This window comes from Tenrec ecaudatus, chromosome 1 (assembly GCF_050624435.1).
Source record: "Tenrec ecaudatus isolate mTenEca1 chromosome 1, mTenEca1.hap1, whole genome shotgun sequence".
Classification (NCBI taxonomy): domain Eukaryota; kingdom Metazoa; phylum Chordata; class Mammalia; order Afrosoricida; family Tenrecidae; genus Tenrec; species Tenrec ecaudatus.
In genome coordinates this window covers 27,615,703-27,904,060 of record NC_134530.1, presented here as the reverse complement: position 1 = coordinate 27,904,060, position 288,358 = coordinate 27,615,703, and positions in this window count along the sequence as shown.

The following is a 288,358-nucleotide window of genomic DNA, read 5'->3' as shown; positions in this document are numbered from 1 at the left end:
TATCAATAGATTCAGAAAAAGCATTTGACAACATCCAACACCCATTCCTACTTAAGACACTCAAGAAGATAAAAATGGAAAGAAAATCACTCAATATAACACAAGCTATATATGAAAAGTCACCAGCCAATATAATAGTCAATGGGTAAAAGACAAAAACAATCCACTAAAAAGGGAGATCAAACAAGGGTGCCCCTTGACCTCACTTCTATTTAACTTTGTACTATAGGTCCTAGCGAACAGCATAATGCAGAGGAAAGACATCTAAGGTATTCTTCTGGGGGAAGAAGAGGTGAAACTATTATTAATCACAGATTATATGATTTTATATATGGGAAACACCCAAAGTTGTACAAGAGGAGTACTGGAAGTGATAGAGAAAGATGCCAGGGTGGCAGGAGACAATATCAACAAACAGAATTCTACTGGACTTCTATATACATCAGGTGAGTCCACAGAAGAGGAGATCAAAAAAGTAGTAACCTTCACAATAGCCAAGCACAAATTGAAATATCTAGGGATATACCTAACCAAAAAAAAAAAAAACCTAAAAGATTTGTACAAGGAGAGCTATGGAACACTATTACAAGAAACTAAGAGTGACCTCCATAAATGGAAAGATATCTCTTGCTCATAGATTGGAAGACTTAATATAATAAAAATGTCAGTCCTGAACAAGACATTATACAAGTTTAATGCCATCCTGATACAAATACCAACGTCCTTCTTCAAGGAATTGGAAAAACTGACTATCAACTTCATATAGAGATGGAAGAAGTCCAGAATTAGCAGAGAACTCCTCAGAAAAGAAGGACAAAGTCAGAGGGCTTGCTTTACCTGACTTTAGCATCTACTATACAGCCTCAGTAGTCAAAACAGCATGGCACTGGTATAATGACATATTCAAACCAGTGGAAAAGGTCTGAAAACCCATAAATGAAATCATGAGCATAAAGACAACTATTCCTTGATAAGGGCCCCAAAAATATCAAATGGGAAGCAGATTCCCTCTTCAATAAATGCTACTGGAAAAAAATGGACATCTACCTGCAGAAAATTGAAACTAGACCTTTACTGCATTCCATGCCCAAGAATAAATTGAAAGTGTATCACTGACCTCGAGGTAAAAACCACAAACCCTTTAGGGCCATCAATGAGGGAATTGGGACAAACCTGAGGACATTGGTGCAAGGAATACATAGACTATTGGATATAGGAAAGGACACAAACACAGAGGAAGCACAGATTGACAAATGAGATATACTGAAGATAAAACACCTGTGTACATTGAAAGACTTTACCAAAAGACTTTACCATAAGAAAGCCCACAGACTGGGAAAACATATTTAGCAATGACACATCAGACTAAAATCTGCAATACTCTTTTAGCCTACAATAAGAAAAAACCAAACAACCCATTGAGGAGATGGGTAAAAGACCTGAACAGAAGTTTCACAAGGGCTGGCATCCAAATGACCAACAAACATATGAAACAATTTTCCCAACCATTAGTCATAATGGAAATGCAAATTAAAACAACCATGAGATATCCCTGACACCCTCAAAGATTGCCAAATTCAAAAAAAACCAGATAGCAACAAATGTTGGAGGGGATGTGGTGAGTTATGAACTCTCATCTACTGCTGGTGGTTCTGTAAGCATGTGCAGTCATTATGAAAATCGGTACAGCTATACCTAAAACAAATGGAAGTTGAGCTACCACGTGACCCAGAAATCCCCCTACTGGGCATTTATCCAGAAGAAGTTAAAAAAAAGTCCACGACCACACATCTGTACCCCAATGTCCATCGTTGCACAGTTCACAATCACAAAGAATTGGAAACAGCCTAAATTCCACCAACTGATGAATGGATTAAAACACTGGTATAGACATGCAATGGAATACTATGCTTCCCTAAAAAGCAGTGATGAACACATGAAGCACATGGACGCACTGGAACACTTGGAGGAAATGATGCTAAGTGATGTAGGTCAAGTACAACAGGAATCCACTGAGGTAAGCTTAAAAAGCACAAGGGGCTGGGGGGAAGAGTCACCAAGTCCATAAATCCCCAGGGCGAGGTCCAGCCACCCTCGCAAAGGTCAAACCCACCCCAGGGATGCCTATGGCAGTCAACTAAAAAGGAAGGGGAAACTTGGTGTGGGGGTGGGGTGAAACAGGGCACTAACCCACACAGGGGGAAGGTATTGTTCATTTCTCTACAGGATAGCAAGAAAGGGACCAGACCTCAACCTGGGGCCCCAAGACTCAAGGGCAACAGATTGTCATGAACAGAAGACTAACAGAAAGTTGTGAGGGGCAGGTCTCAGTCCCAGTTATGTTGACCCCCATCCCCAGAAGAATGTGCTACAGAAGACAGCCCGGAGAGAGTGGCGTGTCTGCCCAACCCACACGGAAGCAAACTAAGATGGGGGGAGAGAGAGAGAGAGAGAGAGAGAGAGAGAGAGAGAGAGACAGACAGACAGAAAGAGAGAGAGAGAGAATTTTCACCTGGTCCTCCAAACTTTGAGGACGACATTCCTGCTTGGAGTAGCCAATGCACAGAGAGGTTCATGGGGCTGGCCCCACCATGACACAGAACCCACTGGCCCACAGTGCTACAGAGGACAGCACTGGAGACACAGAGTGGGAATTATGCTTGATCTGGACACACACCTGAGCAAAATACAAAGTGAACACAGCAGAACAATCAGGGAATAAAAACAAGGAAGCACCAAGGAATCCAGAGAATAGACCTCAGAATCAGTGGGCAGGGCGTGCCACTTCACCAGACCAGATTGGAACACATTCAGAAGGGTCAGCAGACAGACCTGGCACTATGTATAGGATTGGGGCATTTTGTTGTGTTGTCGTGGGGTTCTTTTCTTGTTTTTTCCTTTTATCTTTTTCTCATGTCTATCCATATAGGATAGGTAAGATACCCAATCCAGAGGAGAAAACAACATGGCCCACAGCTCTTGGTGGACGTGGGAGAGGAGGAAGGGGCATCAAGGATGGGAGGAGCCAAGAAAGCCAGGGACAAGGGAACAGTAAGAGATATAACATCAATGCCAAGGAGGGTGTAAAATACCCCATGGGATGTGATCAAGTCCAATGAAGATAAAGTACTGAGAGTAGAATGAAGGTCAAACATGATAGTGGAACAGGAGGAAAGCAAAAAGAAATAGAGGAAAGTACTAGGAGGCAAAAAACATAGAGGCATAAATTTAGGCATGCACATATGTAAATACATTAAATATAATGATAGGGATATAGGTCTATGTACATATATTTAAATGTTAAGCATTAAGGTAGCAGTTGGGCATTGGGTATCTCTCAAGTACGCCCTCAATGCAAGAACACTTTGTTCTAATAACCTGGCATTCTGTGATGCTCACCTTCCTGACAGGATCACTGAAGTCAAAATGGGTACATAAGCAAATGTGGCAAAGAAAGCTGATGGTGCCCGGCTATTAAAAGATATAGCATCTGGAGTCTTAAAGGTTTGAAGCTAAACAAGCAGCCGTCTCTCAGGGAAGCAGCAAAGCCCTCATGGAAGAGGCACACTAGCCTGTGTGAGCACAAGGTGCCAACGGGATTAGGCAGCAGAAGACCCCAAACAAACAATTATATTAATGCAAATGATGGGGTCGGAGTAGATAGCCACAGCCTATCTGTATATAATTTGGATGTTCCCTCACATAAGGGTCACAAGGAAAGCATGAGACAGGCTGGGTGCAGCACAGCACTGAGGGAACACAACATTCTTCTAGTTCTTTAATGTTTCCCCCACACACACACACTATCATGACCAGTTCTACCTTCAAATCTGGCTAAACCGGACAGAGCATGTACACGAGTACAGATAAGAGCTCTCGACCCATGGGATCCAGGATGGATAAACCCCTCAGGAACAGCAATGAGAGTCGAGATACCATGAGGGTAGAAGGAAGGTGAAAGGAGAAGAGGGAGAAACAGGGACCGACTACAATTATACACTATCCACCCCATCCCTAGGGGGATGAACAACAATAACATGGATGGAGGGAGACAGCAGGAGTGTAAAATATGAAAATAATTTATAATTTATCAGCAGTCCACGAGGGTAGAAGGGTCAGGGAGGGAGGGGGAAAAAAGAGAAGCTGATACCAAGGACTCAAGAAGAACAAAATAATTTGAAAATGTTTAAGGCAACATATGTAGAAATATGCTTGATACAATTAATGTATGGATTGTTATAAGAGCTGTAAGAGCCCCCAATAAACTTATTTATTCATAAAAAATACCCAATGCCAACACTCAAGCAACCATAATAAGAAAAACTGACAGAGAATTCGTGTTTACATTATATCACATGTAAAGGATTATATTATATTTATTATATTATATATGTTATATTATATTATATTATATTATATTATATTATATTATATTATATTATATTATATTATATTATATTATATTATATTATATTATATTATATTATATTATATTATATTATATTATATTATATTATATTATATTATATCATATCATATCATATCATATCATATCATATCATATTATATTAAGAAATCTGCTCTACTGAACAACAACCAACTACACCATGACAAGAGCTAGGTTGCATTTTACCAAACAACTGAAACAATAACCTCCCCAAATTTTGACACTTAAAATTAACCATCATGTGTGCTTAAATCACCTACATTTGTGCACAGTGTAAAGATTATATCTCCAAATCTCTCCCAGAAGATCATAAAACCTTCACAAATATTCTTATCCGGGGAAGTAACATTTTTATTTCCGTGACCGCATGAGTTATCATGATATAAAGAAAATGGAACAGCGCATACATACATACTGATGATAAGATAGGCAAAGAAATTTCTCAAAATTGCCTGAGACTAAATCGGTTCAACTACAGATCTTCTACCAGTGCTGCAAGTTCAACAGCAGGAAGGGAGATGGCGAGTCTGCTTCCATCACAGATGGCAAAGCAGCAACTCAGAGCATGTGCATAGGTTCCAGGATGGCAAAGATCTCTAATTCCTACAGGGCCTAGAGCAGCCCTGTCATTAATTCCACATGTACTAAGAAATCCCTGTTGTCCAGAACTGATCCAGGCCTTGTAAGAGGTAAATGAGTGAGCCTCTTGCCCCAAAAGTTTCCTACTGGTCCATTTATGCATCCTTTCTGTATTGTTAGGCCCTGAGGATGCTCCAAAGCCCGACATCCCTCCACGCACAGATAGTCCAACATCTACAAGAGTCAGACCTACAGGACAGTCTGACTTCCCATCCTCAATTGCATGTCTTCCTTTCTGAATCCAGGACTCTGTTTTCCCCCAGCAGCTGTACCTTTCCAATCTGCATAAAGGGCACCATGGACCTCCTTTCCCAAAACTCAACCCAGACATAATCTCCCATCAGTCCCTTGTCCTGCAATTGTAACAGTTGATGCTGTTATATTGGATGTTTTGAAGATATTAACAAGACAATTAAAAAAAAACAGTTACCATGGAGTTGACCTCAGCTCATGACAACTCCAAGTGTGTCAGAGTTTTCAATGGTTGGTATTTCGAAAGTGAATCACCAGGCCTTTCTTCTGAGTCACCTTGGGTAGGTTCAATAGCCAACCTTTCAGTTAGCATCTGAGAACAGTAGCAGCTTCCCCCACAAATGGCAGCAAAGGGCACTGCTGCTGATTGGATGACACTGAGTTTGAGTTTCAGAGAGCCTTTTGGACTCTGGGCAAGAAACATCACTCATTTTAGGAAGCTGTTAAAATGGTTAATAAAGCTTGTCACAATAAACCATTGGGTGTACACAGTCCTGGGCTACACTTCTGTTGGGGTACTGAACTATTGTGAGAGAAAAAGAAAGAAAATGAAGGGTCTGCAGGTTGCCCACCCTCCCAGGCTCCTCACATCCCCTACCTTGGTCTACACAAAGTTTAGATCCTGCTTTGAAAAGGAAGAAAAATCCTCTATTGACAAAGAATCGAAAGGTTTAGACCAAAGCAAACCTTTTTTCCTGTGCTCTGCCCAATTGTGTCTCCTTGACTGGGGGAGGGAAAAATGAAGCGCCGTTGCTCAGCAGCCTGACACGTAACAAGACATTCATATAGATTTCCAATAATCTCCAGGTCTTGTTTGTGCCCACAGCAAGGAGAGGGCACTGGAAAATCACATTGGACGGTGACCTTTCCAAGTGGTTGAACGTAGACGAACCAGACAGGGTGATGGCTCTTTCCATCCCAGCCCTCCCGGTCCTCCCAATGCCCAAAGTACTCCTGTCTATTCTATAAACTCCACATTTCAAAAAAGCAAAGTAGACACTTTGGCTTAGAAATCTTCCTTAAGAATGCGTATCCTTGGGCTTAATTCATGGTGACCACATAACAAAGCAAATTATTTATTACCCAGGTCTACAGCACGCCTCTGCACTGCTGCCGAGTTCTAGTCCCTCCTTGTGGCTACTCTGACAATCCATTTCACTGAGGGTCTCTCTGGCCCTCATGGACCTTCAAATTCACCAAAGACCAGGTCCTCTGGCAGCAATTGATCCCTCCTCATGACATGTCGGAAGCAAGGGGGTCAGACAATATTCTGCTGTATTCAGGAGGTCTTCGATGGCTAATTTGGGGAAGTGGATCTCCAGGCCTTTCTGTCTAGTGTGGAAGCGCTACTGAAACGTGTCCGCCGTGGGTTCGCCGGCGGCTGTTCGGAACACAGGTGCCATAGCTCCCAGCATCCCGGCCACCTTAAAGTCACTGCAATGAGACACAGTGAGGATGCGCGGGGATCCAACACGTAACGCATTAATGAGCTTAAGCTCAATCTGTTTGAAAGGCATTTTTTAAAAGCTAGCTTTGCAAGGTGGGATAGAAAGGGAGCCTTTTTATAAAATTCATAATGCCCACCTCAGATGCCAGAGTCCTAGTCTCTCTCTCTCTCTCTCTCTCTCTCTCTCTCTCTCTCTCTCTCTCTCTCTCTCTCTCTCTCTCTCTCTCTCTCTCTCTGTAATTCAGACTTACAGCATGTTGCACCCTGGGAGGTGTACTTGCCGAACAGGTAATCTCCCTAAGCAGGCCATTTTGAGCAAAGAGGAACTGTCACGAATGGGCCCATGATTGTCAACTCTAAAGTGACCAAGTGGCAGCTGCCCAGCTCCTGATAAGGGTGCGAGGAGCGGCTGTTCTCTGCGCTTTCAGCAAAGTCCTCACCACCCAGATAGTACAGGCGCCACTGCCTCTTGGGAGTGCTGAAGGGATCTTCCTTCAGGATCTCGGGAAACTCAGCAGACTCTCAATTACCTTCCGTGCCAATCAAAGGCGCATGCGCCCAAACTCCGACTATTCGCGCTCTTAATCGCACACACCCACTACCTGCCATGGCTGTCCTGAGAGCTGACCATGGACCACCCTCTTGGAGCCTCCCCTCATTCTGTAAGAGAGGTGGTTTCCACGGCTTAAATAGAGAAATGCAAAGATGGAGTAAGAAAGTCTCCCTGATCACAAAGTGAAAAGGGTCTCCTGTAGATTGGATTTTGCCCCGCCCCCCACAATTATGTGTTGAAATCCCAATCCCTGTATAAATGAGTGTAATCTCACTTGGAAATAGGGGTTTCTTTGTGATGCTAATAAGGCCCTATCAGCATAGGGTGTTTCCCTGGCCAATCAGCTTTGAGAATAAGGATGCGGGTCAAGGAAGCACACACCAGGGGCAGAGGGATGACCTGTTCAGAACGCCAAAGAACAGAGGAAGGCCCAGAAGAATTCTGGAACGGCTGAAACTCGGGCCTTATCCAGAATCACCAGAGAAACGGCCTTCCTTCGAGCAAGAACCCTGAATACAGGCTTTTGTTTAAACCACACGTTTGTGGGAATTCTGTTAGCACCGCGACGACAGGTAGACAAACTAGCATCCAAACACAGGCTTCTCCGGCTCAAGCCCGGAGGTCTTTGCACAGTGTAAATGCCCCTTGAAGCCAGCAGAGTCCCTGAGTGTTCTAAGAGACACCTGAGAGACTACCTGAGCAAGTTTCAGACACTTACTATAAAAAGACACGATCAATTCTTTCATGGAATGCCCATAAACTAAACCGAGGCAAGGCCAAGTTGTGCCGTTTGAAGCAGGGCTCAGGCTTCTTCCAGTTTCTCCACATGCTCCCCCAACCCTACCTCTTCTCTCTATTCTAACTCCGGAGGAATCTAAGGCATCTCTCCCCAGGGCCCAGTGCGCCGAAGATGAGACTGGCTCCAAATAAAAGGAGTATGAAATGTTTGTTGAAGTTATAAAGCAGGTCACATTCCCAGTGGACTCAGCATTCCTCTGAAAGCAATGGTCGACTCACCGACAGATCGAAATAGACCCAAAAAATCTAAAGCACCTGAAAGCTCAGATAGTGACAAAGAAAGACAGGAAGGATTTTGGAAGTGCGAGGCCAACCTCGGGAACCCAAGTCATAGAAGGCTGGTTCCCATGAGGCCGAGGTCAAGTGGCCTTTCACTTGGCCACCTCCCTATGACTTCTGACACTGGGTGTTTTCCCCGTGGTCCTCTCTAGGTCTCTGGTAGGTTTATTTTATTTTGCCACAACAGCCACACAGAACTAACAGACGATACACTCGGTGTCATGCTTTCTTAGGGCTGCGGTTCTAAAAATGGTGCCAGTAAGTGACTTTAACAAACAGAAATGAATTTTCTCCGAGTTTAAGTGACTAGGCGTGTAAATTCCAGACTGAGCTGTAGGGGAAGCTTTCTCCCTCTGTCAGCTCCAGGGAAAGTCTTGGTATCCTTGTAGCTCCTCTTCCTGGGCGCCGGGGCAGTTTTCCTGTGCGTATCTTCCCTCCGTGGTGCTTCCTTCTCTGAGCCTACTCTGCTCTCTGCTCAAGAGTGATTTCTTTTGTTTACAGTGAGATGTAATCCATACTGCGGAGTGTGATCTTTGATTTTCAATCAGTATGTGCTTTAATTCCTCTTTGCTTTCAGAAAGCAAGGTATATCATTTGCAGATCACACGTTAATGAACCTTGCTCCGATCCAAATGCCACATTTTCCAGTGTGTTTGGTTGGGTTCTCTAGAGAAGCAAAAAACAGTGGTGTCGGTATGTGTAGAAAGAGATTTCTATCAAGAAATGACTTACACAGGTGTAGAAATAGGTAAGTCCAACCTGATCCAAGTTAGGTTTCTACTGACTCATGGAAGTTGATGACCAGGAAGCAAGATGACCAAGCAGAGACAGCAGGTGGGGTACAAGCTGGTAGGCAGAGGTTTGAAGTCAGCCGAACGAATCCACCATTGGTCATCCACTGACATCTCCTGGGATTGGCAGGCGACACAACAGGAGATCAACGGATGGGACACAGGAGCCAGCTCTAGCAAAAGGAGAAGGCCAAAGAGGACTCAACTCTGTTCTTTCTCTCTCACGCTCATTCTTATACCAAAAGGCTTATGACACCAAGGAAGTGTCATCGGGCTGCAACATAATTGATAGATTGGGCTCCTCTGTCTGTACCCTTACCTAGAAGTGTCTAGTGGACACAATCCCTAACCATCACACCCAACTTCTTGGATTTTTGCTCAGAATACAGATTGAATAAGTATGGTGAAAAAGATATGAACCCGGGCACACCTTTCCTGCTTTAAAACAGATGAGCATCCCCTTGATCAATTTAAAGGGCTGCTTCTTATTCTATGCACAGGTGCTACATGGACACAGTTAAGGGTCCTGGAATTCTCATTCTTTATATAGTTATCCATATTGACCTAAATAGTCATATGCTTTTACATAGTCAAAAAGACACTAGTCAATAAGACACGAATAAACATCTTTCCGGTATTCTCTACTTTCAGCCAAGGTCCAGTGATGTCAGTGATGATATCCCTCATTCCACATCTTCTTCTCACTCTGGTTTGAATTTCTGCCAGCTCCCTGTGGATATACTACTGCAACTTCTTTGTGAATTATATTCAGCCAATTTTACTTGCATGTGATGTTAATGATATTTATTCCATAATATAGATATTCCATTTGGTCATTTTTCTTTGGAATGGACAGAAATATACACTTCTTCCAACTGGTTGTCTAGGTCGATGTCTTCCCAATTTGTTGGCATAAACTACGTAATGAGTGCCTACAATGAACCCACCAGGGTGGCAGTTTGAACCCACCAGTGTTTCCACCGGAGAAAGATGAGGCTTTCTGCTCCCATAAAGGTGTACAACCTTGGAAATACAAGAAGACATTTCCGCTCTGCTGTATAGGGTGGTGGCAGTGCCCAAGACTGAATGACGGAGTTATTTGTCTTACAAAATTCTGTCGTGTGACCTCTGGTTTCATTTTTATGATGAAGGTCACAATTGGGAACTACTGATCCTTCTTATTTGTTTCCAACTCTCATATTCCAGGCCCCTAATTATCAATGCATCTTGATTTTGTGTTTGATCAATTTTAGACTGAAGAAGTTGATAGAATTCTTCAGTCTTTTATCATTGGCTTTAATACTTGGTGCGTAAATTTGAATAGTAGATATTTTCCTATCACGGATAGCCTTGCACTTCACGACAGATCTTGAATTATTCTAGTTAGCATTAAACACTGTTCTCCTTTGGCTTGTCATTCCCAGAATGGTAATCCATATAACTGTATGGTTCCAAATAGTCAAGAGCAAGCAGTCTTTTTCATCTCACTAATGCCCAGGATTTCAGTCATTACACGTTCCATTTTCTTTGTGATTCTTCTAACTTTCCTAGATTCGTACTTCCTACCTTCCACATTGGGATTATTCGTGCGTGCTCATAGCCCTTCCTCCTCGTTTTGAGCCATGCCTCGTCAGCAAGTGGAGGTCCTCAGCGCGTTGCTCCATCCATGTCATGGAGGTCAAGTACACTTTGAGAAGGAAGCAGTCATATGTTAAGTGCACTACCATCTGAGGAGTTCACGGGAGACAAGGTTCTGCTGCTATTCGTAGGCTTTTCGGTGCCGAGTCCCTGGAAAGGCTGTAGCCTCCTCCTTCTTCCTAGACTCTCTTACTCTGGAAGAGCCACTGAAAACTGTCCACTTTGGGTAACTCTGCTGGTATTTGACATACTGGTGGCATAGCTCCACCATTACCCACAAGCCACTGCAGTGACAAGCTGTCGGAGGAAGTGTGGTCCATAAAGATTACAGCATAGGAAACCCTGTAGGGCAGTTCTACTCTGTTCTATAGAGTTGCGTTGAGTCACAACCAACTTGTCAGCAACCGGTTTCTGTTAGATAACCCAACAACCACAAAGTAATTACTCGTTTTAATTGCATATGGGATGTTCACCAAAAAAGACCGTACACTGGGTCATAAAAAATACGTTACATTTTGCATGTTAAAACTTTTTAACCAAGCCAGTACAAAGACTGTTCTCTCATCAAAAAAATAATACAATTAGAAACAAATTCAATAGGCTATCTCGGTAATTCTAAATATTTCCAAATTAAACAATACATTTCTAATCCATGGTTCAAAGAAGAAAACTGAAAAGAGTTCTTTTTAATATGTCAAATTTAATGCTAATCAAAATGCAACATACCAGATTTTAACGTTGGTTAGGAAGGAAATTCATCCTTTTAAATTTTTGTATTTTTATTGAAGAAAGATTTAAAATCAGTGGCCTAGTGCTCACCTTAAGAAGCTAGCAAAAGAGCAGCTATTTAAATCCAAAGTAAGCAGAAGAAAGAACACACAAAGAGAGGAGCAGAAATCAATGAAATAGAAACAGAGCCAAACAGTACAGGAAACTTGTCAGGGCCAGGCACAAGTTGCTAAGGAATTCTGCTTTGATGTACAGGCTAGAAGCCTCAGACAAGGTGTTTAAGCAAGGCAGTGTCATGGTCCTGACACCTTCCCTTCCAGCATCAGGGAGAAGCATTTTCATAAATGTCCAAATAATAATATCTGTCACTCCCACCTCTTGCCTTGCAAGGCCTTCAGTCACATACCTCTAACCAAATAACTCTGGTCCCCTGAGAAAGACTGTGTATAGGTTCCATGGTCAAGGTTCCCTGCATCAACCACCTTCTTCCACAGCCCCACAGCTCCAGAATCTTACAAGGTTATGCTTAGTTGTCACCGTCCAGCACACACTCACTTTAGGCATGGGAGGACTCACAGGGGGTAGAGCCATTCCTTCAGGGGACATTGTATCCCCTCCATAAGAGGAGGGTTTATGTCTTGCCCTGGACAAGACAATTGCAAGGGGACAGAGCATGTTTCTTGGGGACTCGTGTATTCAGTATGAAACACAGCCCACTGAGGGTCTCTCAAGGGGTCTCCTCCCAGAACAAAAAATAAGTGCTTCGCTTCTGCCCTGTTCCTGCCTCCTGGTTTCCTGTGAGTGTTGGGCCAGCCTAATAGCAAGCATGGATGTGATTTTTCAGACTTTCCAGGTGCATATTTAGGAGCCTTGGTGGCACTGTGGGTTATGCATTTGGGCTACTAACAGAAAGATCAGCCGTTAGGATCCCCCAGATTATTTTGTAGGAGAAAAGTGGGGGTAGTCTGCTTCCATAAAGTTTGACAGCCTCAGAAGCCCTATTATGCAGTTCTGTCCTGCCCTATAGGGTCACTCTAAGTCATAATCAACTCAACAGCAGTGGGCGATCTCCATATTTGAACATCAAAAGCACTTTCCCCCACCCCTAAGAAAGTCACTGGCTCACTGCTATTGTGTGATCCTGACCTCGTGGGTTTCCGGGTTGTAAATCTTTATGGGAGTAGAGAAGCTTCTGGTTCTCCCATGGAGTGGTTGTTGGTTTCAAACTGCTGACCTTGCCATTGGAGTGGCAACTCATAGCCACTATGCCACCAGAGTCCCCTCTATAAGAGAAGCCTCCTATTGAACAGAATATCTACCACCTGGGGCCAGAAGATCTGTACCTATATCCTAGTGCCCTAGATCAGCTCTTTCCCAAGACTGAGGATAGCCTTGGCCTCATCCATAGCGCCAAAGGGCTGCCTCCCAAAGAGGCCTGCCTGGCATGGAGACCCCTTTCCACTTCCTCCCTAGAATTCAGACCTGGAAACCCCTGTCTTTGGTGACATCTCCAAGGATATTGTGATCCAACCCTCGAATCATCAGGTACAAGCAGTTTCTATTGGCTTATTGGGCTCCCCCACGCCCGCTCTCTCTAGTTATTGTTAATTAGCATCAAGTCATTTCCGGGTCACACTGACTCAGTGTGCACACAGATGAACCCCAGGGGCTTCAAAGCAAATCACTAGACCTGTCTTCAGAGGCACCCCTGGGTGGGCTTGACCTGCCAACCTTTTGGCTGATGGTCAAGCACTTAACCATCTAGGGGGAATGCCACCTGTCAGTCTGTGTTCTTACTGCGATGGCTTGGGAATGGTTCTGTGAGGCTGGAAGCTCACTCTGCAGCATTTCAAATGCCAGGAGGGTCATCCGTGCTGCATAGATTACAATGAAGGTTCTATACCAAGACCTGCTAGGCTTAGTGACCTACTTCCAAAAATTAGCCAATATCAACTTCATGGAGCACGACATGACATCATTCCATCCACTTGCTTTGGACCCACTGTCAAGGAGTTCTGATGGTGGATATCTTGTGTGATTCAGGAGAGGCCAAAAAGGGTGAGGAAGCTCTTGGTGAGATGGATTGGTACAATAGCCACAGGCTGAAGTTGAGCACGTTGGGAATTGTGAGGACCTTGCAGAACTGGCGGAGTTGCCGTGAATCAGAGCTGACGATGGCAGCTATTGTGCCTTACCTGTCCCTTGTGAGGAGCTGAGCCAGTGCAGGGAAGGACAAGCATGTATCTCTCAGCCCTGGCAGTAGCTGTGCTGCTTACCCCTGACCTAGAAGCAGAGTTCAGACTCAGGAGACCACTCCTGGAAGGTGTATTGGTAGGGTGGAGTAAGCGGATTCTGCCCCTAAAGGGGCGAGGCAGAGGGCTGGGGAGAAGAGGATGACCTTGAGGCATTTCTGCCGCTCATTCCGCAGGTGATTGCCCATGAGCAGTTCCCTTCCAGAGACTGCAGCTACGGCAGAAGTGACAAGACAGAAGCTCTGATTCTCATGGAATTCCTGCCCCACGCTACCTTGAAGAATAATCGAATGTGGTAGTTGGGGTACGGGGTCAGGGCACTGATGGATCCACAAGTAGCTTCAGGGTTTGGGGGGTCTAATTACCAGACAGGAATCTGTGCTGAGAGAAACAGTGGACATCTTCAGGGAATTGCACCGTTGGCCTTTTCATTCGATGCTGTATTAGACTCCTGCGGCCACCACACTGGGTGACTTATAAGAAGAGAGGTGTGTTCACTCCCATTCTGAAGTTGACTAGTCCAAATCGATGTGTTCAATGGCTCATGCTCCCTCTGAAGTCTGTAGGGAAAGACCTTTCCTTTCCTAGCTTAGCTGTTTGTAGCCCAGGTGTTTCTTGGCTTGTGGCTGCATCGCTCCAGTCGTTGCTATCCTCATCACATGATGCCTTCCCTCTGTCTGCCTGAGTCTCTCCTCTTCTCATACCTTACTCCAGTAGGACCTCTTCCTACCTGGTAACATCTAACACCGACAAATTCCTTACTTCCAAACAGGATCACATTCAAAGATACTGTAGTTAGGATTTCAACATATATTCTTAGGCAACGCAATTGAACCCATAAGACATGATCATGAACTCTCACTCCTAAAGGTAGAAAATCAAAAGTCACTGCCAGAAGTTGATTCTGACTCATCGTGACCTTATAGGTCGGGGTAAAACGACCTCTGTGGGTTTCTGAGACTATAATTCTTGGCTGGACTAGAAAGCTTCTCATGATGGCTTCGAACTGCTGGCCTTGTGGTTAGCAATCCAACATGTAACCACTATTCCACCAGGGCTCCTCCTACAATAGAAGAAGAAAAAAACGTAGGGGCAAAGTGGAACACTAGGGCAAATAAGCTGATTGTGTGTGGGGGTGGGGGAGACTGACATAGACTGACAGACAGACAAGATAGGCCTTGCTGACCTTATGAGTGTGGGCATGATTTGTGAGACTATGCATCTCTGGGACTTTGTGGATGACCTCAGTCTCCTGACCCTTAAGTTTGGTTGGCAGTTAAAATACAAGATACTCAGTTAAACTTGAATTATAGATAGCATAGACTTGCCCCAAATACTTGTGGGACACCCACTAAAAAAAAGATACATCCTTTATCTTAAATTCACTTTAAACTCCCAAAACAAAACCCAAACTCCTTGCCATTGAATCAATGCCAGCTCACAGCAACTCTACAGAACAGAACTGCCCCTGAGTTCCCAAGACTGCAACTGTGAACTGGAATGAACATCCCGTTTTTCTCCCACAGAGCAGCCGGCGGTCTCAAACCGCAGCTCTTGCAGATCACAGCCCGACCCGTAACCCCTGCGCACATTAGACTCAGTGCCCTGTGTTTAGATTGACGGACTCTGGCAGCCCTTCCTGAGGAGCTCTCCACTTCCAGCGGAGACACTCTGACCCCTCGGCCATGCACCAGAGAGGGGGCATCTGTCCATTCTTCCCAGATCCCTCTTCCAAGCAGACCCTTCCCGCACGCCCTCCCGGGTTAAACAGCAGCGGAACCACAGCAAGGAGGAGTCACTTGCTGCTGGCCCAGCGAGCAGGGCAGTCACTTCTGCTCTTCACAATTATGCGTGACTGTTGGATTGCCTGGGTAATTACCCTGCGATTCAATAATTATGGCTGTTAGTCTGGCGATGTCTTCTCACTCACCACCACCCCCTACAAACACACGCCCCTCCAGAGTGGGACAGCACTTTGGAAGAGAGAGGATGGGTGGGGAGGGGTAGAAGAAAGGCAAGGAGGGTGGGAAGGAGTGGGGAGTGTGAAATCAGGAAGACAACAGAAGGAAGTGGGGAATAAAGGAGGAAGAGAGAACAAGGAGAAGGGAAGGAAAGAAAGGTGGCGGGCAAAGGAAGGGAGATAGGGGCGAGGAAGGAAAGAGGGAAGAAAGCAAGGGGACAGGGAGAAGAAACAAGGAAATAGGGAGGGCAGAAATGGGAAAGGATGGAGGGTCAGAAGAGGGAGGGATGGAGGAAGAAAAGAGGGAGAGACAGAAGGACTTCAAAGGACATCAATGGCCTTCCTCTCCAACTGTAGAATCTCACCATGCAACCAGGGGGAGGGAGCCTATACTCAGGGACTGGTGACTGCTCCTGCATCAGGAGAACAATCAGCAAACAGGACAGGAGGAAGGAGGGATGGAAAGAAGGCAGCTGGAAGGGAAGAAAAAAAGGATGAAAGCAGGGTTGGGGGGACTGAATAAATTGCAAACTTTCCCTGGGGAATGACACTCAGAGAAGATGGTGAACCTCCTTTCCTTGAGCGTGTGGCAGGTGCAAAGCCAGGAAAGGAATCCCAGGCCTCCGCTGCCCTAGCACCTCCAGCCACTTCTGACTTGAGCAACCTTGTGCACAAACTTGGCACCCTTCAATCTTTCCACCCAGATGCTGCAGCGCCAGCAGCGCCCAGGCAAGCCAACAGCTTAATTCATGGTCTCTTGATGGCTGTCCCTTCAGGCAGCAGCCACCACCCTTCCTGATCACAGCTTCTCTCCATCAACGTCCTTCCTCCTCAACCTCAGAGTCTCCACATCCAAGCAGGGGAGGAGGACCTGTGCTGAGGGACAGTGGGGACCTCCTTGCGACAGGAGAACAATCAGCAAACATATGATGCATTTGTTACTCATCGCCTGTGCTCAGTAAAACTTGAGATCGGTATAAGGCAGAAACCTGTCAGCGAATGAAAACCTCAAATACTTTCCACTGAACAGAGAGAGAGCAGTCGAAACGTGGTGCCTGTACCTGTGAAAGGCAGAAAACGTGTGAGACCTGGAAATGGAAGATACGTTGTGACATCATCTTATTCATCAATTCCAAGTAGGCAAGTGGTGGACTTCCAAGCTCCACATAAGTATTGTGAGAGGGATTAAATTGTGTGTCAACTTGGCTGGGCCATGATTCTCATGTCGTTTGGCTGCCACAGAATGATGTAATCATTCCCCTTGATGTGATATGTGATCTGATATTGTCAGTTGTAAAGGGAGTTCCCTTGTAAGGATGGCCTGCTATCTATCTATCTTTCTGTCTGTCTGTCCGTCTATCTATCTACCTATTTATCTAACTATACATATGATAAAGAAAAAGACTATAGAGTAACACTACTTCCCACAGAGAAGGGAGGCATGGTAGTTGTGGTAAGGAATTGTTACAAAGCTATTGAGAGTTTGGTATAGGTTTTAGCCTTCCTATTTCAAAAGAAGGAGCCCTGCTGCTGTAGCAGGTTACTTGTTGGACTGATAACCACAAGGTCCACCGTTCAAATCCACTAGACACTTGGCAAGAGAAAGGGGATGCTTTTTTCTCCCATAAAGAGCTCTAGGCTCAGAACCCCACAGCAGCAGTTCTACTCTTGTCTGTAGGGTGACTGAGAATTGGAATCGATCTGATGGCAGTGAGTTTGCTTGTTCTGATTTGAAAACCAGACTTAGGATTCATTATCAGGAGAGACCAGTCCCCAGAGAAGGACGTTGCATTTGGTCAAGTAGAGGGTCAATGGAAAAGAAGAAAGCACTCAAAGAGATGGATGGACATCGTCGCCATAGCAACGGGCTCAAGGCCCTCAACAGGTGTGAGGATGGTGGAAGCAAGGGCAGTCTTCATTCTTTTGTCCCCTGGGGGCTGGGAGCCAGAATAGAAGCTGTAGCACCCAACCTCAACAACGTTCCAAAGCAGAGCGCTTTCCGGCTCTCCTCACTGTCAAGGGCTGCTTATTAGTGGTTGGTTGCCATCATGTTGGCTCCAATTTATGTTCGTTAGTATTACCCACCTACAGGATGAGGTAGACAGTTCAAATCCACCCACAGATGCCATCTCGCCAAGAAGAAACATATGGGCGCCACCTTGTAAACCAACGTCACCAAGTTATGGCATTCGTGGGTGCTCTGTCACATAGCACGGATCAGGTTCTAGAGACCCCCCATTGGCTGGCACCCTAGCAAACTGGACTAGGTCACCCAAGAGATCTGAGCCCCTCATTCCAAGGTTCCTTGGGATGTAACGTCAGGGGGCTCAGCGGTTCCTCCCTCTTTGTGTAACTTTCCGTGGAAAATAAAGCTCATCACAGAGTTTCCTTCCTCCATTCCCCAGCCTGCCCACTTAAGCAAAAACATTTATGGTTCAGTTCATTTGGATTGTGTCTCAATAATGGACATAACGGGATCGTGCATGGGCCCTGGAGACTCCAACTACCTTAACAGCCCCACACGCAGGCTGCTTGATTGAAAATAATGAATCAGCCACAAAATGACTGTTCCCACAGCCAATTTCCACACAATCGATATGCAGGCATAATAGACAGAGCCTTCTCATCCTGGAAGGCACATGTTGAGCTTAAGACACCATCCAACAGAGCCCCAATTTGGCTGCAATTATGGAAATAGCCCAGTGTCCCAGGAAGGTGGAGGGAGAAGCCACTCGCTCCTGCCCCCCTCTCCCTGCCCCCCCCCCCCCCCCGCACCAGGACTTGGCTTCTAGATGAAGGATCAGCTGCCCCAGCTGCTGTCCCAGCGGCTTGCTTGTTTATGACTTAGGCTTTGATACATTTTCATGCATTCTTCCTTTATTTCCTTTCTTGGAAAATCTGAGGGCCGAGGGAAAAAGTGCACGAACCAAATCCTAGCCCTGCAAGACAGTGCTTTGTAAAATTAAGCCTAAAAAAAACAGAGGTAAAAAGCAGTTGTGTGCTGTGTGTATCCTTGGCAAGGAAAAAGAAAATCAGAAAATGGAGCAGATAAGCACTTAGCAAGGGATCAGCCAGGTAACAAAGCCCGCCGTGGGGACTCGCTGCTCTCTCTCACCCTTCCCAGTGGGCCATTTGGCAGAAGGATGGCTCCAAAGCTCCTGTGATTGGATTTTGCGACATTAATTCAGGTTTTGAATTTTGTTCTTGAAGCAAAGAAAGCTGCTGGGGCGAGCTCAAATAAGAGCATTTCTGGCCAGAAACGGAAGACACCATGTGAAGGGTGGGTGGCCTGGAAGGCACAGCCTCCTGGAAGGGGCACAGGGCTGGGCATGCAGAGAGAGCCCCAGAGTCGCCCCTTGATTCATTGTTATTCCAGGAATTCCCAGCTGCCCCCGCACTCCAGGAAGCCTTCCTGAGGGATCCATTCCTTTCCTGACCAACTGGGTGACTCATCTTCTTGCTAGGTGTGATGGCTCATTTCAGGTGTTCGCTTGGCTACACAATGGTGCCCGGTTGTTTATCCACACACCAGGCTAGGCTAGAATGCTGCTTAGAGGTAAGGATGCGGAGACTTCCTCTTCCATTCTTTGGACATGTTGTCAGGAGAGACCAGACCCTGCAGAAGGACATCATGCTTGATAAACTAGAGGGCCAGAGAGAGGAGGGCCCTCAAGGAGATGGATCAACTCTGTGGCAGCAACAATGGGCTCAAGCATAAGGATCATTGTGAGGATGTCATGGGACCTGATAGGGCTTCCTTCTATTGTTCTTAGAGTGACTATGGGTTGGAACCAACCAATTAGCACCTAACAACAGCAGCCTAGTTTCTGGTGTTAAATTGTTGTTGTTGTTAGTTGTTATAGAATCAGCTCCATCTCAGCAACCCCATAGATCCCAGAACAAAGCAATGCCCAGTCCCGCGCCATCCCCACAAGAATCAGTAGGCTTGAATCCAGTTTTGCAGCCGCTATGCCAATCCATCTCACTTCGGGGTTCCTCTTGGTTTGCTGGCCCTCCCCTTAAGTATGCTGTCCTTCTCCAGGGATCCACCCTCTTGATAACATGGCTGAAGTCCAAGAGATGTAGTCTCGCCATCGTTCCCTCTAGGGAGCATTCTCCCTCTATCCCTCCAGGACAGATTTGTTCATTTTCCTGGCAGTTCATGATAGAAACCCTATTGATTTTCAACACTGTAAGGCGTATGCACAACTTCTTCTGAAGTCTTTGTCTTTCATTGCTTTGCTTTCACATATATAGGAGGCAACTGGAAACACCACCGCTTGGGACAGGAGTCCCTTAGTCTTCATAGGGACGTCTTGGTTGTTTTGGCAGATTTTCTCTTTCCAACGTGTTATTTGCTTCCTTGACTGCTGTCTCCATGAGCATTGATTATGAACCCAAGTAAAATGGCATTCACAACATCTTCAGTATTTCCCTGTAGATCATGGAGTCATGCATTGGTCCAGCAGTGAGGATTTGGGTTGTCTTTATTTTGAGGTGTAATCCATACGTAAGGCTGTTGTCTGTGATCTTCATCAGGAAGTGTAAACTCACTGCCATTCAATCAATTCCAACTCAAAGCAACTCTATAGGACCGAGTAGAACTGCTCCTCAGGGTTTCTGAGGATTTACGGGAGCAGAAAACCTTGACTTCCCCCCAAGGAGCGGCTGATGGGTTCAAATTACTGATTGTGTCGATGGCGACACACGAAGTCACCTACAATACCACCAGGGCTCCCTACATGTTCCAAGTTGTCTTCACTTTCAGCAAACAAAGGGGTGCTGTCTACTTGCCCCAGCATGTTAATGAGCCTTCTTCCCCCAATGCTCACACCACGTGCCTCTCCACATAGCCCAACTTGTCAGGTTATTTCCTTTGCATAGAGAGTGAATAAGTCTGATGAAACAATGCAACCATCATGTCCATCTTCCCCGGGGTTCTAAAATGAGTCACTGAAAGCTCCGTGCATCACAATGGTCAGATCCCATTGTGCGTGGGGTCAACGTGAGTCAACAGCAATCACGTGTTTGTCTATCCAGCACTGGTTCTGCTTGTCTCCAGGGAACCCTGACTGAGACAGACAGGCATCAGTAAGGCATAGCTGTCTCTGTTCACTAGATGCTGGCATGTCAGCACAGCCTGTCACCTCGAAAAAGATTGAGAGGCATTTATGGACAGAAGCTACAATTCAGGCATCCTTCTCTGATATACCCAGCACTGTGGAGTGGCACTGAGTGCTACTTGATGAATTGAAACATTAGCTCTCAATGAGCCCTTTGATAGCACCCTAGGTTCTGGGCCAAACTCCCACAGAGAGGGCCTGGGGCCATCAGGCCTCCCCAGGAGGCCTTCGAGGAAATAAAGCTTTAGTTCCCTGCCGTAGGGCCCTGCTTTCCCATGTAAATATGCACACCCTGCCCTCCTCACTCCCCAGACCTTGGAGGTGGCATCCTGACCAGCTCAGTGCTTGGCAATTAAAGAAGGAACCCTCAACCCCCCTACACCAGAGGCTCTGACAGGTAGATTTGGTGCCAAATCACAGGGAAGCTAAGCAGCCTGGGAACACCTTCAGAAGGAGTCCTCCCCTGGGTGAGAGAGCAAGAGCATTTGTAAGGCAGGTGTCATGCAAATTTTCAGCTGGAGTTCAGAGGGTGATATAGGAGAAGGAGTCAAAGGGCGACATGGATAAAGATCCTAAGAATGTTTTCTTCAAAAATTCAAAATCCTTGGGCGACATAAACTATTAGCACCGGTGACTGCTAACCAAATGGTTGGAGGCTGGAGCACCCAGGGGCACCCCGAAAGAAAGCCCTAGTGATCTGCTGCAGTGAGGTCCTGGCTGTGGGACACGCGGGGAGCAGCAGCCTGCCCACTCACAGGCTCCACCAAGAGTCAGGATCTGTTAATTAGATCAGTAAATGCTAAGGGGTCTAACGCTGGACATCCTCCCTGACTTGGGACCATTTGATCCTCACCACCAATGACCAGCAAGGCAATCAGACATTCGCTTCTTTCCTGGCTGAAGGAGAGGAGCCAGCAGTAAGCAATTCCAATGAGACACAAGGGTGCTGCAGTAGCTGGGCTACACTGGGTTTCTTATGAGCCAGCTTGCGTATCACCAGTTTCATTGTCATAATCTCCTCCCAAGAAGTGGCCCACAATGCTTTGCCCTGTGTCCCTGTAGCTAACTCTGAAAACCATCCATTACCACTACTATTCCTCTGGCTTCTACCAGGCATGGGCAGCAGCGAGAGGTGCCAGGAGCTCATCAGAGGGCAGGAGTGAGGCTAGTTCTGCCTAACACCTACACCCCTTGACTGGCACTCTACCATGGCTTCAACTGGACAGCTAGGAGGGCACCACCCCTTCTCCAGCCCCTGCTGACCAGGACTCTGGGAACCCCATCACTTCTGCTTTTTCCCTGAGCTGTGTGGTGGCACACTATCAGACACATCTGCTCTCCGGGCATCTTGACCTTCTGATGCTGCAACCAGCCCATACCTTGGTAAAGAAGTCCCTCAGTTGACTCTAACGTGGTCTGAGAGGGTCCTGTTCTCTGAAGGGGCCCTGCCCCGACAGGGAGTTGTTCCTGGTCCACATGGCAGAGAAGACTGACGCCAAGGGACAATGTCACAGGGGAAATGAGGGAGTAAATTCACCCTGAGCTCGCCAACTCTCTTCTGTCTGGCAACCAGACGATGTGAGAAGTAGGCCAGGATCAGACCAGCCCCGACTTCAGCTACACTGAGTACAGAATCAGCATTCGGTTGTAGTTCTCCAGGAACCCACTTGTCTGTGACTGAATGATCTTTCTGAAAACAGCAAGAGAATACAAGAGCAGCCCCCTACCCACTCCTCAAAAGGAAGAAAGAGACCGAGAGGATGCCAGTGCTTGAGTTTCCCGGGACCATCTGAACAAAGTAGGTGGCCTAAACTACTAAGAACTTCTGCTCAAGGCCAAAAGTTCAAAACCAAGGTGTTGGCAGGGCCTGCTCCTTCTGAAAGCTTTAGGAAAGGAATCTCCCTAGCTTCTGCCAGTTCCTGGTCCTTCCAAGTACTGGTTGGCTTATAACGGCACCACCCCTATCTCTGCCTCCATTGTTATGTGCCCGTCTGCCCTCCACTAAGTCTCTTCCCTTTCCTAAGGATGCCGGTCCTATGGGAATATCACCCTCTTCCTCCAATATGACCTCTTCTGAATTCGCGACGTCGGAGAGACCTTATTTCCAAACAGGTCCTTATGTACAGGTCCTGCGGGCTGGGCTAGGAGCCATAGTGGTTTAGAAGGTCATACGTTGGGCTGCTAGCTACAAAGTCAGCAGTTCAAAACCACTAGCCACTCTGCAGGAGAAAGAGGAGGCTCTGCCCCCATAACAATTTACCCAGCCTTGGAAACCCAAGGGATAATTCTTCTCTGTCGTTTGGGCCACTATGAGTTGAAATTGACTTGATGGCAGTAAGCTTGGTGTGATTTTGTTTTGTTAGTTTGGGGATAGGATACCAATATATCTTTGGGCAGGTGGTGGGGGAAGGCATAATTCAATCGATGTTGTGGATGTTAGGTTGTGCAGTTCATTTCAGTTCAGAGAGAGATTAGAATTCCCAATAGGGTTTTCTGCATCATGATGGAGCAGTCCTACCCCGGCTTATAAGGTCGCAATGAATTAGGGTCACCTCACTGGCAGTGGGTGTGGACTTAGTCATTTTCATGGGAGCATATTACCAGGTCTTTGTCCCATGAAGGGGACAAAGTGGATTCTAATCGACACATTTCAGTTAGCATTCAAGCCCTTAATAGATATACTGCCCGGACTCCCTAATCAACCCACAACAAGATACAAACATTTAAAAATGTATAAAAATAAACATGTATACTGTTTTAAATTAAAAATACATAAATATGAAAAGGATGAGATGCAGCCAAGCCCGGGGACCAAAGGGCCCATCGGTCTGTATAGAGTGTCAATCTCAGCACCTCCCTGCTGTGACTCGTGCCCCTTCTTAACAATTTCATGTAAGAAAATCTCAGAGGGACGTGGTGGGCCCAGAGTCTGGGAGAGCCTGGAGGTGCCAAGTTCAACTGCATCCTTCAGAGAGGCATTGTGGGAAAGCACGCTGTCAGTCTGCACAAATCTTCTTACACAGATTCCCAGCCCTCAGCAGCTGGGCTGGAGGCTAATGACAGAGAAAAGAGCCATTTAATTGTCCCCAGGATGCGGGCAGTGGACTGGACAGTTGTACCACTAATTACCTTGCAGCCCGCTCTGCCCTCAGCTGCCCAGGATGAGTGTTTCCAACATCTTATTTCCAAGGCTTGTCCCCTTGGCGGGCTAATTATGCTAACAGATTCCATCTCGAAGCCTTCCCAGTTTGACAGTTAGTGTTGGATGACAACCTCACGCTGTATACAAAGAATCCGTATTAAAAGCTAGCCACCATCGATTGGGTTGGTACTCGAGTGCTAAGTCTGGGCTGGGCTCATGCCAGAAGGTGTCAGTTTTGGGTGGATGGCAAGTTAATCATCTGATGAGAGGAAACTCTCTTAATTTCTATTCAACCACGATCACCTGGTTTGCTTTTTCCCCAGCAGATGATGATTTGAGTTTCCCGGGACCATCTGAACAAAGTAGGTGGCCTAAACTACTAAGAACTTCTGCTCAAGGCCAAATTGTGTAACGGGTGGTGCATAGAGTGTGGTTTTATCCTGAAAGGAGACTCCTGCTTAGCTTTACTCTTCAGACAAAACATCTGTGGTTTCATAGTGCAATCTGTCTGCCGAACTTCCTTTCGAGAAAGTTTCGTTCACGTCTGTGCTTACCTCCATCTACAACCCTCTTCCCGCTGGAGACCTGACTGGGCCAGGCTTGACCGTGGCTCTCACCCAAGGGGCACTATCTGAAGACATTTTTTTTCATTGTAATTTAGGTGAGGGTTTCCATTGCAAATCCTCAACTTTATCTTCAACAGTTTAAACCACCAATCAAACCAGCCCCCGACAGTTAGCCCTCTTCCACTGGGCAGGAACCTCCTCACTGATCTCCCCATTTTTGATCAAATGCCTAGGATCACAGCCCAAATGGCCCTTCTGAGACAAAATTCAGGATTATCCCACCTTTGCTCCAAGACTTTCAACAGCTTTCCATCTCACGTAGGATCAGACCTAGCATTGCACAGAGACTATCCCCCTCAACGTCAGCCCCACCTCCAATCTCACCTCCCCTCTCCATGAGGAACACTCCAGAGGGGACTTTGAATTCGCAGTCCTCTCCCCTGAAGTGTACCACTCCCATGTCCCTGAGATATGTTTCCCTCCCTCCCTGCATGTGTCCTTCACAACCTTTTCCACGAAAGCACCCCTGTTCTCCCTCTCCTGTTGTATTTCTCCACATAGCAATTACCACCATGCAACAAAAGAGATCGGTCTCACTGAGGTTGGAGCGACATGTAAACTGATACCCTGGTTGGAGAAAAATTTGAAATTGTGTCAGTCTGGGTAGACTAGAGAAACAAATCCATGGACACACATATGTGTATAAGAAAGAGGTTTATATACAAGAGCAATTGAACATTAAGAAACATCCCAGCCCAGTCCAGTCCAAGTCCAGAAGTCTGATATTAGCCCATATGTCTGATACCAATCTAAAAAGTCCTCTTCAAACTCATGAAACACATGCAATGAAGCCAAATGCAGGACAATCACAGGCCAGTGGGTAGAAGGTCTTTGGATCCAGTGACATTGTAAGTATCTCAGCGCTGGGAGGGATCTCTCTGTAGCTTTTTCGGTTTCAGAAGTCTGGTTGAATCAGGGTAGGTCCATGCAGCTTCTTGTAGCTTCTCCAACTTAGGGCACTAGGTAGTTCCATGTGTCTTGTCAGCTGCAATGTCTCCTAGGGAGTGAAGTAGTTGAGTCTCTCCTGCCTCCAAGGAGGAAATACTGGATTTCCCAGCATTCTCAGGAGAAGGTCAGGCCCACACAGAGAGGCCTCATTGGCTATGATCTGATTGACAGACTAGACTCCACCCCTACATTCTTAATCCTCAAATTTACTAATGATTATGTAACTATCACAGACAAGAAATGAGAAATTGGGGGGGGGCAGAATTAAGCAAAGACATTCTAGGTAACTCATTCTTCCATTCCTTGGTTTCTACTGTGGAAAAAAAGCATATCTATGCACCCATTTTGTTTCAACCATATGTGAATATTGGAAAGTACCATCATCTAGGAGAAGTCACCGTGAACCTTGGCATAGGACCCACACTTCAGGGTGCTTGGCGTGATTAAGTCAGTCTTTATGCATGCTGGCAAGACTGTCCTTGAGATAGATTCTTAAGTGTAAAAAACAAAGGTGCAAACAGTATGTAGAATGTCTAACAAAATTGTCCAAACTTCTACTTCTGGAATGTGATAGATGAAATCACTTGAAATCATCCTGCTACAAAGTCCTGGAAATTCTGGGTCGAATGTGCAAACAGACTTGGAAAAACAGGGTGGAGCTTTCCAGAAAGTGAGGGGAAACCTCGGGGAGACTAGAAAGTAAAAACAAATGAGAAACTGACAACCAGAGCAGCAAGCTCCTATCATGAAGCCAGCCATGCGACCCTAGTTGGGAGGGGGGGGAGAACGTGCACATTTTGGTGGCTATAACCAGAACTGAGGCAAGAGCTGAGGTCTTGGGCCAGCCCCCTATGACGTAGAGAGGTGAAAATGAGAGTTCACTGTGAAGGGCTTCCACAGGGAGGTCAACTAAGGAAATATCAGTTCTCCCACTCACATCAAGGGCTCACGAGTGTCAGCCTGGATTCAGTGAGGGAAGGAGCAGCTCTGCAGGTTCAATACAGCTTCAGCCAGACGTACTTACATCATCCAGCCACGTCCAAGCCACCAATGAACCCAAGACAGTCCAGGGAACGAAGCCGGTGCTCCCGTGCACTGGAGGAGCAAGGTCACACGAGAGAAAACCCCACAGACCATGAATAACAGTACAGCCTGCTTATGACGCTCCAGACATTGCCCCAAAGACTCACACAGACAAATGCAGTGAGTCTCTGAACAAATATCTGAGAGAACTATCGTTAACGTTCTTGTTGCAGAGATGGGCAAACGGGGTCACAGAGAGACAACACACGTGGGCCAAGGCCTCATGGTCAATTAGTGTTAGAGTCAGAATTTGTTGTTATTGTTGGATGCCACCTACTCAGCCTCAACACAGAACCACCATATGCACAACTGAATGACACGGCACCATCCTGATGACTGTTCCCAGGCCTGAGCCCATTCATACAACCACTGTGTCCATCCATCCCATCAAGGTCCTCCCTCTACTTTGCCACCCCTCCACCTCACCAATCATGGTGTCCTCCTCCAGGGACCAGGCTCTCATGACTTCGCATCGAATCAACTACAGAGAAGATTAATTATATAGAGTGTTAATAATGACGGCAAATGAGAAATGCCCCCAACCACACTTTCCGTGCCCTTTCTGTGAAAGAGGCACCATCTGTGTAACTCCAGGTCTCCCTCCCGCCCGTGATCCACCTGCATCTCTGGTTGGTCACCGGGAGTTAGGACATCCTGGCTCTGCCTCCTACTACATCTGGGAACAAGCCTCCTTCTGATGGAGAATATAGTTCTCTGCACAGGGCTCCCCAAGGCTTACCTGGGCAGGACTTCTCCATGGAGAATGGAGAACCCTGTCAGGGTCTAGTGCGGCCTGTGACCAGGGAAGTCTTCCCAATTCTTGGGCATCAGTCAGCTGGGCATTTGCTCTCTCACTAAGCTACATCTTTTACATGAGCATCCAACAGAAATAAAGGTGCTGTTTTGATCTCAATATTTATGCAGTAAAGATTATAACCAGAACCTGTCAGAGAAAGAAAATGTAAATATTTTCCACTATATAAAAAAAGTGGTAAAACTGCACCCTGTCAGAGGCAGGAACTTGTGAGAGTCGGAACAACAAGGTCAACTCGCCAAGTTCTGGCTCTCCCAGGTTCCGCTGCTCTGCTTCGAATTGAAACCTTGTTCGTAGGTGGAGCAGGAAAGGGGAACCCTATAGATTGGGAGCCCCCTGTAGTGAGTATTTTGGGGATATATAAAAGCCAGGCGGCACAAAACTACTGAACAGCAAAAGCAAGAGCAAGAAGGGGCAGCCAAAGGCAAAGCGCTGGCACGCCCTCCGAGAAGCCAGGTGCAGAGTAGAGCTCCCGACCAGCTGTAGGCTTCACTAAGCGATGGGTGCATGCTAAACCGTGCAGGTTGCAAAGTAGGTTGCTGAGTCTTTGTTCCCATGACACCTTCTCAGTGACCCCTACTCCCTGCTTCACGTTGTCATAACATGCCACCCCAACACTTCGTAGCTGTCTTAATTTGCTCTACTGCTTCTATTCGATATCTTCTATATCACCTTCTTCTACGCCTGGAGAACAAAGACAAACCACAACCCCTTGTTGCTTAGCAGATACCAAGTCATAGCAACCCTCTAGGACAGGGTCAAAGTGTCCTCTCGGCTTTCCACGAGTGTCACCTGTACAGCAGCAGGCTGCCCTCTCTGTCTGCTGTGGGATGACTGGCAGGTTCAAACCACCGACCTTCTGGTTAGTAGTCGACCTCTAAACCACTCCGTCAACAGGACTCCTTTCTACTCCTCCACGGTTGACTTATTCACCGCATCCTGTGTACCTCCCCTGCTATTGTATTAGGCCCATATGGACCAGGCTGTTTGTGTTGCTCACCACTGGGTACCACATGGCTGGAAGAGGAACTGCAGAAACTTGACAAATATTTGTTGAAGCAATAAATGAATAGAAACAGAAGTTATAAATTCAGAGCAACCGGGAGTAGGGAAGGAAGCAACTCCGATATATTTAATCATACCCAAACAGCAAAATGCTGAAGACAAAGATCTTAAAGGCAGACAGAAGGAAAAGACAAATCACCTGCGAAGAACAATGATGCTGACAATAGACTTCTCAGGGGCAACCACCGGAGACAGAATGCGCAGAACAACAATCTCATCACATCCCAGAGAGAAAGCAAGTGTCCTTCTAGAGAAAGCCAGTGAAATAAAGATCGTTTCCAACAAACAAAAATCAAGAGGGCTTCTCAGGAAAAGACCCCTCCCCCCGAGTCAAAAAATAAGCAAACACTTCAGAGATTAGGAAAATAATCCCAGAGATACCGGAAGAAACAAATAGCTCTTTTGATTGGATTTTTACAAGGCGAATGCCTTCATACATCACCGGGACAATAATTCAATGAACTGTGTTAACAGACTCGCCGCTCCGTCCACGGCTAGCATCGTGACAAACTGGCCTTTTTAAAAGAGCCATGACAACTGCCCCCGCTTATGTGTTTTGGTATCAGAACATTTAAAATCCAGTTCATCTGCTCAACTGATATTCATAGGGAGAGAGCTCAATAGATAGTAATTGTGATAATTAGGAGAGGAGAGCTGGTGGCCTAGTGGTTATGCATTTGGCTGCTAAACTATAAGGTCGGGAGTTCGAAAACACCAGACACACTGCAGGAGAAGGCAGGGCTCTCTGTTCCCGTAAAGCACTCGTCTCAGAAACCCCCAGGGCCTGTCCTACGGGGTCACTGTGAGTTGTCATCGACTTGATGGCAGTGAGTTTCTTACACTTATGATAAGAAGCCCTAACAGTGTACTCGGCTACAGACCAAAAGGTCGGTGGTTCTAACCCATCTGGCATCTCCACAGAGAACAGAGCTGGTGGCCTGATCCTGTAAAAAGTACCAGCAAGAAAGTCTACGAGGGGCACGTAGACTGTCACATGGGCTCAAAATGGAAACCAGACAAAGTCTTCCCTACCAAAAAGAACAGACATTGGTGGTTACCAAGTGGGGAAGGCGAAAAAGGAGGGAAGAGGAAGTCATCGCCTAGAGGGCTGACAGGTACTAACTTACATGAAGGGCAGATGAAAACTCACAAGAGAGGGAACAGAATGGAAGGGAGAAGGGAAAGCTAAGCCACTGGGGACGTTGATGCGTAGTCTTGACTGTTGAATGCAAACTATCTGAAATGTAAAACACCTGTCTAATGCACAAAACACATACGGTATACAAATTATATTAATAAAACAAACTAAAGAGTCAGTCCAGTCCTGTGTGTTAGCAGACACCGAGATTCAACCAGGAAAGCCTCCTCTAACTTATCCATTTAGAGTTACAAGAAATGGCCCCCCAGCCGGGGCCAGCAGCACATCCCAACAGCTTAATCTATAATAGGAATCACCAGCACTATCCCAGCCATGATGGGACATTTTCTCTGCCAAGAACTTAACTAAGGGAAATAATTGTGAACCTCTATCGGGATACAATCTTAAAAACTTTCTCCTGAGCTCTCTGCTGACAAACATCTTCCTCCATATGGCTGTCAAAAAAGCCTTTGTGCGCTGGAGTTTTCCAACAGGAAATCAGCGTGTTGACAAGTTTTCTCACAAAACCTACTCAGCCACATCCCAAGCAGCTGGGCCCCGCTGAAGCGAGGACTAAGCCGCATGGCCCGCCTCAGTCCAGCTGCCTGGACCCTTGCTTCTCCACAGCCCCTGCCCTGTTGTTGTTCCCCATAGTCTGGGACGTTTGACTGTCTTTCCAATTTCTGAGTCTAAAAATCTTTGGGAGGTGATGTCAATTATTGCTACTAACTTTGTTTCCCTAATGCTGGCTGCTCCCACTCCATGCCTTTCCAGGGAAACCCCTTTCCAGCCAAAGCCTGTCTCACAGCTCTTCCTAATCCCTGCTCTCCTCCCGATACAAACCACAGCTGAACTTGCCTTAATCCTAACTAAGCATTCTCCTCTCACCAAGACCTCAAAAGTTTAGATACAGTGGTTCTCAACCTGTGGGTCGCAACCCTTGGGGGGGCGGAATTGTCAAACAACCCTTTCACAGGGGTTGCCCAGTTCATAACACTAGCAAAATGATAGTGATGAACTAGCAATGAAAATAATTTTATGGTTGGGGGGGAGGAGGGAGGAATCACCACCACATGAAGAATGAACTCCTGGTTTAGAAGAAACCACAAAGCATGCCAAAGAGGGGTGGGAGTGAGGCAGTTGTCCTTGAGTCATGTGTATCCGAGTAGAATTGCGCTCCGTAGAATTTCAGTGGCTGATGTGTTGTTCTAAAATAAAGAGGGCCAGACCTTGCTTCTCAGGTGCTCTAAGTGGACTCAATTCTCCAACCTTGTGGTTAGCAGCTGAGAGTGGCCCCCCATTGCATCACCCAGTGCTCCCATCAGTTGAGATCAGGCGCGACCAGGATGGTATAGCCATGGACCATATGGAGCCCTGGTCACCAGCTCCTCGGAGGAAAGAGTTACCATCTTAGTAACCCTCTGTGGGACCCCTGTGGGGTTGTTAGGCGTTGGAATCACCTCAATGGCAGTGAGCTAATGAGAGTCACAGGAGCGCCTATGCATACAATGGGTAAAGGTGTTAGGCATTGTGCTATGCCTAGAGTAATCCATACCTGTAATTCATCCAACAGTCGTTTTCACAGTGTTTAATAACACCTGGCTCCCACTCTTGGGAAGTTTGAAGTCTGAGCACAATGCTATGTGTGCGTGTATGGTAAATGGCAATCGTACATAACAAACCCACTGCCTTCAAGGTGATTCTTACCCAGAGTAACCCTAGAAAGGACTTCTGAGACTAGCAATTAACAGAAACAGACAGCCTCATCTTTCTATAATGGGGTGACTGGTGGGTTTGAACTGCCAACCTAGGGGCTAGCAGTCTAATACCTAGCCCACATCACCACCAGAGCTCCCAGCAGCATAAAAATCGGGCTCCTTTTTGGTGTCAAAGTCAACCTAGGGTAGCAGTTGAGAATGACAAGGTCATCGTGACAAGCACTGGCCAAGGAACAAGTCTTAGCGTGAGTACAACCTGAGAGGAACACTGAGTGTTTGGGTCAGCTGTGACGGCGCAGAGTGACAGGTGAACAGTTCACAGCACAGAGGGGAGCTGCCAGGAAGGACAGGCTGGCAATTCCCCGGGGGGCTCCTCTCATGGACTGAAGACAGACGAGTCCGGAGTTCTTCCAACTGTGTTTCACATGATCAGACGCAGAGAGATGTCAAAGATGAGTTTACAGTAAAATTAGTCTCAGAGAAGTTTCATATGTCTCCCACTTAGAAGTTCATAGTGCATACTACACCCTAGATGCTCTGAGCACTTTCAGTAGAAACACTGGTGTGCTTGAGTTGCATCCAGTCCTTCTGAAAGTTTCTTTCTGTACTCAGCGAGTACTTGCTGAGTGATTGCTACGTGCCAGACACTGTCATGAGACCAGGGGAGACAGAGTGAATAAAGATGATTTGTGTCCGACCAAGACTTCTTGCCTAAGAAGGTTGTGTCAGTCTGGGTAGACTAGAGAAACAAATCCATGGACACATATGTGTGCATAAGAAAGAGATTTATATACAAGAGCAATTGAACAGTAAGAAAACATCCCAGTCCAGATCAAGTCCATAAATTTGATATTAGCCTGTATTTCCAATACCAATCTATAAAATCCTCTTCAGACTCCCGAAATACATGCAATGATGCCAAATGTAGAAGATCACAGGCCAGTAGGGAGAAAGTCCTTGGATCCAGTGGCATTGGAAATATCTCGGCGCTGGCAGGGGTCTCTGCATCAGAGTGGGTCCATGTGTCTTGTCAGCTGCTATGTCTCCCAGGGCGTAACAGAGAGAGAAGTGTCTCCTGCCCCCAAGGAGGAAGTACCAGATTTCCCAGAGTTCTCAGGAGAAGGCAACGATCTGATTGACAAGCTAGACTTCACCCCTACACTAAGGTGACCAGATGTTAACATTGGTAAAGTGGGACACCATTGACGGGGGGTGGGAGTGAGGGTGGGGGTGGATGTTCTTGATTAAAAATTTGGTCTATATGGAACAACAAAAATTTTCATAGAACGCAAAAATAGTATTGTAATATATATTTTTAAATTTCAACATAAGTACAATTTACAAATATAGTACACTAAAAATTATGTATAGTATTATTTTATTGTTTGGCATATTTCTCATTTGAATGAATTTTTTTTAGTAGATTGCTGTCGTTATTTAAAAGGTCATGAAATTTTTCACAAGAATGTTAAATTATATTTCACACATAAAATGGCTTTCAAAGTCTCAACACTTAATTGTGATTTTTCTGATGTCCACACTTTATTTACCGTAGAAAAATCATGTTCAGTCGCAGCATTAGTTCCTGGTAAGGATAGTGCGTATCCCACAATTTTTAGTGCATTATTGTATGGAACATGGTTTGTTTCAAAATGATGAGATATTCCTAACCATTTGTTCTCTATTGTGATTTTTGCTGATGCCCCAGATTTAACCTTTCCCTTATCAATATATATTTTAAATAATGATACTTCATTGAAAAGATCATTTTCGGAAATATTTCTCTAAGGGGAATTTTGAGTAATATGATAGAATTATTTTTGCACATCATTCCAATTAAGTTCTTGTTTTAATGTAACCCAATGAAGATGTTCAATATCATTGTAATGTACTGTCCACTCTTCTAAATAATCTATGCAGTTACTATAGAACTTTTTAATGTGATTCATGATATCTGCACGATTTATTGCACCTTGTTCTTCTAGCTGGCTTATACTATTATGGATAGTTAATGGAAGAAAATTATTTTCCAACCGCTCTTGACACTGAAATTTTAAATTATTAACTTCATTTGCTACTTCGATTACTGAAATTTTGTCACCTTCAATAAGTTTTGTAGCATTTTGAAAAAGAGCTGCTTGATTGTGTACAAACGCTAGCCAAATTTTTGAAGATTCTTTTTCAAAAAACTCTTCTAAAAGTCTTGGACATTTATCCTGTGATAGAAAGTAGGATTTCAAAGGAGCGTATATTTTCAGAATACTTTCGACAGCTGGCAAAAGAGCTAACCAGCGTGTTTTACTGTATCCAAGTACTTTCTGATATTCGACTTCCACAGTTCCACAAAATTCTTTGAGCATTTCAACGCGCACAATGAATATATAGAAATAAGAATATATTTAATAATATTTTCCACATTTACAGGCAATAAATCAGCAGCTGTTTGAATGGCGTTCTGTATTATGTAGATTCCCTTCCCGTTCTCCCGCCGTCCCCTAGCTTGTCGTGCTTTCTTTCCAAAAATCGGGACTTTTTTAAAACACTGCAGGATGCGGGACAAATTGTTAAAAATCGGAATTGTCCTGCCAAAAGCGGGACATCTGGTCACCTTACCCTACACTCGTAATCCTCAAATTGACAAATGATTATCTATCTATCAATGGAAAGTAAATGTCTAGAAAGGAACGATGGAATATATGTACGAACATGTCAGATACAATTAATGTATGGTTTGTAACAAGAGTTGTAAGAGCCCCCAATAAAATGATTTTAAAAATGCATTGGGCTTTTATTGTTAGTGTGATCACATTGTTGTTTTGCTTCGCATCTCCGGGATGTTTGATGATCATGAGCATTCCTCATGTTGTTACTCATTTGGATGCCATTGTTTGCTGAACAGTCTGTTTATGTTTTTTGCTCACTTCTTAAATGTGTTGCTGTTACTGTGTGCCATGGGATTCTTTTTCGGTTGGTTGTGACCCTCGAGGGCAGAGTATGATTACCCCAGAGGATTTCCTAGGTGGTAATCTTACCTGGAAGGTGCTGTGCTTATGGCGTCAGTTGAACGTGGGACTGCTAGCTGCAAGGTGGGTACTAAGACATCTGCCCTGTCAATTTATTGTAATGCGGTGGTTTACATGTTGCTGTGTTGCTGGAAGCTTTGCCACTAGTCTCCCAAATGCTAACATATGAAAACTGGGCAAGGAATGAGGAAGACCAAAGAAAAAGATTCACTAGAACGATGGTGGATGTTGGTGAAGGATATTGCCTATCCTATGGACCAGCAGAAGGACGCACAATAGGGGTTGGAAGAAGTACAAGGAGAATGCTTCTTCGAAGGGATGATGGTGAGACTTTGTCTCATGTACTTTGGACACATGTTGTCATGAGGAACAAGTCCCTGGAGAAGGACTTAGTAAAGTAAAAGATAAGTGAAAATTGGAAGACCCTCAACTAGATGAAGTGATTCGGTGGTTGCAACAATGGGCTCAAATGTTCCCATTATCGTGAGAATGAGGCTGGTCCCAGCAACATGTCCTGATGCTCACTGGATCGCTACAAGTCAGAACTGACTGAGAGGCACCTAACAGCAACAAGCCAAATTGGGTAAATCTGCTTCGCAAGCCCTCTTTCACGTGTTAAAAATCAAGGAGGTTACTTTAAAGTCTAAGGTGCGCTTGACTTGGGCCTGGTGTTCTCAATCGCCTCATATCCATGTGAAAGTGGAACATTGAATAAGGAAGATGAACAAAAAGAACCGGTGCATTTGAACCGTGGTGCTGAAGAAAATACTGAACGTACCATGGGCTGCCAAAAGAACAGACAAATCTCTCTCGCAACAGGCACAGCCAAAATGCCCTTTGGAAGCAAGGATGGAGAGACTATAGAGCAGACTCTAAGTAAGGACATGCTATCCGGAGACACTAGTCCCTGGAAAAGGACAATGTCATGCTTGGTAAAGTAGAGGGGTAAAGAAACACAGGGAGACCTTTGATGAGATTGATTGACCCATTGGCTACAAAAATACACTCCAATATAAGAGCGATTGTGAGATTGGTGTCGGACGGGAGGGTGTCTCATTCTGTTGTACAGTTGCTATGAGTCAGATGGACCTGAGGACACCAAGCAACAGTAACAACAAGGAGTGATAGAACCATCACTTGAATCTGAGTGGGTGAGATTTGATCCTGGGCGCACTGAGGGAGGGGCCACGTGGAAATCTGCTAAGCGACGTTGAGACAGAGGGATCATGGAAGGAAACATGCGCAGGCTGGGGAGGCGCAGTATGCTTTGCTGTATGAGGAATAGCAAGGAGGCCAATGGGGCAGGGGAGTAGAGGCAGAGGGCGTGGTGGGGTCAGCAGTAAAATCAGAGATCAGGTCAGAAGACAGTGAGAGACTAAGCAGACTATGCCTTAGGCTTTGGGTGGAACTCTTCATCCATTCAATTCACACAGTCCTTGAACGAAGATTCCTGCGGGGCTGACGCTGTTGAAGTCACTGCTGATCTGCTGTGAGCAAAACAAACACCAATCAGTGTCCTCCTGCAGCTTGCATTCGAGCGTGTGGGAGCCAGGTAATAACTCGCTTATTTTAAAGAAGTACATTTTTGATATGTTGGAAGGATCACTCGGTGCCACCAAGTCAATTCCACCTCATAGGGATGCTGCCGGACAGAGTAGAACTGCCCCCATAAGGTTTCCTGGATTGTCATCTTTATGGAAGCAATGTGTTGGGTCTTACTTTCACAGAGAACCTGGGTGGGTTATAACCTGGCACTTAAACACCGTGCCACCGAACCCACTGCCGATTCTGACTGATAGTGACCTAGGGGTTTTGAGACTCTGCGTCTTAATGGGAGCAGACAGTCCCATCGTTCTTCATGGATCAGCTGGTGGGTGAGCAACCCAATGCCTAACCCACAGAACCACTCAGACTCCTTATTTGTACATTAGAGGGTAATACGTGCTACAGAAAAAGCTAAAGGAGATGATTAGAGGTGGGTATTCCCAGGTTGGGAATGATACGTTTAAAAGGATGCTCATGCTGCCGTACAGCATTGCTCTAAGGTCACTCCAAACCAACAGACACTCCTATAAGAGCAACAAAAGAACCTTGCTGGAAATGAAAGTTAAGATGAGGGGAAGAGGGCATGCATGTCTTGGGAAAGGCTATTGCCCTTCTATTGCTGGATAAATCAGAAGGAACACCCTCCAATTTGGGGTGGTGGTGGGTGAGCAGTAGGGAAACCTTTAAGCATACTTAGAGAACTCAGAGCGAGAATACCCCTAGATTATGTTCCTAATTTGGAGGAGTTTGAGGAAGTCCCTCGAGAAGAAGGATTGACACTGTGACTGTAACACTGGGCTCAGGCATAGGAACCACTGTGAGGATGGAGCAGCACTGGGCAGGGCTTGGTTTGGTCGTGCAGAGGGTCACTATGGGTCTGAACAGACTCAATGGTGCTTGACAATAACAAGAGCAAATATGTTCCTAACTGGATACTTTTGACTTACTTTCTATCCAGCCCTTGGGGACCCCAGATGCGTGCTCTAGACAACGGGGATTTTAGAATCTGTCTTTTCAAGGTGGATACCATTCTTCACAAGCCATGCTGGAAGGATTCAATGTGGAAGCCCCAATAAGTGAACCAAGCTCTACCTGAAACAGTTGTAGCAGATGCAAAGAACCAACATATTCCCTTGGGCTTCATACTTGCCTGAAATGCTCTGGTATGAGAAGAGGCAGATGACTGCTATCCCAAGATTATGGAAACAGCAGTCGTTGGACTTTGGTTGCAGTCTCATGCTTTATGGGTACACAGTGAATAGTAGCCTGAAACTACCATCTCTTTACGACTTCAATACCTCGCTTTGTTTCTTATGGCCTGTATCAATCTGGTAGGCATGGTTCTGCCTTTGGAAATGAGTGTTGCTGAAAGTATGGCCCTCTCACTCATCCTCATCATTTGTGTCAATAGAGTCCAGGCACTTAAGAATTTAATCAATACTGGTCAATTGTTCACGTATTACAGTCTGGAGGCAGCTTGTTGTTGTTGCTGTTGTTGTTGTTGTCAAGTGCCATCAAGTCAGTTCCAACCCACAACAACTGTGCACAAAGCAGCATGCATGCAGCACTGCATGGTCCTGGGCCTCACAATGTCTCCTGTACTTGAGCCCATGTGGCAGCCACCATGCCAATCCATCTCCTTGATGGTCTTCTTTTTTGCTGCCCCTCCACTTTACCCAGTAGGAGGTCCTTCTCCAGGAACTAGTCTCTCTTGAAAACATGTCCAAAGTATGTGAGACAAAGTCATGTCATCCTTGCCTCTAAGGAGCATTCTGGTGTTTGAGAGGGCCTGCAGGAACAGCACCTGCAGGAAATGAGGGAAGCAGGACTGCACAGAGGAAGACATTGAGCCAGAATGTAATCACAACAAAGGCACATGCTATGAGAGCATTTAGAGTTGGGGTATCATTGGGGGTTGCCCCGCAGTGAGACAAGGGAGCTGATCTTTCCACTCCTAGACCACTGGTATGAATTTGGGCTGCCACCAAAGAATGACACAGCCTTGAAAGAGAAAGCTCCCCTTAAGGGACTGAATGATCCCCTCGGTACTGAAGGGGGAGTCTGACTGATCATCCACTACAGTCCACCCCTTGCTCTGCTGGCATCCCATGTGGGAACAGCAACTCCAAATAGATTTCTTAGCTTGGAGAAAGTTAGAAGAGAAAGGTTAGAACAAACTATAGGACCCATTGCTATAATTTCCCCAAAGACTACAGTGATACTCATTGCTTCCTATCACATCTAGCTTTCTTTTTCTTATCTAAGGCCTGACATTTCTGGTGCTGCCTTTTCATTTTGGAACCTCACAGAACCCCCAAATTCCCTCATCACATGTTCTCCCCATACAGCAAAAAAAAGGGGGGGCCCTACTTGACTTTTGACTTTTCCCTATCAGCTAGACCAACTTCACACTACTCAGTCTTCAACTTAAGGGGCTTCACATCCCTGCCAGAGTTATTGGAACCGGACAATCAGATCATCCTGCAAGGATCAGAGGACCCCTATCCTCTTGTTACTACAAAACCCGCTTCCCATTGAGCCGTCTGTTTTATTTCACTACTGAGTGCAACCCCCACGTGGCCTGCGCGGCATGTGGTTACCTCCCCCAGTCTGTGAGTATGTGGACTAATAAACTGCTGCTAATTTCATGTGCACAGTGTTGGATATTGTGTGCTGGGTTATTTGGTAGTATTGAGGGCAGGAGATGCTTCCTTTAATTACAGGATAAATAGGAGGAGAACTTTAATTTAGGACCATGTAAGAGATCTAATAGGCCTAAGACAAGATGTATCCGGTTGTCCACTGTGTAAATACAAACTGTTTATCATCCTCCTTCCTGATACATTCGTTTTTAAAAGAGCATTAATTGAATTAATGACTACGTATCATCTGTGTGGGACTGTGATAACTATCTCTAGCAAAGCTGTCACAAAGTAGCTAGAGTTGGGTTCGTTGCTGGCTCAGTTTCCAGTTGTGCACTATGATTAGTAGGATCTTGTTTTTGTGTCATGGATGAGTGAGTCAATGGGCATATCATGAGGACCCATCCCTGAATCCTTCAGGTTTTTTAGGGTGACCGTCATGCTCCCCCAGGACACGATCCATTATCTTGACCAAAGACGACTTGAACACATTTTAATTAGGGTGTTGGTAAAGAATCTTCAATCTATTATGGCTTACAAAACTTGGTCTCACTTATTTTGGACATGTTACCAAGAGGAGCCATTCCTGGAGAAGGACATCATGCTTGGTGGAACAGAGGGTCAGGGTAAAAGAGGAAGGCTCTCAACAAGACGAACTGCGTCAGAGGCTGCAACCGTAAACTCACAGACACGGAATCCTTAAAGAATAGCAAAGCCAGGGCAGCATTTCGTCCTGCATGGGATCTCTGTGAGTCAGGGTCGATTCCATTACACTTAACAGCAAAAGCATCATGAACAAAGGTCGGAATTGCAGAGACTGCCACACGACCTTCTTTGCTACAATAGCCCCTACTCACAGGCTATAAAGCAAATTGAGGCATCAGCCAACCATAGTATGCCTATTCCAATTCTATGCTCCAAGACCAAGAAAATGACCGCCAAAGGACGCCGTGGACCAAATGTATGAGGAGCACTGGAAAGAGTGGGCAACTACCCTGACGCAATGAAAGAAATATAATCTTACAGTTCAGTTACAGCATTAGCTAACCTCCATCGCCCTTCTGGCGGAAAGATCCTGGTTTTCGCTACTCTCACAACATGGTCAAGCAGCAGTCGAGCCTCTCTGGTCTCGGAAGCATTCTATCCATTTAGATGACTTTGCATCTCTCTACCCTAATCCATCATGTAATGCTTCAGTCCCTGACCTCTACGATAGCAGCCTGATTCCCATGGCTTCCAAGTCTTGGGGGTCACCTTCAATGGAACTTCACAGAGGTCTTTAATATGCAGTCAGCACTAGAAAGGAGAAGGAAGGGCATTCCAGAAGAGGAAACTCCATCAATAGATGCAGGGTGACTGCTGCTGAACAGTATGTTTGGGACGCAGACACGAGCCTCTTGGCCCATGACTGTCAGATCAAATCCCAGGCCGCCCTCAGAAGTCTCCTTGTAGGCCATCTGTTTGTTCTCTGGTGCTCCCCAGCTGCAGTGACGACCTCAGCCAAATCCACATTAGAGCTATTAACTGGATAATTGCTCTGATGAGAGCACAGAATGAATCACCAAGGCCATTATCACCCTGGAAAAGTAAATGGATAAACTTCTCCGACTATACCTCTTTGTGGCTGTCTGTTCCAGGGGTTTTCTGCGGGGAGATTTGATTCTCTGATTCCAGAAGAAAGAGCAAAGTAGGTGAGGATTTATGACATGGTTCTGCGTTTGGAGAATGAAAATCGTCAACTCAGCGCTGAATAATAACCCATCGTGGACAGCTTCCGAGCACACATTTTTGTGTCAGACAGCCTGGGATAGACTTCTGATTCACCACTTTAGAGTGATGAAGACATGCCCAAGTTACTAATCACGCTGTAAAATAATACTATCGGCCTAATTAGAATGTTTGGAGGATTAAGAAGCATAATGCATGAAAATAACGTTGAATACTTCCTGGCACAAATGCATGCTTAATAAGTGCTACTTAATTTATTCCTTAGCTAGTCAATGGAATGATCCATGAATAGGTGTTGAGCACTTTCTAAAGCAGTGGTTCTCAAACTTCCCAATGCCATGAGCTTTCATACAGTTCCTCATGTTGTGGTGACACCCCCCAACCATAAAATTATTTTCGTTGATACTTCATCACTCACTGTCATTTTGCTACTTTTATGAATGGGGTGACCCCTGTGAAAGGGTCCTTTGACCCCCAAAGGGGTTTCGACCCACGGGTTGAGAATTGCTGATCTAAAGGACAGAAGCAGTGCTAAGACCTGGTTGGTAATGAATCAGCTCTAGTTTCTGCCTTAGATGTTCTTCAGTCAATTACAGATGAGGGGAGGATAGAAAAACAGGCAGTGACAGAGAGATCCACTTGTTATTAAAAAAAAAAAAACCACACAGAAAAAGGCAGTTATGCGACATCAAGGAGCCTTGTAGCAAACAGGAAAGCTTGGGAAGATTTATACAAGGGAAACTGTATGGTCATAATTGTGTTCAAGAAAAATCACAGATAGCCCCAAAATAAAAGTATGGGTGATGGAGTATCCAGAACCAGAATTATTCTTCCACTGAAACACCTATAAAACTGAAAAGATATATGACACAATTTTTCCCAGATGTTGGGCAATGGCCAAGATATGAATGGTGGTCCTTGAGAGAAGAGAAACAACCAAACAATGTCTACACTTGTGCATTTCAGGAGGGAGGCGAAAGAGGGCTCTTTGCTATCGCTGGCTCTGCTATAACAGAACTGCTACGAGTGGCTGACTTTTGCAGATAGTTACTCCCTCCCGGTCCAGAAGGCTACAGGTCTGAATGCGATGTGCTGGCTTGAACAGAAATCTTTTTCTCTCTGTCGACTCTTGGAGAAGGTTTTTATCGCTTCAACTTCTGTTTCCTGGTTCCTTGGGGAGCGCTATATGACTTGGCTTCTATCTTCCCTCATCTCTGCTTGCTTAATCTGTTCCTTTTACATCCCATATGAGACTGGCCAACACTTGTCTGTCAGTTGGTCGCCCTGTGGTGGCTTGCATGTTACTCTGATGCTGGAAGACGCATCACCAGATTTCAAATGCCAGTGGGGTCACCCAAGGTAAACAGGTTTCAATAGAATGTCCAGACTAAGAACAGACTACCCAGGAAGAATAAACTCTCCACATCTGAAAGGTAAGCCACTGAAAATCGTATGAACAGCAGCGGAACATTGTCAGCTATAGTGAGCAGCCAGCTGTTCATTCTGTTGCACATCAGGTCCCTAGGAGTCAGAACTGACTGGACAGCCCCGAGCACCAATGACAACAAGAGCCTGAATCAAGATACAGGGTCCATGCATATTGTCACTCCAAGAAAGCAAAGACAACTCATTCCCAAATGGGATTAACACCCCGGGCACAGAGGTTGGGATGCACAATACATATTTTCAGGAATACAATTCAATCCTGACAAGTGAACAACAAGCAGAATAGAGGAATTTCAATGAGCTGATGAGAGGAAGCTCAATGGTTGGGGACACTGAAATAGTTGGCATTTGTGGGTTGGAATATGAAAAAAAAATTGCTATGCTGCAAGACTGCCCTCCAGATCTGCATAGGATGCCTTTGCGTCACTGTGTGGAGCACAGAGCCTCACGGGCAGAGGCAAACCAACATAAAGTCAGACACAGAACAACTGGAAGTTGCAAACCCATAAATTAACATGACAAAAATGTGCATAAGCTGTTGAATGGAAAACTAATTTGATCTGTGAATTTTCACCCAAACAATAATAAAAAATTGTGTGGTTGAATTCAACCAGGTGTTCCTGGATGTGAATGCAGCATGCCAGCATGGAGCCAGTGGAGAGGTCTGAGGGGCCAGCCCCAATCCCAACTACATGCTGCTCCGTAGTTTATTCTGACTGCCACTGACATTGAGTTTTTTCTGACACCTAGCAATCCCACAGAGGGTTTCCAAGACGGAACACTATTCAGGAGCAAACAGCCTCTTATTCTCTCACCGAGAGGCTGCTGAGTTTGAACCACCAACCTTGTGGTTAGCAGCCCAACGCCTGACCCACAGCACCACCAGGACTCAATAAGTAGTCGGCAAACATTTGCCCAGAATTAAGGACTAATCTAGATCCTCCCTGAAGAGCACTAAGAACAAGCCTTCAAAGGCTAAAATTCACCATCAAGGACCTTCGTGGTCTGTCAGAACAAAATTGAACACGCCTTTCCAAAAATGTAGTAACATTTTGCACAATCTAAAATTAAGTGATTAATCCAACATGATTAGACAAGACAAGAACCAAGATCAGCAGTTTCAAACTGCCAGGTGCTTTGAAGAAGAAAGATGAGGCTTGCCACTCCCATAAAGAACTACAGTCTCAGAAACCGCAAGGTCAATTCTTCCCTGTCCTATAGGATCGCTAGGAGTTGGAATCAACTTGAGCCAGTAAATATTTTTTTGAGTTTTTAAGTTTCTTCTTTATTTATCCTGTTTGTTCTTTTCTCTTGTAATCAATTTCTTTTTTAATTAATTGGGCATTTTGAATGTATCACTAAAATTTGCTATTCATTAGCATGCCAACTTATAAACCACTAAATGACCTACGCGGTGATTGTTTAAAAAAAATTCTAGTGTGATTATAATATGATAGAATTAAATCCAAATAGTCAATGAACTCATGGAAACATGTTCAGAAACATCAGCTCCTTTCTTTTTTAAATTAACAAATCTGTTTTTCTGAACACTAAAAATATTAAATCTAATTTCAAACTCAGAGAGTCTGATTTGCTTAAACAAGTAATATCATATATTCATTTATAAATCTTGGGAATCACCAGCCCATTTTAGTCCAACCATTTTATGGGAAGTCGCCCCTACCCCACATGGTTTTCACAGATGTTTCTGTTTGGAGGCAAGCAGAACCACTTCAGGAATTACTAAGCTGCGTATGTAATTAACGGAAATTTTTCTGTAGCACACAGTACATAACGGAAAAATACTATATAAATATAAAGAATCCAGGGGAAAAAAGAAAACTTCATATTCCTTCACCAGAGCCAAATTTCCTCATGGGGATTATTAGTTCCTTCAAGACAAATTGTCTACAAATAGTACTTAAAAGGTAGAGATTGTAAGACTAAATAATAAAGTCTTGCCTGAACCGCATACTGACTATAAGGAAACTATTTTAAATATAAGGTGACAATAAAAGGATAAAAATACATAGGCCACTCAAACACAAAGTATAAGGAAGTAGGAGGGAAATACTAATACCTAAAAAGGAACCAAATTTAGATATGTTTTCAAAAATGACTATGGATAAAGGGTTACATTTTGCAATTATGAAAGTGTCACCGATCACGAAGGCATCGCAACACTTGATATGCTCTTTCAGAACACATGAACTAAAAACGAAGAAACAGGATCTCAAAGTAAGTGAAGCAAACACTCAGAGAGCTGAAAAAGAAAAGCAAATTCTCAATGACAGTTGGAAATTCCAACACTCTCCTCCCAATTCATGGAATAAGTGGAAAGAAAATTAGTAAAGGTACGAGGAATTTGAGCAGCACTATCAACCAACATGACCTAATTTACATTTCTAGAGCATTCTCTCCAACAAGAATAGAAGAACGTTCTGTTCAAAGAAAGTTCACATGACTGACCAAAACCAACCTCATTGACATCCAGTCAATTGCCTCCTCATAGTGATGGTGCAACAGAGTAGAACTGCCCCGGGGGAATCTGGGGCTGTAACTCTTTATGGGAGTAGGCAGCCTGTCTTGTCCCAAGGAGTGGCTGGCAGGTTCACATTGCTGACCTTGCAGTTGCGTATGCCCAATGCATAACCACTAGGACATCCGGGCTCCTGGTCAAAAGACAGTACTTTGACAACAAGGAAATTTCACAAGACCATGTGTTGCGCCATAAAAATAAGCCCCTATTCGTTGAGAAGAATTAAAGAATACAGAGTGTGTTCTTTAACTACAATGGTCTTCAATTAGAAATTAATAGGAAGACACCTCGGTTTTTCACAAATGAGCATTGTGCAATAAATTTCTACATAACTCGTGAATTTAAAAAATTAGACAGAAAATTAGAGGATGATTTTAACTGAATGAAAATGATAAGAACTCTGTAAAATGAGCTAAGTGTTGTTAAGTGACCCCGTGCGAAACAGGACGAAACACTGTCATCCTCATCATTGATGTGTGAGCCCATGGTTGCAGCCACTATGTCAGTTCAGCTCTGCGAGGCCTTTCTCTATTTTACTGCCCTTGTACTTTGTCAAGGATGAGGTCCTTTGCCAAGGCCCTGGTCTCTCCATGCACAAGGTATGTGAGATGAAGTCTCACTATCGTGTCTTCTAAGGAGCATGTAGGTGTACCTTTTCCAGGACAGATTTGTTTATCTTTTTAGTAGAGCATGGCACTTTCAATATTCTTCACCAACACCCTCGTTCCAACGCACCAGTTCTTCCAAAGCCTTCTTAATTCATTTCCCAACTTTCACATACATATATGGGATTGAAAATACCACAGTTTGGGTCAGGTGTACCTTAGTCTTCAAAGGGACATCCTTGCTCTTCAATGCTTTTAAAGAAGACTTGTGCAGTAGATTTATCCAGTGTGATGTCTTGTTTGATTTCAAGACTGCTGTGTCCATGAGCATTGAGTGTCTATCCAAGCAAGATGAATTCCTTGACAACGGTCCATCTTTGCCTATTTTTCCAATTGTGAGAATTTTTGTTTTCTTAATATTGAGTTGATAATCCCTACCAAAGCCTTCGGTTTTTGATCGTCGGCAATGTTTAAAGTCCTCTCGGCTTCCAGCAGGCAAAGTTGCATCATCTGCATATTGCAAGTTGTGAATCACCCTTTCTCCAGGCTTGATGCTGTGCATTTTTCACATAGTCCAGCTTCTCTAAATATGTGCTTCGCATACAAATTAAGTAAGTATGCAAAAAAGGATACAACACTGACACACACCTTTCCTTCTATTAAAACATGCAATCATTCACAGGTTCTGTTTGAACCACTGCCTCTTGGTCCACGTCCACGCACAAGATGAGCACAGAACAGTGTTCTGAAATTCCCATTTTTCATGGTGTTATCTATGACTGTTAGGATGCATGCAGCTGAACGCCTTTGCATAGTCAATAAAATACGAGTAAACATCTTTTGGGGATGCTCTTCTTTCAGCCAAGATCCATGGGTCATCAGCAATGATATCTCTCATTCCACATCCTTCTGTGAACCCAGCTTGGATTTCTGGCAGTTTCCTGTCAATGTACTGTTGAAACCATCTTCGAAGGATCTTCAACAAAATTTTCCTTGCAAGTGATGTCTACGCTATTATTTGATAATTTCAGCATCCTATTGGGTCACCTTTCTTTGGATTGAGCACAAATACGCATCGCTTCCAGTTCGTTAGCCAGGTAGCCGTCTTCCAAATATCTTAGTATCGACAAATGAGTACGTTCAGTGCTTGTTGAAACATTTCAACTGACATTCCACCAATTCCTAGAGCGGAATCTTTTCATGAAAGTGCACAAATGGACATCACTCAACATACTTGTGATTGGGTGCAGCTGGAACTTCTTCAGCGAAGCTTAGATTTCTTCCTTCAAACGTATAGAGATCCTTTATTGCCTTTCCAAGACTAAATATTTACAGAAGCCTCATGGCTGATCTTTCGGTGATCAGTCCGATACCTTGATGCATGAGAAGCACCTAACATTGGTAACAAAGCAACCAACCGACCCAAAGAAAACATGAACCAACCATGTTGCTGTTGCCAGGGGCCTAGGAGTCGATTCTGACCCAAAGCTGCCCTACATACAGCAGCGTGAGTCACGGCCTGGTGCCGCACGATCCTCGCAGTTGTTCTTACGTGCATGGTTGAACCCATTGTTGCAGTCACTGTAGCACTCCAAGGCCAAGGACCTTCCACTCTTTTTCTGCCCCTCTACTTGACCGTGAATGGTGTCCTTCTCCAGGGACTCGGCTCTTCCGACAATATGTCCAAACTACATGAGACCAAGTCTCACCATCCTTGCCTCTAAGGAGCCTTCTGGTCGTACTTCTTCCAAGCCAGAGTTGTTTGTTCCTTCGATGGTAATTTCAATATTCTTTGCCAGCACCACAATTTCTTCCTCGGTCTTCCTTAGGAAATGGCCATTTAGGAGCGGTGTTCAAATACGTGTAACGTGTTCCAACGTCTCTCCTCATCAAAGTAATGCAAGACTAAAATTCAAAAGTGAAGTAAACAAACAACATTTGGGTGAGGGCTCCTGGCACACCCTCACGTCTGGAAGAAAGGGAGAGAAAGAGTAAGAGGACACCTCTTGTCCACCCCAACTGCCTAGGCAAGTTTACATGGGGGAACCCGGAAGACGGTGATCGCTGAGGAAAGGCTTGCTCCCCAGCACATGCCCTTGGTGTCATTCATGTTTGGGTCAGTTAGCCTCTTCCCGTGCAGTTGACGCTGCCCCTGGGGAGCCCACGCGTGTCCGAGTGGAGCTGTGCTCCTTCAGGTTTTCAGTGACTGGTTTTTCATAAGGAGATCGGCAGGCCTTTCTTCTCAGGTACTTCTGAGTGGTTAAGCACATTCATCATTGGACACCGGGGGACTCCTGTTAAAAGCACCGCCTCAACAGGAAGTCACAAACATGGCAGCAGTTCCTAGTCACGCCCCCTCCCCCAAGAGGAGGTCACAGAGCCTGCGCATCCTCACTGATGAGAGTCCTAACTAGGTCTTTCCTCCAGAGAAGCAACGGTGTCTGTGCTGCAGACTCTAGTAGTCGGCCGTGAGACAATGTGTCAGGGACAGGACCAGCCTGAGCTCTCACGCCCCTTCACTGACCCCTCCAGATCATGGCTGAGTTGGGTTTCTCTCTCTCTCTTCCTGCAGCTTGGCAGAAAATATGACTCCCCCACCCACCCACTGCTGTCAGGGCAAGCCATCCCTGAAAACATCATTGTGGGTCTGGTAGGCGCCATTATACAGTGATAATAAGTAAAGATCATAGTAAAGTCATAGAGAGCATGAGAGATAGAAGAGAAGTATTGAAATAAATGGAGTCAGACACAATTCAAGGTAGCATGCTCACCTCAGCCCTGCTTGATGGTCCATGTGGAAGGAGAGAGCAATATTTAATGCTAGCCCAGGCTTTTATCTTCTCTGGGGACATGCAAGCCCCCTAATTACAGGTGAGGACATACTTCACAGGAAGGGGCTGTGCTATAGATTATACAGTAACGAGAGGGGGTGGTCTAGGGACATACATGCAATAGGAAGAGGAGGGATTGGGGGTATACATGTGACAAGATGGGTGGATCCTAGAGTCAGGATGGCAGCCTAACCTTGGTCATCCTTGGCTGGGTTTGACCTCTCTGGGGTCTCCTACAAGGAAACAGGCAACTACTATCCTTATCAGAAGGAAGTGGGCCCTATTTGTTGTGGGATAAACAGTGTTGTCTGTTTGCTCTAGATGGCTGATAGCTCTCAGGGAGAATAACCCCTGACCTACTCCTGATGACCTCCAAGTATATAGTCATTCACAAGCAGCTAAGTTTGGCACATATTTGGGGGAGACAGCTTGGGAGAAATCCTTCTGTCCCACCCACCGCCAATGTCGTTTTTGGACAGACATGGAAGGTACCATGAAACACACAGAACTTCTCTACTTGAACAACCCCAGCTCAGACAATCTGGCTGAGGCAGGACTTCTTGAGACGTGGAGTAGACTACAAGACATCATTGACTCAGCCGCAGGCCTTGAGGACCCACTTGAAGAAGCGCAGGCATATCCTCAGAGAACGGCATTTTGCCACGAAGTTGCTCAACGCTGGGAGGATTACATTTTGATATAGAAGATCATCTGTTTTTATTCTGAGAGACTTTCAAGAATACGATCATCTCTCTTTAAGCTCCTGGCAATATTGTAGGAGAGGCTGGGTAATACATTACTTCCGTGCGAAGTTGCTATAATAATGTACTCGAATGTTAATACTTTGGAAGCTTTCAGGAAACTTCTGCAATTATGGTGAAAACAATTGCTGCAATTTCTACAGAGAGCCCAGCTGCCGGGGACAAGAGAACATTTCCAAACATCTCTTCCAACACCTGTGTTTATTTTTAAATGCATATATGTTTTCGCTAGGGAGTAAGGGCACAGAAGGAAACACATCAGCAGAGAGGATTTGCAGGGAATCAGAATCAGACTGTTTGACAGTTGCCCACCACATCAAACCTTGTAAGCAAATATCAATTAGAAGCTAATTATTTATCAGAGGGTAGAAATGCAACAGCAGCGAGACCATAGCTGGATAATTATAAACACATCAACAAGAAGACTCTTCCCTGGTTGGCAAAAACACGGGGAAAGCCGTGTGATTCAACTGACCCACATTGCGTTCAAGGACAAGAGGGCACTGCAAATAAGGACAGGTGTGAGCCCATCTGACCATTTGATTGGCAGTGCCAGTAGGGGACCCTCAGTGACTCCCAATTTCCAGGTGAACACAGCACTTCTTGCGGGCTATTCCTAGCATCACTGCGTGAGAGAATTAGACGGAATCTTAGCCAGAAGCTGGCATCCGCCAAGAGTGTTCACCTGATCTTGCAGCATCTCACCTTTCTTGTCAGGTGTTAGATTTTCCTTTCAATTGAATGGGAGGACGGTAGGTACCCTAAATCCCTTAGATAAACTTGGGAAAGCTGCCAGGGGCAAGACCCCTCTTGTCACTTCTAAATCCATCCAGGTGACAGTGCCCTACCTGGGGGTACAGAGGTGCTAGTTGGAACAGGAGGCACAATCCCAGGGCCGGCTGTGTTGAAAGAAACCCAGCCAGAGTGCTCCTCCGAGGCAAGAATGGTGAGACGTAGTCTTACATACTTTGGGCATGTTGTCAGGAGAGACCGGTCCCTGGAGAAGGATGTTTAGTAAGTTGAGTGGCAGAGAAAAAGAGGCCGACTCTCAAGGAGGTGGGTGGTCAACATGACTGCCACAATGGGCTCAAGCACAGGAACCATTGTGAGGATGGTGCCTGACTGGACGATGTTTCCTTCTGTTGGGCATCAGGTCGCTGTGGGTCAGAAGCAACCCGCTGGCACCTAACACCAACAGCAACCTCCCAGACAGCCTGGGCTCCCTTTTCTCTGAGGACACAAGACACGGCGTAAGCAATGAACCAGTCCTCCTGAAGGCAAATCTCAGCCCTTCCCAACCTGAGTTACCACTTTGGTTTTCTCATCATTTTTTTAAAAAAGAGACAGAGACAGAGGTAAGGGGAAATGATTATTTTACATTCATCCTTGGATTCTTAAAAATGTCTTATGAATGATGGCTGCTTCGGTTCCAGGGTTGCCATGAAACAAACAAAAACACGCATGTGGATGGTCTCACAGTTTCAGCTGCTGTAAGCCCAAAGCTCCTCAGGGACACATTCCATCCTCGTTGGTATTCCCAGGAGTTTCTTAGCGTTGATTGGTAGTCCTCAAAGTTCCTTGCCATCTGCCTTCTGTTTCGATGTCTATTCTCAAAAAGGTGATGAGGTTTAGGACCTCATCAACACCACAAAGTCAAAACAAGCAAACAATCCCATTGCCATTGAGTAGTGACGTAGAGTGTGTCCTCCATTGTCTACTATGCCTGTGGCATAGAGTCCAGCGGCTCTGTGGGGTTCCTTTTTCCCCAGAAAGCAGCTGAGAGCTTCTGGACTGCTGATCTTTCCATTAGCAACCCATCCCTTGACCCACTGTGCCCTCAAGGCACTTGACCACAACAAAAGGCAGCTTGTGTTTTGCAGCAGGGTCACATCCACAGGGACAGGGACCAAGGCTTCGACACAAATTTTGAGGGGATACAATCCAATGCATCGCAATGTCGTGCACACAGGACATAGCTATACAAATTGAACAAGAGGAACAAAATGCTCACGTCTCAGTCAACGAAGCATCTCCATATGTGTGTAGGCTCCTCCCTGCCATATCTCTGCGGCACTCTCGGAAGCCCACGGTATCCTGCCTTTTGTATGCCTCGCCTCTGTCTTTTCTTACACATTAATGCATATGAATGAATCTCTAAGCAATTTGTGGTTTCAGTTTGCAAGTTTCGGAATCATATAAGATGAACTCATATTTTTCACTGAACACTTTATAATATCTTAAAAGTTTTGTCAGGGAATAATTTCAAACTTGGAGGAAAGTTTCAAGAATTAAAATGACTCCCTTGTAGTCTTTTCCCAGACTCACCAATGTTTTACGGCTGCCATAGTCTCTTGATATCTCCATCTGGTGCTGCCTAAACAAACATCCCCCAAGTATATGACTTTAAAGACCAGAAATTGTTTGCTCACTGTTCAGGAGGCTGGAAGTCTGAACCCTGAGCTGAGCTCTGGAGGGAGGTCCTCCACTGTCTGTTAATGTGTCTCATGTGACCATTTGTCTTCAAGTCCTTCCAACCCATAGCAACCCTGTGCACAACCGGCTGAAGCACTGCCTGGTCCTGCACCGTCCTCATAGTCCCGTTATGTCTGAACCCCTTACTGCAGCCGCTGCGCCAGCTCGCTGAAGGGCTTTCTCGCTTTTGCTGCCTCTCTGCTCTACCAAGCGTGGTGTCCTTCTCCAGGGCCTGATCTCTCCTGGTAAAATGCTCAAAGGAGGGGAGATGAAATCATGCCATCCTTGCTTCTAAGGAGCATTCTGGGTGTACTTTTACCAAGGCAGATTTGTTTGTTCCTTTGGCAGTCCATGATTTTCATCCTTGGCATTCCTAGACATGCAAATACCTCTACTATGTGTGACGGTCTCCACATGGGCCCTTTCTTCCTCTGTGAATGTTTCTGAGTCAAGTCTGCTCTTTTGTTGACTCAGAAGTGATTGGGTTAAGATCCCTTCTTATCTGACATCACCTGATTAGCATAGTCAAAGAAACACTGTGTTTCCAATTAGTGCACTATTTATAAGGACAGGAGTTAGGGTTTCAACACGTATTTTTGGAGAGACACAATTCAGTTGATAACTAACTATATATAATAAGCCTGAGAAAGTCAAAATCTGTGTAAAGCAGAAATTGTCAGAGAAGGGAAGATTAAATATTTATGACTCAAATGAGTGTGTTGAGCCTGGTAGTCTAGAGAAACAAATCCAGTGACACACATCTATGTATATGAAAGACTATTATATCAAGAAGTAATTATATATCAAGGAGGCATACCAGCCCAGTTCAACTCAAGTCCGTAAGTCCAAGGCTAGTCCACAAGTCCCTTTTCAGATTCACAGAGCAAGAGATGATGCAAAAAGATGATGAGGAATGCAGGAAGATCCCAGGCCGGTGGATGCAGAGACAAGCGGATCCAGTTGGAAACAAGGCAGGGCAGTAACAGCTCTCGGGTTTAGGCAGCCCATTTGGGGCTTTCCTTTGGAGCCGGCACAGAAGCCCTGGAGGCAGGAAGACAAAGTGGCACAGAGAGGGAGAGAGAGAGAGAGCAGTTCCCAGACTCCCTCGCTCTTATGTAAAAGGTCACACCCCCAAGGAGATGTCATCAAGCTATCACTTGATTGATAGGTTTGACCCCACCCCTAATGACGAGTGTCTAGCTGGCATGAAACCATCCAACTACCACCTCGAGGAATAGGAAAGTGGCACAGTGCACCGGGCAAAGGTAAAAATTCCTTAAAACAAACCTGTCCCATCCAATTCTGACTCTCATAGATTTCACAGTGTGTGTATGTATGGGTGTGTGTGTCTGTGTCGTTTTATACACATGTTCTCATTGTTGCTAAGTGACATGGAGTCTGTACCAACTTACACAAACTTATGTATAGTGGAACAAACCGTCGCCTTCTCCGGAACCATCTCACAATGATGGCTTAAACACTCAGCTGCCAACAGGAATGGTCAGCATGCCACCACTCCGCGGGAGAGAGACAGCAGTCAGCGTCCGTAGCAACCGCAGCCTAGGAACCATATGGGGCAGGTGCACTCTGTCCTGAACTCTCTCTGAGTCTGAATCAGCTCAAAGGTCCGCAAGGACCACTGAAAAGCCTCCAGACTTTTTCCATGCCTCCTCCCACTTTAAACGTACATTTCCTTCATCCCTGGGGAGATCCTGCCACTCAAAAACAAAAGCATATCTTCTCATCCAGTCAACCCAACCATGCGCATACATAGTTTTGAAATCTCTTCTCGCTCGAAAATCGCTCAAACTCACTATCATCAAGCCAAGTCTGACTCATAGTAATGTTATCAGGGAGGGTAGAGCTGCCCTGTGGGTTTCGCAGGCTGTGAATCTGGATGGGTGAGGAAAGCAAGCCTCATGGAGCCCACGGAGTGCTAAGAGTTCCACTGTGACCTTGTAGTTAGCTGTCCAACCGGCGACCCACGTGACACGGTGAAGGGGAGTTTGCTGTTCTTTCGCTGAACTGAGCATATACCGTCAAGGTTTTCTATGTACCGTTCCACTTCCCCTTCACTGCCAGTATCTTATTCATTGGAAAGACACCCGAATTCATTTGTTTCTTTCTTGCATTCAATTCTAGAGTTGTTGTCAGGCTTGGGTTTTTCTGCCCTCTCATCCTTATTGATTTTTTATGCTAATTTTACACCCGGTTACCTTCCTGAATGCTTTCATTGTGTTGAATTACTTTCATCATCAATTCTCTGAGGTTTAACAGAGATACTTTCATCACATCTGAAAATGGTGAACTCTTCTAGCATTCTTGAACTCCACTTGTTCTCCGGGGAGCCCTGGTGGCAGCGTGGTTATGAGTTGGGCTGCTAACCATCTGCAAGGTCAGCAGTTGGAAACCACCAGTCGCTCCATTGGGGACATACGGGTCTTCTGCTCCCATAAAGAGTTAGCAATCTCAGAAACTCACGGGGGCAGTTCTAATCTGTCCTATAAGGTCGTATGGGGCAGGACTGATTCCATGGCCGTGAGTTTGGTGTGTTGAGTTCTTCTCTCTTATCTAAAGACAAGAGCTGACACTCAGAGAAATCTAAAATGTCGGTGGAAATGTGGAAGCCCTCACCTTGAACATGGTTTTTCTTCCATTCACCCAGCATTTTTTCGTGCTGGTTGATTTCTCTTGGGGAGTCCCTGGATACTGGATTACAGCAAAGCCAACCATGAGCGGCTGCCACCATGGGCTGAAACATAGTAATGATTCTGAGGCTGGCACTGGATTGGGCATGGGTTGGTTTTGCTGAAGGTAGAGCAGCTATGAGTCAGAATCTCCTCAAAGGCACCTGACAAACACACCAAAGAATGGAGGCAGCTTCTCATGCACCAGGAAATGCCGACTGGATTGAATTTATAAAGCTTTTGGTAATAATGTCTTCTCATGTGAACAACATATTTAACGTAGCAGAAATTTGAACCTTTACCAGTGTGCCAGGCATAGCTCACCATAGCTTGAATTTTACTTTCTTACGCACTAATGAAGTGAAGTGTCTGTTCAAAGTGTAGATCACTGGATTTCCTCTTCTAGAAAATTCCACTTCAGATCTGTAATTCCAAAAACTTCCTTGGAGTTCACTACCTAGTTTAAATTCTCTTCCTTTGGTGGAAGATACAAGGGACTAATATCTTCTCCCACTCGATGGCTTGATTTTCACCGGAAGGTGTCTTCTGATGAACGTGTGTTCTGAATTTTGATGTAGTTAAGAAGGATTTGGATTTTTACCAATAGTAAACCAACTCTATGACCTTTGAGCCTCTTCTCATAGGGACGCTATGAGACGGAGTAGACCTGCCACGTGGGATTTCCACCTCTGCAATCTCTATAGAAGCAACTGCCACGTCTTTCTCCAACAGAGTGACTGGTGGCTCTGAACCACTGATCTTTTATTTAACAGCCAAGTGCTTAACTACGGTGTCACCAGGACTCTATTCTCTTTCATGACTGCATTAACTTTCATATGCCATAGAAGTACTGCAACAACGACATGGGGGCAGCACCTGATCTCTAACTTCACAAGTGGTAAAGAGGAGAAGTGTCTTTAGCATCAGACGAAGGCTTATTCTTGAGATGGAGGTCATGCATGGCTCCATCATGCAATATCTTAAGCAATTCTTACCAAATCTATCCCTCTCACAGCCCTGTGCACTTCTCTGCTGCGTTTGATAATTCATTACAATGCCACACAGACCTCACAGATAGTACTCACAGTTATGGGACTTATTAGGGAGGTAATGCATTACAATTCAGGATCAGGAACACACAGGATACAGTTCCGCAGTCAAAGCAAGCTCCTCTCAGCCAAGTTGGCAATCGTGACTCTCTTTGAGTCCACAGCCTTATCCCCACACTGCTCACACCAGTGGTACAAAGCCCTCTTAATTCTGCTAATACAGGCTGATTCACTAGCAAGGCTCTGCCCTGAAATCATTCAGCATTCCCACATTTTGAGGAGCAAACCATGCTGGTTATCTGGTTCTATTGTCTTCTGCCACCTCCACTTCTTTGCCCCTGCTTCACTCTGTCTCTCATCATGTCTGTTGTCATAATTCTTTGACTTCTGGATCAAGGAGGTTCAGCATAGGGGTCATGGCTCCAAATAATTCATTCGGCTCATAAATGGCTCTTGATGATTGTGAGATTCTTCCATTTCTATTCTGGGATTAGGTTTATTTTAAACCTAGCTGGATGGCGAAACTGACCACTCTGGATGTTAGAGTTTCATACATCTTATTTGCATGTTCCCTTTCCACTTATACCCATTGCTACAAACTATCCGTCCCCTTAGTGGACCACAAACACCTCACAAGGGCATACTGCTATCCAGTCATTCGTCATGGTTTGCTCATGGAAACAGCTCACAGAAGCAAAGACTCACGGATGCAGCAGTCAACAGATCTAACAATGCACTGCATGGGTAAATCTGGTCCACAGGACTCTTTCAAGTGTTGAAGAGAAAAGATGTCTATTTGAAGTCTAAAGTATACCTGACCCAAGCCATGGTATTTTCAATCACCTCCTACATAGGTGAAAGTTAGATATTGAAAAAGGAAGACAAGAGAAAAAAATGATCCACTTTAATTATGGTACTGGTGAAGAATATTGGAGGTCCATGGACTATCCAAAAGAGCAAGCAAACCCATCTTTGACAAACTACGATCAGAAAGCACCTTAGAAGGGAGGATGGTGAATTTTGTCTCATGTGCTTTGAGCATGCGATCAGGAAAGACCAGGCCTTAGGAAATGCATCATGCTTAGTAACAGAGAGGGGCAGTGAAAGAAAAGAGAGACCTGGACAGGTGGCTGCAACAATTGTGAGGGTGGCATAGGACTGGACAATTCGGTTGTCTGTAGGGCTACTATGAGTTGGAACCAACGCAATGACACCTCACACCATAACAAAACCCAGTCCTTTGGTAGCGCTTTCAAAGAATATCACTAGAAGGGCCATGTCAAGTAATTCACTGCATGCACCTACTATAAGGTCATACAGATATTTTACTAGTGTCTTCGAATGGTTTCATTGCTTTCTCAATAGATTTTAAAATGTAGACAACTTTCTATTTAAGAAAAATAAATAAAAATCGATTTGAGATTGATATCAATACTGGATAAGCCAATAGTCACTAGAGAAAGTGAACCAATTGTCAGAAATCTTTCTCCCCCATCCAGAAGGCACAAACGTGATTTAATTTATAATAAATCATTAATGAACCAAGAAATGAATAATCTCAAACTTTAGCATAAAATCAAGGTGTCTTAGAGAGGACAGGAAGAGAGAAAACTATCTACCTTATTGTATACAAGATTTATATAAACCCGAAGATGAAATTGACAAATCTAGTAAAAGAAAACTGCTGATAATTTCAAATATAAGTATAGATAAATATAGATATAAGTGTATTTATATCTATAAAAACTATGTAAAAATAGAAATATTTTAAAATATGTTAGTTAACCAAGTGCAGGATTTTATGTTTAATATTATACTTCATGGCAAACAAAATTATGCCTGCAGGTAAGAATGCTTCAACATCCAGACTATATCCATTCAACATCCAGAAATCTTTTAATACGACTGCTATCGGCACTGAAAGATGAAAATGCATCCCAGAGGTTGTAGTTTACTGATAAACACCGAAAATGATATGTGAAAACAAAAATGAGAAGTCTATCTACCTCCCAGATTAGTGAAAACTGCAAAAAAGATTATAAAATTTTAACTAAAACAATGTGTTACATAGCAGCACAATCAACATTCAGGGAAGCAGAGGTCAAGAAATCAAATGATGTATCGCCTTGAGTACATCTGCTTCCATAGAGATTTGTCACCTCAGAAAATCGATGGAGCAATAGGACTCTGTCCTATATGGTCACTGTGTGTTGGAATAGACTCAGCCAAAGTGGGTTGTTTTTGGTTTTTTGAGTGGTAGCTCAGTGGTAGAATTGTCATCTGCCATGAGGGACACTTGGTTTCAATTTCCAACCCATGCACCTGGTGTAACCACCTCCCACCTGTCACACTGGTGTGCATGTGGCTGTGAGTCCGAAGAGCTTTCAGCAGAGCTTGGCGACAAAGACAGACTAGGGAGGAAGGCGGAACGTTCTATGGGCCCCAGCCGTCCGATCCGAAAACCATGATGAGGTTGGCCAGATAGCGGACAAGTTTTCATTCAATTATGCCTGGGTCGACTGTAAGCGAGGGGCCAGCTAATGACAGAGAAGCAAGCCCCAAAGTCGGCATCCTTATTTGTAAAAGTCATGCGAGCTGGTATCTGGATTAAGCAAATGTTTCCGTTGCAAAGGCGTCTGAGACAAGAGGCTGATGAATATTCTGCTGGGCCAGATTTTAAGACGTGCACGAAACCAAGGAAGCCCGTTCACGTGCTCTTACTTTGTCAATCACTGAGCATGCTTCCCTTTCAGAATGCAGCTTCCATGGAATTAAACTGAGCACCGTAAAATGATGTCTCTAATTACGTCTTGTGTGTGTCCGTGCTGTAGGTGGACTTAGGCCTGTGGTGTGACGCAGGGGAGCTGCAGGCAGGAGCCCAAGGCAGTGAGTATCTAGGTCACGTGCAAAGTACTTTGCTTGCTCAACTCAAATGCTCAGGTGGACCTGGCTCTGCAGTGAGGAGGTCTGCAGACCCTGCCAGGAGCATGGTGGTGATGGACATTGGGAAGCAAACTCAGACTCTGCCATCTCTGAGACAGGGTTTCACCAGAGGAAGCCAGCCTACCTCCCTCTGGGTGGCATTGCTCTCTCTTCCAGTGGCCTCTTGTATCTGTTGCCACACACTCTGTATCAGTCAGGGTTCTCCAGAGAAACAGAAGGGAAGAGAAAGGAGGAGTAGGAGGAGGAAGAGATAAACAGAGAGAGACAGAGGAAGAGAAAAGAAGAGAGGATGAGGAATTTATCTTAAAGAATTGACTCACAGGATTGTGGGCACCATGAAGTTCAAAATCTTTAGGTCAGATGATGCTCTGGAAGTTCCAGTGTTGGACCTACACGTAATTACAGCCTCTGAGTGGAATCTTTCCCTTCACTGAAACCTCAGGTTTTGTTCTTGACCTTCAACTGATTGGACAAGGTCCACACCCATCCTGCCAGATGTTCTCCTTAGAGCAGTGGTTCTCAACCTTCTGAATCCCGCGACCCTTTCACACAGCTCCTCTTGTTGTGGTAACCCCCCCCCCAACCATAAAATTATTCTCATTGCTACTTTCATTTTGCTACTGTTATGAATTGGGCGACCCCTGTGAAATGGTGGCTTAACTCCCAAAGGGGCCGCGACCCACAGGTTAAGAACCACTGCCTTAGAGCCTCCTGACTGCAAATGTTCACCACATTATCCACACCCTCACCGCGGTCTCTCGGCTCACATGTGACGAACAACTGGGCCCCGTATCCCTGCCATGCCGACACCTAACACTAGCCCTCACACATCCGATCACCCACTAGAAGTGTTGCGTCTCTGGACTATCTTTCCTCATGGGGAAAGGCACATACATATAATGAAAAGATGCCTCTGGCTTTTTAAAAAATTATTTTATTGGAGCTCATACAACCCTTATCACAATCCATCCATTGTGTCAAGCACTTTTGTACATTTGTTTTCCTCATCGTTCTCAAAACAGTTGCTCTCTACTAGAGCCCTTGGTATCCGATCCTCATTTTTCCCCTCCCTGCCTCCCATGAACCCTTGATAATTTATAAATTATTATTTTGTCATATCTTACACCATCCGAAGTCGCCCTTCCCCCATTTCTCCACTGTCTGTCCACCAGCGAGGAGGTCATATGTAGATCCTTATAATCTGTGCCCCCTTTCTCCCTCACCTTCCCTCCACCCTCCCAGTATCGCCACTCTCACCACGGATCCTGAGGGGTTCATCTGTCCTGGATTCCCTGTGTTTCTAGTTCCTATCAGTACCAGTGTGCATCCTCTGGTCCAGCCGGATTTGTAAGGTAGAATTGGGATCATGATAGTGTGGGGGGAGGGAGGGAAGCATTCAAGAACTAGAGGAAAATTGTATTTTTCATCATTGCTACACTGCACCCTGACTGGTTTGTCTCCTCCCCATGGCCCTTCTGCAAGGGGATGTCCAATTTCCCACAGATGGGCCCTGGGTCTCACTCCACACTCCCCCTCATTCACAATGCTATGATTTTGGGGGGATCTTTGATGTCTGATACCTGATCCCTTAGATGCCTTGTGATCTCACAGGCTGGTGTGTTTCTTCCATGTGGGCTTTGTTGCTTCTCAGCTAGATGGCTGCCTGTCTACCTTCAATCCCTTAAGACCCCAAATGCTGTATCTTTAGATAGTCAGGCACCATCAGCTTTCTTCACCACATTTGCTTATGCACCCGCGTTGTCTTCAGCGATCATGCCAGAAAAGTGAATAAAAAAGATGTCTGGTTTGCACATTCACATTTTCCCTTAATTTTTAAAAAATAAGTGGGGAACAGTCACACCCATTGCTGTGGAGTAGACTAGTGTCATCTTGACCCATCTCTGAGTACAGAACTGTGATCCGTAGTGTTTTTATGGCTGTATTATTTGGGGGGAGAAAATCCCAGGCCTGTCTTCTGAGGTTCAAGCCGTCATTTCATGTGCATCCTCAGTAAACCCCGCATAAGTAACAGAGCCCAAGCCTCTTCTCAACGACTACACCAAAGGTTGGAGGCTCAACCCTACCTGGAGGCACCTCGAAAAAGTGTCTGGTGATCTGCTCTGAAAGATCACTGAAAACCCCACGGAACAGAGGTCCACTCTGAGCCACACAGGGTTGCCGTGAGCCAGGGGAGACTCCGTGGTGTCGTGGGCACAAGAGACCCAAAATCTCAAATGTAACTTGAGGAGGACATTTCTTGAATCTTAACAGGGCAAAGACCAGACAAGAACCAAGACAGATCATCAGGATGAGGGAGGCCATTAGCCTGAGATCACAAGGGCATCCAAAGATTTCGGGAGCCAACCACTGAAAGCAAAGCAGGAAGAATACAGGAAAGAGTCACCACCACAAGTGGAACTACAGAAGCAGAAATGAAGCCATGAGGGGGACAGGTATGTCTGTCTCGATGAGCTTTCACGATTGGTTTAGGGCCTTTTGACAAAGCAGTCAGGGTATGACACATGACCATGGGACCCTAGAACCCTAAATTCCATTAAGGACACACCCAGGTAAGTCCCTAAAAGCCTGGGGAATGGGAGTAATCTATTCCCCAGTGCCCTCTCCATGAGGACAAGGCCAGTCACAATGCTGCTGAGGTAGAGAGAATTCAGTGGGAAGCTGAATCCACATTGCTGTTGTCGTCCTTGCTGTTGTTACCCTATGCACAAGAGGATAAAACCCTGCCCGTCCTGTGCCATCCTCACTATTGTTCCCAGGCTTGAGCCCATTGGTGCGGTCATGGTGTCAGTCCGTCTACTTGAGAGCCTTCCTCTCCCACACTGCCCCTCTACTTTACCAATCATGAGGCCCTTCCCCAGGGACTGGTCTCTCCTGATGGTTTGTCCAAAAACTGTAAGAGGAAGTGTTGCCATTCTTGGCTCTAAAGAGCCCTCTGGGCTTACTTCTTCCAACACAGATGAGTTTGTCCTTTCAGCAGTCCATGGTACCGTCCATATTCCTCCCCAGCCCCACAATCTAAATGCACCAATTCTTCTTGTCTTCCTTATTCAGTGTCCAATTTTCAATCGTCTCATCGGCATGTGCAACGTAGAATCCACAGGGGGGCTCCAAATGGACATGGGGCTTTCCCTGGAATGTAGTCTTCGCGAAAGCCCAGAGTTCAGAATATAAGCATCCCAACCTCTAATGCAGCAGCAACTACCAGCAATCGCAGCAAAGCCTAGAGTGTGTTGTTGTGAAGACGTTTGTGTGCCAGATGCTGCACATCCCGTTTGCAGATGTTTGCCTTGAGAGAGGGATGAATAAAAGTGAGAGGCCGTCAGGACCCCAGGGATCAGTGGCTTGTCAGCACAGAGGATCCTGTGGCTTTGTGGGAGCTCCAATTGGGAGACCGGGGTTCCACAAGGTGGGTCTGGAGTCCTCCTGGGCGCCCTCCTCGTCTTCATTCATTAACCTCCACCTCCAAGTTTTTCCCAGTCCAGTTCCCCGTGGTCATTTTTATGCCTCCATTTGTGGGGGCCAGAGAACCCAAAATGTCACAGCAATAAAAGTCAGAGGGGGAGCCAGGCTAAGGATAGATGGCAGAAATGAAATTAAAAGTACTCTCCCGGGTGTTCTCTTACCCAGCAATTTTATCAGTAATTATCAAAACGGAGGGATCGACTGCTGGAAGCCCCACCGGGAGATTCATTAAGGGAGGCGAGGGTTCATATTATCTCACTGTCAACCCACCTTTGAACCAACAAGCCCTGGTAAGAATATCATCAGATTAATTCTCAAATAAACCACTAAATACAATGTCTCCCAATGGCCACACACACACTCACACACACACACACAACAACAAAATACAAAACCAAAAAAACAAAATTATCATAGTAATGACCTCACCCATGTACACCAGGGACACATGACCTGATGGAAGTAATCTCAAAGTGACTCTGTGGCCAGCGAAATTTCATTCATCAGCACACTGAATGCCATCACATGAGACAAGTGTAGTCAGCCTCCGCCACCCATCTGTCAATTTGTCACACTGCAGTGGCTTGCACATTTTGCTGATGCTGGAAGATGTGCCAGTTGGTATTTTAAATAGCAACAGGGTCGCCCACACTGGACAGCATTTACGGGACCTCTCATAGTAAGGCAGCTAGGAAGAAAGGTCTGGAGAACTGGATCCAAACATTCGCCAATGAAAACCCTATGGATGACAGCTGAAGAGTGTGGAGATGCCAGATACAGGGTGGGAAAATGCAGTCCCAAGGATGGAAGGCACCCAGAACACACTGGTCACCACAGCGAGGCTGCGGAAGGTGGAGCAGGGCTGGGAGAACGTTCATTTGGTTGTGCATAGAACCCACTTGGCGACATTGACAACACAAGACGCCAGTGAACTTTTAGACAGGTTCTAACCTTGTTCCGCCCATTCCTTCTTTCCCATAAGACGCAGCTGCTCACTTGGAATACTTTAAACAGGGCCTTGCTGGGTCCCACACCCCTTCCTCATCTCAGAAGGATGGAGAAGAAGAGTCCCAAGGAGTGCAACCAGTTAAACACTCAACCACGAACCAAAACATTGACGGTTCAAACCACCCAGCGATGTCTTAGAAGACAGGAAAGACCCCGCCTTGAAAACCTGATGGAGAAATTTACATGAATCACCATGAGTCTGGGGAAGAAGAAAACATTCTAAAATTGATTGTGGTAAGGGTGGTATCAACTCTTCTTGGTATGTTTCAGCTGTTGACCTGGACTTGGTATGTTTCAGCTGCCTGATATGTGGGTGGAGGGCCAATGAAACTGCTTTTAAAAAGAAAGAAAAGACGTAATCCCTGTGGAGCACTGTTCTGCTCTGACACACTTGGGTTTGCCACGAATTCCAGTCGACTTTGCAACAGGCAGCTGGGAAAGCCTGAAGTACCACTTCTTTTATGTCTGTATTGATTTTGGCCAAAGCAAGTCACCCAGCCACCCTCGGGCCGTGAAACCTTCCCCCACCCTCAGAAACAGATTACGGTGAACAATACAAATGCCTAAGAGGTTGGGCCGCAAAGCCCGGTTTGGATATTCCACACAAATATCAAGTCAGATGGCTTCATTTCTTTGGCAGCAGCAGCAAGAGCAAATCAAAGAATGTGCAAAGAAAGGCTAAAGCTCTTTCCCAGTTATAATGGAAATGATGAAGATCCAATACCTTTCCCCAGCAAACTCGGATATTCCAAGAAAAACCAATAGCCTCTTTGTGCTTTGTTAGCTGCAAAATAAAGCCTTCCCCAGGAGCTGAAGGGACAGTTTATTCACCAAGGGACCAGCTGGGCAAACCCGAGAGCCTCCTCCAGCCAGTACATCTTGTCAAAAACTAGTGTGGCGCCAAGAACAGCAGCTAGCCACTGGTTGTCCGTGGAAGCCATCTTCTCACACCCCTGCCCAAGTCTTTTTCTAAGAACCAGTCCATGTTCAAGGAAGCAAGGTCCCTTTGAGGAGGGATCCCCAACCTGTGGACCACATGGAATCGTGCACCTTTTCTTCTCCACTGACTCGGAGGAATGAAAGATAACCCATCAAAGAATTTCTGAGAGCTGCATTTCTGAGAGCCGCTCCTCCCACCATGTTCTGTCCAGCAAAGGTGCACAGTGGGCCTTTGTGGTCATCATGGGATCCACAGTGTGTCTGAAGACATGATCCCACGGTGTCATGGAAAGATACACAGAGTTTTTCCAAAACAACATGAGAAGTCACCTTCCCAGTCCATTCTAACTGTGTTAATTCTAGAGTGCCCCAAGTCTCCAGGCATGGAACCACAGGTAACAGCCCTTACAGAGCATTGACTGCATGGCTTGAATTAAATGGTCCCCCACAAAAGATGTATTGAAGTCTTGACCTGTGTATCTATGAAAGTGACCTTGTTTGGAAATTTAATGGTTCCTACTGGAGTCATTGTCATTGCTAGGTGCAGTCCAGTCACGTTGAGCCCATGAGCAACAGACTAAAACACAGCCCAGCCTTACACCATCCTCACAGTTGTTAGCATGTTTGAACTCCTTGTTGCAGCCAGCTAATATCAACCCATTGTGGGAATCCAGTAAGCATGGTGTCTTTCTCCAGGAACTGGTCTCTCCTGACAATATGTCCGAAGTATGTGAGTCTAAGTCTCGCCATCCTTGCCTCTATGGAGATTCTGACTGTACTTCTTCCAAGACAGATGTGTTTGCTCAGTTGGCTGTCCCTGGTATTTTCCATGATATTTTCAAGCCCCTTAATTCAAATGCATTGATTCTTCTTCTGTCTTCTTATTCAATGTCTAACTTTCACATATATATGAGGCGAATGAAAATGCTATGACTTGGGTCAGGTGTACCTTAGTCCTCAAAACCACTTCTTTTTTTCCCAATACTTTAAAGAGGTCTTGTGCTGGGGATTTACCCAATTCAATGTGTCATTTAATCTCTTGTCTTCTCCTTGCATACATATTGACTATGAATCTAAGCAAGATGAAATCCTTGACAACTTCAATCTTTTCTCTACTTAAGATGGTCTTACATTTTGATCCAATTTTGAGCATTTTAGTCTCCTTGAAATTGAGTTGTAATCCATCCTGAAGGCTGTGATCCTTGATCTTCACCAGCAAGTGCTTCAAGTCCTCAATTTCAGCAAGCAACGTTGTGTCATCTGCATATCTCAGGTTCTTAATAAGCCTTCCTCCTATCCTGATGCCACTTTCTTCTTCATACAATTCAGCCCTTCTGGTTATTTTCTCAGCATACAGTATGATGCGAGGGTACAACCCTGACACACACCTTTCCTGATGTTGAACCATGCGGCATTCCCTTGTTCAATTTACACAACTATATCTTGATCTATAAACACGTTCCCCATGAGCACAATGAAGTGTTCTAGCATTCCCATTTTCTCAAACTTATCCATAGTTTGTTATGATCCACAGAGTTGAATGTCTTTGCATAGTTAATAAAGCACAAATAAACATCTTTATGGTGTACTGTGATTTCAGCCAAGATCCATCCGACATCAGCAATGGTTTCCCTTGTTCCATATTCTTTTCAGAATCTAGCCTGAACCTCTGGCAACTCCCTAGAATAGAGTAGAACCTCAACCTGATCGCTCCTGAGCGATGTCATAAAAAGAACAGAACAGACAGAAACAGACGTAACACATACACCAGGTTGGAAAATACCATGTGAAGATCTACTTGAAGAACAGCAAGAAACATCCAGGACTAAAGAAGCTGGAGAATTGAGGAAGGAGCTTGTCCTAAAGTGACCAGAGCCTTGTCCTACCAAAGCCAGGAATTCAAATGTCTACCTTCCCAAACTGCAAGAGGAAAAGTTACTAATTTTTCAAGCCATCCACGTTTGATAGTTCTTCGATGGCTGCAGTAGGTAACTGCCCACTATAAGATGTACGTTGATTATTGTGTTGAAACCTCAGAACACTCCTATTCCATTTTGCAGAGGAATAAATGAAACTATGGAGAGATTGAGTAACTCTCCTAGCGTGCCTCAGCTGGTAATTGGCAGTTCCAAAGCACCGTAGTCTCTGGACTTTGCCTGCTCTTCCAGCCATATTTTGTGGATCTAGATCGGCAGGAAGTGACCGGACCTAACAGCAAAGTACAGGAGTTCCTTATTGGGGGAAGAGCCAGAATCCAAACACAGCTCCCCAAGAACTCACCCATCCTAATCCTTTCCAGAGTAAGCTCCCTGCCTTTGGAGTTGCTCTAATACTAAGGAGGATACAGTCTGAGAATAGCTGAACGCAAAATAGGAAATTACTCATGACGGGCGGCCCTGACAGAAATGCCATTGCATTTAGAGTTATGTTGTCATCACATAATTATTTTATGGCTAAAGCCCAGAGATTACTTCCGAGGCCATTGCTCTTAGATATTTTGGGGTCACGGGTCACCTGGAAACTTTATGAAGATAAAATTCTCTCCCCTGGAAGATGCACCTCACACACGAGACCCACATGACCCACCATGCCTGCTCAGCATCCACTCAATGGAGACTCCCTCCCCCCAAATGCATCATGACAAGAGTGACCCCTGACCACCTAGGTGAGTGAGAGGACAGCCAGAGGGATACGCAGCTCAAAGAAATAAGATTTATCCTGCATGCTCTGATCCAAAGGTCAGGCACTGCCCTGGGCAGACACAAGGAAAAACAAGGACCCGGCTTTGTTTGCAGCGGTCCTTGCAAACTTAACCCTCCACTTCCTGGACTCTAAGTGCCTGCTGCTCTCAAGAGAGAAGCAGAAACTGGGTGCTTGATACCCTAATATCTAAAGCTATGTCTCAATCCCAGCCCTGCCTGCCCCGTCGTTCCCTGGCAAACACGACAGATCCCCAATCCTCTTTAGGCAAGGATCAGAACACACACACACACACACAGTGGTGTTTTAGTCACCAACAGCTATCAGAACAAAGTGCCAGAAATGGGACAACTTATAACAACAGAAATTCATTCGCTCACAGCTCTCAAGGCCAGAATCCAAGATCAAGGTGTAAGTTGTCAAGTGCTCTGTCAGTACAGTCATACACTCTAAGGAAATAGCCTGCCTTGCCACTCCAGTTTCTTGTGGTTCCTGGCCTTCTTTGGCTTGTGATCACCTCTATTGTCACATAGACATATTTCCCCATCTGTCTCTCTGCATGTCTCCCCTCCTCTTCTTCCCAGTGGGATCAGAATTCACCCTGATAATTAACAGCATCGACAAAGGTCCTATTTCCAAACAAGGCCATGCTCTCAGGCACAAGGGTTAGGCTGTATCTTTTTTGGGTGGTGGTGGAGGGGATCCCCACCCCACGCAATTCAATCTACACCACGCTCTGATGGAGAAAGTGCATTACCGAAGGGCATCAGAAGGGGGCCTTCGTGGTGTGGCATGCTGCTGCTTTGACACAGAGTGGCGCCCTGCACCCCAGGTCCAGTGAGCTTCTCAGGTGCAGTTTTCCCTCAATCCGTGCTATATGGCAGCTGGGTGAGATGGTGGAAATATGCCCAGTGACAGAGCAGGCACCCAAGCCGCTGAGTCTTGAGAATAGAGTCGTGGCCTGGCCTGCGAAAGGAGAGAAATAGTCTGGCCGGCATTTCCAGGCTCCATTAAGTGAAGTTGACCAGAACACAAAGCCGTTTCTGGGGACTATGAATTCCACCCATGATTTTTTTTCCCCCAACGTCTACTCGCGATTTTCCATTTAAAGTGCCACAGTGTGACAAAAGCAGACGTGAACTTTAAATGCCATCCATCAGCAACTGGGTTTCCTGAATTACATTATCGCATCCCGAGAAATATGCAAATGGACAATATTTTCATTGCTGAATGTTCTCATTATGCTTTCTGAGCAGTGTTAACCCAGCAATGGGCTTAGAAAATTCTCCCTAACACCGGCTTTCTGTAAACATGCTGGCTCATAATTAGCACAAGGATACGGCTCCCTCTGTGCAGTAGCCTTGCCTTTGATTTGGCATTTCCAAACCATCATCGGGAGAAAAATACCCAACAATTGGCAGAGAAGATTAAACTCCTTTCCCTCTGAAGAATTATCAGCCAAGCATGATGTGCGGACTCAACCGATGATAGCTTCAAAGGGGTCCTAATGCCATGGTTTCTAACTGAACCAGTCTACTCTCCTCCACCCCAGAAAGGAGATTTAGTCTCTGCTGGTGCTCACATTACTGAAAGACTTGCACTGAGCACTTCCAAAGATGGAAACTAAAGTATAATCAAACGAGAGTAAATCAATGTCACTGCCACAGGAATACTGTTGGCTGCGATTATTTGCTGGGCCCTCAAACTCGTGGCAACGCCATGCACATTGGATGGAAGCGCTGCCTAGTCATCAACAATCCTAGATAGATTCATGTTCCATTGAGATGCACATGCATTTCCATTGGCTGATTTCCACCAGGTCTTTCTTCCAAGATCATCTAAGTCTGCAAGCTCTGCTGAAACCTGTTCGGTGTCATGGGATCATGCAAACATCCATTGACAGACCAGCAATGGCTATGCTTGAGGTGCATTGACAGGAATTAAATCTAGGTCTCCAGTAGGAAAGCAAAAGACTACCACTGCCCTCACTCTCCATGAGTAGCCCATAAAAAACAGAACGAGTGCAGTGAGAACCACCTAGTAAAAAAAAAAAAAACTAAAGAAATTGCTGGTTAACAAGTGGAAGAACTTTCCAAACCTGTCCCTAATTTACGTTTTGTGATAGGAATGTAAAAGTTGAAAAGAAAGGAGCAGTGGTTGGAAAATATGGAGTTGGTGATGGAAATTAAGCTAGAGATTGCATGATAGAATTTTAAAAAGCAACAACTTATTCACAGCAAATAACTATTTTCAACAACACAAGAGGCGATTATACACATGGACTTCTCCAAATGGAATTCACAGAAATCAAATGGACTATTTCTGTGGGAAGATGCTTTGGAAAAGCTCACTACAGCAGCTAAAACCAGATCTGGGGCTGACTGTAGAACACATCATCAATTGTCCATATGTAAGTTCAGGATGAAGTTGAAAAAAAAATTAAAATGAGCCCACAAGAGCTAAAATACGACCTTGAATCTTTCCCACCTGAATTTAGAGCACATCTCAAGGACAGATTTCATGCATTGAACAAAAGACCCGATGAGCTGTGGAGAACATCACAACCACCATTCACAGAAAAAGCAAAGGGTGGTTAAGAGGAGAGGAGAGGAACAAAAGATCAAAGCGGATGTGAGAAGAGAGTCTCAAAATTGCTCTTCATCCCAGAGTAGCTAAAGCAAATGGAAGAAAGGACGAAGTCAAGGAAAATCCCAAAGGGCAGGTTGAGAAGACAAGCCAAATATTACAATGAAGGTGCAAGAACCTAGAATTAGAAAAGCATAGGGGGCAAACACACATCATATGTGAAACCAAAAGAGCTCCAAAAAAAGTCAAACCTCCAGTTTTTATCTTGAGAGATTCTACAGGCAAAATATTGAATGATGCAGAAGCATCAATAGAAGACGGAAAAAGTATACAGAGACACTGTACCAAAAAGAACTAGAGAACTAGTTGGCATTCAACCATTTCAGGAGGTAGCATATGAGCAAGAATCAAGGGTGCATTTGCCAATAAAAAGGCTCTGGAAGTTGATGGAATACCCATTGAAAGGTCTCAGAAATTTGAGGAAGCACTCATTCATCTATGCCAGGAAATTTGGAAGACAGCTACTTGGAAAACTAAATGGAAGAGATACTAATTTGTGCCCATTCCAAAGAAAAATGACAAAACAGAATGCTCCAACTATGGAACAGTATCACTGATATCGCATGCAAGTAAAAGTTTGCTGAAGATCATCCAACAATAGTTGGGGCAGTGTATTAACAGCAAACTGCTAGAAGTTCAGGCTGGATTCAGAAGAGGATGTGGAACAAAGGATATCACTGCTGAGTTTAGCTGATCTTGGCCCAAGGCAGAGAATACCAGAAAAAGGTTGACTTGTCTTTCGTTGACTGTGCAAAGGCATTTGACTACGTGGACCATAAAAAACTGTGGATAACATTGAGAAGAATGGGAATTCCAAAATACTTCACTGTGCTCATCCAGAACTTGCACATGGATCAAGGAGCAGATATGGGATGAGACAGGGAATATTGGATGGTTTCAAATCAGGAAAGGTGTGGTTCAGGGTTGCATCCACATCACACTTGTTCATATTGCATGCTGGTAAAATGATCAGAGAACTGGATTATAGGAAGAAGAATGTGACTTCAGGATTGGAGGAAGGCTTATTAACAACCCGTGATATGCATAGGACACAACCTTGCTGGCTGATAGTGAGGAGGAACTAAAGCAGATGCGGATGAAGATCAAGGATTGTAGCCTTCACTATGGATTACGACTCAATGTCAAGGAGACCACAGTCCTCACAACTGAGCCACTAGGCAACATCATGATGAATGCAGAAAAGGTTGAAGTTGTCAGGGATCTTGTCGTGCTTGGATTCGCAATGTTCATGGAAGCAGGAGTCAAGAGATCAAACGAAGACTTGCATTAGGTAAATCTGCAGCACAGGACCTCTTTGGGATATTGAAGAACACGGCTGAGACTTTGAGGACCAAGCGACGCCTGATCCAAGCCATGGGATTCGCCATTGCCTCATATGCGTGTGAACGTTGCACAGTGACTAAGGAAGAGCGGAGAAGAATCGATGCATTTGAACTGGGGTGCTGGAGAAGAACATTGAAAGTACCAGGGACTGCTAAAAGGTAAGAATGACAAGACTTCGTCTTACATTCTTTGGACAAGTTATCTGGAGAAAAGAGTTCCTGGAGAAGGATAGCATGGTGGGTATAGAGGAATGGCAGTGAAAAAGAGGAGATGGATTGACACAGTGGCTGCATCAATGGAACAATTGTGAGGATGGTATAGGACTGTGCAGTGTTCTGTTCTTTGGTGCATAGGGTCACCGTGGGCTGGAGCAGAGTCACTGGCACCTACCAACAACAAAGACCAGGAAAAATGCCCTTCCTCTCCACCCATTCCAAATAATGTGTGCTATCGCAAAAGTCAATCCGAGTAATTGTCAGGACTGCATCGTCTCACTCGATTATACGTCGGGTCGCGACATGTCAGAAGCCACATAAGGGCACCTACTAACAATAGCAACAGCCTTCCCGAGGTCAGCTTATGAAACCTCAAGTCTGTCACCGGGTTAAATTAGGAAGAAGTTAACCAAAATTCACTTAAACCCATTCGTAATATGTGGTAATTAATTGTTTGGCCAGATGGGCCAGTGGTAAATGTATCAACCTAATGCCTAGAGCAGGACGTCTTCTTGTTAGATTCCATTCAACAGACGCCAGAGCTCAAGGCCATCTTGAGTACAACAAAGCAAGATATTGCTTCCTCCTGCGCCAGCCTCATTGTGGCAGCCACTGTGCCAACCCAGCTCAGGAAAGGTGTCCGTCACATCCACTGGCCCTCTACTTAAACCAAGAATAATGTCCTTCGCCAGCAATTGATCCCATCTGATGAGTTGGATTAGGGAAGGGTTCTGTACACACAGATTCAATGTTTCCTTGCATTTAAGAGTTGTGCCACCTTCAATGTCGTACTCTAAGTCCACTGATGGCCTCATTCTCACACTGAGGGATGTATGCAGTTATGGAACTAGGCACTGGCATGGACTTTTTCTAAAGTCTGTATCGAATCCACACTTAAATCACCTCTGTCAAAAGAAAACAAACATAATCTATGATTCAGCTCTGATGGGATGGCTCAAATATCCCTGCAATGGCTTGGGTAAAAAAATGAGCGATAGAAAAATGTAATTGCTAATGGAGGGGAGACCAAATAAAGGCGCTTGGATATTGTGGGAATATTTCATTTCTTTCTAATTTGTTGCAAGGCACACTCAGCAAGGAGATCACAAAGCTTTCCTCCTCCCTTGTAGAGGCTTTGATTTAAATCCAGCTCTAAAAAGACCCGAGGCAACAAGAAAACGATGGAGTGAGCAAAAGTTACTTTCCATGTATAATTGGGGGAAATTGAATGGGTCTTGCTCTTCGGGCCCTTTATTAAAAAAGTTTTCCCCAGAAACTCCTTGCAAACAAATTTTAGAGGGATCCGACTTGTACGCATCCCTGGTGGTCGTGCTTAATTTGGCAAATAAAAATGTTGATGGGACAGAGCTTTGTTCTTGGTTTGCTTGGCCTTTCCCTGCCTTTGGTTTTACGTGAAGTTACAACACTGATTTAGGCAAAGAACAATAATGCTTCCTTCAGTTTCCGGCAGCTCTTCCTTCTGATCATGGGCAAGAAAACAAGGGGAAAAGCCCGGCATTGTCATCACAGAGAAGAATCAATAGATTTGTAGTTTAAATGTGTTGTCTGTGGTCGCCTTAATGGCAACTTAACTATGTTTACAAGAGCCCGAGCCTGGGATGCTCCCAGGGGGTGTTCAGGGACACCCTCCTCCATCAAAGAGGAAAGTGAAGCGAAGATATGAGAACAAATCCAGGCAAGCCCAAGCCATGACAAGTCCAAATGCAGCCCTCACAGCCCACCTCCAATAGGATCTTGTCATAAGAATCATCATTGAGACACAAATAATCATATTAAGGGTCACACAAAACCAAGTAGGCCCTCAAAGCCAGAAGGCCCCATACAGAATCCCCAAATATCAGAGCTAGAAGTGACCCAGGGATTGGTGAGAAATGGTCACCCCTGGACAAATGCTAAGTGGGGCACCTCCTTCTCGGCCAATCTCTACTTCTGTGTCCTCTACCACTAAACGTTACAAGAAGAGAAGGGAGTCAGGGACAAAAAGGGAGAGACCACCATAATCCTGGGGAGGATTTTCTTTAGTTCCCATGTGTAGTAGTTACATAATCTGTTGTCAATTTGAAGCTTAAGAGTGGAGGGGTGGGGTTTAGCGTGTCAATCAGATCGCAGCTTGACGACCTCATTTGCAGGCCCTAAGGAGATAAGATAGCTTGTTCGAGGCGGGACACGACACTCATCCCCTTGGAGACTCTCTACTGACAAGACTCACTCCCTGGGAGTCATTGCAGCTGACAAGACACATGGAACTTACTCTAGTGCCGTGAGCTAGGGGAGTCTTGTGGAGCCCCCTGCCAGAGCTGAGATGCTTACAACGCCACTGGATCTACAAGACTTCCCCCACAGTGGCCTGCAATCTTTCTGCATTTGATGTCACTGCATATGTTTCGTGAGTCTGAAGAGGGCTTTATAGATTGGTATCACACTTATGGGCTAATATCCGATTTATGGACTTGATCTGGACTGGACTGGGATGTTTTCTGAATGTTCAATTTCTCTTGTATATAAAGTTCTCTCTTATACACACATGAGTGGCTATGAATTTGTTTCTCTGGTCTAACCAGACTGACACACCATGTGAGAATTTTCTATGAAGTCTTTGGGTTTCCATTATAACATGCTTTCTGACCATATCTAGTATCCCAGAGATTTCCATGGAAAATCAGATCAAGGCTACTCGGAAGTTTGATTAGAAGAATATATCCAAGATCTAGCAAAGGATGGCGACTGCACAGGGTACAATGGATCAGTTTTGCATGACCTTTCTTGTCATGGTTTTGTACCTTCCACCGAATGACTGGGTGGAACTCTGCTTGTGGACCAGCAATAGGATTGGATAGTTTGCTTATAAAATAGATAAGGCCCGTGACACCCTGTGGAGATGGGACTATGAAATAAGCTGTGTTCCACCCTAACAAGGGGATTGGTTAATTTTGTCACCCTGCTAGGCTTGAAAGGCCCCCATTCATCTGTCAGTTTGTCACCCTATGGTGGCTTGGGTGTTGCTGTGAGGCTGGAAGGTATGCCACTGATACATCAAATATCAGCAGGTTTACCCATAATGAGCAGATTTCCATGGAGCTTCCACAGCAAGAGGAGAGTGGGAAGAAGAAAAAGGCTATCCACAGGGGAGGGATTAGCCACGGAAAACCTGAATAGCATGGGACACTGTCGGACGTGTAGTGCTGGGAGATGAGCCGATCCTTTTGAAAAGCACACGAGTTACAACTGGAGCAGAGCCTACTCCTCAAAGCAGTATCACTCTTAAGGACCCAGACGGAGTGAAGTTTGGGGACTGTCATTTGATGATAAAGAACAACAGGCGCGGGACCAGGCAGTGCTGGGCTGTGTTGTGCCTGGGGTCATAACAATGTCATCACTAGTGACAAAACACCAGTGTCCTACCATTTGCTGGTGTTAGGTGCCATTGTTTATGCTCATTTTGAGCTTAATTTAATAAAGCCGTTACATCAAAACTAATTGGATTAGCCTTTTAGTTCACATCTTACATATTTTTTCATTTTCTCAGGTAAAATCCAAACCTTGGTTTTCATCTATAATTACCTTTTAACTTTTTTAAAAACAGTTTTTATGTTAGGCGAGGTTGTCTAGTAAAAGAAACATTCATATATGCATAATAAATAACTTTATATAAAGAAGGCGTCTGGTTAGTCCATGTAGACTAGAGAAACAAATCCATAGAAACTCATATATGTACAAGAGAGAGTTTTATATAAAGCATAATTCTACATTAAGACAGCATCCCAACCCAGTCCAAATCAAGTCTATAAGTCCGATATTAGCCTATATGTCCGATAGTAATCTATAAATTCCTCTTCAGACTCACAAAACACATGCAATGATGCCAAATGCAGGAAGACCACAGGCCAGTGAGTGGATAGCCCTCTGGATCGAGTGGTGTCAGCAACTCAGCACTGCCAGGGGTCCCTTCTAGCACCCAGGGCTGCATCCGAGTAGGTTCATGTGGCTTCTCCTCAGGGATGTCTCGCGGGAAATCAGCCTTGTCAGTAGGCAGTCTCTGAGGAAGTGAAGGAATGAGAGAAAATGTCTCCCGTCTCCAAGGAGAAGATATCAGGAATTCCCAGAACTCTCAGGAGAAGACTGTGCCCACACAGAGGCCACATTGGCCATACAGTGAATGGCAGGCTAGACTCCATCCCTTCACTTGTAATTCTCTCAAGTCCCACATTGACACCAGATTATGTAACCACCACAGCGTCCCAGCCTCATCCCACTCAAGCCCATGCGTGGTCCATTACCAGCCAGAGCCAGCTTCACACTCGTGCAGCAGCAGGCCAGTGATTCAGAAAGGTGAAGTGGGATGCAGGGGGATCCCAAGCCGGTGAGTGCAGTGTGCACAGTCAAGTGGATCCGAGGTCAGTGCAAGCATGGCAGGGTGCTGGCAGTTTCCAGGTTGGCTCCCAGGGTCAGGGGCCCACATGGGGCTACTACCCCTGGTGTGTGCACAGAATCCCAGGAAGCAGGGAGGGAGAAGAAGAGGGAAGACGTTTCCAGTGTCTCTCTTTAAAAAAAGGGCCATACCCCCCAAGGAGGCATCATTAGGCTGTTTGGTAGGTTAGGCTCCGCCCAGACACTTTCACACAGGTTCAAGTTGACATAAAATCCAACTGCTCTGGGTTTTTTTAAATGTGTAATTAACATATTATAAAGTTCAAGAGTTCAACCACATTAAGAAGGGTTGTGCATTCAGCACCGCAGTCAACTTTGGAACAGTTTCTTCCTACTTGAACCTAGAGCTGTTGACTCCCCATCCCGCCCCCACCTCCTCTCTGCACCCCTAATTAGGATACACATGAGCATGTATAATATTAAGTATTAATTCAGTTGCTTCCTTCATAGACCACCCATCCTAATTTCCCTATACAGAAAAGCATACAGCACAAAGAAAACCAAAAGCAGAAATGATCCAGCAACAATGACCAAATAAACAGAGAAAAAGGTTTTTCTCAATTGAGATTTGCGTCTTTTAATTTTAAATTAAGGTTAGCACTTTCTTAATACTACAATCTCATTGTTTTCATGGTTCTTTTGTTTTTCTTCTTTTTTTAATTGTAAATTAGGTGGGGATTACATTTCAGATCATCATTTTGTCTTCAAGTGTTTAAATATCTTCTCAAAACTCCCAATCTTTCCTTTACTCCTCCTTTAGTTAAGTCTCTTTTCTTCCTTATTTACCGAGACCAGTGCTTACCCTCACGCAGACCTTCCTTTCCTCACTCACACAGATTTCATTTTCTTCACTTGCACTGACTCTGTTCTCTTCACTTAAATACACTTTCTTTCTAGCTCTCTGGTCCCTTAGCTCCTTCCCGAAGAACAAACAAATCTGTCTTGGAGGGAGAACAGCCAGATTGCTCCACAGAAATGAGGATGGTGGAACTTCATCCTGTATACTTAGGATGTCAGAGAGAAAGAGGAAGACTCTCAGACGAATTCACACAGCCGTTGAAACAAAGGGATCAAACACAGCAGCAATCGTGAGCATGGGGCAGACAGGGTGTCTTCTGTGGTACACGGGGTTGCTATGAGTCAGACCGACTCAGAACAGCAATAAACTACTGACATCGCTTTATTCTACTTTAAAGCTTACTTTTGTCTTCCTGCTTCTCTCTTTTTTTTTCATGTAACGTGTTATGGTTTCATTTTAAATGGTTATTTGCAGGTATCATAGCCCAAGGGAATTAAATTTTACTTTCCTCCAAACCTTCTACAAGTTACATAGGTTCCAAAATTTATTTGGCCCACCATCTGCTTTTCAAGAAAAAATAAAGACTCATCACACCAGGGTTCTCTAGAAAAACAAGACTCAGACACATGATTATACAAGGGGGTACCCCCAAAACACATGATTTTTTTAAAGCTATGTTTTTGTTTGTTTACAAAGCAATCTTCTCACCTTCAAAGTACTCTCCATTACACTTAATACATTTGTCAAATCTGTGATTCCATTCTTAGACACAGTTTTCAAACTCATCTGTTTGGATGGCTGACAGCACCTCCCTTGTTTTTCTCTTCACCTCTTCTATGTCTTCAAATCGCTGTCCTCTCATGTCCCTTTTGAGGAAACAAAAAGGAGTCACACAGGGTAGACCAGGAGGGTCAAGTGTGTGGGGCAAAGGGCCATGCTGTTTTTTGCTAAAAACTGTCACACTGAGATGACTGTGAGAGCAGGTGCACTGTCACGGTGGCAAAACCAGTCCCCCGTCTGCCACAAATCAGGCCTTTTTAGTTGCACACTGTTACACAATCTTTTCAGGACCTCTAAATAGAAAGCTAGATTAACAGTGTGACACTCCAAATGCACTATCCCCCTCACATAAAAAAAAGAGTATCGGTTTGGGGGGAATACCCCCATAGATGATAGATGGATGATAGATAGATAGATAGATACATACATACATACATACATACATACATACATACATACATACATACATAGATACATAGATAGATACATAGATAGATACATAGATAGATACATAGATAGATAGATAGATGCATAGATAGATAGATAGATAGATAGATAGATAGATAGATAGATAGATAGATAGATAAAGTTTATTAAGTGAGAAGGTACATAACAGGTGATTAGTCCACAGAGCAGTACAAAGGGCTCGGTTCAACTCAATTTTGCGGAGCCGTTAATATACTGAAGGTCCTTCAGCTCACTGGGGCTGCCAGTCCAAGGTCTAGGACGCAGAAAGAGGAGTCTGCCCCCAGGCAAGACAGACAAAGTCAGCCCAGCAGGCAGCAGGCAGCAGGCAGCAGGCTAGGGCAGCAAGTCAGTAGTGCCAGTTGCTTAGCAAAGTGCCCGGATGGGATCTCAAACTCAAGTGACGTAAGCACCAGCAGTGCGATGAAACTGGTCTCAAACTCTAGGGCAGCGGTTCTCAACCTGTGGGTCGTGACCCCTTTGGGGGTCGAACGGCCCTTTCACAGGGTTGCCCAATTCACAACAGTAGCAAAATGACAGTGATAAAGTAGCAACTAAAGTAATTTTATGGTTCGGGGGTCACCACCACATAGGAACTGTATTACAGTGTCGTGACATTAGAAAAGTGGAGAACCGCTGCTCCAGGGGCATGATCCATGGGTTAGCTCACCTCTGTCCACAGGTAATGCAGCACCTGGTTGAAGCAAAGAACTAGCTCAAGCTGTAGCACGCTGGCCCGATCACCAGGGAGGGAGAGAGACGGTATGCCAGACACAGTAAGTTTTTATCTTGGTCGCCCTCCAATCGAGCTGTAGCAACCTCATTAAACTCCACCTACATGTTCCTACAGAGGCCTACTTGGCACAATAAACCTAACTATCACCATCCACCCCTTGCCAACTTAGCACTAGTACACAATTCTTTAGCCATATATCATTTCCAGACATGAATGAAATTATACATCATAGAACTAGCATGCATATACATGAAAAGACACTGAACCTGGTTGTATCTGGTAATATTATTTATGAACACGGGAAAAATATTCAATAAGCACATATAAAGAAATACAAAGAATCACAAACCTTGTTTTTGTAGTTGATCACGTGCTTGTGAAGGCAGAACTACCTTCTCCCACTACCCATTCCTTGGCCCTTGGCCAGCCCCTCAGCTGCTCATGGTTCTTTGCCTGGTGGAATGACCCAGAGCTTCATTCCTGAGGGCTCTGGGTTATGAGAAGTCCTGTCAGGATTGGGTTGCTATAATTTATCATTTACTTCAATCACATGGCATGGTAATATTAAGAGACAGCATAGGGAATCTCCTGGATTCCAGACATAGTTTTCTTTACCTCCATTATGTAGCACCAGTCCAATTTTTCCTTGGTAATCAGGATAAATCACACCACTCAGTACAGTAACACCCTTCTTTACCTGTTGACCCAAAGGCATGAAGAGCCCAAAGTGGCCAGGGGGCATTCTCAGCTGCCAGTAGAGTAGAATCCGTGCTGTGTTTCAGATGGGAGAGTTCTTTCCTTCTGGACCAGGACCTCCAGGCCTGAGGAACATAAGGTTGCTGGGACAGGAAGCAAAATTGCTGCAAGTGGATCACTAGGAGTAATAGAAAGTGGTGCCACTCCAGCTTCCACCCCTTGGTTCCTGGACCCACGAATCATGGCTGTTGGAGACACAGCACCATATATTGGCAGCTGGTTTAGAGCGTATACAGCCTCCTGGAGAACATTTCCCCAACCCCACCTAATGGCACTGTAATTGTGTCTTTAAGAGACCATTCCATCGTTCTATCAAGCCACCTGCTTCAGGATGCTGAGGAACATGATACAACCAGTGGGTTCCATGGGCATGGGCCCATTGCCGCACTGCATTTGCTGTGAAGTGAGATCCTTGATCTTAAGAATCCAGGACAGGTAAACCCCTCAGAACTAATAATGAGAATGGTGATATGATGAGGGTAGGGAGAAGGTGGGGGTGAAAAGGGGGAGAAAGGGAGAACCAATCGCAATGATCAATGTACAACCCTTCTACACACACACACACAGACGAACAACAGAAATATGGGTGATGGGAGACAGCAGACAGTGTAAAACAGGGGTCCTCAAACTATGGCCCACAGGCCACATGCGGCCTGCCTTTTTTTAACCTCAAAATAAGATATGTGCAGTGTGCATAGGAATTTGTTCATAGTTTGTTTTTTTTTAACTATAGTCCGACCCTCCAATGGTCTGAGGGACAGTGAACTTGCCCTCTGTTTAAAAAGTTTGAGAACCCCTGGTGTAAAATATGAAAATAAAACTAATTTATAAATTATAAAGGTTTCAAGCGATGGAGGTGGGAGCGGGTGGGAACAGGTGGGAGGGATGGAGGTGGGAGTGGGAAAAAAGAGGGGCTGATACCAAGGGATCAAGTAGAAAGAAAATGTTTTGGTAATGATGATGGCAACATATGCACAAATGTGCTTGATATAATCAATGTATGTATGCATTGTTATAAGAGCAGCAAGAGCTGCCAAAAAGGATATGTTAAATTTTAAAATTCCTTAAAATGAGAGACTTGAATGGAATTATAAAAGTAATACAAAATCATTTAACAAGAAACTTTAGATTAAAATATGATCAACTTTATTGGCAAAGAGCTTCAAATACAACACACAGCATTCTTGAGATGTAATAAACGATGACATAGACACGGCGCCATGGATTAAATCTTCACACCTTGCTTCCCTTTCAACATGAGCTAACTTTGCTGGGTCACGGTTCTCAGAGGTTTAGCAGTGATGATGATGTCGTCATCTCCCACGATGCGGTCAGTCAATAAATCCTTTGGGGGATTACAGTAGGATACAAACCTCTTATTCAGGACACAGATCTGATACACTGCAAGGCGGTTTTCCCTGGGGTGTAGCTTGCATCACCTTTTATACAGTAAGACAGAAAAGGGGAGAGATGAACAGAGAAGGCGGGACATGGACTACTATCAGGGAGAAGGGAAAAAAAAGATCCAAGAACAGAGTGTGTCCTTTGGGCCCCGGGTCCAGGTACTGGGAACCTCCTAGACCAGGGCACCATTGATGCCAAGACACATATAGATCTTCAAGGAACTGTGAGTCAATATACGTACACTGAAAGGAGACAAGGGCCTTCCTCCATCAGCAAACCTTTCCCTGGAGCTAACATTCTGAATTCAGACTTCCATCCTCCTAAACATGAGAAAATAAACATGCTTGTTACAGCTCTCCACTTTGGGTGAGCATGACAGCGGGACAGGAGGATGGTGAAAGGAAATAGAGGTAAGGCATAGGAAGCAAAAGCTATTTCTAGAGGCATAGCTATAGGCATATGTACATAAATATATTAATTTATAATCAAAGGGCTACAGGCCAGTGTACATATATTTATATGTTAAGTATTAAGAGAGCAGATGGACTTTGGACCTCTACTCAAGGTCTCCCTAAACACAAGAACACTTCATTCAAATAACCTGACACTCTTTGATACTCACCTTCCCGATACGATCACTGAAGATAAAATGAGTGCATAAGCAAATGTGGTGAAGAAAGTGGATGGTGCCCGGCTATCAAAAGATATAGCATCTGGGGTCTTAAAGGCTTGAAGTTAAAGAGTCATCTAGCAGGGAAACAAATAAGCTCACATGGCAGAAACACACCAGCCTGTGTGATCATAGGTGTTGATGGGATCAGGTATCAGGTATCAAAAGATCCAAAACAAGCATATTATATCAATGTGAATGAGGGGGTATTGGAGTGGAGACCCAAAGCACATCTGCAGACAACTTGGCATCCCCTCACAGAAAGTTTACAAGGAAGGGACGATTCACTAAGGGCGCAGCATAGCACTGACAGAACACACATCATTCTCTAGTTCCTGAATGCTCCCCCCCACACACACACTACCATGACCCAGTTCTACTGTACAAATCCAGCTAGACCAGAGTGCACACATTGGTACAGATAAGAGCTCTTGACACATGGAATTCAGGACAGATGAAACCCTCAGGAACAGTAGTGCTATCATAGAGTAGGGGGGTGGTGGGGTGAGGTTGGGGAAAGGGGGAGACAGAGGAACCCATCACAAGGCAGAGAGATGACTAACAGAAATATGTGTGGAGGGAGACAATGGACAGTGTAGAACATGAAATAACAAAAAGAATATATAATTGAGCAAGGATTCACGAGGGTGAGAGGGTAGGGAAGGCGGTGGGGGGGGAGGGGGAGGAGGGAGGAACTGATACCAAGGGCTCACGTAGAAAGAACATGTTTTGGAAATGTTGATGGCAGCATATGTACAAGTGTGCTTCGTGCAATTAAATGATGGATTGCCATAAGATTTGTAACAGTCCCCAATAAAATGATTAATTTCTTTTGAGAAGCCCTCCACTTGTGATATTTCTGTGACAGCTGTTGCTTCTATTATTGCTGCTAAGATTGAATTCTGTTATAACAGCACTAGGTAAATAAGACACTCAGAACCACATTTCTTTTTGACTCTGAGACAGATTACATAAAGAGTAAAATAAAGCATGAAGACTATCAAGATTGAGTAAATTCTGTTAAGATTTTATAGTTTTGTAAGAAAATTTATTCTAACACAGAGAAGCTTAATTCTTTGTCATTTGACAGTAAATTTTTCCCCAAAAATCATGTGAATAAACATAGTTGGAGGCAAATAAGAGTTTTGACTACATCAGACAAATTCTCTCAATAAATCTTTAAGATTGCTGTCTTTCTTACCCATTTTTAATCATCAAACCTTTTAAATAACAAAAAGTAAAATCATTAATTTAAATATTAAGATATCTTTTCCCCGTGGCATAAAGAAAAGGCTCATCTAATACTAATGAATTTGTATATGTTTAAGTTAGACTAGGTATTTTGAAAGATAAAAGATAACTAAATTATTTTTCTTCTATTATTATTTACTTGGGAGCTAGTTTGGCCTTATCGGTGTATTTTATTTGAGCTACTTGTAGATATTTTTAAAGTCTCTAGAATTGATACATAAAAATTAGAATCATAAATAAACAAATTGGGGGAATATATTTTTTAATTTATCATAGCTAAGTATGATAAATGATACTATCTTCAACGCAAGCCTGGTGTGGAATGGAACATAATAATAAATCATGTGCATACTGTAATCATTTGAATTAATTTTAAAATTGCAAAGGTTTATAAATCAGCATGAAATATTTTCAGAAAAGTAGGGGAAAGCTCAAAAATGTGAGGCATTCCTATCCAGATAAATTGCTGGTTTTCTTATGTGAGAGGAAACAAATATTGGTTTTCACCTATATTGAACAGCTGTAGTTTAAAAGACTAAGACAGAGATTAATAGCGATCAAATGTGTGTTATTCGTAATGACATTGGAGAGTATTAGGTGATCATTCAGGACTCTTGGAAGTCTGGAAACAACAGGCAATTGACAGCTTGGCAGGAAGAGTCCTAAGCACATTCTATAAGGATCCTGTAAGGCTCTTTAAAGTGGCTTAACATAAATTTGTCTTAAAAGGCATTTTTAATTTAATGCATCTTGATTTCCCCTGAGTTTTCTCTCTGTTGGGATTCAGAAAGCTGTGACATGGGAGTGTATTTTCAATCCCATCAGCTTTTTATTTATTGTCAATCTGATATCAATAAAAATTTATTTTCCTCAAATCAGACCTAGTCCATGTAATAGCTACCTTAAGCTTTTAGGAAGGTTTTGTTTTCAGGGCTCTCATACATGTGGCAGGTATCCCTTGCTCTCCATTCATACATGTGGCAGGTATCCCTTGGAGCTACTGCTATTGAAGGAAGTCCCCTGTTGTATCTCCGAGGCTCTTCATTCTACATGTGATTGAAATAGCTCCTGCTTAGAGTGTTTCTTTGGATTGCTTTTTAGCTTACAGAACTCTCTTTCCTATACCCTGCTTCCTTGTAGTAAGTACAGGTCCAGGGTTTAGCATCTCCAAAGGGCTTTGGTTTATTTTGTCATTTAGAATATTGCAATTATTGTCATTGTAAGACCATAGGTTTGGACACTGTTAATACATCAAATAATTGACATACATCTGGGAACCTGAGGTAAACAAGCGGCCATCTAGCTAGGAAGCAACAAAGGCCACATGGAAGAAGCACACCAGCCTGTGTGACCACGAGGTGTCAATGGGATCAGGTATAAGGCATCAAAGAACAAAAAATCATATCACTGTGAATGAGGGGGAGCGTGAAGTTGGGACCCAAAGCCCATCTGTAGGCAAGTGGACATCCCCTTACAGAATGATCGCAGGGAGTTGACGAGCCAGTCAGGCTGCAGTGTAGCAATGATGAACATACAACTTTCCTCTAGTTCCTAAATACTTCCTCCCCACCAACTATGATGAACCCAATTCTACCTTACAAATCTGGCTAGACCAGATGATGTACACTGGTAGAGATAGGAACTGGAAACAAAGGGAATCCAGGATGGATAATTTCTTCAGGACAAGTGGTGAGAGCGATAATACCAGGAGGGTGGAGGGAAGGTGGGGTATAAAGGGGAACCGATTACAAGGATCTACATGTGGCCTCCTCCCTGGGGGACGGACAACAGAAAAGTGGGTGAAGGGAGACGTCAGACAGTGTAAGATATGACAAAATAATAAATTATCAACGTTTCATGAGGGAGGGGAAGCGGGGAGGGAGGTGGGAAAATGACAAGCTGATGCCAGAGGCTTAAGTGGAGAGCAAATGTTTTGAGAATGATGAGGGTAACAAATATACAAATGTGCTTTATACAATTGATGTATGTATGGATTGTGATAAGAGTTGTATGAGCCCCCAATAAAATGATTAAAAGAAAGAAAGAAAGATTTGCAAGATGGAAACTAAATATATATATATATATATATATATATATATATATATATATATATATATATATATATATATATATATTATATATATATATATATATATTATATATATATATATAATGTATAAAGGGTTCACAAGGGTGGGAAGGTGGAGGAGGGAGGGAAAAAAGGAGGAGCTGATTATAAGAGCTCAAGTAGAAAGACAATGTTTCAAAAATGACTACAACGGGTGCACAGTTTGCTTGATATAATTGATTTATGGACTGTTGGAATATCTGTAAGAGCCCCCAATAAGATAATTTCATTTAAAATTAAATTAAATTTTTAAAAAGAAAAAATATCTGGGAGCCTGGGCTGGTAATCTTTAATAAGGATATTAAATCCCTCATCAATGTTATAAGGCTCCTTGAACAATTTGGATATTTACTTAGCAATACTCTATGTAATTCCGCTAGAGTCCTAGGAGCATCATTAGCATTTTCTCTGGTCGGGGAGCTTGTAGAATGGAGTTTAAAAGGCATTTCAAGAAGGAATGTCTAACCTTAATGGTTTCTTTCAGAAGAAGGCAAGGTCTTATAGGGAAGTGAGTCAGGAGCAATGGTCAGCAGTGGAGCAGAGAGTATCGGGACAGTTTGAACTCTCCAGGTAAACAGGGACTTGACACAGTCACTCTTCATTTTGTTCCATTTATGGAGACATTCTAGGATTTCCTGCAGGAGAGTGGCCACTAATTTTCTAGACTTTGTTGAGTAAAGGTCAGCCAGCATTCCAAAAATAAGCAGTTACAAGACTCAAAGTGGTTATTTGTATATGAGACTGTAGTGGCTGGAAGTGACTCGGCTGAGTTCTTAGAGCTGCCGTTTCCCATTGTACTAAAACAGCGAACAGAAACCTGAACACATGCACTGAGACCTGAATACCTGCTGAAACCTGAAACGTACCCTGTAAGAAAAGCAGTGGGCTCGACAGGTTACCAATCCTGGGGTCTCGGGGTTCGAGCACTCCGAACTTAATTTGGCCAAGAAGTAATCAAAGCATGTAGAGTGTGGAGTTAAAACGGAGTACAAAGGAAATCCAATCAATCTTGAAGTTTATCAATGAAGACAGCAGAGCCCAATTTGAGAGACTTTTTACCTGAGCTGACTCTTAGGAATCCATGATGTCCCAGAGGTCACTGACAATACATCCTGGAGGTGTCTCTGATCAACACACTTTGACTGTAGAAAATGACTATTTGTCATATATCAGTAATTATAAATTAATATGTATAGGTCCTGCCCTGGAGCTAGCCTACAGACATCATACACACACACACACACACACACACACACACACACACACTACTGACTTGCCTTTCAAGGATTGAGACAGCTTGTGCAAAGCCATTATTTTTTAGAGGAGCTGTGATTCTGCCTTCTCTCCTCCACACCCTCCCTGACTCAGTGCAGATTAGCCCATTACTGTAAAAGACTTTCAAGTGCTTGTATTATATAAATGGAGTTCAGTCAGCAACCTGGCAGAAACGTCTCTGATGCCAAGCAGTTAGGCTTCTGTGGTTCTTCCACAGGCCCACAAGTCCCCCAAAGGCCAAAGCCCAAGGGGCCATTGGCCAAGAGGTCAAGGACCAGGGAGATGCCTGCCCATGGAAATAACCAAAGAATGACCTTGACTGAAGAGCTGTGTGTTGCGTTCTCTTCTTATCCTGACTTATCACCTATTACTTCCCCAGTGAACCCCGGAATTGTGAGTAATGTCTGTGACTTCCGTGTGGTCACTGCATTGAATTCTTGGACTCGGCAGAAGAGAAGAGTGTGCCATGGAAGGGATGGCCGGGGTCGGGATTGGTTATAATTCTTTGGTGGATGTGCCCAGCTGGCAGCCAGAAGGTTGGAGGTTGAAGTTCACTTGTCTACATCCTAGAAAAGAGGCTTGACCCTTTCCTTCAAAAACAAACCCCAAAAAATCAGTTACTGGGACTCCTGTGGAACACCGTTTGAATAGGACACATGTGGGTCAATGTGAGTCAGAGTCAACTCAGCCATAACTCGTTTTCCGGATTCACTCAGCAAAGCGTGGTGGCAGGCTCTGCTAGTGCTGACACAGGTGGAGCCAACCTGATAAAACAATGATAGATGCTGTCACTCAGCGAGACCGCATCAGCACCAGCTAAACCAGTGTGGCTGGTCCAACGGAATCAAGCTGTGGTCAATCCACAATGAAGATAACTGACTCCATCCAAGAGGTTGTTGGACCACATCAGTCAATCGAGAATCAACACAGACCTGGGCTGACTCTATCGAGTTTGCGTCCCTTACGGAAAACCTCCCCAGCATGCCTCCTCCCTGAGAGACGTGAGATGGGGCTGCCCAATGATGTCAGTCATTGAGGGTGAATCTGATGTGTCCATGTGGCCAGGCTGTGGCCCTCTGTGTTCAGCCAAATACCAGTCTGGCATTTCTGGGAAGGAATGTGATCACTGGGTTCACGTATACAGTTAGTTCCACAGGAGAAAGACGAGGCTTTCTAATTCTGTGAAGATCTCTTGGCTTGGACACCCAGAGGGGCATTTCTATTCTGTCCTATTTACTGGGTCCCTGTGAGTCAGAATAGATTTGATGGCAGTGAGTTCGTTTGTTTGAGGAAAGTAAGGGTGATGACCCTTCATAACGTAAATGGACCTCATTCGATCAGTGGAAGGAAGGTCTGAAGTGGAAAAGCAGAAGTCAACCAAAGAAGGAATTCTGTGTCAAAGGTGCAACATAGAAGTTCTTGCCAGAGTTTCCAGCCTACTGCCCTGTCCTGTGGATCCTGTGGATTTTGAACTCAAAACTACAACCCCAATACTTGAAAAAGAATGTACAAAGCCTGGGCAGCGGCCTTACAGATTTCCCCCTTGCCAGTCCCTACAAGCTTATGAGCCAATTCTTGGAACCTTCCTTTCTTTTCTGTACAGGTCGATAGGCAGGCAGACATAGATTGCCACTGAAGTGGATGCTCTTTCTGAAGAACCATTGCTATACCATTCTAGACGTCACCTTCCAAAGATAGCCTATAAGATGGTTCCTTTTGAACCATTTTGCTCTGAATAGATATGCAGACTCCGGGTCTGGAGGGATTGAATAATACCACTGCTCTGTCATGCAGGAGTCAATGCTTGGAGGGGCTCCAGGTAGAAAATTATAAGAGGTGAAGCTCCTGATGCAGTGATAATGGAGAACAGGGTCCCCCCAAAAGTCATCCTGAACCCACCAAAGAAGAAGATCCTCCTCAAAGACCCTGCTTCATCTCAGGTGAGTCAAGACAGGAAGTACTGGTTGTCCACAGAAACAGCACCTGTAGTTCTGACAATGGGATGACATTTTGAAGTTGCTTAAAGGAAAAGTACAAACACATTGAACCTCTCGTCCCTTATGGAATAATGAGTGCATCCTGCGATTATGTATGTGAGACTCAGAGATCTTTCCTAATGCTTCTCTCCCAGGTGGCTGTCATTCGACTCGTGTGGGCTTGATGGTTTGTTTTCTTCTCCCCGTCTCTCTTCTTCTGTCTGTTAGTTGTTCAAACTGCCCAGGATTGATTATGAGGAGATACGAAACTTTCAAATGGGGAGGAGATGTTTTCTTTATATTTGGGTATTTAACAAGCGGGGCATCAAAGGCAGCTTTTGATATTCTGTATATAGCAGTGATCTGTCAGCAGTAATATGTACCTACTTATCACCACACCTCGTTAGCCCTGTGCTTGCTTACACCATGGCCTCTGTCTGTCAGAGGGTTACACCTAGTGCTTGGAGGTCCTAACACCTGTCACTTTGCTCATGACCAGGACATTTATCTGCAAGTAAGACTGGAACCACTAAGGACCCATTCATTTCCAGGCTACGTGTGGTCTGCACCTCTTTCCCAGAGGATTCTCTTCACAAGGATGGACTGTTTAACAGCAGACACTGGCTGCCTCTGCTCAGGAAGTATCTCCTACCCCAGTGCGGCAGCCGTGGCTGGAAACACAAGGCACTTAACACAGAGAGAAAAAAAGGGCTTGTCCCTCAAGCATAGGAGCTGAGAGAATTAGGGAGAAGGCTGGGCAGGAAGGGAAGGGAAATGTCAGAGTCTGTGTTCTCTTCAGGACTTTATCAAAGACAAGAGCATCTCTCTGGAGGTAAAATCTTTTCAAAGAGGATTAAATAATAGCAATGGTTCATCTTACGCTCGAGAGTTCTGTTTTGCAAACTTCTAAGCAGAGTGTTTGTGTAGCAGAAACATACTAATCACCAACCCTGGTGCATTTAGACCATATTTCCCAGCCTCCTTTGCGATTGCTATGTGGTCAAGTGACTGAGCTATATCTAGCCGAAGAGAACAAGTGATGAGAAGCTATACCGTACTCAATCACCCACATTTCAAAGTGGAGCTTAAAGAAAGAGGAATTTTAGACAAATGAAGAATAATTATGCTGGAAAGATCTGGTCATGAGTGAGGGAAATAGGCTACTTAATAGAAGCCTTGTAGGAACAGGGGAATTTAGGCATTGGAAAAGGAGGAAATTGGAATAAGATTGCTAACTATTATGGGTTGAATTCAAACTATGTGCTAAAATGGGATCCCTATACCTGTAGATGTAATTCTACATAATGGCGTACATCTAATGTAATCTAACATAATCACATTCCATAATGCCACCTAATGTCATGTGATCAATTGGTTAAAACCAATATATGATGTACCTTAAACCTAATTATTGTATAAAAATATGCAGATAGATGTGTGCTCCCATGGGGAAGCCATCTGAGGACCACCAAGAACTAATAAACACTCTGACCTATCCTAAAGGAAAGAATTGACACCATTGGGACCTTAATTTGGACTAGTAACTTCTAGGACAGCAGGAAAATGAATTTCTGTTCTGTAAAACTGCCCCTTGTGGTGTGTGTGTTCCAGAATCACTAGCTAAGACACTAGTTTAGACACATAATAAACTGATGTCCTTTAGGGATCTAATTCTATTGGACAGCTATTTACAGGTGACCTGAACTTCATAAGAATGGAAAGAGTTTATCTTACATACTTTTGACCTGTGGTCAGGAGGGACCGGTCCCTGGAGCGGGACATCAAGCTTGGTAAGGTAGAGGGGCAGTGACAAAGAGAAGGCCCCCAACCTGATGGATTGACACGGTGGCTGCCACAATGGGCTCAAGCTCAGGCACAACCGTGTGGCTGGCAGAGGATGAAGCAGTGCTTTGTTCCGTTGTACAAGGATCACTATCAATCAGAACCAGCTCGAAAGCACCTAACAGCAACATCACCACAGCCTTCACCGTTATACAGGCCGTCAGTCAAAAGCCAGGAAGTAGCAAGTCAAATGAAAGTACAAACAAGACCAAGCTGCCGGCTCTCTCCAATGCTAGCCAACATTCTGCATACTCCCTACAGCAAGGAGTGGAAGACATTCGTATTGGAAAGTAAGACGTAAGACTATGTTTATTCCCAAGTAACACGATCTCATAGATAGAAATCTGAAAGGTATAGACGCACAACTATTAGAACTAATAAAGAGTGCTTAAAGGTTGCAGGATGCAAGATCAACATACCCAAAGCAATGTTATTTCTATACACTACTGAAGAGCAACGAAAAAATTTGAACTTAAGTAAATAATTGCATTTACAATAACATTAGCAAGAAGTCAATATCTTAGAATAAAGGCAACAAAAAATGCAAAATGACCCAGCGGAAACTACAAAGCTGCATTACTGGAAGAAATCAAAGAAGATTTAAATAAATGAAATGGCATCTTATGTTCATGGATTAATAGTATTGCTAAATGACAATACTCCTTAAATCTGATTCAGTACAATCCCTGACATACACACAACTGTTTAGACAATCACAACTCATCGTAGCCAATCAATGAAAAGAATCTGTCAAGGAATGGACTGATTTCTCCTGAGAGCATTCCCAAAGAACAGGAAATAAAGCCTTGCCGCTCTTCCTTGTAAGCAGCATTCTAGCTATACTTCCTCCAGCCAGATTAGTTTATTCTTTTGAACAAACAAGTATTTTCAATATTCTTCACAAACACCATCAATCAATTACAATTCTTCCCCACGCTTCCTTATTGACTGCAGCTTTCACACGAATGAGGCAACTTGAAGCTCGACACTTGGCTCAGGCAAGCCTTAGTTCTCAGGGTGCCATGTTTTACTCTTTAATACTTGAAAGAAGTCTTTTGCAGCAGATTTGTCCAATGGTACCCATTGTTGGAATTCTCGACTGCTGCTTCTGTGGATATGAATTCCAGTAAAATGAAATCCTTGAGAACCTGAATCTTTTCTTTTCTTTTTCGAGAATCTGAATCTTTTGTCCACTTATCACCATGGTATTTGTTGGTCCATTTGATGGGGTTTTGTTTTCTTTGCATTGAAGTGTAAATCCTGTGGAAGACCATAGTCTCTGATCTTCAGCAAACGTTTTGAGTCCCTTTACTTTCTGTCAGAAAGGTTGCCCCACCAGCGTATCACAAGATTCTTAATGAGATCTTCTTTGATCCTAGTGCCATATTCTTTTTCGTGTAGTCTGCATTACTAGAGTGTTTGCTCGGTTTACAGATTGAGTAAGTCTGGGTACAAGGACACGATGCCGAGGCGCTCATTTCCAAGTGTAAAGTGAAGACTATTTCCTTGCTCAGCTCTTGGTCCATGTATCGGTACTAACCAACGTCGCTGTCATCAAGTCCCCAATGACTCGTGGGGATCTTTTAGGGCAGGGTAGAACGACCCCTGCGGATTCCTGAGACTGTGATTTTGTAGAAGTAGAACGTCTCATCTTTCTCCTGCAGAGTGGCTGGTACTTTCAAACTGCGGACCGCCCAACGTTGTATATTGTATCTATTTTCAACAAATTGGAAAACTAGCCAGCTGGTAGTCTTCCAAAACAGAACACTTCCAAAAGCTAGAACGCTTCTCCCTTGACATGGGATGTCCGTGTGTCCGTCTGCCTTTGAGGAGACATTGTTGGCACCTCCTGAAAAGAAACGTGTATAACATCAGCATTAAAAATAATACTAACAGCTTCTGCCAGACTTGTTTTCATGCTGTTTCTGCCTCTGGGAAGCAAGAATCGGTGCTTCTGTTTCTGAACAATTCCCCGGGCCTCAGAAGTGTTCTGACCATCACACGTGTACTGGCTTTGCCCAGTAAAGCTGTCCCTGCTCATCTCTTCTGCGGTCCTCTCACCCCTGGCTGATTGGATCAGGAGAGTCAAGACTGCCCTCACTAGTTTTATTGACTAGTATTTACTCCTGGCCTGGAGTCCTAGGGTGTGCAAATGGTGATGCAACAGACAATTCATCAAAAAGTGGGTTGTCTGGATACCCCCAGAGGTATTTCTGCAGAAAGGTCTGGCAATATAGATTCATTCAAAGGCCATGCCCGCTGACAGTCCTGCGGAGCAGAAGAGTTAGAATCAACTCTAAGGCGATTGTGCTGTGGCTGATTACTCGCTGCCCCACAAGCAACATAAGAGCTAACAGAGTAACCCACTTAATACACAGGTACCCGGCAAAGAGTGTAGCATCAATTGATCTGGTTCCCAAATTCCTCTCAGTAAAAGGTGCTGGGAGGCATGAATGGAAGCTACAAGTGGACTTCAGCCTTCCACAGGCAGCACTGATAGGGAGTGACCCTCTCTGTGGACTTAACAGAGGTGTGGTGGTATCTCTGCCCCTGTAGACAACCTTCTGAACTTTCAGAACCTAGAGTTCAATAGGAAGCAGCATGTTCGTGAACAATGCTCTGAATGGACTCTGAATGGGCCTGGGGCAAAGTTTCAATGAGAGAAGGTGTTGAACCTATCAACCAAGACCCCTCCCATATTTAACATCCTTGTGATAGTTTTGTGTCAATTTGGCTGGGCCAGGATCCTCAGTAGTCTGGCAGTAAAGCATCCCCCCATAAAGTACAGGTCACAGCTTGATGTCTCTGAGTGTGCTGCCTATTTGAGATCTAAGAGATGCTGCGAAGAACACTTCCTTCTTCTTCCTGCTGGCCTGGATCGTGAATCTGGTTGGCGTTTGTTTTTTTTTGGGGGGGGGGGGCGGGGTTGGACTTGGGCCAGTATCCCATCATGTAGCGTGCCATGTACCTTGCCAACAGATCCACTTAAGTGGGCCTCCACCAGCCTACTTCCTGGCTCATCTTCTTGCTTCCTTTTACTCTGACTGGGAGCTATGTGAGTCAGGAAGGGTGGCCAACACTAACCTCTGACATATTGAGCTGGGCTGGGCACTGCCTATCATGCAGCTGTGTGGCCTGCTTTCTTTATATACTTTTTTCTTTAAATCAATGTCTTTATTGTACATATGTAAGGGTGGCTGGTTCAGTTTCTCTAGAAAACCCAGCCTAACCCACTTGTCAGCTCAGAGCACCAAGTCCCTGCTTTTGATGACTCAGAGCCCTCGTTTCCCTCCTGCAAAAGAGGAGCAGTTCCCACGTCTCCAGCAGCAAAGCTCCGCTAATTAAAGGCTGGGGATGTCAAAACGCTTGACAAACCAGAGCTGCACACGGGTTATTTGTTTATGTGCGAGTATATACGCAGGGACTTCTAAAAGTTCGTGGAAAAATCCCTTTGTCTTTTGATCCTGCTGTCAACAAACATTGTGAAGCCCCATTGATAAAATGCGTGTGACTTTACTGACGTTGCTGCTGTCGTTGGGACTGTACACTGTGAAACAGGCATCAGTCCAGCTGCTTCTACGTGTACTAGTTAGTGACATTGGTTAGCTGCTTCCCATCGTGTAACCATTCCCACCCTCCTTTTCCGAGTTGTCCCTTCCTTGTTAACATAAGTTCATCACCCCCTGAGCTTCCTCTCTGAGCTTGTGAGTGTCTATGGTCCACTTGAGCCCATTGAGATCGCTCTGAAAAGAATGATTCACACAGACTTTTTTTCTAGGTAAAATAAGCTATTGTTTGGCTTTAAGAAGACTTTAGGGGGGTGTTTAATTATGATTTCAATTTTAAAGACTATCTCAGGGCAATAGTTTCAGGGGCCCATCCAACTTTTATGAACCGTAGATGTTGCGAGTCCATAAAACTGGACATTCTTTTCTGCATTTTCCCCATTTGGGTGAAAGACTCATTTGTGAATTATCTTGTAAAAAGGTTTATCAGCAGTGGCTGACCACTATCCAGTTCTTCTCGCATCATGGCAAAGGGCCCGATGTTCATGGAGGTGATTGGTCACATACTACATTCTCTCCTGACTCACCTTCTTCCTCTGTTGTTCCAGGAAATTTCAGGCTGATTTTTTGGCCTGGCATCAATTAGTTTTGAAAGATTCTCTATCCTGTGATTTACAGAAGATTCCTCTCAGGGTTCCAGGATAGTTAGCACAGTTAAGAACCACAAACCTCTGACCCAGGTCACCCTCCTGGTCATGGGCCTGAAACCATGCTTCACGGTAAGCAGGACCCTGGAGGAGATAGAGATGGGTGGGTGGCCCATGACCAGCAGGGAAACTGTCAGCTGACAATGCGCCCTTGGAGACTGACCCATGTGCCCATTACTCTGGGATTCAAAACTCCTTCCCAGAGCAGAAGGAAGTGGCATCGATTCAATCCCCCCCACCTAGAGCTCTCCAATGCGGGAGCATCTGGGAGAAGCAGGCAGGGACGCCCACGGACCGGCCCTCTGATGGACGCTCCTGCCAAGGTTTCAATTGCCAGGAATGAAAAGATCAAAACCCTTTTAATGTCATCCTGGTACATGGTGCAGGTTCTTGTGACCAGCGTTTTCTGCCTATTAGAGTTCATTTCTCTTCCGTCGGTGTCAGCCAGAGAATCCTGGAGAAGAATGACTCTGAGTTGCAACGAATTGATCCTGTTCTCAGTTTGTCAGCAAGATAAAGTCTTTGATTGGGATTGTTTGCTGCCTCCAGCAAGCCCACACTCAATTTCATAGCGATGTCTTTTATGGATCGGATTTCCTTCTGAGCCACCGCTGGCCCAGAGGATACTGTAAGCTAATAGCTCATCCAACAAGAGACCACAAGCTCCAGAAGACCTCCAGACTCCCTGGAAGGTGAAGACCACAGTCAACTGAAAAAGAAAAAGGGCTTTTTACAGACGCCAGGGCCTCTTGAGCCCCTCAGTCAGGAACACATAGAAAGTGCACTTGATCATTTTGCTCCTCATCCTCCGCATTGGATACACACGGCCTGTCTCACAGATAGGAACGTGCAGAGCCTGCAGAGCTGTGACAGAGCCTTGTTGTAAATTAAACTCTCCCACCCCTTGCCAACATATGTGTTGTAACCTGACCTCTCTACCTGTGGTTACCCTCCATCTGAAGATATATTACCTTTGTTGTGTTAGTGAGGCAGGCTAAGTATAGGGTATGCCTTGAGTTGTCTCTTTTGAGATATAAGAGATTGTATCAGCTCCTCATTTTCCCCCTCCCTCTGAACCCTTGACAATTTTTAAATTATTCTTTTGTCATATCTTACACTGTCCGATGTCTCCCTTCACCCACTCTTCTGTTATCTACACCCCAGGGAGGAGGTTATATGTAGATTCGTATAATTGGTTCCCGCTTTCCTTCCAACTCTCCCTTCACCCTCCCAGTATTGCCACTCTTATCACTGGTCCTGAAGGAGTCATTTGTCCTGGATTCCCTGTGTTTCCAGTTGCTATCTGTACCAATGTACATTCTCTGGTCCTGCCAGATTTGTAAGGTAGAATTGGGATCATGATAGTGGGGGGAGGAAGCATTTAAGAGCTAGAGGAAAGTTTATGTTTCCTCGTTGATACCCTGCACCCTGACTGGTTTGTCTCCTCCCCATGACCCTTCTGTCGGAAAATGTTTTGAGAATGATGATGGCAACAAATGTACAAATGTGTTTGACACAATGGATGGATGGATGGATTGTGGTAAGAATTGTACGAGCTCCCAATAAAATGATTTTTTAGAAAAGAAAGAAAGAAAAACAAAGGGGAAAGACAATTGGATTAAGCTTCTAGCGAATCCCCTCTAAACACAGAGGAAGGAAGGGAATTGTTTTGCCGTCTAACAGAGCGCATCGGGCAGTGAATTATGGCAGATATAGTTAGGTTAAAATCCAACACCTTATGATTTGATCTCCCTTTTAACCCATTTTAAAGTTACAGTTTGTAATATTTTCTGCTGTCTTTTGAACTGAGGTGTTGCTCTATTTTATGTCAGTATTATTGTTAGCTTTTTTTATTTTTTGAATTTTGTATGTTTTTCAGTGCATGCCATGCAGGACAGGTGAACCTATAGAGACAGTCACTGGATTAATGGTCTCTTGGGACCACAGCAGGGGAGGTGGGGGCATGGGTAACTGAAAACAAGGAGTACAAGATAGAAGAGAATGCAAAATAGATTTTGGTAATGATTGTACAACTCGTCTTGAGATGACTGAATTATTGAACTGTACAATATGTGCAATATATACCAATAAACTTTTTAAAATAGAGAGAGAGAGAGGATACAGTGAACAGAAAAGAAACTGGGAAGAGTCATGACAAGCCGCATGAAGATCGCCCACGAGCCAAACCTCAAAAAGACAAGCTCCTCCTTCCAGAGCCAACAGAGAAAGAAAACCTCCACGAGGACCACTTCCCTGAATTCAGACTTCAGCCTCCTAAACACTGAGAAAATAAATGCCTGTTTGTGAAAGCACCCTTTTATTTGTGACATTTCTGTTACAGCAGCACAAGATAGCTGAAATGGCCCCCCAAATCCAGAGCCATCAAGTCCATTTTGACTCACAGCAAACTTAGACAGAATTTGCAAATCTTTATAGGAACAAATGGCCACATCACGATCTCTCAGAGAGGCTGATGGGGTTGAACCACCGACCTCACCGTTAGCAACCAATGCCTACGCAGCAGCACCACCTGAAATCCTTAAGACAGGCCCCACAAGATGAAAAACATTTCTGCGGGAATGGCCAAAGAAAAAGTCCACATAGAAGAAGCACACCAGCCTGCATGCTCACAAGGTGCCATAGGGATCAGTTATCAGACATCAAAGAACAAAAAAATCATATCATTGTGTGCTCACCTCCCTGATACGATCACTGAAGACAAACGGGTGCATAAGCAAATGTGGCGAAGAAAGCGGATGGTGCCCGGCTATCAAAATATATAGCGTCTGGGGTCTTAAGGGCTTGAAGGTAAACAAGCGGCCATCTAGCTCAGAAGTAACAAAGTCCACATGGAAGAAGCATACCAGCCTGTGCAATCATGAGGTGTCGAAGGGATCAGGTATCAGACATCATCAGAAGAAAAATCACTCATTGTGAATGAGGGGAAGTGCAGAGTGGAGACCTAAAGCCCACCTGTAGGCAATTGGACATCCCCTTACGGTAGGGTCTGGGGGAGAAGACAAGCCAGCCAGGGTGCAATGTAGCAACCATGAAACATACAACTTTCCTCTAGTTCCTAAATACTTTCTCCTCACCCACCACCCACCCACTACTATCGTGATCCCAATTCTACCCTACAAATCTGACTACACCAGAGGGTGTACACTGGTACAGATAGGAACTGGAAACACAGGGAATCGAGGGTGGATGATCCCTTTAGGACCAGTGGTGAGAGTGGCTATACTGGAAAGATGGGTGAAAGTGGGGTGGAAAGGGGGAACTGATTACAAGGATCTACATATAACCTCCTCTGTGGGGGATGGAAAACAGAAAAGTGGGTGAAGGGAGACGTCGGACTGTGTAAGATATGACAAAATAATAATTGATAAATTATCAAGGGTTCATGAGGGAGGAGTAAGCGGGGAGGGAGGGGAAAAAAGGAGCTGATGCCAGGGGCTTAAGTGGGGAACAAATGTTTTGAGAATAATGAGGGCAATGGATGTACAAATGTGCTTTACACAATTGATGTTTGTATGGGTTGTGATAAGAGTTGCATGAGCCCCTAATAATATATATATATTTTTTTTAAGCTGTGACTCTGAAGAGCTCTCTCATCAGCCCCCTACAGTCTGTCGTCTGGCATGAGCCTTCCACCCAAGCAGGTGGCATCCCTGTGTCTCCGACAAAGGAGGAGAAATGTCATCCCCAAAGGGGGAGCCAAGAAGGCGTTGGTCGCAAGTAGGGTCCGCTGAGGAGCAGATGGGGACCAGCGTCCTTGGGCTCCATCTCCAGACTCCACAAACTCATCGAGAAGAAGAGACCACTGAGAGGAAGTTCAGGCTCACCCGATAATGACTGTGCTCCTCAGGTTCCAGGAACAGCATGGAGTGAGTTGATTTCATTGTCACAGACCTGAGAAGTCGGTGTTATGGTTCTAATCTGGAAGCAAGGCCACCGAGACTCAATAATGTGAAGCAACACTCAGCAGCCCATTCACCCAACAGGACCCACACTGGTGGGGGACAAGGGGCTGAGTTGTCATTTCCCTGCTTCAGGAAGCCTAGGGAGACAGGTTCACTCCAGAGGGGTACAATCTTTCCTTCATGGTTTCAATAAAGAGTGGTGGAGTGCTGTGATCTCACGTAGCTAATTCTAGAAACAACCATTCAGAAGGTTCCATGAGAAGCCGGGGGTCAGTGGGAGTCGGTGGAGGTGGAACAATATCGAGAAGGATGACGAAGACTCAAATCAGTGTCACTGAGGTAGGCATGAAGAAAATGGATGGAATGGTGTGCGGGTACATTTTCCCCAAGGTTGGAAAGTGCGTGCTCTGGACACATCAGGCAGGGGGTGTAGAGAACCAACCTGGACACCTCTGGGGCTGTGTCTAAGCATCACAAATACCTCCTGGGTGAGCTGCCCACCTGGGTTAGGCTGGACTCAGGGGTGGACATAGGGAGACCATTCTATCATTGTTCAGGCCTGGCTTGGCAGGGAAGACTAGCAAGGAGATGATGTGCTGTGACTGCCGTCATGGATGGTGAGAGCACAGAAAAGGGGAAAAGAGAACCAGGGTTGATGGTGGCAATCCCAAAGCTGTGCTGCCTCTGCTGACTTACAGGACCACCTCTTCCCCACTCAGCAGGCTCCCTTCACCCTTGTCCTTCCTTGTTGCTTTGCACTGACCACTATTGTGGCTGTTGGGTACCATAGGATCACTTCCGACTCATCGTAATTCCATGGGACTGTCCCATGGGGATTTCTAGGCTGTCATTTTTATGGGAGCACATACCCTAATATTCAGGAACCCCCTAACCGTTTGCACCAACAGCATGGCATGACTACTCAGTATTGCATTTTTCACTTAGTTGCTGACTTGTCTACTTATCGCTCTGTGCCCCAATAAAAGCAAACTTGGGGACACATGGACTCTGTCAGTCGTGTTCACCATGGCACCCCCAGTTGCGAGCTGTTACAGCAGTTCCTGTGTGGTAGTCACATAATGTCGTGTCGACTTGATAAACAAACATGTAGAGGTGGAGTCTAACCTGTCAATCAGGTCACAGCCTGATGGTGCCTCCTTGTGGGCGTTGCATGCTCCCCTCCTCTCTCTGTTTGTACCTTCCTGTTGGTGAGCCACGCCGAGACCTGCCAGAGCCCTGAGATGCTTCTGTCACCATTGGCTCCACAAGACTGTACCCACGGGCCTGTGATCTTCCTGCACGCTACATCATTGCCTGTGGCTCCGTGAGTCTGAAGAGGGATTTATGGACTAGTGTTGGCCTGATGGACTAGTACTGAACTTTGGACGTGAGTTGCACTGAGCTGGGATGTATTCCTGATATATAACTACATCTTGAGATACAGCTCTCTCTTACACATATATGAGTGTCACTGGATTTGCTTCTCTAGTCAGCCCTGCCTAACACAGCCTAACACAAAGGGGCCTCTAATATCTGTCCATTGAAGTGACACTAGGCAGCTTGTGGTGGCAAGTATTTGAGTCCAAGATGATGTGTGGGTGAAAGTCAAGGTGGGAAAGAGGAGGAGGAGAGTGGCAGAAAGGGTAGGGGTGAGAGAAAGACAAGACAGTAAGGCAGAGATACCGATTCAGAGAGATGGAGAAAGAGATGGAAAGGAGAGAGGAAGAGATGGACACAAGTGAACAGACAGCAAAACAGAAATAGATGGATAGAGAGTGATAGAAGGAAACAGCCAGAGAGAGATGGATCTGAGAAAGAAAGAGGAGAGTGAGTTGGTCTTGGGGACTGGCTGACGCTATAGGATGAGGGGGACATTGGAATCAAGTTTTATCAGATTCCTGGATGGTGTAGCTAGGCATAGGACATCCTGATCTGAGACCAGAAAGGAAGAGGGCAGAGATGATCTCTCACATGGAAGGATGAGGGAAGAAAAACAGATTCCGTTTTGAACATGTTCTGGCTATGTTGAATTTGGGGAGACATCCCACGGGGTTGCCAGGGAGGCTGTGCTCAGGTGATCAGGACTCAGCTTCAATGGTCATCTCAGCATAAGGAAGTGGTCACAGAGCTCAGGGAGCAGGCTTCACGGTCAAAACCTGGAGTCAGACCCCCTTCATGGCAATCTTGCATCTAATGTGGCTGGGGAATGTCACTTGCGTTTATGCCTCATCATTTCACAAGTGCATGGGTTGGAAAGACCAGTCTTCACCCCAGCAGGCTATTGTGAAGACCAAATGTGTTAATCTGGGTAAATTCATAGCCACAGAGTAAGTGCATTATCAGTATTAGCTATCATTATCATTCCATTGCCATTGACCCAGAATGAGCAAATCCATCTTAGAAGAGGGGCAACCAGATAAAAATCCTTAGAATTGAGGGTGGTTGAAACTATGGTTCACTTACTTTGGATGCTCCCATTACCAGGAAGGAGTAATCATAGAAAGGAACTAATGGTCGGTGACTCAAAGGGCCCATGTAAACTCTTGATGCGATTAATTGACATTAATTGAGCAATGGGCTCAAACCTACCACTGAACAGGAAGATGATGGTCGGGGGCCAGGCAATGGTTTGTTCTGTTCTTGGTAGGATTACTATGAGCTGAAGCTGACTTAATGGCAACTAAAATAACATCCTAATGATCATCATTCCCAAATTGAGATGCCTCCAGGTAAAAGTTATCTGGAATTCAATATTTAGAAAGCCAGAACACATACCCACTCTTTAAAGTTTCCAGTAAGTTCTACATTAAGCAAATTCATCTAACTTCCTTAAACCCGGAATTTCCCCAGCAAGTTCCTTTAGTACATGGTTTACTTGAGCCATTGGTGTGCAAATAATTGCCTTGACTCTCCAGGAAGGAGACGCACAGAAAGATGAGATCAATTGTCTAAAGTTACACAATCAGCAGTGGCATATTGAAGTCCCAAGGAATGGCTTCCCTGAGTTGGTAGTAGAGGTGAGAGAAGTGAAGAAAATAGCAGGTCTTGGCCAGGCAGAATTTTCGGATGAAGTCACTGGACTCTTCTAGGTGGCATAGAAATGAGGGGCCATGGAAGGTTCTTAGAGAAAGAAAGACTACTCAGCCCAAATGAATATAACAGCTAATTAGTCCACCCAGCAGTACAGGGGACTCAGCTCAACTCACTTCCGTCAATAGTTAATACACTGGAAGTACTTCAACTCACATGGGCTGCTGGGCCCACGGTCCAGGAAGCAGACAGCTGAGTCTTCCCTAGGACAATGCAGGCAGTCCAGCCACAGGCAGCAAACAATAGGGTGGGTCACCAACAGTCAGCAGCTCAGGTGCTAAGTGAAGCAGGCCTGGATGGTATATCGAACTTAAGTCATGCAAGAGGACAGGATCTGCCAGCCTCAAGCTCAAGCGATGTATACACCAGCAGCGTGGCGAAGCAGCTCTCAAAGGAACCTCAAGCTCTAGCAACACAATCCATGGGATGGCTGTTCCACAGGTAGTGTAGCTCACAAGTTGAGGCAGAGAATTAGCTAAAGCTGCCTCATGCTGGTTCAGTCACCAGAAAGCAAGAGAGGGCGGGGGTAGGCCCTGCCAAATCATTTATCTCTTTGCCCTCCAACTAAACTGAGACCGTATTAATACCACATTTTCCTATTGGCCAGGTTGGTACAATAAATCTACCTATCACACCATCCTTGAGTTGGTTTACCTCTCAAGGGTCCAATTTCCTCTGCAGATTGGCAAAACAAATGCCAACCCACTAGAGTTGGTGCTGGGATTAACACTGTTAGCTTCAACTAAACTGGGTCCCTCACATGGTGATCCCATGCATAAGATCAAGCATGGTCTTATCAAGCATTGTTCTCCCCAGGCTGTTCATCAGCTGCATTTTCATAAATAAATCATCAAATTGTTCTCTCTAGCTTCATGAAAGTAATGTATGTGAAATGGTCCACTTGGGGCCTTGTCCAGTCAGGGCTCAGGAAGAGTCACTGTGTGCCAGGAGTGACAGCAGCTATTGTTATGTGTCAAGAGATAGCACAGGACCTGGGGGGGAGAGATGGCAGCCATGGAACCATGATAGTCCATCATTCATTCATTCATTCATTCACAGATATTCTTTGTGTGTTGAGATTGGGCATGTGTGGTGGAGTGATGGCAGCGGGTGTGGTGGTGATAAAAATCATTCCTTCCCCTCTCACCAGAGCCCACCAGGCAGGTGGGGGATGCAGATGCTGTGTACCTATGCCAACAACCAGTGACCAGGAAACAGAGAAGACGTCTACCGTGGCAATACAATACAAGCAGGGCAGAAATCAAGGAGGTCCCCAGGGCGTTTGGGAAGCAGAAGGTGGGGCTGGATTTTGTTGACATGGCCAAGAGAACGAGGGTTCAAATGAGCAGATGGCGGAGTAGGGCCTTGGGAGGCTGGGGGACACCAGCAGCCACAGCATGAGTTTGAGTGAGGGGGATACAAACCAAAGATGAGCTAAGATTCAAACAAGGTTAAGTTTAATGGACGGTGGCCACAAGGTGCGTGGCATGTAGACAGCACACTGCCATTTGATAAGTAGAAAACACCTCTGCCTACTGCCCTAAGCAGCCCTGCACAAACCCTCCCATGTGCGAACATATGAACATGGGTGTTGATGCCAATGAGCCCTTGTCAGTATGGGATTGATGCTGAAAGTTTATTTCTCCACAGAGGGTAGGAGGCCAAGTCTAAGAGATGCAATTCCACCCGTGGACAAGGGGGAATTCTACTTTCTGCACAACATTTCCACCCTATTAGTTATAGCGGATCTATTCGTTATATTGGAGTGGCTTGCATGCTGCTGTCATGCTGGAAGTTTTGCTACAAATACAAGCAGGATCTCCCAGGGTTTATGGAGGTACACATAGTTTCCTGACTAAGACAGCCTATAATAAATGGCATAAAACCAGCATGGTGGCATGAGACCTGGCCTTTCAACGTCAATAAAGGGACAAGGGAGAATCAAGATCAGCATCAGCCCAAGTCTGAGCCCTATGAGATGCAGGTCAGATAGGCATCCTCTTGCCAACCTTTTTTACCAATTCTGACAGCATTCATCTCTCCCAGGGTACTCTTAACTTCTCTGCTAGGTTTAATACTTGGTTGCTATGGCCACACAGAACTCACAGACGTACAGTCATGGGGCTTATCAGGAGAGTAGCAGGTTACAGCTCAAAATCAGTATCAACAGACCACAACTTGGCATCAGGAAGTACGCAAGCAAAATACTCCTTCATTAGTTCAATTCAGTTCTAAATTCCTCTTGGCCATGCTAGACGCCTTTTGTCCCCCTAAGGAAAGTCTCCTTTTGGTCAACTGAGGACGGATTACTCCAAGGCCTCTGTGCTAGTCTGGATAGACTAGAGAAACAAACCCATGGACACACATATGTGTAGAAGAAAGAGATTTATATACAAGAGCAATTGAACATTGAGGGAACATCCCAGCCCAGTTCATCCCAAGGCCATAAGTCTGATATTAGCCCATATGTCCGATATCAATCTATAAAGTCCTCTTCAGACTCATGAAACACATGCAATGAAGCCAAATGCAGGATGATCACAAGCCAGTGGGTATAAAGTCTTTGGGTCCAGTGCCGTTGTAAGCATCTCAGTGCTGGCAAGGGTCTCTCTGTGGATTCTCCAGCTTCTGAGGTCTGATTGCATCCCAGTGGTTTGTCTTCTGCAATGTCTCCAGGGGAGTAGCAGAGAGAGAGGTGTATTCTGCCTCCAAGGAGGAAGGATCAGATTTCCAAGAATTCTCAGAAGGCCATGCCCATAAAGAACTCTCATTGGCGATCTCCAGATTGACAGCCTAGACTCCACCCCGACACTCTTAATCCTTAAATGGACACCAGATTAGGTGACTGCCACAGCCTCTCAAGATTAAATCTTCTCAGTCCCATCAGAACAGACCTCCTTCTAAACCCTTGACTCTCAGCCCTGCTCAGGCAAGCTTTACAAAGCTCTTTTGATCTGCCCATTAGGGTCCAGAGGCACTCCACTCCACCAGGATGCTGCCTGCCTGGAAGCACTCAGCTTCCTTGATTGATACTCGCTGTAGCTACCTCAATCTATGGGCAACCCCCCCCCCCCATCATCTCACACTGGTTCCCTGTTTCGGCTGCCACATCGATGAACTTGAGAATACTGTGAAGATGGTGCAGGACAAGGCCATGTGTTGTTTTACACAAGGTCGTTATAAGAACCAACTTGATGTCAACTAACAGCAGCCTGCAATGTTTGTCAAAGGTGGCAAGCTGTTTCCCAGGAGTTCATTCTTCTACTAGCTTGGGAAAATATGTGGTAATTAGAACATTTTGCCAAGCCAACATAATCAAACATGTTTCCAGTGATTCCAAGTGCAGGCAACACCATGTGTTCTAGAGAAGAACTAGACCATGGACTTTTCTTGGCTGTAATCTTGACAGAAGCAGATCTCCACACATTGCTGCCTGGTTACAAACCACGAAGCTTTAGGTTACTAGTCAAGCACAAAATGTTTGCACCCACCAAATGGCTTGTAGAAAAGTTCTCTATGAAGTCTTAACCCTTATTTTCAGTCTTCAGCATAGAAACATCTGTAGATGAGTAGAGGTGTTGTTGTTGTTGTTGTTGTTGGCAGTCAAGTCAGTTCAGGTTCATGGCAACCCTATAAACAACAGAAATACCACCTGGTCCTGTACCAGGACCAGGTCTGACCACTGTGGCATATTTGAGTCCATTGTTTAAGCCACTGTATCAGTTCATCTTGTTGAGTATCCTCCTTTTTTCTGACTATTTATCAAGACTGGTGTCCTTCTTTAGGGACGAGTCCTTCTTGACAACATGTCACAATATATACGACAAAGTGCCACCATCCTCTCTTCCGAGGTGTATTTCAACTGTACTTCTTCCAAGACAGATGTGATGTGTTTGTTCTTCAGGCCATCCGTGGGACTTTCAACAGTCTGAGTCAACACCCTCATTCAAAAGCATCTGTTGTGTTTGGTTCTCCCACATTCATCGCCCAGCTTTCTCACGAATATAAGGTGATTGAAAATTCTATGGCAAGGGTCAGAGGCACCTTAGTCTCAGAGTGACATCTTTGCTTCTGAGCACTTTAAAGAAGTCTTTTGCAGCAGAGTTGGCCACCATAAGATGTCCTCACTGCTGCTTTCATAAATGTTGGTTGTAGATCCAAGGAAAATGAGATCCTTGACCACTGCAATTTTTTCTCCACTTATCATGATGTTGCTTATCGACCTAGTTAGTTGTGAAGATTTTTGTTTGCCTTACAGTGAGGTGTCATCCATACTGAAGACTCTAGTCTTTGATCTCCATCAGTAAGTGCTCTACGTCTTCTTCCGTCTCAGCAAGCAAGGTTGTGCATTTGCATATCACAGGTTGTTGAAGAGCCTCCCTCCAGTCCTGATGCTGCGTTCTCCTTCACATTGCTGAGCTTCTTGGATTATCCACTGAGCAAACAGATTGGATAAGCATGCTATTCAGAAGAGTTTCACTGATATTTTCTCTTTTCAGAAGTGGATCACCAGGTCCCCTTGCTAGTCTGTCTTAGTCTGGAAGCTCTGATGAGACTTGCCCACCGTGGCTGGCTCTGCTGGCATTGGAAATGTTAGGGGCACAGTTGCAGGGAAGAGGGGCCAGAGGAAGAGAGGGTCAGAGGGGACAGGAGGCAGTTTGGGATCCTGTTGCACCCCCCCACTCTGACATGGAGGGGACTGCAGCCATCACAATGTCAGGCCCTGCTCTAAAGGGACAGAGGCAATAAAGGCTAAATACTCAGAGGGAAGAACTTTACAGATCAACATGGCCACCACCATCACAAAGGGTTAACTAAGGCTTATTGTGAGGGGGCTTCAAAAAGTTCATGGAAACATGGGAGTAAAACATAATCGAGGTTTCCCACAACCTTTATTAACCCCCTTCTAGATCCTGCATGGAGCATCAAACTATCAGATTAGTCACGACAATGCTATGGGTCATTTCTCTTGTGTAATCTGCGGGGCTGCTATACGCTGGAACTCACTCGATGGCAGCAGGTTTTCTTTGGCTTCAGCCGGTGTCTGGGAGAACAGAGCAGTTTGCCTCAAACGCACCACTCCTGATTGCAAATCCATGTGCTGCTGCTGGACTGTCACAGAGCAGGGGGGCAAAAAGACCCAGACCCAGGGGACTCACTGGCATGGGCATACCCCTGCCCCAAAGCAAGGCCCTCTCCCATCTGACAGCGTTCCAGGAGACCCCGCCACTTCCCCAACCTCTACCACCAAAATGCCTCCTCTGAGCAAACAACTGAAAATTGGTCCAAATCATCACTGATATGATGTGCATCAAGAAAACAAATTAAGTGTAACATTTGTGTGGTGACAGATGACCTTTCCATGATTAAAAGGCACGGCTCCGCAATGAGCCAGATTACATATGTTTAATTTAATGGAGCCATCTCCAATGCCTGGAGAAATAGCTGGAGAAACTCATTTTGGTAAAACCGAAGTGGAAACAAATGGTGCCCCACAGCCTACTGACAGAGCCCTGCCAACTGCTGGGGTAAAGGGCCTGCTAGCCAGGTGAGATTGAAGGTGCTGGTGTCCTTCTGCACCAGAGAAATATCGCTCCCATTGCCTATTTACCAGAACTAGCTCGGTTCTTACAGACCAGAGTTTTCTCCTCACTGCCACTGCCAAGCAAATGGTGCCTGGATATTATTAGTGAACACTTTGACCCATGATTCTGTAGAAGCGTTCTGACAAAAGGAAGGAAGTGCAGAGTGGAACTTCAAAATCCAACGGACGTGAGACTTTCTGGAGCCATCGAGGCTCCACAAATATCTTAAACTATTGCTTGAGATCATCTTTTAACCAGAAACCAGAAATATCCCCAGAAGTCTTCAAATCAAACAATACGTTAGCTCAAGTTTAGGAAATCGTACCTGCCTTGCGCCCAATGCTCTTTTACAGAACTCCCTACATGAGATCCAATTGACAACAGCCGCTCGAAAGGTTAGATGAGAAACTCAGCGGGTGGTGAGTTTCTGTTACGGGGAGAGGAGCCATGTGAACAATGCCTGTACAATGTAAAGAATACTTACTGTCAATGCCACTGAATTGTACATGTCAGCTGTGTCTCGTCACAGCAGCAGCAAAATCAGTGTCATAATTTAAAGATACAAAGAAACCCACTGAATTCTCATAGGCAGCCTTGTGTTGAGAAGAAATCATCATTGTTCTCAAGTAAGACCCAAAGTATGTCACTGTTCAGCCGTGCCTCCAACCCGATGTTCACCCCAGGCACCTTTGATGGAGAAGCCAGGGAAAAGGCAGCTGGAGCCCAGGTGATCTCTGAGGATTGAAGGTTCTTGAAATGATATCTCCTTTGCTATGTTGCCTGGTCATTCTGGTGCTGAGCTTTACCGATAAAAGAAGTTGAGTTATCTGAAGAAGAACATGGCATCAGGATTGTAGGTAAGCCTATTAACAACCTGCGATATGCAGGTGACACGCCTTGCTTGCTAAACGTGGGGAAGAACTGGTGCACTTTCTGATGAAAATCAAGGACTACAGTCTTCAGTATAGATTGCAACTCACCGTATAGAAGAGCAAGCTCTTCACAACTGAACCAATAGGTTACATCATGATAAATGGAGATAAGGTTGAAGTGGTCAAGGATTTTATCTTGCTTGGATCCACAATCAATGCTCATGGAAGCAGCAGCCAAGAGATCAAAAGAAGTTCTGCCTTGGGTAAATCTGCTGCACAAAATCTCTTTAGAGTATTGGAGCAAGGATGTTACTTTGAGAACTAAGGTGTGCTTGACCTAAGTCATGGTGTTCTCCATTGCCTCATATGCATGTGGAAGTTGGACTTTGAATAAGGAAGGCTGATGCATTTGAATTGTGATGTTATGAAAGAATATTGAAAACACCATGGACTGCTCAAAGGACAAACCGATCTGTGCTGGAAAAAGTAAGGCCAGAGTGCTCCTTTGAGGCAAGGATGGTAAGACTTAGTCTTACCTACTTTGGACATGCTGTCGGAAGGGACGGCTCTCTGGAGAAGGACTTCATGTTTGGCAAAGTAGAAGGGCAGTGACAAAGAAATGGTTTGGCACAGATGGATTGATGTAGAGGGGCATCAATGGGCTCAGGCATAGTGAACAGTTGTGAGGATGGAACAGGACCACACACGATGCCCTCTGTGTTAGCCTGGGTGCACTAGAGAAACAAATCCAGAGACACTCATACACATATGCGTGTATGAGAAAGAACTTTATATGAAAGAGTAATTGTGTGTGAAGAAAGCACCCCAACCCAGTCCCAATCAAGCCCATAAGTCTGATACTAGCCTATATGTCTGATACTAGTCCATAAATTCCTCTTCAGGCTCACACAACACATGCAATGACGCCAAAGGCAGGACGATCACAGGCCAGTGGGTGGAAAGACTTGTGGATCCAGTGGTGGTAGAAGCATCTCAGCACTGGTGTGGGTCTCCACATGGCAACTCCAGCCCCAGGGCTCTGACTGCCATCAGCATAGCTCCATGCGGCTTATCAACAGGAATGTGTAGCAGAGAGTGTCCCCCACCTCCAGGGAAGAATACAGGAGTGCCCAGAATCCTCAGGAGAAGGCCATGCCCACCCAAAGGCCTCGTTGGCTATGGTCTGATTGACAGTCTAGACTCCACCGCTTCACAAGTTGACAGGAGATTGTGTAACTGCCACACCTTCTGTTGTGCATTAGGTCACTAAGAGTCACAGCCGACTCGATGGCACCTAACAACAACAAGGGCCACCAGAATGATTTTCATGTGGAAAGGCAGTACTTTGCAGGCCCGGGAGCACAGGGTCTCTCCCTCGGGGAGGCGGGAGTGTAGAGAAGTGGGGATGGCTATGGATCCATCATCCAGGACTGAGCAGGAGTCATTAAGCACAGATAAAGCACGTCTTCTGACAACCAACACCAACATGAAGGCTTGGGCAGGGAAGTGAAGCACTATTACGATGGCCTGTCCGTGGACTGGACACCAGCTTCCTGACATCAATGGGTGTCACTGAAAGGGAATCCAGCAGGGCATGTCCTAATAAGAGGCGGCCACCTACAAGATGGCAGAAGCAACCACATTGCTGTTGCCTGGAGTCCCAGTGGAGTGTCGCTTGGGGAGAAGAAGGTGGAAGCAGGGTCACTCGGTAAGCAGCCTTGCTTGAACCCCGACCCTGGTGGCTCCACTCACCCCACCAAGAATCTCAGTGCCCCCGACTCAGCCTCCCATAGTTGACATAATGAATGAAGCCGCATTTGGCAGGAGATGGTTCCGAAAATGTAGGCCGAAGGTGGGGTGGCTGAGTGAGGACAGTGGAACCAGGAGTGAAGAGCCATGTCCTGGCAGAAAAGGTGTGGCAGGGGCAGAATCCGCAGTGCTGGGCTTGGAGAAAGACCGGCCCCGAGCCATCCGGTGCTGGATGCATCAGTCTGAGGAATGGCACTGTCCTGACCTGGGGTCCGGCAGCAGCAAATGGAGCAGAAAGAGGTCAGTCCAGTCGGGATTTGTCATCTCTGGGGTGCCTGAGGTCTCCCAGCAGAGGTGTTGGGCAGGCAGATGCCAGGGGCTCACACTTTCGCAAAAGCAAACACCGCAGGCAAGAGAGGATTGGGGGGAAGAGAAAGGAGAACTGAGTGATTGGAATATTTGTGACAGGAAGCTCGGAGTTGTGGTTTGTCTCTAAGACAGGGTCACAGATGCTGGCAAAACTCAAAAGCAAGCAAGAAAGACCCAGCACATGCCAGATACTGGTGTGAGTGCAGTCCTGTAAAGCTTCTTAAAAGAGGAAGGCGGGGATGTCGAGAAGTACAGCAACTCTGTGCGGGGCTGGGCTGAGAGGCAGAGCCATCAGGACGCTGAAAACCATGTATTTTCCTGCAGAACCAGTGACAGCCCTTCATGCGTTGGCATCCTCTGTGGAAATCCGGGCCTGTGTCTGCACACTCCCACACACGCACATGCGCATTCTCTGCCTGCCTGGCGATCCGGAAGGGAACGTGGTGGAAATGAAGAGAAACGCAGCCATCCTCTGACTCTGTTGCTTCAAGATCAAGGAGAAGGAGAGCGTTGTCTCCATCACGAAGGGTCAGAAGCTGGTTGAGCAGCTGTCTGGAGCACGTGGGCGGAGAGCCTAACGTCTAGTGTTTTCTCTCTTCCTCCTGCATCTTCCTTCTCCTCCGCCAGCCCAGGGGGCCTGGCTTGTTCATGCATCGTATCTTTCCTCCACAGCCTAGTCTCCTCTCATCTCTCAGAGCAACCAGGACCCGCGAGGACCCTTGAGCAGAGGGATTCCCCATACCTGCCAAGGTAGCCGCGATTCCAGCTTTGTTCCTGGGGCTAAGGCTATGGGTCTCTTGGCTCTCCAGTGCCTTGGGAAAGAGTTCTGCTTTCATCTTTGAAACCCAGATATACTCAAAGTGAAAAGCCCAAGTTATCATGGATTATTATCATGTTATCAGTGGAAGAAAAGGATTTATGGAGCAGAGGATAGGAAAATCTGGTCTGGGTGTGGTGGGTGGATACGGGGGGAAGGGGGTTAAGTGGGATATGAGGGCCATCCCCAGGGAGTCTAAGCCCAGGGAAGAATGCCCCTAAGGTTCAACATCAAGGAAGGTGCCCCCCAAAAATCACAGTCTGACCTTCCCTTCTCTGTAACTTACCTTCAGTCGGCTCACAACCCCCTGCAACACTGCATCCCTGATGCTGGAGAGAAAAGTTGAAGGTAAGACACGCCACTACCACCTTTCAGACCGCTGGTCTACCAGCTTCTACCCGGACACTTAGAGTGGCAAAGATCCGCCGGTTCATTGTCAACACTTCTAAGGGCTAGAAAACTCATCCTGACAAACTGGGAGGAAAACAAAAAAATTTCATTGTCAGCATTACATCTGATGTTATGTTGTATGTGACGTGACGTAGCCCCACTCCTTACCACAGGTACACAGTGCCAGTCCCATTCAACAAGCGAGAAAATCAAGGCCGAGGAACCACAGCCATGGAGGTCACGTTGATGATTCAAACTCTGGTCTCTGCCCTCATCTGACATGCATACAAAGACTGGACTGCGGCCGTGGAGAACAGGATAAGACTTGGTTCCTTTCAAATGTGAGGCTGGAGAAGCACATTGACTGTATACCATGAACTGACAAAGGAATAAGCGAGCAAGTCTTAGCAAGGATACAGCCAGGGTGTTCCTTAGAAGTGAAGATGTGAGACTTGGGCTCACTTTAGACGCATCATAAGGAAATATCAATTTCTAGAAAGTACAAAGATGCTTCATAAAGGGAAAAAATGAGCAGCTGATTCCAAGAGCCCAAGCAGAAATCCAATGTTTTGAGAATGATGAGGGCAACGAATGTATAAGTGTGCTTTACAAAATTGACGTATGCATGGATTGTGATAAGAGTTGCATGAGCCCCCAGTAAAATGATTTTTTGAAAAAAAGAGTTAGAAAACAATAAGAGAAATCTTCAGTAAGATAGATCCACATAAGAGCTGCAACAGTGAACTCAAATATCCTGGTGATGGAGAAGATGGTATTGAACCAGACGATGCTTTGTCCTGTGGTGCATAAGTTCACCAGCGGTCCAAGTCACTTGGACAGCAACTAACATGAACTATCCACCTTGTCCCCGGAACTGAGATGAAGGCTTTGAGTATTTCAGCTCCTTCAAAGCTCTTCTGTGTCCTCACCCCATTGTAGAGAGCAGGAAATTGAGGCTAAACAAATGGCCTAGTTCTGCACCCCAACCCAACTCCCAGCAACACTTTACACAGCGTCTTTGGAGACAACTCTGGTGAATCTCCTCACTTCTGGGCATGAATTCTGTCTTGTTGGAAACAGCACAAGCTTCATCCCTCTTTCCATGACATCCTGCCAAGCAGTCATGTTGCTCTGCTCTTTGCCATGCTAATGTCCCCAGGGCACCCTGCTCCCCACCACACCAGGTGCTTAAGAGTATGGAGGTTGCAACGAAAGAGAGAGAGAGGAGACATGCCAAGAGAGGTAAAGAGCGTGGTCCGTGTGTCTAGGGGTGGACCACCCTAATGTTTTTCCTGGCTAGCATCCTAGCAAAAGCCTTCAGTGAGATAGATTGACACAAGAGTCGCAATGATGGACTCAAATATACTAATGTCGGAGAGGATGGTGCTGGGCCAGGCAATGTTTTGTCCTGAGGTGCATGCGGTCACCATGGGTCCATTCCAGAAGCTGGACAGCACATAGCTGTCAAGAGCTAAGATGCGGCACCAGCACAGAAGTGGAGTGTTTCCTTCTCACTGATGTCTTCTTAGCCTCTGCTGAGCTGCTCAGAATGGCTCAAGGCAATTAGGTGGCAGTTCTGCCCACAAAAACAAAACGTAGATAATGAGCCAAATGCTGTCATCTGAATAAAGTTTACTGTCATTAAGCATTACTCCAAGCGTGCCTGAAATATATATCAACATACATATGAAAGGCAAGGCTTTCTTTCCTCCTGTTGGTTTACAAAATAGGCCCTAAATTATAGATCCGAAGCAGATTGCCTCTGCAGCCCACTCTGCCAGGAATCAGTCTCCTGGGAGGCTGGGGAGGGGAGTGTCCCCCTCTTCATGCATGGTCCACCAATCAGCACCACCTTCCACCCCACCCCCACCCCCACCGTGGTGTTGGAAGGACACCAGACACCTGGAGCTCAGAGACCAGCTGATGGCAGAGAGAAAGTGTGAGAAGCGGTTGTTGGAGAGAGGGGCCCTAAAAACACAAAAGGGTTGGCTGGGAACGGTTGGCTGGGGGTACCGATGAGAACTGAAACTCCAACCATCATTGAGGATGTCCTCTGGATTTCATGTGTAGAAGAAAGTCACATTTGTCCTTTAGAATTACCTGTGAAGCCAGCGCCTTCGAGGAAGGCACGTGAGAACCAGATGGCCCCCAGCACAGCATAACCCTTCAGCCCTTCTGTTGCTAGTCGGACAATGAATAAGGAAGACTGAAGGAGCGTCGACGCTGAATTAAGAGATGGATTATGATGCTGGTGAAGATTATTGGGAGGGCCGTGGGCTGGCCATAAGCACAAACACACCTGTCTTGGAAGTAGAGTCAGAATGATCCTTATAGACAAGGATGGGGATACTACTTATATACGTCCCACATACTTCGGAGATGTTGTCAGGAGAGACCAGTCCCTGGAGAAGGACATTGCGCTTGGAAATAGGAGAGAGGCCGTGAAGCAGAGGATCCTCACAAGATACTGACTTGTGAGAATGCTGCAGGATCAGCAGGTGTTTCACTCTCTGTAGAGTCAGAACTGACTCAGAGACTTTCAACAACAACCTTGGTTGTGAAACAGCGTAGATGGGGAGAAGCCCCACCTTCTGAATGTCCTTAGGAGCTGCGGCAGTTACCTAATTGCATGTCAACTTGACAAATAAGCATAGGGGTGGAGTCTAGCCTGTCAATCAGGTCACAGCCTGGTGACGCCTCTTTGTGGGTGTGACCTTCTCAGGAGGATTCTGGGAACTTCCTCGCTTTCTCCCTGGAGGTGGGCCACGTTCTCTCTCTGCTTCACCTTCCTGTGGAGGAGACACTCAGAGGGCTAGGGGAGCCACGTTGAGACCGGCACCAGTTCTGAGATGCTTCCACCGCTACTGGATCCACAGACTTCACCCGCTCACCTGTGATCTTCTTGCATTTGGGATCAGTGCATGTGGCTGTGACTGTGTAAGTCTAAAGAGGAATTAATTTATAGACTAGTATCAGACCAATGGGCTAATATCAGACTTACGGACTTAATCCAGACTGGGCTGGGATGCTTTCTCAATATAAATGGCCCTTCTATATAAAGCCCTCTCTTGTGCATAGATGAGTGTCCCTGGATCTGTTTCTCTAGTCGACCTAGTGTAACACAGAGGCCCAGCCCAGGGCATGTCTGGTGTGTTTCCTGTTAGTCGGATCAGCCCTGACAGTGATCCAGTTCCCGTGAGTCCCAGAGCCATCCCTCCATGGAGTGTTTCAGTCTGAAGCCCCTCAGAGTGCAGCCTGAGGAGGGGCAAGCTCTACCCCAACCCCTTCCTTGCAGGGGTGACGGGTGCTCCCAAACTCAGACCCTACCAAAAGACACTTGGAAGACTTAAAATTAAGTCACTAAACACGAGCACAAAGCCCAAGGACTTTTCAAACAAATGAAAAACGAGACCTGCAAGAATTCTTCTTGTCTCTGCTCACACGAGACCCTGAATCAAAGCACGTGAGATGGTTCATGTTGCTGTTGTGTGTTCCTGCCAGGCACGTGGCCCCGTGCACCACAGAACAAAATAGTACCTGGTCCTGCACCACGCTCCTGCTGAAATTCACTGAAATCCATGCTCCTGCTGAAATCCCCCACCTGCTGAAATCCATTGCTTCCTTCCTTCCTAGGGGTGCTCACTCTCCAACACTGTACTGGATAATATGCCTTTGTGATCAATGGGGTTTCCGTTGGTTAATTTTTGGAAGCAGATCACTAAGGCTTTCTTCAGGAGGGATCGATCAATAGAGGAGGATATCACGTTTGGTGATTTAGGGGGACAAGGGAGGGACAAGGGAGACCCTGACTGTGAGGAGATCCCACAATAGCTTCAAAGATGGGCTCATGCAGGCTGCCCATTGTGAGAGTGATGCAGGCCTGGATAACATTTTGCTCTGTTGTACGCCAGGTCTCTAGGCGTTGAGCCAATGAGAAGGCAGCTGTCAGCAAGATGTACCTGGCAATCGGGCAGGAGTCCGTGGTTTTAACATTTCTGAAAATCAGTGGAAAGAATTAGCTGTCGAGTTCCATTTCTGGTGAATGCAAAGCCTTGTCTGAAACCATGATTTGACCCCAAGTTGTTTGGAGAAAAATTTAGGGCCTTGCCCACCACCTCCTGTCAAGTTACAAGGGTCAGCTCCGTGAGAGGAGGGCCCTTGTGTCCAGGACATCTAGGCTTGGTGCACGTGCCCATGAGCCCCCAGTGAGGGCCAGTCAGTCTCACCTCTACTTTTTCATAGGCCGTCACTAACCTCCTACCAAGACAAGGAGGCACACAACCAAGGGCTGGTGGGAGCTGCGGGGATTTCCTGAGGGACGGAAGACAATCAGTGAGGCTTCCCTCCCTGGTCAGAGCCATTGGCTTTGAGGACCAGGGTGGGAACTGCAGTCCCCATCCCTGAGCATTGGGAATGTGCAGGGGTCTCCAAAGCCCTTGAGAACCTGGTGGAGAAGGTAAGTCATAGTCAACCTGCTTCTGTCAGCATCACGCAATTCCAAGGGCATTCTGACAAAATGCGGCATAGTGGCCCCTGTGCGAGAGGTCTTCTTCCCCCTCCCCTTCCAGGATGCAGGTCCTCTCTGCATCCCGCAGTGGAACCTGGACACTGCGCCCAGCCGCCACTTCCGATCACGGCTCCTGACTGGAACATTCACCTCTCCCCAGAGGCAGCTAATTACCATTTGAAATAAAAAGAAGATTCAAAATAAAATACCTATTATTATGCTCAATCAACCTTTATGGACAGTCAATGGTGCAGAAACTCATCTGTGTCCAGCAGTTTGGCCACCCCGGTCAGTCCAGCCAGCCTATGAGGTGAAGTCTGCTTGAACCTCAAAGCCTTCCAGGAAATATTTCAGTACTTGCACGTGGGGACAGGAAGCATGCTCCCACGTCGAATCCCACCCTGGGGATGGCTTTGTGAATGAGTGCACCCCACACTCTCCCGCACAAACCCAGAGACACCTCACACGTATCGCACACAGGCGTCTTCCACAGACAGAGATACGCACACCACACACGTACATCCTACAAAGAGAGATCCAGCCTCTCACACACAGGCACATGCTCTCACAGATATGCACATATCTCACACTGAAATCCACACCTGCACGTACACTAACACACGTGCATGCACCCAGACGCAACCCAGCATACCCAGATGCACACAGCTCCCTCAAATGCACACTCACCCCTCTCACACAGACATCTCTCTCCACATGCAGACATCCCACGCATCTCGAACACACTCACATATGCAACCGAATAGATTTCACCCCCTACAGACACAGACATCTCACACACACTCACACAGCTAGATCCACTCACAGATACACACGTATTGTGCAGGCACACACCCAGGGATACACACATCTCTCACATACGTGTGCATTTCACACACAAACAGCCCTCACGCACCTCTCCCTCACTCAAACCATCTTTCGCACATACACATTTTGCATATGCACACACAAATGTACCCTACACACATATACATCTCTCGCCCGCACTCACACACAAAGTCTCACGCACCTCTCTCTCTCTTTCTCTCTCTCTCTCTCTCCATACTCACACAGACACTTCAGATTCCTCCCTGGGCCCATCTCCTGTCACTGCCTCCGCTGCTGCATCGTAGTATTTCATGAAAAGCAAATGAATTGCGTATCCTTGATTACATTTCCTGATTTCTTAGAAAGCAAAATTGGAGTAATTGGTTTACATTAAGCATCATGCTATTTGAGAGAGGGAAATTAAATAGAATATCGTTAGATTTGATTCGTAGGCAAACATAGTTAAATAAAAAGCAGTGGCAGACATTTGGAAAGGCTTCTAAGCAACAATTTTCACGGGCGAATTATAGTTTACAAATCTGGTTAGAGCACAACGCTGTTCCACAGGGTCTGAGGCACCAAGGAAGGGGTCATGAAGCGCCAGGGTCCCCAAACCTCCCGGTGCCTCTCGTGCGTTCTGTGCCACCTCTGAGGACTTCTCAGAAAAGAAGGACTGCTCTGCGAAGCGAGGGCAGCAAGACCCGCCTCCTCTCCTAACCAGACAGTGGGCAGAGCCTTCTGGAGCATGGCGTCTGAGGTGCACTGAGGCTGAAGTGCGTGGCCCTAGAAACCGTCATCCACCCCTGGGGCACGAAGGCCAGTGTCTGGACCTCAGACTCAGGAAAGTCCTCGGCCATTGGCCGTCCCCATCCTCAGGTAGCAGCGAGACTCCAAAGCGTAAATCTGTGCCTAGGCATGACCCTGCCAGTCCTCTGCAGAGCCAGTCCGTGTTTGGGTATCAATCTGCTTCTTGATTGCTTCACCTGATCTCATCATCTCCACAGACCTGCCCTCTCCTCTCAGCATGGAGCTCCAATGCCGTGTACAAATTAAGATTCTATGGCAGGTCAAAGAGACAAACAGAGTATAGGGTCTGTGGTTGGTAGAAGCCCATGCATGCATCTTCAGAAACACAGCATCTACATATGACTTCCTCCTTGGGGGATGGACAACAGAAAAGGGGGTGAAGGGAGACATTGGAAAGGGCAAGATATGACAAAATAATAATTTATAAATTATCAAGGGCTTACGAGGGAGGGGGGAGCGGGAAGGGAGAGTGGGGGGGGGGGGGGAAGAGGACCTGATGCCAAGGTTTTAGGTGGAGAGCAATTGTTTTGAGAATGATGAGGGCAATGAATGTACAGATGTGCTTTATACAATTGATGTATGTATGGATTGTGATGAGAGTTGTATGAGTCCCTAATAAAACGTTTAAAAATAAATAAATTAAAATTTTAAAAAGAAATACAGGATGGAAGAACCCATTAGTAGATATACTAAAAGGCACCCATTTGGCTCTGCTGTTCTCCCTCCACATCCACAGTACACATCACACCGTGGCCCAAAGCATGGAGCTCAATGAGACCCAAACACTCCCGTAAAGACACGGGCAAGCACGCTCCCAGTGACAGTCCCTTACATCTACCAGGAGTGACCCAGCACCAGAGCCACAGGCGGGGCATCACAACAGACTGAGAGATAATACAGTTGTTGTTAGATGCCACCAAGTCAGTTCTGACTCGCAGTGACTCAGAGCAAAACACTGCCTGGTCCTGCACCATCCTCACAATGGTGTCAATCCATCTTCCTCTCTTTTGCTGTCCCGCTGCTGAATCAAGCATGATGGCCTTTACCGGGAACTGGTCTTTCCTAAGAAAGTGTCCACGGCACATCAGATGATGTCTAGCCATCCTGGCTTCTAAGGAGCATTCTGGCTGTACTTCTGCCAAGAGTTGCCTTTGTTCTTTGGAACGTCCGTGGTATTGTAATAGTCTTTGCCGACACCATCACTTGAATGCATTGACTCTTCTTTCATCTCTCTTATTCAAGGGTTCACATGGAAGGCAAGGATTCTACCACTGATGGGACATGTAGGGAGAGAGTTATGGAAACTTCTAATGTAAAGCCAAATGCCTGGAAGGAACAGTCACTGGTCCGGTGGATCAAGACCATAGTTTCAGGGAATCCCAAGGCCAACAAGCCTAACCTAACCCACAAAGACAAGGTTCTATCTACACCCTAATGGGATGAGTTGTGACCAGGGTCTTAAAAGCTTATGAGCTGTTGTCTAAGATGCAATGGTGGGCGTCTCACCATCCAGAGGGAAGGAGAGTGAAGAAAGCGGAAAGACATGCAGTAACTCTTAGTCCAGTGGGCGCATGTATCACAAAAACAACAGTCTCCAGAAGACCAGAAAGAGGAGATGGTGCCTGCCGCCCACCACCAATGACTCTGAAAAGGAGCCCAGTAGAAGGTCCTAGGCAGACAGAGTGGGAGGGAAATGTGGAACAGAACTGAAAGCTCACAAAAGAGACCAGCCATCCGATCAGCTAGAGATTGGTGGGAGACCCTCCTCCCCAGGACTATGACCCTTACCCTTTATAATCTGGGACTCAACTGACATCCACCTTTGAAAAATCAGCCATTTAAAATACCAAGGGCAGCATTGGCCCAAGGACCAAGTCCAGAGGGTTAGGATAAAAGAATGCCTGGAAACAATAAACACAAACACGGGGAGGAAGGGGTTGTCGTGATGACACATCTGAAGGGGTTGCAATGGATGGATTGAATCAGAATGTGTGTGAATTGTTCAGTGTGAAACTGTGGTCTGCTCTGTACACCATCGCCTCATACACAATTGTTCTTAAATGACCAGGATTACTGGTCAGAGACTAGTGGAATCCCGCCTCCCGCTCCCCGGCCCTAGACTGTAGCTCTTCAACTACAAAACTCACTACCATTTAGTCCCTGCCAAGCCATAGCCTCCCCAAAGTGCAGTGTGGAGCTGCCCCTGTGGGTTTTTCAAGCCTGGGAGTGCACAGCCTTCTTTATATCCTTCAGAGCCGCTTGGTGGGTTCAAACCACTTACTTTGAGATTAGCAGCCCAAGTCATAACCACTAAGCCTCCAGGAGATAAAAGCCCTTGGGGGTGGGGGAGGACATAAGTCTACCACTGAGTCACCAAGGCCCTCGAGTCGGGGACCACTTAGGCACATTAAAGGCCGGAGAAGTGACTGTCCCCTCCCCTTCCAGCTCCCCTGCATCCCCTGCAACTCAGCAGTGGCCGGTTCTAAGTCCAGTCCATCCTTTGTTCCCCGGTAGGCCCGGGTGAGTTTCCTGACCTCTCTGGACATCTGTCTCTTCTTCTGCACACCTGGATGGCTTGTGGTGGGCGGGCAGCAGTGAGCAGGGTGGCAGGGACTGCCATGTGGAAGGGACAGGTTGTGCATGACATGGTGAATCACTTTCTAGACCAAGGACCAGGATGGTCGGATGAAAGTTTCCACACCGGTTCCCGATCCACCCCTCTCACTGTTGGCAAGAGAAGGCGAGAGCATCCAGGTGTGGCAGGAAGGCAGGTGAGGGCCGTGAGCGCTAGCTCCCATTGGCAGCCTCCAGGCTCCGGTGCACGAATCCACCCCCATCAGCTCACAGTTCTCCCTCCCCGTCCCTTCCTTCCTCACAGCGCCTGGCTCTATTATTTTCTTACCCATAGTTCTAATTATCTCTTTGTATCTCGAGTGAAACGAGTGCTTGGAAACCCCAAACCACCTCCGCCTCACTCTCGATGGCGGACCTGACAGTTGGAACAGAGGCCTCCGGAATGATAAATCTTCTTTATTAAAAGCTCTTTGTTTAAGAGCAGCGGGGCCCACCTTCTGTGGCAGGACATTCTGGGCTCCTGTCACCGGAGGGGGCATGTCTTAAAACAGCTATTCAGTTCCTCCCACAGCCCCCCCACCCCCACCCCACAGGATGAAGACGTGTTCTCAACGGCTATGTTTTGTTTCCTTGAGTTATTTTGACCTAATAAAAGTGAGTTTTTGTTTAAATCTTGGGATAGAGAAGTGGAGAGGAAGGTGTATGGTGGGAACCATAGAAGCTCATTCATCCCCCGGCCTCAGCAGCCTGGGTGGAGAGAGACACAGCCCCACCCTGAGAGGGAGCTGATTTTATGCCAAGGCTCAGGCTGGGGGGAGGCGGGGGAGGTGGTGGGGAACACGGAGGGGGGAGCATCTTGGAGAAGCTATTGAATTGTAAGCTGGGGAATGGGTCCCCAAAAGATAATTTCCCTCCGATTCCTGACCAACGCACATGCTCCCAAACAGCAAGAGCCCAAACAAGAAGAACAGAACTGGAGAGGAGAAACTTCTAGAACTTGGGGCTTGTTGGACGGCGCCCACTCATCACTCAAGGGCCAGTTTGTCTTACTGTGGTGGCTTGCATGGTGCTGTGATGCCGGGTGCTATGCCACCAGCATTTACAATTCTAGTAAGGTCACCCACGGTGGAGGGGTTTCAGGGGTGCTTCCAGCCTGAGATGGACCAGGAAGAAAGGCCTGGCCATCCATTTGCAAACATGAGCCAATGAAACCCAAAGGAGAGGAACCTGAGAGCGTGCTGCAAGCAGACCCTCCGGGTTGGATGGCCCTCCAACTACCCAGCAGCATGGGGTGGTGAGTCTGAAGACAGTGCCACGGTTGGCTCTGTGGTACAGGGTGTTGGCACGAGTCAAATTTGATACCATGGCAATGAGCAACAACCGTTCCCATGGAGCAACGTGTGCTTGCTGGTATCGATGATGCATTGGCATCTAAAATGCACCCAGAATCGTGCTGGTCATGGACATCTGGGCTCCAAATTTGTAGATGATGGAACAGACTCAAGGGTTGGGGGGTAAAATTAGCGCGAGAGAGTTGAGCCTCTAGGTGAGCATCTAAGTTGTCTCCTTCAGCTGGTGGACTGGGTTTTACTTCCCCTCTTCCATGTGTCAGCGGCCCTCCCCAACACTTCTGGTGTTGTGCAAGGATTCGAGACCCAACCCCCCACCCCAGGGCCTCACAGTCCCTGAACGGGCATTAAACCCCATGACTCCCAGCTTCGGGCCCTGTTTCCCTGACTGCTGCCACCGGTCCACCCCTCTAGAATACCCACAGCCGCCTGTTTCCTGTTCCTCCTTAGATTTTCTAGGCATGTTCTCTTTCTCTTCTGAGCCGTACTTTGTAGACGATTGATTCTCATTCTTCACGGTAGTGCTGGGGGATAAAGGTGTGGTGAACACCACCGGATTAACAGAGACTGAGCATTGTTGTTGGGACTGTAGCGAGTAGGTTCTGGCATGCCTCTCAGGGCACATTTTCATCAACCTATAACCTTGTTTATTGTGTGCTTCTGTTTAAGGGTGATAACATAGTTAATGAAATTGGCTACTAACCAAACAGTTGGTAGTTCAAGTCTACCCAAAGGTGCCTCGGAAGAGAGGCCTGACAATTTGCTCCTAAAAAATCAACCCATGGAAGACCTCAGGGGAACAGTTCCCTTCTGACCCAGGAGGGGTCCTAATGAGCAGGAATTGACCAGCCCTAATTATTCACCCTATGCTATTGACTCCTTGAGTCCTGGTGGCAGAGTGGATTACCTCTTGGGCTGCTAACCAAAAGGTCAGCAAGTTGAAACCACCAGTCACTCTAAGGGAGAAGAGTAAGGTTTTCTAGTCCCACAAAAATGGGCTGTCTTGGAAACAAACAAGGCCAGTTCTACCCTGTCTTCTAGGATCACAGTGAGTCAGAGTCAATTTGATTGCATTGTAAGAGGGAGTGAGCTAACCTTGAACTCACAGGCAATAGCCCTATAATTCCTGCCTGATCAAAAGTTTTCTAACACACACATTCTCTCTGTAAGGCATTTCTCAGCCTTCTTACGCTTAGAAACTCTACTCTAGCCAGCCCGTTAGCAACAGCAACAACAAACAGAAACCACAACCAAAGAAAAGGCAGCACTAGAGAGACCACAGAAAGGACACGTGTTCACAGCATCGGAGCTGAAATGAGCAAGCAGAGAGTTGCCCTCATTCAACATCCCTCCACTGGGAAGGTTTCTGAAGTGATGCCGTACTGATGGGGAGGGTTACAAATACATCTTAGCAAATGTACAAATGCACCACAACAGAATGTGTGAATAACGAGGTTCCACTGTATCATGAAGTGTCCCATTTCATCTGATAGGATTTTCCTGGGTTTTCATAAGGAGCTGGTCTGTGCTATCTCAAGCCTCTGTTTTCCTGGAACTGGGTATTCGGTAGTAGAATTCTGAAGGTTCCTACGCAACTGGTGCATTTTTCCAATGATAAGAAATTGTGTGCTTTCATGAGGTTTGCAGAACAGAAAACTCTAAAAAGAAGAACAGAGGCAGACTCAGAAATACCATTTTGGAAAGCGAACACGGAGGTCAGCGGTAACCATGCTTCATTCCCTGTGATGATGAGGGATGGAAGGAATTGCCAGGGTGGGTCAGAAGGGAACACTGCCCCCTTTGTGCCTCCACCCTTTGGCTGCCAAATGCTGCTGTTGGGTGCTGACGGATGGAGACTCAGGGCAACCGCAGGAGAAGAGGAGAATTGCCCAATGAGGTTGTCAAGACTGCAGTCTTTATGGGAGTGGACCTCGGGGTGAATTCAAACCACCAACCTTTCCATTAGCAGCTCAGTGTTTGAGTGATGCACACTATGGTTTATATGCACTTGTCTGGGTACCAAATCAACTCCATCATCGATGACCCCATCCCCGCAGGAGCACCATATTGGGACAGGGTCCCAAGAGCAATTGGAAGCAATGCTGTGACTGATCAACTCCTTCTGCCAAGAACACAGGAAAGAGAAGCACTAGAATTCTAAGCTTATTGCCTAAACCTCTCCCTCCTTCGTTCTACTCTTGCACATGTGGGGCTGCCATGAGTCAGAGCAGACACTAGGTTAACTAATAACCACATAGATTGAGGACCTTTCATCCAAAGACTTCAATCTGGACCATGCAGGAAAGAAAAGTTCCAGGCTAAAGCAACAACAATACCTCCTTCCTCAAGGATGTATTGGATTGTGTACAAACTGCCTCCATAAACACCTGCCTCTCTGCCAAGAGACCAAAAATTAGAATGGTGCCTGGCAACTGAACATGTGGATCAAAGAGTCTATCTAAGAATCCTGATCAGAAGGGGGAAATGTAACACTGCATTTCGAATGCTCATGGACTCCAGACTCTCTGGGGCCATAGACAACAAATGAGCCCCTGAAATTGTTGCCAGGAGATCATCTTTTTACCTTAAATGATAAACATCCCCTGGTGTCTTCTGAAAATCAAATGGTAGTATAACATAACTAGGGGGGGGAAAGCCTGCCTTGAACATTATGTTCTTTTGAAAACGAAAACAGCAACTTGAAAGATGAGGTAGGAACCTTATGGGACACTGAGTTTGTTACTAGGGGCAGGAGTAGCGCATGAAAGGAGGGTATGTTAGGTGGGGTTGCCTAGCAAAACAGAGCCATTGACACACAACTATGTATATTAGGAAGCAATTTCATATCAAGAAGGCACCCCAGCCCAGCCTAACAAGTCCACGTGTCTGAGGCTGGTGGGGGCCCTCTTCAGACTCACGGAGCTGCAAGCTGATGAAACAGTAAGGTGAAGCAAGAAGCAGGGAGATCACAAGCCGGTGGGTGCAGAGCCAAAGGGGTCGATGGGAACATGGCAAGGCACCAGGAGTTCCTAGGGTTTGCAGCCCATGAGCGGCCACCCCTGGAGGCAAACACAGAATCCAAGCTAACAGGAAGGTGGAGAGAGAGAGAGAGAGAGAGAGAGAGAGAGAGAGAGAGAGAGAGAGAGACAGAGACAGAGAGACAGAGAGACAGAGAGAGACAGAGAGCAGTTCTCCCTGTCTCTCATAAAAAGGCCACACCCTCACATAGGCATCACCAGGCTGCCGCCTGATTGACAGCTCAGACTCCACTCCCACCTTGCGTGGTGAGCTGTGAGTTAGGAGGCCATCAAGTTGACAAGATCTAATCCCCACAGAGGGTGGGAATGGTTACAGCTGGAACAATGCCATTCCTGTCACCGAATGGTGTGGGTAGAAACGGTTGGCTTGGTGTCTGTGCTGTTGTGTGTAGTCTCAACGACAACAAAAATCAAATCCCTCCTCCAGCTACGGTTCCCTGTCGCCCGTGGAAGAGCCCGCGTAAAAGTCAGCGTGAGATTTCTCACCTGGATGGTGAGGTCAGCCTATGAGAGCCATTCCCCTCACGCGAGGAGACCTCGCCGTTTGATGAATGCGCGTAGGAGTTGAAAAACCATGTGCAAGATGGTTTTTATTTTAATTTCTATTGTAATGAAAGCTTGTCACCGTGTGGACCATAAACACCAGTGGCACCATCTTCTAAAAATTTCATCTTTATCTATTTGGGGGAGAAAGAGTCCTGTCTGTGTAATGGAAACATCTGTCGTGGTGACATTAAATAGTTCCTCCTCGGTCCTTATATTATGGTGCGCTGCCTTCCCACCCTCTGCTCAATCGAAATAGCGTGCTTGCTTGGAGGTCAAGGGAGATTATACGTATTTTATAATGAAGGGGAAGGAGGCTTCGTCTTGAATCAGGGCCGAGAATGACTTTATCTTTTTCCTAGGGCTTTCTGCCCTAAAGGGAGTTGTGGCCCGCTTTAGTGTCTCAGCGCTCCAGCATGAGCAGGATCAGATGAGAAACATTTAACAAGCATTAGAAGCGCTACCGCCAGCAGTCAGTCATCGGTGCACTCTGGGAATTGCTTTATGGGCAGCTCAGGTGGGCAGGGATTTGGCCCAGCCAGGCGGCATCTCAGCGCTAGAAATGGAATCCCGTTGACTTCTTCTTTACTAGTCAAGTATCTCTCCCCAGAGCATCCCAGTCTTTATGTACCAACCCAGGACCATGTTTCAAAATGGCTAGCCCTACTCACTCGTCAGGTTGCCCTTGGTCCTCTGGATAAGCAGTCTCTTCATAAAGTGAAACCCTGGAAGGGCATCAGGCTTGGTAAAGTAGAGGGTAAGTGGGGGAGTAAGAAAAGGCAGACTCTCAATAGGAATGAGTTGGCGCGGTGGCTGCAACAAGGGGCTCAAACATGGCGATGATTATGAAGACGGTGCAGAACCAGGGACTTTGTGTGTTAGCTCTGGATTGGAGCAGACACAAGGGTGCCTCGTAACAACATACAAGCAAGGACTGCCAGTGCTCCCCAATGATTAAGCATGATTTCCTTCATCTGCCCACTGCTGACTGATCTCTAGAACTTCCCTACAATGCCATGTTCCCAAAATCCTGAATCTCCAAGACTCAGGCCCAGATGTTTGATCCAGATTATTCCCAATTTGAGTCCTGACTCCTCTATCTAGTGCAGTTTAAACAGATTCCCTGGTCGGTGACATAGGAATGATCATCACACCTAATAGTAGTACTAATTATTTCTTCATTATTTCCCAGGGCATGCATTCCATCTCTCAATTTCAGATGTAGCTGAGAACGCCTGACTGTGTCTACTCCCCTCTGGTGAAGTGTCCTGAACAAATCAACATTCCTGAAGCACTTACTAAGTTCTCCGCACTCGCTCTGCTTGGAGTGCTTTACATATATTTGTTCATTTTGTTCCCTCAGCAATCGAGGTGGGACAATTACTACAAATGAGAAAACTGGGACTTACATTGATTAGTAAATTCTTTAAGGCCCCAGACTTAACAAGTGGCCATCCTGGGGTCCAGAGCCAGGCTGATGCTCCATCAGTCAGCCCTGTACCCCTTCTCTTACCAATGCTCATGCAGGAGGTCCCCTCTTCACCCAACGCCTCAAGGGAAGCAACCCGAAGCCTCTTCTTGGCAGCCCGATGGGAGGAAACAAGGTACCTTAAAGCAAGTTGTTGTGGCTTGAATTATGGGCCTCTGATGGTATTGAAGGTTATGAGTTGGACTGTTAACCAAAAGGTCAGCAGTTTGAAACCAACAACCACTCCATGGTAGAAAGATGAGGCTTTCTACTCCTGTAAGAGTTACGGTCTTGGAAACCCACAAGGGCAGTTCTAGCTTCTCCTATAAGGTCGCTATGAGTCTGAGTTGACTCGATACCAGTGAGTTTAGTTTGGGAGTTGAGTTGAGCCCTGGTGGCATTGTGAGTTACACACTGGACTTCTAACAGTGAGATCAGGAGTTTGAAACCACCAGCCACTCCTCGGGGAAATAAAGGTGAAGCTTTCTGATCCCGTAAAGATTTACAACCTTGCAAACTTACAGGGGCAGTTCTACTTCATCCTGCAGGGTAACTATGAATCAGAATTGATGCAGTGACAGTGAACTCTTTTAGGAAAGTATTTGAAAGAACTTCTGGTGGTACACTGGGTGAGCACTCTGTTTGCAACCAAAGGGTCAATGGTTCGAATCCACCAGCCCTCCAAGGGAGAAAGAAGGGGTCATCCACTTCCCAAAATGTTACAGCTGTGGAAATCACGTGCAACGTTTCACCTCTGCCCTCTGAGTTGGCATCAAGTGGATGGCAGCAGGTTGAAAACAAAGGAACCGTTCAAGTCCTAACCCCGAGTACCTGTGAAGCTGACCTTATTGGGCAATAATGTCTTTGAATATGTCAACAGTTCTGGTAGTTACATAATCTGTTGTCAATTTGAGACTTATGAGTGAAGGGGTGGCATTTAGCCTGTCAATCATGTCACAGCTCTATGACCTCTTTTGGAGGCACTAAAGAAATATGTAGTTCACTGAGAGTGGGACACAGGCTCACTCCCTGGGAGACATTGCAACGGATAAGACACATGGAGCTACGCTAGTGCCCTAAGCTGGAGGAGCCACGTGGAGACCCCTGCCAGTGCTAGTATGCTTACAGCACCATTGGATCCACAAGACTCCCCACTCACTGGCCTGTGATCTTCCTGCATTTGGTGTCATTGCATGCTTTTTGTGAGTCTGAAGGGGACTTTATAGGTTGGTATCGGACATATGGGGTAATATTGGACTTATGGACTTGATCTGGACTGGCCTGGGATGTTTTCTCTTTTTTGTTTTGTTGTTTTTGTTTTTTATTTTTTTAAATCATTTTATTGGGGGCTCTTACAGTTCCTATAACATTCCATACATCATTTGTATCGAGCATATTTGTACACATGTTGCCATCATTTTCTTTTTTGTTGCTGTTGTTAATAGTTTTTTGAATCATTTTATTTGGGGTTCATACAACTCATCACAATCCATACATACATCAACTGCATAAAGCACACTTGTACATTCATTGCCCTCATCATTCTCAAAACATTTGCTCTCCACTTAAGCTCCTGGCATGAGCTCCTCATTTTTACCCCTCCCTCCCCACTCCCCCTTTCCCTCATGAACCCTTGATAATTTATAAATTATTATTTTGTCCTATCTTACACTGTCTGATATTTCCCTTCACCCACTTTCCCGTTGTGTTGTCCATCCCTCAGGGAGGAGGCCATATGTAGATCCCTGTAATCGGTTCCCCCTAGAGGGTGAAGGGCAGGTGGGGTGGAAAAAGGTGGAAAGGGATGTTTCCTTAATGCACAATTACTCTTTATATAAAGCTCTTTCTTATACACATATGATTTTCTCTCTGTATTTGTTTCTTTTGTCAACCCAGACTAACACCACCGTCAACATGAGGTCCCATTAGATGAGGGTGGGTCCTCATCTCTTCCAGGTGGTGTCCCATAAAGAAGAGGAGAGACCTGGAGACACAGATAGGGAAGATGCCACGTGAAGACTGGAGCCAAGTTGGAGGAATCAGCCACAAGCCAAGGAGCCAACGGAACCAGCAGGAGCTGGACAATACAGGAAGGATCTGCAGCGATGGGAGAGAGTCTGGCTCTTCCAACACTCTAATTTTGGCCTTCTGGATTCCAGACCTCAGGGAGAATGAATTCCTGTCCTTTTAAGGCACGCAGTGAGTGGTTCTTCATTGTGGCAGCCCCCAAACTAATGCAAAAGTGAATTCCGGACAGCGGCTAGGCTGACCATCAGCACATCACACGCAACCCTGTGAATTACATAAGGAGGGTAACGAAGCCAGTGACCTGGAATTTTCCAACTCGAGCTCAATGCTAAAAGGTTTATCTTGAGACAGAGCACTCCCATAAAAGATGAGTTTTATTATCTCGTTGGCACTGACTCCTGAGTGGGTGATGCCTCATCCCGGACAGCTACAGACATTTGAGAAAAGCAGCGGGTTCAGAGCCATTTATTGATGTTTGCTGCTCAGTCCTTCTATTGAAGCGCCCTATTGCATTGTTCCCAACATTTCTACCACCATCTCCCTTTTACTGACCTGTGTGAGTCAGCGATTAGTTATTATAAGCTCAAAGTTCTTACTTTAAGTCTGAAAATTATAGTTTTAAATGCTTTAAATTATACCAACACCTCTCTTTTTTTGTCCTGCACCCTGTTATATAATAGCTACCTTTGTATTCTCTACAGGGAATCTAATGTAAATTTCCCTGAACCATGAACTGTGAAAACAACATCAATGCATCGCAGGTCTAATGGCGGGGGGAAGACAAATTTGGCTTATTCTCCCAATAACCTGTGGGTAGCAAGGGTTTTAATAAGATAAGTCACTCCACTCAGTATTTCAGAATAATCACATTAAGCATATAACCCTGAAGACTCTTTAGCTGGGGATAAAGACTCTGGGAACTAGAACAATATTCACAGCTTTGCCCAAGGCCACAGCCCGGAGAAGCTGGGCTCAAATGATAAACCAAGAGAGCTCCACGTCCAGAGGGCAGAATCCCACTCACATGATGTCAGAGACCGTCAGAACCAATGGGAGAGGTGTTTCCTTTCCTCCTCTGAAAATACCAGACAGGCACAGGCACACATGCATGCATAAAGACACATGCCATTATGCAAGTACAACTGCTCTCACACATATACAAACACATGAATGAACACCTACGCACTTGCACAAAAACATGTGTGCATGCATACTCTCATACATATCCCCATGCACACATACACACTCTCGGGGGGTATTCATATACATATGCCCAAACACATCCACATAAATACAAATACTCTTGTATGTGTACGTATAACATGTAAACACTATCGTGTGCACACACATACTCATATGTTATGCTAGTCTGGGTTGACTAGAGAAACACATTTGTAGACAGTCATATATATATATGAGTTTTATATAAAGAGTGTGCCTTAAAAACACAGCCCAGCCTAGTCCAGATCAAATCCATAAGTCTGATATTAGCCCATATGTTGATACCAATATATAAAGTTCTCTTCAGACTCACAAAACACATGCAATGATGCCGAATACAGAAAGATCCCAAGCCAGTGGGTGGGAAGTCTTGTGGATCCAGTGGCATTGTAAGCATCTCAGAGCTGGCAAGGGTCTCCTCGAGGCTTCTCCAGCTCCAGAGGTCTGGCTCCATCCCCCTCTCTCCATGGGTGTTCTCCACAGGGATGTCTCACAGGGAGTGAGCAGAGAAAGAGTGTCTCCCACCTCCAAGGAGGAATACAGGCATTCCCAGAATCCTCAGGAGAAGGCCATGCCCACACAGAGGCCTCATTGGCTATGGCCTGATTGGCAGATGAGACTCCACTCCTTCACTCCTAATCCTTTCAAATTGGCAAACAATAATTACCACACATGCATACATGTTTGGCTGGCCATAACACATGTACATATTCACACATGCCTGCTCACATATAAACACACGAAGATCTAATTAACATATATGCACACATATAGGTATAAATACACAAAGACATATATACATGTGTGTAGGCATGTGCATATGCCTACACATGGACAACCATGATCATATACATACACATATAAATGCACGCACACATGTAAACACATACAGCTTTATATATAAAATACTCATATACATGCTCATAAACATGTATGCACATATATAAAAACACATAAACATGCACTGTATATGTGTCACGCATGCAACTCTCATATGTGTACACACTTACAAACACACTCACGTGCACAGGTAATAACATATATATGTATGCAATTGTACATTAATTCACACACACAAATGTATCTATGCATTTACTCTCATGGAAGCATGAACACATGTGCTCCTGGGCACACATTCACACACTGAATAACATGCACATTATCACACACATGCACATATGAGCACATTTATGCACATAGCTCTACAGATATCCACACAGACTCACACATGCACACAACCTGTTACGTATACCTAACCATATCCCTACACATTTGCACATATGTTCACACACACATAAATGAACAACCCACTGTCCATCAAGGCTGTATCAGCTTTTTCTACTCCCATTTAAAGGGTCCCACCAACAACTTCTGTAAGACTTTTTCATATTTGGAAACAAAGACCACGTCTTACCTTCCAATTCACTTTCTCATTTGTGCCTTCCAAAGGAAGGTCTTCAAGCTGAAACTGACTTTTTTAAATTGACTTTTTATTCTCACAAGGAATCCTCCCGGGACACTACTGTGTAGGCTGTGGTAAAGTACAAAGGGAGAGGAAGACATGTTTAACTGTTGAAAACTTTATTATCATTGCAACCCTCCCTAAATGAACATCTTGTTCCATTAAGACAATTTTTAAAAAAGGGGGGGGGGGAGATTGTCCTTTAAGGGAATCAATTTATTGTTCTCAAACTCATTATAATGTCTTATTTTTCTCGTTTTGACACAGGTCTGGGAAAATGCTGTCATAGAGGGCCCGTCTGGGCAAAGACAAAATAAAAACCAGGTGGCAAAAAAAGACAATGCAAATCAGATCCTCGGTCTCCAATATTTCAACATACAAAGTTATCGTGGAAAATAATCTTACATGGATGGTGTGTGCTATAGACATACCACCAGTTCAAGTTCATGGCTCTCATGCTCTAAAGAAAAGCAAATAACCCAAAGATTAATAATGGCACAGAAACGAATAATATCTTTCATTGTAACCAGTGGTGTGTGGGCTGACATCAGCGTCGAGTGTCAATTGGGACTTTTCTTCTGGTGCCATCGGTATGGGACTAACCAGAGCCCAGAATTACTGGGCTGCTTTAAAAGTCAAGGAAGACATCTTGACATGTTTTCTCATTGGTCAAATAACAAACAGAAACACGTAATACAACTGAGTGATATACCTATGTCCAATGTGTCATACTCTTGGCTTCTTATTACTAATGGGCAGAATTGCACCCTGAGAAATTATCAAATCATTGCACCTATTTTATGGAATAAACGTAATCCATTCATCAGTCAATCATTAAGTGTGATTATAATTATCAAGGGGTTGTTGGTTTGGGATTTGTTTGTTTGTTTGTTTGTTTTCTGGGGTAAATTGAAACCTTGGGTGAAACATGTATATGCAGAGAAGTGGCATTCTGTAAATAATATCAAGTAATTTCGTTAGAGTATTTTGAGGTCTTCAATTTTATGCCAAGCATCTATGGGAATTTGAGATGAAAGTGAAGCATAATTGGCAAGCAACAGAAACAAAGACGAGATGGCATCATCTAGAGCCGCCGCACTGAAAGCAACGATGGAAACCAAAGCTTTGGGGATTGACAGAAGACCAAGTGAAGGTTAAACACACACATGGATGCCACCCGGGGAGCATTCACCAGCCTATGCCAAGAAACCGAGGAAGGAGATAATTACATGGCCAACTGATTGGAAGAGGTCTATATTTGTGTCCATTCTAAAGAAAAGTGACAAAATACAGACACCGTCAAACATTATCATGAATGTTGCATGCAGGTAAGATTTGTGAAAGATAATTCAAAAATGGTGACAGCAGTACATCAACAGAAACTGCTAGATACTCAAGCTTGATTCAGAAGAGGCCATGGAAGGAGAGTTATCATTGCTCACATCAGAAGAATCTTGACTGAAAGCAGAGACTACCAGAAAAAAATGTTTGCTTGTGTTTTATGGGCTATGCAAGGGCATTCAACTGTGACAATAATAACAAATTATGGATCACATTGCAAAGAATGGGAATTCCAGAGCACTTCATTGTGCTCACATGAAACCTGTACATAGACCAACAGATTAATATTCAAATAGAACAAGAGGATATTTGTTCAAGAAAGATGTGTCAGGAATGTATCCTTTCACCACACTTACTCAATCTGTATGCTGGACAAATTACCCAAGAAGCTGGACTGTATGAAAAAGATTCAGCATAAGGATTGGGGGAATGCTCATTAACAACCTGTGATATGCAGATGACAATGACACAACCTTATTTACTGAATGAAGATCAAAGACTATAGTCTTCATAATAAATTACAACTCAATGTAAAGAAAACGAAAAGCCACACAACTAGACTAATAGATGACATCATGATAAACAGACAAGATTAAAGCTATCAAGGACTTCATTTTACTTATATTCTTAATCAGTACCCATGGAGGCAGTAGTAAAGAGCTCAGATGATGTATTACATTGGGCAAATCTGCTGCCCAAGACCTTATTAAAGTGTTAAAGAGAAAAGATATCATTTTTAAAACTAAGGTTTGGCTGACTCAAGCCAAAATATCTTCACTTGTCAGATAAGCATGCTAAAACTGGACAATGACCCCCAAAAAAAGAAAACTAGAGAAAAATTGATACATTTGAATTACGGTGTTGGTGAGCAATATTGAAAAATCATGGATTTCCAGAAGAATGAAAAAAAATCTGTAGAAATACGGATGGGGAGACTTCGTGTCATGTACTTTGGACGTGTTATCAGGAAAAACACATCCCTGGAGAAGAACATCATGCTGCACAAAGTAGAGGGTTAGTGAGAAAGAGGAAGAACCTCAATAAGATGGACTGACACAGTGGCTGAGACAGGGGTGTAACAGTGATGGTGGGGATGGCACAGGGCTGGACAGTATTTCATTCATGGACAGTGTACATGGTGCCAACTATGAGTTGTTACTGAGTCAATTGCACTGAAAAATAAGAGACTGCCCACATCCTTTGACTCCTGGTCCCCTTTGTCATCTACACTCATTAACACGGCATCTCTCCGACCCTCTGCTTCCAAAACCACGTCTTCTTCTCTAACAGCTCTCCTAGTCCCTCTTATGAGGACCTTGGTGATTATTGGATGGAGTGGCGACTGGGATCTCAGAGCCTCTTTGAGCATCGGTGGGATGTCAGAGACTCAGTGGATAGCAGGTAGGACCCCAAAGCCTGGCCAAGACAGTGAGACCCCAGAGCCTGGACAGGTCACGTAGGACTTTAAAGACGGATTATAAGACCCCAGAGCTTCAGTGAGAAGTAGCTGGCACCCCAGAGTCTGCATAGGCAGGCAGGATCTCAAAGACTGGGCATGGGAGTGGGGATGAGGATGGGGTGGGGTGAGGACAGAGATGAGGATGGGCTTTGGAGTGGAGGTGGGGGCCCAGAGCCCATGTGGCAGCTGAACATCTATTTGACAGATACCTGGGGAAGTTAAGAGACTTGGAGGAGGCTAAGCTCCTGGTACGTCTTCATTATTTCAATCACAGGTGGGAGGCCTTATAGACTCCCAGGGTCTCCTGGGAAATAGAGGAGTAGCAAGTGTCCCCTTGACACTGTCACATCACCCAATTGCCTCCATGTGACTTTATAAATTATGTGTATAGGTAGATATGGTTTCCCTTTCATTTCAAAGTGGATAGCAGTGTCTTGGCACTGCCCTAACAAATATTTCAAACTTAGTGACTTAAAATAATAGAGCTCTAGAGACTGGAGCCCTAAAAGCAAGGTCTACATGTATCACCTTTTTGTTTTTCACAAGGACCCTTGTTATCAGATTTGAGGTTCACCAGATAACCCAGGATATTCTCCTATTGAGAACTTTTATTACAATTGCAAAGACTCTTTTTCCAAACAAGGTCATAGTCACAGGTTCCAGGTGAACATTGTTTTTGGAGGGTAGGCCACAGTCAAACCACTGCATGAAGTGTTATAAAAACAGTTGTTATGAAAGGAGGGTACAGATGTCGGTGACATAGACAACCACTGCTCCAAAGTACATCTTCCAGAGAGGCATTGCCAGGCTGAGGGCGTGTGGTAGTTACATAATCAGTTGTCAATTTGAGACTGAAGAGTGAAGGAGTGGAGTTTGTCAATCAGGTTGCAGCTTCATTTGGAGGCACTAAGTTGATAAATAGCTCTCTGGGAGCAGGACACATAGCCCACTCCTGGTACCATAATGTGTTAGTCTGGGTAGACTAGAGAAACAAATTTATGGACACTGGTATGTGTATAAGAAAGAGCGCTATATGCAAGACCAATTGAATATTGAAAAAACATCCCAGCCCAGTCCAGATCAAGTCTATAAGTCCAATATTAGCCCATATGTCAGATTTCAATCTATAAAGTCCTCTTCACACTCACAAAGCACATGCAATGACGCCATATGCAGGAAGATCACAGGTCAGTGGTGGAAAGACTTGTGGATCCAGTGGCGGTGTAAGCATCTCAGCACTGGCAGGGGCCTCCGTGTGGCTCCTCCAGCTCAGGGCACAAGCGTAGCTCCATGTGTCTTATCAGCTGCAATGCCTCCTTCTGATTCCCACAGTGGGAAGGAGCCATGAGACAATCCATTTAGAAGCCAATGCAGGCTAAGAAATGTCCGGGCGGGAGACGCGGAAAGAGAAGAAGCTCTTTTCCTAGCATTGACAAAGAACATCGTCCTGCCAACACCCTGAATTCTGATGCCCACCCTCCAAACTCCCAACACCAATCAAAGCAAAACTCACTCCCCATGTTTCTCTAAACCTTTCCTAAGCTAAAAAATAGCAAGTCCAAACCCTATCCATTGAGTCTATCCTGACTCGTATACCCTCTAGGACAAGGCAGAACTGCCTCTGTGCATTTCTGAGACTGTCACTCTTTGCTTGAGAAGAAAGCTTCATTTTTTTCTCCTGAGGAGTGTCTAGTGTTTTTGAACTGTCGACCTTGCCGTTTGCACCCAATGCAAAACCCCCAAGGCCACCAGGACCACTGATTTCCTTACTATTTCTCTGGATCTGGATCAATAGAATTAGAATCAAAGCATTTTGTGGTCCTTTGTGGCTGTCATCTTTCCCCTAGATCACAGCCACTGCCACGGAGTGGATTTCAACTGAGAGCAACCCTGGAAGGACAGCATGGCCCTACACCCTACAGTTCCCAAGGCTGGAAATCTTTACAAGAACCGAACGTCTCATCCCTTTCCCTAGACGTGGCTGGAAGTTTACAACACCGGCCTATGATGAGTGGCCCAACTGACTTGTGTTCTTTAGTATTTTCTAAGACCAGGTCTGTTCTGGATGGAGTTATACCCTTCGGTCTCCCTGTCCTGTTTCATTTTCTCTGGGCATCTCCCAATCCCAAACCTCTTCCCCCACGATCCTGGCCCATTCCAGGCTTCCAGTGAAGACCGCTTCTCCCATGGACATCCATCTGAAAAGTCCTGTATCTGGATGAGGTAGGGGTCTCTGTCAAGGACCCTGCACTGCTCAGGAGTTAGGAGGCTAGAACAGGTCAGAAGATAAAACAGAACAATAGTGTTCACTGCGGTAGCATCAAGTTACCATCTGACATGTAATCAAGCACATGACCAGAGGGAGGGGCCACCTTATATGGTGTCAGGGGAGGAACATGCCGTCAGACTCTTCAGACTGGGGCCTGAAGGAGCTGGGCAGCCATTTTCATTTATTTTCAGACCTGCTTCACTTGATATTGCTCTTCCCCGACTATATTAATTTTTAACCCGCCTAATCCCTGTCCGGGGAGAGCAGTTAGCCCGGCAGGAACCCCATAGAAGCCCTTGGGGAGGCTCCTGAGTGGAAGTTACCTTTGGAGATTAATATGACACCTCTAAAAACTGCCAAGGCACCCCAATGGAAAACTTCCTCCAACTCTAGGCGTTTGCCACCTTCCAAGAGAGGAATCTGCTCAGCTTCTCAAGCAGGGAGCAGCAGCAAGAAAGAGGAACAGGTGGCATTTAGCGGGAGCAGGGTTGTTTTTTAACAGCTTTATCGAGCTAGAATTCACATAAGCACACAATTCACCCATTTAAAGTGTTATCACTCGGTGGTTTTATTGCATTCACAGATGTGCGCAAGCATCACTACAATAGATTGTAGAGCGTTTGCATCGCCGCAGAGAGAAGCCTTGTACCTAGTCAGTCCCCTGTCCTCACCCCCCAGCCCTGAGTTTTGACATTAGGTGCCTTCAAGGCAGCTCCAATTCACGAGGACCCCGTGGGTGCCCCGTGGGCAACCGAACCAAACATGTGCTGGCCTGGAGCCATTGATATGTTGGAGTCCATGGCTGTGCTCACCCATCTGTCCATCTCATGGAAGATGTCCCCCATTTTCTCTGTGGATCGGAACCGGTCCATGGCACCTAACGACCATTGCCACCATGAAGTCCCTTGGTAGCCATTTGTCTTTCCTGATGACCAGATCTAAGCAGCCACTTGTCCATCTACTGTTTGCCCACGTCAGTTTGCCCGCTCTGGACTCCCATAGAAATGGAACCGTGTCACATGCAGCCTGCTGTGCCTGGCTTCTTTCCTTTGGTGTGTTGTCAAGGCCGGTCCGAGGCATCCACATGCCTCAGATTTCATTGCTTTTTATGACCAAGCACTATTTCATTGTATGAGTGAGTCATGCTTTGTTAATCCATTTCTCTCCATTGATGGACTCTTAGGTTGCTTCTGCTTCGTGGGGATGATGCTCATTCTGCTACAACTACATGTGGGTAAGTTGGTGGGAGGTGTCATGTTTTATTTCAAACCTAGAAGTGGACCATAGTGGACCATAATTATATGAGGAACTTCCAGGCCGTTTCCAAAGCAGACGTACCATTTTATAACCCTTCCAGGAGCAGGTAGGAGTTCTTTTTTACTTAATCCCTTGGCAGCCCTGGTTGAATTTGGCTTTTTATTCTAGTCATCCTAGTAACAGGTGGGCAGGTGTAAGGGGATAGCTCACTGTGACCTTGATTTCCATTTTTCTGACTACAAGGTCATACATCTTTCCATAGACTTGTCGACTTTTTGTTGTTTTGTTGGGTTTTGTAGGGTTTTGTTTGTTTGTTTTGAGGGCTTTGTTTGTTTTCAGAAATGCCTACTACTGTCTTTTACTAAATAGACTCATTTTTTTAAATGGGTTGCCTTTCTAATTAGGCATTACAGGAGGGTGGTTTATTTTAACATATTCTAGATATAAGCCCATTATCAAATATATGGTTTGTAAACATTTCTCCCATTCTGTGAGTCTTCTTTTTACTTTGAAAGCACTTGAAACACAAAAGGCATTAATTTTAATGACATTTAATTTATGTATTTTTAATTTTGTCGCTCATCTTTTGGAATCATTTGTAAGAATAATTTTGTCAAATTCAAACTCATTAAGATTAACCTCATGTGTTCTGCTAAGATTGTCATTGTGCAGGCTCCAAGACCTTTCAGTCTTCAATCCACTTTGAGTTCATTTTGTATATGGTGTAAGGTAGGGATCCCACATCATGCTTCTGCATATGACCATCCAGTTGCCCCAATGCAGGACTGGGTAGTGTTTTATTCTTTTGTGCATAGGGTCTCTATGTTTTAGAACCAACTCAGCAGCACCTACAAGCAACACCCAGTTGTCCCAGCACCATTTGTTGAGAGATTCTTCTTCCAAAACTGGATGGCTTTGGTAACTTTGTTAAAAATAAACTAGCCATGGGACTGGGTTCTTTTGCTTTGGTTTTTTGTTTGTTTTGAAGGAAAGATCATAAGCCAAAACAAGCAAATCATAATTGGAAGGAATCTCCCCAGAAAGGGCAAGTGAGGTTAAAGCTCAGCCTCACCTCCCTAGGGTATCAGAGGCCATAACTACCTTCAAGGGAAAAGGAGTCTCGCAGAAGGCAATAAAGGCACACTGATGCCCCACCTACCTCATGAACTGGCTTCCCTTTACAGGCTCTGGGCGCTCTACTTGAAGTGAGATTTGAACTGAGAATGCAGATGAAGAGTAGATTAAGCCATGCTAAAGATTAGGATAAAAGTAAAAATGGAGGGACTAATGGGTAGATAAGGACAGAAAAGGGGTTGGGAAATGACCTGCTCCCCCCCCCACTTTGCACCAGTTGCAGGTTAAATAATGGCTCCCCTTGCGGGAGGAACCCCGGTAGCAAAGATGTTATGTGTTGGACTGCTAAATGCAAAACCACCAGCCACTGCACAGAAGAAAGACTGGGCTTTCTTACTCCTGGATAGAGTTGGTCTCAAACTCACAGTGGCAGTTCTACTCTGTCCTATGAGCGAAAATGTAGGAAGGACACAATTGCTTTGCTGACGTCCTAGATTCCACACATACCACACCCGGTTCAGTGCAAGGATTGTACATGAAACCATGCTCTTCAAGTAAGTATGGGGAAATGATGATTTCGACCACCTTGTTTCCTTTTTCTTCACCTTGTTCTGAGCCCAGTGCCCCGAGAGAGTCTCCTGGAGATAAGGCGAACATGTCCCTTCCCTTGTTGGTGGGCAGCCGCCATGCAGTGTTGACCACTTCTCTGGCACGAGCTTGAGGGAGTTCTTCCTGTGCGTGGTGTGGATCTGCATGTTGAGGTTAAAGTCTGAGCTCTCGCAGCTATGGGCAGCATTCGGGGGAGTAAGGCTGGGGTTGACTGAAGGTACTGAACTCTCTTATCTGAACTCTCCCTCGAAACACACTGTTCACATGCAAGCAGGTGCTAAACCAGCCTAGCTTGCAGTGTTCCCATCTGCAGAGGGTGATAAGCAGTGGGTGCAGGAAGGCCCTGGGAGCACATTTTCCAGTCCTCTCTGGGGCTCTGGTTCTCCCCTTTGGGGTCTAACACCATTTTACCCACTGACAGCTTGCTGAGAGGCAGGAATCCAGGGGCAGAGTGAACTGATAACGAGGACTGAAATTAGGAGAAGAACACTTCTGCAATGGAGGCTCCGTCTCACGTGGCTGGAGACCTCAGCATCTTATAAGAACAGACATTTCTTATTTCACAGCTCTGAAGACCAGAAATCCCAATTCAGGGTCACTGCAGGGGCACCTTTTCTAGGGGACGACTCTTGTCTTTCCCAGCATTCCTTGGCTTATGGCAGGATCGCTCCAACCTCTGGGTTCATCTTCCCGTGACCACTTTCTCTCGACCTGTCTCTTTTCTCCTATATAGACACCACTCAGCTAGGCTCCAGACCCACTCTACTTCCATCTGAAACCTCGCTTCAGATTGATCACATCTCTAAAGGCCTTATTTCCAAATCAGATCATGGTCACATGTCCCAGAGATTCAAACTTCAATGCAACTTTTGAGGGGACATAATTCAACTCACAAAGAGCCCTGGTGGTGGAGTAGGTAACAAGCTGGACTACTGACCCCAAGGTCAGCAGTTCCAACCCACTAGCAGCTCAGGGGAAGAAAGACGAGGCTGTCTGTTCTTGCAAAGACTTGGGGAGCACTAGGGAACAGTTCTACGGTGTCCTCCGGGGTCACTGTGAGTTAGAATGGACTTGCTGGCAATGGGCTGGGTTTTCCAATCAACCCAGAATAATTGTGACTTATTGGATACCACTTCAAAGACTGAATTCAAGAGAGGCGCAGACAGGTTAGGACCACCCAACATTGTCTGTTGTGAGTCCCAGGCTGTATCCTGTCTTCTGGACAGCAGTAAGATGGGGAAGCCAAGCAGGTGATCAAATACAGACGGCCAGGTCTCAGCAGATTCTGAGGCTCCTCTGTCTCCGTGGCTGTCACTCTCCTGCCCAGTGAGGACGGGGAGCCCAGAAAGACCATCTGAGCGGGAGCCGCTATTTTGGGTTGCGAGACAGCAGAGTTTGAGATGAAGAAGGAAGCATTCGCCAGCAGTTTGGGAGCCGCGATTCCCTGTTAATGATGGATGTCCTCCCAGTGCAGCGTCTCTGACTGCAGTGGCCATAGATCTCAGATCCCAACTTCCCCACTCTTTATGCTGTTAAATAAGGTTGACGTATTGCACGGATGCCTTATATCTGGGCCCCAGTGAGATGATATCAATAAATTTAAGCATCAGAGAAAATGCTGCCAGAGGGAGTTGGATGTTTGGTGGAAAAGAATGATCTCCGCACGAGCTGATGGACACAACTGTCCAGGAGGTCATTGAAACAGAGTGCCGGGTTTTAGGCATTGAGTACTGTCCCCATTCCATTCCCCACCTATGGCAGTGTCATAATTGGGGGTCAGTTGGGAACTTGAGTGGATTAAGAGTGAAGGGGTGGAGCCTAGTCTGTCAATCGGGTCATAGCCAATGAGGCCTCTATGTGGGCATGGCCTTCCCCTAAGGATTCTGGGAAAACCTTGAGATTTCCTTCTAGGAGGCTGAAGACACAGTCTCTCTGTTCACTCCTTGGAGTCGCTCTACTGACAAGACACATGCCGCTACGCCCTGGTTGCTGGAGAAGCCACATGGGACCTACCCTGATGCAGTCCTGGGTGCTGGCGAAGCCACACAGAGATCTCTGCCAGCGCTGAGATGCTTAAAATGCCACTGGATCCAAAGACGTCCCACCAACTGGCCTGTGGTCGTCCAACATTCAGTGCCATTGCATGTGTTTTGTGAGTCAGAAGAGGACTTTATAGATTGGTATCGGACAGATGGGCTAATATGGGACTTATGGACTTGATCTGAACTGGGGCTGGGATGTTTTCTCAATGTTCAATTCCTCTTATATATAAAACTCTTTCTTACACATGTGTGTTCACGAATTTGTTTCTCTAGTCTACCCAGACGAACACGCCACCACTGCCCACAAAAATATACATGCTGGAAATCCTAACCCCTGTCCGTGTGGATGTGACCCCAGTTGAGAAGAGGGGTTCCTGGGGTACGTGCATGAGGCATGATGCATGCAAGATGCGCTATAAGGACAGTTCCTTCAAGATCTCAAAGAGCAACTAAGCAAGCGGAGAGGGGAGGAGATGGAGGCCACAACAAATGAAGATCGCCAAGGAGTAGAGGCACAGAAGCCACCAGAGAGCTGGGGCTCAGAGTGGGGACTTCTAGCCTCCGGATCTGTGAGAAAGCAAACTTCTGTTCATGAATGCTCCGTAGAGACAAGGATGGCGGGACGACATCTCACGCACTTTGGACGTGTTACCAGGAGAGACCAGGCCTGAAGGATATCCCGAATGGTAGAGCAGGGGAGCAGCGGAAAAGAGAAAGGCTCTCAACACGATGGACGGACGCAGTGGCTACAACGATGTGCTCAGACATTACAACTGTGAGGCTGGCGCAGGCAGGACCGAGAGGTGCTTTGGTCTCTTGTGCAGAGGACCGATCACTTTGGGTCAGAACGGACTTGAGAGCAATTAACACCAGGGAACTCCACACCTGGATGATTCCATGGCCTTTTAGCAGGAAAGACGTGCCAGGAATCTCTCCTGTGGAGCAAGAGCTTCATGGGAGCTCCGTAGGGTCCTGCCTGGCTGAGCCTGGGTCCCAGCGACGGAAGAGAGCTTCCATTCCAGGACAACAGAAGGAAGCGAAAATGTTCAGAAACACAAGGACACGGCTTCTCCAGCGCTCACTCGTGGCAAAGCCTGATGGATGTCTCCCTTCCGAATCCAAAAGAGCGGTGCGCTTAGAGATTTGGAAGGGGGCTGGCAGGCAAGGGTGGGGGAAACTCCTCCCCCAGCTGTTCTCCCTTACGCTGTGATCTGTAAATAATGTTCCCCAATAACGAAAGTTATGAACAAACAGTTCATATGGAGAGGAGGAAATATTGGCAAATAAAAACGTTCAGTGCTCAGAATATAAACCATCCTCCCTCCTGAGACTGACAGATGGAAACACTTTCCTTGGCCAACAAGGGGCAGGAGGGAGCAGGCTCCAGCGGGGAGACGCTGGAGGGGGGCGGGGGGATGGGCGGAGACTAAGGAAGCTTGCAGGCTTCAATCCAGGCCATTCATCAGTGGCACCCTGCCCCCGCCCCCTCCCCACCTATACACAGGAGGGCCTAATTGCCCATAAAAATGATCTGCTGGGTGATTCCTATTTTTAATAAACTACAGCGTGAGGGAGGGGTCAGGGAGGAAAAGCATTGTTGAACCAAGCCTTGTCCTTTTTCCACCTTTGGAATTAAGACAAAGGAGCCCTCTGTGGAGGAGGAGGGAGGAGGGAGAGGACAGATGAAGCCTCCTTATGTTGGATAGGGAGAGGCTGGGGGCCCAGGAGAGCTTGCCACTGGGGTGATCCCAAGAGTCCCTCACCTCCCTCTGACCCAACCAATGACCCAGCAGGTTGTTTTCTTCTGTTGCCAAGCCATCCAGTGCCGTGTTCATTTCCCATGAAGGCGGCCTGTCTTGCCCCACAGAGATGGCCCCCAGGAGGTAGCGGGGTGACCCAGCTTCACAGAGAGCACTGCAGACCCGTCCTGTGTCCCCTCTTGTCTCAGTCTCCCAGAGCATCCTTAACAGAAATACCACAAGTGGAGGGCTTGGCAGGTCAGAAGTCTATTTTATCACATAGTTCTGGAGGCTGAAAGTCCAAACCAGGGTCTTTGGCCGTGTGAATTCTTTCCTGATCAGGAGCTCCGGTGACCCTTAGTGCCTGACTTGTAGACCTTATTCCCGTGGCATCTCTCTCTCCATCCCTGACACCCCTAGTCCATGCATGCCTGATTTTACTTCTCAGATTCCTTTTTTATAACTCTGCATCAATGAGGTTTAATACTCAAAGTGCACTGGCATGTCTGCATTCACATAAAAAAAGTTCTTGGCTGGTGAAAATGGGTAAGTGCCAGACACCTAGCTGAAAGGTTGGCAGTTCAAACTCACCAACTGATCCTTTGGAAGACAGGCCAGGCAATCTGCCCCCCAAAAGCCCTCCTCTCCACACAGGATTCTGGAACCATGAGTCGGAATCGACCAGAAGGCAACAAATAATAACACAGCAACAACCCTCTCTGTTTTCAAACAAGATCTCCCCCAAAGGTATAGGATTACAACGCGTAGTTGGGGATCCACGATTCTACCCATCACAGAACATCCAGGAATATGGCTCAGGACCGGGTCCCAACCTGCTCTGTGTACAGAAGTAAAGTCACCACAATTTGGAGCAGACTCCCCAGCCACTGAACGCAACAGGAACCAACAGGCCCACTCCCAAGAAGGGAGAGCAGCCTGCACAGGAGCCACGCCCATCTTCCAGATCTTCACTCCCACACTAGCTCAACCTAAAAACCTTGCTGTCATGGGGATCCCGACCCACAGAGATCCTGGAGGACAGACCGAGGAGAACTGTCCCTACAGGGTCCCCAAGACTGTCATCTTTACAGAAGCAGACTGCCGCCTCTTTCTAGCACGGAGTGATGGATCAGTTTGAACCACGGGCCCTGTGGGCAGCAATTGAGCTTCTAGCCATGGTATGCCCGGTGCTCCTGTCCCTGGTACAAGGTAGATGCTGGATGAGTACCACTCCCAGAATAAGGAAGGCCTGCCGAGCAGCGGGGTCCCTTTTAGGGCAAGAACTTTAGAAAAGCAATCGAATCCTGGCCCGAGAAGGAACAGTCTTCCAATCCCTTCATGTGTTGGGCACCCCCTGCCATGCCCCTGCACCCGCTTCGTTGGAAGCTCCCTGAAAAATGCAAGCATCCCATTCCGTCCCCGTGAGCAGCTGCTGCCCTACCGTCCCCCACCGTTGCTACACTCTCCCCAGTCCCTTCCCGGCCTCTCAGCCCACGCTGGGCAGCCCCTGGGCAGAAATGTCAGCAGCTAAATCAAAGACATACATCACTGGCCACCCAAATGAGCACGTTTCTGGAGCTGTAAATGATTTTATGATAAATAGAGATGGAGGGCCATGCATCAGGCCATGCCTTCCCCGTTCTCCCCCCCCTCCCGGGAGGTCCCTGTTGTTTTCAATTGAGCCAAAAGACAGGGGGCGTGGAATAACATTTAGTTACATCAAATGGCAAACATGGTTTCTTTCTGCACCCCCTTCCCCCCCTTGCTGTTCTGTCCACATTAAAAATGAGGATGAATGCCTTCTTCAGCAACTCCAAGGCCTGGCTCAACCCACCTCAAGCCCTTGGGGGTCACCCTGTGCAGCGGTGGTTAATTTGAGAGGCTTTGTTCCATCCAAGGGGTCTCAAAGGGCACATACAGACAGAGATGAGCTGACTGGACTGCTCGCGAACCAACAAAAGGAAGAGGAAATCCAGAGGCCAGAGCCTGGCCTGGAGCTCCTGCTGAGACTGGTCCCAGGAACCCCTGCCCTCCAGCTGTCCCCTGGAGATCGGCTCTGGCCAGGAGTGCCATTCTTTCAGGAGCCACACAGGGCCTGGTGGCGCAACTAAAGCCTGCACCTACCCACCCAAAGATCGGAGGTCTGAGGCCACCCAGAGGGGCTTCAGAAGAAAGGCCGAGAAGTCGACTCCTCGAGAGATCTACTCCCCAAGAGATCAGCCACTCAAACCCTGAGATGCCCAGACACACACTGGGGCTCCCTGAGTCAGAATCAGCTTTTCAGCAGCTGGTCAGCGACAAAGGATGGGGAATCAGACTGTCAACCAACCCACTTGTCATCAATGAATAGCACTGGGCCCCCATAGGGCTTTCAGTAGCTGATTTGTCCGAAGCCGATCGCCAAGCCCCTTCTTCCCAGTCCTCTCTGGACAGATCTCAACCATCAACCTTTCAGTTCATAGCCAAGGACTTCACGGAGTGTGCCACCCCATAACTCCACCAGTCTTATGAAGCAAAGGATGACCACCCAGGAAAGAGGCAGGAGGGGGGTGGGAAAAGGAAGTCAAGGGGAAGGAAGGGGGAGAGAAAAAGAAGGTGGACTTCAGATGAAGGCACTGGGGAGAATCATCCCAGGAAATGGTCCGGATGTACCAGGGTGGACCTTGTGGGTGCCCAGAAGATCCTGCACAGCAGAGGGCATAGGGAAGCCCTCCCTTTGCAGAACAACCAATTAGAAACCGTCTCCTAAAGGAGGAGCCTGTGTCTTCAGGTAACATGCTCCACACTCTGCTCCCAAGTCTGGAGGGTCGATGCTCTGATCTGGGCAAAATAGGAGTCACTTGGCCACTTGAGGGGGTGGGGGGTGGGCACACAGGAGCAGGAGGAGCTCCAGACTGAACAGGGACTGAGCCCATCCTGAGGCCCCAAGTATGGAGTGAGTACCTGCCACAGGTCAAGAGAGACACACCTTACCAGGAAAGATGGAGGAAACCCCCAAGACTCAAAAGGCATCTGGGGGCATTACCAAGGAGATGCTGCCACCCAGCACACTCTGGCCTTGGAGATGAATAATCCTGGGTGGCCAAGCTGGCCAGGGGGAACCAGGAGAGGCTGAGATCATCCAAAGTGGAGGAGGGGATGGAGCATATCAGTCACAGAAGCAGAGCCTGAACGCAGGAGGAATGGATGGACTGGCTCAGACTCACACCGTCGCACCCACAGGGATGCGGCCAAGCATGGGTCCTGCCCTCCAGCCAGCAGCGCAGGCTTCTGTGGGAGGTACAGAAACAGCAACACAGAGGGCTGGCGCCCGGCTCTGCTTTTTATAGAAACCCTTCCCAGAGGCATCGCGCTCCAAAAGGTCTTCACTTCAGCAGTTCACAGGCGGTGTCCTAATTATAGATCTCACAACACAGTCGCCTCCTCGTGCTTCCACCTTCTGTATCGGAAAGAGCGTTTACCGTGAGATCATAAAGACACAGTTGTGCGTGCCCATAGGCATTTATTTTATATGTGTGAGTATACATTTAGATGAGTGTGCATACACACGTGATGGACGAGTCAAAGTCATTCAACTGCGTGAGTCACAGAGACGATGGAGAGTATTGTGAAAAACGGGGCTTCCGGTACACTTCACTGTGCTCGTGCAGAATGTGTGCAGGGACCAAGAGGCAATCCTTCGACCAGGGCAAGGGCATTGCAAGGCCTAAAACCAAACAAGTGTGCGCAGTGCTGTGTCTTCTCACTATACTTAGTCTGTTTGCTGAGCCAATCACCTGAGAGGCTGCATTCTTTGAAGAGGAAGGTGGCAGCTCTGTTGAAGGAAGCCCATTAGCGACCTAGGCCACAACTTTGCTTGCTGAAAATGAAGAGGACTTGAAGCCCTTACTGATGAAGACCAATGAAGACGGCGCTCAGTATTGAGTCTAACTCAAAGGAATAAAAACAAAAAAATCCTCTTAACTGGACCGATAGGCAACACCATGATCAAAACATCAAGGATTTGGGTTTACTTAGCTCCGCAATCAATGTTTACAGAAGCAGCAGTCAAAAACAAGCAATGTATTTCATTGGTCAATTCTACAGCGGAAAAGACGTCTTTAAATTGACAAAGAGCAAGGACATCACTTAGAGGACTAAGGTGTACCTGACCCAAGGCATCACATTTCCCATCCCGAGGATGCATGAGAAGACTGGACAGCGAGTAAGGAAGACCTGTGTATCCTATGGAGTGCCAAAGAATGAACAAATCTGTCTCAGGACAAGCATAACTGGAATAGTTTTTAGACATGAAAAAATTCCTGTTTCCATACTTTGGACATGGTATCAGATGGGGCCCGTCCATGGAGAAGGACACCATGTTTGGTCAAGGAGAGGGGTCAGTGAAGAAGGGAGGCCCTCAATTAGGCACGCTGACACAATGGGTGCAGCAGTGGCCTCCATCGTGACAGCCGTGGCGAGGACGATGCAGGACGAGGCAGCGTCACATTCCGTGACTCATCATGTCGCTTTGAACCTGACTCAGTGGCCCCGAACAATAACAATAACATAGGAAGGAAACACATGTGGGTGTACATGTATGCACACACACACAAGGAGAGACTTGAAGAGACAGAGGGAGGGGAGAGACACAGAGACAGAGAAAGAAACCAAGGGAGGCATAGACAGGGATAGAGAGAGGAAGAGGGAGGTCTAACGCATGGCCCCGGTTGGCACCCAGAATGACCAGCCACATGGGAAGCTTGTGGAAACAATAGGGCTGTTTGGATGGACACTCACCTCCCTGGAGACAAACCCTCACTGTGAGCCTGGCAGCTCAAATGGATGGCATGCCAGCGATGAGAGGGACCTGAGACATCGTCCTTACTTAAACAGAGCAGAGTGAGGCTCAGGGGATAAGGGGGTTTTAGAGGCCTTGCTCCTCAGAGACAGAGCTGGTCTCCATTGTCAGTCCTGTTATTCACTGTCTCTTCAGGCCAGCTGTGGGAACTTCAGCCACAGCAGTTACAGGTCATTCTCAAAGGAGGCTGCCTGCTGCCCTGTGCGTTCACGCAGGTAGATGCTGGCGTGGAAGAAGGAAATCAGGAATCAGACAGTGGTGGTCTCCTGGATTTGGATGAGCTAGAGAATCGACACACCAGACAAAGCAGCTAAAGATGAACCACCAAAGGCTGTTTACCGTCGCTATGATGCTGGGAGACGAAGGCTTCAAGGGGAATAGGCAGTCGTGAGACCGAAAACAAAGACTAAGAGAAGGCAAAGGGAGGAGTTGGGTTGATATGTTTGAATGAAGGTGTTGGACGGTGGGGGGTGCGGAATATTGAATGCACCATGGCCAGGAAATAAATATATCTGTCTTGAAAGAAAAATAGCCAGCATGCCCCTTAGAAGCGAGAATGGCAAGACTTCATCTCACATACTTCAGACGAGTTATCAGGAGCGAGCAGGCCTGGAAGAAGGGTATCATGCTCCGTAAAGTAGAGGGCCTGAGAAAGAGAGAGTGCCTCTCAGTGTGATGGATGGGCTTAATGGCGATAACAATGGGCTGAAGCAGCAGTGATTGTGAGGACGACACAGGACCAGGCAAAGTTTTGCTCTGTTCGGTGGGGTGGGGGGGTGTCACTATAAGTTGGAACAGGCTCAACAGCACCAAGCACCAGCAACAAAGGAGTACTAGTCTTGGTGAAGGAAGAAAGACATGGCAAATCTGCTTCCAAAATTAAGCTCATGAAAACCCTGAGACTCAACAATCTGATCCCTTTGTGCATGGAGTCCTCATGACTCAAAGACGACTGGACCACAGCTGCAGAGAACTATCTGGTGAGAGGAATAGATTAGTCAGAAGGGGCTCAGATGTCACAGAGACAGATGTGGCAGTCTCTTATCCCCCAACCCTTCTCCTTGGAAATGTCCCCATCCCCCACTGCTCACACAAGAATCAAGCCAGCCGGGTCACTAGTGCTGTGAGTAGAAGTGACAAATATCCTTTTATTCTTTTTACTAATATGTTTTTGTGTCAAGTCGATTTCAATCAAAGGGACTCTATAGGACACAGTAGACCTGCTACTGTGGGTCTCAGAGACCGACTGCTCATGGGAGGAGAAAACCTCAGCTTCCTCCCACTGAGTGACAGGTAGACTTTAACCGCTAACCTTACATCTAGTAGCACAAGGGGACCAGATCTCCTGTGTGCATGCTTCCAACACATTCTTGCCCAACAAGGGCAACGAAGTAAGTCATGCATCCCAGATGGTGGAGCCCCACACTGGAGGACCGGCCATCAGCCTGGATCTCTGGGAAACTGTGGAGCAGTGCTTCCAGCCAACTGCACCCTACCTGTTTCTGTGAGCTACAGATTCACTGTGTCCTGGTTCAGGAGGTGGTTGGGGACATGAGCAATAACCAAAGCCAAACCCATTGCTATTGCATCCACTCAGATGCACGGCCACCCGGTCGGGTTTCGTGGCCATAATCGTCATGGAAACAGATTTCCAGGCCTCTCCATGGTCACTACTGGATGGCTTTGAAGCCTTTAGAGTAGCCGTCAATCACAAACATGAAACTTACTCATTTTATTCAATCTCAGCACTAAGGTCCCATTGTTTTAATATTCCATGAAATAGCAAGTATGCAGGATCATTGTCTGGAAAATAGCACTGAGTCGTGTGCCCCAGTACCCACTCTTTCCAAGGAACACCAGCTTTACTTGAAAGAATGAATGAGTAAGGGGCCAATGTGGTAGTTACATCATCTGGTGTCAATTTGAGAGGATCATGAGTGAATGGGTGGAGCCTAGTCTGTCAATCAAATCATAGCTATTGAGGCCTCTGTGTGGGCATGGCCTTCTCCTAAGAATTCTGGGAAATCCTGCATTCCTTCTTAGAGGCAGGAGATTCTCTCTCTCTCTCCCTCTCTCTCTCTCTCTCTCTCTCTCTCTCTCTCTCTCTCTCTCTCTCTCTCCTCACTTCCTGTGAGACATCCCTGAGGCAAAGCCACATGGACCAACCCTGCAGCCCTGAATGCTAGAGAGGCCACGTAGAGACTCCTGAGCTGCTTACACCGCCACTGGATCCAAATACTTTCTACCCACTGACCTGTGATCATCCTGCATTTGGCATCTGAAGAGGATTTTATAGATTGGTATCGGACATATGAGCTAATATTGGACTTATAGACTTGATCTGGACTGGACTGGGACGTTTTCTCAATATTCAATTGTTCTTGTAGATAAAGCTCTTCATGACACACATATAAGTGTGCATGAATTTGTTTCTCTAGTCTACCCTGACTAACCCAGCCAGCTACGGTTATTCAAACTTGAAGGTTTGGCCTCTCTTTTCTCAAAATACAGTAATGGAACCTGACACTTCAAGGAAAACAATAATAGCATTTGCTATCAATAATAGAATTTGTTAGCAGGAATAGAATTTGTTATCAATAATAGAATTTGAGCTTTCAGGCAAAATTTAGAGTTTGGGAAGACATATAAACACCACCATAAGCTCGAGAGCTTCCCAGTTCTTGCAGAATTTTCTGATGAAATAGGTGATGATACTTATCAGTGTGCTTTTTTCCCATGTATGTTGTGTAATGCAATGTGTCCCTAGTTGAAGGACCTATAACACTCCAGGGAACTCTATGCTCTGGACGACCAATGTGGGATGTTACAATGTCAGATAAGGGAAAAGATCTGTTCCAAGAATGGATTTTTATGGGGCAGAAAAAGAAACGTTATGCATATGATTCCTGGTTCCACATCGCAACTAACTTTTAAGAAACTACCACTTGCCGAGTTCAGTTCACTATCAGAAGAGGGTATCTACCATTGTCTGAAGAGACTATTAAAATCCTCCTCGTTTTTCTGTTTGTACATGGCTTCTGTACAAAGACATATTGTCTTCCTCCACTTCAAATAAAACAACAGATTGAGTTCTGGCATAGTTCTGAGAATCCAGCTGCCTTCTATTCACCCAAACATCCATACAAAACATTCATGCTTCTCAAGAGTTTTCTGGTCTATCATTATTTTTTATTTTATGTATCTTAATTGGTAATTGGGATGATTATTGTTATCTCTAATGAATAAATAAATATATAATGTTTTAATGTCTCAGTTTTTCCTTCCAAGAAGTGTCTATAGAGATAGATGATAGACAGATAAATTACATGAACAAAGGTTTTGGGGGTGCTTTGGTAACTTTTTTTAAAATGCTGGGTCCACCCCATACATTTGAAAAACCAACACAGATCTCGACTGTTAGCCATATATGAAGGCCTAACATTGGACTGATCTCATCTCTCTTGCTTCTACTTACAATACACACATCTGTCATCTAAAATGCATTGTACTGAGATCATAGTTCTTATCCTAGCTCCATCCTCATATGTTTGTTTAATTCGCTCTCATCATCTATGCATCTTTCAGTTTTCCATACTTCGGTGGCCGCTCTGTTGCTATGGCTACAATGCTGGAAGCTATACCATTGGCACTTCAAATTCCTATAAGCTCTCTTATGGTGGGCAGGCTTCAGTGGAGCTTGCAGATGAAGACAGACTCTGAAGAGTCTGGTGATTTCATTCTGAAGATTAGTCAATCAAAAGCTGATAACTCTCAAGAGAAGATTATTCAATACGGTACTGGAATATGAACCTGCTAGGTTAGAAGACACTGAAAATACACAGTAGTCATCACAAGGGATTTGAGCATACCCACCATGATGAAGATGCCACAAGACTGGCAATGTCCCCCCTGAGTTGATTTAATTAATCCAAGAATGGAGGACTTCCTGCCCCATGCCTACCTTAACCCACTGCCTCTGAGTCAATTCCAACTTGCAGTGACCTGAAAGGACAGAGTATACTGCCCTTTGGGGTTTCTGAGACTCCAGATCTTTGTGAGAGCAGACAGCCGCATCTCTGTCCCAAGGAGCAACAGGGGGATTCGATCTGCTCAATGTATAACCCACTACATTCTGGGTCTTCCCTTAGAGGAGGCCAGGCATAGATTTGTTAGAGTACTTCCGTTTTCCTTTAGAGCCCAGCTGGGGGAAGCCCACACCCCTCGAGTGCTTTGAGTCTGCAGGGTTTCCCAGTGTCGGCCTGGAGGTTCATAGTCTATTGGAATATCAATGATTCTGTGGCTACTCTGTCTCCCCAGCCAGGGACGCTAATTGAAATTTCATTGAAACCAATCAGAAATAATCCATGCACCTTTAAAGTGCTTGAAGAACAATTAAGCATATTGAACTAATGCTACATTAAAGTCCACGGGGCATTTCATTGACCTAGAGTAATCTTGGTTACTTTGAACACAGTGCAAAGCAGATTAAAGATGTCCAGGCCTAAAGTGCTACCACACCCCCTTGGGGGGCTGGAGCAATGGATCAGGCACTAGATGAGCCAGTCTGTCCTCTGTGCCTGGTCTCCCACTCAGTTCAGGAGAAATAGCAGCTATGACGGACAAAAATGAGTAGTCTCCCCCTTTGTGTGATGTGGAGCTGTTTCCAGGTGTCCCTGAGGTGGTTCCAGCTCACAACCAGCCCATGCCTCACAAAGGAAACACTGCCTGAGTCTGTGCCATCTGCAGAATCAGGACTGAGTTTAGGACCATTGTTGAAGCCCTGTGCGGAGTCATCTGCTTGAAGGTCTCCCTCCACTTCCTTGACCCTCTACTTGGCCAAGCAAGACGTTCTTCCCCAGGGGGCTGATCCTTTTGGATAGCGTAGCCAAAGTCTGCAAGCCAAAGTCTTGCCATCCTGCTGTCTAAGGATCACTCTGCCTGAACTTGCCTTCATGCGACATTATCAATCAAGAAATTAGTACTTTCCTAAAAGGATTTTGAAAGACATGAAGCTCTGTCTACTTTTCTCATGTTTTTGTTGTTGTTTTCATCCAGTGACTCCTTTTAGACACAGCTGAAGTGAACAAGATAAGCATAGTTCCTCATCCCATAAATGAGGGAACTGAAGCTAAGAGATGTGATGTAGAATATGGAGAAGAAGAAAAATATTTCAGTCCAACTCCTGTCCATTCTCACAAGGACCACGGGACCTTTCTGCTGAGACAGAGACACAGGCATTCAACACCATGGGTGCTGTAAACTGCTGAGATCTGATGATATCTCTGGAGTGGGCTTCGCTTGCGGATGCGGATGACCAAAGTTCCAACCAGACGTGAAGATTCTTCACATCGAGAAGCATTCTTGTCTCTCGGAGTGCTGACTGGGTGGCTGGAGAGAGACAATTTAGACACTGGATACCTAAAATTGGCAGGGGGTGTGTGATAAAGGCATGCAGTAGATGACTTGCATGTTTTTGCGATGTATTTGTAGTCAAATGATTAAAGGGGGAGCATTCATCCTTCAGGTATGAAAAGACCAATGACTAGAAGAGCTGAGGGGGACTTGCAGGGCATTGAATTATGTAATGTGGCTTTACGAGCCATAGTCTCTGTTAATCCAAACAAACAATATTCTCTTGATAGGCCTGTTGAGAGAAAGTCGGGGAGGATACTGATAAGATTCAGTTGTGAGGGATGGTAAACAAGCTTCATGGTGATTGTCCTCCTGCCAGGTATAAAGTGAACCATCTCAGAAGCAGGAAGTAGAGTCTCATGACTAGCCAGAACCAAGAGAGGAATGCACCATCTGACCCCAGAGTCTCTGCACAGTGAGCCTCCTTGATCCAGAAGAGATCTCTGACATCAGGGGAATGAGAGAAGAGGAGCAGCAGCAGACCCAGGAGCCGGAGCCTGAGACACAGCATGGAGTTCCCAGCCCACAGAGCAAGTAGATCTGAGTTCTGTGGGACAGGAGACTGGTGTATGGGTTTATGGGACACTCTAATTCAAGTTGAGTTGAGTTATGTTGGGCTTATGGGTTTGTGGGGCACTCTAATTTAACAAACTCCTCCTGAGCGCAAATGCATCTAATCATAGTCTCCAGCCCCATACATATCCAGAGCTTATATCCTGCATGGCTCTTGGTGAAGTCTGAATCTATCACGCACGTGTGTGTCTGTGTATGTGTGTGTTGCCCATCATCTGACCCCTGCATGTAAAGCAAGCAGATCTCTTCTGAAAGATTTGAAACCATGCCACTAGGACCCAAGACACATCCAACAGATAACAGATGCTCAGTGAATATTGGTGGAATGAACGAACAACAACAAAATCTCACTATAGCAGCATTTTTCAATCTGTTGACCACTGTCTGCATCTTCTGCAGTAAACAGGAGAGACATCACCACATAATCTCAATATTGTTGGTGTGGCCAGCTGCCATCTAGCCAACGCTAAATCATGGCCATCCTGGGTACAGAAGAATGAAATGCTCCCCAGGTTTCACCCTCACAGGCACCAAAACCTTATGAATTACACCGGGCACTCTCCAGCTCACTCACTCTCAGTATTAACCTGTAGAAAACCTTATATAAAAGAAAACTGCTCAAATTCGTATCACTTGACTGTGGTATCTATTTACATACCTATTTACCACCCTCGGAACCCTGTTGGCCCAGCGGTAACGCTATTCCAAAGGTCAGCAGTTGACACCACCAGCCTCTCTGCCAGAAAAAGATGAGGCTTTCTACTCCCACAAAGTGTTTATCATCTAAGAGTTGTCCTCTGGTCTATAGGGTCGCTCTGAGTCGGCAACGACTCAATAGCATTGAGTCTGGTTTGAGTTTGAGTCTCCTTAGGAAGCCTTAGACTAGAACTTGATAGTCAAGTTATTTTGCCTGCTAACCTTCTCCTAAGTGCCAGGTGCTGGGTAATAAACTGGGGAGTGAAATAGACATGGCTTTGCTTCCCTGAAGTTTGCAGGCCAGTAGGGGAACTGTGAATTAGGAAGTGCTCTAACTCTTGTCACGAGTTAGGGCTTGACTTCCCATTTAATGGAATGGAACCAGGGCTTAGAAAAGGCATTAGCTCAAGTTCACATGGCAAGTTCTTCCTCTTTGGCATGTTGCCATCTCCCCTACATGGGCAGAGTTCACCCAGCCTTACACTGGGTGGGTCTATACCAGTAACTGCAGTTCTGAGACCCCTGTCAGCTAAGCCGAGGCAAGCAAACACAGTAAGACACTGGGTCAGGTCTACCTTTGTGTTAGTCTGGGTTGACTAGAGAAGCAAATCCAGGGAGATTCGTGTGTATAAGAAAGAGCTTTATATAAAGAGTAATTGTACATTAAGAAAACATCCCAGCCAGCCCAGATCAAGTTCATAAGCCCGATATTAGCCCATATGTCTAGTACCAATCTGTAAAGTCTCTTCAGACTCACAAATCACATGCAATGATGCCAAATGCAAGAAGATCACAGACCAGTGGGTGGGAAGTCTTGTGGATTCAGTGGCGTTGTAAGCATCTCAGTGCTGGCAGGGGTCTCCACGTGGCTCCTCCAGGTCAGGGCACTAGCGTAGTCTCCCAGGGAGTCTCACAGAGAGAGAATGTGTGTGTCTCCTACCTCCAAGGAGGAATACAGGATTTCCCAGAATCCTCAGGAGAAGGCCATGCCCACACAGAGGCCTCATTGACTATGACCTGATTGACAGGCTACACTCCACCCCTTCACTCTTAATCCTCTCAAATTGACAAATGATTATATAGCTGCCACAACATTCTTCCTCCACCATCACATTCTCAAAGACTGCCATCACACCTCCATCAGCAGCTGCCTAGGCAGCAGCTTACAAACCAACCCAGATAGCAGACATCAGACCCCACTCCTTGGAAATGCCGGTAATTTTACCACATGTCTGACATTTGGGGGATACACCAGGCAGTGGTACCTCTGAGTCTTTTTTGGTAGAGAAGCTGGAGGGCCTGAGCAGAGGCTGTCATTTCCCCCACCTCTTCAGCCCCCCAGTGGGCCCAGAATTGTTGACAAAGACCCATGACACTAGCTGGTCCTGGTTACCAAGGCTTGGGCTGTGTCCTTGGCCATCCCAGAAGCAGCGGTCATACTTCCTCCAGCTTCTGCCTTCCACTCGTTTCTTCCCAGACCGAGAATCTGAAGACACAACCACTATCTTCCTCAGCCTGGAAGCTACTCAGCTCGGAGAGAGCTGGTCAGGGTCTCTCATAGGGAAGTTTCAAGAAACTCAGAGAAGGCAGCAGAAGCACCAGCTCCATTCTCCAGCCCATCCCCGCGGCACTCATCCTCGTCTCTCCTCCCGAGAGTCCCCTGGCCCCCTTTTGTCACACTGGTCCCCATTGTGGGAGGATATGCCTGCCCCCATGTCCTTCTGGAAGTCCTTCTGATTTGAAACCTATCTTCTTCATCCTGGGATAACTGATATTCTCCCTAGTGCTAAATTCAGGACTGGCTGAGCAAACCCTCCTCAGAAAGACAAAAGGAAAAAGATATGTGGCCATCAAGTTGATTCTGATTCAGGGTGATCCCTGTGTGATCCAGTAGAACCGCTCCATAGGTTTTTCGTGACTGTCTTCTTGATGGAAGCAGATCGCCAGGCATCTCTGGTGTGGCACCATGGGGCGAGCTGAACCACTTACCTTTACGTTAGTGGGCCAATGGGAAATCATGCCACACAGGGGCTTATGTTTAAAGCCTACTCAAAACACACACACACACACACACACACACACACAAACAAAAAAACCTCAAACACTGAAGAGTTGATTCTGACTATAAGACAGGGTAGAACTGGCCTTGTGGGTTTCTGAGACTAAAAATTTCTACAAGAGTTGAAAGTCTCCTTTTTCTCCTGCAGAGCAGCCAGTGGTTTCAAACCAGCAGACTTGCTGCTAGCAGCTCAATGCATAACTCCCTGTGCCACAAGGGCTAGTGCCTACAGCACCTAAGATTTCCTGCAGTCTCTGACCCAAGTATCCACCAGGCCCAGCTCTCTGAGCTTCTGCGATCAGGTGAGCTCAGGTGCACTCATGATGCTGTAACCACAGACAACTCCAACTTATGGAGGGTGTGGCATCAGGCCCATGGTGTCTTCAAAGGTGTCAGAGCAGAACTATCCCCCATCTGGTTTTCAATGGCTGATTTGGAGGGCTTCAATCACCAGGTTGTTCTTCCAATGTACCTTTGGGTAGAATGAAGCCTCTCATCTTCTGGTTGGCAGTCACACATGTTCACTGTTTGCACATCCAGGAGTCCACTGGGAGCATGACAAGGTCCCCCTGCTAGGCCCACAGTCGGCCCTCTCTCTGTGTGTATCTGCAAGGCCCATGAGGTCAGATGACTTGCCTGGCTGTACATTGCAGCTGCTCTGAGCCAGGCCCAAAGGCGGCCTGCTAGAGATGTTTCTGGGTGAAATGCAAGAATCCATTTCTCTGATAACCCCACTGACCAAACACAAGCCCTGCCCATGGCTGCTTTCATTCCCTCAGCTCTAGCATGGAAACTCTCTCCATCGAGTCTTCTTCACTGCCTGTTACCCTGAGAGTCGGCTTCCTTCCAGACCATCACAGATGAACAGATGTGTCCCCAATACTGGCTGGCTGGCTGTCACCGAGGAGACCGGAAATCACGAGATTTGCACCTTGAAGCTCACCCAGCTCACTGGGCCAGGCCTCTGTTCCACGTGGGCTCACAGCAGGGAGCGAGGGTGGGCACTGTCTGTCTGTCATAGACATGGAGAGGTGACGTGATTCACCCAAAGTGACCCAGCTAATCAGCAAGGGCAAAGCCAGGCTCTGAAGCCTGGCCTCAGAAGGCCATGAACAAATCAAGATGGACACTGCCCACAAAGGATTCTGGGGAAGAACCAGAGTACCTGGTTGAAAACACACACCCAACACCGGGTGTCATGGTAATGTCAATGGAAGCCCATTGGAGAGGCTCTGCGGTCAAGTGCACCATATATAAACACCCATTCTCTCTGCTCTGCGCGGTCCTCTATGTGGGGCCTCTTCTGCCATTTGGCTGTGCAACTTCGGGTGTCCATCTCTGTAGGTAGGCTGCCTATTAATGCTGTCTGATCAACCTGGTTCCCTTGCCCCTTACCCCTCACCTGACTTGTGCCCCTCAGACTCACTCCTGCTGCTGATCTAATAGAGGCTGTCCCCAAGGGCTGGTTAGCCTAGCATGCTTTCAAAGAGCCCTGACCACCGAGAGGTTGGACTTGAAATTATCTGAGCCATTCTCAGTAAGAGAAACCACAGCGCCTTCCAGAAGTCACCTGCTTCAAGGAGCTACCAACCCACCAAGCCAGACTCAAAATAGTGTGTGTGAGGGTTGGCTACTCATCCCACGAGGGCGGTGTCCAAACTGGGGGCTGAAACAGCCATGGCCCCTCGCTCGGGCCCTGCTCATGCCCAGCTTTCTGGCTCATCCGACACTCCAGATGATGCACTGACTGCTCAGCAGTGCTGAAGCGTGTCTGCGGTGATTTAAATGCCCTGCAGTGGTCCTCCCAGCTTAGCCCATGGTCCACCTCTCCCCTTGCATGGGGGCCAGCTCAATGGCCACCCCAATTTAGCTGGAGGCCATCACGGTGTTTCAATCTCAGGGATCCAAACCCCACTGCCACCACTTCACTTCCAACTCACGGGGCAGAGTGGAAGTGGCCCCTAAAGCGGCCAAGGTGAACGCTTTACAGAAAGCCTGTTCTCTCTTGCTTCCAGGGAGCAGCTGGCAGTTTCAAACCACCAACGTTTCCGTGGGCAGCTAAGGCCTCTTCATCTCAGAGACGGCTGCATTTGAATCTGGGCTTTGCTGTTCCCTTCCAAACGCCTCAGGCTCCCAGGAGCGCCCAGCCTCAGCCTCCCAGGGAAAAGTCATGGGAAAGCCGCCCTCCAGCAGCACCTGAGGGTCTGGACACTTTCTCAATTAAAAGTTAAAGACAGCTTGGCTCCCTCTGTACCTGACTGCTGCGCATCAAGGGCTCTCCTGCCACCCGCACCTCGTTAAGTGTCTGAACTACATGCCGGGGGGGCCCCCCCAGGGCCATACTTCTCTGAGATGTATTGATCTGTCTTCCACCCTTGAAGAAAACTCATTTGGATCAGAAGAGCCCCGGTGGTTGGTGATCAAGCTCTGAGTGTGGTTTCTCAGAGAGAACCTCTCGAGTCAGGAATTCGTCTTTGATCTTCCCCTGGCCCTTTAGAAGCAGGGTTTTCGAGCAGGTGATACAAACCGTTCCTGATGAGCTGAGAAGCCGGTGCCATCTCTATGAGACAAAGAAGATCCCATCCTCTTCCCCTTTAGAGTTCCACACGGTTAGGTTAGAGGGCATCGGGTGAGCCCCCTTGGATTGAATTCTATCCCCAAGGAGTAAGGTGGGCTCCTAGTCTTGTGCCTATCAACATGGCCCTGATGAGGAAAAAAAAAAAAGAGCTATCCTGTTAGGTTAGTGAGGTTATGCCACAGTAGGGTGGGTCCTAGACCTAATCATTTCTGAATGAGAAAAAGAGCAAGACCAACACAGAGACAGGGGAGACTGATGCTGGTGGTGGGGGGCTGTCTGCAAGCCACGGGGTGCCGTAGAGCACCAGTGGCCACCAGCAGCTAGGAGAAAGAAGTAATTCGCATGGCAGAGACCTTGATGTGATGTCCAGTCTCCAGAATGGTGAGAACCTGCCTTTCTGTTCTCTAAAGCCTCCTACTTGTGGTCTTTCTGTTACAACTGCCATTTGGGAAACTGGGGGGCCTCCCTCCAGAGAGCTGTAGGGGAGAGGCCCCAGAGTGAAGTTATGATTCCAGTACCCAAACACAAGGCTCAGGACCACGACAGGTGGCAACAGATTACATTCAAGATCTATTTTGCCAGGCCCTGCCTCCTGGTCCCACCCCGATCTCATGGACCTCCCAAAAGGAGCTCCGCAAGGTCTGCTCCCAGGTCATTCCAACTGAAGAATCATCCCAGAACGAGGTGGTCCAGGCTTCTATGCTTCATACCTTGCCTGCCTGTCTCTCAACCTGGAGACCCTATGGCCAACGCAGATTGTAGCCAGAAGGGATGATGGAGGGCACCTGCTCCATTGATTCTTTTCCATGCCAACAACATCCAAAAGCAGGTATTCAACTTCCCCTGTGTGCCCAACTCTGTGCTCAGCACCGGAATGCACCTGTGCATGAGACATGCTGTCTGGTTCCAGAGGGTCTTCATTCTTCCTAATCTCCTTGGAGGCCTGAGACACAGAAGGAAGATGAACAAAGGGGGCATGGTGTGAGGGCACGATGCTTAGCTCATTAGCATCCTATGTTGCGAGGACGGAGCCTGATTTATGTGGGCTGTGTTCTCCACTTTCTTGATGGTTGGGAAGAGGACACGCATGTCTTTGCTACTTGTGACAAGTCCATGGAGCTCGGCCCCTGATGCAGAAGTCCTTTAGGGGGATGCCGTTGAGCGTCTCCTAGGCAGAGGTTGCTTTTCTCACTGGCCCCCACCTGTCCCTCTGATGTTTCTGTCTTCAATCCCACATCTGTCTTTTCCTAGTGGACAGGGTGCTTCTCAGGACAGGGCATGATGGCTGGAAACATGGACACTGAGATGTCCTTCAAGTCAGCCTTTGGTACAGCCCTATCTACGACTAGACCAAAGAGAACTCGCGTTCTCCCATTCATCTTGAAAGCTGCAAAGTTAAGATCAAGGGCATCCGTGGCCAAGAATTCTCCCAGCTGGGAACTGTCCCCAATTTGCAAGGACCACGGGTGCCCAGATGATCCCTGCAGAGGGAGCCCTTGCCTTGCAACCTGGCCCCTCCCTGTCAGGTGGAGCCAGCCCAAAGCACCTCGTCCTTGCACTTCATTAACCATCCCCACAAAGGCCAGGGCCCAATTTGACAGTTTTAATGAGCAATTTCAAGACCATCTGGATATCAAGACACTGGAAACTCTCATCAGCTCTTGAGAAAACTCAAGCTGGCTCCATTCACAAGTGGGTCACAGGACTGAGATGCAGGGGAAGGGTGGTTTCTCATGAAACGGGGGTGGAGCAACCAGAGCCAGAGTTGGCATGGCCTGTCTAATATCTGTGTCCGTGTTGGTCCTCTAGCCCTCCGAGAGGAAGATGCAGCTAAGTGGCAGGTTTTATCATGGGGTCTGGGGAGGAGGAGAGACCTCTTCTTCATACCATGCTCAAAGCAGTTCCACTACCTCCACCACTCCCAAGCCTTTGGCAAGGCATTTTGAAGAACACACTGTCCCTCTCCCTGGCATTTTGCTGTGGAAGCATATCTGATTAATTAAGAGGCATTTATGAAGTCAGCTCTACAATGTCTAAATCCAGATGGGTCCCTAATCAAGTTACAGCTAACAGTATTTATAAAATAATAAAAATATTGATAAAAATCATTTTCAAGGTGTATGAAGGAGTACTATGTCAGTGTCTCACTAGCATCTGTGATTCCCTCCAGCCTGTTCTGTTGAAGGTGAATGCAACAGTCAGTTTTTGCCATAGTAACAAACAGCCCCAAAAGTTGAAACTTACCATAACAAGCATTTGCTTCTTGCTCACTTTACAGGGTTCAGTTGGGCTCCACGTGTCTTTTTAGTCTAGAACCCAAGCCGCAAGAGCATACAAAACTGGGACATTCTGTTCTCACGGTAGAGATAAGAAACAAGGAGAGGAAAACCATACATACACATGTAAAGCTTCTGCCTCAACGGCATTGCTCATGTTCCTTTGGCCAAAACAAATCACATGACCAAGCTCAAAGGCCAATGTGGCAAGGAAGTACACACTGCCTCCGGCTCAGCATTGCAAGGAGGAGGCATAAGGAACACTTTTCATAAATGCTGGAGCATAGCATTTTGCAACAGCAGTAGTAACGACCAAGAAAATAGACGTATGGTTGCAAAAACAAATGCAGGTGAATACATGTGTTTAGAAAAGCATGTTTGAGTATATAGGTGTGCATGTGCTGGTTTGTCTGTAGATATATGTGTATACATCTCTGTGTGTGCTTCATATATGTCCACATAGGTAATAAAGCACATAAAGTACACAGTTTCAAATACGTCCTAGACATAACCAAACACCTTGTGGGATTTATTTAATTGGTTTGAATGCTTAGGGGCCATAGTCTTGTGGAACAAGTCAGTCAATCATCGTAGCATAATTCATAAAGATAATGCTCTACATCTCAGTTTGATGAGTAGTTTTGAGGTATTAAAAGTTTGTGATCTAGCACTATAGGTCCCTACTCACCTGGATCAAAAGAACATTAAGAAAACCAATGTCACAAAGAAGAAATTAGTTCACAGAAACTATGTCACCTGAACCATAGTCTCATCTAGCCTGAGGCCAGAAAAACTAGATGGTGCCCAGCTACTACCCCCAACTCTTATGACCGAGGATCCAATAGAAATCAAAGAATAAAAAAATGAAGAACAACGCTCAAGTTCCTTAGGGGGGAAAAAGGCAGACTTCCTGGATTTATAGAGACTAGAGAAATTGCCAAGACTGCTGCACTTAGATGGTGTTTGAACTGAAGCCATTACGAGAGGTCACATTTCATTGAAATAATAGAGTGGCTTCTAAAATAAACAGCAGCATCCCTGAGAACTGTGCTCTATTATATCCATCCACTCCACAAAAGCCAAACTCACCACCACTGAGACATGCCGACTGATAGTGACCTTGTAGGATAGGGGAGACCTGCCCCCTGTGAGTTTGCTAGATTATAACTCTTCAAGGGAATAAAAAGCCCCATCTTTCTCCCATGGTTTCAAACTGCTGACCTTGTGGTTAGCAGCCCAACACATAACCACTGTGTCCCCAGGGCTCCTTCTCATCAACTGCATGAGACCAAACAGTCAAACATGTGCCCTGTGACAAATGCAAGAAGGTAAGGAAGGACAGGCGCACTGGATTATCGGAAATAGAACCAGCAGCATGGAAATAATGGGGATGCCCTCACAGTGCAAAAACTGTAACCAATGTCATGGAACAAGATGTAGAAAGCTGGCTAAAAGGGAACCTCACTTTCTGTGTAAACTTCCACTTGAAACGCAATAAAGTAAAATAAAAATTAAGTAAATAGAAGCTAGAAGATGGAGGGAGGACAAGAATTCAAAATACCATTGAACGGACCATTGAGTTTACCATTTGTTTTGTCCATTCTGGGCTCAGCACAGCCCAAGACTCAGAAGTGGACAGAGGTGTGGACAGAGAGAGGCCCAGGAGAAACCTAAGTCCTGGTGTAAGGTACACTCAGCGAAATCGCTGATACCATTTCTTCTTCTCTGTCCCCTCAGGCACCACACCAAGCCACCTCACACAGGAGGCGGTAACAGCAACCACAGCAAGAGTCCAGGGGAGACCCCACTCTGCGGGAGGGGAAGCGTCCTTACAGTCTGAGACACTGGACAAATCCCCACGGCTTTTATTCTTTCTTGGTCCTCCCATCACTGGTGCCAGGCAGAATTGGTGATGCGCAGTGAATGGCCATGGGGGAAAAAAAATGTTTCCACGGAATGGCATCGAATTCCTAACCATCCCAGGAGTGTACGTGCTCCACGGGGTTTCCAGGCTGTCACCTTTCAAAGGCAGATTGTGGACCTTTCTCCCCGGGCAGTGCTGGCTGTGTTCCAATCAAATGCTACCTTGGACAAAAGGATAAATAAAGCCCCAATTTTCTGGCTTCGGGACCACAAAGAAGAGCCCCAGAGGGAACCAGAAAGTACCAGAGAGGGCACACAGAGGAAGAAGCTTGGAAAATTCCCTGGCTTACTCCTAAACTATGCTTACACTGATAGGATCCTAAGCCGCCTGGCAAAGACTTTGAGGTCTACCACCTCCCAAGGCCATGCCCCCACCAACAGCACCACCTGAGAACTAGCCAGATAGGAGGATCCAAGGGGCAACACGAACAAAGCCAACCAAACCTACTGCCACTAGTTGGTTCTGATTAATGATTCCTAAGCCCAGGCTTTGGAAAGGAGACGGCCACGGAAACCACAACCCTCAGAAGGCAGCTCCTAACTGCTATCTGCTACACACTTGAAGCTAACTAGATTGATAGCCCCTGAAAAGAGCGACATGCTCCGTGAGATTTAAATGTGACTCTGGGTCTCTTAACACTGCATTTGAAAGGCCCAGGACACAACCCAAAACTGCTCAGAGCACAAAGAGCCAGGAAAATCTCAACACCTCTGGGAAGAGGAAATTAGCAGATAACAAAGCCAAGGTGACACAGATGTTGGAATTATCTGACAAAAAGACTTGAAAGCAGCTATTATAAAAACCCTCAAACAAGTATGAGCGTGTTTCGCTTGAAACAATTGAGCAGAGAGGAAGCATCAGCAAGATAGGGATGATACAAAGGAGAGTCACATAGACATTCGGAAATGGAAAGTCCAAACACTATAATTTTTTTTAAAAAACCTCACTGAATGACTCAATGTGGAATGAAAATAACAGAGAAGTCAGTGAACACGAGGGTGGATCCATGGAAATGATCCCATCGGTTCTGGAGGGCGGGGGAGATGCATGAACAACAAAGAGTAAAAAAGAGTTTTGAAAAGATGTGGAACAAGGTGTCAAGACCTATGAAACAATGCCGAGCCAGGCTCTGACACTTCGCTGTCTAGGTGCCCTAGATAATGTTACCTACCTCCTCTGAACCTCACCTTCCACTTTTCCAAACTTTGGGGAACTGTGAAATAGGGCTGAGAATAATTTATAATGCACGGTGACAATGATGATGGGACAGCTCACATCCATGGAGCACTCACTCATGGACAGGCATGCTGGTCAGTGTCAGCTCACACGACCCCATAAAATCCACAAAACAACCCTCTGGCCTAGCTACGAACAAGAGCACTTTCATTTGACCAAAAGAACTGAGGGTGAAAGAGGTTAAGAAGTACCTTAATCATCTAGTCCCGCTAGAATTGAAGTACTGCAAGTGATATTGAACAAACAGAAATTTAGTCTTTCAGTTTAAGGGCTAGCAGTTCAAAGTCGGGGTGTCAGATCTAAGAGAACCCTGTTTCCCTGGCCGGCTCTGGGTCCTTGTCTCTTTTCGGCTCTTGTCCCTTTCCAAGGAGGCCTCCAGGCGCCATGGCCTCTACCTTCCCTCATCTCTGCTTTCTCACCTGCTTATTTAATCTTGGAAGAGAATGATTTATGACTTGCCTTACCCTAAAACAGTCTCATTAGCATAACAAAGGGAACTTCTTTGCAAAGGGGATTGTCACCCCAGGCATAGGGGTCAGAAATTACAACCCACATGAGAGGGGCACATAGTTCAATTCGTAAAAATCTGCCTGTGGCAAGTAAGTGTCCAAGATGGGAGTTTAACCCCAAGAAGCCAATTCCAGAATCACATCTCTACTCCAAACAGCTCTGCTGTCCCTTTCCGCCAATAACTGGGCTGGTGGTTCCGGGCGACGACTACACGGTTGGGCATAATGAGATGCAGTTCTAGGACGAGGCGCAGTCAGAAGAACAAACAAATTTGTCTTGGAAGAAGTACAGCCAGAATGTTCCTTAGAAGTGAGGATGGCAAGACTTGATCTCACAGATTTTGGACATGTCACCATGTCACCAAGAGAGACCAGTCCCTAGAAGCAGACATTATGGTCAGTGTAAATGAGAAGACCCTCCAGGAAGTGAATTAACACAGTGGCTGCAACCTCAGGCTCAAAAGCAACAATAGGCTCAAACATAACAGTTGGGTGCATGGTGAAGGACCAGGCAGTGTTTCATTCTGTTGTGCATGGGGTCGCTATGAGTGGGAATTGACTCTATCACACCTGACAAGGGCAAAATCCTAGACCCAGACCTCGTTTCACCACAAACCCACAGAACAAGTTACCTCTCATCTCTGCCAAGCTTCTTCGTCTATTAGAGAGTTAGATTATAATATCTTTGAGGTCGCTCCCAACTCTGATAGTTGAGGACTCCAGCCATCTTCCCCAGGGACCTCATTAGCATCCAGCTATTTTCTGAGGGTGGCAGAGGTTCACCAGCCACCAAAGAGCATGGTGCTGTCCAAAGTGCTGAAAGAGGGCCTTTTCTGAGCCTTGGGAGCTGGCAGTTTCCTGAGCAATGTCTTCCCCTACGGCTCCCTCCAACCTTTCTGTGTGAGCTCCCCCGAATGCTGACTCTGATTATGAGCATATTTCATGCTGGAGGGAGTTGTTCAGGCCAATCCATTTTCTTTCCTAGTCTCCTGCTTCCTGCAAGTGTGTTTAAGACTTTCTCTGCCCAGCCTTGCAATGTTTCCTCCCAGCCAGTTTGTATTTGCAATCATCTCCTTCCCTGGCCTCTGTCCAGCTGAAATTCTCAGAATCCTTTCTCCACAGGTCATCTATGACTTGAAGATTTCCTAGTGGGGCCGGAAGCACCAGGCCGGAGCCTGCCAGTCTGAGGGACACTTGGGTTTGTCTGTGCCAGAAGGAACCTATCTATGTGCCGGCACCCTTCTTTGAAAGCGTTCTGGGGCTCCAGAGCCATGGTACAAGAGAGTAGGACACTGTATGCCCAGCGCTAAAGTCAAGTAGGAAGCATTCACTGTCCTGAAGGCTTTCTAAGATGCTTCAGCCTGGTGGGTGGACTAAGCTTGACAACCATAGAAAAGTCGGTCATAGAGGTGGAGAAGAATCCTTTTGGGCGAGAGAGTGGGACATGAGTATTGTGAGTCAGCTAGGGGCCTGGGTGCCACAAGCAAAGTGTTCCTCTTCCCACCTGCTCTTCCCTTCTGGAGTGACCAGTGACTGAAACCCAGTACCTACTGATTGAAACCACAAGATAGCCTCTGGAGAGGCCACTGGGGAACTCCACGGCATCTAAGGAAGAGAGGTGAGGAGTGCGGGGACACAGGTGGCCCTCGGGAACTGCTCAACCCAGGAGTCAGAGTGCTTCAAGCCAGATCTACAAATAACTCAAAGGTCTCCCTGGACATCTGTTTCTCTCACCTCTCCCACTGCACACGGGCCTTCCCTGCCTTTCAGTCTTTGGGAGAGAAAATATGGGTTATAATAACTCTGGTGTTAGTTGTGTTACTGTTTCAGCCAACGGAATCTGGAGCCAGCTGCTGCAAATGCCGCTGTCTTTTCCAAATACAAACTAACTCCCAGAGGGAAAAAAAATCTAATGTCCTTTCTTGGGCAGGGCACTCACCCCTGGAACAATCAACTATGGAAAAGGGTGAAGGTCATTCTTGGAATCTCCTTTGTGTTGTTGAAGGACAAGGCAGGGAGAGCACGGGTGGAAGAGGAGTAGATGCCTGGGAGGCCAGGTGAAGTTGGAAGCAACACCATAGGATTCCCTCATTTATCCAGACTGTCAAATGGACCCCAAAGAGTAGGCATTGTGATTGGCAGTCTAGCCCTGGACACTCCCAAAGCTGATCAGTTCTCCTTGGCACCTAGAGTCCTCCTTCCTGTTCTCTTTCACCTGTGTATGCCCCGAATTACCATCAGCCCAAAGTGAATCAGACCTCGACTTCACAGGAAGCTGGGACAGCAATGTATCCCCTTCTTGCCCTCTTCAGTTGGCACTTTCTTCCTCCCTCTTCATCCTCCAGATGTTGACCAACATGGCACTCTAGAACGAAACAAGAGTCATTTTCCCCCTTGCTTGTTGGCTAGAGTCATTGTTAGATGCCATCTGATCCCACTTGTCCATCCCCTTTCCATTCATCCACAAGCTAAGGAGAATATCCTGGGAATCTCATCCTCTAAGAGAGATTCTGCAATAATGACCTTTCCCTGATACATTTGAACTTCAGTCTATGCAAAAGCTACACTAACTGACACCTGCTTTTTCACCAAATTCTTTTCTATTTCTAATGAATTGCTTTTTCCCTGTAGCTTTGACACAGAAAAGTTTGCTTCTCTTTATCTAGTCTGCTTGGTCTTCAAGGAATGTTTCCTAATATTTCTGCTGGATGTTTCTTAGCCTACCTATCTCATCTGTCACATAGTTCAAGAACAGACCAGAGGACCTCCCTGTTTACAGGAAGAAATCTTAGGAAAAACAAAAGATATTCCATTAATGTGGATTTCCTCTGAGGCCATCTTTGTGAACGCCTCACAAGTCCACATGCTAATGGCAGGTTTCTCTTTTCCTAAACACCAATCTCAGCACTTTTTTGACAGTTTGTCATACCGTGTTGTCTTTTGTGTTGCTGTGATGCTGGAAGCTATGTCACTGGTATCTCAAATACCAGCAAGGTCACCCAAAGTGAACAGGTTTCAGCAAACTCTCCAGACTAAAAGCTACAAAGACAGAATAGGCTGTCTGGTTCTGATGAATTAACTACTGAAAACCTTATGGTAGCAATGGAATACTGTCAGACACTGAACACCTTATGAATAATAGCGAACTGTTGTCAGAACATGAACTTCTCAAACTGTAACACACTCAAAATATGCCAGAGAAAGAGTTGGTCTCCCAAAGTAAAGTGGACCATGATGTCATGGAGAGAGTTAAGGCTGAGGGGAAAAAGTTCTTCAGAACTTTCATTTGCTGATGAGGCAGGACTCAAAATCAGAAGAAAGTATGAATCTAGGAAAATTGGATGCATTGATCATTATTGGCCACTGGGATACAAAAGTTGAAGACAAAGAGGAACATCTCTTAGAAAATATGACCTCTGTTATAATATGAAGTTGGATAATAGAAGCATAATAGAATTTTGAGAAACCAATGAATTCTTCATCAGAAATACTTTTATCAACAACACAAAAACTATACTTTGCAAAGACCTCTTAAGATAAAATACAGAGAAATCAAATCTCCTACATCTGTATAGGAGCTGACTGTGAAATAGGCCATCAGTTGATCACATGTAAGTTCAGGTTGAGGCTGAAGAAAATTAAAACCAGCCCACAAGAGCCAAAATACAATCATGGGTATATGCCACCAGAGTTTTATGAGCATCTCAAGAACAGATTTGCAGCATTGAACCCTACTGGTAGAAGACTTAATGAGTGTTGGAAAAACTCAAGGACAAAGTACAGGAGGACTTCGGGCAAGATGGCGACCGAGAAACACATACCAGCGGGACTCTGCAAACATCATCACAGGAGAGTCACTGAGTAGGAAATTCCACTCTTCTGGATCAAAGGAGGAGTATCATAAAGAAAAGAAGACACAAATCCACTCTTTTGAGGAGCTGTGGGCTTTTGGCTGACCACTGTGGAGGCCGGCTAGGGCTTAGCCTTAGCCCTGTCATAGTCTCCAACAGAGTCTCCTTTGACCAGTCCAAGGGCTTTACTTCAACACAGTCGCAGCTTGCCGCTGCATTTGGGCAGGGTTAAAACTTCCCCAGCCTCACGGTCAGGCAATAGGAGCTCAGCTATTTCTTTACTTTATGTCTTTCTCTCTCTCTCTTTCCCTTTTCTCTCACAGTCTCAGCTGTCTCAATTTTTTCCCACCTCAGGTTTTTTTTCTTCTCTTCCCTTTCACATGCCATGGCTGGCTTCCAAGCCACCCCCCTTCACCTAGAACAACTACAAACACTCTCCACCCAGCTGGGGGAGCTCCACACACCCACCATCTGCAACCTTACAAGCAGCTGGGGAAATCTCATCTGCATTCTGCCTCAGAGGAACTCCTGCCTACCTTCCAAGGCCCTTTAAGCAGCTGGAGGAACTCCTGTCTGCCCTTTGTGGTGCTCCACTTGGCTGGGGGAACCTATGCCCACCTTCCATGGTGCACCACATGGCTAGGGAGCCCCTGCCTGTCCTCTGTGGTCCCACATGGCTGAGGAAACTTCCTCCTGCCTTCTTCAGTGCTTCCCATGGCCTAAAACAGCTTCTTCAGACCTCTCCAGTGCTCCAAACTGCTGCAGGAACCTCCACCCGACCTACACAGGGATCTTACTGAGTATGAAAATTCCCAGCATCTGCAATGCTCTACATAAGGGGTATCAAACAGGTGCCCTGCAGGTCTCATGCGACCCCGGGGTAATTTTTTTGTGGCCCAAGAAGCTCTGAAATAAAATGAAAATAGAAAAAATGTTATGAAGAAAATAGCACTTAGGGGAGATCGGGGCAATACTGTACTCACAATTCCCTCATTAACCCTTTACCTACTACAGACAAGTATACACGTGGTTGAGCGCCTTTCCTGGAGCCTGTGAACATGTATAAATGCACTGACTCAGTTCCGGTGATGTTTGGAAGCGATATGTCTGCCTCTGTAAGTGTCACATAATGTATACAGATCCCAATAGCATAAAGGTTAAAAAGAGCACTCTGGGTTGTGCTGTTATGAATCATACCTAGCAGCAGCACTAGTTAACATTTTGAGAGAGAAGCCATTGTGTGAGCAATTGTTTTCATCCATGAAATTAAATAAAACGGAATACAGATCAAATTAACTGACAAACATCTATCTGCCTTAGTGAAGATTGTCCTTTCTCAGTCTTTGGATCCATATATTGAAAAACTAGTAGGAGGGAAACGCTAGTAAATTTTTGGTAAAAAGAAAAATTTTAGTTATATAAATACATTAAATAAAATAAAAGTTTAAATAAAAGCAATTATCTAGTAATTATCCCATCCATATTCCAGAATCCTCACTTCATAATATAAATTTAACAAAACTTGTAAATGTGATGTGGCCCATGTGAATCTTGCCTGTTGCACCAAATAGCCCACATTTTAATTGAATTTGACACCCCTGCTCTACACCAAAGTTGGCACACCCGCTCACCCTCTGTAACACTGCTGTTGCAGCAGGCACCCCACACACTCTCTGAGGCACTCCAAGCCACCATGGTCCACACCACCACTGCTTCCTGTGAGATCATCCAGTGCAGCACCATCCCCTCGTGGGTCCAAAACCAACCAACCAGCATCCCCAGAGAGGACCGTCCAACTTGCCTCCCAAATAACAGAATCCTGGTTGACTATGGAAAGATTGGAAGTACAGAAAGATAAAGCAGTAGCCAAACACCGCCTTTGAAGTTAACTGCAAGCAGTTTAAAGACGCATTCCTACAAGTCTCCCAAAGAGAGAGCCCAGTGCTCTTTAATTCTCTGGAAAATGGCACCAGGCTCCTCTAAAACAACACCATGCAAACAGCAATCAGCTCTAACAACTGCAGTGAAAAAAGGCAATATTGGAAGAAGACCTGAACCTTATGACATGTGTGCATAAAAAAAAGCAGACATTGACCTGTCACAGAAAGAAATCTTCAGAATGTTGCTTGGAGTCATACAGGATATGTGGGAAGCAATTTTTTTAAAGGATGAAATGATAGAAGAGGCAAAAGTCATGCACCAAGGGGAAATACCATCCCTAAGAGACAAGATAACAAAAGCCAGTAACAAATTCACAGATTTTGCGAACAGACTTGAGAAAGCAGAAAATAGCACCAGTGACCTAGAGGATAACCAGGCAGACTTCAACAAACAGGAAAGGCAATCAAATAAGATATCAGAGAAGCTGAAGAAAATCTGAAAGCCATGTCTGTTGCTATGAAGAGGAATAACATTATAATAATTGAACGACTTGAAGAAGACACAACGAAAAGCCAACAGTAAAAATAGTGAGAGATGTCTTACAGGAAAACTTCCCCAGCTTAATGAATGAAAGTCAGGAAACCATTTAGGAGGCCAAAGAAACACCAGCTAGACTGAATCCCAAGAAGAAGTCACCAAGGCATAAAATAGTTAAATTATCCAACTTTCAGGAAAAGGAGAAAATCATAAAAGCAACTAGGGGAAAAAACAAAACAAGGAGTCTCCTATAAAGGAACCCAAAGAAGAATATGCTCAGACCTATCAGCTGGCACTATGAAGAAGAGGAGAGAGTGGGGCAACATATTCCAAAAATTGAGGGAAATAACGCAAACCGAAAAATACTCTATCCAACCAAATTATCCATCAAGATAGATGGAGAAGTAAGAGTTTTCCCAGACAAGGAAAACCATTCAAATAAATCTAGCCCTACAAAAGATCCTTGCCAACCTAGTATGGGTGGAAGAACAGCACTCGTTGAGCACAAATAAGAGACCATCACAGAGAACAACCCTACCCAGAGGGTAACAAAGAGAAAAGAGCACTCAAGATAGCATTGCCTCAAGGATGGAAAGAAGACAAGGATGAAACACACACACACACACACACACACACACACACACGTACTACACACTGATAAGAAAGGGAGGTAGGAAAACACCCAACACAAAAGATACAAGTCCACATATGGATGTAATATCCCTGAATATCAATGGACTGACTTCAGGCATTAAAAGGCAGAGGTTAGCACACTGGATTTGAAAACACAGCCTGTCAATCTACAACCTACAGGAGACACATCTCAAGATTACAGACAAAAATAGGCTGAGAATAAAAAAATACCAAGCAAATAGCAATTCAAAAATAGCAGGAATTGTAAGCCTATTCTCAGACAAAATTGATCTGAAAGTACAAGCCATAAAAAAAGCTAAGAAGGGTCATTATATAATTCTCAAGGGAACAGTAGACCAAGAACCAGTGACCATAATAAATATATATGCTCCCAACAAGAGAGCCATGAAATTCATCAAACACTTCAAAAGATGAAAAAAGAAATCACAGACTCAACAATATAGTAGGTGACTTTAATAGAGCCCTCTCTGAGACAGATACATCACCAAGAAAGAAACTTAACATTACAATTAGACTACTTGACCTAATAGATATTTTCAGACATATCCACTCAAATGCAAAAAAATTCACATTCTTTTCAAGCCCACAAGATACATACTAGAAGATAGACCACATGCTTGGACACATGTTGAATCTGTGTAATTTCAAGCACATAAAGAGCAATATATTCTTCTCTCTGAACACTATGTAATAAGGCCGAAAATCCACAAAAGGATAATTAAGAAAACAAGGGCAAACAATTGGAGGCTGAATAACTCTCTATTGCAAAAGGAGATAGGAACTCTTGTCCACTGCTTGTGGACCTGTAGGTATGTACAGTCATTATGGAAATCAGTTTGACAATATCTAAAACAAATGGAGATCGAGCTACCACATGACCCAGCAATCCCCCTACTAGGCATATACCCAGAAGAGGCAAGAAACAAAACACAACTAGACATCTGCACTCCAATGTTCACAATTTCAAGGAGTTGGAAGCAACCCAAATTTCAACAACGGACAAATGGATAAAAAAAACTGTGGTATATACATGCAATGGAATACTATGCATCCCTAAAAAGCCGTGATAAACACAGGAAGCACATTGTCTCACAGGAAGAATTGGAGGAAATTACGGTAAGTAAGCCAAGCACTAAAGGGCAAGTACAACATGAGTCCCTGAGGGAAGCTTAAAAATGCAAAAGGGTCATAGGGGAAAAGTTACTATATACATACATTCTTGGGGTGAGGTCCAGGTACGATGGCAGAGCCCAGACCCAATGTAGGGATACATATGGCAGCCAATTAAAAAGGAGGAAAGAAGAAAAAAGGGGCATATAGAGACATGGGTAGCAGGGGAACAAGGCACTAACCCACCCAAGGAGAGGGTATTGTTTATATCTCCACAGGAAAAGAGAGGGACCAGACCAACCCAGGGCACCACGATGTGAATGTAACATATCAGTATGAAGCCGCAAACCAATAGAGAGGTCTGCAGGGCCAGGATCAATCCCAAATACATGGACAGCTCCCTTCCCCCAACCCCCAAAGTATGCACTTCAGAGTACAACACTGTAGGTATAGCTCAGGTAGAGGGGTGCATCTGATCAGAGCACAAGGGAGCAAATGAAGAGGGAAGGGGAGAAAGTAGAACACATCTTGGCCCACCAAACCTTGAGGACAATATTCCTGCTCAGAGCAACCAATGAACAGAGAGGATCACCACTAGGCATGATGACCATTACTTACCCATAGAGCTATGGGGGACAACATTGGAGATGCAATGCAGGAATTGTGCCCTGTCTGACCCCACCACACAGGGGTGAAATACTAAGGATGTGCAACAGAACAGAAAGGGGAACAAAGAAATTAAGTCCCTGGGGAAAACCAAAAATAGACTTTGGGGCCAGGGCATGACATCCCATAAAACTGGACTGGAAAACACTCCTAAAGTCAGCAAACAGATCTGGAACTATTTATAGGCTTTTCTAATTGTTGATTATTGTGTTTTTGTTGTTGTTGTTTTCTTTTGTTGTTTTGTTTTGCTCTGTCTTATTTTTGTGCTTGTTATTGTCTCTGCATGTCTCTCTAGATAAGATAGGTGGGATAAACAATACAGAGGAGGAAACAACAGTACCGACGAATCCAGGGGGACATGGGAGAGGGGGAGGTGGGTGAAAGGAAGGGGAGTGTGAGGAAACCCAGGGACAAGGGAACAACAAGTGACCTAAAATCGATACCGAGGAGGGTGCAGTATGCCTGATGGAACCTGATCGAGGGCAATGTAGCCAAGAGGAATTACTGAAACCCACATGAAGGTCAAACTTGAGAGTGGAGCAAGAGGAAAGTAAAAGGAAAGAACTAGCAGGCAAAGGACAATTACAGAGGTCTAAATACAGGCATGTACATATATTTATATATGAGAATGAGGAAATGGATTTATTGTATATATTTATATGTTAAGTATTAAGGTAGCAGACGGACATTGGCCTCTACCCCAGCATTCTGTAAAGCTCATCTTTCCAACATGGTCGTTGAAGACAAAATGTGTGCATAAGAAAATGTGGTGAAGAAAGCTGATGGTGCCCGGCTATCAAAATATATAGTGCCTGGCATCTTAAAGGCTTGAAGATAATCAAATGGCCATCTAGCTCAGAAGCAAATAAGCCCACATGGAAGAAGCACAACAGCCTCGGTGATCATGAGGTGTCAATGGGATCAGGTATCAGGCATCAAAGACCCAGAACAAAAAAATCATATCAATGTGAATGAGGGGGAGTGTGGGGTGGAGCCCCAAAGTCTACCTGTAGACAACTGGACATCTCCTTACAGAAGGGTGACAAGGAAGAGACGAGCCAGTTGGGGTGCAGTATAGCATCGATGAAACATACAATTTTCCTCTAGTTCTAGAATACTTCCTTCCCCCCTCCCCCCCCCCCCCACTATCATGATTACAATTCTACCTTACAAATCTGGCTAGGCCAGAAAATGTACACTGGTACATATCAGAGCTGGAAACGCAGGGAATCCAAGACAGATAACCCCTCAGGACCAATAATGAGATTAGAGATACTGGGAGATGGAAGGAAAGGTGGGGGAGAAAGGGGAAAATGATAACAATAATCTACATATAACTCCCTCCCTGGGGGACAGACAACAGAAAAGTGGGTGAAGGGAGAAATCAGACAGTGTAAGACATGAAAAAATAATAGTAATTTAGAAAGTATCAAGGGTTCGTGAGGGAGGGAGTGTGAGGGAAGGAAGGGAAAAAATGAGAAGCTGATACCAAGGACTCAAGTAGAAAGAAAATGTTCTGAGAATGATGATGGCAACAAATGTACACATATGCTTGATACAATGGATGGATGTATAGATTGTTATAAGCATAAAAGACCCAATAAAACAATTAAAAAAAGAATATGCCCAAGAACCAATGGTGCTGAAGGAAGTAACCCAAACGGCCCTGGTGACAAACAAAGCTCCAGGAATTGATGGAATACCAATTGAAATGTTTCAACCGGTTGATGAAACACTAAGAGCACCCATTCTCTATTGAAAGAGATCCATATTTGTACCCATTTCAAAGAACTATGACCCAGTAGAATGTGTAATAATAGAACAATATCGTACTATTGCATGAAGATCACCCAACAACGGTTGCAGCAGGACATTGACGGGAAGCTGCCAGAAGTTCAGGCTGGTTTCAAAATGGGACTTGGAACATCTGCTGATGTCAGATGGATCTTGGCTGATAAAAAAGAACACCAGAAATATCTTTACTTATTTTATTGCTGGCTATGCCAAGGCATTCGATTCCATGGGCATGACACACCATGGACAACTTTGAGAAGAATGAGAATTCCAGAACACTTCGTTATGCTCATGAGGAACTTGTAGATGAATCAAGAGACAGTTATGTGAACAGAAAAGGGAATGCTGTTTGGTTTAAAATCAAGAAAGATGTGCAGCAGTGTTGTATCTTCTCAACATACTTAATCAATCTGTATCCTGGACAGGTAATCAGAGAAACTGGATGACATGAAGAAGAATGTGGCATCAGGATTGAAGGAAGTCTTTTCAACCATCTGTAATATGCAGATAACACAACCTTGCTTGCTGAAAGTGAAGAAGTCTTGAAGCTGTCACTGACGAAGAGCAAATATTTCAACCTTCAGTTTGGATTACAATTCCATGTAAAGAAAATCAGAATCCTCACAAATAGACCAATAGGTAAACATCATGATTAACGGGGGCGGGAATGGAAGTTGTCAAGGAACTCATATTGTCTGCATACACAATGCTCGTGGAAGCAGCAGTCAAGAGACCAAATGATTTACTGCACTGTCTAAATCTTCTCCACGACCTTTAAAATGTCGAAAAGCAAGAGGGCTGCTGTGAGAACTAAGGTAAGCCTGACCCAAGCCCTGTTGACTTCAAATGCCCCCTCTCCATGTAAAACCTGGACAGTAAGGAAAGTGGATGAATTTAAACTATGGTGTTGGCATAGAATAGTGAAAGTCCCATGGACTGTCAAAAGAACAAAGAGACCTGTCGTGGAAGAAGTAAGCCCAGAATGTTCCTTAGAGGATAGGGTAGGGCAACTTGATCGCACGTACTTTGGGACATGTTCTCAGGAAACACCTGTCCTTGGAGAGGACATCATGCTTGATAAAGTGAAGGAACAGTGGAAAAGAGGAAAAAGAGGGACCAGCCCAGTGCTGCAATAATGGGCTCAAACAGAAGAGCAATCGGGAGGGTGGTGCAGGGCCAGGTGGTGTTTCGTCCTGTTGTACATAGGGTCACTCTGAGTCAGAACCAACTCAGCAGCATCTCACAACAGTAAGAACCAATGCTCAGGAAAGCAGCAAACATCACTGACAGATTGCACTGGGCAAGTTCCACAAGGCCTCCTTAAAATGAGAACCAGTGAGTCTAACCCAAGCCATTGTCTTCTTCTCAATAGGCTCAGGTGCATATGAAAACTAGACAATGGATAAGCAAGACCCAGAAGAATTGATGCATTTGAATTAGTGTCGTTAAAGAATGCTGAACATACCATGGGCCATCCGAAGAATAAATCAATGTGTCTTGAGGAAAAGTACAGCCACAATACTTCTGCAACACAAGAATGTGGAGACCTTTTCCCCCATATTTTGTACACATTATCAGGAGAGACCAGTCCCCAGAAAAGGACAAGATGCTTGGTAAAGTATAAGTGAAAGAAGAAAGCCCTGAGAAATGGATTGACACAGTGGCTACAACCATGGGCTCAACTAAATTCTGAGACTGGCACATTCGTATTACATTCTGTTGGACTTTGGGTCTCTTTCAAGAACTGACTCAAAGATGCCTAACAATATGGCCCCAAAACACTTCTTTCCTGGTGTCCAATTGGAGGGTTTTTTTTTTTTTAATGAAAAAGTCTGGGTCTGTAATTAAACAGTATTATATCAATATTAAAACATGAGGTAGTTAGTTTATTGTAGCCAATAAACTGGACGATAAACACATGTGGTGTTAATTGAAGGGCGGAGAGATAAATGGCTCAGTGAGCCTCACCTTTCTAGTTCTCGGGTCTCTTGCTTTGTGATGGTCAGACTAGGGTGCAGGTGCTTCAGCTTGCAAAACTCACTTCCTGCAAGACATCCGTGGGGAGAAGCCACATGGACCTACCCCGATGCAGCCTTGGGTGCTGGAGCACTAGTGTGGAGACCCCTGCCAGCAATGAGATGCTTACATATTCACTGACTTGACTTTCCTCATGAAGTTTGCATCATTGTGTGTGTTTTGTGAGATGGAGGAGGACTTTGTGGATTGGTGTTGGACATATGGGCTAATGTTGGACTTGTGGGCTTGGGCAGCACTGGGTTGGGATGTTTTCTTGATGTGCACTTAACCGTTATATAAAACTCTCTCTTATACATGAGTTTCTGTGGATTTGTTTCCTAAAGTACCCAGACTAACACAAAGAATAAAGGACACATCTCCACTCTCCACGTGAAACTTCTTAGGAATGCTACTCAGTTTTCCACTGCCCCATGATTCAATTTTTTTATACCGCAGTATAAAATCTACTACCCAATTATTTTTTGCATTAATGATGTACATCTGACAGTAATAAATGCCAAGGTGCTGGATGAGCATAACCCAGGCCAGATGATTGGGCATGTGTCAATTTGGTTGGGCCACGATTCTCACCAGTTTGGCAGTTATGCGATGATATAATTTGGAAGCTATGTACTGGTTTAATTTGATAGTTTTGTAATGTTTAAAATAATACCAATTTTCACATAACAACCTGGTATTTGAGGTATAACCTTGTCTAGGATTGAGTGTACAGAGTTTTTATCCTTTCTAGGAAAAAGACCCAACCATTTACAGAAAGCTTTCTTCAACCACTCTAAACTCTGTTTCTCTCTTCTTACAACTCTCCAGGCTCTACACTTAGGTTTGGGATTTCCTATTTGTTGTTGTTTTTGCTGTTGTTGTTAGGAGCCATCAAGTCAGTACCAACCCATAGCGACCTTATGCACAACAGAACAAAACACTGCCCGATCCCACACCATCCTTACAATTGTTCCTAAGTTTGAGCTCATTCTTGCAACTCCAGTGTCAAGCCATCAATTTGAGTGCCTTCTTCTCCTTCTCTGTCTCTCTATTTTACCAAACATTATGTCCTTCTCCAGTGACTGGTGTCTCCTGTCAACACATCCAAAGTACATAAGATGAAGTCTCCCAATCCTTGCCTCTAAGAAGCTCTCTGACCTTACTTCTTCCAAGACAAATGTGTTTGTCGTTTTAACAGTCCATGATACTTGCAGTTTTCTTCCTCAGCACAATTCAAATGTATTGATTCTTTCTTCCTTATTAAAAATGTGATGTTTTGAAAATACCATTGAAGTTTGAGTTCTCTACCAAAGTGTGGCAAAGAAAGTAGATGGTGCCCTACTATGAGAAAGAATAGCAACTGGGCTCTTCGAATAAGCAGCTGTCTGAGTGAGGCGTCAATTGGGTACACGTGGAAGAAGCACACCAGCCTGTGTGCTAAGGATCGTGAATGATAACATCCAAACCCAAATGAGGAAATGGTATCAGAGTTTAAATTGTGAACACCCAATTATCAGAAGGCTATGAAACCCAAAATGCATTCTCTGGAACCACAGAGGGATTAAGTCTCCAGTGAACCCCCTCTACCACACACGAGAGATGTGAACAGTGTGGCTATCATGGAGAGTATAGTGTTTTGGTTTCATTTCATTTGTCTGTATTTTGTTTTCTATGCTTTTCTGCACATGAAATCCAGGATTAGTAGAGCTATAGAGACAGAGACTGCATTGATGATTTCTCTAGGGGTGGGGTGGGAAAGGTTGCAGGGAGTTGGGGAGCTGATGACAATGGGTACAAGGGGGAAGTAAATGTTCTAAAGTTGGTTGGGGAAATAACTGCACAGCTCTTGTTAATTTGACTGAGCTACTGATGTGAAATAAATGCCAAAAACACTGTTTAAAATTTAAATTTAAAAAGAAAATACCAGGGTTTGGGTCAGGTGCACCTTAGTCCTCAAAGTAACATCCTGACTTTTCAACACTCTAAAGAGATCTTGTGCAGCCAATTGACCAAATGCAATTCATCTTTTGACCTCGTGACTGCTGATTCCATGAACACTGATTGTGGATCCAAGCAAGATGAAATCTTTGACAGCTTCGACCTTTTCTCCATTTATCATTGATGTTCCCTATTAGTCCAGTTGTGAGGATTTTGGTCTTCTTTACATTGAATTGTCATCCAAACTGAAGGCTAAAATCCTTGATCTTAACAGCCCAATCTGCCAAAGAGTAGAAAGCCTCCTGGTGGATTTGAACTACCAACCTTTTTGATTAGCAGTTCAACATTTGCCTAACAGTCCCACTAGGTCTCCTGGGGGAAGAAGCTCGTATCTGTATGATGGATGAGCTGTCTTCTCAAAGTAGAGTAGCTTTTAATGGTTTGAGTCAACTAGAGATTTGGGAACATCAGTTGCTGATGTGGCTCGACTTAAATGAGAAGAAACATTTGCAAACATCTATTCATAATTGGAATGTGGAATGTATGAAGTGTGAATCTAGGAATATTGAAAGCTCTCAAAGTTGAAATGGAGCACTTGAAGATTGATGTCCTAGTGAGTTGAAAAGGCCTGATTTGGGGCTATTTGGATTGGAAGTTATACAATCTACTATGTCAAGAATATTAAATTGAAGCTGAGCGATGTTACATTAATTGTGAAAAAGAAGATATCAAGATCACCCTAAAGTACAACGCTGTCTACAACAAATCCAAGTTAATACTATTAGTTCAATTTATACACCGACCACTCACGTCAGAGAAAAAGAAATTAAAAATTTCTACCAACTTCTGCAGTCTGAAATTTATCAACAAGCAATCAAGATGAATGGATAATTACTGGTTATTGGAATGCAAAAGGTGGAAACAAAGAAGGATGCTTGTTGAAAATGTGTCTTCATAGAAATGACAGCACACAGTGCATGATATAAGTCTAACAACTTTTCAATTGGAAATATTTTTCAACAACAAAACCAGTAACTAGGCATGTGGATCTCACTAAATGGAACGCACAAGAATCAAATAGACTACATATTTGGAAAGATACAATGGAGAAAATAACTACCATAATTCAGAACAAAATGGGACTTGATAAAAAATATCATTAATTATTTATATGGCAGTTCAAATTGAACATGAAGAAAATTAAAACAAGTCCAAATGAGTGAAAGCACATTTGTGTAACCTTAAGGATATCCTCCTTGAATTTAGAGAACATTTCAAGAATAGCTTTGAAATATTGAGTACTAGTAACCAAAGACCAGCCAAGTTATAGGATGATGTCAAAGACACCATACGTGAAAAAAGCAACAGGTCATTTAAAAGACAAGAAAGAAATATTAGACAAAATGGATATCAGAAGAGATCCTGAAATGTATTGTTTAGAATAGAGTAGCTAAAGAAACAGAGGGCAAAAGATGATAAAGTATAAACAAAACAAACAAATAAAAACTCAACATTCCAAAGGATATCTCAAGAAAACAAAGTACTATAATGAAATTTGCCAAGGCCTGGAATCAGAATATCAAAATACTAACACTCCTGACAATTCTCAGTTTGAAATAACTGAAGAAAAAGTCAAGCCTTCAGATGTAACATTAAAGGATCGATGAGCAAGCTATTGAATGATGCAGGAAGTGTCCAAATAAGGTGGAAGGAATACACAGAGTCAATATATCAAAAAGAATTCAACATTCAACCATTTCCAGAGGTAGCATGTGATCAAATAAAGATGGAACTGATGGAAGTTCAAGCTGCACTGGAAGCATTAGCAAAATCAAATCTCCAGAAATTGATGGGATAGTAAATCAAAAGCTCCAGAAATTGATGGGATACCAAGTGAAAAGTTTCAATACACAGATGTAACACTGTGTGTGCTCACTAGCCTAGGCCAAGAGATTTGCAAATCAGTGGCATGCTCAACTGACTAAGAGAGATCTGTATCTGTGCCCATTCCAAAGGAAGGTGATCCAACAGAATGTGGAACAGCATCATTAACAGCATATGTAAGTAAAATCTTGCTGAAAATAATTTTTAAGTGATCCCAGCCCTTCATCAACAAGGAGCTGCCAGGACTTCAAGGCAGATTCAGAGGAATACACAGGATGAGAGCTATCATGGCTGATGTCAGTTGGATCTTGACTAACAGCAGAGAATGGCAGAAAGATTTTCCTTGTCTTTTATTGACTATGCAAGGGCATTCAACTATGTAGACCATAGTAAATGATGCCCAACATTGCCAAGAATGGGAATTCCAAAGCACTTAACTGTGATCTCTGGAACCTGTGCATAGACCTAGGGGTAATCTTTAGAACAGAACAAGGGAATACTGCATGGTTGATATCAGGAAAGGTGCATGCCAGAGTTGTATCCCTTCCATATCCATTCTGTATGCACGGTAAATAATCTGAGAAGCTAGACTCTATAAAGCAGAACAAGTTATCAGAATTGAAGGAAGATGTATTCACAATCTGCAATATGCAGATGAAACAACCTTACTTGCTGAAAACAAAGAGGATTTAAAGCACTTACTAATAAAGAACAAACAGGAGCTGGTGATGCAGTGATTACACAATGGGCTGTGATCCACATGATTTGTAGAAAAGACTGGGATTTCTACTCCAATAAACAGTTTCAATCTTGGGAACCCACATCGGGGCTGCTATGAGGTAGCATTGACTCAGTGACAGTGAACTTGGTTTGGGTTTAATGAACAAGATTTTAGCCTTCCGTGTGGATTACAACTCATTGGAATGAAAGCAGATATTTTCATAACTAGACCAATAAGTGGCATTATGAAAAATGCAGAAAATATTGAAATCAGGATTTCATTTTACTTGATACCATAACTGATGAATGCCCATGGAAGTACTGATCATGAAATCAATCAACGTATTGCAATGGATGAATCTGCTTCAAAAGACCTCTTTAATCTGTTAAAAAAAAAACATAGATGTTATTTTGTAGACTAAGGTGGACTTGACCCAAGCCATGGTATTTTCAATTGCTTTATTTGCGTGTGAAAACCGGACAATGGATAAGAAAGATGGGAGAAAAACTAATGTCTTTGTAATACTAATTGGGCAAAGAATATTGAAAACGGACTGTCAGGAGAAAAAACAAATGTGTCTTGGAAGAAATACAGTCAGAATGTTCCTTAGAAATGAGGATGGAGGGGCAGCGAAAATGAGAAAAACTGTCGAGGGCATAGTTTGGTACAGTGCCTGCAGCAAGGGCCTCAGACATAACCACAATTGTGAGCATGACACCGCATTGGGCAGGGCTTGTTCTGTTGTACTTGGGGTTGCTATGGGTCGGAACCAACTAACGACAAAACCAACACCCATACATCAAGACATATCAAAATGCCCCTTCTTCAACACGTACAGTTTGTTGTAGGTCAATTGCACCAATAACAATAAAATTGTTTTTAAAGCCTTAAAAGAAAGAAAGAAATGAGGACGGCAAGACTTAATATCAGGTATTTGAACATATTGGCAGGACTGACCTGTCTCTGAAGAAGGCCAGTATGCCTATTAAAGTTGAGGGTCAGGAGAAGGAGGAAGACGGTCAATGAGTTGGATTCGCTGCAACAAGGGGCTCAAATATGGCAGCAATGGTGAGGATGGGACAGGACTGGGCAGTGTTTCATTCGTCTGTGCATAGGGTCCCAAAGAGTCAGAGCCAACACAATCACAGTTAATAACAAGAGCAAGAACAATCAGGATATACATTCCCTTGACAAAGCCTAGGTCTGATCCTTTTTAACATGCATGCGTGTGTATGCATGCGCACGTGCAGACACAGGTCCTAGCATGAACCTGGTCTTCCTTAATCAACACCTTTCTAAAGGCAAATGACTGGAACCTTAACTCAATCAGCTTTGGATGAAAGGATAACTAATTAGCCAGCTTAATAAACAATTCCAAAGTGGTCTTACTCCAGGCATGGCTGAACTATGGACCCTTCTGAGCGTGGTTTATCTCTATTTCTTGTGTTGGTTCCATGATCCAGGTCTTGGCCAGGTGGTCCTTAATGGCATATGGCAACTCCAGGCTCAGCTCGCCCCTAACGCTCCAAGTTGCAAGAACAAGAATGTGTGTCCCCTTATCCAAGCCCAGGCCTCACCAAAGTTGATTGAGTCTGATTGAAAAACACCTATTTTAGGTCTTCCCTGAGGTCCTAGGTGGCATACTCTGATTGGCTGAATCAAGTCATCACTCTATGCCAGGGGCTGGGATGTGCTGATTGCCCAGACTGGATCGCCTACCTGCTCCTAGAGCTAAAAGTGACAGTAACTCGCCCCAAAGCATAAGGTCTAAGAATGGTCAGGAGATGATTGTCCAGAGAAAGACAATGGGACCATTTAGGAGCAGGTACTGCAAAGCTAAGCCAAGAAAGGTCCCTCCTGGCATCATTGAGTGTGGACCCATTGCCCATGGATGATCCCAGTGGCCCCAGGGCCAGTCCAGGCCTCAACGCCAGTTGTTTCACAAGGCCTCACCCTCCCAGCAGAGCCATGGAGACAAGTGTGCTTCTTGTAGACGATGCCACCAGTTTGTATGTTCCCACTGCCAGGAGCAATGGGAGCGACAGACAGGCCAGCACGCACAGCACGAGGACCAGAAGGTAATGTGGCGAAGTAAGTTTCTGTTTAACTGCGGCCCATCTGCCGGCCTCCTTGTTTCCTACAGAGACCACATTCCGCTCCTTGTGCTGTATTTACTAGGTCCTTGGTCTGTGTAGAGTGCAGTCATGCTCTGGGAGACTCGCTGCCTCTTTCTACTGGCTTCATTGCCCCGCACAGCCACTTTCTGTTCTGAGGGACACGTCATAAGCACAGCCGCCATTCTCGGGTTACGCTCACCCCTGCCAAGTGTTAGACCAGGAGGTATGAATGAGATGTGAAAGCTCCCTGGGCCCCAGAGCTGCAGGCACCAAATGTCCTTGTCACTAACATCTAGGATGGGTTTCCTCAACCTCCCTTCACTCCATGTCCTCCACCCACGTGCCAGGGAGATGGAGATCTGGTGATAATTCCTGGGACAGTGGGAGGCTGAGCAAAGGAAGGATGTCCTGTGGACCTGGCCCAACTCCTCTTCTTTCCCTCTGGCCCGCTCTCTCCCCTTCTCCTCTGGCTCTCTCGCTCCCTCTCTGTCCCTCTCTCTCATACATTTTAGACACGGAGGGTGGGGGGCATTGATATAGGAGTACAGTGATCAGTACAATACAGATACCTTCCCACCCTCTCCTCAGGGTAACTGTATTTGTGATGTCCTGATAAAACACACGACCTGGTGTCTTAAAACATCAAAGATTTATCCTCCCCCAGGTCTGGAGTCCAAACATCCAAAGCCAAAGTGTTGGCTGGGAGTGAGAATCTGCTCCAGCTTCCGGGAGATGCCCCCCCCCCCGCCCCCGAGATTCCTTGGTTTGTAAATGCAGCACTTGAGTCTCTGCCTTTATCTTCTTCCTGTGTCTGCTTGTCTGTCTGCCTGCCTGTCTGTGTTTGTCCGTGTCTCTCCTCTTTAATTCAGTACACCACTGAGAGGGGATTAGGACCTACCCTTCTCCCAGATGGCCTCAGGTTAGCTGATAACATCTTCGAAGACCTTATTTGCAAACAGGTCATATTCCCAGGTGCAGTGGTTATTATTTGAACATCTTTTGAGGACACAATCCAATCTACAAGAGTGATCATCTGTATCCTCGCTCTGTTCCACGATACAGTGTGGGAGGGTGGGGGAGCAGACCAGGGTACAGAGTGCTGGGCTCAAGAACCTGGCCAGCCCAGCAAGGCTCAGCCAGCAGAGTGGTTTCCACCATTCTCGTCCCTTTGCCTTTAAAGTAAACGTCACTACAGCCCATCACAGGACTGGACAAGGACTGAGCATAAGGAGGAGCCTCAGAGAGAAAACTCTAACCAACGTCTATCGGGATCCCACTTTCCAATCGCAAATACTATTCCACTCACACGTGATTAGCATAAGCTGGGAACTCCTCTTGCATTAATCCAAACCGTGGGGGAAGAAGGTGTGTTTAGGCATTCTCTATAACCCAGGAGGGATGTTCCATATCACATTTGGGTCCCAAACGTGCTTAACCTGGAGGCAAAAGCAACAAGAGATCTGGTCCCTACCTAGGGACAAAGGGTCTACTGGGGGACTCACCCAAAGAGGGAAACTGTCCAGAATCCCCTGCCCCCGTTCTGGATCCAGGGAACTGGACACAGAAATTGGCCCCAAGAGTACACCTGTGTCATGGTCAAGCAGCACGTTTGGGCTGCCCTCTTGGGAAGATGGATGGAAGGTGCATCCAGGGAGGAGAAGGAAGAGACCAGAGGGCAACAGCTGGCACAGGGAAAAGCTGGTGACTGGTTGCTGCTGAGGACCAGACCCTGAACCTCACTGTGCCCAAAGTCAGGACCACTAGCGTGAGACAACTTAGTCTGTGGAACACCCCAACCCCCTTCTGAATTGGCCCTCCAATGTCTTGCTCATTGCAGCCTCTCTTCTTGGAGTCCCAAATCGCCTCTCCTGCCGATCGCTTACACATTGTGATTCCACACCCGGAGAGGAAAGATGGGAGGTGTCAGTGCTGCCCTGTGGGCACTTTCCAGGGTAGAGCTGTGGAGTTCTTTCTGGTGCAGGGTCAGGGTCCCTGGGCCACAGCAGGCGCTGCTAAGTCACCGACCTGCACCTCAAAGGTGTCTGAAAATCCTCTGTCTGAGACCACTCCAATGGAATCCAGGCTCCATTCCCGGCCAATGCAACTCATAAGCAGCAGTGTGTTGTCATGGCGCTGAACCAGCTTTAGTAGACCTTCAACCGAAGACTAAGAAGAAAGACCTGGGAATTTACTCCAAAATCGGCCAATGAAAATCCTGTGGAACACACTAGCTTGATCGGTAGTTGACCATGGGGATGGTGTAATCTCTACCTGTCCCTCTTCTCTTTCTCCTCTTTTATCATGGGAGTATTGCAAGACTTCCAAGAAACCCTCTTAAAATGAACCGAATGAGCTGGAAAGGCACCCCTTGGGACTGCAACTCTGGTGGAGCCACTTACTCAGTGAAGCCCTTCTAGCCCTAATCTCGTGAGAGAAACATGAAGCTTTTTGCTCCCATAAATAGTGAAAGTCTTGGAAACCCACAGGAGCAATTCTGCCCTGTCCTATAGGGTCACTTGTGTCCACATGGACTCAGGGGCAGTGAATGATGAGTCATAGACCAGGACGGGTTGAGCAGCTGACCACAAGGTCAATAGTTGGGAAGCACCAGCCATGCCTTGGGGAAAAGGTGAGGCTTCCTGCACCTGTGAACAATTATAGCCCCAGAAACCCACAGGGGCGTTCCACTTTGTTCTGCAGGATCTCTATGAATGGAAATCAACTCTGTGACACAGAGACTGAGTGAGCCATAGTCCTCCACGTTGTGATGTGCTGTGGGTAATCGAAGTCTCTCCAGCTGGGCTCACAGTCTCACTTAGAGTGAGTTCTCTGCTACACTAATGAGGCAGGAATTCAGTGGGATACATCTCGGCCTTATCTGCCCTTTGATTCCTTGCAGATTAGCCATCAATTTGATAAGTTTAAAACAAGAAACAACTTCCTGTTTTAAACTCATCCCTTAAGAGCAAACTACTAGCTTCCTGCTTAATTAAGAGAAACAGGAGGTAGGGTCCTACAGCAAAGTGTAGTAAAGAAACTTGATGGTGCCTGGTATCAGAAAGAATCACATCTGGGGTCTTAAAGATTCCCCCCCCGCCCCACCTTCCCCTTCCCCCACCGAGACACACACACTCGAGGGGAATGAACAATAGACTTGTAGGTGAATGGATACATTGGATGGTGTAAGATACAGTGATAATAATGATATATTATATAATAACAAGGGTTCTTGGGGGGTAGGATGGGGAAGGGAGGGAATAAAGATGAGCTGAAATAAAAGATTTCTAGAAGAAAGAAAATGTGTTGAAAATGATGGTGACAGCAATTTTATAATTATGCTAGGTCTAATTGAATTATGGATTGTTATATCTGTAAGAACTCCCAATAAAATGATTTTTTACAGACTTTCTTTTCAAACGAGCAGCCATCTAAGCGAGGTGTCAACTAAGTCCATGTGGAAGAATACCAGCCTGTGTGATCCAAGGACTATGAATGATAAAATCTTACTTTGAGGAGGAAGTGGTATCAGAGCTTTCGTTGTGAACACCTGATATGCAGAAGGCTGTGGATGACAGTGAAATCCCAAAATCCATTTGTAGATTCCACACATGGGTTGAGCCTCTCCTGAATCCCTCCTATGATAGTTGAGGGATGTGATGAACCCTGTTATCAGACAGCGTTGTAAAGTGAATGATGAAATAGGTCAGAGTCTTATCTTTTGATCCATTTTAAAGTTGTTTCAGTTTGTTGTTGTTGTTTTAAGTAAGGAGGGAATACTTGTGCACTAAATCCCTGGTGAATCCCCTCTGGCCATGAACCAGGGATGTGAACAACCTTGCTATCATTCAGAATGCCTTGGAAAGTGGATCGTTGCAGGTGAAGTTAGGTTAAAATTTAGCACCCTATCATTTTCTCTCTTATGATCCATTTAACTGTGTTCTAGTTTTTGATATTCCCTTGCTTTCCAATTGAGGTCTTTATCTGTTTTATTGTTATTGTTGTTAGTTTTTAAAAATATTTTTCTGTATATGAAATCCAGAGTAGGTAACTCTATAGAGACAGTAGCTGGATTCATGGTTCCTTGGGGGTCTGGCAAAAGGTTGGGAGGAAATGGGGAGCTGATCACAACGAGGAAAAGAATGAAGAAAATGTTCTACAACTGATTGCAGTGCTGCTTGTACACTGTTTCTTTAACTCCTTGAACTACTGAATTGTATGATATGTGAATTGTATGCCAAGAAGACTTAAAAACAACAAATACAGCAGTCAACGGTAACAATCACCTCAAGAGGGTGCCTTTAACAGACTCTCTCAGTGCAGGAGGTTAAAAGTCCAAGCTCAGGACACTGGTTCGATGGCACTCTGTTCGCTCTTTGGTACTTTTGAAGCTATGAAATGGGCTGAGACTAGATCTAGCCCTCCTGTGATGTACAGAAATGATTAGTCTGTCCTCTGCCTAATGTGTTGACATCAGATGGCAGAAATCACATCTCCATCCAAGTCCTGGACCCAGGTTAGATGCCATATCTTTGTGACACCCACCCCCTTCCCAATGGAGTATGCACAGAAGACCAGTGATGAGTCAATCAGACAACAGCTACTGCCCCCAAAGACTGCTGGCCCAGGACATGGGGAGGCCACCTTGGTGATGGGAATCTTGCGGCTCCTCTGCTTGGCTGAGCAGAAAAGCCCTCCTTTTACTTTCAGAAATTTTGCATCTTTGCAAACTTGATCAGCGTTACTTCTGCTCTGTCTCCTGCCTCTGACTTGCCTCTGCCTGATCTCCAGGTCCTAGGACTTGAGCCAGTGGCCTGTCGCCTGACCTGATTCACCCGCTTCCACAGGCTTGTGAGTGGACAGCACCTATTTGAGACAGATGTGAAAGATTCTCCTGACGGACGTCTACACATCAGATTGGGAACTTGCCAGCCTCCACACCCTCTGCAGCCTTTTCCTTGATGGTTTTGTGGGTTCTGGGAGAGATTACGGCCAATCGCAGGACCCGAGAATGCGAGGGAGAAGAGGGAGGGAAGGAACGGAGGTTGATAGCAGGGATGATGGAATGGAGTGGCATTTTGGAAAAGCTGGACATTTGGAACATCTTTGACCTCCACCTCATCGGGGCCAGCACTGTACTGATCCTCATAAGAGAAATTATTTTTACAGCAACTCTCGTTTTCATTTCAACCGCAGGAAGTCATCCTCCTGTTAATGGAGTTCCAAACTCAGACCCACTACTGCCTCCCCCGAAGAGGAAATATGACCCAGGCTGTGAGCTTACGGAGCAGAGAAACGTTTGGGGTCGGGGCTCCTACGGCTCCAAGGTGGACATGGTAGGGGACAGCTGGACCTCCCCCAGCTGCCCACACAGTCAGAGGCTGTGGAGCACAGCCAGGGAAATTGGAATCACCAATCACAGCAGCAAAGCCCTTTAGGTTGGCTCTGAACATTCTCTTCCATCATGTCTTTTCCGTGAACAACATTGTTTCTACCACAGCCCTCACTTCCAGAACATTCAGCTTCTCTTCCTAGGCTCTGCCTCAGAAGAGGCCATTCCAGGGAAGACCAGAAGCTGGTTCCTGACGCGGGCCCTGGCAGAGGGGAGGCACAGCTTCTTCTCGGACATTGCAAAGGGCCAGGGAAGTAATAAGCACGCCTTGCACCCTACCACTCACCCTGCCCGCCCCTCACTCACTGCTGATCGAGCGCTGACTGCAGAGTCCTCAGTGGTCGGGTGGATGTAATGGCACTCAAGCAGTGCTGTTGTCGTTGTTGTTGCTGTTGTTAAGCCAGCCCCCAGCCCAGGGCAACCCATCCAATGAAAGCCAACATCCCCTGTCTCCGCATTATCCTGATGATCAGCTGGGGACCAGATCATGGTGCTTCATAGGGGTTTCGTGGCTGCTTGTCGAAAGCCTTTTGTCCTGATTCACCTCTGTTTGGAAGCTCCACTGAAGCCTGTGCAGCATCGTAGTGACGTGCAGGCCTCCACTGAGAGTCAGGTGGTGGCTGTGCACGAGGGGCCTCGGCGGGAATGAGAGCTGTGCATGGAAGGTGAGCATGCCAGCCCGGAACCACCGCTGCCCCTTCAAGCGCGTTAACCTCTTTGACCCTCGGTCTCATCCTCTGTACGAAGTTCTGCTGCATCTGCTTCCGTGTATGCGCTATGTGAATTCAATGAGCTGGGGCAGGAGATGCTTGACAGATGCTGTGTTGAGCCTGCCCAGGAGTCCTGCTGACCATGCTGGTGCTACGTAAGGCAACAGCATGCCCATCTGACTTCTGCCATTGGGTCTGACGCTGGTGACGGGCATACAAGCGAGAGCCATCTGTGCCACTTCTGTGGCTCTTAAGGAACATGCGTCTGGCCTTCCATTGCTCCTGTTTTCCTCTTTGTCTTCATTGCCTGAGGTTGGGAAGGTAGGAGTGTTGTCGAGCTTCCCAGATAACCCTAAACATGAGCTAAATCCTCTAGAAATAACAATTATTTTGTCTTTCGCTCACCTTCCTTTTACTCTTGGACTAGAAGAATCATGGCTGTAGTATCCAGAGTCACCCACGAGGCAACTTTTAAAATGCAATTCTCAAATGATGATGGCAACATATGTACAAATATGCTTGGGACAATTGATGTATGGAATGTTATAATGCTGTAAGAGCTCCCAATAAAATGATGATTAAAAAAAGAAAAGAATGGAATTCTCACGTTAAATATGACCTAGAAGAAATGTCGAAGGATCCTATATCTTTGATGATATCACAAACTCTGCGGCACACCCCTCCCCACCGGCCAATCCATTTTAAACCCAGATGCACTTAAACCAGTATGACTGTGGGTTTTCTAGTGCATGCACCCCGCCTGTGTCCTGCTGCAGTCTGCACAGCAGTGTGTGTCGCATCCAGCATGTACTCTGCTCTCAAACAGCTATTGTCAAGTTCTATCCATGCATCAGGCTGAGGTGCATTTGAGGGCTCTTTCCCCTCTGATGAGTACTGAACAGATTTCCACCAGTTTCTCAAGATGACCTGCATGAAGTTAAATGTGTGTGTGTGTGTGTGTGTGTGTGTAACTATATGCTAAGAGTTTACTACATCATCTGTCGCAGTTAGCAAAACAGTGCCATGAATCCTTAACAGCCATCTAACTCTCAGAAGGCCACCATCCTCACTTGGCGATTGAAGAAACGGACCTAGAAAGGTTAATGTGCTTCTCCAGGGCCTCCCAAGAACTCTGGCTTTCTCTAAAAGACTGCAGCCTTTCCTTCTATGGGGGCTGTGCCCTCCAGAGCCTGGCAAACAGGAAACACTCGACACCCCCACTAAAGTCTCAGAGCGCCGAAGAGAAGGGCGAGAGCCACGCCAACAGGCAGGGGTGAAAGGCAGGGCAAGAGAAACTGAGCATGGGTTCAGAGCAAGATGGCCCTGTGACCAGGCAGAGGATGGCCACCTGGGAGGGCACCTGGCATGTGAGAGGACCCTGGACAATACAAGATGGCTCCCCCCTGCAAAGGACCCTGGGGAAGAACCAGAGTCCTGGCATAGCTCGTTTTATTGCCCTTTGTCGCGTCCCACAGCGCATGATTGTTTCGCAAGTTCAAGGCTCGCAGCAAGCCTGCTCTGCCATTGCTCCAACACTGTGTGCTCACTTCATGTCTCTGTGTCACCTTTTGGTCATCCCCGCCCATTCCAAACCTTTTTTGTAATGCCACTGCACACTCACTGGATAAACCCTTCCAAGGTCCATCTGACTGGGCTTATGGCGTGATTGATGATATTGTAGTTGTCGTCTGGAACGGACCCCCCCAATATCCCTGAGGTGTGTTTTACCTGACTGAGCTGTGGCATGGGCTAGGGAAAAGCAAGCCGGACACCCAACTTCTTGGTAACACTCAGAGAAACTATTCTCTCAAGAACCCCTTAGCCTGTGAGCTTTCTACTGACAGCAGCACAAGAGGACCAGGTGGACCTGCCGCTCTGGGTTTCTGAGGTTGTAAATCTTTACTAGAAGAGGAAGCCTCGTCTTTCCCCCATAGAGGGGCTAGTGGTTCTCAAACTGCTGACTGTCAGGTTAGCCACCCAATGTGTAGCCCACTATGTCACCAAGGCTGCTGGACACCTCTCCGTGAGTACAAAAACCACTGCCTGATCGGTGTTCTGACTGCCACGTGGTAGCATAAGATGATGGGCACCGGACTCCCCCTGCAGGGCTCTCTTCCCGGCAGCCTCTTGGCACTTCTATGTCTGTCTGGAGATTTCTGTGCTGATCTGTTAGTTCCCTAATAAAGTCTTGTGTGATCGACTCAGCTTTTACTGTCTCTCTTTTTCTTGTTCTTTTTAGTAATCCAGCCTGCGCTCCTCGGAGCCTCTCTGCGGCTGGTCCGGAGGGGCGCTGCAGGTGTGCGGTTCTCCCACGCAGCAGCAGCAGCCCCTTCAGGTTCACGGCTGTAGCGCCGTGGCAGCAGCCGAGAGCCTCCGCAGCCTCAGCTGTGGGTCTGGCCCCGACTGCTCCTCCCAGTGCCCAGTGTGGTTGCTGGTAGAAGCTGCCATGGCCTTGGTTCGCGTGCATGTTGACTCTCAGAGTGAAATACCACCCAGGCCCGCACCGCCCGCACAGTGGCTATTACATCTGAGCCCATTGCTGCAGCCACTGTATCTGCCCAGGTCTGACGATGTCCTTGTCCAGGCCCTGGTCTCTCCTGGCCTCCAGAGAGGACACCCGGAGGGTTCTGCTAATGCACTCAGAGGCACGGTTCTGTCTGAGCACCTGGCTCTGGTGCACAGCCTCCACGGTGCACAGGCCAGCCCCTCACTCGACTTACGTTGCCCAGAACTGACCATGCGGGGTGTACTATCTGTCCTCCATGTCCGTGTCAGCTCCTTGAGCTTCTTGCAGAAAAAACCTTTCTGTCAGGAGGAAGGCTTGGGGCTTGGGGGAGCGGGGGGTGGGGATAGGATCCACTCTGAGGCTACATCTCCAGGCCAGCTTTCTCAAAGGACTTTGCTGAGTGTGGAGGGATCTACAGGCTCCTTCTAAGTTTCAAAGTGCCATGCTTCTCTAACTTGGAGAGAGAAAACGCTCAGCAGCCTTCTGGGTTTTACATGCTAGAAAGGGCCCTGTGCCTCCCAGCCAGGTGCCACGTGCCTCCGGTGTCCTCTCTGCGTGATTTCTCTGCCTCCATGAAAGGCCAGGGAGGCGAGGCCTTGAGAAACCATCACTTTCTGTGAATGCGATTTTGTATGTAGCTGTTGGGGGTGGGGGGAAGTGGGGGACGATTGACCCCTCTGAAGCTTTTGAAGGGTTTCTTCTTGGTGTTCTCTATGAGATCTCAGAGGAGCCCCACACTATTGCCCCTCGGTCTCGGGACAAAATCGATGTTCAGCATGTGTCTCTGAAATCGACATCCCCATCTGAGTCAAGGCTCCATCATTGCTAACCACCTCCCCTCTCCCTTGGCCCTGCAGTCACGGTGAAGGAAAGGCTGGCATGTTAACATGGCCTCCGTGAGCACAGACAGAGAATGATTCGTTCCTCACCTCCACAGACCTGGTGCCGCCGGGTTCAGGAAGACAGTGATTCCAGTGTGGCCTTGTTTCCTTTCATCTGCTTGTTCCTGCCGTTGACCATTGACACTGCCCAAGCTTCATCCGAGCTTCAGAAACACGCTTCTCTCTGTGCATCGAAAGCAGCGACAAGCTGAGAGTGTGGTGGGGAGAACGGGCAACTCAGCGGAGAGGGAAAGTCTCCTAACAGTGGCCTCCCTCTTTGGGCGAAGCTGCCGTTGCTATCAGAGTCTACAGCGACCATGTGCTTGTCAGATTCTGGAGGCAGAACTCCAGGCTAGAGGAAAAGGGATGGGAGGCCATTCACACTTTGGGGAGTAGACAGGAAGGCAAACGCAGGTACTTCTCAAAGACTGACATCAGTGCCCACTCTTGGGGAAAATCTATGCAGAATCAGGGCACTCCAAAAGAATGGTCAAACTGAGGGGCAGTGGGACCGGAGGGGTTGTTAAAATCCATGGGTCATGGTTCTCTGCAGGGGGCATCCTCCAGTAAGGGGCTTTACTAGGGTTCTGGGCACGGGGTGGGAAGAGACGGTTACAAGCATATTGGCTCTCTCTCACAATGGCCTTATGTGGGTCCGAGAGCTGTGCTCCACGGGAGTGTAGCGGCTAATACTTTGGATGTAGATCACCAGGCCTTTCATGGGAGACAGCTCTGGGTGAACTCCAACCTCCGGCTTTTGGTGAGTAGCCCAGTTTGTCAACCATTTGCCCACCCAGGACTCTCAAAGGGAATCATACGAGCGGATGGGGTCACGAGCCCTCCTAGCATGATTTCCACAACAGCACGGCACTGCTATTGTTGTTAGGTGCCATTGAGCAGGTTTAAGATCATAGGGACCCCACGAGCAGCACAAGGGAGCATTGCCCAGCCCTGCACCCTCTTCACAAGTGGTCTTCCCTTTGAGCCCATTGTTGCAGCTACTGTGTCAGTCCATCTTGGCCAGGGCCTTCCTCTTTGCCACTGCCCCTCTGCTTTACCAAGGATGGTGTCTTTCTCCAGAGACTGGTCTCTCCAAAGTACATGAGACCAAGTCTCCCCATCCTTATGTCAAAGGAGCATTCTGGCTGTGCTTCTTACAAGACAAATTTGTTTGTTCTCCTGGTAGTCCATGGTACTTTCAAGATTCCTTGCTAGCACCTTAAGTCAAATGCATTGATTCTTCTTCAGTCTTCCTTATTCAATATCCAACTCTCACATGCAGATGAGGGGATTAAAAATACCAGGGCTTGGGCAATTCAAAAATTCAGAAAGTAACAAGTGTTGGAGGGGCTTTGGGGAGATAGGAACTCTTGTCCATTGCTTGTGGACCTGTAGGTGTGTACAGCCATTATGGAAATCTATTTGGCGATATCTAAAACAGCAATCCCCTACTGAGCAGATACCCAGAAGAGGCAAGAAACAAACCATGTTCAGACATCTGTGCTCCAGTGTTCATCATGGCACAGCTCACAATTACAAGGAGTTGGAAACAACCCAAATTTTCATCAACAGACAAATGGATCAGAAAATAGTGGTACATATACAATGGAGTACTATGTGTCCCTAAAATGTAGTGATGAACGCATGAAGCACATTGCTGCATGGGAAGAACTGGTGGAAATCATGCTAAGTGAAGTAAGTCAAGCACAAAAGGACAAGTACAACATGAGTTCTCTGAGGTAAGTTTTAAAAAATGGGACATAGTGGAAAAGCTACTATATACATACATTCCTTGGGGTGAGGTCCAGCAACTCTGGAAGAGGCCAAGCCCAATCCTGAGACACTTATGGCAGCCCACTAAATAAGAGGGGGGAAAGAAAGAGAAAAAATACCTGGGTTGGGGGGCGGGGGGAGCAGGGCACTAACCCATCCAAGGAGAGGGTATTGTTTATATCTCCACAGGAGAAGGAAAGAGAGACAAGGCTTCAACCCGATGCGCCAAGACACGACTACAACATACCGGCATGTACCAGGGAACCCATAGAGAGGTCTGAGGGCTGACCTCAATCTCGACTATGTGGACATCCCCCCTAGCCCCCCCCCCCTCAGAAGAATGCAGTTCAGAGGACAGCACTTGGGATACAGCTTGGGGAGAGAGGCGCAAAGGATTAGAACACAAGGGAGAAATGCAAAGGGATGGAAAGGGAGGAGAGGACATCCTGGCCCACCAAATTCCAAGGTCTATGTTCCTGCTCAGAGCACACAACACACAGGGCTGACCATAGAGCTAGCTCAACCACGGGACATGCGTCCCTCACTGAACCATGATGCTGTGGGGGACAGCACTAGAGACACAGTGTGGGAATAGTACAGGGCCATGCTGGGGTGAGGCAGTGAGGGCATGCAGCAGAGCAGCAGGGGGAGCAGACTGATGAAACCCCTAGGGAATACCAAAAATAAACTTGGGAGACAGAGTGTGGCACCTCATCAGACTCCACTGGAAAACACTCATAAAGGCCAACAAACAGAACTCGAGCTATTTATAGGCTTTTCCATTTTAGTCCATGGCTTTCTTTTTGTTACTGTTATTTTGTTCTTGCTTTCTGCTGTTGTTATTGTTTTTATGGTTTTGACTTCTGTTGTTTTATTTGGCTTTGCCTGGTTTATGCACTTATTAATGTATCTGCATGTCTATCTAGATATGATAGGTGGGGTAAATAATTCGGAAATAAAAAAGAACGGGACCAATGTTTCCAGGGGGATATGGGAGAAGGGGTGGTGGGAGAAAGGATGGGTGGGGGGAACCAACCCAGGGACAAGGGAACAACAAGTGAACTAAAATCAATGAAAAGAAAGTCATAGGATGCCTAGTTGGGCTCAATCAAGAGCAATATATAACAGCAAAGAATTACTAAACCCAAATGAAAGCCAAACATGATGGTGGGACAAGAAGGAAGTAAAAAGGAAATAGAGGAAAGAACCAGGAGGCAAAGGGCATTTATAGAGGCCTAAATACAGGCATGTACAGTTTTAAATATATTTATATGTGACGAGGGGGAAATAGATATATGTACACATATTTATATGTAAAGTATCAAGGTAGCAGATGGACATTGGGCCTCTACTCAAGTACTCCCTCAATGCAAGAACACCTTGTTCTAATAACCTGGAATTCCGTGATGCTTACCTTCATGACATGATCGCAGAAGACAAAATGGGTGCATAAGCAAATATGGTGAAGAAAACTGAAGGTGCCAGGCTATCAAAAGATATAGCATATGGGGTCTTAAAAACCTGAAGATAAATAAGTGGCGATCTAGCTGAGAAGCAACAAAACCCACATGGAAGAAGCACACCAGCCTGTGTGATTATGAGATGTCGATGGGATCAGGTATCAGGCATCTAAGACCCAGAATAAAACCATACCCAAGGTGAATGTGGTGGCAGGGGAGTGGAGCATGAAGTGGAGACCCAAAGCCCATCTGTAGACAATTGGACATCCCCTCACAGAGGGGTCACAGGGAAGAGATGAGCCTGTTAGACTGCAGTATAGCACCGATGAAACACAACTTTCTTCTAGCTCTTTGGTGCTTCCTTTGCCCCACTATCATGACCTCAATTCTACCTTACAAATCAGATTAGACCAGAGCATGCACACTGCTACAGATAAGAACCTACAACATAGGGAATCCAAGATAGATAAACCCCCCAGGGCCAACAAAGAGAGTAGAGATATCAGTAGTATTAGGAGAAAGTTGGGGGAGACAGGGGGAATCAATTACAAGGTTCAATCTAGATCCCCCTCCAAGAGAGACGAATAATGGAAAAGTGGGTGAGGGGCAACAGAGGACATTGGAAGATATGGAAAAAATAATTTATAACTTATCAAGGGTCCATGAGGAAGGGTAGGCAGGGGAGAGAGGGGGAAGAAATGGGGAGCTGATATAAGGGGCTCAAGTGGGAAGAGAATGCTTTTTAAATGATGGCGGCATATGTGCAAATGTGCTTGACACATTGGAAGAATGTATGGATTGTGATAAGAAATGCAAAAGCCCCCAACGTCAGATGGGGCACGATATGACGAAATGGTAATTTATAAATTATCAAGGGCTCATGAGGGAGACGGGAGCGGGGAGGGAGGGGCAAAAATGAGAACCTGATACCAGGGGCTTAAGTGAAGAACAAATGTTTTGAGAATGGTGAGGGCAATGAATGTACAGATGTGCTTTACACAGTTGATGTATGTATGGATTGTGATAAGAGTTGTATGAACCCCTAATAAAATGATTAAAAAATAAAAGTATATATATATATCAAGACTTGGGTCAGGCACACCTTAGTCCTCAGAGTAAACTAGCTTTTCAGCACACTCAAGAAGAGGTCTTGTGCAGCAGATTTACTCAATGCCACATGTTCTTGGATTTTTTGACTGCTGCTTCCATGATCATTGATTGTGGATCCAAGAAAGATGAGATCCTTGACAATTTCCATCTTTTTTCCATTTATCATGGTGTTATGGGCTGGTCTAGTTGTAAGGATTTCCTTTCTTGATAAAAATCCATACTGAAGGCTGTAATCCTTGATCTTCATCAGACAGTGTTTCAAGCAAGAGCTTCAAGCAAGCGCATAACACTAAATAACAAAAATATCCTGTATTAGTCTGGGTACTTTAGAGAAACTAGTCCACAGAAACTCATGTATAAGAGAGAGTTTTATATAAAGGTTAACTGTGCATCAATAAAACATCTCGAGCACAACAAAGAGAAAACAGACCCCAAGATAGCAATGACTTAAGGATGGAAAGAAGTCAAGAATGATACACACACAAAACACACACTAATGAGAAAGGAAAGTAGGAAAACTCCCAACACAAAAAGTATAAAATGGCATCACAGAGTCCGCACATGGAGATAATAACCCTGAATATCAATGGCCTGAACTCAGGCATTAAAAGACTGAGACTAGCAGAATGGCTTAGAAAACACAACCCATCAATTTGCTGCCTACAGGAGACACACCTCAAGGCTACAGACAAAAATAGGCTGAGAATCAAAGGCTGGAGAAGGACCTACCAAGCAAACAGCAACACAAAAAAAGCAGGGGTTGCAATCCTTATCTCGGATAAAATTGACCTCAAAGTGCAAACCATAAAAAGAGATAAGGAGGGACACTATATAATGCTCAAGGGAATGATAGACAATGAACCACTAAGCATTGTAAACATATATTCCCCGAATGGGAGACCAGCTCAATACGTGAACCAAACACTCCAAAAGATTAAGAAAGAAATCACAGACTCGACAATTATAGTGGGTGACTTCAACACACCACTCACTGAGAAAGATAGATCACAGGGAAAGAAACTCAACAAGGAGACTAGAGAGCTAAACTCCACAATTAGACAATTTGACCTAATAGATATTTACAGAGCTTTTCATCCAAATACAAAAAATTTCACATTCTTTTCAAGTCCTCATGGCACATATTCGAAGATAGACCACATGCTGGGGCATAAGGCAAATCTACATAAATTTAAGCACATTGAAATAATACAGACCTCTCTCTCTGACCACTGTGCCATAAGACTGGAAATCAACAAAAGGAAGACAAAGAAAATAAGAGCAAATAATTGGAGGATGAATAACTCTCGACTGCAAAAGGAGTGCATGTTGGTGCAGATCTGAGACGAAATCAGGAAATTTCTCGAAACCAACGAAAATGAGCACACGACGCACCAAAACTTATGGGACACAGCAAAGGCAGTCATCAGAGGAAGGTTCATAGCAATACAAGCACACCTGAGAAAGGAAGAGAGACTCATGATGGATACGCTGACCCAAAATTTACAAAAACTAGAGCTGAGTCAGCAGGACAACCCTACTAATAGCAAAAGAAAAGAAATTATAAAAATCAGGGCTGAGATTCAGGAGAGGGAAAATAAAAAACTATGGAAAAAATTAATATCGCTAAAAGTTGGTTCTTTGAAAAGATAAACAGGATCGATAGACCATTGGCAAACCTAACCAAAGAAAGGAGGGAACAAATCTCAATAGCAAGAATAAGGGATGAAAGAAGGGTCATTACAACAGACCCTAATGAAATCAAAAGGATAGTTACACAATACTATGAAGGATTGTACTCCAATGAATTCAACAATTTGGAAGACATGGACAAATTCCTGGAAAAACAATCCCTCCCTAGACTATCCTCGGTGGACATCAAGAATCTCAACAGACCCATCGCAACAGAAGAAATAGAAAAGGTTATCAAGGGATTACCAACAAAAAAATCCCCTGGACCAGATGGATACACTGGAGAATTCTACCAAGCATTCAGGGAAGAACTAATACCAATCCTACACAAACTTTTCTAGAACATAGAAAAAGATGGCAAACTCCCAAACTCCTTCTATGAAGCTAGTATAACTCTGATACCCAAACCGGGCAAGGATCCCACAAGAATCGAGAACTACAGACCGATATCCCTAATGAACATTGATGCAAAAATCCTTAACAAAATACTAGCCAACAGAATACAAAAGTATATAAAACAAATAATTCACCATGACCAAGTGGGATTCATACCAGGGATGCAGGGATGGTTCAACATACGAAAGACCATTAGTATTATTCTTCACATTGACATGAAAAAGTATAAGAATCACATGATAATATCAATAGACACAGAAAAAGCATTCGACAACATCCAACACCAATTCCTGTTTAAGACACTAGCGAAGATAGGAATGGAAGGAAAGTTCCTCAAGACAATACAAGCTATATATGAAAAACCAACAGCCAAAGTCATAGTCAATGGAGAAAAGACTAACACAATCCCACTGAAAAAGGGAACCAGACAAGGATGCCCCTTGTCTCCACTCCTATTTAATATCGTGCTGGAGGTTTTAGCTAACAGCATAAGGCAAAGAAGTGACATCAAAGGTATTCGTCTGGGGAAGGAAGAGGTGAAACTATCGTTATTTGCAGATGATATGATTTTATATATGGAAAATCCCAAAAGTTCCACAAGGGGAGTACTGGAAGCAATAGAAGAGTTTGGCAGAGTGGCAGGATACAAGATCAACAAACAGAAGTCCATCGGACTGTTATACACATCAGATAAGACCACAGAAGAAGAGATCAAAAAGGTGGTACCCTTCACAATAGCCAAACACAAACTGAAATATCTAGGGATACACCTGACTGAAAAAACAAAAGATCTATATAGGGAAAACTATAGAACACTATTACAAGAAACCAAGAGCGACCTCAACAAATGGAAGAATATTCCATGCTCTTGGATTGGGAGACTTAATATAGTTAAGATGTCAGTTCTGCCAAAGGCACTATATAAGTTTAATGCTATCCCGATACAATTACCATCATCTTTCTTCAAAGAAATGGAAAAACTGATTACCAACTTCATATGGAGAGGGAAAAAGCCCAGAATTAGCAGAGAACTCCTCAAGAAGAAGGACACCGTGGGAGGGCTTGCTTTACCTGACTTTGGCACATACTATACAGCCACAGTTCTCAAAACTACATGGTATTGGTACAATGACAGATACTCAGACCAATGGAAAAGAACTGAAAACCCAGAAATAAAAGCATCAGCATACACACAGCTGATCTTTGACAAGGGCCCCAAAAAGATCAAATGGGAAGCAGATGCCCTCTTTAACAAGTGGTGCTGGAAAAAATGGATATCAACATGCAGAAAAATGAAGCAAGACCCTTATCTCACTCCATGCACAAGAATAAACTCAAGGTGGATCACAGACCTTGAAGTTAAACCCCAAACTATTAGGGCCATCAATGAGGGAATTGGGACGAACTTGAGAACTTTGGCGCAGGGAATGCACAGGCTATCAGAAATAGGGAAGGACACAAACACAGAGGAGGCACAAATCGACAAATGGGATATACTGAAGATAAAACACTTGTGTACATCTAAAGAATTCACCAAGAGAGTAATAAGAGAGTCCACAGACTGGGAAAACATCTTTAGCAATGACACATCAGACAAAGGCCTTATTACTAAAATCTACAGTACTCTGCTAGCTTCCAAAAAGAAAAAAACCAATAGCCCACTTGAAAGGTGGGCAAAGGATTTAAACAGAAGTTTCACAGGGGCAGAAATCCGAATGGCCAACAAACATATGAGAAAATGTTCCCGATCTTTAGCCATAAGAGAAATGCAAATTAAAACAACAATGAGGTACCACCTGACACCCTCAAAGGTAGCCCAATTCAAAAAATCAGAAAGCAACAAGTGTTGGAGGGGCTGTGGGGAGACAGGAACTCTCATCCACTGCTGGTGGGACTGTAAATATGTACAGCCACTATGGAAATCAATGTGGCGATACCTAAAACAGATGGAAATAGAGTTACCATATGACCCAGCAATCCCCCTACTGGGCATATACCCAGAAGAGGCAAGAAACAAACCAAGACCAGACATCTGTGCTTCAATGTACATTGCGGCACAGTTCACAATTGCAAAGAGTTGGAAGCAACCCAAATTTCCATCAACTGACGATTGGATTAAAAAACTGTGGTATATACATACAATGGAATACTACGCATCACTAAAAAGCAGTGATGAACGTATGAGGCACATAGCTGCATGGGAAGAAATGGAGGAAATCATGCTAAGCGAAGTAAGTCAGGCACAAAAGGACAAGTACAACATGAGTCCGCTGAGGTAAGAATTTAAAAAATTTTTTTAAAAAAAAAGCAAAAGTGGCATAGGGAAAAAAGCTACTGTATACAAACATTTTAGGGGTGAAGACGGTGTAGTATGGAAGAGACCAGACCAAAACCAGGGATGTACATGGTAGACAATGGTGGAGGAGGTGGGGAAAGGAAAACAAAAGGATGAATACAAGGAAGAAAAGGGTAGTGGGGGCATGGGGCATTAATCCACCCAAGGGGAGGGTATTGTTTATATCTCCACAGGGAAAGTGGGACCAGACTCCAACCCAGTGTCGCAAGGTGTGAATGCAATATCCCGGCATGGAGGAGGGATTTGGTGGAGAGGTCTGGGAGGCTGGCCCCAGCACCATAAATTAAGTGGATTCCTGCCCCTCCCCCGAAAAGAATTTGTTCCAAAGGACGACATTGACTCTGCAGCTCTGGGAGATGGACATATTTGATCAGAGCACACGGGAGCAGATGAAGGGGCAGGAGGAGAGAGTGGAGCACAGCCTGGCCCACCAGGCCGTGATGATGATGTTCCTGAGTAGAGCAGCCAGTCCACAGAGAGAACAACATGGCTGGCCCCACTATGAGACATGAAGCCCCTCAGTGACTAAGGGCGATACAGGGGACAGCACCGGAGACGCAGTGTGGGAATTGCACCTGACCTGATCCCACCACACCGAGGCAAATCACTGGGGGAGTGCAGCGGAACAGCAAGGGAATGGAGTGGCAAGGTCCCCAGGGAATGCTGAAAGTGGACTTTGGGGCCAGGGTGTGGTGCCCCAACAGACTGGACTGGGAAACGCTCCTAAGGGCCAACAAACGATCCCTGAACTAACTACAAGCTTTTCTCTTGTGAACTGTTTTGTTCTGTTCTTTGTCAGTGGTTTGTTTTTGTTGTTTTGTTGTCTGGTTGTACACTGTTGCTTTGTTTTCCTCTGTCTAGTTTTCGTGCATGTTAGTGACTCCACAGGTCTGTCTGAATAGGACAGGCTGGATGAACTATATGGAGGAAAAACAACGGGACCGACAGTTCTGGGGGGACTTGGGGTGGGGGGGTAGGGGGGTAAGGAAGTGGTGTTAACAAACCCAGGGACAAGGGAAAAACATGGGACCCCAAATGGTAGAGAAGGGGGAGTGACAGGCCTGGTGGGAAATGATCAAGGGTAAGGTTGCTTAGAGAAGAGGTATACTCTAGCCCAGGTGGCGATGAAGCATGGTAGTAGGGCAGGAGGAAAGTCAAGGGAGATGGAGGAAAGAGCTAGGAGTCAAAGGGCATTCATGGAGGTCTAGAAAAAGACATGTACATGCAAATATATATAGGAGGATGGAGAAATAGATCTATGTGTCTATATTTATAGGTCAAGTATTAAGGTGGCGGAAGGACCTTGGGCCTCTACTCAAACACTCCCTCAATGCATGAATACCTTCTTTTATTAAATTGGAACTCCATGATGCTCACTCTCCCGACACAACGGCTGGAGCCAAAGTGGGTGAACAAGTAAATGTGGTGAAGAAAGCTGATGGTGCCCGGCTATTAAAAGAGATAGTGTCTGGGGTCTTAAAGGCTTGAAGGTGAACAAGCGGCCATCTAGCTCAGAAGCAAATAAGCCCACATGGAAGAAGCACACCGGCCAGTGCGATCACGAGGTGCCCAAGGGACCAGGTATAAGGCATCATGCAAAAAAAAAAAAAAGATATAAGTGTGTTTATGTATGTGTATATATGTGTATATGTATATATGTATGTGTATATATGTATATATATATATCATATTAAATGAAGGGGGAAGTGCAGAGTGGAGACCCAAGGCCCAAGTGTCGACCAATGGAGATCCCCTCATAGAGGGGTTTAGGAGAGGAGATGGGTTAATTAGGGTGTGAGGTAGTATCGATGAAGAACACAGCTTTCCCCCAGATCCTGGATGCTTCCTTCCCCCAACTACCATGATCCGAATTCTACCTTGCAGGGCTGGATAGGACAGAGGCTGTACACTGGTGCATATGAGGGTTGGAGGTACAGGGAATCCAGGGTGGATGATACCTTCAGGACCAAGGGTGTGAGGGACGATGCTGGGAGAGTGGAGGGTGAGTGGGTTGGAAAGGGGGAACTGATTACAAGGATCCACATGTGACCTCTTCCCTGGGAGAGGGACAGCAGAGAAGGGGGGAAGGGAGACTCCGGATAGGGCAAGATATGACAAAATAACGATGTATAAATTACCAAGGACATATGAGGGAGGGGGGAATGGGGAGGGAGGGGGAAAAAAAGAGGACCTGATGCAAGGGGCTTAAGTGGAGAGCAAATGCCTTGAGAATGATTGGGGCAGGGAATGTATGGATGTGCTTTATACAATTGATGTATGTATATGTATGGATTGTGGTAAGAGTTGTATGAGTCCCTAATAAAATGTAAAAGAAGAAAAGAGAAAAAAATGATTAGGGCAAAGACTGTACAGATGTGCTTTATACAATTGATGTATGTATATGTGTGAACTGTGAAAAGAATTGTATGAGCCCCAATAAATTGTTAAAAAAAATAAAAAATAAAAAAATAAATAAAACATCTCTACCCAGTACTGCCCAAGTCCACAAGTCCAACATTAACCTATTAACCCATATGTCCAACACTAATCCACAAAGTTCTCCTCCATCTCACAAAACAGACGCAACGATGCCGACTGCAGGAGGAAAGCTGTATCAGTGAATGTGTAAGCATCTCAGCGCTGGCAGGGGTCTCCACACGGGTGCTTCAGCACCCAGGGCTGCATCAGGGTAGGTCCATGTGGATTTTCCTTGGGGATGTCTTGCAGGAAGTCAGCCTTGCAAGCTGAATCAGGGAACTGCTAAGGCAGCTACACCCTGGTCCAACCATCACAAAGGAAGAGACCTGAGAACTCAAAAGGGAGGTTTACTGAGCCATTTATCCCTACGCATTTCAATTAACCCCACGTGTCTTTATCGGCCAGATTGGCACAATTAACTAACTAATTTACACCCTTTCACAAGAAAAGTCATAACTATGATTAGAGGCACTGAAAACCCAAAATGCCAAACAGCTACCAATTCCAAATTATGGTGACCTCATGTATAACAGAGCAGGACTGTCCTCTCTAGAGTCTATTGTGGCTCGTTTTTTCAGAAACAGATCAGTAGATGTTTCTTCTAAGGCAGTCTTGAATGAACTTGAACCTCCAATCATCTGTTTAGAGGCTAAGCACACTAACCATTTACAGTACCCATATCTACCATAAAACGTAGACGAGTCTTCTGCTTCCAATGAAGATACAGCAATAGAGACCAGGTTATTCTCTGGTGGAAACAAGACTTTTAAAAAAGCAAGTCATATAGAACAAGATTCTCAAGACACTGAGCATCAGGCAATGAAGAGCAAACTCTAAGATGGAAAGAAATTGGATGAGCCCTACAATTTTCCCGATTCCCTACCTGGAGAGTCCCCAGGAAGCACAGAGAGGAGGTAGATAGAACAAGCCAAGCAGGAGACAAGAATGGTGGGAATGGAAACCAGGACTTATGAACCTATAGAGTCAGCAAGTAGAATAAGGGTGTTGTGGGGAGGGAGACACAGAAGGGATGGCAGGGTGAATGGGGTGATGATGTCAAAGCGTCCGTATAGAAAAACTGATTGTGGTAGCAAATGTACAATTCTGTTGGAAGTGATTGAACTATGGAATGATTTGATACAAGTATTAATCCTAATTAATTTTTTTAAATTATGGCATTGAAATTAAAAGTCCAGGAAGAGCAAAGTAGCTAGAATTCAGAGGGCAGACCACCAGAGTGCCTTCATTTCCTCATACTGCTATACCAGAAATAACCAGAAATAGGTGGTATCAAAAAGCAGAAATTTATTTTCTCCTAGTTCAAGATATTAGAAATTCAAACTCAAGAGACGGCCTATAGGAGATGTCCTTTCTTACCTATTTCAGCACCCGTTGCTGGGGTTGTTAGTTGCTACGATCTTTATGCGAACAAATCACCATGAACAAAGCCCTGGGGTGGAGTCAAAGCACCAACTTATAGCTAGCGGTCAAGTGCGTAACCATTGTGCCACCAGGCCTCTCTGTCAGCTTGTAACAGCCGGCACCACCACTAGTCTGTCGGTGTGTCGTACTGCGGGGACGTGAGCGCTGCAATGCCAGAAGCTCTGTCACTGGCGATGCAAACACCAGAGCATCACACAAAGCGAACAGGTCTCAGCCACGCTTCCAGACTGAAAATAGACTATGATTAAGGATTAGGCTGTCCACTGCAGAGGAATTGGCCACTGAAAATTTTATGACTAGCAGGGGAATATTGTCAGGTACTGAAAGCCTAATGAATTTGGGCCTAATGCACAATGTCAGAGACAACGGTGGAAGATGAGCCCCTCAAGTCAAAAGGCACTCAAACCACGACTGAGGAAGACTTGCCTTCACAAAGCAGAGCAACCATAGTGACATGGATGGAGTGAAGCCCTCAGGACCTTCATTACTGATGGGACGTAGCTCAGAATGAGGAGAGCTGAAACATCTATTAATAATTAGAACTTGGAATGTTCAAAGTACAAATCTAGGAAAACTGGAAGGCATCAAAAACGAAATGGAACCCACAAAGATTGATAATGCAGGCACTGGTGAGCTGGGATGGACTAGTGCTTGCCATTTGGAATCAGACAGTTATATGGCTTCTCATCCCAGGAATGACAAATGCAAGAGGAACAGCATCGCCTTCACCATCAAAGAGGTCACTTCAGTCAGTGATAGAATAATGTCAAATCACATACTGGGAAATCCAGACAATCAATTATTATTTAAGTTTATGCTCCAACCACTAAAGTTAGTAAAGCAGAAATTGAAGAATTTTAATAAAGTCTTCTGTCAGAAATTAACCAAGCATACAATCAAGATGGATGGATGATTATTGATTATTTGAATTCAAAAGCTGAAGACAAAGAGGAACAGTAGTTAGAAAATATGTCCTTCGTGATAGAAACCAAGCGGGCGATCACATGAGAGAGTTTTATAAGACTAACAACTACTTCATCACAGATACATTTTGCTTTTTCATTAATTATTTTATTGGGGGGCTCATAAATCTCTTTTAAAAATACATACACACATACAGTGTGTCAAGCATAGTCGTATGTTTGTTGTCATCATTTACAAAACATTTTATTTCTACTTGAGCCCTCATTTTCCCCCCTTCCCCCATCTTCCTTCCTTCACAAACCCTTGATAATTTATACTTTTTTTTCATGTCTTACACTGAACTATGTCTCCATTCACCCACTTTTCTGTTGTCTGGTCCCCAGGGAAGGGTTATATGTAGATCATTGTGATTGGTTTCCCCCTTCTCCCCCCAACTTCCCCTTCCCCCTGGTATCACTACTCTCACTATTTGTCCTAAGGGAATTATCTGTCCTGGATTCCCTGTGTTTCCAGCTCTTATCTGTACCCATGTATTTGCTCTAGTCTAGCCGGATTTGTAAGGTAGAACTGGGATCATGGTAGTGCGGGGGAGGAAGTTTTAAAGAACTATGTTTCAATGGTCCTATACTGCACCCTGACTGGCTCTTCTCTTCCTTCTTTGAGGGCTTTGGGTCTCCACTCTGCACTCTCCATCGTTCTTATTGATTTGATTTTTTGTTCTAGGTCTTTGATGCCTGATACCTGATCCCATCAATACCTCATGATCACATAGGCTGGTGTGCTTTTTCCATGTGAACTTTGCTGCTTCTCAGCTAGATGACCTCTTGTTTATCTTCAAGCCTTTAATACCCCAGATGGTGTATGTTTTGAAAGCTGAGCACCATCAGCTTTCTTCATTCACCACATTTGCTTACGCACCCGCTTAAGGTGAGCATCAGGGAATGCCAGTTTAATAGAACAAAGTATTTTTGCATTTAGGGAGTACTTGAATAGAGGCTGAATGTCCATCTGTTACCTTGACACTTAACATATAAATATAAATATATATATATACATAGATCTATTTTCCTTCGTCACATATAAATATATTTACATATGTGCATGCCTGTATTTAGGCCTCTATAAATGTTCTTTGCATCCAGGTTCTTTTCTCTATTTCCTTTTACTTTCCTCTTGTCCCACTATCATGTTCAGCCTTCATTTGAGTTTCAGCAATTACTCTTGGTTGCATTGCCCTTGATCAAGCCCTACTAGGCATCCTACACCCTCCTTTCCATTGATTTTAGATCACTTATTGTTCCCTTGCCCCTAGGTTTGTTAACCCCCACTTCTTTCCCTACCTCCCCTCTCCCATGTGCCCCTGGAACAGTCTGTCCCATTGTTTCCTCCTCCGAGTTGTTTATCCCACCTACCTTATCTAGCTAGACATTCAGAGACAACAATAAGCACCAAAGCAAGGCAGAGCAAACAAAACAACAAAAGAAAAGCAAACAACAACACAGAAAAAACAAACAACCCCAAAAATGCCTAGAAACAGTCCCAGGTCTGTTTGTTGACCTTTAGGCATGTTTTCTGGTCGAGTCTGGTAGGGTGCCGTGCCCTGACCCCAAAGTCTGTTTTTTGGTATTCCCCGGGGACTTCATTGCACAGATACCTTCTTTCAACAGCACAAAAAGCAACTATACACATGGACTTCCCCAGGGAGAATGCACAGAAATCAAATGACTACATCTGCATCTGTGGGAAGAGATGGTGAAGAAGCTCAATACCAGCAGCTAAAGCTCTGCCAGGGGCTGACTGTGGAACAGACCAACCATTGTCCACATGTAAGTTCAGGTTGAAGCCGAAGTAAATGAAAACAAGTCTATGAGAACCAAAATACCACCATGAGTAAAGCCACTAGGATGTCAAAAACAGCTCAAGAACAAATTTGTGACAGTGAATACTAATGACAAAAGACGCGACAAGCTGTGGGAGGACAAGAAGAACATCATAAATGAAGACAGCAAGTGGTCATTAAAAGAGCATAAAGCAAAAAAAAAAAAAGAGCATAAAGCAGAGAAGATCTAAGTGGATGTCAGCCTCTGAAACTTGCTCCTAATCTTGGAGTAGCTAAGGTAAATAGAAGGAATGGTGAAGTCAAAGAAGTGAAAACAAATTCAAAGTATTGCAATGCCATGTACAAAGGGTTCAAGGTAGAAAACCAAAAGGGAAGTACATGCTCAGTATGTGTTCAACTGCAAGAATTCAAGAAAAAAATGCAAGTTTTGAGTTGCTGAATTGAAAGGTTCTATGGGGAAAATATTGAATGATACAAAAATCATCACAAGAAGATGGAAAGAACACACAGAGCCATTGTACCAAACAGAACTATGATCAAGGACCAGTGGTACTGAAAGAAGCCCAAGCTGCACTGAAGGCAATAGCCAAAAGCAAGACCCCAGAAACTGATGGAGTACCAATAGAAATGTTTCAACAGCTGATGGAGCACTGAGAGTGCTCACTTATTTATTCCAAGAAATTTAGAAGACAGCTATCTGGCCAACTGACTGAAAGAGATCCGTATTTATACCCATTCCAGAAAAAGGTGGCCCAATAGAATGTGTGAATTATAGAACAATATCACTGCTATCACATTCCCATAAAATTTGCTGAGATGATCCAGCAATTGTTGCAGCAGTACATTGACAGGGAGCTGCCAGAGGTTCCGGCTGGATTCAGAAGAGGATGTGGAACAAAGGATACCATTGCTGGTGTCAAATGGATCTTGACTGAAAGCAGAGAATACTTGAAAGATAATTTATTTGTGTTTTTGTTGACTCATTTGACAGTGTGGATCATAACAAACGATGAATAACCTTGACAAGAATGGTAATTCCAGAATGTTCCATTATGTTCATGCTGAAGCTGTACATGGATCAAGAGACAGTTGTACAAATAAACTAAGGGAATAATGGTGCATGGTTTAAAATCAGGAAAGGCATTCATCAGGGTTGTACCCTCTCATCATACTTATTCAATCTGTATACCCAGCATATAATTAGAGAACTGGATTAAATACAGAAGAATTCAGCATCAGAATTAGAGGAAGGCTTATTAACCATCTGCGAGATACAGATGACACAACCTTGTTGAGTAAAAGTGAGGAGCACTTACTGATGAGGACCAAGTATTGCAGCTTTCAGGTTGAATTACACGTTAATGTAAAGCAAACCCAAATCCTCACAACTGGATCAACAGACAACAACATGATAAACAGAGAAAAGATTGAGGTTGTCAAGGATTTCATCTTGCATGGATCCACAAGCAATGCTCGTGGAAGCAGCAGTAAAGAGATCAAATGGCTCATCTGCCACACAAGGACCTCTTTAAAGTGTTGAAAACCAAGGATATTAATGTGAGGACTGAAGCGTGCCTGATACAAGCCCTGGTATTTTCAGTCACGTCTTATGCTTGTAAAAGTTGCACTTGGACTAAGAAACAGAATAAAAATAGATGCATTTGAATTATGGTGTTGGCAAAAATTATTGAAAGAATCATTGACTCCCAAAAGAGCAAACAAGGAGAGGTAGAGCCAGAATGTTCCTTCCAGGCAAGGCAAGACTTCATCTCACATAATTTGGACATGCTATCAGGAGAACCCAGTCCCTAGAAAAGGGCATCACACTTCATAAAATCGAGGGTAATGATAAAGAGGAAGACTCGGACGAGATGGACCAACACAGTGGCTGTAACGATGGACACACCATGACAGCAATGGTGAAGAAAGGGGAGGGCCAAGCAATGATGGCACCTACCTGCAGCAACAGCTTGCTAGCTTGGGATTTCCTGGGCTTGAAGATGAAGCTGCCTCCCGAGTCCTCAGATCCCAGTTTGTCTCTTCCCTGTGTCTCCCTTTTATCTCCGCCATGCTGCACCTTGGATCACTCAGCAATGAAAAAGTTTGGGACAACCCTAAACTGACAGTCTTATTAACATAGCAAATAAAACCATAATCCAATGGGATTACTTCCATAAATTTATTGTTGCCGTTCTTGTTAGTGGAGATTCACTCGACTCACATTGACTCTGTGTGTGCAGAGTAGAACTGCTCTATGTTGTGTTCATGTTGTGACAAATCAGAGTCAGATCCCCAGGACACCTCCAGATGGGTTCAAATTGTAAAATGTACCGCTAGTCATTGAGCACTGCACTGTTTGCAAGACCCAAGGACTCCATCCACAGGAAAGGGGGAAATGATAGCAATTGGACATCTGGATCTACATAAAGAGATGAAAATCAAAGCTATAAAGTTAGGGTTTCAACACGTACATTTGGAAACCACGGTCTAATAAGTAACACAGAAGTAAGAGAGCTGCACAGAAAGAGAAATCCAAATACCTGCATAAGAGCTCCTTAAAGGAAATAGAAGAAAGAACTAGGAGGCAAAGGACAATTATAGAGATCTAAATACAGCCATGTACATATGTAAATACATTTATATATATTATAGGGAAATAGATCTATGTACATATGTGTACAGGTTAAGGGTTAAGGTAGCAGATGGACATTGGGCCTCTACTCAAGTACTCCCTCAATTCAAGAACACTTTGTTCTAATAACCTGGAATTCTGGGATGCTTAGCTTCCCAACATGATCACTGAAGACAAAATAGGTGCATGAGCAAATGTGGTGAAGAAAGCTGATGGTTCCCGGATATCAAAAGATATAGCATCTTGGGTCGTAAAGGCTTGAAGATAAACAAGTGGCCATCTAGCTCAGAAGCAACAAAGTCCACATGAAAGAAGCACACCAGCCTGTGCAATCACGAGGTATCGATGGGATATGGTATCAGGCACCGAAGACCCAGGACAAAAAAAAATCATATCAATGTGAATGAGGGGAAGTACAGAGTGGAGGCCGAAAGCCTATCTGCAGACAATTGGACATCCTCTGACAGAAGGGTCACAAGGGAAAAGGAGAACTGATCACAATGATCTACATATAATATCCTCCCAGGGGGACAGACAATAGAAAAGTGGGTGAATGAGGACATCAGTCAGCATAAGATATGAAAAATATATATAATAATCTATAAATTATCAAGGGTCCATGAGGAAGGGAGGGAGGGAGGAGGGAGGGAGGGAAAAATATGAGGAGCTGATACCAAAGGCTCAAGTAGAAGGAAAATGTTTTGAAAATGATGATGGCAACAAATGTACAAATGTGCTTGACACAATGAATGGATGTATGGATTGTGATAAAGCTATATGGGCCACCAATAAAATATTTTTTAATAAAAAAGACCTCCTTAAAGTCTTTCATTTGCACTGAGGTATATGCATATGACTTGAAAGACTTTCCTGAAGCTAGAGAAAGATTACCTGAAAAGGTTACAGAGAACAGCCCTAGCCTTCAAACCAAGTTGAGAATAGTGCTTATCCTTATCAGCCAGATTGCGACCTCATAATTCATGGGGCATGTGGGAGAGTGCTCCCAACAGCATTCCTTCAGTAGCTCTAGATCAGTGGTTCTCAACCTCCCTAATGCTGTGACCCTTTAATATAGTTTCCTCATTTTTTGGTGACCCCAGAACCATAAAATTATTTTTGTTGCTACTTCTTAACTGTAATTTTGCTACTGTTATGAATCGTCATGTAAATATCTGATATGTAGGTTGTCTTTTCATTGTTACAAATTGAACATTATTAAAGCATAGTGATGAATCACAAACAATATGTGAAATATTTATGTGTTTTCTGATGGTCTTAGGCAACCCTTGTGAAAGGGTCATTTGACCCCCAAAGGGGTTGTGACCCACAGGTTGAGAACCGCTGTTCTAGATTAAACACGGCTTTGGGTCTTCATAACAAAGCTTACAACCAAGCCAAAGGAGCCGATTGATTCCAAGTATGATCACTGCATTCTAGAAAAGAGCTCAAGATTTGTTACAGAACACAAAAAATATCCAGTACCCAACAAGGGGAAATTCACAATGCCTCCCATCCAACCAAAACCTATCAGGCATTAAAGAAGCAGAAAACTACCATCCAGAAATAACAGATAGCAATATTAGTATACAGAAATGCTAAATCACAAAACCACTCAATTAATCTAAAGTAGAGCAGAAAACCAAAGGAAAAAAAGGATCAGAAGAAACAAAGAAAACATGTAGTTCTATGATAGACTTAAAGTGATAATAATCATATTAAATGTAAATGGTCTAAAATCGTTATATAAGATGGCAGAGTTTGTCAAACTGGATTTAAAAAATTAAGACTCAAATAACTCTATGCAGTCTACAAGATATTCACTTCATAGATACACAAAAGGGTGAAAAAAGGGCATACTGATCATAAGAAAACTTTAGTGGTTTCATTAGCATCAGATAAACGGAAATTTGAGGAGAGAACATTAGCAAAGATAAAGATCATTCCATAATAAAAAAGAAAACAATTACTCATAGTAGTAAAACAATCCTAAATGTTCACACACTTAATAAGAAAAGCTTCAAACTACGTAGAAAAAAAACCTAATGGAGCTACAAAAGTAAATAGACAAAATGACAATTGTCGTCCATCCCTTCTCTCAATCATTTATAAAGTGAACTGAGAATCAATGAGTACACGAAACAACATTTCCCCCAAGTTGATCTAATTAACACTTAAAAAAACAGTGGATATAGACAATGCTGTTGGCCCTCAAACATGTCTCAATAAATTTAAAAGAATTCAAGACATTCAATATATGTTCTTGGACTAGACTGGAATCCAATTTAAAATCAAGAAGAGGGAAAAATGTAGACAAAACATATAGTATTTGAAGAACAAATAGCATATTTTAAGTAAGCTATGAGTACAAGCAGAAATTAAAAGAGAATTTAGAAAGTATTGGAGATTGAATGAAAATAAAAACACATCCTATCAAAATGTGGGGATGCAGCTAAAGCAGTACTTGCAGGTAGATGTATAGAAAAGATGCCTGGATTAGAAAAGAAGATCCTAAAATGATGAATTTCCCCCTTAAGATGCTTGAAAAAGTAGTGAAATAGCAACAACAAAAAGAAGATAATAATGATCCGAAAGAAAAACAATGAAATGAAAAACAGAAAAAGATAAGGCAAAGAGCTGATCATTTGAGACAGTTGATACAATTCGTAAACTTCTAGTCAAACTGATCACATCAAAAGCAAATAGGACACAAATTGCCGCTCTTTTTTTTAATCGTTTTATTAGGGGCTCATACAACACTTATCCCAATCCATACATACATCAATTGTGTAAAGCGCATCTGTACATTCATTGCCCTCATCATTCTCCAAACATTTGCTCTCCACTTAAGCCCTTGGCACAAATTGCCACTCTTAAGAATAAGAGAGGTGACATCACCACAGATGCTACAGAAAGCTGTGTATCAGCGGTTACTCTCTGCTTACTTTGCCTCTCAGGAGAGTCAGAACCCCCAGTGCCTCATGGCATACCTGACACAGGGAACTGGGGGCAGCAGTGCTCAGTAAAGGTTTGTCGGAGCCTCGCCTCAAGCCTGGTGGGCTGCGGAATCCCATTATTGGTGGTAGCTTCTAGACAACCTAGGTTCTCTACCTTACCCCAGTGGGAGCCTGGCCCCAGCCTGCCCTGGCCTTCATTCTGTTTGCTTGATGATTTGATCTTGACCACCCTTCTCAGGATTGTTCGCATGACTGGAGGGGCAAAGTGTTGCCCACGGTTCTCTCCTGAGAGTGTCTGCATCAGTGCTGAGATTGCTTGCTCCCATCCCTCTGAGGAGGCCTCTGGCTCCAGCAGAGGTGCCAGCTCGGGACTCGAGGGGACTGTGGTTCCTGTTGAAGCAGCAGTTTTGTCTCACACTTAGCTCATTAGCTCCTCTGGGAAGATTGAGCACTGCGGCCTATAATTAGAACCACACCATTTCTCTAATATTTCATTTACAGATTTCCACCGTGTGAAAGTTCTGATAAGCAGATGATGTCATCCCTGAAATCCAGGTTGGTTCATCAATCAGCATCTCAAGAGGTGAAGCTTCCCATATTTTCCCCAGTCTTTTGGAATAATTTAAGGGTTTGGATTATTTTTTGTAGCTACTGTGGGATTATTTTTTTGTAGCTACTTGGGGTTATTTTTTGTAGCTACTGTGGGGGAAAGAAAAACTTTTTAAAATATTTTTTCTTGCATCTTCCTATTAGTTTTTTACACTGTGTAACAAATGGTCACAAATTCTATAGCTTAAAACAAGACCATTTATTAGTTCACAGTTTCTGTGGATGAGAATTCTAGCAGGGTCTTCTGCTCAGGGGTTCTCAGGAAGCTCAGAACCCCCAGTGCCCACCCATCAAGGTGACCTAAACTGCAGGCTACAGTAAAGAAGAGTCTGCAAGTCCACACAGTCTTTGCTTTCTTTCACCCTTTCAGTCGTGGGCCACTGTCAGCAGCACATACTGCCTGAAGCCTCTGTCACAGGATAGAAAGCACGGAAGCCTCCTTGCTCAAAACCAACCACGGAACTCACTCCTCAGAGAATACCTGCATTCTCTTTGAAAAGGCTCGCTTACCTAAGCCAGACCCACCCTGGATAACACCCTCATTGGGTTAGCTCATAGCCGACTTGGTAGGGACCTTAAGTACATCTGCAGAATTCTGTCTATCCTGGTCATATAATGTAACCTACTCTCAGGAGTGAAAGCCCATCAGATTAATAAGCTTTACCCAAACTCAAGGAGAGGAACCAGACAGGGCATGAATACCAAGGTGTGAGGACCTTGGAAGCCATTTAACTCCCCTAGAAGATCAGCAACTTGAAGAAGAAGAAGAAGAAGAAGAAGAAGAAGAAGAAGAAGAAGAAGAAGAAGAAGAAGAAGAAGAAGAAGAAGAAGAAGAAGAAGAAGAAGAAGAACTAAATCCAAGCATATTGTTAAGGAAGCTCATGCTGCCACTGACCTCTCACTCGAAGACCTTAGAGTTTTGAACCTGACTTTAGGCTCCATGTTTCCCGGTGTTTGCAGGCAAGATTCAATATTCCCGTGACCACTACAAGGCCATCATCATTGTCATTGTCATCATCATCTTTGTCATCATCAGCAGCAACTCAAGGTACATCACAGGATATGTTATGCTCTAGACCAGTGGTTCTCAACTTTCCGAATTTCACAACCCTTTAACACAGTTCCTCATGTGATGGTGACCCTCCGGCCATAAAATTATTTTCATTGCTACTTCATCACTGTTGTCTTGCTACTGTTATGAATCGGGCGACCCCTGTGAAAGGGTTGTTTGACCCTCAAAGGGATCACGACCCACAGGTTGAGAACCGCTGTTCTAGACCAAGGCAAACTCACTGCCATCAAGTCAATGCTAACTCATAGCGACCCCATTGTGGGTTCCCAAGACTAACTGTCAACGTGAGTTAAAAGTCCAGTCTTTCTCCTGAGAAGCTGCTGGTGGTTTCGAACTGCTGACCATGTGGATCACAGCCCAACGTGTAACTACTACACCACCAGGGCTCCTGACATGTTATACTCTAGCAAGTAGAAGATTGTCCATGTCCTTGGCCATATCTATGGTGGCATGTATAAATATGTCCTTGATAGCATACTAAGGGGTAAGACAGGGGGGTTTAGTATGACTCAATGAGTGGTCAGTGTCTCCAAAGTTCTTGCAAAGGAGTCTCCTATTGCCATAAAACCAGTCAATGGAAGAAACCTGAGCTGTAGGTGGAGAGCCATTGGGTGGAGGGAAAAAAATCTCCTGGGAAGGAAGCCGTGTAATCCAGTGCCCAATCCCAGCAAAAGATCCCAGGAAGAGGGTGGTCCCCTATTCCAAAGTGGAGACATCCCCACCACAGACCCTTTCTTTCCTAGTCTGATGACATAAGATTTAGAGGAGCTCTGTCCACATCCATCCCTGCCCCTTCAATTAGTTTTCTCCCCTGCACAGTGGGGACAGTCATGACACCCACCCCGCAGAGGGCCATGAAGAGTAAATGAGATGCTGTGAAAACCCTTGGGAAGCAGTAAGGTCTCTTCGAGTGATCGTTGCTGTTGCCCTGGCCTGCCAAGTCCCCAAAGAGGAATCCGGTAGCAACCACACTAGAGATGGGAGCTCCATCACATGATCTAGCATTTGACCAGGGGCCCTTTATCCAGGGCATGGGAGCCAAAGGGAAAGCCATGTATCTGCTTGGGTCTGCACAGTGCATGGAGCATTGTGGTGGTTACGGTTAGATGTCAACATGACTGGCTCATTATTGCCAGTATTCTGAATGCGATCTCCTTTTTTTGATATTATGGAACCACCTCCATTTCTATGTGCTGTCAGTCCTAACGTCAATGGTAGTGAGGCAGGATTACAAGAGGGAATGCTTCAAGTCATAACCTCCTTCTCTCATCAAGGGGTATTCCTTTGAGTGTTTGACCTGCACCGATACATACACAGCTAGGTATCCATGCATCTGGACAGATGTTCCGACAAGGCTCCTCCTTGCTCTGGATCCAACTTCCGGCTTGTCATCACCTGAATTTCGACTCTTGGTACTTGAGCTCGTAGCCTGCCAAGTCCGATCTTCTGATTCTGAGATTTCCCCAGATTCTGTGGCCCCATGAGCCAGTGGCCTACGGTCTGACCTGCCAGATGTGGATTCCTCAGTCCCTACAACTACATGAGTCAGGAGATGCCTCCAGCCTACAGCCTACAGCCTGGTACCTGACCCACAGATTTGGGACTCGCCAGCATCCACAATATGTGAGCTATTTCCTTGAGTGATTTCCTGGAACCTCATCTCTCTGTCTCTGCTCTGTCTCTGGTTTTGCCTCTCTAGAGAACCCATCCTAAGACATATGTGGAGACACTTTGCTGGGTACGAGTGACAGGTTTTGCCCCTCCAACTACAGACTAAGGGGTGGCTCATCCAGAGACCTTGCTGCAACAAGAAAGATCCACCATCTTTCGGATAAGCACATTGACCATCTTCCCTGAACTGAGCACCGCCCATTTCCAACAAAGCTGCTCCAAGACCTCGAGCTGGCATCTGAATTCCTCTCTCCCTTGGGCAATGAGTCGGTGACTGCCTGCTCTGGGCAGCCCAGAAATGACCATGGCAGAGTACAGGGTGGTCAGAGGAGGAGAGGAGAGCACAGGAGATCAGAGTCCAGTTCTGCCTTCAGCCAGGCCTCACTTGACCCAGGACAGTGGACACCAGTGGGCCTGAGTAGGAAAGACATCTTCCTGCCCCCTCTCTCCCTCCACTGTGGGTCCTGCCTCTGCCAATCTCTTGGGAATGGTGCGAGGAAGGCAGAAGGGCCATGGGGAGGGAGCAAGGTCATGGGAAAGCTTGGGACAAGGACAGGACCTGAGGTTTACTAAGTCCTATGCACCTACCTGGTGGTCGCTGCTATCCATGGAGGGTGTGACAACTACATAATCTCCTGTCAACTTGTGAAGGCGTGGGGTTGGTCAAGCCTGCCAATCTCATTTGGAGAAGCTATGGAGATAAATAGTTCACTAGAGGCTAGATACACTCTGTGTCTCCTTGAGAGACATTCCTGTTGACAAACCACATGGAGCTACACTGATGGAGCCAGGCCCCTGGAACTGGAGGAGCCACATGGAGAGCCATGCCAGCACTGAGATGCTTCCACTGCCACTGGATCCACAAGACTTTCCACCCACTGGCCTGTGATCTTCCTGCATTTGGCATCAGGGCATGGCTGCGTGAGTCTAAAGAGGAACTTATAGATTGATATCGGACATATGGACTTGAGCTGGGATGTGTTCTCAATGTTCAATTGCTCTTGGATATAAAGCTCTTTCTTATACACATATGAGTCTCCTTGGATTTGTTTCTCTAGGCTAACCAGACTAGAATAGAGGGAGCCCACCCACTGCAGAGCCTCGGTGATGGCTATGTGCTCCCAAAAAGTATCGGAAACTGGAGCACTGACTGGCCCTCACCATCACCCTGACAGCGAGGCTGCAGCAGCCAGGGAATCGGGCGGGTTCCATAGCCCACATGCAATAACCCTGGAGGCACCCTGCCCTGGCCCTCTGCCCCTGCTCCTGTCCAGCGTGGCCAGTCAAATGACAAGCTCTGGAGTCTAGTGATAAAATTTCACTCAAAGGTTTTATTGGAAAGTAAGCCAAATGGCTGCAGCGAGAATGTCTGGCATTCCCGAGAAGAGGGAGCAGGCATTTCCACTGGAAGAAGAAAGTAGTCTCCTTTGATAATGGGCTTTGAGGTGGTTAGCTGGGGGAGGGGGCACCTGAAAGTTGTCATTTAAGGAAAAGTAGGTCCTTCCATAGCAGGCATAGAATTGTGACAGGGCCAGGCATCCTTTCTCAAGTGTGTACTAGGTGCCAGGGTTCTTGGCTTTGTGCTGATGAAGTCCCCAGGGCATGTGAGTTTGGACCATAGTCACACCGGTTTTTAAGGTGGGAACACAAGGGTTGGTCTACCTCTGGATGGTCCTTTCTGGTTGGCAGGAATCACGGCAGCCTAGGGGACTCAGAGATGCCATACCCACCCGCTCCTGCCCAGGGCACTGCTCGGGACAGTATCACTAGGCAGTATTCACCCCACATGGTGGAGACCCCTCGTTTTCACTTCTGCAGCTCCCCAACCTCACTTCAGACTCGGCACGGGTTCTCTGCACTCCAGAGCGACTCTGCAGAGGTGGCTCCCTCTGCCCCTGGGACTGCAGCTCTGCGAGGGCAGGGTCTGCTGGTGTGTTTGCACCACACGTGGATATTAACCGAGGATAGGAACAAAGCAGAGCCTTGTGTTGCAGCAGCATTTAAGCACTTGGCTGCTAACCAGGGGGCCATCAGTTTGAACCCACCAACTACTCCAAGGTAGAAAGAAGAGGCAGTCTACTTGCATAAAGATTGCAGCCTTGAAAACCTTATGGGGCAGTTCCGCTCTGTCCTAGAGGGTTGCTGGAAGTACAATCAACGTGGCCCAGTGAAAAAAAAAACAGAATGTGTTCAGGCCAGAATCTGAGCTTCCTCCTTGTCACGGCCTCCCACCTCTGATCCATCACCTGCCTGGTCCCACCCTAACCCTCCCAGCCCATGAGATGCTGCCGTTCCTCATGACAACCTCTGAGTCCACTCCTTGCCTCCCCCGTCTCTGCAACCAGCATGAGCCGTTCTCCTCTCATGCTCGATTCTCCATGGGCAGTAGGAGATTGTGCACACACACAAGAGACACACATGCAATTCTCACTTGGTAAGAGCCATGTTTACCTGGATACGTCTGTAGCCTCCATGCTTGGAATGAAGCACAGAGAAACATGGGAAGAACTAACACAAAAGTAAATGAATGAATGAATAAATAAACAAATGGAAGGAAAGAATGTAAGAAGGGAAGGATAAAGGAAGGGAGGGAGGGAGAGAGAAAGGCAGGCAGGATGGAAGGAAGGGAGGTAAGCCAGTCCAGCCTAGATCTCACTGAAGTTGTTTTGAGAGAATATGTATGTAAAATCAGTGTCGGTTGCTGTTTAGGCAGGGTTCTCTAGAGAAGTCAAACGTGCATGAGCATGTCTTTAGAAAGAGATTTATGTCAAGAAGCGTTCGCACCATTGTAGAAATGGGTAGCTCCAGTCCTGCTCAAGTCCATGTGTCGGATGTTAGCTGGAGGCTTCTCCTGATTCCTTTAACTGCAGGAAGATGAAGCAGCTTATGGCTGCTGGGCTGAATGAATGAGAGATGGGCCGAACGAGTCCCAGGTCGGCAGTCTGCTGCTGGCTGCTGGGAAGGGCAGGTTCTCTAACAGGATCCAGATCCTGCAGAAGAAGTCAGCCAGGTGCCACCCACTGCCCGTTGATACTGAGAGCAGGCCACACCGAGTGCAGCCTCCCTCGATCGTATCCAGGCTGTGACCCGATTGAGGAGGTCGATTCCGCCCACAAGCTGCTTCACAGAAGACCCCATCCTGGAGGTGACCACACTGAGTGAGATCAGATGGATCATGGGAGAATTCTGGCCCATCCTTGTTGCCATAAATCTATCACAGTTGCCCTCGGGGTGCATCAGTCTCGTGCTGCTGCTGTAGCAAACTGCCAGAAACTCCTTGGCTTCAGAACAGGACACAGTCGCTTCCTTGCCGTCTGCAGGTCAGGAGTTCAAATCCGTCCCCCTGGACCAAAGTCAAGGTGCCAGCTGGGTCTCGTTCCTTCTGGGGCCTCCAGGGGAGAATTTGCAGCCTTTTCCAGCTGCAAATTCCTTGGCTGGTGACCTCATCCTATATCTTGAGATGGAAGTGTAGCAGCCTCCAATCTCTCTCACTGGCTTCAACCCCTGCTCCCATACGTCATGCCTGCTCCATACTTCCTCTCTGACTGACACCCACTCACCTCCCTCTTAGGAGAGCACGTGGGCTTACGCTGGAGGCCCTAGGTCTAGCAAAGGGCTGGCAGTTCCAAGCTCAGGTGCCTTGGAAGAAAGACCTCATGATCTATGTCATGAGATACCACGAAGGCCATTGTGAGTTGACATTGACCCAACAGCAACTGGGTTTCTGGCACTCACATGTTGGCCCTCAGTAATCTAGGATAATCACCCATTACCAGAAAGCTGATGGCACCTGGCTATCACAAGATATAGCATCTAGGATCTTAAAGACCTGAAGGTAAACAAGCGGCCATCTAGGTCAGAAGCAACGAAGCCCATACCAGTCTGTGTGATCACGAGGTGTCAAAGGGATGAGGTATCAGGCATCAAAGTACAAAAAAATCATCATTGTGAGTGAGGGGAAATGCAGAGTGGGGACCCAAAGCCCATCTATAGTCAACTGGACATCCCCTTACAGAAGGGTCATGGGGAGGAAATGAGCCGGATAGGGTGCAGTGTAACAAGGAAGAAACACACAACTTTCCTCTAGTTCCTAAATGCTTCCTCCCCCCGCCCACCCCCCCGCCCCCACACTATCATGATCCCAATTCTACCTTACGAGTTTGGCTAGACCAAAGGATGTACACTGGTACAGATAGGAACTGGAAACACAGGGAATCCGGGACAAATGATCCTTTCAGGACCAGTGGTGTATGGCTCCATGGTCCTCAGCATCTTCTTTGGAGCCTTGTTTAGCTTAACAAAGGTGCCCCCTGAAGATCTGGCGAAGGCGAAGGAGCTGCAACCCTTTTTGAAACTTGGGGCTGACACCATTGGCACCTCTGATCATGCTAACAGACGCCAGTGTGGGCTCTCCAGGCACGACGTCCAAGTTGCCAGCTTTTCTTGCCATCGGAGACACTTGGATTCCAGTTCTGTCCCTCTGCCTGCGTTCCTTGTGATGGTGTGGCGCTTTTCCTGCATAAGTTTCCTCCTGGCCTTTGAAGCATCTTTTGGGCAAACTTCTTTCTCGGGTGCTTGATCTTTAGTTTTGCAAAATTCTTTCGCTTTTTCTTAAGGGTCTCTGGAACAGCGGGAACGTTCTTTTTCTTCTCTGTGACACCATGCATGATTCCAGCTAACTTAAAAAAAGGCAGGGGGGCAGTGCGGGGAGTGGGGGTGGTGGTGCCTGAAGCACGTGCTCTTCAAAGTCCACCCTGTCATGTAAGCTTACAAGCCCAGCTTCTGAGTGTCAGGGTGTTGGCACGTCAGGGCTCTTAAGCCGACCACGATCTGCCCTCCAAGAAACCATAGCTCCTCTCAGCTCCTGCCATCTGTGCCCTACACCTTTTGCAAAGCTGTGGACTCCTGGGAGCTGTGGGAGCTGACCCAGGGGCCCCTCACTGTGCCCTCCCGCAGCCTCTGCCACATGCCCCAGGGAAGAATGAGTGACCAGATTGTGGTATCGAGAGCAGGCTCAGCTGTACACAGGTTCAGGGACACCCCACTATCTGGACAGCAGCCCTTGCTTGGTGCACTCATTACTGATGGACTGGCTCAGGGTCCAAGTGGTCTGAACTGAGCCCTAGCGGTCACACCCAACAAGCCAGCCCCATCCAGTCCTCATCCCTCCATGTCCTCTGGCCTCCTGGCTTCACAGCATCCCTGGGGCCCCATAGACCCAAGAGCCCCTCACTCCCTACAGCTCTCTAAAGCCTCTCACAGCCAGCTCAAGGCTGCCCCCTCCAGGAAGTCTTCCCAGACTGTCCTGACTTCCAGGCAAACGCAACTGAATCTCACTTGCACTGTCTCCCTACATCGTTGTCACAGCTCCCCCAGCCCCAACCAGGCCAAAGCTGTTCACAGGCAGGGGTCACGGCCTGAAACCCCAACCCCCACTTTCCCAGCAGAGGGGGAGGCAGGGTTGGCACTCAGAACACCTCATGTGTCTCCTGAGATTCCTGATACCTTCATGATAGTTTTCTCTTTGTTTTTCTTTTTAAACAGTGAAAATACACGTGCCAAACCATTCAACAACACAACCGTTTCTGCCTGTGCAATTCCTGGGCATGGCTCACGTCCTCCATGCCGGGCACCCATTCCCACCATCCTTTTCCAAATCATTCCTCCACCGCGAATACAGACTTAGTGTCTCTCTCTCTCTCTCTCTCTCTCTCTCTCTCTCTCTCTCTCTCTCTCTCTCTCTCTCTCTCTCTCTCTCTCTCTCACACACACACACACACACGCGCGCGCGCACGCGCATGCATGCAAAACTCCCCCCACCCCCCATGTCCCCCTCCATGGACCCACCAGCACGCTTTGCTTTCTACATGGCTGCTTGCTTCATGGAAGATGGAAGTGAGGGCATCCTATGCGTGTCCCTCTGTGAGTAATTTCCTGCAGCATGATGCCTTCAAGGTCCAGCTGGGTGGTGGTGGGCATCACAACTTCATTTCTCTTCCTGACGGAGTGGTATTGGTACCACCTCATGTCTATCTGTCTAGCAGGGGGCATTTGAGGGTTTTCCATTTGGAGCTATGGTAAAGATTTTATCTTTTTAACCAAAGTAAAATCCACACAGCATGCAAGGAACTCCTTTAAGGTGTCACGCTCCCTACAACCGCAATGTCTCGCATCTGGTTCCATCACCCAAAGGAGACCCGTGGCCAGGCCCTGGAAAAGACCGATCTACTTCCTGTCCTGATAGATTTGCCTATTTTGCATAGTTCATCTCAGCAGAAGGCTGTGGATCTCATTGCGTTCCCTCAAGCTATGTACTGGACTCCTAGCCCCCACAGAAGTCAGGAAATCAAATACCATCTTGCACGGAGATAACCTACTGAAAATATATAGATATTTAAAGCAAAGATATCTCCTTGAGGATTAACGTGTGCCCAACCCATGGTACGTCCAGACTCCTCTCATTCATGCAAAAGCTGCACAATGACTATGGAAGGCCGGCGAAGAATGATTTCTCTGAATGACGGTATTGGCGTGGAATGTTGAATATACCATGGACAGTCAGACAAGCAAACAGATCTCTCTGGAAGGACGGACAGCCAGAAGGCTCCTTAGAAGCAAAGACGGGGAGAGCTCCCCTTGCATGCTTTGGCTAGGTCGGCAGGAGGGAGCAATGCCCTGAGAAGGGCTTCGTGTCTGGTAAAGCAGGTAATCAGCAGAGAGGAAAACCCGACCCGATGGACTGACACAGTGGCTGCAACAGTGGGCTATTGGGCTCAGACACAACACTGATGTCAGGGATGGTGCAGGACCCGGCAAGGTGTCCTTCTGTTGTGCACTGGGTCGTGATGAGTTGGAATTGACCCAACATCACTGCACAGCAACATGTCTGTGAATGTGATCCCAATTAGAGAGATGGTTTTCTTGGCGGTGTTCAATACATCATACACAAATAGAGTGGGCCATAGACCTAACGCTTTGTGGGTAACGAAGCAAAATGTAGATTAGGTCCATGTAAACACACACAGAGGAAAACAGCTACCACATGAGAATTGCCAGAGAACCAAGGAATGTTCGAACTGCCTGCAAGGCAGGAACCAGCACAGTGGAGACCCGGTTTGGGCTTCGAGCCTCTGAACCATGAGAAAGTAAACACCAGCATCTCGCTCCTGCCTCACCGTGACATAGAAGTCAGGGACTCCGTTACTCTCATCTTACATGGGATGAGCTGAGGTTCAGAGAGGCCAGAGGACCTACCAAAGGTCACAGAGCATACGAGTCATTGAGCAGGGTTGGCCTCTTGGGCCCAGCACTCCAACACTGTGGAAAGGGGGACCCCTCTGCAGGTGCTGCTCACGGAATGTGGACAGGACATCATGGTCCATAGCTGCATCTCTGCTGCTGGTGGCTCTGAGCGTCTGGGGCAGGAATCACAATTGGTATTAGGCTTGGTCTCCAAGCTGGCACTGAGGGCCTGACGCACACAGACACTTAATAACTGGCGGAGCTGGGTGAGTTCACTGGGAGACAGTGAGGCAGAACGAGAACCAGCCAGCCAAAAAGAGAGGAAGATGCTTAGAGACAGGCAGAGACAGCAGAGAAAGAGAGAACACAAGGAGAGACAGACAGACAGATTCTCAAAGACAAGAGACAGAGAAAGACCCAGAGAGGCAAACGATAGCTTATCTGGTTTCGGGGTGTTTGGCTAAAGTTCTCTTGGTCAAATTATTTCTAGCTAATTCACTGTGCGAAGGTAGAAGCTTTAAAGTTTGCTTTATGTTTTACTCTAAGTTTATTCTTTCCTCTGTCCCTTAAGGTCCTACTTCTATTGCTCAACAAATCAAATTTCTATCACCTATACTTGAAGATGGGTAAATGTTTTGAGTTATAGACAGGGTAATAACTAAGTCACTATTCTGATGGGCTATGATCTGGTTCAAGATGGTCAACACGATTGACATCTTCTGGATGTAGGCCAGATGCTTTGGATAAGCTACGTTTTGAGTTTTCCAAGCATACTTTCCAGTATGCTTACCCTGTTACAACTTTTCTCCTCTTCTATGCGTATATCTAGCTTATTAGTAGAACAGACCTGTCATGAAAGCATTTGAGGAGGGTGCCGGGCGGTGCGTGCGTGCTTCATAGCCACTTTCAACCAAGCCCTCTATTGTTGCTTTACTACTAACTCCTCCTTGAACTTTTGATTTCATAAAGGCTTTCGCTTAAAAGGTATTCTGGGAAAAGAAAATGTAGCCCATTAGTTCCCACCACGTAGATTAAACCTCGACCTAATGTTTTTATACTCCAAGTTTCTGTGCTTACTATTAGTCCTTTTTAGGATTTGCTGAACCCAGAGAGATCAACAAAAATTAACAATGAAGAAAGACAGAGACCAGCCAGAGACAGGCAGACAGAAAGATACAGATGGAGACGAAGAAGAAAGGAGCAGGGTGGGGGCACAGGGGCAGAGGAACCAACAGAGAGAGGAAACTGGAGAGAGGGAGAGAGAGAGAGAGAGAGAGAGAGAGAGAGAGAGAGAGAGAGCTATTTTTAACCCCCAGAAGGGTGACAGCAGCATATTTTGGGATGAATCTGTCTCTCCGGTCATTAGTGTCTACTCTGGACCTCTCTCTCCAGGAGCAAGCGTGTGGGATGCCTGGAGGTGACAGAGTGTCAATTGGTGGCAAATGATCAGTTCTGAGGCCCCATTAGGCAGCCCCAAGTTTCCGTTGCTGGCACCACCTGTCACAGGTTGCTTCAGTCACCTGCAGGGACCCACTGTGCTCCGGTCTTCAGATAGATTTATGGGGCTGCTGTCCCTGCTATGAACGGAGTCTTTTAAAGTGTCATTGATGTTTGCTGAAAAGCCTGTCTCTCGGCCGCAAGGGCAGTGGCTGATGTCTCCAGCCCGCAGGCGGAGCTGTTTCAGATACAGAGCCCAGCCAGCTGGCGGTGCTGCAGTGACAGTCAATAGCAGTGGTTCTCAACCTGGGGGTCTTGACCCCTTTGGGGGGGGGTCAAACGACCCTTTCACAGGGGTCGCCTAATACATCCTGCATATCAGATATTTACATATGATTCATAACGGGAGCAAAATGAAGTAGCATGAAAATAATGTTATGGTTGGGGATCCCCGCCACATGAGGAACTGTATTAAAGGATCACGGCTTTAGAAAGGTTGAGAACCTCTGATTAATAGGGAGCCCAGGACACCTGACCTTGGAGTCGCTTCACAGGCACCTCCACCTGTACCTAAGAGACTGGCCACAGACTCCTTGGTAGGTGCTGGCTGGCTATCCGAGACTGAAGGGCTGGTGGCCCCAGGGTTCCTGGGCTGGTGGCTGCATCACTCCCATCTCTGCCTGTGTCTCCAAGTGGCTACTGCCTCTGTACATCAGTCTTAATCTCCCCTGAACTTTCTCTTCCAAGGACACTGAGATAGTTAAAGTTTATTGTGCCAACTTGGCCGATAAACACATGTGGGGTTAATTGAAGGGCGGAGAGATAAATGGCTTGGTGAGCCTCGCCTTTCTAGTTCTTGGGTCTCTTGCTTTGTGATGGTTGCACCAGGGTGCAGCTGCCTTAGCCAGTTCCCTGCTTCAGCTGGCAAGGCTCACTTCTTGCAAGACATCCCTGAGGAGAAGCCACATGGACCTACCCAGATGCAGCCCTAGGTGCTGGAGCACCTGTGTGGAGACCCCTGCCAGCACTGAGATGCTTACACGCTCACTGATTCAGCTTTCCTTCTGCAGTTGGCATCATTGCATCTGTTTTGTGAGATGGAGGAGGACTTTGTGGATTGGTGTCAGACATGTGGGTTAATGTTGGACTTGTGGGCTTGGGCAGCACTGGGTTAGGATGTTTTCTTGATGTGCACTTACCCTTTATATGAAACTCTCTCTTATACACATGTGAGTTTCTGTGGATTTGTTTCCCTAGTTTACCCAGACTGACACAGACTCATGTTCTGGGACATAAGACCCACCTCAATCTAGGAGACACTCAGCTAGAGATGCTTCGATACATCTGCAAAGGCCCTATTTCCAAACACACTTGGTTCTGGGCACTGGGACACATCTTTGGGGACATGATTCAGCCCACTCCACTACCCTGTCCGTGTGTCATACCGTGGAGGCTTGCCCGCGGCTGTGACGCTGGAAGATATGCCACAGGTATTTCAAATGAGCAGGATCACCTGCAGTGGGCAGGTTGCCAATAGATTTTCCCAACTAACAGTAGGAGGAAGAACCTGCTGGTGTACTTCCTTGTGAAAATTAGCCTGAGAAAGCCAACCACGGTGAGGGTGGTGCCTGCCCAGGGCGACGCTGCAGTCTGTTATACGTCAGGTGGTCGCTATGAGTCAGAGCCCAGGCAACAGCACTTAACAACTGCATTGAACCCTTTACACTTCGTTTAAGCAAACTAGTCAGATTCTCTCACTGTGAGTCCTCCATCTGCCATCTTCTTACTAATGGTGCTACAGAACCCCCTCTTGTTTGGGTTCCTATGCACACCATGCAAGTTGTGTGTGCCTTTAGGTGACATTTCCATAGATAAATTATTTGTGGGAATACGTATATGGTAATTGCCTCACCCCTTCAGGAATTGACACAGCAAGCAGACACTGAAGGAGCTAGGTGATGGGGCTAGAGACCACTGGGATTTGCCCTAGGGCAGACCCAGAGATCCACGAGCAGACAGTGCCAAGTAGCCTGGGCCCCATATCCCAGAGAAGGTCTAAAAGAGGCTGGGCCTCCTCCTGGGTCCATCAGTGGTGCCAACCAGAGTCACTCAAGTGAAATTTGAGGCGCTTGGTCAACTGGCTTGTCTGGCTCACCATGGGGCAGGGTGGTGGCAGGCTGAGGTCTCGGGGGAGGGGGTCTTCTATCACGTGCTATCTCTCTATCTCCTCTGGGCCACCCTCAAGCTACCTAACAAGAATGAGTTATTGGGGGAAGTAGGCCTGGCCAACCGGGGGGTGGGGGAGGCAGGGAACAGGGTGCATCCTTGTGGTTTCTGGAGAAAAAAGATGGAGCTGGAGGAGCCTGGGCCCCCAGCACGCAGACGTTGGCACCAAGAGTTGTGGAGATCAGTCTTCCAGCTCTGTCTCAGGAATAAGCCATAGGGGGGAGAGGGGAGAAAGACAAACCAGAGAGCAGCCTCAGCAGTGGCTGGGTGGGTGTGGGGGGCATCAGCACAGCAGGGCCACCATCCTGGCCCTAAAGTGTCTGCTCTCACTGAGTATCCAGCAAGTTTCCTCATTAGCCCTATCTTTCAGATCAATAAACTGAGATCTAAGTGGATGTGTCCCTGTCTGAAATCCCAGAGTCAACAGGTGTCCAGGATGGGCTCAGATGTGAGCCGGGAACCCAGAGCCTTGGTTGGTCCCCCACAATGTGGTGACCTCAGGCCAGGTGGCCTGTCAGAGTATCCTTCCATCCACACATGCAATCCCCTAGGAATCAGCTCCAACCATCGCTCACACCTGAGCCTCAAGTCAAGGTACAGTGAAGGGGCCCTGCTGGGAGTAGGGACAGGCCTGGGACAGGAGGGAGAGACCATATGCTCCAGGAACAACATGAGGGGCCTCTGGTGGGCACAGGCACCGAGAGCCTCCCCTTCCCTCCACTTCCCTTGTATACAACCACATCGTTCGTTTGCCTTTTTAAACTTTTTCAGTTCAAGGCTTCCCTTCTCATCTGGGTCCCTGCTGCATGGGACGGAGCCAGGCTCAGCTTCAGCTAATCTAAGACGCCATTCATATAAATTGGGGCTAATTGCACGGTCCCCCTCTCGTGTCCCCTCGCCAGGTTCCTGCATGACGGAAGCCTTCTGGAAAACTCTGCAATGGGCAAGCACCTGGCAGAGAATGTTCATGGGTTCCTGAGGCCTGCACCCTGAGGGTTATTTTGAAGTCAGTGTGAAGGGGGCAGGGGGCGGGCACTGTTCCCTTCCAGCCCTGGAATGACCAAGTGAAGAGGAATGGCAACGTAGTCACCATCAGGAAGAACAAGTCAGCTCCAATCTGAAGCGCAATACTGTCGGTGAAAGGAAAGACCTGCCCTTAGCACACACTGCCTCTAGTTTACACATCAGCCACTAATGCCAAAACTGATAAAAGAAGAGGAAAAAAAGGAGAGGGGGAATCATCTGCTCCTGCCTGCAGTCTGAAAGTGATTAAACATGCATCAAGATACATCGATGATCACTGACAATTGGAATATGAAAGTTAAAAATGAAGGAGGACCAGTAGTTGGCAACCACAGCCTTAGCGAAAGAAATGATGGGATGAGAGAATTTAGCCAGACCAGTGATTTATTCATTTAAAATAGCACTTTTTTTTTAACCACAACAGTGGCAGCTGTGCATGTGGACCTTGCCAGATAACATACACAGGCATCAAGTCGACAACACCTGTGAAAAGAGATGATGGAGAAAGCTCAACCATCCATCAGAACACAGTCAGGGGCAAGCTCGGGAACAGACCATCACTCGCTCACAGGCAAGTTCAAGTTGAAGCTAAAGAAAATTAAAACAAATCCACGAGAGCCAAAGCATGGCCTTGAGTATATACCTCGCCTGAATTTAGTGTCCATCTCAAAAACAGATTTGCTGCATTAAACCATCATGACCAAACACCAGGTGAGTCGTGGGATAACATCAAAAGGACCTTGTATGTGAGAAAAAGCAAAGGGCGCTAGAAAGACTGGAAAGAAGGTGGCAGGGTTGGGGGTGGGGTAGGGAGACCAAAATGAATTGTGGGAAACAGAAATATGTCTCCCAAGTTGCCTCCCCCAAATATATGTTAGACTTAGGACACTGCTCAAAGCTAAAGATAAATGATTGTCAAGTTACCTCTCTGAAGGCAGTCCGTTGCCAGACTACTTCTCCCTAAAGGCCTGTGACTGTTAGCTTGGTTCCTGTAGGTGGGGTTCACAACCTACTGATAATGGTTTCTATGGAGATCCAGAGAACAGATCAAACCAGCTCAGTGACATCCAAAGTTAGGCTGCCTAGGATCCGTCCATCTTGTCACATGTATGCCCCCAGTCCCTCGTCTTCCTATTGCGTGTATGTCCCTAGATTGTCCCCCTCTCATTGCTTTATACCCTATAGTGCAACCCTTCAGGTGACATATGTCTTTACCTGTAATTGGTGGGCGTGCACTCCCCCCAGAGGTATATAGGCCTGGGTTAGCAATAAAGAGCTCTCTTGGGCTCCCCTGTGGCCTCTCATCAGTTCCCCCTCTCCCCTCCTGTCCTCGCTCCCCTGTTCCCTTTCCCCTTGTCTTCCTTCCCTTCCCCCATCTCCACGTGGACCACCAAGCGGGGCTGAGGTGAGCATGCTACCATGAAATGCGCCTGACTCTATTATTTCAATCTCTCTTTTATTTGTCACACTCTCTATGACTTTACTATAATCTTTATATATATTAACCGTACAATTGTGCCTACTGAACCCAAACCCATGATTAGTGTTGGGAGGCTGGGGCTCCCCACACAATGAATGTCAGATGAGACTATGCAATTTGCTCCTGAATACAGAACAGCTCATGCAAATGGAGGACATGGGGAGATAGAAGGACTGAACAGAAGATGTCAAAGGTCTGCCCCAAAAGACAAAGTCGGCTATCATCACGATATGAGCAAAGACCTGGGAATGGAAACCCCAAGGTGAAGAGCAGGGTCCGCAAACGCTCAGCTGAATGAGTCGAAAGAAAGCAGCGAAGCCCTCAGTGGCAACACTGAAGGAATCCATGGCCAAAATATTGGAAAGAAGATCAGAGGAGTACACAGAGTCAGAGTTAACATTGTGGACACTGGAAAACCAACGGTTTTCAGTAAAAACAAATGAATAAAATGTGACATAGCATTTACAGCTTCATGACAAGAGTAAGAATGGTATCTGGGAATCATGCCCGAGGCATAGCATTGACCTTGATGAAGATGCCAAGATCGTAGGACAAGTTCCACACCCAGCTGGTTTCTTTTCTCTTTGGTGTTGCTCACACACACACACACACACACACAGTCCTGGTTCGTCACTCCAGTTTGCTGGGGACAAAAGCAAGCCTGGCAGCCGCAGAGGATCACCAACAATGAAGATCCACTGAAAACCCCTTTCGGAGCATGTCCATGAGCATCGCTCATTTAAAACTTGGACACCAGACATTTCAACTTGGGAGAAGTGACAGAGAAAGCAACGTGGTGACCTTGGGCTCCTTGACTGCACCACTAGGAGGAAGTGGTTGTTATCGCCAACACGTGTTGTCAATGTCCTGCTCCAGCAAGTGAAGATAATCATCAAGCGTGGAAAAGAAGGCGATCTCGGGTGGGAAGTCAACACCACAGTCCGGTCTGAGATGGTTTCTGATCATGCTTCAGAACAGCTTCAGCTTTCAGAGCATGATGGTGGTCACAGAGTGACCGGCAGGCGTGATGGGGTTCCTGGGCTCTTCTCACTGCGTCTCCCATGGGTCCTTTCCCTCCACGCCCAGGTGGAGGAGCAGAACGTTGCGTTCACTGCCCATTGCCTCACCTGGCCACTGTAGAGACAAAAACACTGCTAGCCATCTCTGGCTTTGCAGAAATGCTACCCGCCACCTCGTGAGCAGAGCCCTGTGACCACTGGACACCAGTGCTTTCCTGGTACACAACCACACACACCTTGTGCTGACCACATGGCAGCTTTGCATGTCTCCATCGTGGCTCCCAAGAGATCATTCATTGGCTCACGGAAACTCTCTTCATCTTTAAGAAGAGCCCAGGAGTCATCAAGTCCTCCTTTCACAGGGACATTCCCAGAGCTTGCTCACAGTCTGTTGAGACAAGACTCAAGGCCACCAATTAAATTCACACATGGTCTTACCCACAGGTGCTGGGTGGTACCATGTTTTACTCACACAGAGACTGGCAGGGAGAGGTCAGCATTAATATTGGGTGCCATTCTCCCCTGGCCAGTGGGTCCCTGCAGCCCATGTTGAGCTGGTGGTGTGCGCACACCCCTCTGGTGTCACAGGGGTGCGACCCTATACCTTTTCCACCAAGAACAAGCGTAGGAGGAGGGCTGGATAGGTGCTATGTGACACACATGCATAACCAGACAAAGAGATACTCGTTAGGTCTCAAACATTCTCCTGATAAAGAAGAAGAAACCAGGGCAGAAGGAGGCTCAGTTCCCAGCCTCCCTCATCAGGATGCTGATCAGGCAGCATGGATGAGAGGTGACAGGCTGACTCTACACATCTGTCAATGTAGCCACCTAGTGCCTACGTGCATTGGGACAAGTGTCCACATGTCACATGTCCAACGGTGTCGTGTGATGCAAGAATGATGCCAAATTCCCCTCCTGCCCTCTCTAAGCACTGTGTTGGCCTCCAGCATGATAGCTCATCGGTGAAGGACTCAGCCACCGCATGACCTATACCTGTGGTCACTACAAGGCATAAGCACGTCTGAGTGACACCTTTATCATCTTGGTCTCTTCTCCACCTGCCAAGACAAAATGTTTCCGATCTGGCTGGAAGACGTCATGTAGCATCCGTCAAGAAGGACTCGGGTGGCCAGAGCAGTTGCTTTGCTTTCCAGAAAATGATAGGAAAACTCCCACGATTTCGTGTCACAGCCTGAGAAAGCCTCCTGAGAAGCAAAACTCCAGGGACTAGGGACAATTGGATCACCATCTCAATAAAGTCCAGTGCTCAGATATGCTCCGGTGAGCATGCAGCGACGCTTCCTCCCTGCCGCAGGCACAGAAGCCTCACACACCCAGCTCCACACAGTCCGGCCCTCCCAGCTTCGCACGTTGTATGAGTACCAGAGACCTGCGTTACTTAGCCTGCTTGCTGTAGGGTTTCTGAAGCTGTGCCAGAGATATCCCCATTGTTATCCCTGCTCGCAGGCTTTACCGAGCCACTGATTCATCTTTGCAAGCTGAGAGCAGAGCCCAGCACCCTGTAAAAGGAAGGACAAGTGCAAACATTCTCGAGCGGAGATAATAATAGCCTTCCCGTGATCTTTAAATGTGATGAGACAGGAATTGCAGCACCAAGCCCCTGTCTGCTCACGGAGATCCCCCAGGCCTGGTGGTCCAGGGCCCACCTTCAGCACACCGTGACAATGGAGATCAGAAGCCCCTTCCTGTGGAACTCCCACCCTCGGCTATTTAACCACAAGGTTGAAGGCTTCAGCCCATCCAGAGGCACACGGAAGAAAGGCTTGGCGATCTACCTTTGGGAAAGCATCCATTAAAAAGCCTACCGGCGCACATTTCTGTTCGGACACACACAGGGTCACTGTGAGTCAAAACCAACTCCAGGGCAACCGGTCGCATAAAGAGCTTTATTGTTTCACTGGGCTTTTGTTTGTTTGCTTTTCCTCCTCAATGAAACTCCCAGTTCACGACTGCCCAGGGTCTGCCTAGATCAGCAGACCATCCGTGGATACATATCCATTTCCTTCGACGCCACTGACAACTTCAGCGTTTGGGACCTGAGATGTGTCAGCTGTTTAAAAAAAAAACAAAACCTGGCAAGCAACACGACCAGCCTGACCTTGGGAGGTTCAGGGGCTGGGGTTGGGGGCAGAAATAAGAAGTGTTTGCTATTTGAGAGGGTTTGATGCGATCGCACATGCAAGTTCCCTACACAGAGTAAACACTCTGTCGGTCACTCTCTGTGGATCACTTTCTTATTTCGCAGCGCCTGGCTGTCGCTTGGCCAGGCTGGGGAGACATGCAGGTCGCTGCGATGCTGAAAACTGCACTGTTTGTATTTCAAATGCCAGGAGGGACATCCAGACGTGGTTCCAGACGTGCTTACAGACAATGGCAGGCAAGAAAGAACAGCCTGGAAACTACGTCTGAAAGTCAGCCGATGGAAGCCCGATGAATCACGCAGAACCTTGTCAGTGCAGCTCTGGGAGACCGGCCCCGAGGCTGGAAGGCATTCCACACACACAGTGGCCACAACAGCAAACTCAAGCCAAACAACAGCCGTGAAGCCGGCCCTCGCTGGTGGCCACCGAGTCAGTTACGCCTCACACATAGGCTTTCCAAAGCTGTACATCTTTATAGAAGCAGATAGCCTCATCTTTCTCCTGTGGAGTGGTTGGTGGATTTGAACTTCCAACCTTACAGTTAGCAGTCCAAATGTTTATCAGACAGCACTGCCAGGGCTACATTCCACACAACGGGTCACTTTCTGCTCCATTATCCATGGAGTCGAACTGACTCAGAGTCGCCGCGGTGGCCATGGACAGCAATAGCTGAAGGCCTGGGAAGAAATGCCTAGCCTTCTCCTTCAAAAAAATCACCAACCCCACTGCCACCAAGTCACCGCCAACTCATAGCAACCCTGTAGGACAGGGGAGGACTGCTCCTGTGACTTTCTGAGATGGTAACTCTTCAAGGGAGTAGAAAGCCTCGTCTTCTTCTCTTTGGGAAGCTGGTGGTTTTGAACTGCCAACCTTTCAGCATGCAGCCCAACACATAACCACTACACCACATCACCAGGGCGCCTTCCCTTTTATTGTTCTCAGTGTCATTGAGTCCAGAGCAACTCACAGGGACCTTATAGGACAGGGTAGAACTGTCTCATGAGTATCCAGGACTGTGGGAGTCACCTACTCTGGTGTCAATTTAAGGATTAAGAGTGTCTGGGCTGGGCTGTCAATCTGGAGATAGCCAATGAGACTTCCGTGTGGGCATGTCCTTCTCCGGAGAATTCTAGGCTGTCAATCTGGAGAATTCTCCGGAGAATTCTGGGAAATCTGGTACTTCCTCCTTGGAGGCAGAAGACACTTCTCTCTCTCTTATACTCCCTGGGAGACACTGCAGAAGGCAAGCCACGTGGATGAACCCAGACCTCTGAAGCCGGAGAAGCCACAGAGAGACCCCTGCTAGTGCTGAGATGCCTACATTGGCACTGGACCCAAAGACTCTCTACCCACTGGCTTATGAGCATCCTGCATTTGGCTTCATTGCATGTGTTTCATGACTCTGAAGAGGACTTTATAGATTGGTATTGGACATATGGGCTAATATCGGACTTGTGGACTTGATCTGGACTGGGCTGGGATATTCTCTCAATGTTCAATTCCTCTTGTATATAACTCTCTCTCTTATATGCATATGCGTGTCCATGAATTTGTTTCTCTAGCCTACCCAGACTAACACAAAGACTATAACTGTTTATGAGAGTTGAAAGGCCTGTCTTTCCCCTGTGGAGCTGTTGGTGCCTTTGAACTGCTGACCTTGTAGCTCACAGCTCAACACATAACCACTATGCCACCAGGGTTCCTTTAGCCAACAAAGATCTTATGAATCGTGACGGTGTTGTCCAACCCATCTGTTTTGGACAGGTCGTCAAGAGAACTCAGTTTCTGGAGTTGGGCAGCATGTTTGGTGAGACAGAGGGCCAGCAAGGGCGACGGAGACCCTCAGTGAGAGGAACTGACATAATAGCCACAGGGTGGGCTTGAACCTGCTGCTGATCTTGACAATGGTTCAGGACCGGGCAAAGTCATTCTGTTGTTCATCAGGTCGCCGTGAGTTAGAATAAACTCAATAGCATTGAGCAACAGCAATATATAATAATCAATTGATTATGACATCAATCACACGGGAACTCATTTTGGGAGGGAAAGTGTATCCTGGTAAAACCTCAGGCTCCTGGAGAACTGCCCAGTTTTGCTCTCCAAAGCCATACTCCCCCTGTCCTCTGAAATCCAGCCTGCTGGGAAGTGAGAGGCACCAGCCTCCATGAGTGATGAGCAAGCTTCCACCCAACCAGCCATCCTTCCTCTCATCCACCTGGGATCTGGAAGCAGCAGCTATTTGCTGTGTGCAGCAGATGAGACCATTCATTGACAGCTTCCTTTTGGCTTGGAGCATGTTTCTTTCTGGTTAAATATGCATGGCATGTTTGTATTTATTATTTATAAGGCTCAGGGGAGACACTGAGCCTGATTTGGACTTCGTGAAGGGGATCAGCCACAGAGAGTTTTTCTTTAGCTGCAGGATGCTGGCCCCAGGCACTGATGCTGTGACAGTGAGCCTCGGACAGCCTCCCTCCCTCCCTCCCGTGCTCTTGGCTGCAACAGTCTTCCCTGGTCCAGGTTTTGATACTGTGATTGTCACAGATTGAAGACGTGAAGGGCAGCCTGTGTAGCTTGGGGTCATGGATTGAACTGTAACCCTACTTTCCTAAGATGCCCTGGCACAATTCCTATGGAGAGGATCCTGTTTAGGGACAGGTTTGCTTTGATCATACTGGATTGATCCTAAACCTAATCACTCCTGAGTCACAAAACGATGAGAAACTTTCCCCCAGAAGAGTCTGCATTGAATCAAACAACCAAAACCAAACCCTAAGCCATAAGTAGATTCTGACTCTATAGAGAACTCTTTAGGGTGTCCTTGGCTGTCCAGCTTGACTGAAACAGGCTGCCATGCCTTTCTCCCGCAAAGCACTGCTGGGTCCTAACCAAACAACAGTTTAGCCTGCTTAATAAAGAGCCCGGCTCTACTCAAGCACTCCCTCAATGCATGAATACTTTCTTTTATTAAATTTGCACTCTATGATGCTCACTCTCCCGACACAACTGCTGAGGCCAAAGTGGGTGAACAAGTGAATGTGGTGAAGAAAGCTGATGGTGCCCGGCTATCAAAAGAGATAGTGACTGGGGTCTTAAAGGCTTGAAGGTGAACAAGCAGCCATCTAGCTCAGAAGCAATAAAGCCCACATGGAAGAAGCACACCAGCCGGTGCGATCACAAGATGCCAAAAGGACCAGGTATAAGGCATCATGCAAAAAAATATATGTGTGTGTGTGTGTGTGTGTGTGTGTGTGTGTGTGTGTACCATAGTGAATGAAGGGGGAAGTGCAGAGTGGAGACCCGAGGCCCAAATGTCAACCACTGGAGATCCCCTCCTAGAGGGGTTTAGGAGAGGAGATGGGTCAGTCAGGGTGTGATGTAGTACCGATGAAGAACACAGCTTTCCCCCAGATCCTGGATGCTTCCTCCCCCCAACTACCATGATCCGAATTCTACCTTGCAGAACTGGATAGGGCAGAGGTTGTACACTGGGGCATACGGGAGCTGGAGGCACAGGGAATCCAAGGTGGACGATACCTTCAGGACCCGGGGTGTGAGGGGCGATGCTGGGAGAGTGGAGGGTGAGTGGCTTGGAAAGGGGAAACCGATTACAAGGATCCACATGTGACCACCTCCCTGGGAGATGGACGGCAGAGAAGGGGGGGAAGGGAGACTCCGGATAGGGCAAGATATGACAAAATAACAATCTATAAATTATCAAGGGCTCATGAGGGAGGGAGGAGCGGGGAGGGAGGGGGAAAAAAAGAGGACCTGATGCAGAGGGCTTAAGTGGAAAGCAAATGCTTTGAGAGTGATTAGGGCAAAGAATGTACAGATGTGCTTTATACAATTGATGTATGTATATGTGTGGATTGTGATAAGAGTTGTATGAGCCCCTAATAAAATGTAAAAAAAGAAAGGAAAAAATGATTAGGGCAAAGAATGTACAGATGTGCTTTATACAATTGATGTATGTGTATGCATGGATTGTAATAAGAGTTGTATGAGCCCCTAATAAAATGTTTTAAAAAAATAAAATAAAGAGCCCTGCCCCCACTCAAAAAGGTATCTGTGTGGAATCAAACTGACAACAGGGCATATATGAAGCCAAGGGCGCGGCGCCTTTACACGAATGGTGGTGACGTCATTGGGAACGGTTAGCCATCATGGGTCCACAGCTTGAAGAATGTGAACGATGCTGCCGACTTAGACACGTGGAATTTGTTGGATTGGTGCATCCTGTTCTGTGTATATTTTCATTTAAAAAATCTATTTTAAAGAAGAGCTAAATGGGCAGGGGGGGGCACATAACATAGGGGAACAGGGAAGGTGCTATGTGGGCATCATCTAGAAGCCAGGGAGACAGGAAAGTGGGGTGGCAAAGGAAGGAACCCATGTGGCTGAGACCCTGGTTCAGACCTTCAGCCTGCAGAACAGTGAGAAAAATTCCTGTTCCTTAAGTCACCCACTTGTGGCATTCCTGTGGCGGCAGCCACGAGACACAGGTACTTAGATCCCCTCGTCGTCAGCAGAAACAAAGGAAATCTGGGATACTCACCACAGCACAGATGAACCCTAGAAGCAGCATGCTGAGCCAACTGCATCAGTCCCAAAGGAGTGAAAAGACTACACAGAGGAGCGAGAGCACGTGGAAGAAAGGATGAAGCCAAAGAGATGAACAGAAAATGTCCAAAGGCAGCTCAAGAAGACAAAGTAAAACATTAAAATGCAATGTGCAAAGAGCCAGAATCGGAAGGCCAAACTGGAAGAGCACATTCCGCGATCTCAAGCTAAAAGAACTGAAGAGAACATTCTAGCCTCACGTGGAAATATTGAAGGATGCTATGTGGGGAAATATGGAAGGATGCAGGGACTATCAAAAGAAGGTGGAAGGGACACACAGACCCACTCTACCACAAAGAATTGGTTGATATTCAACTATTTCAGGAGGTAGCATATGATTAAGCACCAAAGGGTATTAAAGGAAGAAGGCCTAGTAGCACTAAAGGCATTAGTAGAAAACCAGGCCCCATGAATTGATGGAATACTGTGGCAATGACATCATCTCCTGTCAACTTGAGCGAAGGGGTGGAGTCTAACCTGTCAATCAGGTCATAGCCAATGAGGCCTCTGTGTGGGCATGGCCTTCTCCTGAGGATTCTAGGAACTCCTGTCTTCCTCCCTGCAGGTGGGACACACGCTCCCTCTGCCTTCCCTTTCCTGCTGTTGAGACACTCAGAGAGCTGGAGGACACACATGGAGACCCGTGCCAGCATTGAGATGCTTCCACTGCCACTGGATCCACAAGACTTTCCACCCTCTGACCTGTGATCTTCCTGCATTTGGCATCATTGCATGTTCTGTGTGAGTGTAAAGAGAATTTTATGGGCTAGTATCAGATATATGGGTTCCCATCAGACTTATGGACTTGATCTGGACTGGGCTGGGATGTTTTCTCAGTGCACAATTGCTCTTGTATATAAAGACACATAGGAGTGTCTCTGGCTTTGTTTCTCCAGTCCACCCAGAATAACACAGAGACCCACGGAGATGTCTCAGCACGTGGATGCGCTTAGGGAAGCACTCACTAGTCCCTGCCAAGAAATCTTTACTAAAATGTTTTCTTGTGAATCGAGGGGGGAAAATGTGTATGAATTATTGAATGTTGGAGAGACTGATGATCTGCTCTGTAAACATTCACCTAATTCGAAAATAAAAAGGTTTTTTGTTTTTTTTTTTAAGAAACGAAGTGAACCCACTTATTATAGTGGCCAGTCGGCCGCCCAGGACCTCTTCGAAATGTTGACGAGCAGAGCGGTCACTTGGAGAAGTAAAGCGCACCTCGTCTGAGCCATGGAAGGCACGTGAACATGGGCAGTGAATAAGGGAGACCATAGAAGAACTGATGCATTTGAATTAGGGCGCTGGCGAAGGATATTGAACGTCTCACGGACTACCAGAAGAACAAACAAATCTGTCTTAGAGAATGTACAACCAGAATGCTCCTTAGAATCCAGGACAACGAGAATCCAGGATGATGAGACTTCTCATACTTCAGACATGTTTTCAGGAGAAACCAACTAAACAAACAAAAAAAGACCTCCCTTGCATTAAGTGGACTCTCACTATTGGACAGAGTCCAATGGCCCCTATGGGATTCGGGAGCTGAATATCTTTAAAGAAGCAGACAGCCTAGGGGCGCTGCTGAGTTCAAACTGCTGACCTGTTCACTATTAACCCAACTCATAACCCACTACACCACCAAGGCACCTGTGTGAGGGACCAGTCTGGAGAAAGACATCACAGAGGGTCAGTGCAGAACAGAAAGACCCTCAACGAGGTGGACTGACACAGTGGCCGCAAGAGCAGGCGCAAACATACCAAGGGCGAGGACGGCGCAGGGCCAGGCAGGGTGTCGTTCGCCCTAATAAACATCAAAAGGACAGATCTCACTTACATAAAAGATGGAATTAAATCGAAAGCAAAGATCGTCCGTGGTTCCGAAGGGTGGGAGGGGGGAGGTATTGGGGAAACGAGGTGCGGGAGCCCAGGTAAATGGGGGTGGGATATTTGGGGAAAGGATTCGAATGATGGTGTCATGCTATGAAAAATAGAATCAACAACAGTAAGGAGAAGATTAAATGGGAGCCCTAGGGGTCAGTCAGTTCACGTATGTTAATGAGGGGGTGGTTTGATGCCATCGAGTTGGTTCCGACGCATAGCAACTAGAATGAAATGCCACCCTGTGGGAGTCTGGGTAGACTAGAGAAACAAATTCATAGACACTCATATATGTGTGAGAGAACTTTATTGGGGAAAGGGGGGCCTAAAAAAAGAGAGAGCTTTATATCAAAGAGTAATTGTACATTAAGAAAACATCCCAGCCTAGTTCAGATCAAGTCCATAAGTTTGATATTAGCCCATGTCCAATACCAATCTATAAATTCCTCTTCAGGCTCACACAACACGTACATTGACACAGAATGCAGGAAGATCATAGGCCAGTAGGTGGAAAGTCTTGTGGATCCAGTGGCAGTGGAAGCATCTTAGCGCTGGTGTGGGTCTCCATGTGACTCCTCCAGCTCCAGGTCTCTAGCAAAGCTCCATGTGTCTTGTCAGCAGGAATGTCTCACAGGGACTGTGTAGTGGCCTCCAAGGAGCTATTTGTCTCTGTGGCCCCTCCAAATGAGGTCCTCAAGCTGCGACCTGATTGGCAGGCTAGATTCCACCCCTTCACAAGCTGATAGCAGATTAGATAACTACCACACGCTGGCCCTGCGCCATCCTCGCAATTGTGACACTGGGGCCCGTTATTGCAGCCATTGTGTCAAGCTATTTTTCCGAGGGCCTTGCACTTTTTCGCTGCCCCTCCACTTTACCAAACAAAACGCCCTTTTCTGGGGACTGGCCTCTCCTGATAACACGTCCAAAGGACATGAGACAAAGTCTTGCCATCCTTGCCTCTAAGGAGCATACTGGCTATACTTCTTCCAAAATGGACCTGTTTGTCGTTTCGGCCATCAGGGTGCTTTCCACGGTCCTGGCCAGCCACACAACTCCAGTGCATTGGTTAAAGGGAGAGAACGGATACACAACTCAGAGAGTAACCCAAGTCACCGACAGACACATTGTGCAATCATTCTTTCCAGCTGCGTCCACCTGCCACACGACAAAAGTAAAATATGGTCTAAGTGCCACCCATGTGGCAGAATTATAAAGATGGAAGGCAAACCCCTTCTCCCAAACCCATTGATGACGTAACACTCATCCCAGGAGTGTCAGGATCCTCATCCTTCACCCCTCCATTTAAGTTGATTAATTGACCTTTAAAAATGTTCCTAGAAAATAAATGGCCTAATAAAATGAATTACCTTGTAGTTGGCGAAGCCTGGAATGCAGGGAAACCTGAAGAGACCTAATGAAGCGGTACGGAAATGACTAATGAAGGAAATACACTTAATAAAGAGTAATTGATTAGTGATCACGGCGCCTCACACTCCGCCGCGCTCCCTGGGAGATGGACTTGCGATCCCTCCAACTTCAGAGAACTGGACGGGCAGTGGTGGTGAGATGCTCTCCCAGTGCGGACGCCCACAAGCCTCAGCCTCCCTGGGGATAGGACCCACGGGATGTCTTTGAACTGCGTGAGAGACCTGCTGTTAGGGTGTCATGGGGCAGGTCCCTATCCTTCCCGGGCCCAACTAACTTGCTCCGTCTTGCTCTGTTTGCCCTGCCCTATTCCTTGAAGGGTGACTATGGAATTCAAAATGGTCCCCAGTCCCAGGAAGAGGCCACCAGATAAAGACCTGAAGGTGGGTTTGAAGGAAACATTTCCCCCTCCCCATGAGGAAAAACAGCCTCCAATGATCCATACAAGACCTGGTACCCCAGGTCTGGTACCCCAAGGCAATGTCCCATCAGTAGGGCTTGAATTGTGTTCCCGGAAGAGACAGATTGACATCCCAGCCCCTGGACCTGGGCCTTCTTGGGGAAATGGAGTTGCTCTCTGCATAGGTTCCATGGTAGCAAAGTCATACTAGAGTCAGGTAGGGCCCCATCTTCATGGCTTCTGAGTGCCTGTCTTCCAAAAAGGGAGTCCAACACACAGACACCAGAAGGCAGATGCATGTCCAAGAAGCGCAGGAATGCCAAGCCTGGCTGAGACCCTCCGAGAGCTGGTGGAGAGGCCCATAGCAGGGCCTCTCTCTCAGAGCTCTCAGAAGGAATCGACAAGGTCAGCTCCCTATTCTGTCCAGAACCAGGAGACGGTCAACGCCCGTGCTCTGCAGCCCTGTGCCTTGGGCAGTGTTGCTAGGGAAAGCTGAGAGATGGGGGCACTCGTGGTCTCGCTGCTCACCATCGATTGATGGAAACCTGGGAAGAAATGGGAAGTTGGGAAGTCCCCTGAGCAAACCTGGGCCTGCCCCACGGCCCCAGCAAAGAGTTTCAGCTGCTTCTTGGGGGATGGAGGCGATGACGGGGGACAGGAGCTGAGAGCTGTGCGTCTAAGGACATGAATGAGGGATCAATGCTGCCGTCGGGGGAGTGTCAACACCACCACCTTCCCCTATGTTTGTGAGCGGACCTTGCTGCCCACTGGAAGCTGGGCTTGGAGGACCATTCTACCACCGAGGAACATCTCTGTGAGCCATCCTGATGAACATTGGCCGAGCCGGGAGTAGAGCAGAGCCAAGTGGTCCCTGGAGAACCGAAGGTGCACACCCACTGGGCACTGTGCCCTAATGAGGAAAATCAAAGCCCAGTTACCATCAAGTCGACTGCACCCCATGGCGGCCCCAAATGTGTCCAGGTAGAACTATATGTTCCATGGCATTGTTAATGGATGGCTTTTCACAAGTAGATCAGATTCCTTCTGAGGGACCTCTGGGTGGATTAGAACTTCCAACCTTTCGGTTAGCCATCAAACGCATCAAGTCCCTTCTGCACAGACCAGGGACTCTGACATGGAAGACAGGAGGCAGAAATCACTTTTGGTCTGAGATCCAGGTCCAGACCAGCAAGCACACTCAGCCCTTGTCCTGCACCCTACTGTTCATACCCACCCAACTTTAGGGTTGGGAAGGAGCATCCTTTGATGGAGAGTCTGTGAGCAGGACCTGGGGCGGTGGCTGTTAGTTGCAGTTCTATCAGCTGCAACTCAGGATGCTGCCCTGTGTCAGAGTGGAGCTGGTTTCAAAGCTGCAGCCTATTGAAAGTAGATAGCCAGGCCTTTCTTCAAAGTGTCTCTGGGTGAGTTTAAACCTCCACCCTGCCAGTTGTAGTTGAGCGCTTGGCTGGAGGTGCCTTGGAGAACCAAACTCCACCAAACCAAACTCCCTGCCATCGAGTCAATAATAACCCCTGGGGGCCCCATTGAACAGGATAGAACTGGCCCCCCCTTTGAGTTTCTAAAACTGTAACTTATGGGAGTAGAAAGCCCCATATTTCTCCCGTGCCTTGGAGAAAAGGTAGGATTTTCTTCTGGAACAGGACAGCTCTGGACAAAGAGGATTTAATCCTAGGCTCAGTGAGCTTAGAAGTGCCTGCAAACCTGGCCCCTTTTCCCAGAGAAGAGCCCGGGTAAGGGTCTATGTCTCTGCTCTGAGGTGGCAGCCAGCAGGAGGCAGGCAGTCTGGCCAGTTCTCACTGGAGCTCAGTACAAGTGAGCCTGAGTCAGGCGCCTACAGACAATGCCGAGAGAAGGCGTGCCAACATCTGTGTGGGTGACTGAGGCACACCCAGGCAGGTGGCAGAGGACACCCACGCTGGCCCCAGCCACCCACAGCCCACACTTCCCTTGCCCGCTATTACTGTCATATTTCATGGACACCACTCAGATGGAGTGAGCAGAAAGTACTTCACTCGGGTTCCATCAGGGAGCGTAATGAGAAATCCATACGTCTTGTAAATAGGTGATGAGACAAGTCTTTAAAACAAATGGGGTGATAACTTAATCACACGTGCCGCAGACGTGGGAGGAAAGAGGCACGCCACTGAGGCTGCTCCTCCACGGGGGAATCCAGATGCACCCAGGAAAGCGGGGGGCTCCATTTGGCACACCCAGGGGTGGTAGAGAAAGCAGCCTACCACACACGACCCTTGCCACCTACCTAGGAGGCCAGAGACTTTCCCAGTGAGGAACCCCACACTCAGAGACAAAAAGGCTCGGCAGGGACCACAGCTGGTGGATGACAACTCTGGGTCACCACCACTTGGGTCTGACTGCACCTGGGATACCTCCTCCTCTTAGCCACCGGGCTTCTGAGGATGACTCCAAGGTTCTGGGACATGAGGACACACAGTTGGACCCCTGAGAGCACAAGGATGAAGGGTGAGATGGGAGGCAGGAGAGCTCCAGGCTTGGGACTTGAGCAGCACCTTGTCGTGGTCACCCTAGTGCTTCTGAGAGCAGAGCCCTCTTACAGAGAGGGGATTATTTGAAAGGCCACTCCCTAGCAGATGCCCTTGACTGACAGGCGAGGACATCGAGGGAGTCACAGAGAGGGCAGCTACCTGGGGCAAAGTCTAAGGCAGCCCTGGTTTCTCTGCAGAGAGTGGGGACCTTTCTCAACCATCTGTCATCCTTCAGAAACAAATGGTGCGCAGGCGGATACGAGGGCTGCCGCGACACAAGACCATACGTGGACCATCTTTAAAGAACAAGAATCTACTGTCTCAGAGTTCTGGAGGCTAGAAGCCTGTGTTCAGGGTATTGGTAGAGCCATGTGCTCTCTCTGTCGGCTAGGGAGGAAGATTCTTCCTGGTCTCTCGTCTTCTGTGACCCACTGCATACCTTGGTGTTCCATAGCCTCACGCACTGTCTTCTCAGAGTCCGCTGGGTGGGACTCTGCTCCCCTGTCTTTCTCTTTTGTAAGATGCAACTCAGAAGAAATTAGGATTAAGATACAGCCTCCTGTCTCTGCTATGGCCTCACTAGTCTAGCTCATTATAGCTTCAAGGGAAAGTTCAAACAAGGTCATGGTCACCCGTACAAGGATAGGTCTTAAATGTTGTCTTTCTGTTGAAGGACAGGGACACCTTTCTATTCCTAACAGGTCCCATTCTAGATTCTGAAGAGTTCTGGAAACTTCCCCCACCCCTTCCAGGGACCTGCAGATAGTGGGGGTTGGAGGACTGGGCTACTGGCCTTGTAACCTAGGGGAGCCATGTGGCCACCTCCCTCACTTTGGTGGCCATGCCTTCACAACAATGTAGTGTACCCCAGAGCTGCCCCACTGTGGTCACCAGCAAAGGGGTCTCACAGTAGCATCCTGAAGCTGGCCAAAGCTTAGCTAGCTACACCCTAATATTTATAGTGGGGAAACCAAGGCACAGAAGAAAGCAATAATGTTCTTCAAGTAAGACTGAGCAGAGCCTTATACATCCCAGTTCCCCTGGGTGGGCCAGCCCAACCTTCCTCCCACTGCTGGTCCCCCTCTGGCGCCGATGTCCACAGCACCTCTGGAAGTGTACTCTGGAAGTCTGTGGTCAATCCCATGAAAACCAGGAGTCCGCCTGCCCAAATTCCCATAGAGCTGGCCCATCACACTGAAGGGGATCCTTTAGACAAGCAGAGGGGCAGAGAGGGTCAAGAGGAGTGTGATGGGTGAAACTGTGTCCCCACCAAGATCTGTGCTGGACTCCTAACGCCAGGTTCAATGGCTGGGATCCATTTGGAAATGGGGTTTTCCTTGCTGTATTAATGAGCTCATGCTGGTGTAGGGGCAGCATGTGTGAAACTGCCACCACTCTTAGATTTAAAAAGATCAGGCTGGGCATAGAAGCAAACACAGCTTGGAAGAAAAATATAGAGGTCGCATGGAGATGGTCAAGGAACCAAGGAACAGGCTAAAAGAGACACAATCCTTCCTGAGAGAGAACAAGTGTCTTCCCCTAGAGCCAGGAATTCTAGGCTCCTGAACTGTGAGAAAAGGCGTCCCTGGCCTTTCAAAGGCACCCACTCGCTGTCTTTCTGTTATAGCTGCTCTAGGAGATGCAGACAGACTGGTAATGGAAAGAACTCTGTGTTCTTCCAGCCGGGCACTGAGCCATTCACTCTGGGCAAATCCAGGACCCAGGGAGCATTGATCCAGAAAATAGCACACTACAATTTGTCTTCCACAGGTTCCACCCCACCCCACCCCCTCTCTCTCTTCTCTCTTCTCTCTTCTCTCTTCTCTCTTCTCTCTTCTCTCTTCTCTCTTCTCTCTTCTCTCTTCTCTCTTCTCTCTTCTCTCTTCTCTCTTCTCTCTTCTCTCTTCTCTCTTCTCTCTTCTCTCTTCTCTCTTCTCTCTTCTCTCTCTCTCTCTCTCTCTCTCTCTCTCTCTCTCTCTCTCTCTCACACACACTGGCCTATCTCCTTAGGTTGGAGAAGCCATGTGGCCTTGTCTGTGAGCTTGGAGACCTCCAGGGCCGTATTTCACTTCTTCGTCTACCCCAGGGTCTGAGCAGAGTAAGAGCTCAATCCGATGCCTGGTAAGCAAGCAGACCAGGCAAACTTGCACATGGTCCCAGGGGTGCTACACACCCATCAATAATGTGTTACACGATGTGGAACTTGTAGCAGAAATGCCACAGCAGGTTGCTGTAGAGAACAGTCATTTATTTCTCACGGGTCGGGAGACAGGGAGTCCCGATTCAAGGTGTAGCTCTGGAGGGAGGTCCTTCTTGGTGTATTTGAACTTGGTGGTCAGTGATCCCTAGAATTACGGAGCCTCTAGATTCCTCTGTCTCGGTCTTCAGGGAGCATCGGTCTTCCCTCTGCCTGGGTTGATGTTTGCATTGTTGTTAGTTGCGCTGGAGTGAACTTGAACATAGACCAGCAGACTAAGGCATTTCCTACTCCTTCACCGTCTTCACACCTGCTGACCGATATCATAAAAGTGACATCTTTGTTTTTAGAAAATAATAAAGAGTACTGTGGCAGTAGATTCGTGCCTATGCTGTTCTTGGATTAACTCACAAGGGATTAGGTTTAGAGTCCACCTGACCTTGTGATGAATCTAAAAGATGGGTTGTTTGGATCACATACAATTGCTTCACTGAAGCTGGTTACATTGTGCTAGATGACACTGTGGATGATGATTATGTCATATGTAAGATGACTGCATTAGCTTACAACCACAAGTAGGCTGTTGTTAAGTCAGGTCGGGCTCATAGCCACCTAATGCATAACCGAACGAAACATTGTCTGGCCCTGCCCCATGCTCACACTTGTTTCTATGCCTGAGCATATTGCTGCAGCCACCATGTGAATCCATCTCACCCAGAGCCCTCCTCTCTTCCACTGCCACTCGATTTTACCAAGCATGATGTCTTTCTTCACGGAGAGGTCTCTCGGGACAGAGTGTCCAAAGTTTGGAAGAGGAGATCTCACCATCCTTGCCTCTGAGGAGCACTTTGACTGTACTTCCAAGACAGATGGTTTGTCCATTTAGCAGTCCATTGTACTGTCAATATTCTTCGCCGGCACCACAATTCAAACATACTGATTCTTCTTCGGTCTTCCTTATTCCATGTCCAACTTTCGCATGCACTATGAGGCCATTGAAAATGCCATGGCTCGGGTCAGGCACACCTTAGTCCTCAAAATAACATCCCTGCTTTTCAGTACTGATGTTGTTAGGTGGGTCAAGTGGGTCTCAACAAATATCAACCTATGTATGAAACATTACCTATTCCACGCCATCCTCAAGGTCATTGCCGCTTGAACCCATTGACACATCCATCAATGCAATGCCAAGAGGGTCTCCTCTTTTTCACCGACCCTCTACTTTATTAAGCATGATGTCCTTCGCAGGCACTGCTACTTCCTAGTAACGTCTCTAAAATACATGAGACCAAGTCTCGCCATCCTTGCTTCTAAGAAGCACTCTGGTTGTACTTCATCCCCAAAACAATTCGTCCATTCTTCTGTCAATCTGCAATATGCTCAATATTCTTTCCAACACCACTATTCATAGATATCAACTCTCCTCCATTCTTCCTTATTCCTTGTCCAGTGTGTGTCAGTTAAGAATGCCATGGCTTGGATCAGGTGCACCTCAGCCCTCAAGGTGAGAGTTGGCCCTTCAACATTTCAAAGAGGTTTTTTGCACAGATTTGTCCAATGCAATTTGTTGTTTGGTCTAACTGCAGCTTCTATGGGCATTGATCATGTGGATCCAAATAAAATGAAATTTTTACACCTTCTGTCTTTTCTCTGCAGCTTATTAGCCCTATTGTCAGGATTTTTGTTTTCTTTATGTTGAGGTGTAATCCACACCGAAGGCTGCAGTCTTGGATCTCCATCAATAAATGCTTCAAGTCCTTGCTTCCAGCAAGCAGGTATGTCATCTGCATATCCCAGACTGTTCATGAATCTTTCTATAATCCTGATGCCACATTATTCTTCATTAGTCCTACTTCTCGGATGATCTTCTCTAAATTCAGATAGAATGAGTGTAGTGACGTGTGCCTTTCCTGATTTTAAAGCATGCAGAATCCCCTGTTCGATCCTTGGTCCGCGGACCAGTTCTACATGAGCACAATGACTTGCTCTGGAACACCCCTTCTTCACAACGGTATCCCTGCTGTGCCATGGACCACATAGGCAAGGACTTTCTATAGTCCACAAAAGGCGGGTAGATGTCTTTCGAGTATTCCCGGCTCTCAGCAAAGATCTGTCTGACGTCAGCAATGATGTTCCTCATCCCACATCCTCTTCTGGATTCCCTTGAATTTTCTAGAAGCTCCACGTTGGTACGCTGCTGCAACCATTTTGTAAATTATCTTCATCGATATTACATCTGGATGTGATACTGTTGATATTAATCACTTGCACGTTCTGTTGTATCACATCTTTCTCTGGTACGGGCGCACATATGGATCTCTTCTAATTGGCTGAATCAGCAGCTCTTCCGAATTCCTTGGCAGAGATATATGAGAACGTCCAACATTGCATCCACTTGCTGACACATCTCAACTGGTGTCCCACCAAGTCCTGGAATCTCGGTTTGCCACTCATGCCTTCAGTGCAGCTTGAATTTCTTCCAGAACCATCCATTCTTCATCATACGATGCCTTCTGAATGGTAGAAAAGCAACCAAGTCTTTTGGGTATGACTTTGCGTATCCCTTCCGTCTCCTGTTGATGCTTCCTGCGTCGTTCAACAGCTTCCCATAGAATGCTTCAGTATTATAACTCAAGCCTTGATTGCTTTTTAGTTCAGTTTACTTAATTTGTGAAAAAACAAGTGCCTTTCCCTATGGGTATTCTAACTCCGGGTCCTTGCACATTTTGCTGTAATATTTTGCCTCTTTAAGCCACGTTTAAAAGCTTCTGTTCACTTCTTTTACTTCACCATTTCTCTTTCTTTTTAGTTTTTTGACATTCAGGAACTTCTTTGATGATTTGCTCAGCATACGGATTGAACAAGTATGGTGAGAAGACACATCCCGATGCACACCTTTCCCGATTTTAAACCATGCAGTATCCCCTTGTTCTGTGCACACAACTGCCTGCTGACCCGTGTACAAATTCTCAGTGAGCACAATGAAGTGTTCTGGAATTCCCATTCTTCTCAAGGTGATCCAGAGTTTACTAGGGTCCACACAGCCAAATGCCTTTGCATAGTCAATGCAACACAGGTAAACATCTTTCTGGTGATCTCTGATTTGAGTCAAGAGCCATCTGACATGGCCTTGTTCCATGTCCTCTTCTGAAACGAGTTTGAACTTCTGGCAGGTTCTTGTCAAAATACTGCTGCAGCTATTGCTGAATTATCTTAATCAAAAACTTAATTGTGTATGATATCAATGATATTGTTCTATAGTCTTAGTACCCTGTTGGGTCACTTTTCTTTGGGGTGGGCACAAACATGGATCTCTTCCAGTCAGTTGCCCAAGTCTCTCTATTCTCATCAGAAAAGTTGTATCATATGAAGAAGAATGTGGCATCAGGATTGTAGAAAGTCTTATTAACAAGCCTGAAATATACAGATGACACAACCTTGCTAGTTGAAAGTAAGGAGAAATTGAAGCACTTGCTGATGAAGATCAACAATCGCAACCTTCAGTATGAATTACAACTCGATGTAAAGAAAACCAAAATCCTCACAACTGGGCCATTAGTTAACATCATGATAAATGGAAGAAAAGGTTGATGTTGTCAAGGATTTTTATCTTGCTTGGATTCACAATCAGGAATCAGCAGTCAAGAGGTCAAAAGACATGTTGCATCTGTTAAATCTGCTGCACAAGACCTCTTTAGAGTATTGTAGAGCAAGGATGTTCCAGGGTACAGTAGAGCATTGATTAAACATTTAACATTCCTCTAATTCTTTAGTGCTTCCTGTCCCCCCCACCGCACCCCACCCCACTACCATGCTCCCAGTTCTTCCTCACAAATCCTGCTAACCGATTTATGTACATTGGTACAGATAAGACCTTTCATCAAACAGAATCCAGAATAGACAAACCCTTCAGAAACAGTAATGGGAGCAATGATTCCATGAGGGTGCAGGAAGGAGGGGGCGAGGTGGAAGGGGGAACTGATAGCAATGATGGATGCATAACCTCCCTTGAGGGGAACAAATAACAGGACTGTGACTGAAGGGATGCATTGGATGGTGTAAGATTTGAAAATATAGTGAGAATAATATATAACGTATTAGCTTTCCCCCAGTTCCTAAGTGCTTCCTCCTCCCCCCCCCCCCACTACCATGATCCGAATTCTACTTTGCAAGTCTGGATAGAGCAGAGGATGTACACTGGTGCAGATAGGAGCTGGAAACACAGGGAATCCAGGGCGGATGAAACCTTCAGGACCAGGGGTGTGAGGGGTGATACTGGGAGAGTAGAGGGTGAGTGGGTTGGAAAGAGGGGAACCGATTACAAGGATCTACATGTGACCTCCTCCCTGGGGGATGGACAACAGAAAAGGGGATGAAGGGAGACACTGGACAGGCCAAGATATGACAAAATAATAATTTATAAATCATCGAGGGCGCATGAGGGAGGGGGGAGCGGGGGGGAGGGGAAAGAGGACTTGATGCAAAGGGCTTAAGTGGAGAGCAAATGCTTTAAAAATGATGAGGGCAAAGAATGTACAGATGTGCTTTATACAATTGATGGATTGTGATAAGAGGTGTATGAGTCCCTAATAAAATGTTTTTTTTAAAAAAAGAGCAAGTAATAAAAATATATATAATGTATTAAGGGTTCATGAGGGTGGCAGGTGGGGGAGGGAGGGAATAAAGAGGAGCTGCTATCAAAGGGCTCGAATAGAAAGAAAATGTTTTGAAAATAATGATGGTAGCATCTGTAGATGTTCGCCTGATGTAATTGATTAATGGATTCTTATAGTCTCTGTAAGAGCCCCCAATAAAATAAAAAGGAAGAAAATGATACATAGATAGATAGATAGATAAAAGAGCAACGATGTTGTTTCTTTGAGGACTAAGTTGTGCCCGACCCAAAACGATGGTCCTCTCCATTGTCTCATATACTTCTGAAAGTTGAACATTGAATAAGGAAGGCCTAAGAATCAGTGCATTCCAATTGTGGTGCTGGAGAAGAATATTGAAAGTACCATGATCTGCTACAAAGACAAACTTCTCTGGATTGGAAGAAGTAAGGCCAGAGTGCTCCTGAGGCGTAAGGAAGGCAAGACTTTATCTTACATACTTTGGACGTATTGTCAAGAGAGACCAGTCCCCAAAGAAGGATATCATGTTTGGTAAAGTGGAGGGCCAGTGGAAGAGAGGAAGGCCCTCGGTGAAATGGCTTCACGCAGCGGCTGCATCAACGGGCTCAGGCATAGGGACGGTTGTAAGGATGGCACAGGACTGTGCAGTGTTTTGTTCTGTGTGCACAGGGTCACTCTGGGTCAGAGCCAACTCAATGGCACCTAAGAACACATTAAAAAGCAAATTTCAGAATCTCTTCTGACATCTGTTTTGGTTTTATCTTCATTTCTTACTTAATGACCTTGTGCATTTTCATGCATGATGTCCTTGGTGTCAATCCACAATTCATCTGGCATTCAGCCATGAGTGTTCAATGCATCAAAGCTATTTTTGATACGGTCTCTAAATGCAGGTGGGACACACTCAAGGTTGTGCTTTAGCTCTGGTGGGGCTTGTTTTCATTTCCTTCAGCTTCTACTTGACCTTGCATTTGAAGAATTGATGGTCTATTCTGCAGTTTGCCCCAGTCTTGTTCTAATTTATGGTGCTGAGTCTCTCCTTCCACTGGTTCCACGAAGACAGTCGGTTTGATTCCTGTGTATTCCATCTGTCGAGGCCCACAGGTAGAGTCATGATCCATGTTGTTGAAAGAGGCAATGCCAGCGAATAAGTTGTTGATCTTGCACCACTCCGTCAAAGAGCTTCCCATGTGGTATCCATAACCCCGACCACATCCTCCAACTGATCTGTCTTATTTGTTCCCAACTTTCACATTCCAATCACCAATAATTTTCCGCTTATTTTTTATCATGATTGATCAATTTCAGGCCACAAAAGTTGGCTTAAAAAAATCTTTAATTGCTTCATCTTAGGAACTAGTGGTTGGTGCATACATTTGAATAATAGTCATATTAACTGGTCTTCCTTGTAGGCGTATGAATATTACCCTATCACTGATCGTCTTGCACATCAAGATAGATTTTGAAACGTTCCCTTTGACATGGAGTGTGACCTTTTCTGCTTTTTGATTCGTTATTCTTAGCACTGTAAGTCATATGATTGACTCAAAACAGTCAACACTCGTTTATTTCAGCTCACTCATACCTAAGATAGAAATCTTTATATATTCTGTGACAAATTTAATGACCTCCGATTTTCCTAGGTTCATACTTCATATAGGTCATGTGCCAATTACTACTGGGTGCTTACAGCTGGTGTTTTTCTCATCTGGAGTCATGCCAAATCAGTAAATGTAGGTCCTGAGAGCTTTACTCCATCTACGTCGGCAAGTCCGATTCTACTTTAAGGAGACAGTTGAGTGTTTCCAACCCGAAGGGCTCATCTTCTGACACTACATGAGATCGTTTTTCATTGTTGTGCATAAGAATTTTGCTGGTCCAATTTTTGTGTTTCAGAAGTAGACCACAAGTCCTCCTGTCTTAGTCTGAAAGCTGTTCTCCAGTGTGTTCACCATGGGACACTCTGCTGGTATTTGAAATACTCAGGGCATATGTTCCAGCATGGCAGCAACCTGCAAGCCACCACAGTATGACAAACTGACAGGGGACAAACTGACAGGGGTGTGTGTCCAGAGGTATACTGTGCCGGCGACATGCTGCCACGTCAGCAGCTCGGGCTCACAGCGACCCTATCTATGAACAACAGAGGGAAACTCTGCCCGCTCCTACAGCGTCCTTACACTTGTTATGTTTGACCCCATCCATGGTCGTAGACACGGTGTGGCTCGATCTGCTCGGGGGCTCGCCTCTTTTTTCCTGACCCTCTCCTTGTCCAAGTCCTTTAATAGGGACTTTTCTCTCCCGATAACATGATCAATGTTATCATTGATAATTGCCAGAGTCTCACCCTCCTCACTTCTAAGGAGCATTCTGACTATCCCTGGGCATACGGGGTTGATTTCCAAGACCTATCCTTCCTAGGATACAAGTCAAGCCATGATAGATGGGAGCACCCCTCGCTTTCCAAAGGATTAACCCACTGTGTTCCACCCCTTCATCTGTTCCTTTTTCCTTTCTTCCATTTAAGAAATGGTTATTCGGTGCCCACTGTGGGCATCTTAGGAGCCCTCCCCACGTGACGTTGCAGATTGGTTAGGAAAGGGATGTATAGGTGAAAGCAGCCCTATACCGTGCGATCATGTCACTCGCTCCCTGTCCCCATGCCTGGGCACTCAGCCTTTGGAGAAGGAGGTGGCTCACTCAGACCCTGCTTCTCACACCCATGATACAATTTGCCTTCTGGATCCCAGGAGACACGATCCCCACGAGAGACAGAGTGCTACCGCCCACCACTGCCTTGGCCTGGCCCATGGGCTGACAGGGGCCTGGAGATGCGTGTGGGAAGATGTCAGCTCTGAGCCCATAACTCATGTTCTGTAAGCAAATTATTTTTCTTTGGAGGCATTAAGGGTAAATAAAGGCTTAATGAATCAAGCTTTTGAATTGCTATTGCTCCTTTAATTTGTAGTTTACAAGGTTCTTGTAAATTAAAAATGGGAAAAAGAAATCCCTTCCCATCCTGTGTGCACCTCCTCCGGGCAGGAACAATTTGGTTGTTTTGATTTTCCTGTCCCTAAAGCCCTTATCTCTTTGAAAAATTATTCCCTAATTTTTATGAGGTTGCTGGCAAGACGGGTGAAGTTGAACGATTGTTCTATATCTCGCTCCCCTTCTCCTCGGAGTTCACTGCGAGTGGTTATTGGTCCCTAGGTGGGAAATAAAGGTGGAAGTGCTCACTTTTAATTTACTGTTTGCAATAAGCAGGGCTTTATCAACAGTCCCCCAATAAATTATTTTTATTGCCAGCCTCATATTGTCGGGAGCAGCGGCCATGAAAACAAGGGTATGAGAATACAATTGTGTCTGCCCCAGACTGGGGACCAGCTGTGGCCCCCCGCCAGCCAGGTGGGTGGGTGGGTAGGGAGGAGGCATGTGTTCGGGGCAGGGCGCCACCAGAAGCTAGAGGAGAGTGAGGTCAGAGTGTTCCGTGGCTGGCACAGAGGGAGCAGGCTGCATGGCACTGGGCCACGGAAACAGCCCATCTGTTCGGTTCTTGTACAAGCTTGGCCGTGACCCGCCTTCTCCTCTCCTCAAGATCAGCTCTCCCAGCGCTTCCAGCAGCGCGGCTTCTCTGGCGTCTAACTCCGCCTCGGAGAGAGGCGCCCTTCTCCCCACCTGCAAGTCTAGGTGGTGGCCATGTTTGGCAGGGTGACCAGTGGCTCTCTCTCTCCAGAGCCACTTCTAGGGGATGGCAGGGACGGCGCGTGCCCTGGACGCCGCTCGAGAGAGGGCGCCAATGAGCAGCTCCTATTGGTCCCCGCGGTTCCCACCGCTGGCAGTGAGCCCACGCAGCCGCTGAAAAACTGATGGCCCAACTGATGGCCCGGGGCACGGTGCTCAGATCTACCTCGCTGTCCTTTCTCTTCTCTCTTACGCTGCTATTTCTTCTTCCTCGTCCCGCCTCGTCTGGGTCTTCCTCTTTGTGTGTCTGTGCCTCCTGCCTTTTGATTACCCTTTCTCCCCCTCTTCCTTTCCTCCATCTTCTCTCTCCGTTTCTGGCTCCCTGGCAACCTCATCCTCCTCCTCCTCCTCTTCCTCCTCCTCCTCCTCCTCCTCATCTTCCTCCTCCTCTTCTTCCTCCTCCTTCTCCTCCTCCTCCTTCTCCTCCTCCTCCTCGCTCCCCATCCTCCTCCTCTCCCTCCTCTAGCTACCCCCTTCCTTATTTTCCTCCTCCTCCTCCTTTTACCCCTTCCTCCTTCCCACCCCTCCTCATTCCACATCTCTGTTCTACACAGATCTCCATCTCCATCCTCCCCCTCTGCCTCCTCTCTGCTTTGATATGCATCCTCCTCTCTCTCCCCCCCTCTTTCTTCTTCCTCCTCTCTACTCCCCTTCCTCTTGCTCCTTCTGCTCCTCCTCCCTCCCTTCTTCCTTCCCCGCTTACTGTCTTCCCAGCACCTGAAGACATGAGCACAGAGCAGCAGGTCCCTGTGGGGAGAACTGGAAGGATGGGGGGCAGGGGGCTGCAGAAGCAGCTCTCTCCACTCTATCCTTTTGGCAGTCCGTGAGGATTTCAAGAGTCTTCACCAACACCAGAGTTCAAATGCATCCATTTTCCGTCTTGGAAAATGTCCAGTCAGAATGCTCTGTAGAGGCAGGGACGGTGAGACTTCGTCTCGCAGACTTTGGACGTGGTGTGAAGAGAGACCAGTCCCTGGAGAAGGACACCGTGTTTGGTAACGCGGAGGGGCAGCGAACAGGAAGAAGATCCCCGACAAGACGGATGGACACAGTGGCTGCCACGATGGACTCAGGCATTAGCACTCTTGTGGCGGGGACTGAGCTGGTGGGGTTTTGTTCTGCTGTGCAAAGGGTCGCTGTAAGTCAGAACGGACTCAGCAGCACCTAGTGACAAGAGCAACAACACTTGGTCACTGCAGAAGCCCTGGTGGCAGCGTGCATTACGCACTGAGCTGCCAGCAGTTCAAAACCACCAGCCACTCTGCAGGGAAAGATGAGGCTTTCTACTCCCATAAGCCGTTACCATCTTGGAAACCACAGGGGCAGTTCGGCCCTGTCCTGTAGGATCACTGGGATCCAAAATCGACCCAATGGCTGCAGGACACATGTTGTTCATGGCCACAGGGACACTGAGTTTTGTTTTTGTTTTGTTTTGTTTTAAATGAAAAGAGGGGAGTTGGTCTGTGTTGTTCTTGGTACTTTAGAGAACCAAATCCACAGAAACTCATGTATAAGAGAGTTTTATATAAAGGTTAAGTGCACATCAAGAAAGCATCCCAACCCATTGCTGCCCAAGCCCACAAGTCCAACATGAACCCATTAACCCATATGTCCAACACCAATCCACAAAGTTCTCCTCCATCTCACAAAACACATGCAATGATGCTGACTGAAGGAAGAAAGCTGAATCAGTGAGCGAGTAAGCATCTCAACGCTGGCAGGGGTCTCCACATGGCTGCTCCAGCACCCAGAGCTGCATTGGGGTAAGTCCATGTGGCTTCTCCTTGGGGATGTCTTGCAGGAAGTGAGCCTTGCCAGCTGAAGCAGGGAACTGCTAAGGCAGCTGCATCCTGGTCCAACTATCACAAAGCAAGAGAACGGGAAACTAGAAAGGCAAGGCTCACTGAGCCATTTATCGCTCCACCCTTCAGTTAGCCCCACATGTGTTGATCAGCCAGGTTGGGACAATAAACTAGCTACCTCATGGTCAAATAAGTTCAGGAACCTACAGCATGAAATGAGTATGGCTGAAAAGTGGCTCCAAGTTTTGAGCCTCAGAAATGGTCCCAGGAAGAGACCCCGCCCTTCCAGTCACCTCTGGAGAAGGTACAGCTGGTCCTGCCACCTTGAATGCACCTCCAGTGCATCAGGCCCCACTTTGCCAGGCATCACCAGGTGCCACACCCCCACCACACCTGACATTCTCAATTAAAGGGGAAATACCCCCCAACTATAATGGGCCAGAACACAGTGCTTACTGGGTGCTTTCTTATATTCAGCAATGACTCACTTTGGGAACAAATCCATTCTCGGTAGGCTTTACGATGCCAGAGAGGCGGAGGCATCTCATCTCCCTGCTGCACAGCAACAGGCCTGTCCTGGGTCATGTCGGCTCTCACAGGTGACAGTGGCCACCCTGTAGCTCAGTGATGCTTCCAGTAACAGGAGCTCCTGGCCCATTCCTGCTTTGAAAGAGGACTTGGAGTCAAGTTTCCCAGCAGAGGGAGGCTGTGCCAGCTCCCACAGTCGGCGTACTGCTGCCCGAATCAACTCTCAGGCCAACAGTGGACAAGCCTCTGAAGTGACTCTGAACCCCAGGGAGCACCGTCCCCCACAGAACAATCCAGCCGGGAGATCCAGAGGGCAGCATTTGATGGCAGGACAGAGTGGAAAGAAGGACGAGTGGGAACGGGGTGCCCAGGGAGGAGGGGGCAAAGAGCTGTCACAGTCAGGGGCCCACAACCAATGTCCGCCACCCAAAATGTGTCCAGCCCGTTGACTCGGAAGCTTTGCTCCTTACATCTCCACCCAAAAGGCAGATCAGCAGTCAGAAGAGGAGTGAAAGATGCCCAGGAAAGGGCTGGATTGTTCTTTCAAACGCAAAAGGAGAAGCCGGGAGTCTGTTAACGTGTTGAATTTTTTTTTTCATTACAGCTAAGGGTCATTTTCCTCTAAAGCTGCAGTGTCCTGTTTGTGTGCCGTCTATTTGTTATGCAAGGCTGGGCTCCAGATATTAATGAATTCTTACAATGAGAGAGGAAGGGGGGCCACCTCTGAGCACACGAACCCCCAGAACCAAATGGGGGGGGAGATTCTGCAAGCCGGTCCTCACCCAGATCCTAGATGGTGAGGCTGGGAACCCCCGTGGGTCATGACAGGGCTGGCACCTCCCGGGGTACCAGGGCTCTCCTTGAGGGGCCAGGGCTCTGCTGCCCAGTCCCCCAGCTTCTGCAGGAAGTCCATGATTTCTTCAGTGGAGGCCGGGGGCAGGGGAAGGCCATGGAAACAAGGGTACAGGAGAGCCCCCTGTTCCCCACGTAGAAAAACAAAGCACCAGAGCTGGCACCAGCACAGCAGGGAGCACCCTGCCCCCTTGAGGCCTCTGACCACTGAGCTCAGAAAGGCAGGGCCTTGAGGCCCCTTTGGATTTTGCCCTGCCCACAGTAAGGGTAAGGTGAGACCAGGACTGCACGTGGCCCAGACCCAGCACTCTCTGCACCTGGTGGAGCTATGGCAGCCAGCTCCTGGGGAGAGGATGGGCCTCGGCACCACCTCGTCAGCAAGAGGAGTGATCATCCACCTTCAGCTGAGCCCCAGCATCTCATTCTATACCTCCACCTTTGCAGGCCACCCAGGCCTTCCCTCCTGTCCCCAGGCCAGGGCCCCATGGGCAGTGGTGCCAGATCTTACTCTATGCCGGATGCTATGATCCTGTTTCCTACCCAGCATGTCTCTAAAGGAGGTCCCGCTATCAGCCCATTTCACAGAGCAGGCACTGAGGCCTGGAGAGGCCCACGTGCCCATCATTGCTTGGCACGTGAGTGGCAGAGCCTACCTCACACCCACCTGGCACTTTGACCTGAGTCTCCACCTATCCACCACCTCATTACCCCAGCAACAAGGTGGCCCTCTGGGAGACACTCACGGACACAGGGTCCCCATTTTCACAAAGGGGGAGAGGACAGAGCCAGCTCATCTTTCACGACATCCCACGTTTTCCCTGCCACCTTGAAGCCGGAGTGTGCAATGCCACCTTCCTGTGCTGACATCATTCTCTTGGCACACATGGGGACATCGCCCTGTCCCTGGCTCTCGGCCCTGATCCTCACTGCAGTGGCCCAGCCAGGGAGCAGCCACTCCATGCCCTTGTGCTTCTGGCTGCTCACCCAGGGGTCAGAGAGGGCTACCACCGTCCCGGGCTCCTGGATGAGTATGCCACATTGCTGAGTACCTACCCAGCTAAGGTGGGCGATGTCCACTGCCTCATGCACACGGGGTCTCCCTCACTCAGCCAGCCATGGCACCTCTGCCTCCTACCCCATGCATACTCCCTAGTAGACCAGAGGGATGATGCTGCCTGCTCAAGTTCCTTCTGGTCAATGCAGACCACCAGCTGTGCCCAGCGCCACCTGGCAGACCAGGGAGCTCCCCACTTGGGACATGACTTTCTGCCCAGGAGTAGCACGCCCTGTTTATCAGACACACACACACACAAGGTCCACACATCCTGAGCACATCTTCCCTGAAGCCCCACCATCAACTGGCGTCCTCCCACTGCAATGCCTGCCCCACTCACCCACCCATGGCCGTCACGCTCAGTCCCCAGAGGCCTTTGGCAAGATGAGTGGCCCAGAGGGGCAGCCCACAGCATGCTGAGCACCCAGGCCACCCAGGCAAGGCACCACCCTCTGGGGCCCGATACCACCCTTCTTCCCAGCATGGACCCCTGCAGACATAAGACGCATGCACACGTTGAAGCAAAGGCCCTGCGGCCATGCGGAGCAGAGAGGGAGGCCAGCCCCCATTAACTCTCAGGGACCACGGGCATACTGCCTCTGCACCCAAAATGGAACTAAGCAACGGTCCCTTCTCCATGGGCGCACATGGCTAAGTGCGCAACTGCTCAAGAGTGGGGAGTAGTTTAAACCCCCTTAGAGGTGCCTTGGAAGAAAGGCCTGGCAGCCTGCTTCCCAAAGGTCACAGCCATGGAAACTCCTGCAGAGCACGGTTGTACTCTGGACATACAGGGTCGCTAGGCTCTGGAAGTAGACAGGCCGGCACTGGACAACATCAGCCCCATAACCTGTCAGGAGAACTCAGCCAGGCAGCAGCGGGGAGAACACCCCTCAAGGTCAAGGACATGTTCTCAGGTGGGCAATCAAAGCTCTCACAAGATCGCTTTCTGGAAAGACCCCGTTGCCCAGCACCCATGGCCCTGCAGGGCCCAGCCCCCCTGCCTGACTACAAGTCCCCGGGGGCTCACTGTGAGCCCTGCACGTGGGTGGGCTGGCAGAGGAGCTGCTGGAGATGGCTGGCCTCCGGCAGGCGCTGCAAGAGCCAGGCCATGACCGAGCCTGGCCATCCTGCAGTCACAGCATTTGCTGGCTCAGCAGCTCTTCTTCCGTGGCAGCCAGATGGTCGGAACATCAGTGAGCAGTGTGTTAGTAATGGTGGGCGGAACGAAGCCACTTAATACACTGCATACGCAAAGAGCAAGGCTTCCTGGGAGCAGTCCCGCAGTCAGTCACCGAGACCGTCCGCGCGTTAGTGATGCTGTGAACCCAGTGATAAAAGAAAGCAGGAGAAAGGTTGAAGAGGAATGCAGCACAAACCAGTGCGGGCAAGACTGCACTAGGCCGCTAACAATGTGAAAGAGCCAAAGTGAGTCACTCAGCCATACTCTGGCCCTCCAGGTTCCCCCTGGCCCCAGAAAGAGGCCATTGGAAGCCTGAGATTAACAGCGACGTCAACAAAATAATAAACAACAAGTAAGGCCCCGTGATCTCACCGCCAAGTTAACCGTGGCTGATGCCAATGGTTAATGAGCTCAGCTGCTAAGTGAAAGACTGGAGGTTCGGTTCCACCCAGAGGCACCACGAAAGAAAGACTGAGTGATCTGCTTCCTCCAACAGCAGCCGTTTCAGCAGGGTTTGTATGCCGACACTCATGAGGTCACCAGGAGCGGGCATCCGCAGTGGCCCGTGGGTTTGTGTTTGTGTTCTTGAGTCCACAGGCACCCCCGAGCTCTTGGGGGTTAAGTAACCAGAAGGGTTAAACAGAAGTGGCAGGGCAGAACTTTGGCCCTGTGCTGAATGAATCCTCCAAACAGACTACGTTAGAATAAATCTGGAAGCACTAGCATCGGCAGGGTGGGCACGGGCATCCGTATTGAAGACCTGTGTGTGACGGACAGGGAGTCTTCCCTTCCCATACAGACACCCTACGTGAGGCCTCCTCTGTGTACACACAGCGCCCAGCCAGTTGTTCCAACTCCGCGTTGAGAAAGAGGAGTTAGTGCCCAAGGATCACCTAGCGTGTGAGAAAAACACGCACCCAGAAAGAGGAGGGTCGCGATAAGAGATTAAAAAAATGACCTTAGAGGAAATAGAACGGCGGGAGATGACTTTGTAAAAGACTCTTTAAAGAGCGTCCTCGGAAATATTCCAAAAGCCATTGTACCCATAAAACAACGATAACATCACGGTAGGTTTTGTTTTTGTTACTTGTTTAAAAACTAAGAAACAGGAACAGCAACATTCAAGAGAAATTCTTGGAAGTGTGAAAATGATTGCTGAAAGATAGAATGGAGCAGTTCAGAATAAAAGCTAGGTGCTGAACCCCAGCCGGAAGAACAGAAAGCCTGAGATGAAATGTTTAAGAAAAAGGAGCCAGGAGCTCCCACAAAGAGCCGCGGAGAGAATCGATCAAGGAGGGACTCGCTGTAGAAAGAAGGCACCCTTGTGGTGCTGTGGGGTAGGCGGTGGGTTGCTAACCAAAGGTCTGTGGCTCTAACCCACCAGTCATTACTGGGGATAAAGATGAGGTTTTCTGCTCCCAAAAAGATGCACAGTCTCAGAAACCCTGAAGATGGGATTGCTCTGGGTCGAAATTGCCTGATGGCCAAAGTGGTCTGGTGGCACAATGGTTAGGTGCTCAGCTGCTAGCCCCAAGGTTGGCATTTCAAACCGAGGCCTGGAAATCTGCTCCCATAAAGACTCTAGCCAGGATATCCCTAAGCATCCCTTCTCTTTTATCACCTGAGTCAGGATCCACGTGATGTCACCCAAGAACAGCAGTGTAGGTGGACCTCCCAGAAAGGAAGGACACCAGACTTCAGGTCCAAAGGGCCGACTGGGTGCACACAAAGATATTTTTAGAGATCTGTTCATAAGCATGGCACAAGAAAAGTTCAACATGCAAAAGACAGAGGGGCCATTGAAAGAGAAGGGGAGCCAGATGTGTTTACAAGAAAAGTGCAATCGATACATCATCAGACTTCTTATCAGCTAACAGGCGATGGAACGACGCCTCCAGCATTCTGAAAGAAATGTATTTTTAACCTAGAATTCCTTTTTTTTTTTAAACCAGTCATCAAATAAGAACAAAGGTGTTTCAAGCACTTTGCAGTATTCAGTCTTAAAATGCTATGGGAGTGAGGGATACTTTATACTGTGAATTTATCAAACCCCATGGAACTTTACAGCACAAAGAATGTGCCTTAGTATATGAAAAAATGGTTTTATTGGTAATACCTAGAAAATCAGGGTCAGGGTGGCAAGTGGCCTGTGACCAAAAAATTTAAATGTCTCACAACTCAATGGCATAGCCTCACTCAACAGAGCGGTGGGAAGGGGTGCTGGTCTATGAATTTGGGGAATGAAAACCCCAAATCAAAATCACTAGCCTTGAGTCAATTTTGACTCTTGGAAACACGAGAAAGCAGTGTAGAACTGTCCCTGTGGGTTTCCAGGCTGTGATACTGACTGGGCGTAGAAAGCCTCGTCTTTCTTCCACAGAGCATCTGGCGGATTCAAACCACTGATCTTGTGGTTAGCAGCCTAATGAGCAATCATCATGCCACCCAGGCCTCCTTGGGGAAGGAAGAAAGGGGGAATGTACTGCAATTGATGAAGCTGCTTCCCATGAGGATATAGGTTAAGAATCCTGCAGCCACCTAATGTACATTGAAATTGAGCCCTTAAGTCAATGAATTGCACCTGGTGGAAGCCAGGTTGCTCAGTGTTGGGGATCACAGACATGCCAAAGGAGACGGCTTGAAGGATGCATGCAGAAATGGCTTAGAGTTAGAGACATGAAAAGGAGCCGTGTTTATCTTACTACAGGTGCAGATGGAGACTCGGGCTGAATGCTCTAAAGGAGCAAGAGTCATGAGACATAGAGACAGACATTGACTCCAAGGGCTCATGCAATTGTGAGGGCCGGTGTGATAGGTTTCGTGCCAACTTGTCTGGGCTAGGGTTCTCCAACTTTCACAATGGAGGCCTCCCCCTCCCCCAATGGCCCCGTGATGTGATGTAATGTAATGGCATCAACTCCATGACGGCATCTGCAGTGAGCAGCCAAGAAGTCGTGGGAAGATTGGTGTGGTGTGCAAGTGGGCTTACTCCAGTCGGTCTTCGGGATGCTTCTTTGGGGTGGGAGGGGGTGACCTACTTCGTATATAAGTAGACACTGTGGAGGGCTTTCTCGCTCTGGGAGGTCTGGATCCTGCTTCTGGCTCTGGTTCTTTGGACTTGAGCCAGCGGCTCACTATATCACCTGCAGATCCTGGAAGCCATCAAAACCTGCTGTCTGACCTGCCATCTGGACTGCTGACCTTGGACTCTTCCAATTCAATCAATAGCCTATAGTGGAAGCCAGGAAGCCATGTTGACGGCATCCACCAGCCTGGGGTCTTCCTGCTTCCTGCTTCATCTTCCTACTTCCTGGGCCATCAGCCCTGGCGACTACCTGAGTCAGGAAACTCCTCCAGCTTAACATCTGACCCACAGACTTGAACCAGGCTGGACTTAGCCACCCCCACCACGGTGTGAGACAGTTTCTTGATATAAATATCTGTGTGTGTGTGTGTGTGTGTGTGTGTGTGTCACTCGCTTTTCTTCTCCAGAGAATGCAGCATAGCACAGACAGCAAGATGTGTTGGCTGTGGGTTAGGTAACCGTCTGAAGATCTCTGCTGGCTCACAGGATGGCAGAGGCTGGCCATGTCCCAAATCTGTAAGTCAGGCATCACCAGGCTATAGGTCGGGCATCTGAGACTCTTACAAGTTTACACCCCAGCCATCAGTGGTAAGGTGATAGGAAACATGGAGAGCCAAGATGGTGTGAGCTTGGCCAGAGCATCCATTTGCAAAGATACAGGAGAACAGGCTACACACACACACACACACACACACACACACACACACACACACACGCACACCTTCCTTCAAATGAGTAGCTGTCCACATCAGATCGCCTTGTGGAAAGTGATTACATTATGCGACATTATGAAAGAATAACTAGTCCGATGGCGGCCATACTGTCGCCTAGCTATATTGGCACACATGCCAGTTACCGTGACGGCTACATAGAGAAACCTTTAGTAACAGTGTATAAACAAAGATTCATATACAAAGATCTATGTCTTGCTCTGTCAGCTGAGAGACAGTGACACCCGAGTAGCAAAGAACGCACCCAGACTTGCAATAGCATTCTCTAAACACTGAACCCAGAGCTCCATGGAGCCTGACTGAGTCTGCACCAGTGATGAAAACATGCAAGATAAACTTGGAGCATTGTGGAGCACAAGTAAGGAAGTGTTTCCAAAAAAAATAAAAATCCACACTGATGGGGTGTGTCAAAGGGACCCAGGAGCCGAGGGAACAAGCTCCCAGTTGCCAGCCCAGGCACAATTTGAGCAACAAGATAAAGAAGGTAGCATTGGATTAAACTCAAGCTAGATGTGCCCAGTAATTTAAGCAAATGAGAGAGAATTCCCGCATGCAGAAACATTTCAAAGTATTTATGGAAACCCCCACTCCTTAAGGGCGGGCTCGGCAGAGGTGCCATACTCTCCAAGTACAGCGTATAGGCAGGAGGAGGAATGGGAAGCTTTCCAGGAGAGTCGGGAGTTGTAGGAGGAAATGGATTGTGTATCCGGTGACCTCCATGAACAACTGCCTCTGTAGCCATGAGACCTGAAGCCCTGGATATTTCCTGGCTAGGTGCCGGATTGTTTGGATCCAAGTTTCTGTAGAAGAAACGTTATCCAAAGGGGAGAGAATACAGAGCAAAATTTCCAGTTCTCAATGGAAGGCACATTCAGACTGAATGAACTCCCAAAGCTCTGAGACCATCTTTAAACTTTAAACGACACTGTCCTCTGGAGTCTTCTTCGACCCAAACACTTTTGACTTAATAAATCAAGTCTGTCTGTCTTGAGCCTGGTGCTCTGTTGAAGTATGATCTACGTGAGATCAAACTGACCACAGCACATGCTTATGATCTACGTGAGATCAAACTGACCACAGCAACTGGAAAGGCTGTACCACAAGCTTCGGAGCTGGTGAGCTAACCTCGATCGAGTGGAACGGTTAGAAGACAAGAATGAGAATGTTTGCACGCCATGAGGGACACAATGGCACTACTAGGCTGTGCAAACGGAAATTGTCGGAATGATGTTCAACTGGGCACATGTTCCGCAAAATCGTTTCTTAAAGGAATAACTCCCCATAGGAGAAACCTAACAAACAGCTAAGCGATAGAGATCAGCGACATCCGTGGAAGAACTTAAAGGTGAAAAAAAAATAAAAGAAAGGAAATTAGAAAACTCCAAGAGAAGAAAATTTATTTTTAGAATACTTTAAAGCTATCAGGATCATAGTACACTACTTGACTATGCCGTAAACCATATTTACATGGTAATAAAAGTGCAAATGCAGTCTATTGATTTTTTTAACTTTGAGGTTTTTGACTTTATAGGTTTATAGACAATGCCTTCCAGACTTAATTGTGATTTCTGTACACAACGTATTGAAATAGTTTTGTACGTGGCACCAAGCTCTCCCACTGGGTTGTAAGTTACTGGAGGGAAGAAATGGAACCGTATTACTTTTGCACTTGACCTGCTATAGGCGGAGGCGTTTGGCAGTTCCACGGGTGGTCGAATGAAATGGTGAAGAGTCTGGCTTTGAAGTCTGGCTGTCTTACATCCAGTTCCTGGTTCTGGCACTTACCGCCTTCAGGAGAGTGAGCACATTATTTGGTTCCTCTGTGCTTGTTAGTGCTCACCTGCATCTCACCAAACATGGCTGTAAGTAAACCTTCAAATAAGAAAACCTAAGTAAAGCTGTTCGTGCAATATCCAGACATAGTCAAAATTCAATATAAAGGAGCTGTCCCTGTTACCTTATAAATAAAGAAATGAAAAAGCATGTTTCTCAACTCCTTCTGGAGGCAAACAGCAAGGAAAGATACATATCGTCCTGAAGGTGTAAGCCCTCAACCCACCAATGAGAAAACCAATTCTCCTGCTGTTGCATCGATTTGAACACACAGCAAGCTTGTGCGTGTCAGAGGAGAACTGTGCTCCACCGCGACTGACTTTTCAGACACCGACCTTCAAGTCTTTCTCCCAAGGCACCTCTGGGAGGATCTGAACCACCAAACTACTGACTGGTTGCCAAGCTCTTAATCACTGGTGCCCCCCAGAGACGCAGCCCATCAGACGACACGGATCTCTATGACGGAGCTGTTTGTTTGTCAGGCTTCTCCTCTGGGAAGGGATTCTTTTTAAAAGCTATTTTGCTGAAAATATACAGAGTCAAATATCACTCCAAGTTTAAAAGGAAAAGAAAAATCTGAACTTCAGTCACTTTCAAGAGTAGGGGTGATGAGAGCTCCCAATCTTTAGAAAAACAACAAAATGTATCTTGTTGGTTGTAGCTTTAAAGGAGAGCCACTGGAACTCAAGGACATGGCTACAAAACTTGGAAAGTTCACCCCCACTGGTGGGAAGGAGGCGGGCTTCTGCCAGTAGAGCCTTCCAAGGGCCTTCCATCCCGTACCTCAACCACTGCCCTGGTCCAACAACCAGGCGGGTCCAGAAATCCCTCCCAGGCCCCCGCTGGTGCCCAAGGTGGAAAATTCCCAGGGCCCACAATGTTGATGGGTAAAGACTGAATCATACAATTAAGTGATGATTTGTGCCCAACAAACTGAGGACGGAACAAGGTTCCATTACTAATGGGCAGGACGAAGGCCGAGGGGACTAGAGGTGAGTGTCGACATCTTGGCGAGCCAAACAAGACGCACTTCTATAATTAGCTCATCCATAATTGAACACTTCTGCTCCCGTAAAGTTTGCGCTCATTAGTCAAAATCACATCTTTCATAACTCCACAGGTTGTTTTAAACAAATTGGTTTCTTGCTCAAAGCCTTGTTTTCATTTTAAAAAATATGCCTTTACACAACGTGTCAGGAACAGGGACACTTTTAGTAAGATAAATGGAGCCTGGTCACATTCTTCTCTTTCACACTGGCTCTCTCTCTCTCTCTCTCTCTCTCTCTCTCTCTCTCTCTCTCTCTCTCTCTCTCTCTCTCTCTCTCTCTCTCTCTTTAATGATTTTGTCACACTCCAAGCCAGGGTGGCATTTGGAGAGGCACTCCAGGCTCGGATGACATAACCCAGTGCCAGCAGCTGACTGCCCTCTTTGGCACTCACACGACGTGCGGTCTTGGCTAGCTCACTGAGAAGTCCTGGGCTCGGCCCCCTTCCCTGCAGGGGAGGTCCACCCCCGGTCTCACTGACCCCTGACCTGTCCCTGTAGGTTATCTCGGGTCCAGCTGACCATAAGCTCTCCGACCAGCACTCAGCTCCCAAGCACTGCCAGATGCCCAGGGGCCAGTAAAGGAGAAGAGACTCAAGCCATCATCCGGGTGACATTGTGTTCCCAGATCCCATTTCAGTGACTTGGTCACTCGGAAGCTTCCACAGAATACATCTTTTGAAGCCAAGCCAGGGAGGCTTCCTGGGGCCTATTTGTCTTAATGTTATGGATGGAATTATGCCCCTCCCCAAAGAAAGAAAGATGGGTGTTAGAATCCTAACCCCTGTACCTGTGATCGTGATCTTGTTTGGAAACAGGTTTTCTTAATGATGTTCGTTAAATCATCCCTGCGCAGCGTGGGTTCAAAATCTAATCACTTCTGTTTTGCTTATTTGTTTGTTTGTTTGTTTGCTTGCTTGCTTGCTTGCTTGTTTTTAATCCATTGGACACGGAGACAAAATGACATATTGCATCGGGCAAAGCTGCTACAAAGACCTCTGACAGTGTTCAGCAGCTAAGATGTCACTGTAAGGCCTGAGAGGCCCCTGACCCAGGATGCGCTATTTTCAGGCCCCTCGTATGCATGAGAAAACTGGACAGTGAATAAGGACGCCTGGGGGAGGATCGATACGTTTGAGTGATGATGTTAGTAACGAATATTGACGGGCCCGTGGACTGTCAGAAGAAGAATCACACCAGAAATTAAAAAGGAAGCACAAAGCATGAAAGAAAGGAAAAATCGGTCCCCGAAGAAGTGCCTCTAGAACACTTCTTAGGGGGTAGCCTCGCAAGACTCCCCCCTGTGTACTTCAGACACGTTATCCAGAGGGACTGGTCCCTGGGGAAGGGCACCATGGTTGGTAAGTAGAGGGTCGGAATTTTTTTTTTTAAGAGAACTCCTCAATGAGATGGATTGACACGCTGGCTGCAACACAGCAGTATTTGTGAAAGTGGATCAGAACTAGACAGCGCTTCATTCTGTGGTGCATAGAGCCACCATGCGTCGGAGCTGACCCAATGGTCCCTAATGACCGCAGGCACAGGGACATCCATGCAAGAGGAAGGAGACACCACGGGGGGTGTCAGAGAGCCCAAGAAGGCTGGGGCTCCCTACAAAGCAAGCACTGCTGAGACCCTGATTTGGACTTTTAGACTCCAGCACAGTGAGAAAAAATGCCTGTCCTTTAAAGTCACACCTCTGAGGGGTTTCTGTGGCAATAGCCCTGGGAAGTAGAGGGTGCCCCTCTAGTCGGGTCTTGCTGTGAACAGAACTCTAGTGTGCCCCCTACAGGCTGGTGTGATGGTGTTTGGGGCATCCCGGTTCCATTCCAGTGGGACATGTGTCCTGGCCCGGTCTTCCACTGTGGGGACTCCTGAGCACCATCTGAGATGACGTCTTCCCCACTTACGAAGTCCCCGCATCCTCACATACCACCACAGGGCCACTGCGAGCTGGGGTCTATGGGAAAGGCCTGGGTGTCCAGGGAGATGTCAGTTGCCCTGGGTGCCCAAGGACTCCGGGGAGGGTAGCGATGAGCCGACTGGGACTAGCTCAAAGCAGAAGGCAGCATCCCAGGCAGGTGGTGTGGGGGAAGAACCTTTTCCTGTGTCCATGACACCAGGGCCATGCGAGCCTAAGAGTTAGGGAGCAACAGATGAGACGCAACAGACATGCTGGCCCCAGCAGCCTGCTCTCTCTTCTCTTTGCTCCTGTGGGGTGTTCCGCTAACTTCACCCCAATAATCTGATCTTTCCTTATGGTTGTTGCTGGGAGATAACCTCAAAAGCCTTGTCATTCCCCCCAGATGTTGGAATGTTTCTTATGCTAATGAGATGCAACTTTGGTGGGCACTATCCACACAGAAAGAACCTCCACTCAGGTCAGCCTGATTCCAGGGGAGGAAAGTCGAAAGTTGAGTTCGGCCAGATTGGGAATGGGTTCACTCCTTGTGCCCATAAAACCTCGGGATCCTGAAGCTCCTGGTTGGGAGCTTCCTGGTTGGTGGAAGACAGTGAGGCTTGGGAAGATATGGAGTCCCTTTCTGGGAGGTGGAAGCCTGGTTGGGAGCTGTCTTCATTTTCCAGTGCTGTAAAGAACAGACATGCCACAAGTAGCTGGCTTTTGAACAACATAGAAATTTCATTCCTTCCAATTTATCTCTTGCCATTGAGTTGATTCTGACTCATAATGATCCTAAAGGACAGAATAGAACTGAGTCTTTGACTTTCCACAGCTGTCAGTCATGCTGGGATCCGACAGTCTCATCTTTCTCCCAGGGAGTGGTTGGTGGGCTTGAACCAGCAACCTTACGGTTTAGCAGTGCAATGCTTAACCCACTGTGTCACCAGAACTCCATTCTCAGAGGTTGGGAGGCCGAGAGACCAATTCAGGCTGGCAACCCTAGGGGAAAGCTTCCTCTCTGCGTCTGCTCTGGGGGAAGTTCCCTGTCCTTTTCCCATGTCTGTTCCTCGATTCCTGGACAATCATGAGGCAAGCGTCTTCCTGCTCGCCTGCTCTTTTCTCCACATGTCAAAAGAGATTGACCTGAGACACGCCCTTCACTAATTGACACAGCGTCATGAACATAACAAAGACAACTCAATCCCAAATGGCACGATAACCACAGGTACCAGATTCACGGCACATATTCCTGGACTTTCCCAGACTTCTCATAATGTCTGAGTGTCTCCTTCGTGTGGGTCCTGATTTGTCGGCAATTGGTCACACGTGGAGGACCCTAAAGACCCCTGAGTTCGTGCCTGGTACCTGAGGTCTTGGGCAGACTTGGCAGTCAGAAGGACTGAGCCTTTCCACTTGTGAGGTCTGACCTTGCTCTTGGCGGCTACGGTTGAAGGAGAGGTGCTGTCTGGTGGCAAAGGGGACCTTCAGAGTTGGCCTCCAAGAAGTGGATTCATGGGTAGACTTTACCTCTTCACTAAGTCCTCCAGCACTCCCTCAGTAAGAACTCTGCCAATTTCATAAGACTGAAATGCCAGCAGAGCATTAACCTCGGAGAAAGCAGAGCAGGTCAACAGCTGATGGAAAGCAGGCAGGACGCAAGGAATCCGACCCCACTGGGAAACTGGGCAAATCTGTGCATCCATCCCCGTGCAGGTAAATGAACAGATGTGGTATTCAATTCCAGCGCACCATGTCAACAGCCCCACATGAAGCACCTGACACTTCCCTTTGGTTCCTGATCCAGAATCAGAAACCACCACCCACCCATGTCCCACCCAGCATCATGGCTCACTGTTCCCCAGTGGTCCCATTCTCCCCAGGTACCCCAAAGTCCAGGAGAATGTTAGCAACTCTGCCCATGACACTACTTGATCTCCCATGCTCGTCCCACCCCCAGGAAGCCTCCTGTGTTCACCATGCCCTCGGAGGCCAAAGTCCTAAACTGAACCTCAGTTTCTTTCCCTGGAGGGTGGTCATTGGCCTGGAGGAGTGAAAGCTGGGCCAGAGGCTGTGAAACAGCATGAGAAGCATCTCTGGTCTCTCTGGACCTCTACTGCAAAGGAACACCCAACAGACAGACACATATAACCCACAGAGTGGTCTAAAAGCAGAGAGAACACCCATGGAGGTGAAGCCCAAGAAAGACCACTGCCATGAAAACTGACCATCAGTGGCTGCTCTCGTACAGGGGCCGCCTGGGACCCTTCAGCAGCCCTGAGGACTGAATGTCTCACTCTAGACCAGTGCGCTCTGGGCTTGGGGGACACATGCATGGGCGTTTCTAGAACCCTGAGGGCCTCACATCGTGATCCTCCCCACCATGCCGATGTGCTGGCTCTCAGGGTTATCAACTAGCCAAGACCTCGGGGCCCAGCCATGGCTTCCAAACCCCTTCCCATGTCTGCGTCCCACCTCCAGGCCCCATCACCCACAGCCCAGTTTCCGGAGTAAGGCCTCAAGGGGCCAAGAACCCATCAAGCTCCTGCACGGGCACAAAAGAGCAGCCCTTAAGTGGGCATTCTACTAGGAAGCCTTGATCACGGGGAGTGAGGAGTTGTGTTCCCACTGCCCCGGGTGATTTATGGGAACAAGGCCCATAATCAGAAACAAAATGTCCATTTTCAGCTGCGGATCCTAACGAGTGAATGTATGACGATAACTTTATTAAAAAAAATCAATGCACATCAATTCAATTTTCGAGCTAATTGCTCTGTGCACGCTGCAGCGTGGAAGCCCTGGCAGCTACATTATGCTTCTGATTTATGCTGAGCGAGCAGCAAATAACTCATCTGCCATTTTGTTTATTTCTGCCAGGAAATGACAGGAGCTGGGAGAGAGCCTCCCTTCCCAGGCCACTCTGCCCTGGCAGCAGGTGGGTCACATGGCAGCCATGGCGGTGAATGCAGTGATGATGGTGTGGATGGTGTGGAGGGCGGTGAGGGTGATGGAAGTTTCTGGATTGACTGGGGACACTCAGGGCCCAACGGCACCCTAGTCTTCCCAGCATGGACTTTACCATACAAATAATGAGGGATAGCCCTACTGGGCCCCGATAAGAATAGGGAGACAGCCCTGGGCAGTTCCTCCTCTTCCCTACCCTGTTTTAGAACTTCTGTCTGGTTGGACGGAGACAGCACATCGTCACCACCATCACCACCCCACTGCTACCACCACCATCACTGTCACCCCATCATGGTTGTTATTAAATCATCATTTTTCTAATTTGTAAATAATTACTGTGGTTCCTATACCAAGGAATCATGAAATTCAAATGAAGTAATGTATGTGAAATTACTTTGTAGGGCACTAATTTACACATGCAAATTACTATCATCCCCCAAAGAACAGCCAGGTAATATCCTAAAATATCCCGGATCACTCTGTTGGCCCAGTGTGACTAAGCACCCTCCGAGATCCTTGGGACAGAGGTGTCTTCTCCCCTGTTGTGACCGAGGTTCCTCCTCACATCCAGTGAGTAAGCCCACCCTGCAAACCGCAGCATGAATCATGAACCCCCACCACCTGGACTGTGGGTGGTAAAAGAAGCCCCCACCACCTCTGCCAAAGGGGAGATTCATGCCAAGTGTGTGGGGGGGGTGGGGGCAGAGATGCCAGAGAAGAAGCAGAGCTAGCTGCTGACCCATCAAGCGGTGGGTTGAGATCTATAACACTCTCCCCACCACGGCCTCAGCCCCCAAAGGCAGCCCCTCTAGAAGCTTGTGTCCAGCAAGCTGCTCTAGTGGACTTGGCTGCAGCCTGGGCAGTGGGCAGAAGTGGATTCCAAGAAACATCTCTCCTGAATGAGGATTAGGAGGCTTGGGCTAGGCACCTCCATTTGCTCTGCGCTCTCCTGAGCCCTGGCTGGGTCACCCACGGCCACACAGACTCAGTGAGGCCAGGGAATAACAGGTGGTGGAATGGGGGGGGTGGGGGGGATCTGAGCCCAGATCCATCTGCGATCCCGCCTCAGAGCACAGTCTGGATGATGTTCCTGGATGGCCTCCCACCCAGGACAGGCCTCGTGTGGGGACCCAGAAAACACAGGGTCCCTTCCCCCACTCCGCACAGCCCAGGGGATGGAGTGTCGCCAGGTGAGGCTGCCAACAGCCTGGATACTCCAGCTCATTGCTGTCCCCTGACCGCCACCAGGTCAAGTCTTGGCCAGAAGCGAGCCTGCAGGAGACCCCCCCCACCAGCCCCCTTTTCAGGAACCCAGAAGCCTTATAGGAAGTTCAACCCAGAAAAACAGTTAGCCCAACTCATGGGATCTCATGGTGATCCATGGGGTCAGAGTCGAACTGTGGTCCAACAGAAGCTCATTGACTTCATGCTGATGTGCCTCTGGGTGGACCAGAACCTCTAAGCTTTCAGTTCGCAGCAGCATATGTGAGCCTTTGTGTCACCCAGGGACTCTTGTTACGAGAGCACAGAGAAGCTCGGGGGTGGTGGGGGAGTGCTGACGCCCTCACGCTGCGGGCTTCATAACTCCAGTGATTGGGAGGGAAGTCAGCCCTCCCCTCTGCCCATAGACCCAACCCTGGAAGCGTCTGTAGGCAGATTCTGCCTCCACAAAGCACACTGTCTGGACTGCCTCCTCTGTGGCTTGAGGAGGCTGCTTTGTCCTGGGCACACTCTGAGCAGAAAAACAGCCTTCTTCTCCATGCCCCAGCCTACCCCGTTAATTATTCATTGGTCTAAGCGCTCATGACCAGCGGGGTTCATCTCGAAGTCACATGAATAGGTAAGGAAGCCCCGTGTCCCCAGGCTGAACCCGAGACTGCATTCACAGCCTCTCCTCCCGGCCAGAGTGATAGCATTATTGGCAGGCAAGAGGGGCTCTAGCACACGATGGCATGGGACACCCCAAGAACTCTGGAAGTTGGGCAGGGCCATCAGACCCTCGAATGTCACACCACAAATTGTCCAGCTAGAGGCCATCATTCCCACCCTCTGGGACACCTCAATAAGCCTAGGAGTTGGGCATCTTCTTCACCCCCTTACAATTGCCCCACCCCCCCACAAGTGACTCTGGGAGTGGACTTCAGCATCAGTCCCTTTTACAAAGGAGGAAACTGGGATTGGAAATCATACATCCATCTTCCAGTCTGAGGCCATGGATCTGGGTCAGGTCATTAGCCACTCGGTGGCCAGGCTGCACACTCAGGCACAGCCCTGTGAAGGCCTCTGGGCCCATCCAGAAGTTCTAGAATTCTCTGATGAACGTATCCCTGGCTCCCTTGGTATGACCCCAAACCAGGGCCCCCTCCTGGTCCTTCTAGAAAGAAAAATTCTTACGCAAAAAAGGAAAGGACTCTGGACTCACAGGTGACAGGGAAAGGGGAGAGAAGGCTTTCCAGACTTTAGACAGCACTTGCCGATGTCCATAGCCCTCTGATCTGTGGCCACTCTCCCAATGGGCGTGTTTGGATTCCCACATGCTGGTCTGCACCCTGAGTCATGTGGCCCTGATGGCGGGGGGCATTGCCCTCTTTCTCCATGTGCACTCCAATGCTTACTGCACTCCCTTTGGATCTGGGAAGCTGGGGTGCAGACCGTTGATCCTGGGCCCCTGTTCCTATAGCCCTTTTGAACAAGACACTCTTAGAAGTCAGGCATCTAGATGTCTACTCAGCCTGTCCCAATGCCTGGGCCAAGTCCACCAAACTAAGCTGCACCCCTGTCAGGGATATTCAGCATCTGTCGCCATAGGGGGAGGGATGGGGACGGCCCCACGTCTCACCATGAGTTTATCAAATGCCCGTTGGATGCTGAGACACACACGTCAATCGCTCACTGCCAGCCAATGACAGCCCTCCCCTTAGAGCACCTGGGCCCAGGTAAATGAGAAACTGGTCTTGGTGCGCAAGTGCCATGGTGGAGGTCAGGAGCCAGGAGCGAGGCCAGCCTGGCTATCTCCCTGGGGCTCCGGGAAAGGAGCTGGTTGTTCTTGGGTTGGTTGTCACTCGGCTGGGACTTCAGATGAGCCCAAGTCTACCAGGACAGAGCGTTGCCCATTCTCATGTCATTTCCATGGCCCGTGGTAGAGCACAGAGTTGATGCTCAATTCATCTAATGGGCTATTTCCCCCCCCCCCTTTTTTTTTTTGTTGCTAATCCTCTACTTGACCGGCTGAGATGGTTAGGTGCTGTGTCCATTGGACAGGGCCAGCAGTCTCTGTCATTTGGCAGGACATGTGACCTCCTAACGGAAGGGAAGCAACTCCAGCGAGAGTCACAGGATGTCTGCCGGCCAGGTGGCAGGATGGCGCAGGGCACTGAGCACCGGATTCTGCAGCTCTGACCCCTCCTGTCAGTGGTGGGTAGGGCCTGTCCAGTTGACCCCAGCTCCTGAGGACACACGCACGTGGCACAGATGAGAACCGCTCCTGAAGGTGCTCAAACTGGCCTTCTCGAAGCCGATCGCCTCGCCTGTCATCCAACCTCCTCCCTTTGAGCTGGCGGTCAAGGGCTCCACCATCTGCACACCCCACGGACTCCATGTAGGCGCTTGTCATGTGGGGCATTCTCAGCTCCAAGGTCAGGCAACAGACCACTAGGGGAATGAACCTGAGAGGCTTTGAGACTGCAGAGTGAGGAGGGACTATGAGGGACTCTACCATAGCCTGGCGGAGAGGAAACAGACCTGGCAGGCACAAACATGCTTTTAAATGTGTATCTTTAAATGTATTGATTTTTTTGTTCTTAGCCACTGAAGCAGTACGGAAGACAACTCAGCAGAAAATCAAACACGTCCATCATCGCACCACAAAGCAATAACTATCCAGGGGAGTGGGGAGTGTTTTGATACGCGGCCTTCCAGCCCGGGGATCCCCAACTTGGAGGCCTGCTTTCCAACAAGAGGGGTCAAACCGAGCCTGAGTGTAGGCAGCATCGCCTACTACCACAGGAAATACGGTAATCGACTTAAACAAGGTACATGCTCTGCTCGGTTTTGAAAGCTCTTGATGTGTGTATCTCTGGCTTTCTCAGAATAGAATATTCTAGAAGCAGCACTGCATCAGGTCCGGGGAGAAGACATGGGGACCTGCTGCTAAACTGCCGTGACCAAGGTTGGACCAATTTTCACTCCCACTGGTGGTCTGCAGAGTTGCCGCCTCCCCAGCACCACTTCTAAGGGCCGAGCACCATGAGTCTGTGCCAATTTGGAACATGAACAATGGCTCCTCGTTCCCCTTCACATTTCTCTCCAGCATGGCCTTGAACGCCTGTCGTGGTGTGTTAGTCTGATTTACTAGAGAAACAAATTAATGTAGAGAGTTTTCTATAAAAGAGTCATTGTATATTAAGAAAACACCCCAGCCAGATGCAGATCAAGTCCCTAAGTCTGCTGTTAGCCCATATGTCCGATACCAACCTTTAAATTCCTCTTGAGGCTCACGCAACACATGCAATGACACCGAATGCAGGGAGATCACAGGGCAGTGGGTGGAAAGTCTTTTGGATTCCGTGGTAGGGGAAGCATCTCAGCGCTGACATGGGTCTCCCGTGACTTCTCCAGCTCCAGGGCGCTGGCTCCATCAGTGTGTCTCCATGTGGCTTGTCAACAGGAATGCCTTACAGGGAGTGGCTGTACCTGGCCTCCAGGGAGCTGTTTATCACCTGAGTGCCTCCAAATGAGGTCATCAAACTAGGACCTGGTTGACAGGTTAGACCCCGCCCCTTCACAAAGTGACAATTCGTGTTTCTAGATTAGAGGATGGTGGTTCTGCTCTCCGGGTCTCTCTCAGGGGCCTCCCACATTCTGTTCCCCTGTCTGGGATGCTGTTTCCTGCCCACCACACTTTCCATCTCAGCGGAACCATCCCAACCATTCTAACTGGATGGATTATTCTCTCTCTCTCTCTCTCTCTCTCTCTCTCTCTCTCTCTCTCTCTCTCTCTCTCTCTCTTTCTCTCTCTCTCTCTCTCTCTCTCTTTCTCTCTCTTTCTCTCTCTCTCCTGCCCCTCCCTCCACAGCCTCTCTGCTTCCGACACCCCAGTCCCTTGCCCCATAACTGGAAGTTCCTTGAAGCCTCCCACCCAGGCATAAAACAGGGCCTGGTAGGTAGTCAGTCCTCAGTAAGGACTCGGGAGGGAGAATGATTAAGTGAGGGAATGAATGAAATAGGTCTCCATCTCCTTTCTTTCTGATCGTAACCCATGACCCCACCGAGTCACTTCCATTCACAGCAACCTGATGGGTTTCCCAAGGCTGAAATGGAAAGCCCGGCCTTTCTCCTTCCCAGTGGCTGGTGGGTTTGAACTGCCGACCTTAAGGTTAGCAGCCTAGCATGCTATCTACAAGCACTCCTTTGGGACGCTGAAAGGATCTTGACATTGTCTCTGCTTTTGGAAGAAAGCGGCGTTCTCATCTATCTGTTTTTCAGGAGGAGCATTTCAGTTGATCTTTGTACTGCCCCAGGTGGGATCCCCTCTCCCCGCCCCCGCCCCAGGCTGCCCCTCACCCTTCACTCTCTCTCTGTTTCTGTCTCTGCCTCTGTCTCTCTGTCTCCTGCTCTCTCTCTCTCTCTCTCTCTCTCTCTCTCTCTCTCTCTCTCTCTCTCTCTCTCTCAGCGCCCTCGTTCCTCAGCCTTTCCTCTGAGCACTCTTACCCCCATCTGTCATCCTTTTCTCCACCCCAGCCCCATGAAGGTGCCCCCTCAGGACTGGCCCAGTCCCCCCCTTCGGCTCGACCACAAGTCTGTGCTGCGAGTCAGGCATCCGATGTCCCGTGGCCTTCCTTGCCTTCCTTGGGACTCACATTTTGTCCCCCTGGGTCCCCAAGCTGAAAAGCAGGCCCCTCTTCACACCGTGCTGGCCAGGTCCCCCAGCACCCAGACCTGTGTGTCCACTCAGGAAAGCATTGGCCAGCCAGGACTGTCTGAACACCAGATCCTCCGAATAAGGAGTGTGCTTAGTGACTTGGCCTGAAGTCCGTGGAATAACTGGGACCCAGCGTGGTGCAATTATGAAATGGTGGTACATTCATGAGCAATTAATTTTAGTAATTGACTTTGGAACGGGGAGATGAAAATTCTTTGATGCTGGATGAGCATTCCCAGGGAAGAAGCTCCTCGTCCCCACAAAGCCACAGGGTCCTGGGAGCAGAGCTGGTGCCAGGCCCAGGGGCCCTGAACCTCCGCCAAGATGCCCGGGGAGCCATCTGGATGCCAGACTGTCCCTGTGTGGTCACAAAAGCATCCTGAGTGGAGACGCCAGCTCCACGGCCCCAGCCATGCCTACTCTGTGCCCGGCCCAGCACAGGGGACAATTTGACCCAGACAGACAGGAGGGTGGGCAGCTGGTTCTGGTGCTGTCTGTGGAGACACGCCCAGAGCCCAAGCCTGCCAGAAAACTGGAGCGGGTGTATCTGTTTATTCTGGCTCAGAACAGGCACCTGCTTAGCCACTTGTTCCCAGCAGTCACCAGGGACACTGTGCGGTGGACCCAGCCGTGATCAACAGGGCCATTCAAGAGAGGCCAGACCTGCTTCCTCTCTATATTCCAGAAAAGTGTCTGCTAGGGGGATGCCAATGTGATGCCCGCTTACCACCCCCCATCCCACCCCACCCACCCTCCACTGCTCTGTTACCCCCCCCCCCCAAAAAAAAGAAACCAAACCTACTGCCACCGAGTCCGTTTGAGTTAAGGGGCAGGGCAGAACTGCCCCTCTGGGTTTCTGATGCAGTCACTTTAAAAAAAATCATTTTATTGGGGCTCGTACAACTCTTATCACAATCCATACATACATCCATTGTGTCAAGCACATTTGTACATTTGTTGCCATCATCATTCTCAAAACATTTGCTTTCTACTTGACCCCTTGGTATCGGCTCATTTTTCCCCTTCCTCCCTCCCTCGCGAACCCTTGATAATTTTTTTTTTAATTCATGCCTTACACTGTCCGATGTCTCCCTTCACCCACGTTTCTGTTGTCCATTCCCCAGGGAGGGGGTTATATGTAGATCATTGTAATCGGTTCCTCCGTTCTACCCTCCCCTTCCCAGAGGAGCTGTGGTCATGTTAGTGATTACACACAGAGCTGTGAACCGAGAGGTTGGCAGTTCAAAACCACCAGCTGCCCCTCAACAGAAAAAATGCGGCTTCCCACTCCTCATAACAGTTACAGTCCTGGAAACCCACAGGGGAGTTCCGCTCGGTCCTACAGGGCCACGATGAAATGACTGTGAGCACCCTGCACACAAGCAGAATGCCTCATTTTTCTTTCGTGGAACTGCTGGTGATTTCAAACTGTTAACCTTGAGATTAGCAGCCCAACATGTAACCACTATGCCACCAGGCCCCCTGCCATATAGCTCCCACAAAGAAACAAGCCCACTGCCATTCCAATGCTGACAACTAGCACCCCTATAGGACAAAGTAGAACTGCCCGTTTTGGGTGTTAGGGGCTGTAAATCTTGATGGGAGCAGAAAGCCTCATCTGTCTCCTAAGAAGCAGCTGATGGATTCGAACTGCTGACCTTATGGTTAACAGCATACCTCATGGAAGGGCTCCTCAGCCCCAAAATAAGTCCCTGCAAATGGCCATTCTGGGACATGCATGCCAGTCACTGGAAGGAGAGCTTTTTAGATGAATGTCCACCCTGAACCCAAGCTTGGGTGTTACAATCCTAACACCCAGACCTTTGGAAGTGACCCCACTTGGGAGCAGCACTTGTGGTTATGAAGTCTTGGAGGGGAGGATGTGTGATGGAGGGTGTACCTTTGACCAGACCTTTGTCAGACAGGAAAAGAGCAGATGAAACTTGAAAGGAAGCAAGTGTCAAGGGAGGGGGTGGGGGTGAGGGGAATGGGGATCTCCAGGAGCTGACAAGGGCTCCCGCACCCAGAACCGACAGAACCCCTTCCGCAAAGCTGGGTCCTGACTTCTAACCTTGGACACGGTGGGAAATACATTTCTGTTGGTTAATGTTGCCCATTTGTATTTCTGTTGTGGCAATGGCAGCTAGCCAAGATGGAGAGGGTCAACTGGAGTCTACTTTACAGCAGGCCAGCCCTGTCCACCCCCAAGGACCCAGAGGCCACCTGGGAAACCCCCAGCACCCCCCAGCCCAGACCACCGGCAGACACAGGTTCCCGCCCCTCCTGCTCACACCAGACTCTCCCGACCTCCCTGCCCTCCCAGAGAAGGCCACCCAGGCATCCTTCCGGTCTCGACGTGCCCGCTCTGCCAGCTCTCTTCCCCAGCTGTCTCTCTGGGTGGCAAGGAGAACACCCAGGTGCTGGTTCCGGCATGGAATCCTGCTCGCGGGCATGCATGTACCCACCGACGCACTCCGACAGCTGCTCCCAGTCTTCTGGGGTTTTTTCTGACTGCACCCTCTCCGATCCTGCTGGGCTCCAGGAGGGCCCGGGGGACGCCGGCTCATTTGCAACCAGCAAAAATGCAATTTCTTGGTTCGGAGACACAAGCCCAGACCCGAACATTCTTTCCTGGGCACCTGCAGGAGCCGTGAATGGCTGCGTAGAGCTGAGTGCTTGGTGATTAGGAGGGGCATGAAGGAACAGGACTGCCACCTGGGGCCTCCTCCACCGCCCGCCCCCCCGCCCCCCCCCCCAAGAGCAGCAAGACCAGTATGAGAGCCCCTGAGAATGCACCCTGTCAGGAAGGAGGCAGCCTGGACTCCCAGTCTCCACTGTCTGGGGGAAAAGACCCTGGCTGGTTAGACCTGCTGTTCTGTGTGTCTCTCCTGGTGGCACCCCAGGGGGTGCATAATCCCCGCATTAGCTTAATTAATAATTAGGAAGACCAACCTGCCATGATGGGATTCCTTTCAAACCCAGGTGTAATGGCCTTTTGTAGTCCCTGCTGCTGGGAATTAGCTGAGCTTCCGCAGACCCCCCCTTCAGTGCAGGCTGCTCAGACCCCAAAGGGAGACATGCCTCCACCCCCACCATCCACTGGCTCGCCTTCTGTGGTGGCCTTTGGGGACCCCTTCTGGACATTGTTCCCAGTTGCACTCCGCCCCCTTCTCCCCACATCAGCCCAGTCCTAGACCTGTGTGTCCCCAAGCCAGTACCCCTCAGCCCCACCCTGGAGACAGGCTCCATGCAGGAAAAGAGAAACCCAGTGTGAGCCCCCTTAATCCCCCCCCCCAAAAAAATGAAAACGTGTGGGTCCAACCCCTGCAGACCTACCCACACGGCACACCCCTGCCCAGCTGCCATCAAGTGGACTTCAACTCTTAGGCCCGGGGGCTTCTGAAGCTATAAATCTTCAAGGAAGCAGACAGCCTCGTTTTTCTCCTGAGGAGCAGCTGGTGAGTTAGAACTGCAGGCCCTCCAATAAGCAGTCCGACACTTACCCGGCACCACCCCCAAGCCTTTAACACATGGCCAAGGTTGCTATGAAATCTCATTAAATTCTTGATCAGAACAAAACTTACAAACCTGGTGAGAGCTGCGAGGGGGCAGTGAGGGAGGCCCGTGACGGCCGACAGTCTGCACCCGAGAGAGGATGAACCCACCCTGAGAACACAGGAGGGTGTGGTGGCTGCTCCCCGCAGTACAAGAAGCTGATTAGCTGGAGGGGGTGAAGGGAAGGAGGGTCCCCAGACCACATCGGTTCATTGTAATCACTACTACTGCTAGAGTGGAGTGGGGACGGTGGGGGGTTATCCTGGCAGTGCCTCAGAAATCAACTGGGGGTCTTCCCCATCCCGCTCTCAATATGGTCTCCATCGCTGTCTGTTGCCTTGAAGTCATCTCCAGGTCCCGGGGACCCCCATGAGGAACAGAATGGAGCCCTCCCTGGCCGGTCCTGCACCACCTTCATGGCCCTTGATGTTGGAGCCCCTGGTGGTGGCTGCTCGTGGGGAGAGGGCGGAGCACCTCACTTTCACTGACCCTTGACCAACTGTGGTGCCCTTTTCTGGTGGCGCGTGCAGACTGAGTAGGTCACAGTCTCACCTGCCACCCTAGCTTCTCCACGCGGAACTAAGGGTCCAGATCTCGGTCCTGGGCTGGTTCTGTTTCAACCGGGGACCCCAGTCCTGTCCTGTGGGACGTCATTGCATAGCCCTGGGACAGGTAGGTATGGAGAACGCTGCAGACAGACAGAGCCTCTGCCCACTATCCTGCAGCCAGCCCTGCCCTGGCCAGCAGGAGGAGCGGACAGCTGGGGGCTGGAAGGTCAGGGCCTTTATTGGAAACGAGCACTCTGTGCCAAGGCAGAGATGCTTCGACACCCTGGGCTTGACCTGGACTGCCTGCCACCTGTCCATTTGCTCTCTTACACCAGAATGGGACACACCTCTGCCCTCCGGCTGCTAGGTCATCAGACCCTGTTCATGTTGGGGGGGGGGGAGTGCAGGGGGTGCAGGGAAGAGAAGGATACCCCTGTGGGCTGGGGGAGCTCAGAGATGGGGTCCTGTGGTGGGGACAGGCATGTGCCGACCTGCCCAGGAGCCCTGAGTGGAGCCTAGTGGAGGTCGCCTGGCCACAGGCCACCCTGAGGACAGTCTGTCTAAGATATCCTTTCACCCATCCACACGGCAGAGGCTGCTGGCGAGTCCCCTACAAATGGTCATACATTGAAGCATTGGGACCCTTGGGGCTCTCGGTCAGCTGATTTAGGAGCGAGATCACCAGGCCTTTTTCCCGCACCCATCTTGGTCTGGAAGTTGGGGTGGGGGGACCATTCCTCAGCATGGCAACAGCATGGGCACCTCCATTGACAGTCGGGCCATGGCCGCACCCTAGGTCCACCAGGTGGGGGTCCAACCAGGTCTCCGGTGGGGACAATCCTAAGGCCCCTTTCTTCAGGTACGTCACCCTTGTGACTTCCTTGATGGTGTGAGGGTAGAGGGGTGGTTCTCAGACAGAGCAGAGCATTGGGGGTCAGGGGAGGGCTGGGAAAATAATGGGGTGGGGGAGTGTGGGGCAGAAGAGCAGAGGATGGAACGCCTGACAGCCACCCACCAGGCCTCCCCTCCTGTTCCCAGCCAGGAGCAAGACAGCCTCCCTCTGAAATTGGCTCACCGGCTGCTATTTTCCAACGCTAACTTTTCCGCTCTCCCCAAGGCCAAGTTCGAGTTTGATTAAACTCCTTTCTTTCACTCCCCTCTCTGCCCAAGCCCATCCTGCAGAGGCAACATCATAAAGCATGGTAAGCGGCTTCCGTCACCTCCACGAAAATGATTTTTCCAACAAGAGCTGAGGGCAATTCCAGTGCACCGGGTCCCTGAACCCATTTGCTGGACTTGAGAGGTTTTGTGAGAGGCGGCTAAAGTATTTCCATCTCCCCGGCTCTGAGGTTCATGGAATTTCAAATATGTGTGTTAGAATAATCAACACGCGTGTGACAGCTTTCTGTCTCCGCAAGAATGAAAGGCCGGCCTGGCCAATGCCATGCTTCCCACCCCACCACCACCCCCAGCACCCCCCAGCACCCCCCAGCACTGAAGGAAAACAGCAATAAACAAACGTATGAGCCGCCTGGGGCCCCAGCACAAAAGCACTGGGTCTCTTGCTTGAGAACAGCTAGGGTCAGCGGCTCCAGCACCCAGGAGGTGGGCGCTCTCCATTGGGAATACTAGCCTGGAGGTATTTCCATTCATTTCAAATGGAATATCAGTTCTCCAGGTAGGAGCACTGCCGAGTGAGGGAGCAGAGAGCAGTCCAGACCAACCAAGTGGGAGGCCCTGGACCACCACCCTGGCCTGGGCTCTGAGGCCTCTGGGCTTCCGGGCCACCCCCTAAGCCTCCTGCAGGGAGTGCATGGCCTGGTGATGTGTCTGCTTAAAACCTCAGGAAGGCCCCACAGCTCCAAAGAAAAGACCCACCCTTCATCCATAGTGAACCAGGGACCAACTGTCCTCCATCACCTTGCACACCTACCTCCGCCCCCTGTTCCAGACACCCCCTTGAGTGCTCAGGCTGCCAAGCACCTCCACTCCCAGCCACGCAGGAGTTCTCACACCACCAGGTGGCCTCGACGTGGGGATGCCTCCTCTCCCACCTCCTCCCAAAGCTTCCCGCCACTCTTTGGTCATGGTTTCCCTCATCCCAACCCCTGCCTTCCGTCTTCCCAACTAAACCAGCAGCTCCGTGCCTCTGTCTGTGGACCCCCGGCTTTTAGTGTGCCCCAGGAGTCTGTGGGTGGCACAAAGGGTTAATCCCCTTGAGCTGGTGACCAAAAGGCTGGCATTTCAAACCCATCCAGAGATCCCTACACCAAACTTTTTATTGAAAGCCCTATGGGCCCGTTTCTACTGTGCCCACATGAATGTCCCCAAAACGTGGAATCAAGTGCACAGCAACTTAACAACCAGAAAGACTGAGAACGGTTGGCAGGCACATATGATGGACATGGTCACTGTGATCCCAACCCTCCGAGTCAGCCGCTGTCAGCAGGGGATATCTCTGTTTCCAGCCCCTTTTTTGCATAGCCTGCTCCATTGAGTTGGTAGTCCAGTTCCTATTCTCCTTTGTAAAAATCCCTGGTGGTAACGGGGGGGGGGGGGGGGGGGGAGGGTTTCCCATTCTGTTGGTCCTTAAATCCTGTGACAAGTGTCCTCGTAAGAGACAAAGAGACGCAGAGAAGGTGATGTGAAGATGGAGGCAGAGACCGGAGCAATGCTGCCACAAGCCCAGCAGCATCGAAGCCTCCAGAAATTGAGGTCGGCAAGGAAGCGTCTTCCTCATAGAGCAGTGTCTCCCAGCATGGCTGATATGCCCCTGGCGGATGCTGGGGTGATCCAGGGGGACTGCAGAGCAGATGCTAGGCTCTTTCCCAGATGATGAGCTACAGCACAAAAGGTTTTAATTCCATTGAGTAATTTATTTTTTCCGGAAAAGGGAGGGGTAGGCCAGTTTGGGAACCTATGCCCAAGAACCTCCAGAGAGACCGTGGCCCTCCAGAAGGCCACAGTGTAACAGAGTGTAACGGAATAGAGGGGGGTAACCCACTCCCCAAAAAAACAACTCTTTTTCAAAGCTATGTTTGTTTGTTTGTTTTTTACAAAACAACCTTATCACCTTCAGAGTACTCTCTTAATACTTAATACCTTTGTCAAATCTGCAATTTCATTCTTGGAAACACTTTTCAAACTCATCTGTTTGCATGGCTGACAGCCCCCCTCGATTTTCACCTCTTCTACTCAGTCAAATCACTGCCCTTTCATGTCCCTCTGCATTCACAGAAATTAAAAGACGTCTTACGGAGTGCGGTCAGGTGAGTAAGGTGTGGGGGGCAAGAAAAGCATGCTGTTTTTTTCCCAAAACTGGTGCATTGATACAGCTGTGTGAGCAGGTGCATTGTGATGGTGGCAAAACACGTCTCCCGTCCGCCACAAATCAGGCCTTTTTGTCTCAGACTGTTCGCTATCTTTTCAGAACTTTTATATAGAAAGCTTGGTTAACAGTCTGGCCTGGTGGGATGAACTCCAAATGCACTACAAGTTGACACTTTTGTCCAGCCAGGAAGTTGACGGACATCCAGAATGAGGTTTGTCATCAATCGACATTTCACCTTTTTTTGAGGTGAGAAAACCAACTCATACACTTGAGTTTTTCCCACAGTGCTGTCCTTGTCAGCTATGTTCAACATCACAACAGTTTCTGCAGCATTTTCCCGAGCAGGAAACAAAATGTCACAACCACACGCTCTTCTCTTAAATCAGCTATCACAAAAAAACAAGGTTCAAGCAAACTGCTTTTACAAAAATCTTCCCAGGCAATGCCACCAGGTGCACTAACTCAGAACAAGTTGCTTGATGCTTGCCTAGTGGGAAAAATGCATGCTCTGAAAGCTCCGCCCAGTGGAGTTATTTTCCAGTTTGTGGGAAAGGGGTCAGGGGTGCTCCCTGGTAAACCTCTCTTGGTTTAAGCCACCATGTTTAAGGCAATTTATGAAGGGGGTCCCAGGATAACCGTAGGAGGACCAAGCCCTGTGAGCCTGGCAGGATGGGCTGTTGAGCTGAGTTCATCTTCCTCCCCTGGAGAATTGAAAGATGATTTGAGCTAAACACAGAGAAGCATCCTACAAGGGTTGAGGTTCATATGCTTTAAATATCTCATTTTAGAGAGCTGACCACACACACACACACACACACACACACACATTTAGTTCCTTGAGGAAAAGCAAGAAACTAGATTCCTCCACCCCAGGCCAAAAACAAACCAGAAAAAAAAATGCGTATCCATATGAACGGCAAAGACTTAATTTGCCCCAGCCCCTTACCATTCCATCATTTTAGACCATTAAAATGTTTAATCAACGGTTTCAGTTATTAAACCGCCTAAGGTTGGCAAAGGTTTGCTGTTATCTTATGTTAAAAATCCATCAAGGTCCAAATAAAATGAAATTAATTTCAGCTGCCAAAAGAAACTCAAGCCGACAGAGCATGAATATTTCATGTTGGCTGAGACGGCATGGGGGCAGGTGCCAGGAGAGGGTCTCCCTCCTCCCTCCTCCAGTTCCCTGGGTCATAGGGCGGCTGACCACCTCTCTCAGAGGCCAGGAGAGTCTGCAGGGCCCTGGAAGCCAGGAGCTGGAGAGGCCCAAGGAGACCCAGAGCCAGCACAGAATGGCTGCTGCCATTCTCCTGGAGAAAGTTTCCAGCTCAAGTTCACATTCAAATGCCCCAGGGTGCCCTATGCAATGTGACTTTCCCCCTCCCCTGCATCCTGGGAGCCTTTCCACTTCCTCCCATCTCCTCCCATCGCTCCACATCCTAAGGGCTGAATTCTCCTCTATCTCCTTCAGGCTGCTTCCCCGGGGCTCCTTCCTAGCACTCCAGGCTCCCATCGCCTTAATGATGGCCCCAAGCTGGCCTTCAAGGACAGCACACAGGCATATGGAGGGAAGCTGTCCTGCATTCTAAAAGCCGGAAGCTTAACCTTGTCTGGAAGGTTGGCGCTAGCCTGGGGGATTCACCAGTTAAGCCTGTTGGGTGATTCTGACTTACAGAGACCCTTTGGGGCAGAGCAGAGCAGAAGCAGACTGCCTGCCACATCTTCCCCCACCAATTGACAGGTGGGTGCAAACTGCCAGCCTTTTGTACAGCAGTTAAGCACTTACCCTGAGGGCCATGGGACGCCTTAGTCACCCCATTGTACCCCAACAAACCCTAGATTTCAGAACCAAAAGGAACCCTCTAGATCAGGGTTTCTTAACCTTGGAGGCCTGATTGTTAACCTTGACACAATTGGTACTCGGGCCCTGATTGGCTGACCTGTGCATTGTAGAATGTTGAGAGAACCGAGGACTCCACCCATAGATACCAGCAGCTCTCCCTCCTCCATACGCAGTGGTGACAACCACAGATGTCTCCAGATGTGCTGCCAGATGTCTCCCCAGGGTGAAGGTGAGGGGTTTGAGTTGTCCCTGGGAGAGAAACCTTGCTGAAGGTGCCCTAGAAGGGAGCAGACTGACCAGAAAGGAACGAAGTCACCGGAGGCGTATCAGTAGGGGTGTGGCCAGAGCACCAGGTCCCATAGCCCCATGCTGCCCAGCTCCACGCTGCCCAGTGCCCCACCAAAGAACGCATCTGGGAAACTCGAGAGTCCTGGACGCAGACCTGATACACCCTTCCTCATGAGTTTGTTTGTCTTTCATCTAAGAAAGAATGCGGTCAAAAGAGGAAGTCAAAATCACATTCACTGTGCTCATGGGCTTCAATTATGTGCTCTTGGCACCCCAAATTATAGGTAGGTAGGTAGGTAGGTAGGTAGGTAGGTAGGTAGGTAGGTAGGTAGGCAGGCAGAGAGAAAGAGAGGAGAGACAGAGAAAGAGAGAGAGAGAGAAAGGAGTGTGTGTGTGTGTGTGTGTGTGTGTGTGTGTGTGTGTGTGTGTGTGTGTGAGATTACCTAGTGGATTCTCCTGAATATAAAGCCATTTCTGGGGCATCCCTGGCCTCTGATGGGAAGCAGAAGCAGCTCTATTGGTCACGCCACAGACAGTGAACCTAGTGGCAGCAACCGAGCATGAGCAGAACAGGGGTAAAGAGGTAATGCAGCAACCAGGTGGTCCTGACACTCCTGGGACACTGATTATTGGGGGCGGAGCCAGAGTGGCCCCCTACCCCGCCCCCCGGGCTCACAGGGGAGGCCGCTACGACAAAGCCCACAGAGCACCTCCTCAGGTCCTGGAGAACTACTCAACAGGATCCCCTGGATTCCCTCCACCTTTCTTCTTTCTCATCATGGCCTTTGTGTTTTCTTTCTTTTTTGTAATTATGGTAAATACACAGGTAGCAAAGGAGCCCCGATGGCGTCGTGGTTATGTGGGGGGCTGTGATTCAAAAATTCAGCAGTTTGAGACCGCTGGCCGCTCTGTAGAAGGAAGATGGGTCCCTCTGCTCCTATGCGGAGTTACAGTCTCAGAAACCCAAAGGGGCAATTCTACCCTGTGCTATAGGGTCGCTATGAGTTGGCATCGACTCAATAACAGTGAGCTTGGTTTTTCATACGTGTAACGAAACATGTTCCATTTGAACGTTCTTCACCTGCACAGCTCAGAGACATGACATCCATGTTTTCCAACCACCACCGTTGCTTCCACCATCCTAACAGCAACTCATTGTCCACTGAGAGATGAATCTCCCACGGTCTCAGCTTCCATTGGGAAAGGGAGCTGGAATTGGTCCCAACAGAGCGGTCCTGGGCTCTGATCCCTTGGACTCCATTGCCCGTTTCCTCTAGGAAGGGTCTGTGCCGCAGCATGGACAAGGGTCAGCTGTGCCTTGGAGATGCCAGCCTGGCTTCCCAGGACCTGTGGGACATCACATCCAGGCTGCTGATGCTGGGGGGTTTCTCCTTTACCATTGTTTGTTCCCTGGAAGAGATCCAGCTCTCGACATGCATTTTCAAAAGTGAAGCAATAGAGAGGCAAGAAGGAAAACCAACATTCCCTTTGGAGCTGAATTATTCACCCTGGGGCCT